The sequence below is a fragment of the Mytilus californianus genome, unplaced genomic scaffold (assembly GCF_021869535.1).
Source record: "Mytilus californianus isolate M0D057914Y unplaced genomic scaffold, xbMytCali1.0.p SCAF_4, whole genome shotgun sequence".
Taxonomy (NCBI): domain Eukaryota; kingdom Metazoa; phylum Mollusca; class Bivalvia; order Mytilida; family Mytilidae; genus Mytilus; species Mytilus californianus.
The window spans coordinates 48,741,405-49,014,996 of NW_026262690.1; the positions used below are offsets into that span (position 1 = coordinate 48,741,405).

The 273,592-nt window shown below is 32.0% G+C and overlaps 5 protein-coding genes and 1 long non-coding RNA gene across 10 annotated transcripts; 3 read left to right on the forward strand and 3 right to left on the reverse strand.

Moving 5' to 3' along the window:
• The first annotated feature begins 3,133 nt into the window (after positions 1 to 3,133).
• On the forward strand, positions 3,134 to 16,179 carry LOC127738174 (kelch-like protein 15). Its single transcript, XM_052249324.1, has 4 exons — positions 3,134 to 3,263; positions 10,360 to 10,501; positions 11,036 to 11,120; positions 14,255 to 16,179. The coding sequence occupies exons 2-4, from the start codon at positions 10,364 to 10,366 to the stop codon at positions 15,982 to 15,984; spliced, it is 1,953 nt and encodes a 650-aa protein (XP_052105284.1). The 5' UTR covers positions 3,134 to 3,263; positions 10,360 to 10,363; the 3' UTR covers positions 15,985 to 16,179.
• Positions 16,180 to 21,659: 5,480 nt separating this feature from the next.
• Positions 21,660 to 60,751, reverse strand: LOC127738175 (DNA polymerase alpha subunit B-like). Its single transcript, XM_052249325.1, has 18 exons — positions 60,609 to 60,751; positions 50,932 to 51,056; positions 50,235 to 50,329; positions 49,671 to 49,731; positions 47,825 to 47,943; positions 46,094 to 46,284; positions 45,211 to 45,299; positions 41,063 to 41,218; positions 39,056 to 39,118; positions 38,761 to 38,806; positions 36,619 to 36,743; positions 36,009 to 36,047; positions 35,444 to 35,517; positions 34,906 to 35,005; positions 33,005 to 33,111; positions 31,875 to 31,937; positions 25,387 to 25,513; positions 21,660 to 21,858 (listed from the first exon to the last, which is right to left on the reverse strand). The coding sequence occupies exons 1-18, from the start codon at positions 60,691 to 60,693 to the stop codon at positions 21,709 to 21,711; spliced, it is 1,815 nt and encodes a 604-aa protein (XP_052105285.1). The 5' UTR covers positions 60,694 to 60,751; the 3' UTR covers positions 21,660 to 21,708.
• LOC127738179 (uncharacterized) lies at positions 27,628 to 30,262 on the reverse strand. Its single transcript, XM_052249331.1, has one exon. It carries the CDS (start codon positions 29,615 to 29,617, stop codon positions 28,139 to 28,141), a length of 1,479 nt encoding a protein of 492 aa, XP_052105291.1. The 5' UTR covers positions 29,618 to 30,262; the 3' UTR covers positions 27,628 to 28,138.
• Positions 60,752 to 60,932: 181 nt separating the features above from the next.
• LOC127738173 (uncharacterized) lies at positions 60,933 to 102,314 on the forward strand. 2 transcript variants are annotated; one of them, XM_052249322.1, is made up of 20 exons: positions 60,933 to 61,099; positions 68,842 to 69,046; positions 69,869 to 70,035; positions 70,790 to 71,087; positions 72,143 to 72,216; positions 73,322 to 73,375; positions 74,307 to 74,415; positions 76,970 to 77,145; positions 77,716 to 77,943; positions 78,353 to 78,561; positions 79,846 to 79,986; positions 80,809 to 80,952; positions 81,573 to 81,795; positions 82,819 to 83,020; positions 88,500 to 88,712; positions 89,762 to 89,808; positions 91,633 to 91,711; positions 93,420 to 93,619; positions 94,955 to 95,171; positions 98,307 to 102,314. In XM_052249322.1, exons 1-20 carry the CDS (start codon positions 60,938 to 60,940, stop codon positions 98,444 to 98,446), a joined length of 3,288 nt encoding a protein of 1,095 aa, XP_052105282.1. In that variant the 5' UTR covers positions 60,933 to 60,937; the 3' UTR covers positions 98,447 to 102,314. The 2 variants fall into 2 exon arrangements, with proteins under 2 accessions (XP_052105282.1, XP_052105283.1); XM_052249323.1 differs by having other exon boundaries at positions 91,633 to 91,669.
• A 9,280-nt stretch (positions 102,315 to 111,594) lies between these two features.
• LOC127738172 (1-phosphatidylinositol 4,5-bisphosphate phosphodiesterase beta-4-like) lies at positions 111,595 to 242,148 on the forward strand. 4 transcript variants are annotated; one of them, XM_052249318.1, is made up of 34 exons: positions 111,595 to 111,705; positions 126,241 to 126,351; positions 132,919 to 132,999; positions 136,239 to 136,304; positions 148,070 to 148,207; positions 152,827 to 152,906; positions 168,130 to 168,183; positions 169,507 to 169,588; positions 171,314 to 171,414; positions 173,236 to 173,296; positions 177,595 to 177,703; positions 178,764 to 178,974; positions 181,765 to 181,858; positions 186,549 to 186,628; positions 186,895 to 186,979; positions 191,157 to 191,247; positions 192,236 to 192,349; positions 194,947 to 195,036; positions 203,603 to 203,739; positions 206,965 to 207,109; positions 207,870 to 207,954; positions 218,495 to 218,567; positions 219,484 to 219,587; positions 221,588 to 221,690; positions 222,485 to 222,649; positions 228,740 to 228,839; positions 229,123 to 229,227; positions 231,207 to 231,416; positions 232,131 to 232,365; positions 232,789 to 232,855; positions 236,150 to 236,325; positions 237,603 to 237,704; positions 239,369 to 239,513; positions 240,006 to 242,148. In XM_052249318.1, the coding sequence occupies exons 2-34, from the start codon at positions 126,268 to 126,270 to the stop codon at positions 240,072 to 240,074; spliced, it is 3,642 nt and encodes a 1,213-aa protein (XP_052105278.1). In that variant the 5' UTR covers positions 111,595 to 111,705; positions 126,241 to 126,267; the 3' UTR covers positions 240,075 to 242,148. The 4 variants fall into 4 exon arrangements, with proteins under 4 accessions (XP_052105278.1, XP_052105279.1, XP_052105277.1 ...); XM_052249319.1 differs by lacking the exons at positions 111,595 to 111,705; positions 207,870 to 207,954 and adding exons at positions 119,487 to 119,510; positions 212,962 to 213,046; XM_052249317.1 differs by lacking the exon at positions 111,595 to 111,705 and adding an exon at positions 119,488 to 119,510.
• LOC127738191 (uncharacterized) lies at positions 129,605 to 134,818 on the reverse strand. The gene is made up of 2 exons (XR_007999955.1): positions 134,778 to 134,818; positions 129,605 to 129,725 (listed from the first exon to the last, which is right to left on the reverse strand). It is a non-coding gene; the product is annotated as an uncharacterized LOC127738191 (long non-coding RNA).
• Positions 242,149 to 273,592: the final 31,444 nt, after the last annotated feature.

The following is a 273,592-nucleotide window of genomic DNA, read 5'->3' on the forward strand; positions in this document are numbered from 1 at the left end:
CAAGGTGGCACTATATCTGCTGACTTGTATAAAGTATATGTCAACCCTTTATTGAACCTCGTGTGTGAAACAGTCCTCGGCGGAAAAATTGGTAACATAAACTGTTGTGCACCTACCTGCGCTGATGATGTCGCTATTATAGCAACAAATCCACTGGAGATACAGTCCATGGTTGATATCGCAGTTGACTTCAGTCGAAGAAAAGGATACTTATTACAACCAACTAAAAGTGTAATACTGCCAGTAAGAACAACCTCAAAAACAATAGAAACTGGAGAAGGATTTTGGAATATGGATGATAAGCCAATGCCAGTAGTTAAAACAGCAACACACATTGGAATACATAAATCAGAATAAACTCAGTCCAGTCAACAGTTGAAGAAAACATCAAAAAAGCAAGACACACTTTATATAGTTTAATGGGATCAGGTCTACATGGAACCAACGGTTTGGACCCAGAAACAATTCTCTCACTAGTTAAAACTTTTGTACTACCTATTCTTACTTATGGACTAGAAATTTTGATCCTAAAAGGAAAATCTCTAACAACTCTTAATCTATACCACAAGAAATTATTAAAACAGCTACTATCATTATCTACAAATACAGCAGACCCAGACATTTATATACTCTCTGGCATGATACCTATTGAAGCTGAGTTACATATCAAAATTTTGACATTATTTGGGACCATCACGAGATCAGAAAAAAACTTCAAATGTGTGGAGAACAGCGGAAAGGCAGCTTAAATTAAAATCTTTCAATAGTAACAGTTGGTTCATTGATATTAAAAAACTCTGTTTGTTATATAATATAGAAAATATAGAAAACTTTCTGGACAATCCACTAACAAAAACAAAATGGAAATCCTTTATAAACAATAAAGTGCAAAGCTACTGGACCAATACAATTCTTGATGACTCAAAGATGTACCCAACTCTTCGGTATATAAATTGTCAATATACTATTGGGAAAATACACCCATTGATCACTACAAAAACAGCCAACAATAGAGTCATTGTAAGGATTCCTACAAGAACCAAAATTGCTACAGGAACATATATATTTCAATCGAATTGAGCATCATTCAATAAAAACAAAGTCAGTCCAACATGTAAACTTTGTAATAAGAGTCCTGAAATCTTGTCACATTTTCTACTAACACTGATGATGGGAGTCACTTGAAACCGACAGGAAAAGATTGATGGAGATAATAATTGATATGGGTAGTGAACTTTTAGCAAAATCTTGCTTTGTAGAGGAAGTAGACTTAGTTCAGCTAATAGTTAATCCTTTCTTCTATACTGTGGATAAACGTAACAATGAAATTGTTCAAAATATTACTGGACAACTAGAGAGTGTGTGTAGACAGCTTATTAACAATCTGCATATATGAAGCGGTATGAACTGCTAACCAAACAACAAAAATGTGAAAAGAAAAACAATCTTTCGTGAGGAGTAAATATAAAGTAAACTATGACATTATGCTGATGATCAGGGTGGGAATCTCCACAGGTATCATCAGTTGTAATCGAATCAAATAGACGGTTATCAACCAATAATAAATTTTGGTTATTATATGGGTGCATATGTTAGCCAAAATTTGTTCCTGTGAAAAAAGTTCCAGTGGAACTAATATCACAGGAAATATGTTCTGGGAGAACTTTTTTCACAGATAATTTCTATATAATTTGTTCCATCTCTATAAAATAAGTTCCACACTTTACCTGGTGAAATAAGTTCTGGGTTTGTGAAATTTGTTCCTTACCTAGTGAAATAAGTTCCAGGTTTGTGAGATTTGTTCCTTACCTGGTGAAATAAGTTCTGGGTTTGTGAGATTTGTTCCCCACCTGGTAAAATAAGTTCCTTGTCTGTGAAATATGTTCCACTGGTTAAACAAGTTATCTTATATACTGAGCATTTGTCATCAGTGAGTTTCAATTTATCATTCAAGTACATTATAAAAACATGTATTATATTGATAATGTAATAAAATAAAAGTGTAAACATCAAATTTGGATCCTGTGGAGTATGTAGTATGTTTAATAACATACTACATAAAAATACCAAAATGACACTTATGAGCCAGAAAAGAGTAGAATAAGAAAAATCATTCCGAAAAAAGTATAGTTAAAGATGAACATGTGTACTAATTTGAAAAGGCCAAAGTGACTGATCAATTATTTTAAAACACATAAAGAGACAAAAGACATACTCTTTTGAAACTGTGCCATGACGTAAGTACATGTATGACAGTTAACAGGAAACAAGGAGGAATACCATATAAAACATAAATACAAATTATGATACATTACCATCGCTTTTGATTCTTATCGACATCATATAGTTACAGTCATGCCTTCAATTGCAAATGTACCCCATGCCAGCACAGTACAGCATCCAGCTTGCATTATAATTTAAGTGTAACAAGAAAATATTTCACTGCAATATGTTGCAAAGGTACTTATTTTCTGTGAAATAGGTTTGAGAGGAACTTATATTCATTGATTTCTATGAAATATGTTCGTTAAAAACTAATATCACAGGAACTTTTTTCACTTTTTTAAAACTTTTAACATTGGAACAAAATTCATGGAGCTGTGATTTTTGTTCTGGAACTTATTTCACATTTTGTCAAAAAATTAGTTCCGGAACAAATTTTACAGTGCTGGAACTTATTTTCTGTGATATAAATTCCGGTGGAACATATTTCCCATGAAAGTTGTTCCGGCGGAACAAATGTCACGCCGGAACAAATTTTTTGTTACACATACAGATTAAAATTAAAGATAAATTTTATCTTTTTATTGTCAAATCATATATTAATTGTACATAACGGTGGCGGTACTATATATATATTCAACTCCATTGGAGGTGTGCCTACATTGGCAGAATTTATCTCGATACAGATACAGATACAGATGGTGTGGCACTTTATCAAACGCTTTTGCAAAATCTAGTAGGATGATATCTACCTGGCTGTTACTTTTTAATTTTGATGCAAATATAGCTTCAAAAGTGTCTCATTTATACATCTATGCTTTACTAAATCAGCCATATGCGACAGCGGTATTTCATCGTTGAGAGGTCTTTAGTGTAATCCTGTAAAACAGGAAGTTCAAATTTGGCGGGAAAGTAACACATGTCCATCTGCTGTGTATACATTTGAACACACGATTTACGAGCTATGCGACTGCTGTAGTATGAAGGGTTTTGGTTGAATAATCAACATATACTCACCATATCACGATAACATCATATTGGTCGGTCAATATTTTATCAATATCATTGTTTTTTTGGTAAGCGGACAGAAAGTCACAGGACAAAAAGTCTACGAACAGAATGTCACAAATCTGTGATAGGACAAAAAGTCTACGGACAGAAAGTCACAAACAATTTGTTTATAATTGTTAATTAAATAAGAAAAGTTCTTGAAATAATTTCATTTTTAATACCAGCCATTTTTAAAAGGGGGTTCCCACCCAGGAGAAAAGGCCAAATCCAAATATATGTCCCCATAATCAAATGCATTCATCGTAAAAAAAAAAGGGGGGATTATAACCCCCCAGAACCGGATCCCCCACTGCATATATTCATTTTACAATTTAGGAAATTGTTTATAAGTCTTAATAAAGTACAAGATTGGGTCCAATATAATACATTGTACCTGCCAACTTTTGCAAATCCCCAAGCCAAGGGAGTTATTGTGTTTAACAACATTTTTAAGGTTCATCATCCATCATGTCCATGCAGTCACTATTTGAAAAAAATTGTGCGACCGGAAAGGTTTAAAGACCTGGCAGCACCTAGATATATATATATGTTTAAAAATTAAACTGATAAAAGATGGGCCAAAAAAATATTTGTGTTTATAGTACCCTGACTGACCATTGTACCTTGCAAACTCGTTGCATGTCAACTAGTACCAATGTTAACTCGTACCATGGTAAAGTTGTACCAATGCAAAAATTATGCCATTAAAAAAGTGTTTTAATTTTATAATTAACTAATAAACCACCCAACACAAAAAGAAGTGCTATGTGATGGTTGAGAGCATTTAACTATTTATTTTGTGTATGTTATATGTTGATGAAATTGTGGAGGTGAAGAGTAAATATGCTGTGTTTTGGTCGGAAATATTGATAGTAAATATTTGATGTTTTGTGGATTTTATATATATTTATGCAATTGTGGACAATAAAACATCTAAGTAAATGTTAATCTTTGTTTCGTTATCATGCCTTCTAGTCAAGATACAACTAACCACAACACAGCAAAATATCCGAACAAACTTGCTCTTTGCTTTTGTTGTCAAAATATAGAACAATCAGCTACAAGTTGGTCTCATGGTCTGAGAACACAGGTTTTTAAAGCAATTGCTTTCATGCTATCGCATATAGCCATCTTTGTCATGTTTGTGACCCAGAATGATTATGTGATCAAGATCGATCAAGCCAAAGTTTTTGAGCAGATAAAACTGATTCCTCGTCTGTCATTCAAAAAATCCTCTGTATGTTTTCTAATGGAATACATTAATTGAAACAGTTGAAAAACAACTGTGGGTTTGTGAAGTTTCAACATATGTTCATGTAGATGTATTTTTGTATTTAAGAGGACAACCGTTTGACTTATCAAAGAACATAGAAGGCAGTGTGAGAAAGTGCATTTTTTATACCTGCGATTTCCTTCTGGAGATGTTTCATCAAAATATTGAACATGTCAGTTGTTGATTTAATATTGAAAATTTGACTGAATTGTACCTATACGGTCTAATATTATTTAATTTTTTTTGAAAGAGGACAAGTTGCTCTTGTTCATTCTTAAAATCTTCATTCATTCATAAAATTATTGTAAAATCACTATGGACGTTATAGTAATGTAAAAATCAAGATCACGAGACAATGTCATAATGACCCTACAAAATCTATGACCATCGTCTTTTCATTTGATGGTTTGAAAATAGATCTCTCTAGCAGTGACCGTGTACCAGTTTGATCGTTTTCTTAGATCGGTCCGCCCACGCTTTCCCGACTGACACCATTTACTTACTTATGGGGGTTTTTAACGACCTTGACTGGCTATAAAGCCCTCGCACGGTCAGCCCTGGCTTGCACCTTTTTCGTCATTTAAATAATTTATTTTTACCTTAAGATAATTGATATAATTTTGAGTGACAAATATAAAAAACCTAATATGAATAAAAGGTAATAATGAGCAAAAATTTGATTGATAGAATAAGTAATAAAAAAATAAATTGGTGAATAAAAATAAAATAGAGCTTTAATAGAATATAAAAATGAAATCTTTTATAGAAACCAAAGAAAATAAAAAGTAAATAGATAGAAAAATGGAGCCACCAAAAGTAGGAACAGGAGGAAAGCTAGGCTAAGCAAAGGCAGTGAACCACAGCAAGGTTGTCCTGGTACCCCAGCAGCCAAGTAAAGAGCGGATAAATTTGATATGCCAAATTGTGTATGTGAATTTAGTTGCCAAATATTTTGTATAAACCGAAATAGGCCAAAATATGTGTATGTGAATTTTGCAAAAATAATTAGTAGAAGGTTTTGTATGTACAAAAAAGATAAGTACATAAAAGAAAAGAAAATAAATAAAAAACCAAAGGGTGTATGCATAATTTTGACTGCTTTGTGCTAGCCTACTAATATTGAGGTACTGACACCATGTACTCTTTTAATCCTTTTAATACGCCCTGCCTGATTTTGTGAATTTGTACACGAACAATATATATCATGGCAGATGAATTTTCATCTGGAAGAAGGTTTCTCACACAGCCTCAGAAGAAAAGCCAGGCTGATTTACAAAATTCAAAGATACAGTACTTCCATAATACGTTTTAAGCTCATCTGGCCCAAAGGGCCAAGTGAGCTTTTCTCATCACTTGGCGTCCGTCGTCCGTAAACTTTTACAAAAATCTTCTCCTCTGAAACTACTGGGCCAAATTTGACCAAACTTGGCCACAATCATTATTAGGGTATCTAGATTAAAAAAATGTGTCCTGCCATCCCGCCAACCAAGATGGCCACCATGGCTAAAAATAGAACATAGGGTAAAAATGTAGATTTTGGCTTATAACTCTAAAACCAAAGCATTTACAGCAATCTGACGTGGGGTAAAATTGTTAATCAGGTCAAGATCTATCTGCCCTAAAATTTCAGACAAATCTGACAACCTGTTGTTGGGTTGCTGCCTCTGAATTGGTAATTTTAAGGAAATTTTGCAGTTTTTGGTTATTATCTTGAATATTATTATAGATAGAGATAAACTGTAAACAGCAATAATGTTCAGCAAAGTAAGATCTACAAATAAGTTGTCATGACCAAAATTGTCAGTCGACCTCTTTAGGAGTTATTGCCCTTTATAGTCAATTTTTAACAAATTTTTGTAAATTTTTGTAATCTTTTACAAAAATCTTCTTCTCTGAAACTACTGAGACAAATTTAACCATACTTGGCCATAATCATTATTAGGGTATCTAGTTTAAAAAAATTGTCCGATGACCCCGCCTTCCAACCATCATGGCCGACTTGTTTAAAAATAGAACATAGGGGTAAAATGCAGTTTTTGGTTTATAGCTCTGAAACTAAAGCATTTAGAGCAAATCTGACAAGTGGCAAAAATGTTCATCAGATTTAGATTTATCTGCCCTGAAATTTTCAGACGAATCCGACAACCTGTTGTTAGGTTGCTGCCCCTGAGTTAGTAATTTTACAGAAATTTTAGTTTTTTGTTATTATCTTAGATATCATTATAATATGTAATATCTAATACTATTAATTATGATTTTAACCTTATATTACATGATTTCCAAAGCATCAGTAAATACAGGTGAGCGACACAGGCTCTTGAGAGCCTCTAGTTCTTATTTCTATTACAATGCCCAACAGGGAAAAAGACGTTTTGAAAGAAGAATTAAAAAAAGAAAAGAAACAAACAGGAGTTTGAATGACTTCTTTTGTACTGCATCAGTATTTTAAAGATATTTGATTTACAATCCTATGCAGAAAATCGTCAAGCATATTGACAATGACTTCATGAAACTTTTTACTGTAAATTAATTTCTTTATTTTAAAATCTGTTGCATTATTTTTTTATCTTTTTTTTACACGATAATGTCATTAGCATGATTAGTAATGAAAGAGAAAGCGTTAGCAAGTTCATAGATAAATTTCAGAAGCCCGTCCCATCTTCAAATCTTTAATCAGTATGTATGAATGCATGATTCTTATTGTAAAAACCTATAGTTCGGTAGAACACTCGTGCCAGGAAAGTTGAAATCATCAACTCAATGGTTAAATTTAAACCAATTATGATATACTTAAAAATTAAAATAGAAGCAATAGAGATAATGAAGCCAGGTGCATGGATTGTCCTGTTAATAATTGTTCAGTAATAAACACTCTGCAAGGGGATAATCTGACTTTTTTTCGGGAGTTATACATTTCCACAAATATATTTGCCTCCCCCAGAAGCCAGGTAAACAGGTCGTCATCCTGGGAAATGTTAAACATTGTAAAAATGACTTTATGCTAATAAGTCTTTTATTATTATAAAGTTAAAACATCATTACTTCTCACTAGATAAGACTCCTCTCAGGTTTAATTATACCCCACGCAACGAGTTGCGGAGGGTATAATGTTTTTGACCCGTCCGTCCGTCCATCTGTCCTTCCGTCAGTCCGTCAGTCCTGTTTCTTGTCATCGCAACTCCTCTCAAACCACACAACAGAATTTTACGAAACCTTTTTAGATAATAAGGACATACTATGTAGTTGTGCATATCGACAGGAAATTGCGATTCAATTTTTTTTCTAGGAGTTGCGCCCTTTTGAACTTATTTACTTTAATGTACTACTGCAACAGTTTGTCATCGCAACTCCTCTGATACCACACAACAGAATTTCATGAAACCTTTTTAGATAATAAGGACATACTATGTAGATGTGCATATCGACAGGAAATTGTGGTTCAATTTTTTTTCTAGGAGTTACGCCCCTTTGAACTTATTTGCTTCAATGTACTATGCAACAGTTTGTCATCGCAACTCCTCTGATACCACAGAACAGAATTTCATGAAACTTTTTTAGATAATAAGGACATACTATGTAGATGTGCATATCGACAGGAAATTACGGTTCTTTTTTCTAGGAGTTACGCCCCTTTGAACTTATTTGCTTCAATGTACTATGCAACAGTTTGTCATCGCAACTCCTCTGATACCACACAACAGAATTTCATGAAACCTTTTTAGATAATAAGGACATACTATGTAGATGTGCATATCGACAGGAAATTACGGTTCAATTTTTTTTCTAGGAGTTACGCCCCTTTGAACTTATTTGCTTCAATGTACTTCTGCAACAGTTTGTCATCGCAACTCCTCTGAAACCACACAACATAATTTCATGAAACTTTGTAGATAATAAGGACATACTATGTAGATGTGCATATTGACAGGAAATTATGATTCAATTTTTTTTTCTTATACAATTTTTGTTTCTTACACATATTTTATTTCTCCAATGACATGTGAGGACGTGGGGTATGTGAGCGCGCTCACTAAGGTTCTTTAATTCTTTTACATGTGGAATAAAATAAAAGTTACAAACACATTAACTAGGCAGCAATTGCTTTAACAGCCTTTAAGGCTTTGATTTAAAGTGCATTTCTTTTAGACAATTAATGCGAATTTAAAAAATCACACTTCAGTGACCTGCTCTATCCCAATAGGATTTTTACAGTGTAGTGTAGTGTACTACTTTTGGGACAAATTATATAAAAATTATAGAAAAGTCTATTAGCTCTAACTCAAAATATGGACAATTTTACATAATCTATAATTCAGTTTGACAGCTTTTCATGCCCCAAATTTGTTTTGGCATCCCCCTAATTATTTTATGGATAAAATATTAAGAAATAAATTTGGAAGGTGTATGAAATAAATTTGCAAGTTATATACTCTATAAAAGTAGACAATGAAAAACAAAGGACAATAACTGTGTCCTCAGAATTTATGACTTTCAAACAATTTTACTTATAAAAAATTGTGAGTTATTCAGTTAAATTCAAATATATGTTTAACATTTGACACCACATGGGACATTTGAATAAATTAATGGTACAAGTTTGCAGCGGTTCTAGTTTGCTTTTAGTTGTACAAGTGGACATTGGTATGAGTTTGCAATGGTATGAGTTAATTATAATTCACTGACAGGTACTGGCTGACATGTCTGATGGCCTGAAAACTGGTTAGAAACCGTAAAACTAAAAGATGTAACCAGAAAACTCTAATTTAAACATGTTAAATGGTTTGATACATAATATTTACAATAACGACCCAAATTTTGAGATATGTTACTTTTACTCAATTGAAGTTCAATTTAACCTCAGGAAAAACGATAATTCAATAAATAATGTCAGCCATATTGTTATACAATGCAAGTAGTATAACACCATATAAATTCTCCAAATATAAAGTTTTCTAATAACATCAATTAGTTTTAGGGTTTTTACCAAGTTTTCAGAAGTTTTTCAGGCAATCAATGTGCCCCTGACTGACCCTTATATTTTTTCACTGAAAGTTGAACAAAATATATTTTTGTTCAATGTCTATAATGGGGAAAATTATCAACAAGTTGTTTTAAATAAGGTAAAAACATATCATACGGACCAAAAACAATATAGACAAATGGCAACTAACAGTAAATAAAGATAAATGCAATACTGGATCTGAATCAAGAACAGGATAAGGCAAAAAAACAAAAAATAAAAAAAAGATGTGTTTACTGTAGTTTTCTGAAAAAATATAGGGTTGGTTGGTCAGTAAAACTTGAAATTTTTTTTATTTGATTGGCAACCCCCAATATAGCCTTATCCAGTTCCGGAATAAGATCTGGTATTGCATTTTCCTATATTACCGGTTAGGTGGCCATTTTGTCAGTCAGATATGTTATCTTCCTTTGTCCATGATTATAGTTGAATCAACTACAATCAATGCTTTATGCAATGCAATGTTTAATTTTGACTTCCACTGATAAAACACAGATCAAGTTGAATTTGGGTAGCATCACTTCAACCGTTCTTCAGTTATGTCCCTTTATAACTATATGATATGCAAGCAGGGGCATCATCTGTGTCCACATGTGGACACTATCCACATTTATTTAGATTTTTTTTCTTCAAGAAATTTAGAACCAAACAATCTATTTAAAAAAAACATACCCCCACAAAAGATGATATGTTGTTGCCTTTCAATATAATTGGTAGCATCCAACCATGTAATGGATCTAATTGAAACTACATATGCCTTATCTCAACTTAAATATAATTGCTTCTCTTTTAGAACAATGGATTTTACGAAGAATTGCAGATTGATGGGGAATCAGTACATGTATAAGCATGCCACCAACTTAACCAAGACATTAAACAAGCAAAGAGAGGAGCAACCTGATCTCTGTGATGTTACTATCATAATTGAAGGAAAGGTTTGGACAAAAAATAATGCAAACAGTATATTGAATGATGGTGTTCAATTGCTTTTCATCTGATTTTATTCTAGCAGAGACAAAATAGGTTGTTCCCGTTTTGATACCTTGAAACTATTCATAAGAACATCCTCCTGCAAGTTATTCCTCAGAGCTATTTTGTCTTGACATCTGACTTATAATGCTTCTACAATATTTTTTTATATTCTTGCAACTATTTCAATTGCATTTGACAGAGGTAATCTTGTGCTCCTGGTACAGCTGTTGATTAATATTACACAAAAGGAAGAAAAAACCATAACAACAAACCATACCAGCCGCCAACATCATAACTCCTCCAAAGAGAAAGATGCACAAACAACACTGAGCAAATATGGCTGTTTTTTACTTAAAATTTTTCTAAATATTTCATTCTTTTATCCTTGGAAAATATTCGGATAAATTTGATGTCCCCTATTTATATGGACACATGAGTATGTTTGATTAATTGAAATGCCTACTGTGTATTATATTTGGATACAAATACATTTTCAGGAACTGAAAGCCCACTGGTGTGTGTTAATGACCTGTCCTTATTTTGAGTCAATGTACAACAGTGGTTTAGCAGAGAAAACATCAGGTATGTTCGTATTTCTCTGTTCTAATTGTTGTGAGGGCCTTGCTGATAAGTGCGTATTGTCCTATCTGTCAGTCTATCTGTTTGTCTTAACATATCAGTTGGCTGGCAAATTAAAGAAAAAAAACGTTATGTCAAATGGTAATAAATCTTAATCGCTACATACCTGTCATTTTGTTGAGCCTGTTACATTTTGTTGTGAAAGCAATACATAACATTCCTACATTTTAGAGATAAGAATTTATTAATTTGTCACTGTAGAGTAACAAGACTTAACTGTCAGGCAATTTTTCACATACTGTGAAAGTCATTTTATTCGTGGGTATCAATTTTCGTGGTTTGAGCAAAAGTTGCATGTTCGTGGGTTCTTAAATTCGTGGATTTTAGGTTTTTTTAAAGATAAAAAAAATTGGGTGAATGTGAAGCCATCTGAAACGAAAACTCGTGAAAATAATCATATGTTGTTATACAATAATTTCTGGGACATTTCAAAATAAGGTGTTCATTTTCACCTACTTGTTTGTCTTTCATTACTGACAACATTCATTAAACTTTTTAATAAGATAAATTGCTTTAAAGTAAACATTTTAATTGTTGCACACCTGTAGTCAGAAGTGATGACACTTATTAACCCGAGATTGTTTGATCAACAGATTAATGGTCACCAAAGGTGTTAATTGGGCCATTAACATGTCACTTAAAGAAAACAGTAACATGAAAAAGAGACAAATGTACTTTGAATTGTAGAACCAATTCTTATGAAATAACAAATAGCAAACAAACCCTTAATGAAATTATTTTTCGTATGAGAATTATGAGGATATAAAATTAACACTTCATCATCGCATATCATCACTGGAAGTCTGACTTTTATCAATCAAAACTATTTCATGAGAATTAAAATGTTACTATTTCGTGAGAATTAAAATATTAAAAGTCGTACAGTTTAGGTTTTTTAAAGATTAAATGGACAGAATCCTGTCTAAAGTTGCATCTTTAGTTCATAGTGCGTTTGCTGATATTCGATGTAGTTAAACCTATGGAAATGGGGATCTTTCCATGTCCTGATTTGGACAACAGTTCTTATATTTCGTTGGACACTTAAAGCCATCCACGAAAACCATGAAAATTGGTACCCCACGAATAAAAGTACTTTCACAGTATCACACCCTTACTAAGTATGCTAAGATTGATTAACTCAAAACTTTATGCTGTTATTGGTAATGGGCTTTATTAAAGGAAACTAACTCCCTGTTGATTTTTAAATTTTTCTGATTTGTCATTCTGGTTTTAGAGTACTTTTACTTTAATTGTCAGATTAGTTATTTTTTTCACATGTTGTACACTAACTTGAGCATGTTTGGACAAATTTAACCAAACTTGGCCACAATCATCATTGGGGTATCTAGTTTAAAAAAATGTGTCCGATGACCTCGCCTGCCAACCAAGATTGCCGACATGGCTAAAAATAGAACATGGGGTAAAATGCAAGTTTTGTCTATTATCATGAAAACAGTTATAAATAGAGAAAATCTGAATTGAGCAATAATGTTCGGAACGTTGAGCTCTACCAATTGTTCATATATGTCAAAACTGTCAGACAACTTCTAATAGGAGTCATTTCCCTTAAATGACAATTTTTACTTTTTTTTTAAAATTTTTGCCTATTATCTTGAAAACTATAATAGATAGAGAGAAACTTTAAATTGCAAAAATGATCATTAAAACAAGTTCCACAAATATTTCTGCATGGTCGAAATCGTAAGTCGACTCCATATTAGAGTTATTGCCCTTTGATGACAATTTTTGTCGAGCCTGCGACTTTTGTTGCAGAAAGCTCGACATAGGGATAGTGATACGGCGGCAGCGTTAGCTTACTTCTTAAAAGCTTTATATTTTAGAAGGTGGAAGATCTGGATGCTTCATACTTTGTATATGGATGCCTCATGTTACGAAGTTTCCATCAGTCACATGTATGTCCAATGTCCTTGACCTCATTTTCACTTGAAAAAAAAGTTAAGATTTTTTGTAATGTTAAATTCTCTCTTATTATAAGTAATAGGATAACTATATTTGGTATGTGCGTACCTTGCAAGGTCCTCATGCCTGTCAGACAGTTTTCACTTGACCTCGACCTCATTTCATGGATCAGTGAACAAGGTTAAGTTTTGGTGGTCAAGTACATATTTTAGATACTATAAGCAATAGGTCGAGTATATTCGTTGTATGGAAGGACTGTAAGGTGTACATGTCCAACTGGCAGGTGTCATCTGACCTTGACCTCATTTTCATGGTTCAGTGGTTATAGTTAAGTTTTTGTGTTTTGGTCTGTTTTTCTTATACTGTATGCAATAGGTCTACTATATTTGGTGTATGGAATGATTGTAAGGTGTACATGTCTAGCTGGCAGGTGTCATCTGACCTTGACCTCATTTTCATGGTTCAGTGGTCAAAGTTAAGTTTTTGAGTTTTGGTCTTTTTTTCTAATACTTTATACAATAGTTCAACTATATTTGGTGTATGGAAATATTTTATGATCTATATGTCAGTCATGCAGGTTTTATTTGACCTTGACCTCATTTTCACAGTTCATTGCTCAGTGTTAAGTTTTTGTGTTTTGGTCTGTTTTTCTTAAACTATAAGCAATAGGTCAACTATATTTGTTGTATGGAAGAATTGTTAGCTGTACATGCCTGCCTAGCATGGTTCATCTGACCTTGACCTCATTTTCATGGTTCATTGGTCAATGTTTAGTTTACTTGGTTAATGTTAAGTTTATGTGATATATATTTAGGACTATCAACATAATATCAATGATTAGTAAAGAAGGCAAGACATTTCAGCGTGTGCACTCTTGTTACAAATTTTAGGCATTTTTGTCTTGTATCTTAAAAATTATAATAGATAGATAGAAACTTAAATAAGCAAAATTGATCAGAAAGACAAGATCTACAATTAAGACAATATATGTCCACACCCCTGAATGGTAAACAAGGTACCTTGCTACCAACTATATTTGGAAAAGACCTATATGATCTTTGTTTTGGAGACTCATTATAATCCCCTGATTATTATTTTATCTTGTTTTCTCCTAATTCTGTCTTCAAAAGAGATATGAGTATTTACTTGTTTTACAGGAAAAGTCACCATCCATATAGGAAAGACATATGCAGTAGAAAATGTTTTGCAATATTTATACCTTGGAAATATAGAGATGTCAATGTCTAATTTGGAAGATATTCTGGAAGTTGCTGATTATTTGCAGTGTTTTGACCTTAAAAATTTATGCAATGAATTCCTTAACTCTCAACCATTGGACACAAAATCTTGTGTCAAGATCTGTCTAATTTCATCTCTGTATGATTTAGCTATTCATGATGAAGCATTGAGATATATGAAAGGTCATTTGAAACAAGTTTTTCAAGGTGAAGACATTCTAACCTTAACACATGAATCTGTTTTATCATTGGTGAGTGATGAAACATTGAGCTACGTTTCACAAGATTCCTTTCTCCAGTTTTTACTACGTTGGCTGAAGTTTGATATAAATAACAGACGAAAAGATGCAGCTCAGTTGTTCTTAGCTTTAAAATTTGAAAATGTATCAAATGAAAGTTTAAATGATGTTTTGACAGACAATGAATTAGATGGACTTCTTCCAACTAATGATATCAATGCTATACTAGAGCATAGGAAAAATGGAGTCAATCCTCAAATACAAACCAGTGACATAGTTATATTGGGAGGTGGGGTTTTCATTGATAAAATCAATTTTGGCCAGCCTAGAGAAACTCTCATTAGATCTAATAGTAAAAAGATGTATGCTTTTAATCTTGATGAGCAGAAGTGGACAAATCTTTGGAATATGCCATTACCTTTAGAACGTCCAGCTATAAGAGTCAGTGATGACAGAAAAATACACGTAATAAACCTAGGTCCAGTTAGATCAGAATTTAGTTGCTTTAACCGTTATGATATGCATGTCTTTGAAATAGCAAGTAAAATATGGAAAACAATTAAAATAGAGAAAGACCGACATTTAATAGGATTTTATCTTCATGATTTTATTCTTTGTGGTAAAAGAATATTTCTGTTAGGAAGAGGATTTAAACAGTTTAGCACTACAGAAGAAAGCTGTAAACTGCTGGAAATCAAGGATGAGGGTTCTATAGAAACAAAGGTTTTGTTTGATTGTAATGAAAAAGATAATTTCTATTGTAGCAACTTAGATTCTGAAAGGATTGGAATAGTATGTGAATGGTTTCACAAAAAGACTTTCTCCATCAAATATTACAACTTAGATACACATGCCTTGACTGAACCTACCCGTGCAAAGTCATGCAGTTCAACTATTTCATTTACAAAGATCTTGATGTACAAAGCAGATATCATTCAGCTAGATCTTAAACGGAGAATGATGAGGAAATTTAGCCCAAATAGCAATACATGGTTTTGCTACCCTAAGATCACAACTCCACCGATCGAGTTGTCAAAAAGTGCAATGTATACCTTCTGTAATGATAACTTATATGTTTTTGGAGGTGACAAGTCTAAGAAATCGTACAAGTATATTTGTAAGCAGAAGATTTGGGTTGAGCTAGAGGACATTCCAGTGACAACCAGTCTTTACAATAGTGGTGTCTGTGTGTCCACAGTAGCCTCTGAACTCGTTGCATGTCATCCAAACTGTCCACATTGTTATTATAGTCCAAAAGATTCTGGTGTTACTTATGCAGAAAGTGAACATTCTGATGCCAGCTATCGGGACTCTGATGATGATGTTGATGATGAATATGACTGGGATAATGACTATGATGATGAAGAAGAAGAAGAATATTCCAGAAGTTCAGATTGTGTGTTGATGTGAAAATAACATATTGGTACATTTAGTTATTTGTGGATTTTTAAATGTTAACAATATAGAAGGGAAATCTGAATCAAGTTTTCAATCACATGATCACTATTAAGTATTTTAAACTATTGCTGAGCTGAAATATACAAACCTTTGATTAATTAAATGTGCATGTGAATAAAGAAATGATGGATAAACTTGCAAATCAAATTCAGATCTTTGTTACTTTGGTCCCGAGGCTTTTCAATTTGTTAAAGCTTTACAGACCATCTTCTTAACAACTACCTAACTCATTAATGATACAGATGGATATCTGTAGAACTTCCAGTAACAGTCCACAGGAAGACTTGTTCCCCTACCCTGACACATTATTCTGTTTTACTCCTAAATGCTCAGCGGCAAAACAGCAAAAACTACTTTCAAGTTCTTGGTTTGACTTTTCCAGGGAATGAAACCCTTGACCTCCAATACTTCAAACTAGACCAAAAGGGTGTTGTGCGATTCATACTAATTGAAACAAAAAAAATTTGAAAAAAAAAGAGATGTGGGGGCATACACCAAAGAGACATCATACATACATGTGTGAAAGAGATGTTTTTCTGTTAGCAGTATACATGATATAGGGAGAATAATAACTTTATTAACAATTGGCCAAAAGAGAATTGTGTTTTATTTAAATTGATCCCTAGCCAAATGTACTTCAGACTGGTGTGGCATTCGAAATTCCTAATAAGTAAATATAAAATTTATGGAAAGCCATTTACACAAAATTGAGGACTGTTGAGTGGTATAGACATATTGTTTTGTTTATTCTTTCAAATACATTTTAAGCTCACCTGGCCCACAGGGCCAAGTGAGCTTTTCTCATCACTTGGCATCCGTCATCGTTAACTTTTATAAAAATCTTCTCCTCTGAAACTACTGGGCCAAATTTAACCAAACTTGGCCACAAATATCATTAGGGTATCTAGTTTAAAAATGTGTCCGATGACCTGGACTGCCAACCAAGATAGCTGACATGGCTAAAAATAGAACATGGGGGTAAAATACAAGTTTTTTCTATTATTTTGAAAACAGTTATAAATAGAGAAAATCTTGACAGTGCAAAAATGTTCAGAATGTTGAGCTCTACCAATTGTCATACAACTTCTTATAGGAGTTATTGCCTTTAAATGACAAATTTTACCATTTTTTTCATTTTTACCCAGTATCTTGAAAACTATGATAGAGAGAAACTTTCAATTGCAAAAATGATCAGCAAGACATGTTCTACAAATAAGTCTCATAGTTGAAATCGTCAGTCGACTCCTTATTTAAGTTATTGCCCTTTGATGACGATTTTTTATTTTTTATGCGTTTTTCACTTATATCTTTAAAATTATAAAAGATAGAAACTTAAATAAGCAAAAATGATCAGCAAGACAAGATCTACAATTAAGACAATTTGGAGGAAATGGTCTGATGATTCCTTATTAGAGTTATTGCCCTTTAAAGACCACTTTTAAGTATTTTTTTGCGTTTTGCCTTATATGATAAATAATTATAATAGATAAATAGACACTTTAAATTACAAATATGATCAGCAAGGCAAGATCTACTAACAAGTCAAATTTTGCTGATATAGTTAGTAGAGTCAGGGGCCTCGGTGGCCGAATGGTCTAAGTAGTTACTACTGTAATCACTAGCCAGTCAACACTGAGGTTGTGAGTTCGAACCCTGCTCGTGCGGGTGCACTCGACTCCAATCTTAATTGACTAGGATTGTCAGTTTTCCTATCGAAGGTCGGTGGTTTACTCCGGCCACTCCGGCTTCCTCCACCAATAAAAACTGGTCGCCACGAAATAGCCCAAAAGTGGTGCTAAAAAGTGGTGTTAAAACACACACAAAAAAAATCAAAATATAGTTAGTAGACTGTCACTCTTCATATGAGTGATTGCCCTTTAACGAGGATTTTTTTACCCTCTTTTGTGTTTTCAGCAAAAACTAAAGAAGATGGAGAGAAACTAAACCGACTAAATGATCAGTAATACAAGTTCAACAAAACAGATTTTTGACATGAATTCTATTCTCGTCTACAATGTTGGAGAGTGTCCTTTGTTAAATAAGCACATAGACCAATGTGAGAAACAAAGGCTCAAAGAGCCTCTAGTGTAAAATAAATATTCTCGTACAAATATCCATCTATTTGTCTGTCCCATATTTGGTTAAGGTAGTTTCATTGAAGTTGTAGTCACATTAACTTGAAACTTTGTAGACCTGTATCTGAGGATAAGATCCATCAACCAGCATGGCTGCTGTTACTAAAAATAGAACATGGGGGAGAAACAATGATAGAAATTATACAACAAAAATGTTCAGCACAATAAGATCTACAGATAAGTCATCATGGCATAATTCATCAATTATAATAATATGTGGTATGACTCGATGATACATGAGTTATTGCCCTTGAAAGACAATTTCTACTCATTGTAAACATTACAAAATGTTCAACGCAATAAGATCAACAGTTAAATCATGGCTGAAATTGTTAATTGACCCTTAATAGTTGTTATTTTCCTGAAAAGAAATTTTGCATTTTTGTTGCAGAAAATATGAGAGATGAAGAGGAACTGTTAATGGCAAAAAAATTCAGAAAAATAAGATGTTGAAATAAGTAAACATAATTGAAGTTGTTAAATGCACTTGGATGAATTCTTGCCCATTTTTAGCTTTTGCTTAAACTATAGCAGATAAACAGAATCTAAAAACAAGAGTGCACACACTGAAATACTCCCCTGCCTTATATCTGATCTTATCATGATTTAACTTCTGTTGAAAGTCTGTCATATGAAGGTTATATTACAAGTGTCCCATGAACTTAACATTATCAATGATCCATGTACATGGTCAAGGTCAAAAGGTTCCCGCCAGAGAGATGTGTACACTTACATTCACCTATAACTTATTGCAACTGAGAAACAGACTTTTATTATGAAAACTGAACATTGACCAATGAACCATAAAAATGAGGTAAAGGTCGGATGAAACCTGCAAGATGGACAGGTACATTTACAAATTAGCAATAGAACCTCAGATTTAGACCCAAACCATAAAAACTTAACATTGTCCAATGAACCATGAAACAATGAAAAAACGTCAAGGTCAAATGAAACCTGCCAAACAGACATGACCACTTACAATCATACCATACACACCAAATACAGCTGATCTATTGCTTATAGTATCAGAGAAATAGATCAGACCACATTAACTGAACATTGACCAATGAACCATGAAAAAAAGATAAAGGTCAGAAGAAACCTACCAGTCAGACATGTACACCTTGAGAAAGGACTTGACCACAAAAACTTTAACCTTGATCACTGATCTATAAAATGAGGTTGGGGTCATGTGAACCATGTCCAACAAATGGGTAGACCTTGCAATGATCCCATGTACCAAATATGGTTATCCTATTACTCATAAGAGTATTTCACATTTCAAGCAGTTAATGCATCATGAAAATGAGGTCAAGGACAATGGATATATGATGGACGAAGGTATGAAGCATACAGGTCTTCTACTTTCTGCAATATAAAGCTTTTTGAAAACAGTTGGAGCCGTTGCAGCTGGATAGTAATCCCTGTGTCTCCCTTCTGGGACTCTTAGTCTCTGGTGAGACAAACACTGATCAGCAAATAAGATCTACAAATCAGTCAACCAACCCCTTATTGGAGTTGTTGCCCTTGACATAAGATGTTTATCAATTTTTATACGACCGCAAAATTTTTTTTCGGATTGTATAATGGTATGATGTCGTCGTCTGCGTCGTCGTCTGAAGACACATTGGTTTCCGGACAATAACTTTAGTTTAAGTAAATGAATCTTTATGAAATTTTTAAAGGTTCAATACCACAAAAGGTAGGTTGGGATAGATTTTGGGGATGATGGTCCCAACCGTTTAGGAATTAAGGGGCCCAAAACAAGCATTTTTCTAATTTCAGGATAATAACTTCGATTGCTCTGAAATTGTACCACAATGTTTAATACCACAAGTAGAAGGTTGGGATTCATTTTAAGGGTTATGGGGCCAACAGTTTAGGAATTGAGGGCCAAAAAGGGGCCAAAAACAAGCATTTTTCTAGATTCCAGACAATAACTTGTGTGTAAGTGTATGGATCTCTCTGACATTGTACCACAAGGTTCCATATAATAAAGGGAAGGCTGGGATTGAGTTTGGGGTTAATTGCCCCAAACATGTAGGAATTAGGGGCCAAAAACAAGCATTTTTCTAGTTTCCAGACAATAACTTGTGTGTAAGTGTATGGATCTCTCTGAAATTGTACTACAAGGTTCCATACTACAAAGGAAAGGCTGGGATTGAGTTTTTGGGTTATTGCTCCAAGGGGGGTTTCAAAAGGGGGGGGGGGGGGAGAATTTTTTCCCAATTTTTTTAAGGGATTCATATTTTTTTTCAAAATTTTTAAAATTTTGAATTGTTGAAAAGTTTCAAGAAGAAATCTTCAATTGCACAGTATTGCGCAATGGATTTATAAGATCTTTGACCACATTTATTTTGTGTCAGAAACCTATATTATGTCAAAAATTTGATTACAATCCAAATTCCGACAGTATCAAGCTTGAATATTGTGTCCAAATTTTCCCCAACTGTTCAGGGTTCGACCTCTGCGGTCATATCAGGCTGCGCTCAGCGAAGCATTTTATTGCATTTTTTAAAGAAACTTATAAAAATCGTAATTAGGACAAAAATGTTTAGAACAATAAGATCTAAAAATAAGTCAACATGGCTGAAATTGTCAACCGACTCATTAATACTACAAGTATTATATAGATTTACCATTATCAATGATCCATGAAAATAAGGTCAAGGTAAGATGAGCCCTGTCAGATGGACATGTATACCTTACAATTATTCCATACACCAATTATATAGACAGTATAGTATCAGAGAAACAGATGTTTTCAAGAAAACTTAACATTGACCAATGAGCCATGAAAATGGGGTCAAATTCAGATGAATCCTACCTGACAGACATGTACACCTCACAATCATTCCATACACTAGCCTTTACAGTTATCTCTTGGTGTCAAAGCCGAATATACAGTATGGGTTTTTCTCATTGTTGAAGGCTGTATGGTTGCCTATAATTGTTTACATCCACTTCATTTGAACTTTGGTGGATAGTTGTCTCATTGGCAATCATACCACATCTCCATATTTTTATATTAAGTATACTTGCAAGATAAATTTATCAAATTTTACCCCGTCAACTATTTCAAAGTATCAGGAAGTGTCTGACAGATCCAAAAAGTGCACTCACTTTTCAACTGCTCACTGTTGAGCTGCTGACCAAATTTCATCCTGTTCAGTAGTATTGGAGAAATAAATGACAATTTCGAGGTTCATTCAACATATTTAAAATTCAAAGTATTGGCAAACAGGAGGTAGGTATCTGAGAGATTCTAAAAGTGCTCACACATTACAGCTCATCATTGTCAAGCTGCTGACCAAATATGAATAACCTTTTAAGAAAAGTGTGATGAAAATATTTGTTAGATGAACAGACAAAGTGATTGCATTATAGAGTTGGGGTATAATAACAATTGAATAATAATGATATTATCTTTTTGTGCAAAACTTTTATATACCCGGTAATGTCTTTAAATAAAATATTAAGGAGGTTCAACTAAATACAAATGTTTTAATAATATATTAAGCATACAAAATTTGTTTTATTAAACACGTAACACTTGAGCAGCAGTGTGTTGCACTATTGAGGACTGAGTTTTCACATCATTCACATTTATCATCATCCTTGCGTATGAACCACCTATCTGTCCTTTAGCTACTCTTCCAGGGTTTATACAGAAACTATCATGTAATTCCTGAAAAGAAAACGAAAAACACTATTATTGGTGCTGAATACGGTAGGTATGAGGGTCGTAATTGGGGTACCTTCATGAAGAATAACGGTAAAAAAATCTTGCCAAATGACATTAACAGTAATTTTTGTTGCATGACGATAAAAAAATCAACTGATTTTGACGAATCACGTTAACTACTTTCCAATAAACTGTTATCACAGAGATATGTCTCGCCTTTTTGTAATTTTGATAATGCAAATGTTGAAATTAAAATAGCAATACTTTAACATGTAAGTTATGCAAATATTCAAAGTCAATGAACCATGACTGAAGGTACATGGCTAAACAATCTCCATGGAATGAGATGTGCCAATGCTAATACAACTGCATACCAAATACCAGACTTATTATAAGTCGTTCCCTTTAAACAAACCTAAACACAAACATTAACTTGTAAACTATGTAAAAGTTTCAAAGTCAATGAACCATGATCAGGGGTGGGGCTATATAATCTCCATGGAAACGATACTTGCAAATGCCAATAAATTTGCATACCAAATATCATTGACTTAACATTAGCAGTTCATCTTAAACTGATCTAATCACAAACTAATACATGTAAACTAAGCAAAAGTTTCAAAGTAAATAGACCATGACTGAGGGGGCGGGGCCAAATATTCTCCATGGAAATGAGATGTGCTAATGCTTATACAACTGCATACCAAATATCATTGACCTACCACTAGTGCACGGCCACCAATCCAACTAAATCATACACAAATAATATGAAAACAAGTGCGTTAATCCGACTTCCGAGTATGCAGTAGAAGTAATAAACAATCAGGAATTGCTATACATTCACAAGGTAAGTCACCTATTTATGTCATAAGCTTTATATTTAAAAAAAAACCGAGAATGTCATTCGACCCTTTATTTTGTTTTCCTTCATGTGTTATCACAACATTGTTGTACATTGAGTAGTATTTTTACTACAGCTTTTCTCCCGGTGAATAACGATACAATCTGCACGAAATTCTTACCGACATCTTATGTTATTTGTTAATAAGACACGTTATGCATGAGTACTGGTACATTTATTGATCGGTGTGATATATAAATTAATTATACGTTGCGAGATGTGTATATATGTCTTTATTATCATTTTATCGATATAAACCTAGGAGGATATGGTTTGAAGGTATCATATATGATTAAAACGTACCAAGTATGAGTTGATGGTAACGTAAGAACACACTACGAAAAATTTAGATCATAAAATTGCTCTTAGTATAATGTAGTTACACATCTCAATAATCCAGCTTTCTAATAAAAAAAACATCTTTATATGTGTAATGCTTGCTGAAAAAGCTCTCCTCTCAATTTATTTTCTTGTCTTTGCAGGTTCCAAATGGGAAAAGTTAAAGGGATTAATTTGACGTTTTTGCAAAAAATACAGATTGATTTTCTTTTCGCACTATTACAGATACAATATTGATGAATTGGTCGTCAAAGAAAAAGGCGATTTCAATCAATGTCCAATGTTGGTTATTTGATTATTTTTATCGTTTGTTTGCTGTCTCATTTTGTTAACGTTTCATCAAAGACATCCATTTCTTTATATAAGGTTCTGGTTGAGAGGTTATTTACTCTTCCGAGCGAGTATTCTTATTTTTATAAACATTGTTAGATTGTTAGAAGCTGTTAAACTTAGATTACTTCATTTAATGAATTTAGGACGAGAATATTTATATATGATATGCAGGTTGCTAACTTGTTTATAACGATAAATAGCAAATAGATGCGTACAATAATTATTTGCATTTCCAGGCAAATAGTTTTGATCTGCGTGTTTCATTAAATGGATTTTTTTGCTAGCTCAGTTTTCGACTATTAGTTTTCTTTTATTGTTGAAGGCTTCCAGTAGACACTCCGGTCTTCGGTTAATAAAACTGGCAATCCCAGTCAACTAAGATAGGAGTCGAGCGCATCCGCCTTAAAAGGGTTGAATTTAAACCTTCATGCTTACTGGCTAATTATTACTGTTAGATATATATCCCCTAAAGGAAGGACGGTACCTAAAGATGAATTTATTCATAATTAACATTGACATTGTGTAAAAGAACATCATCATGTTGGTTACTAAAATATCTCTCACTTAATCATACTCGTTACTTTTAAGTCATATATGGTCCTTCTTAACCATACATTCTTAATTTTCTTGCGATAATTTGATAATAAGTACAATTATAAAGTATTTTGCTTTCTAGAATTAATTTATATATCACACAGATCAATAAATGTACCAGTACTTATGCATAACGTGTCTTATTAACAAATAACATAAGATGACGGTAAGAATTTCGTGCAGATTGTATCGTTATTCACCGGGAGAAAAGCTGTAGTAAAAATACTACTCAATGTACAACAAAGTTGTGATAACACATGAAGGAAAACAAAATAAAGGGTCGAATGACATTCTCGTTTTTTTTTTAAATATGAAGCTTATGACATAAATAGGTGACTTACCTTGTCAATGTATAGCAATTCTTGATTGTTTATTACTTCTACTGCATACTCGGAAGTCGGATTAACGCACTTGTTTTCATATTAATTGTGTATGACTTAGTTGGATTGGTGGCCGTGTAGTGGTTCCCCATAAATTGACCTAATTACAAACTAATACATGTAAAGTATGAAAAGTTTCAAAGTCAATAGACCTTGACTGAGGGGGCAAGGCCAAATAATCTCCATGGTAATGAGATGTGCCAATGCTAATAAAACTGCATACCAAATATCATTGACCTACCACTAGTGGTTCACCATGAACTAGACCTAATTACAAACTAATACATTGTTGACGACGCCGGAAACAGCATACCTATGTCTCGCTTTTTGACTCCGTCAAGGCGAGACAAAAACAGTAACAGATAATTATTTGAGACCTCTAAAGAATCACAATAAGGATTTCTTGACGAATCACAATAAAATTTTAACCAATTTGACACTAATGTTAGCCAGAAATGACCGTTTGACGCTTGACCCTCAGATATTCCTTCAGTTGCAGTTTTACAAAAAATGAAAAAGTAATCTCCCATTAGATTCAATGGAAATCTATGTAGCATACTGCCATGCTAAATCATTACAAAATGAGGATTTACCTTTAAGTATTCAAATTATCTGCCCACTTCCAGTAAATGTGAACACCTTTAGCATTTTAGTTTTAGAAAAAAAATCTGAAAATTGTCCAATTAGAGTAAATTAAGGTAAAATTTTCATTTAATCTGAATGAGTTATCTATTCTTTTAACAAACCACAATACATTGTTCATGCTTGGTTTTGTTTGGATTGGCCATGCATGTCTGAGAAGATGAGATGTGATTTCTTGTATTGATCTATGGGAATTTATGCTGCATTATTACAATCATTTATGCCACTCATAGGAGTGACAGTCCAAAGTGGAAGATTTCCCTCTCACAAAAGGAAGCATCGAAAGCTTCATAATCAATGTTATCTTCATGGGGAGGATATAGTGGTATGAATTAAGATTACCTTGATGAACTGTTTAAGATCAGATGGTAGAATAAGTACATGTGGAGTAACAGGAAGTGTTCCAAAAGTATCTAATGCTTCATAATCAATGTTAACTTCTTCTGATGGAGGATAAAGTGGGTAATAGCTGAAATAATAAACATATCAAGATTCTTATTACAGGTCAAGAAAAGAAATGATGTCTAATCTGCGGCAATTCTTAAATTAATTTCAAGGAATATAAATCACATGTAGACAACTGAGGAAATTGTCAATTGAAACATTTCAGGTGTATATGTTTATGTGTTTGTAATGAATTCACATAAACATTCATATAATGCATGTCATCCCCTGCATTTTCACTTCCATAGGTTGACCTGTCATGTAAAGAGGTGGTAAGATAAGGTCTGTTTTAAGGAACTTTACTTGTCAGGTCAACCTATGGAAGTGAAAATGCAGGTCATCATAACCTGTATTGAAAGAATGGATCTGTGAAGAGGTCCAGGGGTATGACAATCTCAGACATACATGTACTCCTCACAACTAAAATGTATACCATATATAGCTGCTGAGGAACAGACCCAATGCTGGAAAATTAACCTGACAACTGGAGTATGAAAATTAGGTCAAAGCCATGTCAAATTTTCAATACACATGTACTCTTCACAAGCAATTGACATACCAAATATTGTTGAAATATCATAAATATGGGTACTGACCTAAACCCCTTTGGTTTTATAAACATGATATGAAGGTATTTTATGATCTATAAACATTGATTTCCCCCCCCCCCCCAAAAATAAAACCAGTCTCATCTTCCTAAACATTACACTGTTGCTAATGACCAGAGGAATACCATATTTTAAGAAATGAGACAAATTGAAAGGGTTTGGTACAAAATAAATAAATGTTACACTATTGATATATAAACTTCACAATATAGTATCATTGTAATTCAGATGTCATATGTTTCAGCTCATCAATGTGAGAAATATTAAAATAAATGGGGAATGTGTCCATGGGACACAGATGATGCCCCTGCTTGCATACAACGTTATAAAGGGACATAACTCAAGAACGGTAAAAGTGACGTTACCCAAATTCGTACTTGATCAGAGTTTTGTGGTAATAAGCATTGTGTATAAGTTTCATAACATTTGGTTGATGCAAACTTAAGTGAGAGAAAGGAAATGAAAAATTCAGCAATTTTTCCATTTGTAAAGGGGCATAACTCTAGAACGGTAAAAGTGACACCACCAAATTCAAACTTGATCTGTGTATTGTGGTAATAATCATTGTTTATAAGATTCATAATGTTTAGTTGAGGCATGCTAAAGTTAGAGAATGGAAGCGAAAAATTCAGCAATTTTTCCATTTGTAAAGGGGCATAACTCTAGAATGGTAAAAGTGACGCCATCAAAATTCAAATTTGATCTGTGTTTTGTGGTAACAAGCATTGTGTATAAGTTTCATAACATTTGGCTGATGCAAACTTAAGTTAGAGAACGGAAATCAATTTCGGGACGTACAGACGGACAAGGGTAAAACTTAATGCCCCCTCCGCTATGGCGAGGGCATAAAATTTATATGAAGATCAAGCCGTTTTTTCCAACAACAAAAAATGTTCTAGGGGAGGAAAAAAATCTAAGATATCTGTCTTTTACTCATTGTATTTCCCTTAATCAGCCGATTAAAAGTGACATTTTCTGACTTTGGGCATATTGAAAATTGATCCAACCAAGTAATAAATGGCACAAATTCTGAAAAAGTTATTGAATTCTTGGATTATACTCCTCTTTAGAGAAGCCCATTTTCCTGCGAGGACAATTTATCCCGCAATGATGGTAAGTCGTGCACTTAAGGACATTTTTTATTTTATTTTTCTGTAGATTTTGCTTTGGTTTTTTTATTACTGTGTATTGTCAAGCTTGGTTACTCATAATTGTTTCTCAGTCACTGAATGTACAATGTTGTTCCATACTGGAGCAGCTGACCCGGTTTGTTTACGTTCAAATTCCAATGGCGTCAAAACCACGTGATGCATTGAATCGTTATACCCAATCAAATTGCTCTATTGTCAATTAGGTGATTTTTTTAGGCTAAGGCAATTATATTATTTATTTGTATGATAGTTCTTTGCAACTGTTTTTAAGGAATTGGGAATTGATTTAACCGGGAACATCATTTATTATTTTTTATTGTTTTCAAAAAGCAACTCAAGACTCACTTATTTCGAACTGCTTTTAAGGATTTCTTGTAGATTTTATATACTTTTAATTGACTGCATTAGTTTTAGACTGTTTTTTTGTATATTTTAGGGTACATGCATTTTTCATTTTTAGTATTTTATTAATTTTTATATGCTTGTTTGATTTTTGTAAGTTGGTGCTTTGTAATTTATGTTTTATGTATTTTTGTATTTTATTTATTTTCAAATGTGAAGTGCTTAGAGTAATTGTTGTTATTATATAATGTGCTGTATAAATATTGTATTTATTATATATTATTATTGCCCACTCACTTACACATTTACCCACTCCACTCGTTCCTGGCTTCTGTGAATCACTCTTGCTACATTTTACAATTTTTTTCTTCTCTTGCTCTCTCTTCCTCTTACACCCCACAGATCCATTCTGGCCTTTCTTACTACTTTTTGCACAGCTTTTATTCACACTACTATCACTTGTTTTCTTCCCAGGATTCTTACTCACATGCTCTTTTACCCTCTCTAACACATCATCCTCCATCACAGTCTTTCCACTAATAACCCTGCTTAACACATTCCTCTTCTTTTTTTCTCCCCTTTTACTCTTTTCATTGCCACTACCTTCTTTACAAAAAAATCACTCTTACTGCCTTCAACTCTTCCAACTACATCTATCATTCTACCACTCACACTCACAACACTTTCATTCTCCTTGTCACTCTCAACTTCCTCTCTATCACTCACAACACTCCTAGCTACCTCCAAACCAATCTCTCCTTCCCTCAGAACACCCACATTATCCGTATCACTCTCAACTTCCTCTCTTTCACTCACCACACTGTCATTCTCATTCTCTCTCACAACTACCGCACTGTTAACAGCTTCTACAGTCTCTAGTACAGTGTTCTCAGGATGGTTTTCAATGTCACTTATAAATGCCTCTGATGGTGTCAGTGGTAAGTCATTGATAATGTCTTTTGTGAACAGAAAAATTCCTGTTTTTCTAAAAGCTGACTGCAAATTACTGGCTGATAAGGCATTTCCGTAAGCTTTGCATGCCATGCTACAAACATCATAACAAGTTAGTGCACATTGTTTTGTTCTGATAGTTCTATGACAAAGGCTGTTGTATATATTTTGCAGAGGACCATAACAACCTACATCCAACGGTTGCAAAAGATGGCTGGTGTGTGCTGGAAGTAACTGTATAACAATGTTATGATGCCTTGCCCATTCAATTGTGCTAACAGCAACATGAGATTTATGTCCATCTAACAATAACATCACATGCCCATTACCTGGAACAAATTTCTTGAAATGATTGCTGAGGAAATCCATGAACAGTTCTGAATTAGACCAACCCGTCTTAGAGACAGTGCCAAATGTTCCTGGTGTAGACCCCTCTAGCAACTGATCATTCATTCTCTGTCCTGGGAAGACAAAGTAAGGGGGTAATGCATTGCCAATTGCATTTCCACACCCCAAGATAGTCACAGTGTCACCCTTTCCAGATGTAACCTCCTGTGATGATGTCTCAACTCCTGACACTACCTTTGATGGGTTGTGGTTGATGGTTACACCCTTCTCATCAACATTGTAAATCAAATGGGGTTTGTCCATTAGATCATATTTCAGTAGGGCTTTCTCGAGTTCATTAAAGTATTTCGCAATGTTCTCCTTGTTGGCAGCTTTTGCTCTTGCAACTTCCAATGCCCTTGGTTTTACAACTTTGAGGTCTGGCCATCTTCCAAGCATTCCATAGAACCAGGTAAGAGTTAGAGGTTTATCATTTTTAGTTTTCTTGTCAAGCATAACTGCATAGTCAGTTGCTATATCCACAACTCCCTGTCGGTTATATCCATATCCAAGTTGAGCCATTTCCTTCAAATGTATCACCAACCGGCTTTCTTCATCTAATGTAAAAAAAGGTGCATTGCCCATAGTACAACACTCAGGATCTACATTTCCAGTTACCCTATCCCTAAGAGTTTGAAATGGTACACCATAAGACTTTGAATCTCTATGGATAGATAGTTTATCAACCATTATTGCTGAATATGCACGTGTTAATGCAGTTGGAGAATAGGTCCTGTATTTGGCTTTCCCTCCTGGTTGATGAACTTGATTGATCTACAAATATAATACAAAAAGTTATTAATTATACTGACCCATTTGTGTTTAAAAAACAGAAAGAAGAAAAATTCAGTAAAACATTTGATATGTATCTAGGTCAAATTTACTTTATAAAACTAAAGAAATTGTTCTTAATGCAATTATTTTTGTTTTTTGAAATATTATCTACCTTGTATTTACGTTTTACAAGCTGTTGTTTCCTATTTCAAGTATTTTATTGTTTGTTTTAATATGCACATTCCACCATTTTTTTTGGTTGTAATTTGTGATTTTCTCATCTCAGTTTGACATATTTTCCAGTAAAATTAATAAAATAATGTAAAGTGCTTGCTATATTGAAAAGACGTAAAAAAACAATTTGGTTGGCCTTACAGGAAATGGATATGAGTTCTGACCTGGAAAAATATGTAAACAAAAAGGTGGATGCCGGGACTGGGTTTGTTTCTCACTATAAATACGATTTTAGACCTGTTGATAATTGTTTACAAAAGAGGTTAAGGAAAATGGCACTTTTATGAAATAATTATATATTTTTAATCATACATACCTTTAGGAATCTCATTTTTTTTAAACGAGTTGATTTCAAGTGAAGCTGATACTTGTACGCTGTGAAATGTGAAAAGTAACGTCAGAGCGGAGTTTATTCACGAGATAAATACAACCAAAACTAGAGGCTCTAAAGAGCCTGTGTCGCTCACCTTGGTCTATGTGCATATTAAACAAAGGACACAGATGGATTCATGACAAAATTGTGTTTTGGTGATGGTGATGTGTTTGTAGATCTTACTTTACTGAACATTCTTGCTGCTTAAAATTATCTCTATCTATAATGAACTTGGCCCAGTAGTTACAGTGGAAAATATTTTGTAAAATTTTACAAAAATTTACAAAACTTATGAAAATTGTAAAAAATTGACTATAAAGGGCAATAACTCCTTAAGGGGTCAATTGACAATTTTGGTCATGTTGACTTATTTGTAGATCTTACTTTGCTGTACATTATTGCTGTTTACAGTTTATCATTATCTATAATCATATTCAAGATAATAACCAAAAGCTGCAAAATTTTCTTAAAATTACCAATTGAGGGGCAGCAACCCAACAACATGTTACCTGATTGGTCTGAAACTTTCAGGGCAGATAGATCTTGACCTAATGAACAATTTTATCCTTGACAGATTTGCTCTAAATGCTTTGGTTTCAGAGATATAAGCCAAAAACTGCATTTTACCCTATGTACTATATTTAGCCATGTCGGCCATCTTGGTTCGCGGGCGGGGTCATCGGACAAATTTTTTAAACTAGATACCCTAATGATGATTGTGGACAAGTTTTGTTAAATTTGTCTTAGTAGTTTCAGAGGAGATTTTTGTAAAAGATTACAAAAATTTACGAAAAATGGTTAAAAATTGACTATAAAGGGCAATAACTCCTTAAGGGGTCAACTGACCATTTTGGTCAAGTTGACTTATTTGTAGATCTTACTTTGCTGAACATTATTGCTGTTAACAGTTTATCTCTATCTATAATAATATTCAAGATAATTACCAAAAACGGCAAAATTTTCTTAAAATTACCAATTCAGGGGCAGCACCCCAACAACGGGTTGTCAGATTCATCTGAAAATTTCAGGGCAGATAGATCTTGACCTGATGAACAATTTTACCCCGTGTCAGATTTGCTCTAAATGCTTTGGTTTCAGAGATATAAGCCAAAATCTATATTTTACCCCTATGTTCTATTTTTAGCCATGGCGGCCATCTTGAATGGTTGGCCGGGTCACCGGACACATTTTTTAAACTAGATACCCCAATGATGATTGTGGCCAAGTTTGGTCAAATTTGGCCCAGTAGTTTCAGAGGAGAAGATTTTTGTAAAAGTTAACGACGACGGACGACGACGACGGACGCCAAGTGATGAGAAAAGCTCACTTGGCCCTTTGGGCCAGGTGAGCTAAAAAGCGAACGAATTGACAATATGACCGATTATAGACTACGGTAGGATACACAAAGTTTTTGCAATAAAATATTAATCATGTGAATATGCATAATAAGTTTCATCTATACACATTTGTAAGCAATTATAAAAGGGGGAAGGCTACAACTTCCAAGTATCGTTGAATTCATTCTATTCATTGTATATAATATCAACTGACTACATTGTATCTTACCTATGTTGTGTGATTAAATGTTGGGCAAGTCTTCCAAGTCTATCTGTAGATGTTGGAGGATTCCTAAAAACAGTTACAAAATATAGATCACAGTTCTGTCAAGTCTTGTTCAGACTTGTATATCATTTTCGGAATTCATAACTTGACAATCTGATTAATTGTTTTTGTATCGAGTAGCAAATATTTCATATTCAAGAAGAGAACCATATTAAAAAATGATTCAATTAAGTTTGAACTGCAAGTTGAACCAGGAAATTGATAAAATATAGCTGTTGTTGAAGTTTTGTCTTGTAAAAGACTTCTCTAGACCACTCACAACTGTTTTAATGGGTTCATAATAATGCCAAAACATGGCACTCTTCAAACACTATGGCATGCTCAACAAGTAAAAAGCTTATTTGAATATTTATTATAGCTGAAACTTACTGCTATTCAATTTTACAATACCCTATTATCATGATTATACAGATTTGAAAAATAACATTTCATTTTACATTGGTTATTTGTTTTCTTTTTTTAATTTAATTTCCATTTATACCCATACCTCTTATTATTCTGATAATACTATCAAAACTTTAGGACAAATAATGCAAAAATTCAACATTAAAAATTGAACTCCCAAGTGGCCAGCAATGAAATTTAACAATTTTTATTCCTAGAAGGGACATTTTTTTTTAATTTTAAACCCATAACAGATTTTGAAAAGAATATTTTGAACAATTGCATAATATGAGATAGATATTGGTGTATACTTTAAATTATGAGTTTTCACTCCTTTCATTAGATTTCTATCATGGAAAATTGTGAAATTAAAAAGAATATCAAGTTTCAATTTAAGGTGGTACCCAACACCTTGACTAATATTAATTTGGCTCGTTTAATTTTCATAAAATTTTGACAAAATGTTTACTTTGACCCTTTGACAAAAATATAAAAATTTCAAAAAATTTGAACCAACCACTTTATCAGAAAAATTTCATTGGTTATATAGCAGTTTGACAAACACTAATTTTGATCATTGAGAAGCTTAATATTTACAACGTGATTAAAACGTTTAGCTGATTTTTACAGAGTTATCTCCCTGTAGTGTTAGGTACCACCTTAAAGAAGTTCTGCTGTTTTTACTTTACCAAGATATTTCCTCAGCTCCAAGATGCATCAATATATCTGTTGATGTTATACCAAATACAATATTGTTGATAGATACTGTACAGGGGTCAGACATCATGTGCATGTGCTAAAAAGACATAATACCTTACAGGTTAATAATTAGGATATGTTAAATTTTCTTGCTCTAATTTCTTAAGGTCTAGACAAGGCAGGGTTTGGGAGTACAACATCTGCTGGCTCTTACATAACAGACAGGACTAGTAGTAACAAGAGTGCACACACTGAAATGTCTCGCCTTCTTTACTAATCATTGATATTATGTTGATAGTCCTAAATATAAAGCTTTATTACAACTGTCACATAAACTTAACATTAACCAAGAAAACTAAACATTGACCAATGAACCATGAAAATGAGGTCAAGGTCAGATGAACCATGCCAAGCAGGCATGTACAGCTAACAATTCTTCCATACAACAAATATAGTTGACCTATTGCTTATAGTTTAAGAAAAACAGACCAAAACACAAAAACTTAACACTGAGCAATGAACTGTGAAAATGAGGTCAAGGTCAAATAAAACCTGCGCGACTGACATGTAGATCATAAAATATTTCCATACAACAAATATAGTTGACCTATTGCTTATAGTTTAAGAAAAACAGACCAAAACACAAAAACTTAACACTGAGCAATGAACTGTGAAAATGAGGTCAAGGTCAAATAAAACCTGCGCGACTGACATGTAGATCATAAAATATTTCCATACACCAAATATAGTTGACCTATTGCATATAGTATAAGAAAAAAAGACCAAAACTCAAAATCTTAACTTTGACCACTGAACCATGAAAATGAGGTCAAGTTCAAATGACACCTGCCAGCTAGACATGTACACCTTACAATCATTCCATACACCAAATATAGTAGACCTATTGCATACAGTATAAGAAAAACAGACCAAAACACAAAAACTTAACTATAACCACTGAACCATGAAAATGAGGTCAAGGTCAGATGACACCTGCCAGTTGGACATGTACACCTTACAGTCCTTCCATACACCGAATATACAAGACATATTGCTTATGGTATCTGAGATATGGACTTGACCACCAAAACTTAACCTTGTTCACTGATCCATGAAATGAGGTCGAGGTCAAGTGAAAACTGTCTGACGGGCATGAGGACCTTGCAAGGTACGCACATACCAAATATAGTTATTTTACTACTTATAATAAGAGAGAATTTAACATTACAAAAAATGTTAATTTTTTTTTCAAGTAGTCACTGAACCATGAAAATGAGGTCAAGGACATTGGACATGTGACTGACGGAAACTTCGTAACATGAGGCATCCATATACAAAGTATGAAGCATCCAGGTCTTCCACCTTCTCAAATACAAAGCTTTTAAGAAGTTAGCTAACGCCGCCGCCGTAGCCGCCGGATCACTATCCCTATGTCGAGCTTTCTGCGACAAAAGTCGCAGGCTCGACAAAAATCATGGACGATTCTTAAAATGCTTTGCTGGTAAATGCCAAATTAATCTTCTCCTGAAATGTGTAGATGTGCAAATTATCACACATTTTTAGTCATATGTTTACTTTATTTGTGGCAAATATTTGTGTCTTCTCATACTTGTGCCATGCAATAGGTTTTGAGATCCAGATGGTCAAAACTATTAAAGATGAAATTTGATCATACATTTCATTCTGACACAAGCATGTTAACTTATCAGCTATATTTGAAACTACAAAGCCAGAAAATTACTTTATAACTTGGGCTGATTTTAACAACTGTCAGTCATGATTACAATAAAGGTCAAAATTGCCTATTTGTTACATAGAAACTAAATATATTCATCTTTTCTTTTTTTTTTTTAATCTCTGATGAATGCATTTCTCTGGAGATTTACATTACCTTAAAATCTGGTATCTTGACATCAAATGGAGGTTGAGGATACACATAATCATGATGTACATCTCTGTATGATGGCACAACAATCACTTGGCATTCAACACTGCAAAGCATACAATACCTTATAGCAGGTTAATATTAGAAACTTTATAGTCTTGATACAAAAGACAGTCCATATTTATCATTTTAAAATTAGAGAATGTTTTGCACTAATAGAGGCAAATCTGGCAAGTGTTTTGCTCTTTCAACATATTCTACTTAATGCAAATTAATTTTGTTGAGTGTAATTCAGTGAATGCAGCCTGAATAGCACATTATAAATGCCCTTTAAAAGTACCATTATCATTTTGGTTTGAATGGGTGTTTATATTGTTCATGCTTCAGTTGTCTTTACATATGCCGTTATATTAGTGATCATTAAATCTTTGTTTTATTTAAGTTCTTTTAGTTGTAATTCTATGAATTTTCAATATTCTGATTTTCCTTTTTATCATTTACTCGTCTAGTAACTAAATGATACACATTTTAACCATTAGGTTACCTTTTTGTTATAGTTCCAATGAATTTTAACTGCTCATTAAAAATCGTGTCATAACTCATTTTACAATTTCCTTTCTGAAAATAATAGAATCATGCAAAAAATTAAAATATTTAAATAAATAAAATATAAATTTTTATTAAGTGTTCATAATTATCAAGATTTGATATGTTATCCTCACAGATTTAATTTTGGTGTTCAAAACCTATTTCTCAAAGGCAATTAGGTTGATATCAATTTACTGAAACTGGCAAAAAAGACCAACAACACATACATGTAAAAGTAACAAATTACTAAAGAACTGTACAAAGTATGGTGCAAGTTTTCAAGTGTATTTTGTAAGCTTTATGAATAAATTGAGGCCCTGAATACACAAAGATGGAAGTAAGTTAAATTGCTTTCAGTATTACAAAATAAGCAGCTGTGCTAAGAGTGCATTATATTCCAGTTTTGTGCATATGGAAATTGATGTCAGAATAAATATATAAAAACAGTTGAATTACACAGGTAAAAAGTACTTTACGACCCTGATTTCTGTGAAATGTTACTTGTAAGGAACATGACTTACTTCTATAACTTCATTCTTCATGTCAACAAATGGACCCAGCTGAAATTAATTAAATCAATATCAAATATAACATTTTATAATGGTCACAGTAATTTACATTCTTTAGTATCCATTGGCAATCATACAGAACCTCCTTATTTATATATAAACATATCTTCTAATTTATACACTCAAGCATTTTCTAGTTGGAAGCACAAAAGTTGAGAACAATTTTAATTAAGTCAATTGTTATTGATCAAAAGGCTCATGCACAATTAATAATATATCAAACCTAACATGACTAAAAATTAGTGTGTTTATATCTCTTTTTAAAAACTTGGTGAGAGCATTTATTGGTTTAAAGCTTTGAAAAGTTCTAATATAAAATCCAAGGAAACTAGTTAATATCTTGACATGTTTTCAGTAAGATAATGGCTCAAAATGTGTTTGATATTGATTGATTGATTGATGTTTAAAGCCACTTTCAACACTATTGTGCTATTTCGTGGCGGTCAGTTTTTATTGGTGGAGGAAGCCAGAGTGCCCAGAGAGAACCACCCACCTTCGGTAGGAAAACAATCCACTTGGCCACTGAGGCCCCTAGGTTTGACATTGAGAAATAAGTTCTTACCAGAATACAGACATCTGGTTTATCTCTAGTTATGTTCTTGGTAAGATCATTTAATGGTTCATATGATAAATTGTCTGATGTGGAGAATGGACCTGCTGCAATCAGTACACTGAGTTTCTCTGATCCTGAAAAAGAGAAAATAATCAGGTGCATGTTCCTAGGATATCTTTCTAGATTATATATAACAAAACAGCTACACGATTTTAAGTAATTGCATAGTGACTTTAGTCATTGATAAACCTTATATGTTTCATAACATTTGGTTGAGGCAAACTAAAATAAAGGAACTGAAACTAATTTTGGGATGTACATATGTACAGACATAGACGGACAAGGGTAACGTTAATGCCCCCTCCCCTTCGGCAAGGGCATCAAAAATAAACCTCAGTCCTTTAAGTTCCTTTCTTGGATTGACATGAAAGTATCTACAAATAATATTCCAGAGGCTAAATGTTTCTAATTATTATGATTTACTAATTCTAAACTTTATAAGTGTTACATTCTCTTGAATCTGACAAGAATATTATCAAGCCTGAATATCTTTAATATTAATTCACAAAAATTAAAGATCAAAAGAACTGATTTGTTCAAAATTAAAATGTTATAAGCAAAAAAACAAATGATAACTATAAATATTTTTTCCTAATAGCCTTATCATAATGACCAGTTCAGACAAATTACACAGGTCCTTCATTTTCCCCCTAATATTGTCCGATAGATCAGATTTTCAGGAATTGGGATCACTGGATCAACATTGATCTAGATCAATCAATGATGCCTTACTTATTATTTCATTTTAGGGAAGAAATATCAACAATATTGTTTATTCAACTAGCCTTTTGAGAAAATTAAGTATGAAACACATGTAAACTCAAAGTACAAAGAAAACCATTACAGTGGACAAAAGGTTATGTTAATTTACTATGGGGGACCAAACTCATAAAGGGATATACGAACTAGCCCTAATCCTAAAACCTTCCCTAACCCTGAAGTACAGATTAACTAGAGTAATTGTAAGCCAAGGTAATAGTTATTTTGTCACACCACTGTTTGATATTTCTCCTTTTTATACTTAGTAACAAACTTAGTCTAAAATGGTTAACCTGCTTCTTGAATGAAAAATTGCATAATATAATGAAATTATTCAAGAAGTAATGAAGAAATTTTTTAGAACAAGAATGTGTCCATAGTACACGGATGCTCAAATTGCACTATCATTTTCTATGTTCAGTGGACCGTGAAATTGGGGTCAAAACTCTAATTTGGCATTAAAATTAGAAAGATCATATCATAGGGAACATGTGTACTAAGTTTCAAGTTGTTGGGACTTCAACTTCATCAAAAACTTTAACCTGAAGCAGGACAGACGGAAGGACAAACGGACGCACAGACCAAAAAACATAATGCCCCTAGGTGGAGCATAAAAAACTGATTTTCTCCTTTTAATTTAATCAACTGATATGCAAAACTTCAGAATCTCTCGCAGAGTCATAAGCACAGAACTGATTGAAGAGATTTTATCTTTACATGTCAGTGAAAACTCCCAAGTTTTTAGTTAAACTGGTATTTTAGCAATAAAATGGCCAAATTGGTTGTATTTAAAAGTGATGATAATGTGCAAAATTAAATGTCAGTTGTAATGTTTAACTTAAAAATTTAATTGAATTTTCTGATTCAATTACCAAAATAATTTAAATTGTGGACCTTAATTGAGCAATTTTACAAGTTCTCATTGTTATATTCATGAACACATACACAGTATGTGTTACCATGCATATTTCAGAGTAAAGTAAATAAATTGTATCTGAAAGTGAGTTTCCCAAATTGTTCTTTTTTGCAGAAAATCACTTCTCAATGTTTAGAGAGGTTATACAATCCCCCCCCGCAAAATTCTAAATGCAGAGCAAAAATAACCAGCAATTATCATTATTATTTTGTAACCCCTATTCATTGGTGACTTTGCACTATTATTATAATTAAGAGTTTGAAGTTCTGATATAATTTTAATACAACATCATCATAAACAAAACCAGGAACAACAGGCAATTGGACATTCATTGTCATGTCAACAATTATCTCTCCTGAAACTGAATCTGCACCACTAAACAATCACTTCCAGTTGTTCCTCTGAATATAACTTACCTGGTTCAGTTTTGACTTTGATTTCTGGAAGACTTTGTGCAACACCCTAAACAGAAAATAAATATGTTGTTCTTAATATTCATCATTTTAGTAATTAGTGACTGAAATCAAATCAAATTTATAAAGTATTCAATTTCTTCAGTTTCAATATGGCTATGAAGATTTAAAAACTTGGCAACTATTTATATAGCAAAGATTTAATTACTTGTGGACAAACCTTATTATGTTTAAAATTAGTTGACAAATTCATACTGCAATATATAATCATCTAAAAAAAAATTGAATTAATATTTACCTCATATAATTTATTGACTACCAACTTCTGCCCTGTATTATTGATACCATCCATGGCCACCAACTGTAAACATCAATATATATATTGAGAAATTTGTGTATTAAAGTTGTTTTTGGTTTTTTTTTTCCATTTATACATTTTTCAACAAATAGAATAACATATCAAACATACATACAACAAAGACAAACAATACATTCCCATACAACCACACTGTTGGAAAGTCATACATACAACAAAGACAAACAATACATTCTCATACAACCACACTGTTGGAAAGTCATACATACAACAAAGACAAACAATACATTCCCATACAACCACACTGTTGGAAAGTCATACATACAACAAAGACAAACAATACATTCCCATACAACCACACTGTTGGAAAGTCAAACATACAACAAAGACAAACAATACATTCTCATACAACCACACTGTTGGAAAGTCATACATACAACAAAGACAAACAATACATTCTCATACAACACTGTTGGAAAGTCATACATACAACAAAGACAAACAATACATTCTCATACAACCACACTGTTGGAAAGTCATACATACAACAAAGACAAACAATACAATCTCATACAACCACACAGTTGGAAAGTCATACATACAACAAAGACAAACAATACATTCTCATACAACCACACTGTTGGAAAGTCATACATACAACAAAGACAAACAATACATTCTCATACAACCACACTATTGGAAAGTCATACATACAACAAAGACAAACAATACATTCTCATACAACCACACTGTTGGAAAGTCATACATACAACAAAGACAAACAATACATTCTCATACAACAACACTGTTGGAAAGTCATACATACAACAAAGACAAACAATACATTCTCATACAACCACACTGTTGGAAAGTCATACATACAACAAAGACAAACAATACAATCTCATACAACCACACAGTTGGAAAGTCATACATACAACAAAGACAAACAATACATTCTCATACAACCACACTGTTGGAAAGTCATACATACAACAAAGACAAACAATACATTCCCATACAACCACACTGTTGGAAAGTCATACATACAACAAAGACAAACAATACATTCTCATACAACCATACTGTTGGAAAGTCATACATACAACAAAGACAAACAATACATTCCCATACAACCACATTGTTGGAAAGTCATACATACAACAAAGACAAACATTACATTATCATACAACCACACTGTTGGAAAGTCATACATACAACAAAGACAAACAATACATTCTCATACAACCACACTGTTGGAAAGTCATACATACAACAAAGACAAACAATACAATCTCATACAACCACACTGTTGGAAAGTCATACATACAACAAAGACAAACAATACATTCTCATACAACCACACTGTTGGAAAGTCACTTATATATTAGAGAGTAGATTTCAGAAAAGTATTAAAATATAATTTTGTGTAGAGTCTATATTAAAAGTTGTTAATGTTACGCAGAATTTTCCTACCAACAGACACTATCAGACAAAATTCTTGAAATTCAATTTCTAGTTACAGATACTATTGTAAGATGTATAAAAAAAATTACAGCAATAGATTTTGCTATACAAGATTTTTGAAAAACATTCAATCAATAGGCAAATGCTATTTGATTGAAAGACAAAATGTATTTTACATAGTGTTGTAAATCATAACTGAATCTTGACAATTTGATTCCTACTGAGATGTTAATGTGCATTCAAAATTACAATATTTCAAGCCAAAAACCAAATTGATAAAGTTTCAAACAAAGCAACAACATAACAAAATGTGCTAATGCACAGTTTTGAAAAAGTACCAGATATTTGATTTTGAACTTGAGCAACTAAATTATGACATCTCATTATAAAAATTTGCATCTTGGATACCTGAAAGAATTACTAGACAGTTTTAATAAAGGAATTATGTACAGAATTTTCAGACATAAGCAATACAATTAAACCATTTTTTATCCAATGGAATTTTTTTGGTTGTTAACTTACCTGTCCAGGAAATAAAGAAAATTGTTTGAGTTCTGCCAGATCTAATGGTATACACTTTCCCATTGAAGTATCTCTAGAACCTTCTAAAAGCACAGATTTGGCATTCATCTTACCATTAGCATCACAGCATATTCTACCTGCTACAGTTACTGGTTCCTACAAATATACATTTATATGTTCAAAATTGTGAACTTAACACCGGAGTGGCATAGTCATATAGTTATTATAAACATCCTTTATTAAATAATAGCACAGTTGTCCAAACCTTTATTTGCTGCAACTGCATTTGAGTTACTTATGCTGCATATTGAGTTACTTTTGTTGCTTATTGAGTTACTTATGCTGCATATTGAGTTACGTTTGTTGCTTATTCAGTTACTTTTGCTGCATATTGAGTTACTTTTGCTGCTTATTGGGTAATGATTTGCTACAGATCCTTTTAAATTTACAGAATTTCATGAAAATTGTACTGGGTTTAGACATTTTTGTCGTACCTTTATTTCCCATTTATCTGCACAGTGTCATGGAAAGCTGTTTTAATTGAGTAGTAAAACAGAATGAATTAGATAAATTATGGATATTAGTAATAAACTGTTAACACAGAGATTTGTCTCGCCTTTTTGTAATTTTGATAATGCAAATGATGAAATCAAAATAGCAATACTTTAACATGTAAGTTATGCAAATATATTATATGAAGGTACATGGCTAAACAATCTCCAAGGAAATGATAGATGCAAATGCTAATACAACTGCATACCAAATACCATTGACTTATCATAAGGGCTGTTCCAGAATTAAATGTATGGGAGGGTCGGACGGCAGTGCTATTAAATTTGCATGCCTGGTGGGTGCAAAATCATTTTGAAATTATCCATGGTGGGTCATAAATTGAATTCAATTTTGTACATGGTGGGGTTTCTCCTTCATTAATATTAATTTAAACATTTGAAATAATGTTTTATGATGGTGTTACTAAAAATAAATAAAATTAGAAGCTGTTGTCGCGATGTTTGCATGCAAGACTTGATCATTTCGGAGATTTTCTGTCTACTGGAAGTGTAATCGTCTTCGAGTTATCTCCCATGGCCCACTTCTGCCAGCATGGACATTGCCCTCCCCCTTCCTTAGTCCCCTGATGTTGCCAAGTGGAATTTCGAGGATTTTAAAAATGGTTATCAAGTGAACCTGCCCTAGAAAACCATAAAGATGTAGCCATAGGCAAAAAGAAAATTGTTCATAGGTTTGAACAAGTGTTCTGATGAATATTTTCTTGGGTAAAAATGACTTGTAAAATAGGGGGGATGAGATGTAACGGTTAATCAACAAAAAAGGTCTGGGCTATCAGAAATAATTTAAATATCAAAATTAACTTCCAGGTATGTATTCTTTTATTATTTTTTTTTACATGGTTTTTAAAATTACCTATCTTTTGCAGAGAGATAAAGTTCTTTAAGGATAAGGAGAGCTTCACCCCCAATCTCTTTGCCTGTTTTCTTCCTTTCCCCTCTCTTGGAAGGCCTAAGTAGAATGGTGAAGAATTTGAAAGCACTTTCACTAGGAGAACCCCTGTCAATTTTTTTTTTAAAGAGGGTGGGTTGAATTTTTAAAAAAAATCTAGGGAACACACTGCCCATTTAAATTTTTTTTATCATGGGATACCCAGGACCAAAATTAAATCATTTTCCCAGTAGTATAATAGGTGAACCCAAATAATATAACCTTTCTCATACTTTTTTTGTTTGTTGGCCAGACCAAATTGACTTTACTTTTTCCATCCTGCTCCCTCCCTCCTAAATTTTAGAGGAGAAAAGAAAGACAATTATAATACTGCCATTCTATGTTTCCATGCTTCATTTCTATGCTGGAGTAGTTACAGATTTAAATCAAAGCATCATGGATGTTGTGATTCAGCCAATTTTGTAGCTAGTCTGACATTTTTTCTGACCATACTTTCAATAATTGTTTTGTTACCTTCATTTCCATAATCTCACTGTAAAATTTCTATTCTATTGCCAAATTATTAAAAGATGGAGAATTTTGCAATATTGATGCAAATTATTTTGGTATTTCAATTGAAGAAACTGTCAAATTTTTTTGTTTACATCTTTTTTTTTAGATTTTAGATTGCTCAGGTAAGAGTTATGCAATTGTGTTTATTGCTTCAACCAAATTACTGATAATTGTAACTTAAATAGACCTTAATTACTTACTCATGTCAGATGACACTGATTTTACAACTATTGAGGTCAAGATTTTGTGTGCAGTTAGATGTGTAATAAATTGAATACACAAATTCTTGACCTCAATACCAGTATGATTATCAACTGTCATGATATATTAATATAACTGCAGTCAATTAAGACTGTATTTGGAGTTTAATCCAATTAATACTTACACCTTTGAGTGTAATTGTTTGAAAATCGTGGCAACTGTCCATCATACTGGTATTGTATCAATAATCGCATTTGCCTAATTCAAGAATGGGAATAATAGCATTTCAAAAAAGTGTGGGAATCAACTCTGATATCAATACACATCTTGAACCAAATTGAATTCAATGGCTTACAGGAACATAAGATAATGATAAAACACTTTCATTATTCTTATCAACTGCTTAAATTTGATAAATCACATTTTCCACATTAATTAATAAATGGCAATTTAATATAAATTTTGATTTACAAAGGAACTATATGCAAGTGTATATCTAAAATAAAGAAGTTGTTTGCCCAACTTTTTCTTAATTTAAGGACAAATAACATATCAAAAGTTGGCAGTTGATGATTGAAATGGTGTATAAAGTTTCTGCAAGTCATTGAAACACTAATTATTTCCATGACATGTCTTCAACTTAGAATTTTGCACTGTCTCCAAAATCCAGAGTGATCATATATATCCAGCATGGCTGAATCTAAAATCAGGACTGCTTGCTTTATGGCCATAAAAACTCACAATATGATTACTCAAAAATAAAAATGAACCAATCAAACTAGAATTTATCAATTTACATGTATGCTCTGAACAAGAACTCTTTACCAACACAGAAAAAGTTTTATGACGGAGAGACCAAACATTGCAAACATTTAAACAAAAAAAAAACAGATAGACTACAGTTTATGCAAGCAGGACGCCCGTGAAAAACTGATAGAGATATATTTTGCTCCTGTTGGTTAGCATATCTTACCCTGCATGCAGGAAACTTTATTAGATATCAGTAGTAAGTTTTACCTTTGTATATAATCCATCAGATTAAATAAAACTCGCAGTAATTGCAACATTTAAGAATTAAACATTTTTTTATTTAATTTTATGCATGGTGGTTATATTTTCCACTTTTATTTTGTGCATGGTGGGGGTAGAAGTAATTAAAATTAATGAATGGTAGGTGCAAAAAAAAAGTGCCTTCCGACCCCCCCATACATTTAATTCTGGGACAGCCCTAAGTCGTTCCCTTTAAACAAACCTAAACACAAACATTAACTTGTAAACTATGTAAAAGTTTCAAAGTCAACGAAACATGATGAGGGGGTGGGTTATATAATCTCCATGGAAACAAGAGTTAGACTTGCAAATGCCAATAAATTTGCATACTAAATATCATTGAATTTACATTAGCAGTTCATCTTATAATGATCTAATCACAAAATAATCATGCCAATACATGTAAACTATGCAAAAGTTTCAAAGTCAATAGACCATGACTGAAGGGGCAGGGCCAAATAATCTCCATGGAAATGAGATTTGCTAATGCTAATACAACTAAATACCAAATATTATTGACCTACCACTAGTGGTTCACCATAAACTAGACCTAATCATAAACTAATACATTGTTGTTGACGCAGACGCCGTAAACAGCATACCTATGTCTTGCTTTTTTACTTCAAGGCGAGACAAAAACCTGTACATTGTTTCATCCTGGTCATTATTGTATAAAGTGACTAGAGATTCAACCATACACATGTACTTGTAGTGTAGTGGTGATAAGTGAATTGTAAGTCGAGAACTGCTACCTATATAATTCAATCACCAACAAAATATCAAATACTTATTTATTTATATAACAAATAAATTCTTATCACAGTACATAATGAAGATAGCACATAGAATCCTCTAGAAAATAACATTCATACAAATATTCATACCTGCATTGGCACAGCCACATGTGACAGCTCTTCAATTTTGTAATGACTTTGCAGTTTCTCTGCCATGTAATCTACAGTATCATTCAAAACTGAAAAATAATTTTTATAGTAAAATAATTCTCCTGTCAATTGCTTTTCTAACAGTATTGACCATTGATGAAGATACTAATTCTGTCAATGAAAAAGATAGTAAGTTTTCAAATTATATGTCTACTAGTCAAGATCTATTATTGTTGCTTGCCATTTTGTAAATTAGCAAGCATGAAACATAAATATGGTATCTCTGCTTATAATTTAGGAAACAATTTTTTTTGTTTTTCATAAAAAGTCGGTATTCTATTATTCAATCTTGACAGTCAAAACCTAAAAAACATTTTTTTCTCTCTTTTCATTTTTGAAAACAACATGAAATGATATACATTATTTTTTTTTCACATAATGACAGATTTGATGTACATGAAAATAAATCAGTCACTTGTCTATGGAGCTTAATCTAAATCAGTATACTAACAACATATTATTGGTTTGAAAATATTTTCCAAACATTTCCTGTTGAAGAATTTTATAGACAAAATCTGTCTATTTGATGGTATTGGGTACTTGACCAGTATTAACAATTCTCCGAACCAACCAGGAGTACAAATATATTTTCTGAAAACATCACTTCATCATTTGTTTTTACATTCAGATATGTGGCTTTCACTTTTGAGAATGAGGAATCTTAACTGTAGGAAAGACATTAAGATAAGCATCTGTAATGACTTTAAAAATACTTTAACATCGACATGATAGAATCGTTTCAATTTCAATGATCTATTTTTTTCTTATCATTTCCTAAAACTGAACAGTAAATTTCTACAAATCATTAAACAATATTCCATACCATGAGCTTTTTCTACCAATTTCTGGAACATGTACTTGAAACTTGTAGTCAACTTGTATTCCTCGTCATACAACTGTATAGAACTGGTTTGTTGTCCATGACCTTGCCATTTTGTGTTGTCAGTAACACCGAAATGGGCAACCACATGCCCAGCATTGGTCCTAGAACTAAACTTCATTGATGGGGTCACACTAAAATAGACACAAAGATTGATTGATTGTTGGTGTTTTACGCCACTTTCAGCACTATTGGCTGTATTGTGGCAGTGAGTTTCTATTGGTTCCCAGAGAGAGCCATGACCTTCGGCAGAAAAACTGACAATCCTAGTCAAATAAGATTGGAGTCAAACACACCTGCAAAATGAGTTATACTGAAATGGGCAACCACCTCCCCAGCATTAGTCCCAGAACCAAATTTTCCTTGATGGTGTCACACTAAAATAGAGAGAGAGAGACAAGTACACAACTTAATTTAAAATAAACATTTCTAAAACTCTGTTCTGTCATTTGTGTATATGTTTACTTAGTTGTCCTGGTGTTGATCCTTTTGTCCAGTTATTGATTAGAGAATTGGGAATTTCTACATCTTTCTACCTTTTGTCCTGTTATCTTACTGGTTTTCTATAAATATTGAAATCAACTTTAAGTACATGCTTTTAACTAAATACATGATACCTTGCATTACCGTAGAAAGGCTTTTATAGTTAGCACTGGTACATAGTCCGCACCCCCTTCTCCCCACGAAATTTTAGGTAAAAGAACTTTTTGTAACTGTTAGAAAAGGTCTAATGAAACTCCGGTAATTTCAAATCCTGTGCGGTCGTTTGCGGTATTTTCTTGGAAAAACCTGTTTTCCATCATCGAACAGAAGCTGAAACTGCTTGTAAATGATTCTAAAACGCTTCATGATTGTTAAAATAAGTTTAATTCACTTAAAAAACAATTTAGAAACTTGTGTATGTTTAAACAGGAAGTTTAAAAAGCATGTGTAAAAGAAGAAATTAACCGGAGAGTCGAAATCCGTACATAACAGATATCACTATAATACGACTTTGAAAGTAAAACAGTTCCATCCTTTTGTAAAACAGTCTTTAATACATCTATCACATTAATGTTTGAAGGGTCTTAAGCTAATACAAACCATATTAGTCAGTATGAAACACCAAAATGGAACGAACAATAACCGATTACATTTTGTAGTTTACAAATTCTAAGCTGGTTTACGGTTGTCTTTTTCACTATGTTTGTATCGTTTCAATCAAGCAGATACCAGTTTATTTCAACCAATGCATTGAAAAGAAACGAGAAATTTGTAATGAAAGGTTTAGTTTTATATTTATCAGTATTAATTTGATATTGAATAGAAATAACTTATTAATATGGATGAGTTAATATTATTAGTTTGAAAAATGATAAGAGCGCCCTCTACAATATAAATAACAAAGATGGCGGAACGTAAACTAACCACCTCGCCCGCGAAATTGAAATTTTTCTCTTATTTCTTGCTTATTGTACTCTATAGTCCGCACCCCGTCTGGAAGGTCCAATTTTGGAGAATAAAACCGCGGACTATACAAGCCTTTCTACGGTAATTCCTATTTAAAGAATAATGTTGTGTTCAGCATTAAACAATATGTACACCTGTAGCCTTTATCATTCTGAATCTTAAATTATATAATTCCAGAAAAAAGACCTCTGGTATGAGTTTTTGTACATGTTTAACATAAATTACCCAGCTGGAGAAAAACTGGCAGGAGAAAATGGAACCATGGGACTTCTGACATTATTTGTAAATCTTTTCAGAGGAGGATTGTCTGGAGTTAACTGTCGTTTTTGTTGGTTAGTGCCTTTCTGCAAAAAATATAAAATCAACATTTTCAATCAAAATATATAACAGAAACAAAGTGAAATGTTTTGTCATCAGGAAAAATATTTTAAAAAAAATACTTGTTAACCACTTTGTTTAAAATCAAATCATGATCTGCAATTTCAAAAATCAGGTAACAAAAAGTCATATTTGTGTGTTTATATCATCAGAAAAAGAGAACACAACACAAATACAGTCGAACCTCGTTGTGTCGAACTCGGTTGTGTCGAAAATCCGGATGAGTCGAAGTAATTTCTTGGTCCTGGTAAAATTCCCATTTGATCAATGCATAATTACCTCTGATGAGTCGAACTCGGTTAATTCGAATACTCGGTTAAGTCGAGTAAATTTATAGTCCCGTCGAAGTAAACTTAATGTAAATTGACCCAGATGTCTCGAAGTTCAAAAGGAATAATTTTCGAAAGATGCAGACCTAATGATAAAAATTCATATCGGATGTATTTTTTATGTAACCTAATCATTTTCAAAAGAGATTAAAGCTGAGTAAACATATTTGTTTGTATAACAGTTAAAATGACATGTTTATGGTGACCGATAATTAACACCTTTGTTGATCGTTCAAGCGGAATGTTAGTGTGTTGAACATTTTTCACCCGAGATAAAAACGAAACGAATTTAAATGACCCAAGCCGAGATTAAATGAATCTTTAGATTTAAAACTCATTAATTACAATAAAAAAAAGGATTAGGACAATTATAATATATTCATGAAAATTTAATGTAAAGCAGACGACCTCATCAGTGACCATTCAGAACTGATTTTGTACCGCGAGTGATTTCATAATTTATAGTGACTGACCTTTGTAAATATTTGTGTAGATTATCGATTTTATTTGTGCATAATTTGTATCTGTACTTTTGTGTTTAATTATTACGAAGGACCAAAAATGGAGATTGAATACACAATCATAAAGTGTCATATCGAAAAAAGGCACACTGTTCATTGTATCTAGTTTACACAAATCTCATACCGTATTTCATGCATTCAAAATTTTTCTGACGACTCACTTGACCTCGGATGAGTCGAACCTCAGATGAGTCGAATACTTTGGTCCGGTCCCTTCGACTTCGACACAACGAGGTCGACTGTATTACAAAATAAACCTATGACAATTCTGCTTCTTTTGATATCAAATTGATTAAAATCTTTCCAAAATGTCAGACCTCTTTTTGAATAATATATAGTTTAATATAAATCAAATAACAAAACACTGTAATTGATGAATACTTATTGCACAACTCTATACATGAAGGTGGTTTTATTTTCTGTACTAATTGTAGAACATGTAGATACATTGAGCAAAAGCATCACCAATTTTTTTTTTCACGAGTGAATATTGTCTCATGACGGAAGATTTCTTATAATTTTTCAGCATGTTCAATTGTAACAGTCATGATTTATGTAATATGTCATTTTAATGATATGTATAACTGTTTTTCTAATGCTGTATTACCTGTTAACAGAAAATACACAAACTTATACAAAAACAAAAATTTAACCTTAAATTATTCCGTCTTTTAAGGAACATATAACTTAGAACATCTCCATTAATAGCTACTTTTTTAAAGTTAAATATACAATAAAATTTGGATTTATTAAATTAGTAAGATATCAAATGTTATTTTAGGTTTCATTTTAACCATTATTAATAATAATTCAATATCAAACATATTTATGTATTTCAATTACCTTTGATGATGGAGTTGTAGAATACGCATTGTAAAGGTTCTCTGCTTCATTTTCGTCCATACTGATCTTTTGTCAAGGTCATGTGCACAATACAATATCAGTTTACACATATACATTTAAAAAAACTATAGTTTATCATTATTTGTAGGATACGAATTTACTTGGATTTTGTGGGTACATGTAAACAAATTACAAATTTTCCATTTGGTGCAAATTCAGCTGAATTCACCAAAGTGTAAATATGTCTTTTCTTTTTTGTTTTCGTGTTGATTATGGATTTCCTCCCCAGTCACTTTTTGTATTTTTTTCAAATAGTACACAGTGACAGTGAACAATAAGATCATGTGCACATCTTGGTTTCAGGATTTCATGTTTTACTACTGCTCTTTTTCTACTTTTCTCACTTCTTAATATATATTTAAGAAAATTGATACTTGCAATCTCATCCAACTAAGTATTCTTTCAATTTTCAAAGTCAGCAGACAGCTGTTAAATATGCCCTAAATGTCTTGACCAAAGTTAAAGCTGTTTTATAGTGTATAATGTCATTAATGATAAGGATACCCTCCTTGTATAGTGTTAATATCATAGTATTCTTGTTTAATTGTATTTGTTCTAGCTGGAGTCTTGGGTGTCTTTGATCCTTTCTTGGTAAGTCTCTGAAAAAAACAAAAGAGTTCAATATACACATTTAAATATTCTTATTGCAATAAATATGTTCTAATGTCTACATTTTTGGATTAAAAAGAAATTTACTCTTTAAACCATTGATCAAATTTTTCCAATAAACTTTTAATCCCCCAAAAAAGTATGGTAAGTACTAGTTAAGAGAGACTTGATCCAAAAGATATATTCCAACTTATATCTATAATGTCCTCATATAAGTTTCGGAGATAACCATCCAAGGCCTGACACATGACCGAGGTTGATAAAAGAGTGAACTATCTAGAACAGATGTACATGTATGCTGTAGAAGAACCTTGGGACAATCTTCTTAAAGATTTTTTTTTAAGTTCTGATGTATGAAATTTAAATACAAATTTATGATCATTTTTTGTATTGTTTCTTTCCCTTTCAGAAATTTGAAAAAAAAATTGTCAGTGGTGAACTCTATTGGAATTTCCAGAAAATAAACCTAGAACAGATAAGGGGATATCACATATAAACAATGAATGAAATATCTGACTTTTATGCAAAGTGATTTACATTTTCAATGTTTTGAATAATTTATATTATTTTAATGTACAAAATGAATTCTCACTTCTCTGTCTAATTGGTCCAGAGCATCTAATGTCATCTGTACACCTTTGTGTGTGCTGGCAAATGCTACCCATTCTGTAACTATCTTTTCTGCACCAAAATTGTACTGTACACAAAGTTCTTGTACTGAAATAAGATAGAAAACTATTTCATTTAAAATGTATATAAATTCAAACATAAAGTGCTATGTTAAATATTTTTCAAGAAGTTTTATAAGAAAATTTGTAAGGGTTACGCGGAACCCAGTGTCTCGCCTACTTTTGCTGTTAATCACAGGCTCAACAAAAATGAGGAAAAAAATCAATAAAAATATTCCTTTAGATACTATCTTTTGATTGTAAGAAGCTTCTGTCAAAGTTTGGTATAAATCCAGGGTTAGTTTATGAATCTAATAAATGTTTTAAAAACTTTAACTGCAGACTGTATTAAATGTTAACTGGAAGAAAAACTAAGTCCATTTATAAGTAATATACGGATAAACAGGTACAAAATTTTTACAAAATTTCCTTCTAGATACTAGCTTATGATCATAAACAAGCATCTGTCCAAGTTTGGTACAAATCCAGGATAGTTTAAGAAATTTATTAAAATTTTAAAAACTTTAACCACAGAGTGAATGTATTGTTTCCTGGCGGAAAAACTAAGTCCATTTATAAGTAAAATACGGAAAAAATAAAAAATATTTGAACAAATTTACTTCTGGATACTATCTTATGATCATAAACAAGCTTCTGTCCAAGTTTGGTACAAATCCAGGATAGTTTAAGAAAGTTATTAAAATTTTAAAAACTTTAACCAGAATGAATGTAATGTTTCCCGGCAGAAAAACTAAGTCCATTTACAAGTAAAATATGGAAAAACAGGAATTTTATTTTTACAAAATTTACTTCTGGATACTATGTTATGATCATAAACAAGCTTCTGTCCAAGTTTGGTAGAAATCAAGGATAGTTAAAGAAAGTTATTAAAATTTCAAAAACTTTAACCACAGAGTGAATATTTGTGGATCTAAGCTTTTCAGTAATGAACAAAAATATCATAATTATCAATGACAACGAAACTTGATTTGAAACTTTAAAATCAACTCAACATGTTTAAAACCATAAAATCATCCCTAATATCAGGGAAATACACTTTGAAAAATTAAAAATACTTATTTGGATTTATATTTTGCTTAATGCTGGTGGCATAAATGTTTCATGCATACAATGAAATTAAGATATTTATTTTGAGAGCTCGTTCCAACTTGGCAACCTTTCTGATTTCAGTAGAAATGTATTTATTATCTAAATTGAGGGACTTAAAAAAAAAAGGTAGGTATTTGCCATAATAATAGATTTACTTCTTGATTACACTGATTGGTGACCAAGCAGCCAGAAAATTTCTGAGTCAGTGGTTAGAAGAATCCTAGGCATGATAGGGAGTCCCATAGCTCTTGGGAACATTATCCCCCCCCCCCCCCCTTTTCCCTGATTTTATTTCAAAGGATTGATTTTTTCTAGAAACAGGCATTAAAAAAGCATTTTTTGCAACAACAAAATATTATCACTAATCTTTTTCCTCCCGTTAAAATGGGGGTTCATACTTCATTGTAAACAAATACATTTCTGTATTCAAATATACAATGGTTAACTGATAGTTGTAACCTAAATTATGGACTAACTTGCATTACAGATGATTTTTACATGTAAAATAGTCCTCCCTTGCACAAATGTTAACATTTCTCTGAGTAAAATAATGTAAATATTTGACTTAAGTTATGGCATGAGGACAATTCATTATATATTATACAAAAAGAAATCGAGAGATAACCACAAGATTTTTTCTCATTACAGAAGTAGGCAAAGGGGGCTTGCAAATAGTTAACAACACTCAAAAATGTATCCAAAACAGTTAACAGAAACTCTTGCCCCCCTCCCCCTATTTTCATTGTAAATTGAAGTAAAAATCAGATTTGATATCTTTTTTTTTGTTTTCTCTTTTTACAGATGTAGTTCCCAAAAAGCATGCACAGAATCTATAACAACTGACGCTGAATGTCTTGCTGTTGTGAAAACCAAGAATGCCCACAACCACGAGAAAGATGAACACAAGGCAGAAACACGTCAGCTTCGAGTCCATGTTCGACAAAACTCTGGTGACATTTGCCAACGACCGTCAAAAGTGATTAGAGGTGAGCTTCAGAAAATGGAAGAAAATCTATTAAGTCATCAAGACTTGAAAAATGTTGCTATGTCCTTATACAGAGAAAGGTGAAAGCAGTTTCCAAAATTACCTAAAAGTAGACTTGATGTCCACAAGACTTTAAGACAATTAGATTTGAACACTAACAAAACTGAAAGTTTCACTTAAGTGAAGATGTTGATTCGGGAATCGTTATATTTTCATGTTTCACCAACTTGGAATGTCTATGTAATGAAATGACTGATATTTTCATAGATGGCACATTTAAATCCTGCCTGTATGTTTAAAAGTCAGTACTAATCAGATATATCTTGACATGAGTTCTTAAATCAGTTCTGGCAGAATATTTGTAGCCAATACGTCGTACAAAGTCCACAGTAGTACATTCACCATTTACTACCGTCTAAAAGTCTACTTTTCCGGGAAAATAGTAACGATTCCGCTGAAAGTCTCGCCTTCTTTACTAATCATTGATATTATGTTGATAGTTCTAAATATAAAGCTTTACTACAACTATCACATAAACTTAACATGATCCAAGAAAATGAGGTCAAGGTCATATAAACCAAACAAGAAATACATGTACACCTTACAATCATTCAATACACTAAATATAGTTGACCTATTGCTTATAGTTTCTAATATACAGACTTAACCAAGAAAACTAAACATTGACTAATGAACCATGAAAATGAGGTCAAGGTCAGATGAACCATGCCAGACAGACATGTACAGCTTGCAATCCTTCCATACAACAAATATAGTTGACCTATTGCTTATAGTAATAGAAAAACATACCAAAACACAAAAACTTAACATTGAGCTATTAACCGTGAAAATGAGGTCAAGGTCAAATAAAACCGGCTAGACTGACATTTACATCATAAAATATTTCCATACACCAAATATAGTTGACCTATTGCATATAGTATTAGAAAAAAAGACCAAAACTCAAAAATTTAACATTGACCACTGAACCATGAAAATGAGGTCAAGGTCAGAAGACACCTGCCAGCTAGACACGTACACCTTACAATCATTCCATACACCAAATATAGTAGACCTATTGCATACAGTATAAGAAAAACAGACCAAAACACAAAAACTTAACTATAACCACTGAACCATGAAAATGAGGTCAAGGTCAGATGACACCTGCCAGTTGGACATGTACACCTTACAGTCCTTCCATACACCTAATATGCTAGACATATTGCTTCTAGTATCTGAGATATGGACTTGACCACCAAAACTTAACCTTGCTCACTGATCAATGAAATGAGGTTGAGGTCAAGTGAAAACTGTCTGACGGGCATGAGGACCTTGCAAGGTACGCACATACCAAATATAGTTATCCTATTACTCATTATAAGAGAGAAATTAATATTACAAAAAATCTTAACTTTTTTTTCAAGTAGTCACTGAACCATGAAAATCAGGTCAAAGACCATGGACATGTGACAGACGGGAACTTTGTAACATAAGGCATCTATATACAAAATATGAAGCATCCAGGTCTTCAAACAACTAAAATATAAATTTTCTAAGTAGTTAGTTAACGCCGCCACCGGATCACTATCCCTAAGTCGAGCTTTCTGTGACAAAAGTAGCAGGCTCGACAAAAACCAAATAAAAAGCAGGAACCTTTGATTGGTAATCAAATATATATTAATTATAATTTTAATTTCCTACCAAGAAAACAATTTGTGATCATCAACACAAATAATATTTAATGAAATTATTCATTTCAGAAGATTTAAAGCATGCACACTGTTTTCTCAAATAATTTGTTCTTAAAAAAACACCACACATTTGAGTACTTTTTATGTGAAAGTTGGTTTTCATATTGTTTCATATAAGAAAATAGAAACAAAGAGGAAAGAAAGTTATAATCGCAATTGCTGTTTTCTCTTTTAAAACAACTTTACATAAATTTATTACTGTATGTAGATTGTATCATTTTGGAATTAAATATTTTTACATTATGGTTATAAAATACCAGAAAATTTCTAATTATTATTTTAAAACTGTTTTGGATTGATGTAGGGCCGTATATTATCGTCAATAATAGCGAGTATGTACACGTAATTTGACATATCTCTGTTTCAGTATCATATCGGTTATACACCTTATCGCTATTTATTCCTATGCAGATAAGTTCTAAAATAACACAACTTTTCAAATCAGTTGAAGCTATCTGGGACCTTGTTCAAACAATGTACTGTGCATAAAACTGTTCATATAGACATGTTTAAACCATCGTAAACACATCAAATAAAGAATTTTCAATGACTTTAATTTGTCTTTTAAAGATTTCTTCTTATAACTATCAAACCTTTTCCTCCCTCAGCTCATTGCTGATGACCTTTGTTGGGTTCAGTATGATCTCAACAGGAAGTTGTCTAAGTAACTGTTTTTCCTAGATTTGACTAAATAGCGATAAGGTTTATAATAAAATGACCTGACAATCTAATCGATATGTGTGTTTAGTGTCAGGTCCCATCATTATAATATGTCCCAGATTTTGATAACATCATTAATTCTGTGCAATCATAAAATTTTCAGATTTTAATCATTCCATAGTTACATGTACAATGTCATGAGAAATAGTATTGTCAGATCATATGAATTCGTAATATGCATGCTTTTTCAATGTAAGTTGTGACGTCATTATGCATTCTAAATAACACGAAAACCCATAATACGAGGATAGGCTTCACGAAATGTGATTGATTAATTGATTGTTGGTTGTCATTATAAGGCCAAAATAAATTAATTGTGTGTTTCCGGTTTCCCGACCCTACCTCCGTTTCCGACGCCTACCCTAAACATTCCAGTTCCGGTTATCCGTTTAGAACACTATTGATCTACAAAGCATTTGATAGTTTCGACTTATATACACATCAGTAAAGCGTATCAAGAACAAAGATTTTAAATAAACAAGCGTAGCTGCGGAACCTTCTGATATTTTTTAACAATTTGCGAACCATCCGCAAAAATCAGAAAACATAAAAAACACTATAAGAGTTAAGATTCCGCAGCTAGGATTGTCGACAACCGTGCCGTATCAGCTGTCAAATATGCGAAATGTGACATAGATTCCAGATAATTATGATATGATGTCAGAACCTTTTAAAAGAATATTATGATGATCCTATAGCTATAGACGAAAAAAATACGGAGCTGACGCACTTTGCTCAACCTCTTTGGACCAAAAGTCAGAATCATTCCAGGTTGGACAGACAGTATCTGTCCGTGAATTGACAAACAGTTTTAGTGTGTAATGTGTTCAATTTACAACTAAAATCAACCCAGATATTGTTGTAAAAAACACTCTTGCGAATGTTGTACCGAATCATGCTTAGGACGCTATCAATGATGGCAAGGGACAGACAATGTGTAACAAGAAAGAAAATAAACTGAAGCTTTCCTTAGTAGGCAGACATGGTGTATGATTCATGTTCATTTATAAATGAATCTGCACAGGCAATATGTCAACTTTTATTCTTTTTATATTTTTCTCTGGTTGGTCCCATAACATTGTATACAAGAAACAAAAAAAAAACCCTTCGCCCCCAATCCCGCCTGTAGTCGTGATGGCGACCACCATTCTTTGATGGCCTGTATGACCCTCCATACTTTTTTAGAACTGCCCCAGCTCAACTGTATTTACAGCAGGGACTTCAACCATGCAATTCATGGTCCATAAACTCTTCCTAGATGTGTGATTATGAAAATATGGCAACTTTAATGGCCTTTTTAGTTTTCAAAATCAGAAAAACGTGAAAAGTAGTCAAAATCAGGTGGGAATGGGAGTCTTTTTATGGCCACTACGTTAGTGGTATGGGCTGTAGGTATCAACTATTATCATAAATACATGTATAGATGGTACAGGAACACAAGGAGGTATTATATGGCCAAAAGAAATGTGGTCTGTAAAATCTAGGTCATTGTTTTGTCAGAAATCGGTAAAAACGGACATTTAGGCATACTTGGCTAGCCAATAATAATTCCCTAGCAAGATTTCAAGTCACATTTACTTCCAGTCAGTTTGGATACACTGTAACTGTAAGGTATTACTTGAATGACAAAGAAACAGTTTAGTCAATGTTCACCTCTCAAGGTCGTATTAAAATCGAAAAATAGACTGAAAATTACCATTTTTCAGTAGGGGTGGGTTCAAACCCACCAGAAAATATACCACCTCCCACCCCACCCCCGATCCATGCCATCTGCCCCAAAATCTCAATACATAGTTTAATAGATCAGCATCAGTTACAGCATCAAGAGTGTACTAATTTGCATAAGTTTGCAAATTTTCGAAAATGCCCGATTTTCCAGAAATCTCTTGGGGTCGAATGAGTTAAGACAAAGAATTCACATTCTCACTCTTCTCAAAACCTCAAATTTTGATATTGTCAGAATCAGACCACTCTTCAAGATCACATTCTGTCTTACATAAAAACACATCTTTATATGTTAAAAAAAGAGGGTGTAAGGGCAGAGTATTGCCCCTCGAAACATCATAATCAACCTCTGCTTAGCATCGGTTCACAATGTTTTCAAGGAGTAATTATCTGCTCCTACACGTACCCTGTGTGTCATTTACATTGTTAGGTTCAACTAGGCCCTACATGATAACATACCATGAATTTTCACTGCCATTTTTGGTTTAAGATAATTCATCGGCAAATCATATTCCCTATTTTGACCCATGAAATGCATAAAATTTGTAATTAAAGTTTATTTTCATACTTCTGACACAGAACTAAAACAGAAAATTAAAAATGCTGTAGATTTAAGTATTATTCTAAATATTATAATTGTCCTTTTCTTGATTTTAGATATTTAATCTCACATGGGAAACTATATGCTAATATGTAGGATGAGGAATATCAGGTGGCAACTCAACAATTTAATTTGGAACCATTTTTTCTACTGTCAACAATAGAAAAAAAAATTTTTTCATGAAATAAAATGTTTTCCTTAGTACCTACCCTACCTATTTTTTTTGGAGGTGAAATAAGGAAACACACAATTTATTAATTTTGGCCTAATTGTAATTATGACGTTGGGTAGACAATACACCTTATCGCTATTTAGTCCAATCCTGAAAATTCGGTCTGGTAAACAACCTAGCTTTACCAGACCGAATGAAATTTTACCAGACCAATTTTTTTTACATCTAATTGTATATTATCCAACAAAATATAACAAACTTATGACTTGTTGTGCCCTACTCCTCTCCAAAATGCACAAAAACAAAATCATGTGACAAGAGTGTATATTTTGATGAAAGTTGTGCCTCATATAATTTGCTTTTTTCTTTCCTTTCATCGTCCATTATTTTCTTTTTTGCAGCTTTACCAGATACGGCTCCTTCCGTAAATTTTAATAATCCAATCATGTTATCCTTTCATATATAAATTTGAAAATACAAAGGAAGTGGTATTCTACTGGAAATACGATAATAAAAAAAACAAAACTGGACGATAAACAACACCGGACATTCGGACCGGAATTCAACAAAATTTTACCAGACCGATCCATTATTCACAGGATTTGTCCGATGGTCCAACGAATTTCGTGTAGTCTGGTTTATATTAACATCTAGATTGTTTTTAGCATGTTTTATAGGCCATTTTTCTGTTTGACAGTCGGTATTTTCACATCCGTACCGCCCATAGGTCCAGAAATTATTGTAGTGTTTTTCAGTAAAGATTTGACCCTCCATCTTTTCAATTAAATTTTATGGAAAAACGAGCAGAAAAGCATATGATTTTTTTTGGACCTCTTGATAGATAAATGTCTATGGTTTCAGGAAAGGTATCACTCTAACAGATTGAAATTCTCCTTTGGACCAAATTTTGGAGACTTTTGAGACATTTTCACCCCCTCTTTACAATATTTTGTATCAAATAAATGCAGATTGTTGCCATGGTTACACCAAAAAGAGATTATATTTCACCATTATAACTATTAGAAATCAAATCTATGGAAGATGCTCTTTCCATAAATATATACATGCATAACAGTGCAACACAAATATTAAGCCTTATTTGTTAGAAAGGAAGGGAAAGAGGGTGGTTAAAAATTAGAAGTGTCTGCGCGTACCCGCATGCGGGTACGAATAGTCAAATTGCCATTCATAGGCTACGCGAACCCACATCCGGTTTTATAATAAAATGTCATCTGATCGGGAATGAAACGTGAAATATATATACGGAAATTATCGATAATATGGGGATTTCGTGTAGAACGAGTGAAGAGTATGAAAAATAATATTTTCAAATTGTATTTATTTATATATATATAGATAATGATACATAATAAACATTGAAAATTAAATGCACACTGATGGAAAATGAAACTATACTAAGTATAATAGTCCCAGTAAAATGTAAATGCAAATTTAAAGAAATTTTTTTTACTGATTTTGAAAAATACCCATATGAGATTTAGAAATAATCTTTTAATAAAATGTAAAACAGAAACTGAAATTTTAAAATGTCTTAAACGACTAAATTTATAAAGCTTGGGTGTCAATATAAAAATTAAAGAAGCAAGTAATAATGTCAAATTAAGCCAATTATAAAAGATTCATGTAACCAGAGACATATAATACAATTGTATTACATGTCTCTGATGTAACTAATTAAGATTTGGAACAAATTTTACATATCCAATATGATTTTTTTGGCACATATATTTCATCCCTGCACATTTCAAATGTTGCCAGTCTAAACAACAATCGCAGGCCAAAGAGTCCTGATCGTGTAGGTTTTTTTGACATTTGATATATATCCATTCGCATGATTCTCTTCTTTCGTTGATCCAAATTTTAATCTGTTAAACTTTAATTCCTCTTTAATTTTTGTGTTTCCAGTTCTTCTTTTCTCTGCAGCTGCAATTGACTCAGAGTTTCTTTCATACAATTGTATAAAATTAATCGACTGATAGTTCTGAACAAATTGTTCCAATTCATGATAACTTTGAAATGTCTTCCCAAATGTATATAACTCTCTTCCATTTTAAGAATATTTATTAACTGAGAAAAACTGTTCACTTGCCTATATATATTAATATTTATAAAAATGCTGAGAAGTTTTAATCAATTTATTCACTAATTGCGACAAATTCCGTATATATTTCACGTTTCATTCCTGATCCGATGGCATTTTATTATAAAACCGGATGTGCCTATGAATGGCAATTTGACTATTCGTACCCGCATGCGGGTACGCGCAGACACTGCCTTGTAAAAATTATGAGTGTCAATTTTAAGTTTATTTCCTAACTTTGTATTGCTACCTTAGGTCTTTAAGATATTTGCGGACCGCAAATTGTAAAAAAAATATCATAAGGACGGTTTCGCAGCTAGAATCCCTAGATACTATTACTAAGGACTTTACTAAGGTAGACAAATGACCAGTGGCAGTGGCTATAAAAACTGGCAACTGAAGGGTGAAGTTTCTATCAGATAAATACAATTACGTTTTTCGACAATTTGGGGACTACTGAATTCATAACCAAATACACTAAATTCATCATCTAATTCTTCTTCTGAAATAAAAGGCATTTTTTGACAATGCGTCCTGTTTTTGTTGACAAAATCGTCTTTCCCGCGATTTTGTTACTTCCTGTGACTAGTGTAGCCTAAAAAAAGTTAGGCCTATTTAATTCAAAATCAAAATCAAAATTCAAAGTACAAAATATCAAACAGAATGAAAATTGGCATATTTTATCATACATTCTAGGCTTTATCTATCAATTTTGAATATGTTCCTCAAATTAATCTCTAAATTAGCGTCCTAGGTTTCAAGATGGACGACTGCAACTTAGATAAACTAGTCATAAAGCCCGGCAAATTGTCGCCTGCGTTTCATAAAGACACAACAGAATATAATGTGACACTAGCGAGCAATGTGGAGAAAATTCATGTTGACCCTCTCACCAGTGATACGGGTGCATCATATTGCATTTCTGTAAGAAATTAAAAGTGTTTGGGTCCTAACCAGATCATGGCAGATGTATAGCTGCATGTCAGTGGTGTCTGAAATATATCCTGGTCCGTTTGCCAAAAATCACGTTCGCTCAGTTCATGTTCACCCCCTTTCACGTTCGCACCCTAAATGTTCAAACCCTTTTCAAAGGTTTTGTTTTGAATAAGTTTTTAATCATGTTAAAGTTCATGTATCTTCTTCTTACTAATTTTAGCTTAACTTACATATATCGTCAGATGATATGTTTTTGTAAGTCATATGAATTAGTACTATAAAATTGAGAATGGAAATGGGGAATGTGTCAAAGAGACAACAACCCAACCATAGAGCAGACAACAGCCGAAGGCCTCCAATGGGTCTTCAATGCAGCGAGAAACTCCCGTACTATGCATGCTTTTTCAATGGAAATTGTGACAACACAATGCATTCTAAATGGCACTAAAACCCATAATACGAGGATATATATGCTATTGTAAAAAGGAAAATGACAAATGTAGATATAACAGTATAAGGGACAAAACATTGGAAAAAGAGTGACCAATCAAAAGAGGAAACCAGTACTAATGCGAAATTAACATTTAAGAATTAATCATTTAATCACAAAAAACAATATTTCATTTAGAAAATACATGAATTTTTATTCATAAAATATAAATATTTGGATATATTGATCTATAAAAAAAACATCTAATAATTCAACCTGTATTTGAATGAAAATAGGGTGCAAACGTGTGAGGTGCGAACGTGTTCTGAGAGGGAACGGACCCTATACCTCTGAAATGACTGGGGAACATGCATGTATATTGTATATCAGGAAATTTTCACACTGAACCCTGTAATTGTTTTTTTTTGTAAGGGGGAGGGGCAACAATTAACTTACCCAAACATTTTGCTGTCAATTTTTTTAAATTCATTATATAAAGTGTTGGAAAGAATACTGTTAACATGGCAAAGATTACACTGCCCGCTCTTAGGCCAAACATCACACAAATTCTGACACGGAAAATAACCAAATGGATGGAAATTTATTTGTTGATGAATTGCATTTATAATAATAATAAATGCAAATTTAAAAAATTGCACATGCACAAACTTGTTTGTATATAATGTAAGATTTTTTTTCTGTTTAAAGTACTTTTTCTTGAAAAATAGAATTTATTAAAAGTTGCCAGATATCTAACTCAACATATTGACACAGATATCTGAGAGGGGAATTATAAGTTATATTTAGTATGATTGAGCTTATAATATCCCTAATTTCAGCCTTCTGTCACAAGACAAAATCACCACATTTAAAAATAAGGCCAATTAAAATTAATTGATAGATTTTCATCCCCGACCACCCCTCTGAAATCGTCCCATCCTGATTTTTTAAAATTTTTAAAAATTTATGAATTCCGGATTTTGTTCATTTTTGTTATCGGTAACCGCCGATACATTTCGTTTCATTCAAAACTTCCTCTTGAAAATTTCGGTTTTCGTATTTCTTCCAGTGATTTAACCAAAATAATTAAGTTGACATATTCTACTGCCCTATGATGACAACATTATCTTCCAAGAATAGAGATTGATTACGGGAAGGGCATGAAATATTAGGGTTACGAGTAACAGGCGGTGTCCAAGAACGCAAATTGCAGTATGTCACAAATTTCAGTGATTAGAAAACTGTGGATTTTATTATTTATACAAAGACTTTGTGTTAGGAAATTTGGACTGGGAATGATATCCAAAGGCAAGAATCGTGGAACACATTGGTACAAAAAACATGACTGGAATAAAGAAATTTACCCAAGCACGAACTTGTGTAATTTATAACCGTATATTGAGTACAAAACAGCAAACCCCTCTGTCCCCAGAACCTCAACAGAGTCATTAAACAAATTCTTTTTGGTTAAATTCGTGTTTTTCATGTAATTATCTTTGCACCTTGCTTAAGAATCTTAAAAGCATCAACCCTAGTATTTTCAACACAGTTTGAGTTTTCATTTCACTCTGTACTCATAATACTTGCGTTGCATTATATTAAATGTATACGCTTCATTTTATGGGCACTACAAACCATAGATTAGAAAGCAAATTAAATTTAGGCAGTCTAAAAGAGAGCATTTCTCCATGTTTTTGCTATTTACTGAAAATAGGTTTCTAAAGCTGCAATTACATGTATAACAGTGGTTGCTAATCAGAAATATTTATCTAAGAATTTGAAAAATTATGTAGAATTCCTTTTATATACATGACATAATCTTATTATTACCCTTGCATATGAAGAACACATTACAAGGGGTTTCTGAGGAAATAAAAATTAAAAAATAAAATCCTCCCACCCGCCCTATTTGTTTCAAAAATCTGGATGAAAATCTACTTAATTTTAGTTGGCCTTAGGAAGCAAATTTTTTTCACAGCAAACTTTTACCCTAGTTAAATATGGAGACAAATATTTAATAAAAAGGTGTTGGGGAAATTTCAGGAAAAAATAGAGTTTTGAATAAATTGTAGGGACTACATTTGATGAAATAAAATAAAATCATGCAATTGTGTCTTCCAACCAAACTGCTTTCAGTAAGCAGTTTATATACCATCATGTTAAAATGACTCCATCTTTATAGTATATGAACTAGACATTCCCTTCAAATTAACAACAACTAACAAAAAACAGCTATCAACACCAAATTCTATAAGGGAAAAAGATCACAAAGATACATTGATAAGGTTCCTAACTTGGGACAGGCACATTAACATGTGGCAGGGTTAAAGTGTGTTTTTAAACCCCCAAACCTTATAAGGATATTAAAGAAATAATAAAGTGTTGATATTTTTCTCTTACATTGATTGTAATATAAAATTAATCTTTCACATTTCATTCTTTGTTATCTTTCCATAATTACTGGTCATGATGTTTCCATTCCTTCTGTCACTCTGTACATTATAAAGTAAGACTAATCTGCTTTACCACAAAAAAAAAATATTGCATTTAAATGTCAAAAGAAAAGGAAATTTACACAGATGACAAAACACAGTTACACAGATGACAAAAACACAGTTACACAGATGACAAAAAACACAGTTACACAGATGACAAAAAAAGATACACAGATGACAAAAACACAGTTACACACATGACAAAAACAGTTACACAGATGACAAAAACATAGATACACAGATGACAAAAACAGTTACTCAGATGACAAAAACAGATACACAGATGACAAAAACATAGTTACACAGATGACAAAACCACAGTAACACAGATGACAAAAAACAGTTACTCAGATGACAAAAACAGATAAACAGATGACAAAAACACAGTTACACAGATGACAAAAACATAGTTACACAGATGACAAAAAACAGTTACTCAGATGACAAAAACACAGTTACACAAATGACAAAAACACATTTACACAAATGACAAAAACAGCTACATAGATGACAAAAACACAGTTACACTCATGACAAAAAACACAGTTACACAGATGACAAAAACACAGTTAGAAAGATGACAAAAACAGTTACACAGATGACAAAAACAGTTACACAGATGACAAAAACACAGTAACACAAATGACAAAAACACAGTTACACAGATGACAAAAACAGTTACACAGATGACAAAAACACAGTTACAAAGATGACAAAACACAGTTTCTCAGATGACAAAAAAAACAGTGACACAGATGACAAAACACAGTTACAAAGATGGCAAAAAAACAGTTACACAGATGACAGAATACAGTTACAAAGATGATAAAATCACAGTTACAAAGATGACAAATAAACAGTTACAAAGATGACAAATAAACAGTTACAAAGATGACAAAATCACAATAACACAGATGAATAAACACAGTTGCACAGATGACAAAAGCACAGTTACACAGATGACAAAAACACAAAAAGATGACAAAAACAGTTACACAGATGACAAAAACAGTTACACAGATGACAAAAATACAGTAACACAAATGACAAAAACACAGTTACACAGATGACAAAAACAGTTACACAGATGACAAAACACAGTTTCTCAGATGACAATAAAAACAGTGACACAGATGACAAAACACAGTTACAAAGATGGCAAAAACACAGTTACACAGATGACAGAATACAGTTACAAAGATGATAAAATCACAGTTACAAAGATGACAAATAAACAGTTACAAAGATGACAAAATCACAATAACACAGATGAATAAACACAGTTGCACAGATGACAAAAGCACAGTTACACAGATGACAAAAACACAAAAAGATGACAAAAACAGTTACACAGATGACAAAAACAGTTACACAGATGACAAAAATACAGTAACACAAATGACAAAAACACAGTTACACAGATGACAAAAACAGTTACACAGATGACAAAAACACAGTTACACACATGACAAAAACAGTTACACAGATGACAAAAACATAGATACACAGATGACAAAAACAGTTACTCAGATGACAAAAACAGATACACAGATGACAAAAACATAGTTACACAGATGACAAAACCACAGTAACACAGATGACAAAAAACAGTTACTCAGATGACAAAAACAGATAAACAGATGACAAAAACACAGTTACACAGATGACAAAAACATAGTTACACAGATGACAAAAAACAGTTACTCAGATGACAAAAACACAGTTACACAAATGACAAAAACACATTTACACAAATGACAAAAACAGCTACATAGATGACAAAAACACAGTTACACTCATGACAAAAAACACAGTTACACAGATGACAAAAACACAGTTAGAAAGATGACAAAAACAGTTACACAGATGACAAAAACAGTTACACAGATGACAAAAACACAGTAACACAAATGACAAAAACACAGTTACACAGATGACAAAAACAGTTACACAGATGACAAAAACACAGTTACAAAGATGACAAAACACAGTTTCTCAGATGACAAAAAAAACAGTGACACAGATGACAAAACACAGTTACAAAGATGGCAAAAAAACAGTTACACAGATGACAGAATACAGTTACAAAGATGATAAAATCACAGTTACAAAGATGACAAATAAACAGTTACAAAGATGACAAATAAACAGTTACAAAGATGACAAAATCACAATAACACAGATGAATAAACACAGTTGCACAGATGACAAAAGCACAGTTACACAGATGACAAAAACACAAAAAGATGACAAAAACAGTTACACAGATGACAAAAACAGTTACACAGATGACAAAAATACAGTAACACAAATGACAAAAACACAGTTACACAGATGACAAAAACAGTTACACAGATGACAAAACACAGTTTCTCAGATGACAATAAAAACAGTGACACAGATGACAAAACACAGTTACAAAGATGGCAAAAACACAGTTACACAGATGACAGAATACAGTTACAAAGATGATAAAATCACAGTTACAAAGATGACAAATAAACAGTTACAAAGATGACAAAATCACAATAACACAGATGAATAAACACAGTTGCACAGATGACAAAAGCACAGTTACACAGATGACAAAAACACAAAAAGATGACAAAAACAGTTACACAGATGACAAAAACAGTTACACAGATGACAAAAATACAGTAACACAAATGACAAAAACACAGTTACACAGATGACAAAAACAGTTACACAGATGACAAAAACACAGTTACAAAGATGACAAAACACAGTTTCTCAGATGACAAAAAAAAACAGTGACACAGATGACAAAACACAGTTACAAAGATGGCAAAAACACAGTTACACAGATGACAGAATACAGTAACAAAGATGATGAAAACACAGTTACAAAGATGACAAATACACAGTTACACAAATGACAAATCACAATAACACAGATAAATAAACACAGTTGCACAGATGACAAAAGCACAGTTACACAGATGACAAAAACACAGTTACACAGATGACAAAAACACAGTTACACAGATGACAAAAACATAGTTACACAGATGACAAAAACACAGTTACACAAATGACAAATCACAATAACACAGATAAATAAACACAGTTGCACAGATGACAAAAGCACAGTTACACAGATGACAAAAACACAGTTACACAGATGACAAAAACACAGTTACACAGATGACAAAAACACAGTTACACAGTTGACAAAAACACAGTTACACAGATTACAAAAACACAGTTACACAGATGACAAAACACAGTTACTCAGATGACAAAAATAAACAGTGACACAGATGACAAAACACAGTTACAAAGATGGCAAAAACACAGTTACACAGATGACAAAAACACAGTTACGAAGATGACAAAAACACAATTACACAGATGACAAAAACACAGTAACACAGATGACAAAAACACAGTTACACAGATGACAAACACTGAGTTACACAGATGACAAAAATAGTTACACAGATGATAAAACACAGTTACACAGATGACAAAAACACAGTTACACAGATGACAAAAAACAGATAAACAGATGACAAAAACACAGTTACAAAGATGACAAACGCTGACAAAAACACAGTTACACAGATGACAAAACACAGTTACACAGATGACTAAACACAATTACACAGATGACAAAACAAAGTTACACAGATGACAAAAACATAGATACACAGATGACGAAAACAGTAACACAGATGACAAAAACAGTTACACAGATGACAAAAACATAGATACACAGATGACAAAAACATAGTTACACAGATGGCAAAAAACAGTAACACAGATTACAAAAACATAGTTACACAGATGACAAAAACACAGTCACACAAATGACAAAAACACATTTACACAAATGACAAAAACAGTTACATAGATGACAGAAACACAGTTACACACATGACAAAAAACACAGATACACAGGTGACATAAACAGTTACACAGATGACAAAAACACGGTTAGAAAGATGACAAAAACAGTTACACAGATGACAATAAAACAGTTACACAGATGACAAAAACACAGTAACACAGATGACAAAAACAGATACGCAGATGACAAAAACAGTTACAGATATGACAAAACCATAGTTTCTCAGATGACAAAAACAGTTACACAGATGACAAATCATAGTTTCACAGATGACAAAAACAGTTACACAGATGACAAAAACACAATTACATAGATGACATAAACAGTAACACAGATGACAAAATCAGATACACAGATGAGAACACGGTTACACAGATAACAAAAACTTAGTTACATGGATTACAAAAATACAGTTACACAGATGACAAAAACACAGTTTCACAGATGACAAAAACACAGTTACAGAGACGACAAAAACACAGTTACACAGATGACAAAACACGTTACAAATTAAATAAGATCTAAAGGATATTGTATGAATGAATGTTATAATTACTTAAAACTTAACTCATTGTACTTAATCTGCAGATAACATACAGCACTTCATGAACAGTGCCAAAATCATGATTTGATCTATTGCCTTAGTGTAAAGATTGTGTAAACAAAATTATTTGCCTTATGTTTTAGAAAAATGAAAACAACACGTTATTAATTTCATGCGTCTGAAGCGCTTTTCTGGATTTACCTTCATCATTAGAAAGTAGATCAGTGAATCCATATTATTCTTACAAAAATGTACCAATGTTTGAAAAAAACAATATTTTCTGACTTTAATTCCATTATTAAGATTTTTACTGCCTTGCAATTAAAAAATAAATATTTTGACACCTCAATGGCACAGCAACTGTTAATTTTGCTATTGATTTGCTGATAGGGAAGTGATGGTGGCAAGGATGTTCCTCTAAAAGAAGGTCAAATCACTGACATTAAGATAGAAGTCACTTCTGAAGATTGTACCATAAAGAATTATTTTATACATGCTAAAAGATTATCAGCAAAAGATGCTACGTTGAGTGATCTAAAGTTATCAGATGGCGACTTATCACCAGAATTCTCTGACAATGTATTTGAATATTCTTGTAAGTAAAGTATTAAAATCTGATATTATGATTTGCTGGAAAATATTGAAAATGTTCATAAATAAAAAAATAGGATTATTATCCAATACATTTTTTCATGATTAAACTTATTGGCAGACAGCTCCTATGGCCTATTGACATCCTGTTTTGATTGTTTTGGACCTCCAAGATCTTTATGGTTTTTGTCTCTCCTGTTTTTTGTTTTTTTATTATTTTACTCTCCAATATCAAATTATTCAAATAAACAAGTATTGATGTATTCAAGCAGTTCTGCCAACTTTTAATAATGCAAATGCGTGAGATTTGGCCAAAATCGTAAAGATCAAAGAGAAAAAACAATAGATCAAAGGCAAATGCCGCCAAATAAGTATGAAAATGCGTGAGTCTCACGCTAAATGCGTGAGACTTGGCAGCCCTGTTAAAGGGGATGTCATAAAATGATCAGAAGGAAGTTAACATTCTTACCATGAAAATAAATAGAAAATGGATGTCATTTGGAGGCCCACTTGTCAATCTCCAGATATACATCATTTGGAGGCCCACTTGTCAATCTCCAGATATACATCATTTGGAGGCCCACTTGTCAATCTCCAGATATACATCATTTGCAAGTATACCATACATTCTGATATTGTAATTTCTCCTAACGTATCTATTGACTAAGTTTAGAAACAGTCTTAATATATTGTTATAACTTTGAATTGAGGTTCAAGCTTCAGGATCTTTACTCTAAATTGAAAAAAGAACGTATGATGTCTTATTTTTCTGCAAGTATTTTGACACTGATCAATAAGTTATTTCTTTATTTATTGAATACTTTAGGTTTATTACCCTGCAATTCAGACAAGGTGACAGTAACACCAGTTGCACCTGATCCTAAAAATGCAATTCTTTTGTGTGGAGAAAAACCAGGGACATCTACACCTCTTAATGTAGGGGAGACAAATGTCAAGATAGAAGTTACATCAGCTGATGGATCTAATAAACAGGTATATTCAAATTCTATCGGAAACCATTGACAAATATTTCATAGATAGCTTCCTTTCTAAAACTTGCAAGAAATGTGCAGAAGAATAGAAAGAAAACTTTGAACCTTATATGTTAATATGTTCTAAAATTAATGAATCATTTTGTTATTTATGAAGAAATTTGAAATACCAAATGTTTTTGAATTTTGTTTTAATACATGTACTTTGAATTATTAATATTATCATTTGCCGAGTGTTTTATTTAGCTTAGGAGTCAATCAGAAAACAACAATTAATTTGATCAATATAAAGCATTATGTTTTAGCGAAAGTTTTACCACTTCCTATATTTAGGAATAATGGCCATTCCATGATTTGTGTCAGTTGCTGTTGTCTATGCCATATATGATTTGTAGTCCACAAAATTATACCTTGCAAAAACACTTAACATACATGCCTAATTCAAAAATCAAATTTGATGCATTGATATTGTTATTAATCTTACCTCTTACACATTCCACTAGTCTTAATGCTGCATGTTAAGATAGTCGGTAAGATAAATTCGTTACACAGTGTTTTAGCTTCGCTCTCACCCCATATGGAATTTACTGACCCCAAATATATAATATTAGATCACTAGCACACTGTGTACATTCGCTCTCACTCCATATGGAATTTACTAACCCCATATACTAGTATATTGTATTAGGTCACTAGTGCACTGTGTTACTAATAGTATGTATCATTTATTTTTATAATAATTTCTTTCCTCACAGACTTACAGTTTAGATATTATACGGAAGCCACTACCCAGATATGTCAAGATAACAGATGATAATTTAGCACAGCAATATGAATGTCCAATATCACTGAGTCCAATATACAGACCTATATCTATCAAAGCCAATGACGAAAAACATACATATTCAGCACCAAATATTGATGCATGTACTCGTACATCTAAAATTGACCCTCTTAGTGGAATACCATTGACTGGAGAATGGAGAATTGTGGATTATGAACTTGATAAGAAAATGGCAAATGCTCAGTCTTGTATTCCTCTTACATATGGAGGTATTCAGCATTAATTTATTAAGTAATTTAAAAAAAAGTATTTAAGAAATTGTACAACCAATAGCTACAATTTCCTATTCATTTTGTACATGTATTTATGAAGCAATGCTTTAACCACAAGTGTATATGCAAAATATTCAATTTTTAGCCAATAAATTATTAGAGTTTTAGTGTAAATATATTTCATTAAAGAATTTGTTATGTATAGCTACAAGAGTAAATAAATTAATAAAAAATTGGGATTAGTATTAGAGTTTTCAATGAAATGTGTCAAAAAGCAGAGTTGTAAAGTGTCATTTGAAAACTCTAATACTAATCATGCTAATCCCAATTTTTTAATTACTTTATCTACTCTTGTATCATTCAGATGCAAAATAACCATGAAAGATAATTCTTGGATAGTTTAGAAAATACATTTTTGAATTTGCCATGTTTTAAAAAAAAAAGAATTGACAAAAATATCAAAATCCACACAAGGATTGTCCTTTTTTTTGGAAATTGTCAACTTTCAGTTTTATTTTACAAAGACATTTTAGGTCATATAAAGGTACTATTGTGTCCATATTACTGATGAATAAAAAATTAAATTTGCAGTAAGGGATACATTTTTGTATTATGAATAAAATTAGATAAAAGGTATGGGTCAATAAGACAGCAATCCAACCACATAACAAAAAACAAAAGACATTTGGAGGTTTAAATGACAGTCCTCTACAATTGACAGGTGTAATTCTCTAAATATTCCCAGGTTTAGAAAAGCTGTGAATAAATTTTACAGACACTTTTTCTTGCCCAGATCATGACATAAATTTGTTAGCACAAAACATTATACTTATGGAAATCTCAATCTTTTAAATTAATCAAAAATGCTATATGTAATACTAGATAAGCTTACTATTCTTAACATGAAGACAGATATGATGAATTTATGAGAAAAAGAACCCATCCTCATTAACTTATTATCTTAGAAATTTACACAAGGTATAATTTATTATTACTATTATAGGCAGAAGATATCTTTAAAATTTAAAACTCTATTTCTCTTTTTTCTACAGGAACTAGTGAAACAAAGAAATATTCAGAATTAGGAAGTATTATCGATAAAACTAATGTTGCACCAAAAGCATTAGTAAGTTTTTTATGTCTTTTTATAAGCATTCAGACTGAAGATTCAGTTCATATTGAACTAATTATGACCTTTGATATAGCATTTTGGTGTATCAATCCATGACTCATAACAATATCAAAGTAATCTGCTTGAAATGATATATTATGTTTTTATGAATATTCAGTTCTCCTGTACTTTTTAAATCTTGTATTAAGGTTATATGAAATAATTTTTTAGAAATTATAATGATAAGGAAATTATTGAACCAATGTATGTATATATATATTCTAAACTAAGTCCTCTTTGTTCAAATTTTTACATCTATTACAAATCCACAACATCGACAATAAATATTTCATTTAGTGAAAAGTTTGCCTGCTTAGCTTTCGTTTTTTATTGTCTAAGTTTACTTAACAAGACCTTAATAAAAATTCAACACATAAATCATGGAGCACGTGAAAAATAAGTGAGTTGATAGACATGCAATAGATCAATGTTTTTTATATTTTCCATGAGTTTCTATTTGATAATTAAACTTTGTCATAACAGTTGTTAAATGATTTGGTGTATTAAAATTTTTCTTTCAGAATTGAACTTTCACGTTTGTTTACCTTGTCTTTCATCACGGTTTGTCATGTACACATGTTTTAAAGTAAAACTTAGCCATTCAAGTATATAAATCATATTCAACTTTTAAAAAAATTTGAAGTATCATATGACTTTAATGAAAAAAAAATACTAAAAATCATTTCAAGTTTTTGTTAATTTTTTTTTCCAAAACTGTGTAACTTTTGAAAGGTTTATTTTCACTATAGCATTGGCATGAATGAACAGACATTTTTTCTTTGCAGTTTGACATTTGAATTCAAGCTATTTAATAGCTTTTATTTTTTTCACACATTTTATAGGCCATAGAATGGACTTTATTGAAGAGAATCCTATTTGTATTTTTTTTTTTGTATTTACAATCCCTCATATATTATGGATTGCAGTTTCATGTTCTATTTATTTATCAAATCATATGTTTTCCTCAAAAAAGCAACTGTCTCACTAATCACAAAACAAGTAATATCCATAAAATCAGGGTAAAATTCACAGAATATTTATAAACTTGCATATTTTTTAGGATGTAAAAGACAAATTCAAGGATGTGACAGCTCCTCTTAATCATACTGTTCAGGTAATTATAAATAAAGAATACAGCAGAAATAACCTATTTACATGTGGGGTTCTAAAGAAAAATAAATTGGGAGCAATTAACTCATCAACAGTGTTGCATATTAAAAGTACATAGATTTTTGAACTTTGCCATTCCTTTATCTGGAAGATACCAATTTTGTATCCATAACTGCTCCTAACCTTTATATAAGAATTTAGTGACACTTTCTCAAAATTATTTTTTGGGTTTAGTTAAGCAAATCATGTACTTTTTCATTGCTGTATTTGTGGGATACCTATTTTGTACCTGCAACTCTTCCTAAACCCCCTTTTTTTTAAGAACTTATAAGAACTTTTTCAGAATTTTATACCATTGTGGACCTCCTGTTTAATTTTTTGGCCCCCATTAATGGTTTCCCTTTGTAAATCATGGACTTTGCTTTATGTTGGTGTGGGGGTATCAGTTTGTGCACTTTCCTTAGAGTACCTCTAGTTGGGTTTTAGTGCATGTATTATGGCATTTTGTTCGTAAGAAATATGTATTCATTTTCAATTTCTACAAATGGCCTTTTACTTGTGAATAAATAGCAAAAAGGTTAATTATTATTTGGATAGATGATACCGAAAAGTGTAAGCGGAAATGTTCGATCACTTTTAAAAATTCTGTTTATACAGAGTACTTTTTAGTATATCTTGAAATGAAATCTACTTACAGTTAAAGTATGACCGAAAAAATATATGTAGGTTTGAAAGTATCAATAATTGTTTGAAAGAAATTTTGCCTCTTGAAAACAGATGCTAGGAAAATGGTATCATTCTTTTTTTGAAACTGATAAAAACCCAAATATTTCTAAAAACTAGTATTAGTAGTAACAGTCACAAAAAGCAATACTTCTCAAACAGTTGAGTTAAAGCACATTTGACTATTTTAAAACTTGAAAATTATTATTTAGGTTCGTAAATGGGAGAAACAAATGCAGCAATGTTTTGATGATCTTGAAGATCTTAAGAAAGCTGGTGAAGAGTATATTCAGGAATATTTTAAAAGTTTACCTAAACCAGGTTAGTATAGTATGACTATTTGAAGGTGTTATCAGACAGCTGTATGGGTATGTTCATTCATTTTCTGGCATCAGTCTTATCTCCATGCATATATTTAAAGTACTGTGTACCTTACTAAAAATATAATGCTTATCTCATTTTCAACATCCAAAATTGGACCACTTTGGTACAATGACTTTTTGAATTCAATCTCTTTAGGTAAACTTATAATCGTATTGACAAAGCTTCCCTTGAAATTGCCTTAAAACAGTATCGGATCTACATTTCATGCTAATTCAGTGAACTAGTATATGTACCCAAATTTAAAAAGCGTATATATCTGAAATTAAACGTGGATATTGATACAGCTTGCTAAATAAAATTAGCAACACATTAAGAGAAATCTACAATCACATCTTCTATGTTTAACTGTGACTTTATGCAATTCAAATGTTGTAAAAGTAGCTTATGAAAAATACAAAAAAAGGACCACAGTCAATAACTCTTCCAGCAATTAACACAACAAAATCAAAGTCAGTAACCAAACTGATTTACAGTTATTTTTGAACACAATCATTTTTTGTTTATTATACCTACACGTATAATTACTATAAATACATAACAGAAACATAAGATAAAATTTCAAACTTCCACAAAATGTCCTTCTTTAAAACTGAGTTTTACTGTGTGTTTGTTTATTCTACATTGTCTACAGAAACTAGGGGAGGGTTGAGTTCTCACACAACATGTTTTACCCCGCCACATTACTGCACCTATCCCAAGTAAGGAACCTCTAGCCTTTGTTTGTCTTGTGTGTTTTTTTTAATAATTTTGGTTCATTTGTATGTATTGGAGTTTAGAGTGGTGTCCATTTCGCTGAACTAGTGTACAAAAAAAATCAGGGGTCAGCTGAAGCCCACCTCCGTGTGCCGGATTTACTCGCTATGTTAAAGACCCATTAGTGGCCTTGTTTTCTCTTTCACACATTCCCTGTTTCCATTCTCCATTTTACGTTTTTAAAAATCAATCTAGAAATAACCAAGATTTTAAAATTTTCCTTTTTTATGCCCCTCACTTAGGGGCATTATGTTTTTTGGTCTGTGCATCCGTCTGTTCGTTCGTCCGTTCGTTCGTCTGTTCGTCCGTCTGTCCCACTTCCGGTTAAAGTTTTTGGTCAAGGTAGTTTTTGATGAAGTTGAAGTCCAATCAACTTCAAACTTAGTACACATGTTCCCTATGATATTATCTTTTTTAATTTTAATGCCCAATTAGAGTTTTGACCCCAAATTTCACAGTCCACTGATCTTAGAAAATGATAGTGCGGGTGGGGCATCCGTGTACTATGGACACATTCTTGTTTTGTAATAAGTTTGTAAAACCAAATATTTAACACAACAAATAGATTACTATTGATAACAAGAGGAATACATATGTATATAAACATAAGATAATATAGTCTGTCTTCTATAAAGATCCTATGTTAAAAGTTTTAACCATGAATAATCAAGTTTTTTATTTCCATTTTTCACAATTTTAAATTTTTTCTCTAAAAATTACATTTTACCCAAGAATTACAATTTTTTTGAATACTAATAACTATAGGACTTCTTACGATAAACATCAGATAGTAATTTCTATTTTCTATTTAGATCCCAATTCGAAAGTTTTAACCATCAATAACCGAGATTTTTTCATTTCCAGTTTTCCGAGTTTTTCTCTCTTAAAACATATATTCAACCAAAATTACCCAAATATTAATATTGATAACTAAAGGACTTCACAAAATAAACATAAAATAGTGTGTTCTTTTTTCTATATAGATAAAATTTCAAAAATATTAACCATTAACAACGGAGAGTTTCTACGTTTTCACTTTTCAGCGTTTTTTCACTAAAAATCACTCATTTCACCTCAAAATTACTTCAATATGAATAACAAAAACTAGAGGACTACATAATACTCTATTAAGATAAGGTTTCCTGTCTCCAACAAGCTTTAGGTCTAAAAATGTAACCATAAATAACAATTTTTCTTCTTTTCCAGTTTTCAGCATTTTTTCTCTAAAAACCACATATTTCACCCAAAAATAAACTTTTCCTCAAATTTTATCAATGTATATTTTTAATATGTTGTTAGTTCAAGTCTATATTATAATTTGCACTAAAAAAACCTTGTGTTGCAATTAGTTGCAGGTTGAGTGATTTTAGAGCTAAATTGACTAGGCTAATAGTGTAAATTTGAAATAGTGGATTCATTCATACTTTTAACATAAAATAGATCAAATGGCAAAACATATTCAAAATATTTGAACCAGATCTGGGGAGAACTTGACATTTAACTTGAAAGACCGCAATTCTAAGTAACATGGTTAAAAATAAGTGTTGCAAACTTGAATGGGCAATATTACTGGTCTCTCCTTTTCATGATGTTGGTACTCAAAATGAAAAAAATCCACAATGGAATATGAATATGTGTTTTGATGATTTTGAAAGATAATTGTAGATATTGAATTTACAATTGAAGAAAATTACATTTTTTGTCAACATTGTTCTAGTATAATAATTTTGTACTTTAGGTGAGTCTAAACAGTATGATGATGGTTGTACTCCACTAGATTATCTACAGAGAGCTTCTCACTGCTTTGCATCCGCTATTAAGTTAAAACCTAAGGATCCTAATCTACATTTACAGTTAGGAAAGATATTAGAAGAAAAATACTATTGTGAAGATTTATTTGGTCAGAAAAAAGAGGTATGAATGAATTCATTCCGGATTTCTATAATATGGTTTCATAAAAAGACAAATTTCTTGTGATTGGTAGCTCCTATCAGCCAAAGAAATAATTATCAAGAAAAACAAATATGGTTGTCTAAATGTTGCTTATAAAGTAGTAGTACTTCGATAGTGTTTTTGATTCTACAGTGGAAATATTCCATGTTTATGAATATTGCATTGCAACTCACTAGTCACATTTATATTGATTTCAATATGATCTGTTTATAAAAGTAATGGCAGCTAAAATAAAAAGTCAACCTGTGAACAAATTTATAAGATAACATGATTTAGTCCTTTGAATGAGAAATTTGATCTGAGTTGCTTATTTTTTTCAAATATCTTATAATGAAAGAAAATAATATCTGACTTGTTGCAAGAAGATCTAAGTAATATAAACATTGGGTCAAGTTCATGTGTATTATAAATGTTCCATTGGAGAATACCAGATAGGTGATACAAACTATTATGTACAAATGTATATTGTTTAATATACAAGAATCATGAGACAGGTGTTAATTTTAAATCAGTAACAATTTTCTATTACAGGAGCATGAAGCTCTACCTTCATTAAATCTTGATGCCAAGGAGAGCTCAAGAGATGAGGAATGTGCAGCTATCTGTAAACTGAGAGGTGTTGATGCTGCAGCGGCACCGATTGCTCTACAACTGAAAGCTATTGATCAGGAATATCATCATCTGTTGGAAAATGGTCAGAGTGTCCAGGCAGATCGTGTTATGGGTTTATTTGCATGGAAATCAAAGCAAGCATCTCAGGTTTGTAGAAATATTTCACTGATATATTATTGTATTAGATTAAAAAGAATTAAACCCATCTGTTTTTGAAAACCTTAACTCAGTAAACTTCAGAAAAAAAATGGAAAATAAGTAGATATAAAACCAAAGAATGATTTGAATGCTGATCATTTCTAGTAGTGTGCTGGTTCTGATCAAACTAATGAATCAATTTCTTACTAAAATTTATATTTAAAAAACTATCTTGGTTTGTCAATAATATTTGGGATAAAGTTGCTTCAGTATTAGTGCATCTCATTCCCAGCAAATTACTATGCCACATAAATTACTTGGGGAGCAAGGTAAAACCTTGATTTGGGAAACAAGTAAAACAAAAATTTTCTGTGAAAAGTTTTAGTCGTGATTTTCCTATAAATGACATATTTTTTAGGAAGGGATGGCAGCACAAAAGGCCACAGATGAAGAGAATCCCCTTGGACAAGCTTATTTGAAATACATGGATGCATTAGTAATAGATGAAGCAAAAGCAGTGTTTAATTTCCATGTTGGTCGTCTCTTAGTGATACAGGGTAATTTTAGTGATGCTGCAAAGAGATTAGAGGTGACATTGAATTGGAATCCTAATTACCAAATGGGAAGGTTTGTAATTGGAAATTACACCAATTTCAAGTTTGTCAACCATAAAAGAAAATTAAATGTTTTCCCCTAGTTTAAGCATCCAAACACAAAACAGTTGATGTCAAAGTCAAAAATTGATTGTTAAGCAAAGATTGTTTGGTCCATCACCACACTATTAAAGTCAGTCTTAACACAGTTCTGGTCCTCAAGGTTGGTTTATATGTAGGAATTAACAGTATTTTTCATATCTTTTCAAAAAACAAATCAATCAACCAAATTAATGATGGGATTTTAATAAATTTTCTGGAAGTCATCTGTGCAGCAATAAAAAAGTGAAATTTAGAACTTAAGCATTGATTGTGTTATAACTTTTAAATATATGCCAGGCTAATGATTTTTAAAGCATTGGTCACAAAACCTAACTTTGTTTTATAGTTGCAGGTAGATAGCTACTTAGATTTGTTTATATCCTTTTCATGGATTTTCCTTGAAAGACTGCAGTTAAATGACAATTTAGATTTCAAAATTTTATGAAAATTACACTTTTCTGTTTATTTTCAACCATTCTTAGAGATATTGTAGTGGTATTTATTTATTGATTGTTTAGTTACTAGTTGTAGATTTCCGAAACTTTTGATCTAGTTGATTTTGACCATAATGACCATAGTAAGATGATTCCATAAAAAAAAACTTTTTAGCCTTCCTAATAGTAAAAAAACTGATTTTTTTGTATAAAATATGTTATGAGTACCAGTAGCTAAATATTCTTTGTAAGTTTTTGTATTGTTGATTTATGGTGCAATTACAGGTCAGGCAAGTTATATGGAACCACTGTCCATTTAAGGGTCTATAGAAATGGGGGCTATATTGTAATCACCTTGTTTGTCTGTTTGTCCAACAAACATTTTGTCAGAAACCACTATAAAACAGAATGACATCATATTTGGTTAGCACCTTGACAATGATGAGCTGTAATGTGTGAGCACTTTTTGGATCTCTCAGATACCTTCTTCCTGTTTGCAGATTCTAAAAAGATTAATTAATTTTTCCTAATGTTGTATGAACTTTAATTGTTTAACACACTTTTCTCCATAATTACCTCACCTCAAAACAGACAGCATAAAATAATGATATGTGTTATGATTTTCAATGAGACAACTACCCATCGAAGACCTTATGGCCTTCAAAAATTAACTAAACATGTTCATTTCAGTGAACTTTATTTTTCGTATATGTACCTTAAAAAATGAAAAATTTACTTGCTGGTTTAGTAGCTCTTTAATTATGTATATATTATTATTCCAGATTTTATTTGGGATTAGCTTTAGCATTACAAAAAGAAGGTCCAGGAGCAAGAGTTAAAGAAGCTGTTAGTTACTTGTTGGAGGCCATGGAAACTTTACTGACACAGAATACTAAGTTTGCTATGACAGATAGGGACCCAAGGTAAACACCAAACTATTGAAAAAGTTAGATCATGTGCAATTCCATGTGAATGTCTAAAGACTGGGAGAAGGTTAAATGATTAGGAAAATAAAGTATCAAAGAATGACTCAAATTTTATGTCCCACTAATTGGTATGACATTAGAATATGATCATATTTAAAAAAAAAACATAAACTTAACAATAAAAGAATAATCTAATGAGATCTAACAATGTTCGTAGTGTTTTACAAGGAGTTAACTCACAAATAGCATTCACCAACTTAATCAGATCTAATAATGTACCTTGTTTTACAGGGAGATAATTCCTGAATCTGAATACCATTTGACATATATAATAATTATACCCCCTGTTTCTGAAAGAAGGTTGTATTTCGTTGTAGGGTTATACATACATTCATCCCAATTATCCCTTTTTGCTCATGAACTGCTAGACAGAATCCTGTAAAACTTCCAGTCTTTCTCACATGTACTTTTGTACCCCTTTTTACATTTCTTTATATCCTCAACTCCCTCTATACATCTTATAAAGATTTATTGAAATTTTCTAAGAATCTGAAATCATATAATGTTAATGTGCTGATCCAGATTGTCTTTTGATCTGAAAAACTGTAGTTGTTTTCCTCAGCAAATCCTAGTCTATGTTTTTGCTGTGTGTGGGGTCTAGGGGTATCATTTTATGAGCTTTGCTCACAGAACCTCTATAGTTTATTTGTTTTTTTGCTGGATCCTATCAGATCTTATAGTTGTATATTGGTTTACAGGCAGATTACTCTTGATTTACTTTCAGAGACATCAGATTTAAAATACACATTGATTTTACAGGGAGATAACTCCAGAATTGCATTCAGACAATCTAGTCAGATCTAATAATGTGCATTTACTTAGAGGTATTGTACAACTCGGACGTCTTCTTATACAGAATGCAGACATTAAGGAATGTATCTCAGGAAAAGATGTTCTTCATATGTATGTATTGCATTCCTACAAATTAGAACTTTTTTAGTGAAAACAGCCACTGAATTCATTACCTGAAAACTGTTTTTATGAATGAAAAGTAAAAGGATTTTTGTTTTGTTTTTAAGATTTTTAACATGACATTTTAGATGAATTAAAACAGGTGAATTCCATACTGGGAGCATAAATTATGATAAATTTAAATGCAAAGCACATTAAAAAAAAATGATAAAAAAAAAGACAGACAAAATTCCCTATGTAAAGAATGGCAAATAACATTTCACAAGAATATTATACAGAAAGCTAAAGATTGAGTGAAACGTACTTTATAATAATCTTTGTTCTTTGAAAAAAAAAATTAGTGAAATAAGCTCCAACTTGAGATGACTTCTATTACTATGTCTATGCATTTTCAAAGGGATTCTAGACTTAAACAGCTTTATTCTGATTTGTTTCTTAGAAACAATACTCACTTAAATTTTAGCATGGTAGTTGAAAAATTCAAATGTATTACACTACAGCATTGATTCAATTTCACAATACCAAAGACTATTTTTTTATTTCTTTGAATATTGCTTGATTTTGATGAAGGCATTGAGTTAAACATACTACCGTGTATTATGTCATTACAGAGCAGCATTACTGGCAGCTCAAGTCTTACCAAATATTTCCAAAGGTGATGCATATAAACAGTTTGAATGGGTATTACTAGAATCACATGCCACATTGTTAGAAATTCTGATGAAGAATGGCGGGAATGAGAAACTGATCACACAAAGATGTCAGAGATTGTCATCTCTTATATTCCACTCTACACTGCCTATGAATGAACAATTATTGACATTACAAGAAAAGGTAGGTTCAAGAAGATTTTTTCCTCAAAGAAGTAGAAAATGTTTCGTTTTCCAGATGTTTTTTTCTCAAGCCAATAATAACCTTATACAGTGGAATGCCCTGTGTCCGCACAGCCGGTGATATCGCGCATTACCTGATTTCGTCATATCCGCAATATAACACATTTAGAATCGTTCTTGTAATTGTTTTGGTTTTCTGAAGTGTCAAAAAAGAATAAAATTGATAAGTTCAAGCACAAATTTATAATTGCAATCCCATGATTGACCATATTTAGCCATTTTCCATAAAAAAAAAATTACATCATCAGATGAAATTGGTTTCATTTTAAGTCAAATTTTTATCAAGATGAAATAAATTTTGCTCCGCATCCTTGGAAGTCTGTTTGGTTCAAAGTGAACTATATTTCCTAGAATAAAATCTTTCTGTATTCAAAATTAGCTATTTTTAGAAGGCATGCACAAAATCACCGGACATTTGAAGAACTGACAAAACAGGGTAATTTTGGACACACATTACATAAAATCTTAAGGGTGAAACCATACATAAAGAAGATTCCATAAAATTAAAGTATGTCATGAATTTGTTCACACAATATTATCTGATTATTGGTTTTATGAGATTACCAAAGTGAAGCCAAAAGTCTTAAGTGCGTGGATACACAGGACTGCACCGTAATTTTAAAATATTCATATGACTCCATTAGGGAAATTTTTCTGAATAAATACAAAGTTTAAATTGCTAGAAATTATTATTCGGATAACTGCCATCTTAAATTGATTTTTTTAAAAGAAATGATAATGCAAAGAAGAATTTTACCATATTGAAATTTAAACAATATTTCTATCAGAAAATATTTACATTTACATGTATTAAAATATGTAAACCCTGAAATATTTGTTGCTGATAGGCTTAGAAAGCAGTTGATGACAGACTCTTCTATTGTATACATGTAAACCGATATATTTTTAGGCCTGTCAGAAGTTAGTACTTCTATTGTATAAATGTAAACCGGTATATTTTTAGACCTGTCAGAAGTTAGTACAGATACAGCCATGTAATGGACATTCACTGTATTTGCTTGGCCTGTCACAATTTGCTCAGTATGAGAATTGTCCACCAGGAGATAAATCACAACAGATTTTAAAGGACTGTAAATCTTCATATGAATCAAGCATTGAATTGGAAGGCAAACCTACATCTGGAAATGCTGTTGAAAAATTAGTGGGTTTGTAATTGCTTTATTTTCTTAGTTAATTTATGGGTTTTTGTGTATGAACAAGAGAGCATTTTGTTGTTTCTTGTGTATTGAATTACATTTCCTAGAGCGAAGTTTTCTTCCTTAATTATGCACCTATTTAAGCTCTTAGATTGAAAATAAATATTGTCTTCCAAAGCCTGATGTAAAGAACTATGAACAGATATATCATGTTAAGGAGGGGTATTTGCGAAAAATACCAGTCAAGAGAATGTTAAATTTCGCGAGCTGTAAGGCGAGGGAAATTCATTTTCAAGACTCGTATTTTTCGCAAATACCCCTCAACACTGGCTCTCCGTTAAAGCGCCCATTTTATGACATTAATTTGTCCCAGCGTAAGAAAACAAAACTAACGACTTCGAGTTATATATACCCGTAGCTTGTTATACTTATATCTGAGATTTTTATATTTCTTTATTATCTATATTTTTAATTTTTATAAAGTTTAGTACATGTTGCACAACTAAAGTGATCGGTACGGCCGTCAAAATAATTTTTTCGTAAACCTGTAATTTCCGTTAACGGAAAAAAGACCAAGCAGGACAAAATATTAAGCACAACATTGAGTGTGATATGAGTTAAATTTGATTATAAGGTTACCATAAATAATTTTGTTTATAAATATGGTCATTCATTCCAAATCATATCAGTCTGAAAAACTAAGCAAAGTTGAAAACTGCAGAGATTTGTTAAGCATGTAATCTCCTTGGAATGGTCTATTCTAAACAAACACCTATTTTGAAAATAAATTTACATCCAACAGATCTATATCGGTGTCAACATTTAATTTTAGTACAACTTCTATCTTCAGATACACGTATTATGTTTTATAAATGACGAAATCATCGAAATGTAACCTCCGTGGAATGTAATCTCCATTGACGTTTTGGTAAAGAGTGCTTTCTATCACGTCAGCACTTCTATCGAGTATGGCATGCCAAATAAACATATTAGATAATTATTAAGGATGGCGAATATATAACTTACAGATCAATAACATACATTGTAATTATCGACATAAGAAGACACCATGTGACAATTTTTATTAATCAATTGTTAAAGTGTAACACAGTTGCATTTTTCTCAGACCTAGAAAAAAACCGAGATACCAATATCAGTCCGAGGGATGATACGGCATGTGATACGGATTTTGCCATGTATACGCTTTATCACAGATTTAAACAGGAGAGTATATAAGAACTGCTTACTGATCTAAAGCACCTGGGTTACCTTCAGATTTATTTATTTTTGCCATGTTTTAAAAGTTTTATCATATATAGGAACTGCTTATTGGGTTACCTTACAATTTAGGTGCTGTTGTCCATAGAAATATTTTGCTTATTGTATTTTTTGTTTGTTTGTGTTTTGTATGGTAGTTCATTCAGTTCTTTTTATCCTCCTTTAGTAATGTTGTACTATATAAAACACATTCTGAATAAAACCTGTTAATTTAAAAAATAGCAACAATAAACCAACAATTTAATAACAAGTAAACTGTAATAAACAAGAGACTACTTTGAGACTGGTGAGTAAAATGTGCACTTTTGAAATATAAAAATCTAGTTTAACAAACATGGGACTTCATGTAAATTTAGTCGGAATCACTACTGTCATAAATGAGAAATCCGAATAGGGGTGCGATAAAGGGTGTGGTAATGGGTGCGCATCAAAGTTGAGCGATACGGATTAAACAGCAGGCTATTTATCAAATATTCAAAACTTCTGTATTTACTACTAAATATAAATTATGATAAATATCAATATTAATGCAAGTAAATAATTTTAACCTGTTTTCAATATTTAAGATATGTAACGTTTCTTATTAGTATAAATTTGATACCGAATTTAATACGATTTAACAATTATGCAAGTAGCCATTAAAATTGCTCTGCCTAATGAGTTTTATATCATGTTGCACAGGGAAACAAGCTTTTAAATACTTTCTTTCATCTAAATGAAATTACGACGTCGGCTGAGAGGGCATGGTATATATTGTCCATTAAATTTATTAACAACACCTTGTACAAATATTCTTTTCGCAAATTAAAACAGTTAAATAGATCAACAAAACTATCCGTCACAATATAATATATATGACGGTCTGGATTAGGGGAGGGGGTCTACATTTCTGTATTCTGTAATTCTTTAGGCCATTTTTCTCTATTCAGTAAGAAATATGATTATTCTGTAAAATTCTTGTGTTCAGATCCTGCATATGAAAATTTCCTGTTGTATCATAATATTGACATGATAAATCTTCTTGTCTGTATCAACGACATACGTATGACGACACTACCCCGTACCCCAACCCCTTTTTTCAATCTGTCACTGTACTGCACAAATGATACCATTTATCAATTTTGATTAATATCTGAATATCAAAAAACACCAAAAAACAAATCAAATCATAATACTACTAGTATAAGAGTATCTACAAGGAGAAGCTGTTTGGTTGGTCGTTTTTAGTGGTCTCTTTTAAAATTAAAGTCGGTGAGATTAATATGCTACAACCAACCAACAAAGAGAGTTGCCTACTATGAATAAAAAATCTATGGAAAATGTTTTTAAATTTTATTTTTAGCTGTTTGTTTTTGTTTTTGTCGTCTCTCTCTCTCTCTCGTCATGGTTTTGTTTATTTTTATTGGAGTTGGTGTTTTTTAAATTCTTTTTTAACGACAACGTATGCAACATCTTATTTATTGTTTGAAAATTCTTCTCTCGGTCATAATTCTGCATGAAATATTTGCCACTGTACGTTCAGAAAACAACAATCAATCAATCATTTCTCCTCTAAAATTGCATTATTATAATAACTTTAAACATTATCAAAAAAGTGATTCATTTAATCCTTTGATCTTATATAAACACGTCTCGTCACTCTCCTATATTAACATTTCAAATTTCCAATACCAAGGAAAAAAGTATTATTGAATATCAAGGGAAGTAACCTATCAAAGATCCAAGGGTTGTGTTTCGTCTACAAAAGAAAATTTTTAGTTATTCAAACTATTCAAAGCAAGGGATGAATGCATTATACGCCATTCTTGTGCATTTTGAAAATATTTATAAATATGACCACATTAATGATAATTCATGGTAACACAGATTGGCAAACTAGATGATGATGATGATGGTGAGGTGGAGGAGTAGGAGGGTGAGGAGGAGGAGCAATCAGCAGCGATTTATATGCATATTCGGGTCGAAAGCATGTTAATACGATATTAATATTTATTCTGCTTTGTACAAGACCAACACGCTGAGTACAAGGAAACAGTCCACAGGAAGATGTATCACCTTAATTTGTGTTAATTTCAACTCACAAGAAAACACACACTGTCATTAAAGTTTTTGAGAATTAATAAAGATAACAAAACACCGTCAAAATAATGATTTCAAAGTTTATAGTAATGTTGGTATTGAAAATCACGCTATCAGATAACGACGTCAAAGGAAATAAAATGACGTTAAATGTATTTTTTTGACAATTTTTCATCTAAACTGTCTCGATCATTACAAATTAACGGATGAATATAACATGCTGAAATTTAAATGTTGAATAGAATAGACTATGAGGATGTTCCATGTTCTTTATTTACAAGTTTTGCTGCAATTTATATTTTATCACTTTTTACTCGGACGTTGGGCGCTTTACCAAAGAACCAGTGTCAAGAACATGCTATATCTGTTTAATTACACCGAATGTTAACGTACAAAACACATTGATGATCGTGACATAAAACGCATTGATGATCGTGACATTACAAGCGTCCAGTCGGGTAGAGTATTTTTTGGCAAATACCACGACAGAGAGGGTAAAAAAGGCATATCCTTTTTGCATATACCCCGGCGCTGTTTAGAAAGGAACGATATTCATTTGATAAAAGTAAATTGGTGAAAAATACACTGGCTATCAACCAATCAAAACCCAGGATTCTTACATAAGGTGTAATTATAAAAAAAATACATGCTACAAGCCACAGACAATGTATTTATCATCTTAGAAAGGATAGGCTAGAGGCATAATTTACTTGCAGACCAGATGTATTGTAACCAAAACACACAGCTAAAATCATGTAGTTTTTTTTGTCGAGCCTGTGACTTTTGTCGCAGAAAGCTCGACATAGGGATAGTGATCCGACAGCGGCGGCGGCGTTAGCTAACTTCTTAAAAGCTTTATATTTTAGAAGCTGGAAGACCTGGATGCTTCATACTTTGTATATAGATGCCTTATGTTACGAAGTTTCCGTCTGTCATATGTCCATTGTCCTTGACCTCATTTTCAAGGTTCAGTGACTACTTGAAAAAAAAGTCAACATTTTTTGTAATGTTAATTTCTTTCTTATTATGAGTAATAGGATAACTATATTTAGTATGTGCGTACCTTGCAAGGTCCTCATGCCTGTCAGACAATTTTCATTTGACCTCGACCTCATTTCATGGATCAGTGAACAAGGTTAAGTTTTCGTGGTCAAGTCCATATATCAGATACTATAAGCAGTATGTCTACTATATTTGGTATATGGAATGATTGTAAGGTGTACATGTCCAACTGGTAGGTTTCATGGTTCAGTGGTCAAAGTTAAGTTTTTGAGTTTTAATCTTTTTTTCTAATACTATATGCAATAGGTCAACTATAAATGGTGTATGGAAATATTTTATGATGTACATATCAGTCTCACAGGTTTTATTTGACCTTGACCTCATTTTCACGGTTCATTTCTCAGTTTTAAGTTTTTGTGTTTTGGTCTGTTTTTCTTCAACTATAAGCAATAGATCAACTATATTTGATGTATGGAAGGATTGTAAGGTGTAAATGTCTGTCTGGCAGGTATCATCTGACCTTGACCTCATTTTCATGGTTCATTGGTCAATGTTAAGTTTTCATGGTTAAGTTTGTCTCTTAGATACTATAAGCAATAGGTCAACTATATTTAATGCCTAAATTGATTGTAAGGTGTACATGTCTGTCTGGCATGGTTCATCTGACCTTGACCTCATTTTCATGGTTCATTGGTCAATGTTAAGTTTTCTTGTTTAAGACTGTTTCTTAGAAACAATAAGCAATAGGTCAACTATGTTTGGTTTATTGAATGATTGTAAGGTGTACATGTATTTCTCGTTTGGTTTATCTGACCTTGACCTCATTTTCTTGGATCATGTTAAGTTTATGTGTTACTTGTAGTAAAGCTTTGTATTTAGGACTATCAACATAAAATCAATGGTTAGTAAAGAAGGCGAGACATTTCAGTGTGTGCACTCTTGTTTTAAACCACTGTATATCTTAAAAGATTTTTTTAGATTGTATCATCTGAAAAATTATTTTAAAATACATATCTGAAATACATCATTGATATTTTTTTCACTCTAAAGTATCAACAGCACAATATTGAACATGTATTATAATTTTGGGAACACTTCTAACTTAAAAGTTATTTTTATAAATCTCCAGGACAAACATGGTGGCAAGAAAGACTTAAACAGGAGGAGGAAAAGAAGAAAGCTGTAGAGGCATCTAAAGCTAAAGCAGCACCAACTCCTGCAGGCAGAGGAGCTCCAGCTAGAGGCGCACCAGCTGGGAGAGGTGCTCCAGCCAGGGGAGCACCAGCTGCTAGAGGGACTCCGGCAGCAAGAGGAAAAGGACCAGCCACTCCAGCTACAAGAGGTTGTGAAGGGTTATTGCTAAAGTACTTTTATTTACAGATACCATTTGTGTTTATCTTTCACAGTGGGGAATATGTTGTTTGATTTTGCATCCTCCTGTAGGATAAGGTAGTAATTTGAAGCAGAGGTGATATCACTAAGTAAATTCACCATATTTCAAGATATCAACAATCTAAGAAATAAGTTGAAATAGTGTGACATTGATTTCCTGATTTACTTATCATGGGTAAGTAATTTGAAAGATGATAATGATATTAAGATGAAAATGTAAAATCTCATTTATAATGTGAACAGATTTGCTTATTCCTAGTTCGTGGGTAGCAGAATGGCAAAAATAATAACTGAAATTGACAAAAGTTGGTTTTTTTTGGTTAAAAACACAATTGCTTGGAAACCGTAAAATTAAAAATCTGAAAATTATTCAGAGGGTATTAGATTTTTGTATTGGTTAGAGCTGAGGAATTCAGTCTAAATTCTCTCTATGCATGACAAAATTAATTTTCTATTTTTTTAGATGGATTTGATCCATAGCTTTTTATGTGTTATTTAAAAATTAACAAAAGGCACCAAAGGTAGAGATTTGTTGAAGATCAAATCTGTGCTTTTAAAATGATTTTAGAAATTTTATGACTTAATGAACATGAAACATACATTACAATTTTTGCTCATTTGCTGTTACTACAAAATGTTTTCACAGAAAATCCAGAAGAAAATACTTTCCAGCTATGTGGGGGTAGTTTTGCCAGGTGATAATTCTCGGAGCCTCTGGTATTTGAAATTGGAAAAGTGGAAATTTTATTAGCCAAAATAACCATTCCAATTGACTGCCCTGGCACCTTATATTACTAGCACATATATTTACCAATATCCTAAATGATTAAGTCAAAGCATATTTCATTATGTGTGCAGGGTCATCATATTAGGCTTTCAAAAATAAAAGTATTTAATTTCCAGAAATGTAGGTTAATTTGAATTAAAATATTGTGTAAGTTTAAAGTTCAAAGGGAGTACCAATAATTTCTTAATTTTTGAAATGAATGATTTTTCCAGGTGCTCCTGCAGGAAGAGGTGCCGCTAGAGGAACTCCAGCAAAAGCAGTAAGATTATTTTATACAATTACAAAATAATGTATGTTTTTAAATGATTTAAGGAAGATATGTTGGTAAAGTCTAGTGAGACAGCAAAAGGGTATATAGAGATCAACAAATGGTCTCTGGTATAAAAGACAGGTCTCTATACAATATGTGAAGCTCTAAATTGCCCTGAGTCTAAAAATGAAGTGAATAATCAAGTAAATGTAGATGCCCTGTTAGGCCACCAATATGAAGTCAATTATTTCAAGCTGAAAACTTTCAAGTTGTGGTGTAAACGTGTGAAAAAGTGAAACAATGATTTTTGTCTAGCTTTTCTTATAAAGCTTTGACATATATAATTTTACACTCAAAAAGGTCAAAGGTAGAGATTAGTGGAAAAGTTGACAATCATGGATAAAGCCACCCCATTTATGCCAAGGAAACAGAGTGCAGGGTTTGACAAAGTAATTTAAGTCATATAGGTTTTTTTGCTGACACATGCCCTATATGTTTCCAATCCCAAGAACAATTGAATTTGGCCTGTTTTTATGCCCCACCTAGGGACATTATGATTTTCGGTCTGTGCGTCCGTTCGTTCATCCGTCTGTTTGTTCGTCCATTCGATTGTCTGTTTGTTCGTCCGCCTGTCTGTCCCGCTTCAGGTAAAGTTTTTGATGAAGTTGAAGTCCAATCAACTTGAAACTTAGAACCCATGTTCCCTATGATATGATCTTTCTAATTTTAATGCCAAATTAGAGTTTTGACCCCAATTTCACGGTCCACTGAACATAGAAAATGATAGTGAGAGTGGGGCATCCGTGTATTATGGACACATTCTTGTTAGTTATTAAGTGGAACATGGTAATTTATGACTAATTTAGATGTCATACAATGAAACTTGATATGTAAATTTAAATGGAAAGACCTATTTTCTTTATCTTCATTGTTTTAACTATAATAAGTTGTGGAAATGGCCATACAATCAAAAATCTTTAATTTGAAATTTTCAAAATTTGGGCCATATTTTAGCCCTATGGTTCAATAAGGCTAAAACATGGGCTCAATTTCTAAAATTTCATCTCCTTGAATATAGACTTTTAAACATCTGCTTTAAACACCAATTTTCCCAAAATGACGAACATTATGCCTGTCTGACAGGGCTGAACTGACATTGACTTTATTTTTATGGTTCATTGGTCTTAGTTAAGTTTTCATTGTTAGGTCTGTTTCCCAGATACTATAAACAAGAGGTCAACTATATTTGGTGTATGGAATGATTGTGAGTTGTGCATATCAATCTGGCAGGGTTCATCTGATCTTGACCTCTATGTAAAAATGAAAAATTCTTTATCTTTTAGTCCTAGTTTTATACTGGAACTACAATGTAAAAATGAAAAATGTAAACTTGAAACTATGAACATGATTTGATAAAAACATTGAATTACAATTTAAAAGAACTTCTTATGTGAATTTAGTGATCCACTGACATTGACACACATTAAGCCCATTTTAACTACTGAAAAAATTGCTGATCTTTCAAACAAAAAAAACTTCAGTAATGCAACTATAGGCAATAGTGCTATAATAAAGTTTTTTTGTCCACTGCATACCTCAGTGGAAGACTAAAATATGTTTTGAAGTTATGCACACAGCCTGTACAGTCTTTCCACCAGTTTTCTTTGAATCACATTTGAGAGAAGAGCAATCCTTGTCTTCAGAAACATTCAAAAAGAATAAAATCAATATTGTATATCCTGTTTTTATTTTATATCTGATACCTGAAGCAGTTTTGTACATGGACTATAGTATTAACACAGTGTATTTGATATAAATTTCTCTTGTTTCTAGGCTGCCCCTGCCAAAGTTCCTGTTGGTAAAACTGTTGGTAAGCCTGCTGCTGCTTGTCATTCACAACCTGCTAAACAAGGTAGATAACTCAGAAAAATCAGCTCTTAGAAAGAAATAAAAACCAGCATTACAGATTTGAGTTATCTCCCTTGGAGAAGGAACTTGTTTGTGTGTTGATGTTTTTCATGTGTGTTTTGTTTAATTCATTTGAATTTTGTTTTGTTTCTTTCTGTTTGGTGAAAAAGACAGGTGATCTTTTTGTCTTTTTGTATGTCATCTGCAAATATACAGTACACAACATTTAATGTTGCATAAAGATACAAATTAGAAATTAGTTGATTTGACTTTTGGTACATGATTTGCATTTTTTCATTACTTACAGATTCAAGTTCATGAGCAGCTTTTCCCAAAATTAAACTTTAATCTTTAGAAATCTTATGAAATTATAATTTTTCCGCTCTAATTTAAAATAGATTAAGGTTTTGAAATGTTTTTTTATCTTGAAGTCCTGTTATCTTTTATCAATGTAAATATTGTATGATAAGAATCCAGTCGCGGTTTTCCAATAGTTTTAAGTCTACCAAATTTTTTGTTAGTTATCATATTCAAAAGACGATTCGAAAATATGATGTTACTGGTAAATTTTCTCAAATTACATGTTAGGTCTGAAAGTTGTTATAAAATATTTTGTAGAATATGCTGAAAAGATGGTGTTTTTTGCTTTTGTATCCATTATTTGGAAAAGCTAAATATGAGAAATTGGCTGTGGAATAAATATTTTAACAAAAATTCAAGAAATGCTATACTAATGTGCCTTAAATATTTTTTTGTCAGATAACTGCATGATGCTTCACATAAGGCAGTGTGTAAATAAAAATGATTTTTGTATAAATTAGATCCTGCGCTGAACAAATGTTTTGAAAAGGCCCCTACATTTAGAAATATATGGTTTTTGTGTAGGTTGGTTTTTTTGCTCTCTTGTATTTAATTTTTTGTAATTTAAATAATAACTGGTATCAGTGAATAGGATGAATTTCCTATCAAGGAACTTAAAATTTCACAATTAGCTTTTGCTAATAGGGAACCTACAGTGTACAAACTCTAACAGCAGTATCTTCATTTTCTCGTTTATTTTACTCTTTGTTTGATAACTCGGTCACTTTAATTAAGGTTAAATTCTGGTTTAAAATTTTAAAGTAAACATAAATTCAGGAATGGACAGACCAAAAGGTCTGGATTATAGAGATTGAAACCCCTACAATAAAGAATATATGGAAACACACAAATTTACTTCAATTTGTACTTGATAATGACAATTTTTTTTCGTTCATTTAGATAAGAAAAATAATTACATCACTTGTTAGGGGTATAATGTCATTGAACCACCTATTTAGATGAAACCTAACACAATCTCATGGATTTGAACCAATTGTGGATAGTAAATCAAATTTCCTTCTTCACATTTATTGTATTACACAAAATGTAGTGTAATTTGGCAATTAGAAATTTCTGATTTAGCATTTATATTTTTTTTAGCAATCCATTTTATAATTGTTTTATTGTACACAGTATCAATATTTTCTCTTTATTTCTCAAACTGTTAATGTAAAATATATTTTCACTGCAAAATCAATGAAAAAGAAAGTATCATTTTTAAAGAAATTGAGTAGCTTCTATTTATAAATGATAAGAATGAGCTATGGAACAAAAACATTTATATATAATAAATAAATATTCACTAATTATTCAGTTTCATTAACCTAAATTCTCACATATTATATCACCAGAAAAGTCAGAGGAAAAGCAACCAGAGCCACAGACACCACCTGCTGCGACACAGATTTCAGATAATAAGCCCTCCCTGGCAGCTCCTATTAACAGAAAGACATACCAACCGCGTCTAGGTCTGGCAAGAGCTCACAGATCAGCTGGTGAAATAGAGGAATCACAAAAATCCTACAATGAAGTGATTGTCATGGCTCCGGAGGTAACATTTTTTCTAGTTGTGCATGAGGGCGTTGTCCTAAAAAGCTTTAAACTCCCTACGTTTTTATTCTGCTAGTTGAGAAATTCATGGAGAGAATACAATGACTTTTTTTAGCTCACCTGGCCCAAGGGTAAACATTATTAGAGTATCTAGTTTTAAAATTTGTTTCATGGCTAAAAATAGAACATAGGGGTGAAATGCAAGTTTTGTATATTATTTTGAAAATCTCTATATGTAGAAAAAATCTGTCGAGCAAAAAAGGTCAGAATGTTGAGCTCCACCTATTGTCCATTTAAGTTAAAACTGTCAGACAACAATTGCCCTTAAATGATGAATTTTACCTTTTTTTTTTTTTCATTTTATGCCCATTATCTTGAAAACTATAATAGATAGAGAGAAACTTTTATTAGCAAAAATGATCAGCAAGACAAGATCTACAAATAAGTTATCATGACTGAAATCGTCAGGCGACTCCTTATTAGAGTTATTGCCCTTTAATGACGATTTTTATCAATTTTTGGTGTTTTCGCTTAATACCTGAAAATCGAATAAAACAGATAAATAGAAACTTGAATAAGCAAAAATGATCAGCAAGACAAGATCTACAAATAATTAACATTGTTTAAATCATCTAATAACCCCTTAAATAACCAAAAAAGACCAACAAGGCAAGATGTTCAATTCAGTCAAATGGTTGTAATTGTCCGAAGACCCCTTATTGGAGTTATTACCCTTTAATGACGATTTTACCAATTTTTTGTGTTTTAAGCCTGATATCTGTAAACCTATAAAAGATAGATAAGCACTTTAAATAGCAAAAATGATCAGCAAGACTAGATGTACTAAAAAATTAACATAGCTGAAATCATCAGTCAATTCCTAATAAGGAATGCTTGCTCTTAAATGACAATGTTTACCAATATTTTACTTTTTTGTCTATTGTCTTGAAAACTATAAAAGATAGAGATAGACACTTTAAATAGCAAAAATGATCACCAAGACAAGATCTAAAAAAAAAGTCAAATTTTCCCGAAATCTTAAGTAGACTCTTTATAGAAGTGATTGCTCTTAAATGACAATTTTTTTACCCTTTTTGTGTTTTGGGTGAAAACTGAAAACTACAGATAAAGCGAAACGGTAAACTTGTTAAAGATGCATTACAGACCTAGGTGAGGGACACAGACTGGCTATAGTTTTTATTCTTTCTGCCTATAATTGTACTTGTCCAAAACAATTGATTTAGCAAGAAATTTAAACTTTCTTTTGATGATAGTCAGAATGACCTATGCTTTGATTTCAAGATATATGTAGCTCTAAATTTCATTTCTTTTTCAGATTCATGATGCCTACATTGAATTGGCAGAGATGTTAACAGTCAAAGACCCCCAAGCTGCTGTCGATGTGTACTGCAAGTTTCCATTGTCTGAGACCCCAACATTTGATGATGCCTATATCATAGGAGATATTGTCAGATTGTTGATGAAAGCAGAGAAATATGATGATCCTAGATTACAGACTAATATGATAGCTTATGGAAGAGTCCTGGGTTTAGGTAAGGTGCATCAATAAGTGTCTTATCTAAGATGCTCTTACATTTCACAGCACAAATATGCCAGAACACTTTTTAGCTCACCTGGCCTAAAGGGCCAAGTGACCTTTTCTCATCACTTGGCGTCTGTTGTACGTCGTCGTCATCTGTCATCGTTAACTTTTACAAAAATCTTCTCCACTGAAACTACTGGGCCAAATTCAACCAAACTTATCCACAATCATCATTGGGGTATCTAGTTTAAAAAATGTGTCTGATGACCTGGCCCGCCAAACAAGATGGCCGCCATGGCTAGAAATAGAACATAGGGGTAAAATGTAGATTTTGGCTTATATCTCTGAAAATAAAGCATTTAGAGCAAATCTGACATGAGTAAAAATGTTCATCAGGTTAAGATCTATCTGCCCTGACATTTTCAGACAAAACCGACAACCCTTAGTTGGGTTACTGCCCCTCAATTGGTAATTTTAAGGAAATGTTGCAGTTTGTCTCGCCTTGACGGAGTCAAAAAGCGAGACATAGGTATGCTGTTTCCCGCGTCGGCGGCGGCATCAACAATGTATTAGTTTGTGATTAGGTCTAGTTCATGGTGAACCACTAGTGGTAGGTCAATGATATTTGGTATGCAGTTGTATTAGCATTGGCACATCTCATTACCATGTAGGTTATTTGGCCCCGCCCCCTCATTCATGGTCTATTGACTTTGAAACTTTTACTTAGTTTTCATGTATTAGTTTGTGATTAGGTCAGTTTAAGGGGAACTGTTAGTGGTAGGTCAATGATAATTGGTATGCAGTTGTATAAGCATTAGCACATCTTATTTCCATGGAGAATATTTGGTCCCTACCCCTCTGTCATGGTCTATTGACTTTGAAACTTTTGCTTAGTTTGTGATTAGGTCAGTTTAAGATGAACCACTAATGTTAAGTCAATGATATTTGGTATGCAAATGTATTGGCATTTGCAAGTTTCATTTCCATGGAGATTATATAACCCCACCCCCTAATTAAGGTTCATTGACTTTGAAACTTTTACATAGTTTACAAGTTAATGTTTGTGTTTAGGTTTGTTTAAAGGGAACGACTTATGAAAAGTCAATGGTATTTGGTTTGCAGTTGTATTAGCATTGGCACATCTCATTTCCATGGAGATTGTTTAGTCCTGTACCTTCAGTCATGGTTCATTGACTTTGAATATTTGCATAACTTACATGTTAAAGTATTGCTATTTTAATTTCAACATTTGCATTATTAAAATAACAAAAAGGCGAGACATATCTCTGTGTTAACAGTTTATTGGTTATTATCTTGAATATTATTATAGATAGAGATAAACTGTAAACAGCAATAATGTTCAGCAAAGTAAGATCTACAAATAAGTTAAATGACCAAAATGGTCAATTGACCCCTTAAGGAGTTATTGCCTTTTATAGTCAATTTTTAATAATTTTTTGTAAATCTTTGTAATCTTTTACAAAAATCTTCTCCTCTAAAACTCCTGGGACAAATTTAACCAAACTTGGCCACAATCATTATTAGGGTATGTAGTTTAAAAAATGTGTCTGATGACCCCGCCTGCCAACCAAGATGGCAGGCATGGCAAAAAAAAGGATATAGGGGTTATATGCAAGTTTTGTCTATTATTTTTTATTTAACTGTTATAAATAGAGAAAATCTGAAAGGAGCGAAAATGTTCAGGATTATGAGCACTACCAATTGTCCTCATAGGTCAAAACTGTTAGACAAATTCTTATAGGAGATATTGCCCATAAATGACAAATTTTACCATTTTTTTTTCATTTTTGCCTAATATCATGTTAACTATGATATTTAGAGAGAAACATGTTTTTTCTGTTATGCCTTATATGATTTAAATTGTAATAGATAAATAAACACTTAAAAAATTATCAGCAAGGCAAAATCCATTAAAAAGTCAAATTTTGCCGATATAGTTAGTAGACTGTCACTCTCATAGGAGTGATTGCCCATAAATGAGGATTTTTTTACCCTCTTTTGTGTTTTGAGCAAAAACTAAAGAAGATAGAGAGAAACTAAACAGACTAAAAGATCAACATAATAGAGATTTTCGTCAGGCCATAAAAAAGAATATGTTTGTTTGCCCTAACCCTACCTACCCAGAAAATAGCTGCCTACTCAACATTTTTTATTGTCCTGATGTGAAAAAGTTTTTTTTTAATTAGATAGGTATGAAGACTAAAAAACATCTGACACTTCAATTTCTCTTTGTCGAAAAAAGAAAAAGAAAATGCCTACGTACCTACCCACTGTCTCTACCTTTGGGTAGGGTTTTGGCAAACCAAAATATTTTGAAGTGTGGCCTCATGAAGTCTATTCTCGTCTACAATATGTTGGAGAGTGTCCTTTGTTTGATATATATGAACATAGACCAAGGTGAGCGACACAGGCTCTTTAGAGCCTCTAGTTTAATGGCTAAAGTTCAACTATTGAACAAATTCAGCACATTTCTGGAGAAAGTTTTTGTTAGTTTATAGCAGATGCAGGGTATGGAATATTTTACCGTACAAAACTAATGATCTTTCTGTTTTATGAGATGTTTGGAAAAATCAAGAAGTTTGACATTGATATGAAAAGTTCTATCATTATTATTAGAGGTTTATCTCTATGTCAACAGTTTATATTAAAAGTAGTTAAAAGTTAAATCAATGTTATAACATTTATCTTTTTAAACCCACCCCTACTTAGATGATCTAATGAAAAAGATAATGATAATAATTATATATTGAATAGGAACAGAAAAAAAATGTGTTTTCACATAAAAAGATTCAATTTTATTTCTTGGCCAATCTACAATAGTAGAGGCATTATATTTTCTAGTCTGTATGTCCATCAATTCCTGTCTTTTTGTCTGTACGTACATCCAATATCTGGATAAATATTTTGTCAAGGTAGTTTGCCTATAAGCTGTGGTCGCATCAATTTAAAACTTAGTACACAAGTGCATTATGATATGAAATTTCTATAGTATATGTCAAATTAAGGTTTAGACCCAGAGTTTCGCAGTTCTGTAAATATTGGTCTGAGGTCTGTTAATTATTAATTTGAAAATAGATGCAGTCATTTACACTGCTTATCAATATGTTTCACATATTTATTCCAGGTGTATTGGAAAAGTATGTCAAAATTCTAGAAGACAAATTCAAGACTAAAATATTGAGAGAGGTATATGCTGGTGTCAACGGCAAATCTGTTGATGATCCTGATATGCAAGCTTTCTTCAAGTTCAAAGTTTGGGTGTAGACAGAAGATACTGATCTTTAGGATTTTTAAGTTTGTAGCAAAATAGCAGGATTTAGTGTAAGAATACATTTTACGATTCAGGTAATCAGGGCACTCTGAAATCTTTTAGCCAGTAGAATTCCATTGGTAATTACCAAGATATTGTGAAGAGAATAGACAAAAGATATTGATACCAAAGCAAAGTTATTGAATGTGTTTCCAGCAATTGAAATTATACTGTCTTATTTCTTGTCAGTCTCTTTCCATTATCATTCATTGTTTCAACACTTGTATCAGTGGCATTTATGCAGATCTTAAATATGAATATTTTGTCCTCAACTGGTTAACATATTGTGTATACATGTGTTTTTTGTTAAAGGCTATAGGTTCAACTATATATGTCATTTTTGAATGTCATTGAGTTCCAGTCTCATTGATGTATACCCAAATTTATATTTATCCCTAAATAACACTACATGATAGAAGTTTGTGTTCTTTGATAAAATTTTAATTTAGATTTATATTTTATATTTTTAATAAGGCTTTGTCATATATTTTCACTTATTCCGTCCAATTGTATAAATTTTGTTACATGTATATGCTTTTACAAAAATAACAGCATAATGTGATAGTCAATCTTACTAATATAATTTCTGTTAACAAATATACTTAATTATATTGTGTAATTTATTTTGGCATTGTTTAATCATAACAAATTTTATAACAAGAGAGTTGTTATATAACTCCTCATGCATTTGTTATTTCAGACAGTTTTAATGTCATCATATGATCTGAGGCTTTTAGAATATGTAGGGATATAATAATTGAGTTTATAGAGTGAGCATAATTTTGACAGATGTGGCTATAGGTATAAAATGATGATATTATATGGAGGAATCTAGACAATAAATCAAATAGCATTCAAATAGCCATAACAAAAAACAAATAAAGTATGAGTTATTAAATTTATTTTGGACAAATGCAGTGTTTTGAGTAGGAAAAATTTAATTAAGGAAAATGACTTCCTTAATAGTGTAACTAAAGGTTTTTTGTTTTTGCCTAATAATGCTAGATGGTCACTATTGGTTTGGATACCTCAACAACATATATTTATAAATTGGCAGTGATCTGGAAGGATTTTTTCTCTATGGGCTCAGGGCCCCCAAAAATAAATTCAATGGGCCTTTTTTAGAATTAATTGGCCATGTTGTCAAATGAGTAAGCCATTCGTTAACAATAAAAAAAAAATTAAAAAAGTGTATATTTCACTGTACTTACAAGTATGATTCTAATTAATATCATGGAAATTGTTCCTGTGATTTTGTTATTTCAATTTCAATGAATATACAATAACTTCTTCCAAACCGGGCAATATTTACGATAACCTTTATTTACAATGTTAAAACTGGTACTGTTCCCTTGTTCATGTTCATGTTTTTTTTACATTAAATTTGGGTCTTCGTCGATACCATACTTATTCCAGACGTTACGTATTAGAGGATGTTTCTGGCATTTCCTCTGCACTTGTATTATTATTACTTCATCACGATGACAAGAATAACAGTAGAGAGCAACGTTAATTGATAAGACACGACAACAATTCGCTGCAGGCATGTTTATGTCAAAACGAGCCAAAGTCCAAAAAAATTGACAAGGACAGTTAAGCCCCTTTTATGGAGACAAATACTATGCTATTCATAAACAGGCTTTTGGATTTTTCAATCGATATAATAGCAAGCTTACTTAAAAGATTATAATTAGAGAAGAATTCTCGACTGTACTAGCTAATTTTCACAAATTTAAAGTTGTTTATAAAAAATTATATCATGAATGATGGTTAATTACATTTTTTGGGTAATCAGTCATACCGCATGTTGCTATTATTACCATTTGAAAACACCCGAGACGTCCCAAAAACATATAGGTGCTCCTATCATTGGAGTTGTGTACTCACACATGGCGGCACGAAATACGATCGGAAATCCATTTGACGATATCTCAACGTTTCAAAATGAAGTGAAAAATATCATGCGCCACGCGGGCGCTTACATTTGTCACTCTATGCGCCATTTCTGGTCGATAAGCGCAATTGGCGCAAGGCGCACGTCCTTCCCGATCACTGATTGGTGTTTTAACAAGGGTACAATTTAAAGTTCTATGTTATATGTAAATTTTGTTGTGCAGAAATTTTGAAAATAAAAAAAATATATATAAAATGTGTATTGTTGATTTGTGCCAAACATTATTGAGTATTGTTGAGTGTTTATTTTTGATGATAGTTTTTTTTAATTTATTTTCAATGTTTATGTGTCCTTTAATTGAAAGTATTGGTGCTTTATAACATTTCTGTCTGGTTACCAGTTTCATGGAGTTTTTATATTTTGTTTCCAGCCAAACATTAATGTCTAGTATTACATGTCTCACTATTATTCTTTTGTACAATTCTGAATTCTTAGATTCTTTTACAAGGCAAAATCAAAATGACATTGATAATATAAATAAAGACTCTGTTCTCTTGGTGAATTTTTTTCCATGATTGATGATTTACAAGAAGTAATAAAAGTTAAAATGTTCATTATTGTTTAAATAGTCCATTTGAGTTCTAAAACAGAATGTTTTAAAATTTCAATCAAAATTTAATATATTTTAGGTGATTTTATATCCCCCATTTTCTTACTGTTAGAGGAATCTGACAATTTTTGAAGGACTTTTAAATCAATTACTAAAAAAGGTTACCAATTATGTCTCTATGGTAAATAGGTATTGCACAAACCACCCTGTACAGAGGGGGTATATTTTGTAATCAGAACAGCCTTTTAAATGTCACTAACTGTAGTACTATTCATTGGACCCCAAATAAGACTCTTGACATAGATAATCTCCCCTTTGTTATTTATGTTGCAGTTGCTGTCATGATTATTTCAGTCATTTCGTTATTTATTATGTACTTTGTCAATAAATATTTACTATAAGTCCTAATATAGACTATCTACAAGTCCTTATGGACAACTTTATAATAATTGAGCCAATAAATTAATTGTCAGAGTTTGTATACTGTATAGATAAAGATTTATTAAAAACAAATTAATGAATTAATGTTATAAAAAATCTACCTAATTTTTTATGATTTATTTTTTCAGATTTTTAGGTGTATTTTATGCAGTTTATCTGTAAAAAAAGATGGTCTGATGCTTATAAGATATACAAACAGATATTTGACCCCTCTTCCATTTTGCATACATAAGATTAAATGTCCCTGGACGTGCAATGGGTCATTTTGATAATCATAAATTCAACTGAAATGCAATATATATGCAAAAGAATCAAATCAAAGATGTAATGCACTTGAGGTCACAAAGTACTCTCTCATTTCAGAAATAGTCTCTAGAAATCTTTTAAAAGATTTCCTTTATATTGAATTGATTGAAATTGGAGTTTTTATGTTTGTTTAATCTAGTTTGACTTAATATTAGATTTTGATGAATATTGTTCAGGTTTCAATGAAGAAAATAGATTTTAAAATCATAACTACATGTTCTTGTATTTGATGAGTGTAAAATATGTCTTGGGTGTTTTCAATAGATTAATCTTGCAAGGTTTGTAATATGTGTTTAAGATCATAATGACAGGTTGAAAAACAGATTTCAAGAAAATTATTCAGACACATTTCTTTTATTTATCAATTAATAACGTCATCAATGGTATGTTTTACACTTAAAGACAATCAGAAATCAATAGTTTTCATATTGAAATGATTTCATGCCAGGTTTTAATGAAAAATGTCATCTTGTTTAATAATTTTTCACAATATATGCTGTAAAACAATACTGTTAGTAATTAGATTTGTTTCAGAATTATATTTATTTTTGTAATAAATTGATTCTGCTTATGTTTATATTTCATTATCATCAGGCCAGACATATGAAATCTCTTCCTCTTTTTGTTAGTTGATGAGTGACCACTTGAATATCTCAAAACTAAATCAGCTGCCATCTAATTTAGTTATAGGACAGTTCTATGTAACTGGATGCTATAAAAAGTGAAGAGATAAAACAGATTGTCAAATTAGCAACCAATTTTCAATTTGAAACATTAATACAAAAGAATATGTCAATTTCCTCATTGTGTAGGGTTCCAATTATATGTAACAACATTCAAGCAGCCCCTGCATATGAAATGGATATCCTTCAGTTGATATAGAACTATATCTAGACACTGTAAATAGCAAGACAAGATCTACAAGTAACTCAAATTTTGCCAAAATCTAGACAATTTATCACAGGGATTGCTATTAAATGAGGATTTTTGTTATCTTTTTTTGTGTTTTGGGTAAAAACTAAAGAAGATAGAGAGAAATTTTAAATTAAAAAAAAAAGATCAGCAATACAAGTTTCAATAAAAAAAAGTTTTGTTATTAATTTTATTTAAGTCCACAATGTTGAAGAGTATCCATTATTGAAGATGCACATTGACCTAGGTGAGCAACACAGGCTCTTTGGAGCTTCTAGTTGTGGCTTAGCACCAGATCTAACTAATCATGATTTCACCATGAGTATTTTTATACCAGTGAAACAGGAATTGCCCACAGATTTTTTTTTAATTATAGTCAATTTTTTGGTCATGTTCTTCGTGCGCAATACCACTTTTGCCACCCTTAATTTAAACAGAACTGAATACAGATATTCCTAAATTAATCCTTCCAATGCTTGAAAATGACATGTTTGCATTCAGTTAAAGTCTCATCCAATGCTTACTTTTCTTTTGATTTGTTCTGATTAGTGGACAGTATGAATAAAAGGAGATGTTGGGTATACCTCAACATAAAAGCATCCCAATGACACAGATAGCAAAACTATGGATGGTCTATTCATACATTCCTTTTGGCCATTGTTTTGTCTTGTTTTCTTCGATTTATGTTTTTTGATTGCCCCCTGATATCTTCTCACTTTTTTCTATTTATATCATGTGACTGATTTGTGGATCTTGTCACAAGTTTGATGCTGAACCTTATGACAGTTATTTTCTGTTTGTGTGATGTGTTTGAGCTTTTGGTTTTGCCATTTGTTAAGGGACTTTCCCTTTTGAATTTTACTTGGAGTTCGGTAATTTTGTTATTATTTTATTTTTTATTTTAGTGAGAGAAAAAATCCAATAAATCATTATAATTTTGTTCTTATGTTGGAACTTGATACTAAGGTAGTGATAAAAGTTTTTCTTAGATGAATAACTAAATTCAAACAGGATTATGATTATGCACTAGTGAATTATTTTCTCTTAGCACTTTTCCATTATGAATTGGAAAGACATGAATACCTTTAGTCCACATAAGGTGTTTAAGATTACACATTTTTAATAATAGATTTCTGTAGACACAAACAGAGACTCCAAAGAGCAAGTGTTGCTCACCTGGATCTAAGTATGTCTTCAACAATTGCCACTCTCCAACATAACAACAATCTTCTCCTCTGAAACTACTGGGCCAAATTCAAACAAAACTTACCACAATCATTCATAGAGTATCTAGTTTGAAAGATGTGTCCAAAGATTCCACCTTCCAACCAACATAGCAGCCAAGGCTAAAAATAGAAAATAGGGTAAAATGCAAATATTTTATATTATCTAGTAAACCTTATACAATGTAGATAGAGAGAATCTGAAAAGGACAGAAATGGTCAAAATGTCAAGTTTGATCTGCCTTTCATATAGACCAGAACTGTTGGTAGTTATTGCCCTTAAATAACAAATTTTCAACATTGTTTTGCTATTATCTTTCGAGTTATAATAGATAAAGAGAAATGGTAAATGCCAAAAATGATCAGCAGGACATGATCTACAAAGAATAAAACAGGGCCCAAATCGTCAGTTGACTCGTTCTGGGACATAATATATTAGTCCCAGACTCGTTATAGGAGTTTGAAAGGGATTTATTAACCATTTTTGACTCACCTAGCCCAGAGGGCCAGGTGAGCTTTTCTCATCCCTTTGAGTGCGTCGTTGTTGTTCACTTTTACAAAAAATCTCCTCAGAAACTACTGGGTCAACTTTCAAACAACTTGACCACAATCATTATTTGTGTATCTATTTAAAAAAAAAATGTCTGATGACCCCACCTGCAAACAAACATGGGTGACAAGGCTAAACATAGAATATATGGGGTAAAATGCAAGTTGTATCTATTATCTATTATATTAAACCACTATGAATAGAGAAAATTTGACAAGGCAGACATGTTTAGAATGTGAAAATCTACCTACTGTCCATTTACATAAAAACTGTCAGATGACTCCTTAGAGAAGCTGGGGCATAATATATCTACTAGTATAATAGTCCCAGATTGAACTTATTGCCCTTGAATGACGATTTTTATTCCCTTTTTGCCTATTATCTTAAAATTATGAAAGGTAAATAGAAACTTTAAAGAGCAAAATTATCAGCGAGACATGATCATCAAATAAGTCAAATGGCCCAAATCGTCAGACGAATCCTTATTGGAGTTCTTCTTTAGTTTGTATTATCCACTACTATATTGGTGCACCCCAAAGTGGGTAAATGTTCATGAGTACAAATGTATGGTCACATGAGGGGATAATCTTATCAATAAGTATTTACATAGAAAAATTAATGATAATATTTAAAATCTGGGCCTAAAAAATTATGTACACCCTTGATGTCTCTGAGTTCATAATCAATGTTCTTCCACAATGGAGGGAGAAGCACAGTTTTCTTGAGCAGTCCTCTCATGATTTTAGTGAGAATATTGTCACTGCATGATAATATATTCTGTTTTACCAAAACACTTGGGTCCAAAATCAATTGTGTTAATAGACAATTATCACTGGCTAGCTTCTTCCATGAACACGTATTTGGATTACTTATGCTGTTTATTATTGATTTTAATTCCTCTATATATGACTTTCTGTATCTAAATAGAGCGTTGCATTTCAAAATGGAATGTACAATGTCTTCATCTTCATATTGACAAAGTGGACAGACAGCGCTGACTTCATGTCTATTAAATTTACTTCTGTTGGACTGGAGTACATATATTCCTGTGATTAGACGATCTTTTATACCACCACGGCGGACATCTTTAATCATGACTTTCAATTGAGGACCAAAGTTTGTGATTAGTTCCAATCTTCAAACTTGACAGATCGAAGTATGGCAGGGTAGATTTATTTTGACAGTCAAGTAATAATTTTTGAGTCCACAATTTATCAATTGCTAGTTTCACATTCTTTTTCCAAGAAAACTTACACGGCGGATTTTTTTTTATCATTTTTTCAAAACTAGAAAGCTCATATTGAACTAGAAGCTTATTTACGTAGGTAAACCAACTGTCTGAAATTTCTGATTTTGTTGATATCTGTCTGTGAAGAATTTGATTTAAAATTAAGTTTTCACTTCTATAAATAATACTGCCTAAAATGTTTAATTGTCTAATATGGAGCTCGGCCGTGGCAGGCCTGACACCAAGAAGTAGAATACCTTTAACTGATCTATTAGGTAGACACTGGATTTTTCGAAGAAAATCGATGTAAAACTTTTCCAGAGCATCAATTTTCAAAGTTACGATTTTTACCAATTTTTTGCTTTTTGCCTATTATCTTGAATACTTTAAATGATCGCTAGACACTTTTAATAGCGAAAATGATCAGCAAGACAAGATCTACAATTATGTCAATCAAGTTTTGTCGAAACTGTTGGTAGATTCTCTTTGTAGGAGTGATTGCCCTTAAATGATGACTTTTTTTTTACCTTTTTTTGTATTTTGGGCAAAAACTTAACAATGGCAATAAACAGATAACAAATGATCAGCAAAAATACAGATTAACAAAAAGGAGATTTATGTCATGAATTCTATTCAAGTCCACAGTGCTGTAGTGTCCATTGTTGAAAATGCACATATTTCTATGTAAGCGACACAGGATCTTTAGAGCCTCTAGTTGTGGTTTTTTTTTTTGGCAGAAACTATCAACAGGACAAGATCTACAAATAATTCAATGTGTCTGAAATCGACAATCGACTCCTTAGTGAGTGATTACAATTAAAACACCATATCCCCATATTCTTGTGTTTTTTGTGGAAACTATAGTAAATGGAGAGAAACTGTATATGGCAAAAATGACCAGCAGGACAAGATCTACTATTAAGGCAACATGACCGAAATTGTCAGTAGACTTATTATAGGAGTTATTGCGCTTGAATGACGATGTTATACTTTTTTATGTTTGCGTTAACAATAGTAGATGGAGAGAAAATGCAAAAGAAAAATGATCGGCATGACAAGATCTACAAATCAGTCAACATGGCCAAAATCGTCTGTTTACTCCTTATAGGAGTTATTGCCCTTGAAAGACACTTTTTATCTATATATGTTTGTATTTTTTTGGCAAAAACTTTCGTAGATTGAAAGAAACTGCATATGGCGAAACTGACAAGTAGCACAAGACGTATTATAATATAACATGGTCTAACTTTTCAGTTGACTCCTTAAAGAAGTTACTGTTCTTGAATTCTGTTTTTTTAACCATAACTGTAAATTATAGTAGATAGAGAGAAACTGTAAATAGCTATAAAATTATCAGCTGGACACATACTACAAAAAAGGTCAACATGCCTGAAATTGTCAGTCTATTATTAGAAGTTATTGTCTTTGAAGGATGATATTGAATTTTTGGCGTTTTTTCTAGAATACCCTCATGGGTAGTCAAGGTCGTTGAACACCCCCCTAGTAGTAGTTTTTTTTCCAGAAACTATTTGAAATATTCTACTGCATTGTATCAATTTCGTGCAAAACTGTCAGGTGAGAAACACAGGCTCCTTGGAGTATCTAGTTTCTGTTCATTTTTTCTCTATCTGCTATAGTTTTTTGCAAAAAAAACACCCCAAAAAATGGGAAAAAAATCATTATTCAATGGCAGTAAGTCCTATACATGTATAAGACGTGGACTGACTGTAAACTCAGTTACTGAAAGCTAGTTCAAAGCCAATAACAATTTTTAAAAAAATCATGTACTAGTATCCAAGACTAAACTATCGACCAGTACACATCTAATATCCACTGGATAACAGTCAGAGAAAAACATGACCTTGTGCAATGTAAAAAATATAGGTATCGACATAATGTGGGACCGTGAATGTTCATAGGCGTATAGCAATAGTATTTAGTTGGTTTTTAATTATTGATAACAAAATCAATATCTATAACATGTATATCGATAAAACAATATTCAAAGATTTAATGACAGTTTTTAATTGGTAACTTTTAGAATAAGTTTATTTAAAAGATCGACATATTACCCGGATCGTATCTAAATATACGGGCTCGATAAACAACAATTTGTAATAAGTATTATACAGGTACAGCCAAACGTCCAAAACAAATCTTTGCATCTATGAAAGAATTTTGTAACGGTTTTAAAGGGACATTAGCTGCCATATTCATGTTTACCAATTTGACTCAGATCATCACATTTGATTTATAACACACTAAAACGTACTATCCAAATTATAAAAAGTCTTAAATAAACAATGCACAATGAATGGACTCGATAATATGTATCAGCATTTCGTGTGTATTTAAGTCTAGACGCCATCTAATTAACTATCGAGATGACATCCGAAGATTGTCGACAGTCATATAACCTAAAATAAACATAAATATAAAAAAAATATAAATAGATAGCGAGCACGTGCAATTGGATTGTTCTAGGTCTGTTTGATTTTACGTTAAAGGTTAAAAAAATATGTAAATCATCGTTTTTACCTGTATAAGAATGATTTTTTTGTGGATCGAATCAGTCAACGAAATTGTTTACAATTGTTTCACTTTCTTTGTAGACATTCTTTTCCTTTTAATAGTTGAACACGCCTAATACATGCGTAACTCATCTTCAACTAAGAGGTTAGATTGAAGGTCACATGAATGCGAATTGAATGAGGTTAATTTATTTACTTGCAAGTCAATAATACATCAGCCATTTCGCTGACTGATTTGATTCATAAAAAAATCATTCTGATACAGGTAAAAACGATGATTTACATATGTTTTAACCTTTAACATAAAATCAAACAGACCTAAAAAAAAATCCATTTGCACGTGCTCGCTGTCTAGTTATATTTTTTTCTATTTATGTTTATTTTAGGTTATATGACCGTCGACAATCTTGAGCTTATTTTGACATATTTGAGCTAAATTGACTGCTTATAACGAAATATTTTTTAATAATTCCGCATTTATTAATACTTTAAAATGAATCGTAATTCAATTTTATGTCAAAATAGTAGCTAATGCCCTTTAAGTAATTTGTGGTAACGAAATCCTTGACTCAATGATTTACCAGTAATACATAGATTACGTTCATTGAAATCCAAAACGTCACTACCGACACCTTCATAGCGAACGAATTTTGGATACTTACAGCATAGAGATTACTTATACATGAAACCTAGGAGTTTTGACCTGCAACTGCAGAAGTATAAGATAAAAAAAAGAATTTTCATTAATGACTAAATTAAAGTAAACTTACAAATCCAGACAGTACTAGGAATAGAATCATGACTTAAAGGAATTAGGCATGGGGAAATCCAACGAAAGACGCAATAAAATCAAGCGAGATTATCCCAGTCAACTATGCAAAACATGTATACAGAAATTACAGAGGAACAATAGGTGAAAGCACCGTCATCATGGTCCAACATGAACTAATATCCTGTGAAAGAACATACCTAATAACTGAGTGCGAAATACAATAAGCAAACATCAAGATAAATATGATAAAGACATACTAGTTGGATGATACTGCATGCCACCACGTAAATAGGAAGACACAAAAGGAGGGGGAAATCGTCATAATTATAAATTTATATTTCTAAAGGTGAAAACGCGAAATCGCAAAAGCTATACCGAGAAAACGCAATTTTTAAGCGAAAGCACGAAATCGCGAAAACAAAAACGCGAAATCGAAAACACGAAAACACGAAAGCGAAATCGCAAGAGTCTATCGTGTTTTCGCGGGTTTCCGTTGACAACCGTTGCCTTTTACTGTCACTGAATCATCTCGTATCTTAAATCTCATCGGATAGTGATTAACAATTTGAAGAGAACCTGACTGAATAATAGTGCTGTTCGCTAGTTGGTAACGGTAGTACTTGACAGTCATTTCATTACGCTGGTGGGCTAAAAGATAAACATTTAATAAAACCAAGAGACATACAATACAATTATATTGTCTTATATATGTATCTCTCTGCCGAAGCTCATTTTCGATTTAAAATATCTTTAATATATCTTACAGAGACATCATGAATTGTTTGAATTTTTGACTATTTTATCTAAGACTAATACATTTATATAAGTTGGTCCCAGATTTTATTAAATTGTTAAAGATATTTTTCCGTTAAACTATTGAGTAGCAGAGAACTTGTGATGCAAATATTATTTACGTCGCTTACACTTTCGAATTTAGCGTTTTCATTTTATTAACATGCAAGAAGAGAAAAGTTGAAATAATGAAGAGTATCAACCATAATTATTAAAATATAAGAAATGAAAGCTTTGCACCAATCATAACAAAAAGAAAATAACAAAAATACCTAACTCCAAGGAAAATTCAAAACGGAAATTCCTTTATCAAAATTAATGGCAAAATCAAAAGCTGAAAACACATCAAACAAATATATGTCATATGTTATATAAAAAAAGTGTTTCCTAATGAAACCAGTTTTCTACTAACGTTTTGGTTGAATAAGGGTGGATTTTAACGTAAGCATGAGTTATCCCTTCCTAAAATAACTTGAGATATTTGTATCTGAGTGAGTCAATCACATGCAGTTGTAATAACTTCAATTTGAATCGTGAATACAATCATGTCACATCTTCTTATTAGTTTTGTAAAATGAGTGTCGGTTGTAAAGGCCGGAAGATAATTTCAAATGTTATGAAACATCTTTACATTACACTACGGAATACACATCGTTAATTTGACCTTTCCGTTTTCTTGGCAAAAAAAAAAATATATAATAGTGAAGCAGTTGACTCGCTACCTCCTTGCTCCGACTAAAGATTACTCTGACTACTACCTGGGACGACTACGAGACAAAGGGACTCATGCAACTAAATTCATTTTTCAATTTCATTGTCCCGCAAAGTTTACCTGTAAATGGCCATTTTTGGGGGCAATTCTCTGTTCAGACATAGGTTTACAATTTGTCAAACGCCTCTATGGATTGCCAATTAATATTGAAAAAAATATAAGACATTGAAGATAAATGATTGTAGGCCGCGGTGAGAGCTAATTTTCATTTCCATTATTAATTATTAAGTTGTTATTATGGTGTCCTTATGCTCCACCCGGAGCGAAGAAGGTAGGTAGGTAGGTATTCTGGTGTCCAAAGTTGGGAAATTTTCAATTTTCGATAGCAAATTTTTCAAATATATATTTTAATTTTAGAAGGTGCACCAATAATTTTTATATGGTAGGAAAGGGGACTTTTCATAGGGTGCAGCAGAGACATATATGTGTATATATGTCTCTGGGTGCAGTAATATATTTTTATTGACTTGTTGTTTAAAACTTTCTAGAAAATAGCATTTAAAAATGCATTTTTATGAAGAAATTTAGTTAAGGGTTATTTTTGATAAAATGGGGGTTATTCTTTATTACATACATTTCTTGTATCTACTATCTAAATATACAAATAAGATGTACTGTTAAAAACAATAAAATGTGGAATAAACATATATACATTGTATTGCATTTTGATGAGTTTAGACAAGGTAAATAACGATTCAATGTATTAACCCCAGCAGAGGTGTATATGTCTCTGACCCCAGCTATACAACCGTGTAATATTAGTCTCACTCTCAAAGCAGATGTGTATATATGTCTCTGCTCAAAGTAAGATTATTAAAAACTATTATATATAAATTAATTATTATGAACTAATATCTCACACGCTTTTTTTATATTGTGTGGCCCTTGTTTTATATATCTATCGGACTTTTCATAATAGATGATATACAATTGATTGATCCAAAATATTGATATCTATTGAATATTCTATATTGATTAGTATACTGATGCAAGAAAGATGCTGATGTTAAATTGATCTCACGTGACCTGTGGAAGGAAACCGATTGGGTATCAATGTCAACATTAAATATGATCGAAAGAAAATGGCAGTTCGTCGAATACAGTATATATGTTCACAAGTATATTTTATTGTGAAATAAATAATTGAAGGACTAAAAGTGAACATATAGCTAGTGCATATTGGTAGGTATTCGATTAATACGCCGTCGTGTTCAGCCGAGGTATACATTCTAACACACATGAAAAGCAAATGCACTTATATTTATCGGTTAGACCGAGATTACTATTTTGTGTAAATTATAGTAGTTTTAGGTTAAGATGTTAGATCTAGATACGCAAAACCGGTTAATCTTTTCACCGGTATATAATCAATATTCAGTTAAATGTATGGCTCTGAGTTACTAACATTTTTTTTACAATGAAGGCAACCCTGGCTTTCATTGTCAAGCTGTATAGAAATTTTGCAAAGATATTCTTGCATTTATCTCCCTTTAATTTGATTTCTTGAGGTAAAAATAAGTAACAAGGTAAAAGGAAGTAATTATGTGTTTAGGCGACCATAGTAGCATTTTTGGGGTTCTGTTTTTTCATATAAAAAAAATCATTGATTTTTTAAAAATGATATGAATTAATGTTTGGGTGATTTTAGCCACTACAAAATGCAAAAAATTTTGCAGGCCCAGGAAGGCAAAACATGCCCCCTCCTAGATATGCCAATATATTTGCAATTTTATTGTAGCTGTAAGAATACAAATTATTAACGAGAAAATCAATTGAAGTGATCACCGTTTTTATTATGTTAATGAATCCAACCCCTTGGCCTTCGACAGAAGAATGAAAAATAGTAAAACTTTGTTATAGTCTACTGACCAAGAACCAGTTACTGTCAGAAATTCGAGTTTTTCTCAAATAATTTTTAACAGAAACTCTATTTCAGAAAATATTCTTTTAACATAGAATGGGTTACAAAAAGTTAGGTTTAGCACAACATTCCTCTTATTAACAACGAAAAGGGGTTTACTAGAGTGCTGATTTTTGATGTACATTGTAAGTTTTACATGTACATTAGTATGATGAACAGTTCCATTCACTTTTGAAACTTGACACTAAATGATAGGATATATATTTCATCGATACATTATGTTGTATTTTGCTTTTGTGAAGCAAGAAGAAAAGAAGTCAATTGAACCAAACACATCTCCATTCTGATCATTTGGAAGGTCTCCTTCATGCTTCAGGCCTGTAGCTAACCCAGGAATTTTCTAGGGAGAGTTACATCGACTCGCAAAGTCGATTTAAAATAAAATCTAGACTATGATAGTCACAGTTCAAACAAAATCTCAACTTTTATAGTCACAGTTCAAACAAAATCTCAACTTTTATAGTCACAGTTCAAACAGAAGGTCAATTTTAATGCTGCTTATTTGTTTTTAAAGGGGGTTCATACGAACCCCTCAAACCCCCTGGCTACGGGACTGTGCTCTGCATGTGAAATTTATGTCATTTGAAATCAACCCCTTTAAAATACACTACTGAAGTGATGTATTTTTTTTAATTTTATTTTTATAAATCTTTTAAATTCTATTGAACAAGGTCAATCCAAACCTTAAGGAAAAATAATATTTAGATGTACATGTGTACATTGTATATTCATGATATTTGTACATGTAAGTGGAGAGAATTTTTATTCAGCAACCATCCATTATCCAATCAGCTTTGAACCGTAAATTGACGATAACGGTGCAAAGTAAAAATCAGTCTACATGAAAACTTTTGACTTGCAAGCCTGAAAATTAGTGTGAGGCCTCTTTTCAGGAAATTTTTACTGGCCCAACAACGTTTTTAGTGGCCAATCATGAACACAGAAAAATTGATGTCAGATCATGAACACTGAAAAATTAACAATGATTAACATGATTAATTTCAGGTCATGCACAATACACTAGGCTTGTGACACTTGCTTGATATAGGGAGGGACTACAGCTTTTCATATGGAGTTTTAACTTATGGGTTAGACAATACTGGTACTTCATGTTTTAAGGACATTAAAATTATGAAGGGAAAAATTTAACTGTCATTAATTTTTAAATATGTTGATATGACTAATATTATATCATCATAAAAACTAAACGAATGTATCGTCAAAAATCAATTAAGTAATTATATACAAAATAATTTATTGAACAATTTTTCAGTTCAGGGTGGAAAAGCAACCCACTAGCATGAACCAGCCTGCACCAAACTTTATACATTATACAACATATATGTTGATCAAGTGACAAACTTTACCAAATAATGGCAAATTTGATTCTATTACAGACAACAGCTGCAACATACAAAGTTTCAAAAAAACCCAAATCATAAATATTATTTTTAACAGTGTATAATGGTCAAGTATCTGAAGTAAAGAGTCATTTGTTTGCACACAGATAACAGCTGATGTCAGCTTCATCATGTCCAACTTTAATTCATTGTAATTTGTTTATAGATGCAAATGTTTGTTTTAAACATATGTTAAATATACATGTACAAAAAAAAAAAAATTTTAGTCAGACTTGTCTATTCAGGAATGTACGATAATTTCAAATTTTTAGTATAACTTGTCTGTTTAAAAATGTACATAATACATGAATATAGAAAGGAATGACCCCCAAATCCTGTCACCCCAACCACCTACACCTGAGTCCTTCTGAGGAAAAACCAAACCCAGACCAACAACAATGAAGAACACATGGTCCAGATAACTTGACTTGGTACACTACAGACACAAATTGTGGTGGGGTTAAACTAGTTTTAGGTGCAAATTAACCTCCCGATTTGCCTATCTAGACAATATGTCATCCAGTAGCATAAAAATACACAATAGATAACCTGCCTGGTGCCAGTCTAGCTACCAAGACCACTAACAAGGAAATAAAAGATTATACATAATTTGGAAGGCAGTGTAAAAATATGCTTATAAAAGTACTGTTCCTTTGCTTTTTGTGTTTTTTGCTGTGCATATACTGATTTTATTTTATGGATGGATACCCCATATCCTTTCTATTTTATATATTCTGCAGTAAGCTAGATAAAGAAGCCACAAATGTTGATTTGATACTGATGCAACAGAACAAAAAAACAGAAACAACACTACTGATAGAGTGACATTCTAACAGGTTCTTCAAGTCACATCATTAAATTTAATTTGAATTTATAGTTTTGGAAAGATTTGATTTATTGTTGCAAATTATAAGGAATTGACCTTATCCACTTTAGTTATTAAATTGGTGAAGCACGGCAGGCGGGTGGGGAACGTGCGGGGGGGGGGGGGGGGGGGGGGAAGCTTTCGTGCAATAACAGAGTTTTTGAAAAGCGGTGGTCTGAAGGTTTGACACCACAATTGTACAAAGGGCTGACACAATATTGGTATTTTGCAATAGAAATAATAGTGAGGCTCAGCAGATTTTCTTCAAGGACCTTCAGGGGAAAAACATTTCCAGAACTCTGCAATAACAATGAACCTTTCAAGCAATGATTTTCAAATTTTAATATGTTGCTATAATACTAATGACAAAATGGAGGTCAAGTTTGATATTGAAGATTTTCACTTTTACCGTTCAGGAGTTATGGTCCTTGATATATTAGAAAATGGCACTGTATGTGGTTTCCATTCAATAACTTATGAACCCTTATACCAATGGTTTTCAAATTATGATATGTTGTTATTGATGACAACATGGAGGTTACATCTATGTTTGATATGGATGATTTGCACTTTTATGGTCCTTGATCTATTGGAAACAGGCACTTTATGTCAATTTCTTATGAACCACTGGACCAGTTAATGCTATTAAAATTTTAATATGTTGTTACTGGTGAAAAAATGGAGGTAAAATTCAAATATTGATGATTTTCACTATTGCAATTTTCACTTTTGCCATCCTGGAGTTATGAGTCTTGATTAATTTAAAACTTGCTCTTTTTGTAGTTTCTGTACAATTATGAACCATTCAACCAATGGTTTAAGATTTTAATATGCTGTTACTGATTACAAAATGGTGGTCAAGTTTGATATTGACAATTTTCATTTTGCACTTTCAGTAGTTATTGTCCTTGATAGATTGGAAAAAACCTGAAAGCACCTTTCAAAATACCGAAAACCTGGCTTGCTGTCAATTTTACAGCTCATTCCTTGTTTTCAATGATTAAGAGTAAGATTATGAAAATGAAAATAATCCTGTGTCACCATAAAACCATTCCTCTTCAGTGCCATATCATTTTTATTTATGAAAATCAATAAGCAGTTCTGTACCTTTGCCTCAAAAACAATCGTTAACTTTCATTATGACAGGCCAGTAAGTACTTGAAATCGTCAGACCATTGGAAGAAAGAACAATTAAATATCAGTTATTAATTTAGTACAAATTTCCCCATTATAAGACTTTATGGTTCAGTTTAGCTAGTCAAGAAAATCCCTAGTTGGTAATCATACTCTGATAGGTGTGGTCACCATTAGACGGTACCCAATATTTGTTATTTTGATCAAAAGTGCAACAACATTGTGAAAAATTGTTTATTATTTTTTTTCTAAAAATTATTTTAAACAGTATCTATTATTTTCACAAGCACAACCCTTGTTAAATTATTTTTTTGGTGATAGAATATGTATTTGCTATTATCATGATTATGCAATATATTTTCTAGCAAGAAGTTGAAATACATTGTATGAATAAAACGAAATACTGAAATCCTTTAGAAATTATGTTATACATATAGTGCCTAACAAGATTTATGAGGTAGACAAATCTGGCCTAAAAATGATCAAATTGACTTTTTATGCACAAAAATCAGTCTTGTCTTGACTTCAATTCCCTATATGACTGGTCAGACGTTCTACTTTCCATGCCTCTCACATCAACCATTTTGTATTTTATAGTTTTAAACACCTCAAAATTTCATACTGATTTGATGAGAAGGAGATAAACAAATAAACAGATCGACTTTAAACACTGTGTTACACATTTCCCTTCTGTTTCTTGTGAAATTATAGTATCTCGAGCTCTCCCTTTCACTATTTACGTTTCTTTTACAATCCGGAAAATCAGTATTATGAAATATTCCAAATATATCCAACCTACATGTAGTGACGTCATGGTGGGAATTCCACACTTCATAGAAGCAGGGATATCCTATACTCATTAAAATCATTCGCAGAAACTGAGAAAGCGTGTACGATTATAAAATCAGTATTTGTTTATTAAACATAATTATAAATGAAGTTACTTCATGAAACGGAAAACTGTCTTTGTGTGGTTATTAAGCAAAGCAAGGATGTACAAATAATAAACATCCTTGAGGAAAGCAAAAAAGCTAACAAACTGTGACATAGGTGGCGTTGTTTTCTTGTCATGATTATAGTCATTTCGTAAATCTATCACACACTATATGTCTATAAATGAACAGAATGATATTATCTGGACATCAAATAAACAAAAACGTCAGTTGAAATGCCACTACATTGTATGGCTTCATACATGTACATGTATTGAAATTGACATTTTTGCCCTGAAATGGCAATTTTTAACATGGTTTTGGCAGAAATTAAAATTTAAGAACCAAGGCCAGACCAAACAAATATTTTACCCACATGATGATCTTTGTATAAGACATACATAATCATTGTATATAGCAAAATATGTTTTGATGTACATGGCTCATATTTAAATATTAATGACAAGATGAGACTTTTTTGACAGGTTTTGCAGTTTTGCTTGCATGTAAGAAGTTTGAAACACTAAAGCAAATATGTGAAACATAATTCAAAAATAAAAATACTTATTTCTGAGTGACTAAGTCTTTTGAACGTCTTAAGCCTGCTATTTTATAAATTTACTAGAACACACCTGCGAAATCGCGGGCATTTAGAGCGTTGTTGAAAGTATGCAAACTGTTGTAGGATGAATTTTTGTAAAAGATTTTATGACTGAAGTATTTCAGGAAAGTTATCAAAAGACAAAGGTACTTGGGGACAGTACAATTTTTTTAGCCCTCCCCCTTTTTCCAAAGTCCGTTATTTTTTTGTTGTTTTCTGTTAATTTCAATTATATTAGCGTTTTTTTTCTGTACACTATGAACATACATAATAACATATACTATATAAATACAGTTTATTTGGTATTTATTATCAATCCATGGAATTAAATTTGGAATTGATAGCAAATAGCAAATACACCGTATGTTTGTTCATAGTATACAGAAAAATTCAAAAATAATTGTCCTGTCTCCTACGAAAATAATGTGTAAGTTTAAGTCCTAAACGGAAGTCTTATCTATGACTTAAAAGTCAGTCCAAGGACGGAAACAATATCCAGACGTCTTTATTTTCGTTTTTCTCCCAAAAAAAACCAAACGAAATATCTACAAGCGAGGATGACAAATGCGACTATGCATGGTACCTATAGGACATAAAAGCATGATGATTGATTTAATGTGGAAGGAAGAGAAGCGACAAACAAAATGAGGTCTTCTCATTTAATAGTATAGATGATCCTTATTGATTTTCAAACTCAAGGGGCCAAACAATTGACCTTATCATACCTTCTCTTTTGTCCAAAAACACTGTAAAGTTGATGGCTGTCATTTACAGTGTGAATATTGACAACAGTAAAAGTCTTCATACTAAACATTCTAAATAAGATTGAATGGGAAATGGAAAATACATTGGCATAGGAGTAGACTGAAAAGTGTGTAGGGGGAGTGACAAGCAAAACCAAAAATATAGTCTAAAAGTCTAGAGTTGTTCAGCGTCCCCTTTTATTTCATCTCTTATTTTCAACAATTTTTTGTTGTTGCTAAAATTGTTATACAAATTTAAACCATTTATTGTTTATGATTTGAAAATTTAGCTCTTGCTGGTCTGGCAAGTGATGTGCTCTTGAAAATAAGTAGAAACCCCACCATGACTCGGCATGAGATCTATATCTATAGATTGCAATAAACAATTAATTTCCCCATAGGCGACAATGATAGCCTTTTTCGAGATACAGACTTTAGAAAGTTGATTTTTTTAACAAAAACTTGCTAGAATTAAAGAAAATTATTCGGACAGTATTTTTTGGTCCAAAAAATATAGGTTCCCATTGCTTTTCTTAACATAATTTGTAGTTATCTCTATTGCCTATCAATTTTGCACTTAAAAATACATGTCTCATCCTAGTGTTGAAAAGACATCTAAGTTCTGTTAGGGCTACGGAAAATATATTTTTTTGCCTTTGGTATAATGCAGAGTGCACGAAGTCTCTAATAATAAAAAATAACGGGTGCACATATCGACCAATCAGGATTAGCCATACTCTTAATTCTGAATACCATGTTATCTTCTTAAAATGGTTATGCCCATAATATTTAATGGTTGATTGTAACCTAAAATGTTGCAGCTAACAGTGAACCTCCTTGCTGAATTCTGCCCCATTCTGTACATTGTACAATGTTAAGGGTAGATAAATAGGGATATGTACAGGTATACATGACTGCTCAGCACATTTTATTTTCCAGCTTTTAATATGGAGGTCAAGACAGGTGGTCCTAAATCATATACTTTAATCTTTAATTGTCTCTTATTAAGTTCTGAAGTGTATTATACATGCCTGGCAGTTTCCCTATGATAGATAATTCCCATAAATTATAACAACACTTGCAAGTAGTAGAAAAACAATTATATCTTTGTATATAAATACTTGTAAAACACTTGAAGTGTGATATAAACCCTTTATACTTTCTTATGCTAGTAATACGGGACATCACCATGATGACCTCTATTGGTTAATACTTTTAGATTGTTAAGGATAGTGTCAGATGTGAATGTTATTACTTTTAGATTATTTGAGGATAGTATCAGATGAATGTTAGTTCTTGGATATATTTGAATGTTAGTTCTTGGACATATTGTTATTTCCAGTGAGATAAAATTGGTAGCATCCTAGCCTGATTATCAAAGCAGTGATTAAGTAAGTGATTGACTTCCAAGATGAGATTTTCATTATACAGTTATACTGTATTAATGTGATGATTAACATGATAACTAGTTATGAAAGTTTTAGCATGCTTTGATTAGCGTTTTCTGTTGGTACCAATACAGTATAAATTTAGAAAATTCCTATGTTATTTACGTAACTAGGAGATCTGTATTGTATATTTTTCCATCTGTTGGTAATAAGACTGCTTTACTTATCACTAATCATACTATATAGTTACATATCAAAAATATAGTGCATGTGGTCATAGATTTCTATTCAATATATTTTTAAACTGACTGAAAGCTGCTATCTGTATTAAAGTGAAATGCAAATATGCCAATGTACATAAACCTAGTTTACATTTTTGAAAACATTACCAAAAACTGGTAGCATTAATTTTTTTGTTAATTAAGGCAAAGGATAATTTGAACAAGATTTATTTTGTTTATTTTGTTTGCACACCACAATATAATAAATACAGCGATTGAAAGGTCTTTTAACTCAGATCTAAAGGTCAGTAGTAACTCAGTACCCAATAGAAACAGTAGGAAACTTCAACAATTTGTCAACAATGTTGAAATAAACTACATGTTGCTAATATATTTGACAATCAAATTTAAAAACAATGTCATTTTTGGAGCATTATAATTGAAAGTAAACATTTTTTATTGGAAGAAAGACAAATATCTGTTTCAACCAAAATTTAAAAAAATGTATAGACAAAAAAAATAAATAAATAAATTACTGAAACACTTTTAAATTTTGTCATTTAATATCAGAAGTAGAAAAATATGAAATTGATCAAACTGCTATCTTTAATTTATGTTGTGTCACCATTTACCAGAGGCTGTAATAATTGTTCCCCATTTACCTAACTGCGTAAAATCATAAAATCATTTTATTTGTAGTTGTTTACCATTGACCCTTTAATAGTGTATAATATAGGACCACAACAGTCATAGTGGTTTACCATTGACCACTATAACAGTGTATTATATAGGACCATAACAGTCATAGTGGTTTACCATTGACCCTATAACAGTGTATAATATAGGACCACAACAGTCATAGTGGTTTACCATTGACCCTATAACAGTGTATAATGTAGGACCACAACAGTCATAGTGGTTTACCATTGACCCTATAACAGTCATAGTGGTTTACCATTGACCCTATAACAGTGTATAATGTAGGACCACAACAGTCATGTATAATGTAGGACCACAACAGTCATAGTGGTTTACTATTGACCCTATAACAGTGTATAATATAGGACCACAACAGTCATAGTGGTTTACCATTGACCCTATAACAGTCATAGTGGTTTACCATTGACCCTATAACAGTGTATAATGTAGGACCACAACAGTCATGTATAATGTAGGACCACAACAGTCATAGTGGTTTACCATTGACCCTATAACAGAGTATAATGTAGGACCACAACAGTCATAGTGGTTTACCATTGACCCTATAACAGTGTATAATGTAGGACCACAACAGTCATGTATAATGTAGGACTACACCAGTCATAGTGGTTTACCATTGACCCTATAACAGTGTATAATATAGGACCACAACAGTCATAGTGGTTTACCATTGACCCTATAACAGTGTATAATGTAGGACCACAACAGTCATGTATAATGTAGGACCACAACAGTCATAGTGGTTTACCATTGACCCTATAACAGTGTATAATGTAGGACCACAACAGTCATAGTGGTTTACCATTGACCCTATAACAGTGTATAATATAGGACCACAACAGTCATAGTGGTTTACCATTGACCCTATAACAGTATATATATGTAATATAGGACCACAACAGTCATAGTGGTTTACCATTTACCTACATTGTGTATGGATGAATTCATAGTGGTTATAGACTTTTGTCATAGAAGTTTACTATTAACCTACACTATAGGTGTATAATGTAGGACCACAACAGTCATAGATGTTTACCATTGACCCTATAACAGTGTATAATATAGGACCACAACAGTCATAGTGGTTTACCATTGACCCTATAACAGTGTATAATGTAGGACCACAACAGTCATAGTGGTTTACCATTGACCCTATAACAGTGTATAATATAGGACCACAACAGTCATAGTGGTTTATCATTGACCCTATATCAGTCATAGTGGTTTACCATTTACCCTATAACAGTGTATAGTGTAGGACCACAACAGTCATAGTGGTTTACCATTGACCCTATAACAGTGTATAATGTAGGACCACAACAGTCATAGTGGTTTACCATTGACCCTATAACAGTGTATAATATAGGACCACAACAGTCATAGTGGTTTACCATTGACCCTATAACAGTATATACATGTAATATAGGACCACAACAGTCATAGTGGTTTACCATTTACCTACATTGTGTATGGATGAATTCATAGTGGTTATAGACTTTTGTCATAGAAGTTTACTTTTAACCTACACTGTAGATGGGTAGTCATTGTGGATGATTGTGGTTTTACTACGATTTACCTATACTTCAGTGATCAGTTTCAAACAAAATCTTCCAATTAAAGTTGGTCATAAGTCATGAACAATTCGGTATACTTAGGATCAACTTAGTCGTAAGATTTTTTGTGAAACTGATCACAGGGCTGTACATGTACTACACCCTAGGCCTATAGTTAAAGAGGTTTACCATTTACCTAAAGTATATGCATGTAGTCATAGTTGTTTACCATTTACCTACAGTATAGGGCTGTAGTCATAGTGGTCTATCATTTACCTATAGTGTATGGCTGAAGTCATAGTGGTTTACCATTTACATACACCGCAGGCCTATAGTTACCTGTATAGTTAACCAGGTACCTATAGTGTAGACATGTAGTCATAGTGGTTTACCTTTTACCTATATTGCAGGCAGGTAGTCATAATGGTTTACAATTTACCTACAGTGTAGGGCTGTAGTCATAGTGGTTTACCATTTACCTATAGTGTATGGCTGTAGTCATAGTGGTTTACCATTTACCTATAGTGTAGGGCTGTAGTCATAGTGGTTTACCATTTACCTATAGTGTAGGGCTGTAGTCATAGTGGTTTATTAATGTCTTCAAATCAATAAAAAAAAAAACACAGCAGTCACTGTAGATACAGCTGTCTTGAGTTGACCAAGATACAGTAAGTCAGGATATTTTAGCAGTTTTCACCAAAACAGTAGGAGTTGAACTTTGGTGTGTAAAATTTTTGCACTTTGGGACAATCACATATTTTGATTTTATCATAATGGAATTCATTACTCAACTTCTGAAATTGAACAATACTGCTTGTATGTAATTTAATTTTTTGCACATTTACGTTTATCATAACTTTCAAATAGAGTCAATTTGGCTAATTTATTACTAAAAATTCAAGTTTTAGAAAATATCAAAATTTAAAGAGAATTTCAACAAAAGTAAAAACAAACCAACCCCTATTTGAACCTCATCTTCTCAAATACAATCACAGTAATAACCTTTGTTTTATGTTATGATTTTTCAAAGAACCTATCTTGATCTGATGCTTGAGGATACTAACACAGTTACTGATTGTTTAAAATACTTAAATATAGAATGAAATTAAATAAAACAGACAAATGACAGACCTGATTGCTTCTTTTTGGATTACTGGATTCAAGCTTAATTTTCTTGATCAGATTGTGGAAAGAGTAGTTTAACTTTAGACATTAAACAATAGATATGTTTAATTAAGTATTTAGGCTTTTCTACTAGCTTGTTTTTCCATCTGGCATTAAGAATCTTTCATTACTTGAAGTGTTTTGATCTCTTGTTTTAGCTAAACACTTATCGTATCTTCAGATGTAAATTCCTGCCAGGTATTGCCTTTTTTTCAAATAGCACAAAAACAGTGCATCTTCAAATACTATTGTTAATTAATTAAATAAAGTGGTGATCAGGGTTCTCACTATGGAATTTTGAAGGAGAGTCCAGGGACTCATCATTTTTGGCTATGGCGAGTCCAACAGTGAGAAAATGAAATTCTATTGCTATAGAAGTTATTATTTTAGTCACCATGACAAAAAAGAGCAAGGAAATGACATCAAATTTAGATAATTTTTTTAAACTTTTGATATAAAATGATGACTTGCTCAATTGATACAACATTTTATAATCTTGATGCATCTTTGGACTTACCAGTTTTGAAAATGATGACTCATGGACTAGCCTTAGTAAGAACTGTGGTGATGATGTCAAGTATTTTAAAATAGGAACAAACTAAGATGGGGGTAACTTTCAATGACATACAAACCAAAAGACATGGTCATTGTACTTAATACTGCAATAATGTGATGTAAAGCTTATTTCATAGGTAACACTTGGTGACTAAATGGTGCATGTATTTGCTCATTGTTGATTCACATTTTTGGTTTAATCAAACTGGGCATTTTGTTATTTTCGTAATCCTTATTTATATTTAAAACAGAGTGTTTGAGTACAGAATATTTGGACCAACAATTTTTTGGACTAGCAGACCTTCAGACTCTCAGACTTTTGGGCTAGCTAACACTTGGACCAATTGACTCTCTTACTGTTAATGTGTCTCACTGCCACAATTGACTTAGAATCCTGTCATATTAAAGTAAATTTTACCTTTGTGAAGTTGGTTGTGTTAGAAATTGCATTTTAATTACATCATAAATATACAAAGCAAACTTCGAAAGCTACTGAGGAAAAACATATTAACCAAATTCAATATCGATTGATTTATATCAGCAAAATTTACTCATTAAAGCTTTTATTTACTCTGGAATTGTAGCATAGATATTGAAAAATTTAACAATAAATTTGACAATAATCAAATGCAAATTTCCTTAAATGATTAGCCTAATAATGCAACTGGGGGATTTTATTCTAAAAAATTAGCATTAGAAATTCAATAAATATCATGATATATTAATTTAAAATCATTATAAAAGAAGAAATGATGGCTTTATTTAGATGATTTGATTTTTAATGAAACTTTAAAAGTTATGAATGATGTTTTATAAATTGATCTGTTACTTGCTGAGCAGATGTTGATCACTGAGCATTGACGTCACATAGCGTCAAATATCGAATTTCCTATCAAACCCTATTCTGTCAGCTGTCATCAGGAATTCTTACTAAGACATTGTAAGATTTATAGATACTGAATAAACTATGATTACTTGCATGGGAATATTAAAAGAAATTTTATCAAAATTAAAAACCAATTGTTCAGAGAACAATTGAAGGTCTTTCCACCAGTAAGGATCTTTTTTGATATGAAATATTAAAATTTGGTTTTAAATGTCAATTCCAGAGTCAAATGACAGCTTATTGTACGCTGATTCCAAAAATATATGGTTTCTATACAAAAAGATATAAATAAGGGAGATATTTTTTTACTTCCGGTTTGAAAAATGTCACTTCTGGTATTGTTTGATAGTTAACTTGACACTGATTCCAAAAATATATGGTTCTATATACTTTTACATTAATTTAATACAAAAAATAGCTACTTCCGGTTTACAAAAGGTCACTTCCGGATTGACTTTTCAAGTTCAAATGTCTTGCAACCTAATGCAAAAAGTCCCATGGCTTTATCATGTATACTTATGAGGTAAAAGCAAAGGTCAAAATCTAGAACGTTTAATTTACCTATGACCTTGAGCTCAATTTCAAGGTCATAAACCAAAGACCTCAAATCAAAAGACCCTAGGTCTTAATTATATATGATAAATGAGTTATATCATCATACGTGTAATTTTAAATATGATAGGGGAGAAAACTCCCATTAAATGTCTCTGAACGCTTTCAATTCATATTTACCTGTTACGACATATCGCAACTAACAATTCTGTAAAATATTATGTCGATATCTTATAAGATTTCTGAAAATTAGTGATAAGCCAAAATCAAAATTTTGAACATGACCTTGACCTTGACCTCATTTTCATTTTTATGGACCAAGGACCTCAAATCAAAAGACCCTAGGCCTCTATCACTTATGGTTTTCCAGTTACAAATACATTTCACATATATCAAATACAAAAGGGGAAATAACTCTCATATGGAGTCTTCGTAAAGCTTCGGTCTAAATAAAACCTAACATCCTGAGGATATAACGAGCAATTTGGAAAAATAAATTTGTCGCTTTCTTTTACGGTTGCGGAGGAGATCTCATAACAAGAAAAACAGTGTTTGGGGAGATAACTCTTACAAAGAAAAGTGTTCGGTTAAACAGGGTCAGTTTCAAAAGCGTATAGACTGTATGATATCATATACCAAAAAACTAAGCGACATCTTTTGAAACAAAAATACACTGCAAGAAAAAAATTAGGCGGAAGAAAAAAAAAATAATCAGAAGAAAACCAATAGGTCTTTCCACGGAAAGGTGGAAAGACCTAATTAAATATAGACTTGTCATCAAGAGAAAGTACAGGAGATGTATTTTAAGATATAAAATGTTCAAGATATTGTATTCTGTTTACAGATAGTTGAGAGTTATGAGTTTATTGTGTTGGTTTGTAATTGGCAATTAGTTGAAAACTGAAGTTCTAAGTTACAGATATGTTTTTTTAACAAGGTTATATAAGAATTGACTTCCAAAATAAACATACAATGTAACATGGTGAATTTATGTTTATGTAATTTAAATAAATTTTGAACAATAAACTGAATGAGAAAGTTCTTTGTATTTGCAGTATGTAGAATTTTCTTGACCATTTCAGATGTGATGTTATCTGTGGGAGGTCTTGATGGCCAAGCAATTTGAGTTCCAGTGGCAGATTCCAGTGCCAGAATATTTACAAAATGGTGCTATATTTGATCGCTGGGATGAGGTAAGATTCAACAAGAAACAATCAAATTTTCATCTTTATATAAATCTTCTCTTCTTAAAATGCACAATGGATTTAATCTTAAGAGTTTGTGCTTTATCTCTAGAATGTCCACAAAAAAATTTGTGATTTTGGTCCCAGTTTATCAACCAACATGGCCACCTTGGCTCAAAATATAACATAGAGGTCAAACTGCCAAGTTTTTGCTAATATCTTGAAACTATATAGCAATTACAAATTAACCACCAAAGGGAAAAAAATGGTCAGCACAACAAGGTCTGACCCTACATTTGTTTGTTATATGGAGTTATTGCCCTGGAAATATAAGTTTTTATCAAATTTCACAGTTTTTGACTGTTATCTTTAATACTTTAGGAGCTAGGTTAAAAGTGTAAATTGTAAAAATGATTAGCACAACAAGATGTATTTTTCCTGAAAATCCGAGAAAATCCAGCCACCCATTTTGGAGTTTTTGCCCCTGAAATATCTATTTTGACCAATTTTTGCAGTTTCTGGCAGTTACATTATATCTTGAATAATACAGGAGCTAGGTTCAAATTAAATAATGCAGGTGAGAGAAACAGGCCCAGGTGAGCCTCTTGTTATCATGCTCCGATCTATGCAATCTTGTGAGATATAAATATGACAGCAACGCGCAAGATGTGTCTCTAGTAAATAATTTGAAATAGTCTGCAAGCTATACCATGCATATGTTTTAGTTCAATTAAGTATAAATCTCGGGTAAAGATGCACTTTGTTGAAACTGATAGATGAAATGTCCAGAAACAATGTATTTTTTTATTCAGACACTCCAGTAACCTGGTTCAATATGAAGACCCATTATTCCCCAAATGACTGTTACTTGGTCTGTAAAAATTGATTATAGACAGAAGGTAGACTTGACAGCCTTCCTTTGAATGAATTATGGAGTTTTCAATATATTTTTACATCTCCTTTATCAAATGTGACATTGAAAAATGGTGAAACTAATGACCACTTAAGTCTCTATTCCAGTCACATGATTATTAAACAATTTATATGAACAACAGACAATATCTTGGTAATTAAAGTTATTTTGGTTTTGAAAAGAACTGCGGTAAGAATTGTGGTGGTTTTTCTTTTAATCTCACATGGGTAGTTTAAGAATATGATCATATATAATTGAAAACCTGTTTTACTACGTAAATGGTGCTTTTGTTGTCATGTTTCTTACACTTAATTGTATTGATTTTCTACACAGTCCATATCTTTTGGGAATATTTCATTGAATGTACAGCTGAATAAGTCAGATTATTCAAATTTTTCTTTCAAGGAAAGGAAGCATGTATTACAAAATAAAGAAATATGTTCTATGCAGATTTAATTAGGGATAACAAGATAATGGTATAACAGGGGAAATTTGTATAGATTCTACTTCCAGTACTTTGTCAAAGGTGTGATAAAAACTCCCTTTAATTGCGTGATTCAGTTTCCATAATAACAGATAGTCGGTTAATTTATTATTAGATGGGAATAAATATTTTGTACATGCTAAAATCACTTCTAAATATGTTATGAAATATGACATTTTAAAGTGTCAATTGAATATACAGTAATATTACAAATATAACAAATCTTAAATGTTTCAAGTGACAACATACTTTTCTAGAGTTGATGAGTTCTAATCATTACCATTGAGGAAGCATGACCTTTAAAACATATATAGGTTCACATGATATAAATATTGCTATTTTTGTTTGCTTTGTTAAATGTCTGATTATATCATATTTTGAAATTTATTGTGTGAAAGAATTAGCCCTTTAGTTGGTAAGAGAAACCATAGAAAAAACAAATTAACTGCTATACTTTCATTTACAAAGAGACAGGACTTAGATTACTCTCATATGATAATTATATTAGGGTGTTTAAACCTAAAACAGGCTTATATTTCTTGAAACAAACTTTAAGTTATATGAGAAAGCAAATGAAATTCATAAATAGGAAAGACACATTTATAAACATGTAAAATATAACAAATTAACTTCCTCCTTTCATTTAGTAAGAGGTCTGTATTATATTGTCGTCCGCGTGATGAGGTGCAGGGGATATAGAAATAAGGGCGTTCCTCGGGCCTTGTAAGCGTTCTCTCCTGTTCAGTTCTTGCTAGATATTTATAAAATTTATATCAAGGGTTAGTACAGCCATGTCTTGGACAAGTTGGAAAATCAATGCCAATCAATTGTTTTTAAAAGAGTTATGCCCTTCGAAATATTAATCATGGAAAATTGCATTTTAAGCACTCTGAAGCCTACATTTTTCTGCAATATTTATAAAAAGTTTGAAAGATTTTTATGTATTTTATTTAGTTAAATGCCCTTGGACAAGTAACATGATAAAATCTTTGCAACATGGGGGACATTGCTGTTCTTTTATGTTTGAGGGACTTATGTTAAGTTTTTCCATGCATGGAATAATATTTCATGCACCAATTTTGACAATTTTTATATGCCCGTTTACGGGATGTGTTATGGTATACCTCTGTCCGTCCATCGTCAACATGTCGTACATTAACTCAAAAACGCTTTAACCAATTTGCATAAAACTTTGGTGAATTGTTTATATCTATTGACGTGAGCTCCGTTTCTTTTTTATAAATTTTAGATTTTACGTTTCCGAGTTATGGGGTTTTATTCATTAAAAAAAGGAGGATTTTCCAGTTTTCGGACAATAACTCAAGAATGCTTTCACCAACTTGCAAGAAATTGTTTATATCTATTGACATGAGCTCCCTTTCGATTTTTATATATTTTAGATTTTACGTTTCCGAGTTACAGGGTTTTATTCATAAAAAAAAGGGGGATTTTCCAGTTTTCGGACAAAAAATCAAAAATGCTTTCAGCAGTTCTTATGAAACTTTGATGAATTGTTGATATCTGTTGATGTAAGCTCCCTTTAGAATTTTATTAATTTTAAATTTTACATTTCTGAGTTATGGGGTTTTATTCATTAAGAAAGGGGGGATTTCCAGTTTTCGGACAATAACTCAAAAATGCTGTCAGCAATTCTCATGAAACTTTGGTGAATTATTTATATCTATTGATGTAAGCTCCCTTTACATTTTCATAAATTTCTAATATGACATTGAGAATTAATTGAACTTTAATTGTTTATAGTCTGACAACAGATTTACTAAGTATTGTGCAACAGCACAGTGTATTGCACAACAGCAAGAAAACTTTAATTGAATATAAATTCAATTCATATAACCAATTTCAAGTTCTTTGACTACATTTATTCAGAAACCTATAATATGTCAAATATTTAATACAATCCAAATTCAGACCTGTATCAAGCTTGAATATTGTGTCCATTTTTGCCCCAACTGTTCAGGGTTGGACCTCTGCGGGCGTATCCTGCTGCGCTCAGCGAAGCAGTTTATTTTAATAATTCACAACATCATTTTATGTGTATAGTATAAGAAATTTCTGCAACTATACACATAAAATGATGTTGTGGAATATTAAAAAAATTGTCAATACAAAGATCATTTTATGCTCAAGTTATTTTATTATTTTGCATTTAATATGAACTAAGTTAAGGGAGATGTAGGGCACAATATATACGCCAATGATACAGCAAGTCCATTTGTAAGATAACAACAGTCCTCTTAAAGATGTACAATGCAGTTCTGTATTATTAAAATCATCACCTACATTCTCAAATTGCCTGAATAAATTTTGTTTGTGTCTTATTACAGACAATTCCCTTATTTTTAATTATCTATTTTTAAGGTTGATGAAAATAAAAAATAAATATCTACATTTTTTAGCTCACCTGGCCCGAAGGGCCAAGTGAGCTTTTCTCATAACTTGTCGTCTGTCGTCGTTAGCTTTTTACAAAAATCTTCTCCTCTGAAACCACTGAGCCAAATTTAACCAAACTTGGCCACAATCATCATTAGGGTATCTAGTTTTAAAAATGTGTCCAATGACCCCGCCAACCAACCAAGATGGCCGCCATGGCTCAAAATAGAACATAGGGGTAAAATGTAGATTTTGGCTTATATCTCTGAAACCAAAGCATTTAGAGTAAATTTGACATGGGTAAAACTGATAATCAGGTCAAGATCTATCTACCCTGAAGTTTTCAGACAAATCTGATAACCTGTTGTTTGGTTGCTGCCCCTGAATTGGTAATTTTAAGGAAATTTTGCGGTTGTATATTGGTATGACGTTGGCGTCGTCGTCGTCCGGCGTTGTCGTCGTTGTCCGAAGACACATTGGTTTTCGCACTCTAACTTTAGTTTAAGTAAATGGATCTCTATGAAATTTTACCACAAGGTTCAATACTACAAAAGGAGGGTGGGGATTGATTTTGGGATTGATTTTTAGGGGCCAAAAAGGGGCCAAAAATAAGCATTTTTGTAACTTCCAGACATAACTTGTGTGTTAATGTATGGATCTCTCTGACATTGTACCACAAGGTTCCATTTCACAAAGGGAATGCTGGGATTGATTTTGGGGGTAATTGCCTCCAAATTTTAGGAATTAGGGGCCAAAAAGGGGCAAAAAACAAGCATTTTTCTAGTTTCATGACAATAACTTGTGTCTAAGTGTATGAATCTCTCTGACATTGTACCACAAGGTTCCATATCACAAAGGGAATGCTGGGATTGATTTTGGGGGTAATTTCCTTAAAATTTTAGGAATTAGGGGCCATAAAGGGGCAAAAACAAGCATTTTTCTAGTTTCATGACAATAACTTGTGTGTAAGTGTATTGATCTTTATGAAATTGTACTACAAGGTTCCATATCACAAAGGGAAAGCTGGAATTGAGTTTGGGGGTAATTGCCCAAAAAGTTTAGGAATAAGGGGCCAAAAAGAGGCCAAAAATAAGCATTTTTCTAGTTTCCAGACAACAACTTGAGTTCAAGTGTATGGATCTCTCTGAAATTGTACTGCAAGGTACTATACCAAAAAGGGAAGGCTGGGATTGATTTTGGGGGTAATTCCCTCAAAATTTTAGGAATTAGGGGCCATAAAGGGGCAAAAAAACAAGCATTTTTCTAGTTTCAGGACAATAACTTGTGTGTAAGTGTATGGATCTTTTATGAAATTGTACTGCAAGGTTCCATATCACAAAGTGAAAGCTGGGTTTGAGTTTGGGGGTAATTGCCCTAAACGTTTAGGAATTAGGGGCCAAAAAGGGGCCAAAAAACAAGCATTTTTCTAGTTTCCAGACAATAACTTGTGTTCAAGTGTATGGATCTCTCTGAAATTGTACTGCAAGGTACCATGCCACAAAGGGAAGGCTGGGATAGAGTTTGGGGGTGATGAATCATAAGGGGGTTCAAAAAATTTGTAGGGGATTTTTTTTTCCTTTTTAAATTGGTTATTTCTGATTTATATATAAAAGCAAATAATAATGATATGGTTTGAATAGGTAAATTAAAAAAATTTAAGTTCTTAGACCACATTCATTCTGTGTCAGAAACCTATGCTGTGTCAAATATTTGATTACAGTCCAAATTCAGTGCTGTATCAAGCTTGAATGTTGTGTCCATACTTGACCCAACTGTTCAGGGTTCGACCTCGGCGGTTGTATCAAGCTGCGCCCCAGTTTTATTGGTTATTATCTTGAATATTATTATAGATAGAGATAAACTGTAAACAGCAATAATGTTCAGCAAAGTAAGATCTACAAATAAGTCGTCATGACCAAAATTGTCAGTCGACTCCTTTAGGAGTTATTGCCCTTTATAGTCAATTTTTAACAATTTTTCGTAAATTTTTGTAATCTTTTCCAAAAATCTTCTTCTCTGAAACTACTGAGACAAAGTTAACCATACTTGGCCATAATCATTTTTAGGGTATCTAGTTCAAAAAAATTTGTCCGATGTCCCCGCCTTTCAACCATCATGGTCGACTTGGTTAAAAATAGAACATAGGGGTAAAATGCAGTTTTTTGGTTTATATCTCTGAAACTAAAGCATTTAGAGCAAATCTGACAGGTGGCAAAAATGTTCATCAGATTTAGATTTATCTGCCCTGAATTTTCAGACGAATCCGACAACCCGTTGTTGGTTTGCTGCCCCCGAGTTAGTAATTTTACAGAAATTTTGCAGTTTTTTGTTATTATCTTAGATATCATTATAATATCTAATATCTAAAACTATTAATTATGATTTTAACCTTATTTTACATGATTTCCAAAGCACCAGTAAATACAGGTGAGCGACACAGGCTCTTGAGAGCCTCTAGTATTGTTCATATGAGAATTATAAAAAAAAAATCTGTAATATCCATTAACGAGGGTCTGGATGGGTGTAAAGAATAAAGAATAATGGGCAGTCAAAATCAACAATAGAAAAAAATAGGCAAAAAAAAACCCAGAGAATAATTGGGTGCTTAAATAAAAAGAAAAGAGAATAATGGCCGAACAAAATTTTGAAAAGAAAAATTACCTGAAATATAATAAAATACATAAAAGAAGGCCCTTCATCCAGACCCTTGTTAACCAACTTATTAAACATTTATAACAGTGCATAATTTTTATAAGAAACCATTTGTTACTGAATTTTCTATTTACAGGAATCAGGTACATTGGAACCTAAATGCTTGGTTAAGGTAGATGAAAATGGATTTTTCATTTACTGGAAGAGTGAAGGCAGGGTAAGCTTAAACATCTATAGATATTTTATTGTATTAATACTGATTGAGACCAAAACCATTGTACTGCTTACTTGATTTCTTAAGCTGGCAAATATATCTGAGGCAGGAAGGCACAATTAAAAAAGATCCCTGTATAAAACTGATAAAAAAAGGGGCAGAAGATATCACAGGGAAATCAAAATCATATGTTGAAGAAATTGTCAGATGAAAAAAGCATGAAAAAGAATAGTCCACACAACATAACCAATACACAGAAAACTATTAAAGATTGAGCGAAATAAACCCAACCAGGGGTGAACTCAGTAATGCTTCACAATTGTCACCAACCTAATCCTCGAGTTTGAAAGACCATTGATAATCTGTTTATCACTATTTTGTCTTTGACAAAATTGATGTTTACATTGACAAAAGCATGTGGGCCCTTAGTTATGACGATAATTTTCTATCTCAAGCGAGGAGCATGATATGAAATATTATCGCAAAAAAAAGATAGAAAAATACACAAAATAGCGATAAAAAGCAATATCCAATTATTATGTGTTGTGTAACCATTTTTATACGCCCGTTTACGGGACGTATTATGGTATACCGTTGTCCGTCTGTCCGTCCGTCCGTCTGTCCGTCCGTCGTCCACATGTCGGACATTAACTCAAAAACGCTTTAACCAATTTGCATAAAACTTTGGTGAATTGTTTATATCTATTGATGTGAGCTCCCTTTCGTTTTTTATAAATTTTAGATTTTGTGTTCCCGAGTTATGGGGTTTTATTCATTAAAAAAAGGGGGATTTTCCAGTTTTCTGACAATAACTCAAGATTGCTTTCACCAACTTGCAAGAAATTTTGGTTAATTGTTTATATCTATTGACATGATTTCCCTTTTGATTTTTATAAATTTTAGATTTTACGTTTCCAAGTTACGGGGTTTTATTCATAAAAAAAAGGGGGATTTTCCAGTTTTCGGACATTAACTCAAAAATGCTTTCAGCAGTTCTCATGAAACTTTGATGAATTGTTGATATCTATTGATGTAAGCTCCCTTTAGAATTTTATAAATTTTAGATATTACATTTCCGAGTTATGGGGTTTTATTCATTAAAAAAGGGGGATTTTCCAGTTTTCTGACAATAACTCAAGAATGCTTTCACCAACTTGCAAGAAATTTTGTTTAATTGTTTATATCTATTGAAATGAGCTCCCATTTGATTTTTATAAATTTTAGATTTTACGTTTCCAAGTTACAGGGTTTTATTCATAAAAAAAGGAGGATTTTCCAGTTTTCCGACAATAACTCAAAAATGCTTTCAGCAGTTCTAATGAAACTTTGATGAATTGTTGATATCTGTTGATGTAAGCTCCCTTTAGAATTTTATTAATTTTAGATTTTACATTTCCGAGTTATGGGGTTTTATTCATTAAAAAAGGGGGGATTTTCCAGTTTTCAGACAAAAACTCCAAAATGCTTTCAGCAATTCTTATGAAACTTTGGTGAATTGTTTATATCTATTGATGTAAGCTCCCTTTAGAATTTTATAAATTTTATTTGTTTATAGTCTGACAACAGATTTACTAAGTAATGCGCAACAGCATAGTGTATTGCACAACAGCAAGAAATCTTTAATTGAATATAAATTCAGTTCATATAACCAATTTCAAGTTCTTCGACTACATTTATTCAGAAACCTATAATATGTCAAATATTTAATTACAATCCAAATTCAGACCTGTATCAAGCTTGAATATTGTGTCCAATTTTGCCCCAACTGTTCAGGGTTGGACCTCTGCGGGCGTATCCAGCTGCGCTCAGCGAAGCAGTTTATTTCTTATGGTTAAAATGATCTTTGTCCTGTTGAAATATTTTCAATTTCACTTACTTCAAATATAAGTGCTCTTAGGGTATTGAGAATATTGTGTCAGGAACCCAGACTTCTGTTAACAACAGACATTTTAAAACTTTTCATATGCTTCAGAACAGAATCAGATATATATATAGCTTGACATGTGGTTTTGACATGGTACTGGTGATATATATATATATAGCTTGACATGTGATTTTGACATGGTACTGGTGATTTAGAGATTGACATGTGGCTTTGACATGGTACTGGTGATACAGAGATTGACATATGTCTTTGACATGGTACTGGTGATATATAGCTTGACATGTGCCTTTGACATGGTACTGGTGATATAGAGGTTGACATGTGGCTTTGACATGGTACTGGTGATATATATATATATATAGCTTGACATGTGATTTTGACATGGTACTGGTGATTTAGAGATTGACATGTGGCTTTGACATGGTACTGGTGATATAGAGATTGACATATGGTTTTGACATGGTACTGGTGATAAAGAGCTTGACATATAGTCTTGACTATGGACATATAGTTTAGAACTTGAAATATGGTTTCGACCTTAGATAGGTGATCTGGATCTTGACATTTGGTTTTACTTGGGACAGGTGATGTAAAGCTAGACATTTGGTTACACTCGGAACAGGTGATGTAGATTGGACCATTCCATTTAATATCTGAAAAAGGGGGGTGGTGGATGGTGTTTTTGAGGGGTATCAAAAGTCATTTCATAATGGTACCGATTAGCTCATAATATATATGAGAGGTACCCATGTTTTTTTTCTGAGGGGTCTTTTCTTGTTTGAATATGTAAAAATGAGGGGTTGATGGAACGATTTGGCATCTGAGGGGTTTTAAGCCAAGCATCTGAGCGGTTGAAAATTGCCTGAAAATTTTTCTTAAGGGGGTGTTTGACATGGTAACCATCTACCCCCATTGTTCAGAAATTAAAAGGAATGGCCCATTGTGACATAAGCCTGTATGATTTGATTTGAGACAGGATAAACTTGACAGATGGTTTTGGCTTGGGACAAGAAATATAGAGCTTGCCATAAAGTCTTAAATAAGGAGAGGTGATATATGGCTTGATGTATGGTTTGGACTTGGGACAAGTGATGTAGAGCTTGCCTTTAAGTCTTAAATTTGGACAGGTGATACAGAGCTTGACTTATGGTTTGGACTTAGGACAAGAGAAAAGAGCTTGTCATACAGTCTTAAATTTGGCTGGGAGCTTGTTCGATTTTTTCAGTAAAAAGCGACAATTTTATGCCTTTTCATAGTTTGAAAATTATTCATATCATCAAATTATAAAAAGATTCATCGCCATTGCCTTCTATAGTTTTTTTTTATTTTTACAAAAATAGAATAACTTGTATTGCAGGAAGGACAAGTTCGTGAAATTTCCCAGGTGAATGATATCAGATTAGGACTGGCACCTAAGATAAATGTAAGTACTGAATCACAGCTTAATATAAAACTTGCTGGTCAAATACCAATTTTTAAGCAACATTTGATTGGATGACAATGAAAATGTCATGTGATCAGTCTATGTGTATTCAAAATTAGAAAACAGAGAATCTTGTTTTTAATGATATTGAAAAATGAGGAGATCTTCCACAAGTGAAAGAATAATGATCTTTGCTCAGTTGGAGGGCATATTTTTTGTCTTCGATTTAAAATAAAATCATCTTTCCAAAAAGATATGTATCTTATTTTTTGCTGACTTTTTTGTTTTCAACACCTGCAATTTTTCGAAATGGTTTGATGAAAATACAATTGTCACTTTCAAGAAATAACTGTTCATCACATGTTTGCTTCTTGTAATGCTTCATCTTTGTTCAATTCTAAGTACATCTAAAATCATGTCCTATGTATTGCACTATTTTGAGATACTGAATTTGCTATTAATTCTAATATTGAAATAAAAGAAAGCAATAAACTTGTATACTTCATAATTTAAAGATATTAGCAAATGAGCTTGCCAGCTTTGAGTACTTACTGTTTCTGTATTTAGAAAAGAGAATTCTATATTTGGATTCTATGATCTATATTCAATATTTGGATTTTATTTAAGAAAAATATGATGAAACTTATCACGCAGAAAGATTATTTGCCATATTTAGTGTCACATTACCATAGAAGAGTTAATTGACTTTACATCATAGGTGTAAAATCATTAGCTGGTATCAGAAACAGCATAAGGTGGTTTGAAATATTAAGAAAATTGGCAAATGCAGTCTACAATGGAATCAATTTGAAATCTTGTTAATTTAATGCATAAATTTCAATATCATAATATTATTTCAATATAAACTTTATGGACTAATATTTTATTGCTGTATAATCCAGGAAAAGAAAATATTTTAAACCTGAAATTACATGTCTTTCAGGGAATATTGATTAAACATTTTATACTGCTATTTAGAAAAACTTTGAAATACATTTCATTTTACGGCCATCTTTTTCCAAAATACTACCTTCCTTGGTTGTTACAGAAGACCCAGAATTGTTAAAGGTCAGCAGATGGTTATTGAAATAGGGTTTGTTTTAAGCTGGGTTTCCAGATGATTTCTTTTGAAATATGTTTAACTTTTGCCAAACTTGGGTCGATAATGTCCCATGGAATGAGGAACACTCTAATAAAATTTTATGGTTAATAGTTTAAAGATCAAAGCAGCCATTGATAGACTGAAATTTGGACAAAATATTTATTTTCAGATGTTTTGTTTTGAACCATTTGTCTTACATTTACAAAACTTACAGTCACTTGTTAAAAATAGAAACATGTACATGTCCAATGTCAATTCCACAGAAAGATTTTGTTTACATGTCACTTTGAGACACATGATGGGTATTGACTCAACTGCTTTAGTATTTTGAGGGATAGGTTGCTCATCGAAAGTGTGGGAGTAATGAAATAAGTTTATGCTTCTTCCCCCATTTTCTTTGTGAGCTGGACTTGTTAATTTGACATAGTATGTTTCTTTGATTAGGTACAAAGTTTGATATATACATATATGACACAACTAGTTATTGTCCTGAATTTGCATGTAATATTTGGTGCTGGATAAAGCAGTCATCAGTTAATCCTTCCATAGCTTTGTCCAAATTAACATTGAAATCCTGGTGGATATACCACAGTTCTAGGGATGATAACATGTCTGTTCCAATCATTGTCTTAACATAGGTACACTCAACATAGAAGCTTTGACTATGATGGCATTAACCAAATACATAAAACGTAATATTTCAGTGATGTAAAAGAGCTAGACGATCTGTATTATGTATGAAATAAGGCTGTGGTTTGAAGTTTTAGTAGGACATACATGTCAGTGGACCTAGACCTCATTTCCATGGTTCACAGATTTACAAATTGTTAGTTTCTCATGAATAGAGTAAAATAATGAACTTTTGATCAGTACTGTTTATCAATGTTTATGAATATATTTTGTAAATTTATAAAAGCAAGTAGATAAGAAAAGTTGTATGTAAATTAATATTTTATGTTTAGGAAGTAAAAAAGTATAGGCAGTCGAAATAAAACATTTATTTCCCTTGACTAAGGGTGTCCGTGATATGAAGATTTGGTCACCCTTAAATGTCAAATTTCTCTCTGGCAATACCATCGAACAATATGTATTTTCTTGTATATATTATACTAAAATGAATTTTAATAACAAGAATGTTATAATTAGTTTGGACATTTAAGTTAATTAGATAATATGTGCAAAGAACAGTTATATTTGCATCTACACTACCTTGGACCAGTACTACTCCCCAGCTTGCTTCATTTGAAAAAAATAAGTGTAAAATTCATATTCTGGAAATGGGTTTTGGTCATAGGCTGCAAATTAATTCCTCTTTTGTTGCTTGTATTGAAATATCAACATGATCGCATGGTTTAAAACCTTGAATTTTTTTACTTTTATATCAGGATTAATAGGAATTCCATCTGTTTTTGTTATTAAAATATAAATCTTTCTAATAGTCATTGCTTTTAGAAAACATTTTTGTGGTTGAAATTGCTGTGTTTTCTAGAGGTATGAATGCAAAATTTATAATTTCTTTGTTTTATTGACAACCTATGAGTTTCATTAATTAGCTTGATGGAACATGAATCAATACCTTACAGATTTGATATAGATATTCAGAACATGGAAACATTTATGGGTTTATAGAGTCATATCTAATGTTGGTGTTAACAAGATAATTATTTGTGGGTTATCTTAAATAACTGGAATATTAGATGCTTGTACTGAATATTCCCTATAATGATGAAGTGAGCTGTGAATACTTTGTTTTTTTAAGTTTTAGAAATATGTTAATTTATTTCATTTCACAGTAGATGTTAATCATCTGCTAACAAGTTGTCTTGTAAATGAGTTTTGTATTGCCACCAAAATGAGTTACATTAGGAAAACATAGGTAGTACCTAATAGGCAGCGTTTACAATATGCCAAAACTCATTATCTGATCCCTCTAAGATTACCAAATGTTGTAAGGAGGTTGTATGTGATGAGACGGTTATTAATGCTACAGTTGTCAAGTTAAGATCTGTGTCTCTGAGTATAATGGGTCAACTATATTTGGTGAAATGTTTGTTGATTATTGGAATGCTGTTACATGTAAGAATATCTAAATTCAATGTATATATATATGTGTTTTTTGTATGGTTGCAATGAAATTCATAGGCAATATATAGAAATGGTGTCAGGCAACAAAGGCAACAGTGACAGCATTTGCTAACCTTGACCTTATTTTTTAGGGTTCATTGTTTATACTACGTTTCATGATTAGGTCCATTAATTAGGTACTTTATGTGATAGGTGATCTATATTTGGTATATGGAATGATTGTAAGGTAAACATGTCCATCTGGCAGGGTTTATCTGACCTAGCTAGACTTCATTTTAATGGTTCATTGGTCGATGTTTTGTTTTTGTCGAGCCTGCGACTTCTGTCGAGCCTGCGACTTTTGTCGCAGAAAGCTCGACATAGGGATAGTGATCCAGCTACGGCGGCGGCGGCGTTAGCTAACTTCTTAAAAGCTTTATATTTTGGAAGCTAGAAGACCTGGATGCTTCATACTTTGTATATAGATGCCTTATGTTACGAAGTTTCCGTCTGTCATATGTCCATTGTCCTTGACCTCATTTTCATGGTTCAGTGACTACTTGAAAAAAAAGTCAACATTTTTTGTAATGTTAATTTCTTTCTTATTTTGAGTAATAGGATAACTATATTTAGTATGTGCGTACCTTGCAAGGTCCTCATGCCCGTCAGACAATTTTCATTTGACATCGACCTCATTTCATGGATCAGTGAACAAGGTTAAGTTTTCGTGGTCAAGTCCATATATCAGATACTATAAGCAGTAGGTCTACTATATTTGGTATATGGAATGATTGTAAGTTGTACATTTCCAACTGGTAGGTGTCATCTGACCTTGACCTCATTTTCATGGTTCAGTGGTCAAAGTTAAGTTTTTGAGTTTTGGTCTTTTTTTCTAATACTATATGCAATAGGTCAACTGTAAATGGTGTATGGAAATATTTTATGATGTACATGTCAGTCTTACAGGTTTTATTTGACCTTAACCTCATTTTCACGGTTCATTGCTCAATGTTAAGTTTTTGTGTTTTGGTCTGTTTTTCTTATACTGTATGCAGTAGGTCAACTATACTTGGTGTATGGAAATATTTTACAATATACATGTCAGTCTGGCAAGTTTTATTTGACCTTGACCTCATTTTCATGGTTAATTGCTTATATTAAGTTTTTGTGTTTTGGTCTGTTTTTCTTAAACTTTAAGCAATAAGTCAACTATATTTGGTGTATGGAATGATTGAAAGGTGTATATGTCTGTCTGGCAGGTATCATCTGACCTTCACCTCATTTTCATGGTTGATTGGTCAATGTTCAGTTTTCCTGGTTAACTTTGTTTCTTAGATACTTTAAGCAATAAGTCAACTATATTTGATGCATGGAATGATTTAAAGGTGTACATGTCTTTCTGGAAGGGTTCATCTGACCTTGACTTCATTTTCATGGTTCATTGGTCAGTATAGAATTTCCATGGTTTGGTCTGTTTCTTTTATACTATAAGCAATAGGTCATCTATATTCTGTGTATGGAATGATTGTATTAAAGGTGTACATGTATTTCCAGCTTGGTTTATCTGACCTTGACCTCATTTTCTTGGATCATAAATGTTAATGTGATACTTGTAGTAAAACTTTATATGTAGGACTATCAACATAAAATCAATGGTCAGTATAGTAGGCGAGACATTTCCGGTTGTGCACTCTTGTCCTACCGAAGGTCCTGGTTGGGCCGCATGAAACAGCCAATAGTGCTTAAAGTGTTGTTTAACACCAAATAATCAATCAATCAATCAATCAGCTATAATAATGACAAGGTGTACATGTCAGTCTAGCGGGGTTCATCTGACCTAAACTTTATTTTCTTGGATCAATGTTAAGTTTATGCGATTTAACCTTGATCTTAAAGACTTTCAACACAAAATTCATTCATAATCAGTTAATAAAGCTAGATATTTCAGCTTGTGCACTCTTGTTTAGTTTCCTGTAGACCTTCCTAGCTGATATTGCAATATCAACACCAATTACATCTGCATTTGTATCTGCAACTCCCTCTTACCTTATGACTGGATTTCAGAAGATCTTCAGAACCTGCTAGTTTTGGGCTTTTTCCATTTAATTTTTTAATCACAACGGATTTTTTTTTCTGGTACCTTTCCATGTGTATATTAATTGTTGTTGGTTCATTAGGATAAGAATTTATGTGCTCAGTTAACAGTCTTTTGCAAGTTAGTTTTTGAAATGCTTTTACATTAGCATCTTAATACATCATTTTGTATCGGACATTAATCCATACCCCTGAGAAATTCTGTTCAAGAAAATCGAGATTTACATTTTTATGAAGTCTTAAGATGACTATTCTTGTAGCAATGACCTTCACTGAAAATTTATTGGTCTAGTAGAATGAAGGACTAATTGTATGATAATGAGATATTTTAGTATAGTGTCTGTAGACAATAGTGCTTGGTGTATATTATTGATCAAGACTTCATCAGACATGACATTTGATATTTAGATTTTATATAAATTCTACGTAGAATTGATAAAACATCAAATTCCTATAATCAGTTACAAATATAGTCAAAAGTTGAGTTTTATTTTTAGCTCACCTGGCCCATAGGGCCAAGTGAGCTTTTCTCATCACTTGGCGTCTGTCGTCTGTGATTGTTGTCTGTCGTTGTCTGTTTACTTTTACAAAAATCTTCTCCTCTGAAACTACTGGGCCAAATTTAACCAAACTTGGCCACAATCATCATTGGGGTATCTAGTTTAAAAAATGTGTCCGATGACCCTGCTTGCCAACCAAGATGGCCGACATGGTTAAAAATAGAACATAGGGGTAAAATGCAAGTTTTGTCTATTATTTTGAAAACTGTTATAAATAGAGAAAATCTGAAATTGACAGAAATGTTCAAAATGTTGAGCTCTACCAATTGTTCATATATGTCAAAACTATCAGACAACTTCTTAACCATTTTTTTCCATTTTTAAGCTGATTTTCAAAAGAAAAATCAGTTATTGATTCAGGGAGGTACAGCGGGCGGGCGGAAGGCTGCCAAACGGTGTCTGTTCATTAACATGGAAACGCTTTGACGAAATCTTATCAAATTTAGTTATGTTGTTTCTTGTGACTAAATGAAGGTCAAGTTCAATATTCATGATTTTAGCTGTTCTCGTTGTTGAGTTGTAGACCTTTCAGTAGCAAAAGTGATTCTTATTATATGATTTATTTATTTTGAGTTATTACCCTTTGAACGGAAATGGTGTAATTAATAAGTATATGACTATCTAAACAGTGTCCATTCATTAACATGAAAACGCATTGACGAAATCTTTTCAAATTTAGGTATGTTGTTTCCTGTGACTAAATGAAGGTCAGGTTCAATTTTAACGATTTAAGCTGTTCTCGTTGTTGAGTTGTAGACCTTTCAGTAGCAAAAGTGATTCTTATCATATGATTTATTTATTTTGAGTTATTTCCCTTTTTGCCTATTATCTTGAAAACTATAATAGATAGAGAGAAACTTTAAAATGCAGAAATGGTCAGCAAGACAAGTTCTACAATTAAGACAATAGGGTAGAAATCGTCCAATGATTCCTTATTGGAGTTATTGCCCTTTGATGACGATTTTTACCAATTTTTTGCGTTTTTGCCTTTTATCCTAAAAATTATAATAGATATATAGAAACTAAAATAAGCAAAAATGATCAGCAAGACAAGATCAACAATTAAGACAATCGGGTAGAAATCGTCCAATGATTCCTTATTGGAGTTATTGCCCTTTAATGAAGATTTTTACAATTTTTTTTGGGCGTTTTGCCATATATGATAAAAACACTGATAGATGGATAGAAACTTATGATTAGCAAGACAAGATCTACTCACAAGTAAAATTTTTTCGACATTTTTAGTAGACTGTCACTCCTCATAGGAGTGATTGCCCTTAAATGAGGATTTTTTTTTTACCCTCTTTTGCATTTTGAGCAAAAACTAAAGATAGAGAGAAACTAAACAGGCTAAATGATCAGCAATACAAGATCAACAAAACAAAGATTTTTGTCATGAATTATATTCTCGTCTACAATGTTGGAGAGTGTCCTTTGTTGAAATATGCATATAGACCAAGGTGAGGGACACAGGCTCTTTAGAGCCTCTAGTTTATTTCCTAAAAAACAACACATTTTTGTGGCATACAGCTTCTGTACTGGTTTAAGTTTAAAAAGAGCTCGTTCATCCCTATTGGCATTTTACGTGATGTTTTCATATTGTAATAATCAAATCAGTTGATTTAGCTTGTTAATGAAATAAGTTAATTAACTTTGTTAATTAAATTTCGCTAACATTGACATAAAGGTCAGACGATATGAATTACAATGCTGTTTTGTTTAATTACTTGTTACTTGTCACATAGAAAAGCAAACAAATATGTAACTAAAACAGAAATTAAAGTATTACCTGGTACAGCTTCTCTAATTTGTAAATTGATATCTAATATGTATCAGAATAACGGAATAATGTAAACAAACTTATTGAAGGGGATACTTTTTTTCTGAGTTTAACCTTTTCTAGCCAACTTTGACGAATTATTTTTCACAATTTTATAACTTTGTTGATGTATCCCTATAAGTGAAAATCATAGTTTGACCTCTTTACGATTGGTATTTGAAACGAAAATTATCTGGTTAACAGTAATGATTACATGAATTAATGCTATATCAGGCAGATTAATACTATGCCATGCAGATTAATGCGATATCAGGCAGATTAATACTATGTAAAGCATATTAATTCTATATCACTAGATTGCTATGATGTCACTCAGATTAATACTATATCAAGCAGATTAATACAATGCCATGCAGATTAATACGATATCAGGCAGATTAATACTATGTAAAGCATATTAATTCTATATCACTAGATTGCTACGATGTCACTCAGATTAATACTATATCAAGCAGATTAATACAATGCCATGCAGATTAATACGATATCAGGCAGATTAATACTATGTAAAGCATATTAATTCTATATCACCAGATTGATACGATGTCACTTAGATTAATACTTTGTCGCTCAGATTAATACTATATAAAGCAGATTAATACTATGTCACCAGATTGTTACTATGTCACTCAGATTAATACTATATAAAGCAGATTAATACTATGTCACCAGATTGATACTATAACTATATCAAGCAGATTAATACTATGTCACCAGATTGTTACTATGTCACTCAGATTAATACTATATAAAGCAGATTAATACTATGTAAAGCATATTAATACTATGTCAGTAGATTGATACTATGTCACTCAGATTAATATTTTATCAAACAGATTAATACTATGTCATGCAGATTATTAGGATATCAGGCAGATTAATACTATGTAAAGCATATTAATTCTATATCACTAGATTGCTACTATGTCACTCAGATTAATATTTTATCAAGCAGATTAATACTATGTCATGCAGATTATTAGGATATCAGGCAGATTAATACTATGTAAAGCATATTAATTCTATATCACTAGATTGCTACTATGTCACTCAGATTAATACTATATAAAGCAGATTAATACTTTGTAAAGCATATTATTAGGATATCAGGCAGATTAATACTATGTAAAGCATATTAATTCTATATCACCAGATTGTTACTATGTCACTCAGATTAATACTATATAAAGCAGATTAATACTTTGCCATGCAGAATAATACTATTTCGCACAGATTAATACAATATAACATATATAGATTACGCCTAACGTATTTCCCAATATAAATATCCTACATATAGTAGGCACTGCTTAAGGAGGGCACCTTTTTTGGTGACAAAATGGACTGAAAACCAGCTTAAAACAGTCAGTTCTGCTGAATCTTACTAAAATTGTCCATCTTGAAATGTTCAAACAAATAACTTAAAAAGTTCTCGGATTTCTGTAAAACCTTTGATACAGGTTTGTTTTAGTTGTGAGATTTCTGGCATGAATTTTGATAGATTAAAAAAATAAAACTGACTTTCAAGTCCTAAATGTTTTAAATGGTATGACAAAAATTTCAGACCTTTGACCCACACCCATATTATTATATTTTATAGCTTGCAATGATGATGATATTGATAATGGGGACAATATACAAAACAATTTATTTATTAAATATTTATTAAACTCAGTAAACATGAATACATTGCAAGAGTGTGTCAAGAGAATATAATTATACATGTACAGTAACAAGAAAAACAAGTATGGAGCTTCATTAACCACCTCTTTATTGAAGGCACCTTCCTTCCCTTGAGGGCCCTTTAAAGACAGGTATGACTAAATAATGCAGGATTTAGATACCTACTTATTAGAAATATAACTTCCTTGACGGATTTTTATACTGAATTATATGACTTTAAATCATTTACTGAATTAATTCAATCAGCTGAATTTTTTACTTGAAAAATGTTACAGTCACTGTTCTATTTTTCTGGCTGAACTCTGCATGTAGGTCAATAGTTCCAACTAATTATTAGTTTTAGTCACTAAAGGTGAACAATTGGAGTACCAATTGGTTTCTATGTCTGTATATGCCTGCAGGTCCACAGCAGGTTCTCAGAAACTGAAAAATATACAGTCATATGATTTGATACCGCTGGATTGACAACAACACTTAAGTGAACTGCAAGTTTTATTGTGTCGACTAGTTTCGCCGATTAGATCGGCGTCTTCAGGACAAATTATATAGAAATTACAATCCCTGAAGTATAAAAAATGGTATCTAAATTTTAACGTCATATGATTTGGTAAGCCCATCCAACTTAGGGAGACATAACCATATGCCATATGACCCATAATTTAGTTGGACGACTTAAAGTTTTTGTAGCTACTAACTCTGAAGTTGACTTTCATTTCAATGAATATTTTTATTATTATATAACTTTATCAAGCCAATTGCCAACGAGACAACTATCCTCCAAAGTTCAAATGAAGTGGATGTTAGCAATTATAGGCAACCGTACCGTACAACCATTCAACAATGAGAAAAACCCATACCATATAGTCAGCTATGAAAGGCCCCGACATGAAATAATTCATTTCAGAAAACTAAACGGCCTTAGTTATAACAAAAACAATTTATGAAAAACAAATATGACAGACGTCAACCAACGACAACCACTGAACTACTGGCTCCTAACTTGGGACAGGCACATAAAGAATGTGGCAGAGTTAAACATGTTTGTGAGCGCTCAACCATCCCCCTAACCTGGGACAGTGGTGTAACAGCACAACATAAGAACAAACTATAAATATCAGTTGAAAAAGGCTTAACTAATCAGATCGATACAAAGAAAAATATCAAACAAAAACACAGACAGGATGTTGCAGGGTTTATATCCATCCCTCATCCCTAACAACAAAAAAGAAACTGAGTACAGATCTAAGAGTACTTGCAGTTACTGATAGCTAGTTCAAAGCCAATAACAACTAATAAAAAAAATCATGTATCTAAGACTAAAGGTGATTATAGATTACCTTGTTTTACCTGCCCACTATCTGAAAAGGGTTGTATATATATATATATATATAGTGAAGGGGGAGTTTGTTTGTTCATTTGTTCATCCATCTGTTCCACTTTTGTATCTGCAACTGCTCCTAAATGGCTTTTTAGAAATTTGTAATAAAACTTTCACAAAATCTGACCCACACGATGCACTTTTCCACCTCCTTTTCATTACTTCAGCTAAATGATATTTAGAGTTTACCTTGTGATGACTTTGTCATGTCCATGCAGTACACATATGTTCCCCCTTTTCCTCCAAGACCCCTAATCAGAATTTAATGACACTTTCTCAAAATCTTCTCCTTATCCTCCTAAACCCCTTTAATATAAGAACTAGAACGTGTTAAAACTTTCTCAGAATAAATGAAATATCTTTACAACACATTAGAAATATCAGATTAGTTGGGGCTCTTTCCTATCATTTATTTGGGATCTTCTAATGGATGATCTATGTGAAAAATTTTGGCTTAAATGAGACAGAAATTAAGAAATTTGCCATCAATTTGAATGTTCAGTGTCTTATCAATATTTGAAAACTAGCTTTAACAAAACATGTAATTTGGTTGAATCCAAATTGTCTTTTTGTTTGTACTTTTTGTATTCTCTCTTTATTTAATGGTTTTAAATATTGTACAAAATGTATTAATGGTAGATGAAAAGTAATATTGATTTGAATGTTCATATTTAGAAGTTTTTCTTTCTATAATACACATTATATAGCCATAAGTATGTCATAAACATCAGAATTCATTATATATTTCTCATAATTCTACTGAATTATGAATAAAAGAAGAAGTGGAATAAGTGTCTTCTCATGTTATTCAATTTCCATTGATTTTGTACTACATGTATTTATACAAAGTTTATTTCACATTTACTCCAAGCTTATAAGGAATGTGCCTTTTTAAGTGATGTTTAGAGTAGGCATTCTCCCATCAAACCTGCCATAGTAAAAGTTGTCCCCCTTTTTTAATAATTGAATATTCACCTCAATGTCACTTATATTTCTTAATGTAAATGGATGAAGGAATGAAGGTAGATTATTAATATTTTTCAGGATCCTAAGACTTATGCTGAAATCGAAGTAAAAGGGAATGGTTCATTGGAATGGCGAACTGTTACAATATGCAGTGGTCTAGACTTAGTGAACATAACCTATACACCTTTAATAGCTGCTGATGTAGACACCTCAAGGGTAAGATTTATATATATATATGTACTTGTCGTCATCTTGTGTTCAAGATTATTTTTTTTATCTTATTAACATGACAAACAAACAAGAAGTTTTATAAATACAACATGAAGACCTGCTTATGTTGAGCTTACCTCGATTCTGATTGGTTGAAATATCAAGTTCTATTCCTCATGTTTTAACAGACTCTCTATTACTTTGACATAAGAAGGTTTCTATGGCATGTTTAAACATATATGTTGAAAACAGGCCATGGAAAGTGCCTACAATGATGAAATAAGATTTTGTACATCTCAGAAATAACCAGGTTTCTGGATATTGCAGGCAATCTAGATGAGAGTTTTATACGACCGCAAAAAAATTATGGATCAAACCGTTTAGGAATTAGGGTCAAAAAAGGGGGAAAAACAAGGGTTTCCTGGTTAATGGACAATTAAAAAAAAGTACAATGTTATGTTTGGATTACCTCCCTTGCACTGCTTTTAAATTATGCACAAAGAAATGTTGTATTGTCTTGAGGTGATTAGCTGTCAATTTATTTTTAGAAGTTACTATTCAAAAATGCTGATTAAGGAATATTAATTTAAGCCATGATTATGTATGTCATTTTCTATTTTAAGACTTTTATGATGTATTTAAATAGGTAATTATGGTTGCAAACTTCATTGGAAATTTGAATTTAGATTATGACCATATCTTGAGGAAAAGAATTTTTTTTTGAAAAAAAGGGGGGGGGGGGGGAGTTGAAAAAAAATTGTGAGGTGGGGGGGGGGACAATTTTTTCTCATATCAGATTTCAGAAATTAAACAGAAATTTTATTTTTTGTCGAGACTGTGACTTTTGTTGCAGAAAGCTCGATATAGGGATATTGATCAGGCAGCAGCGACGGCGGCTACGGCGGCTACGGCGGCGGCGGCGTTAGCTAACTCCTTAAAATCTTTATACTTTAGAAGGTGGAAGGTCTGGATGCTTCATACTTTGTATATGGATGCCTCATGTTATGAAGTTTCCGTCAGTCACATGGCCAATGTCCTTGACCTCATTTTCATGGTTCAGTGACTACTTGAAAAAAAAGTTAAGATTTTTTGTAATGTTAAATTCTCTCTTATTATAAGTAATAGGATAACTATATTTGGTATGTGCGTACCTTGCAAGGTCCTCATGCCCGTCAGACAGTTTTCACTTGACCTAGACCTCATTTCATGGATCAGTGAACAAGGTTAAGTTTTGGTGGTCAAGTCCATATCTCAGATACTATAAGCAATAGGTCTAGTATATTTGGTGTATGGAAGGACTGTAAGGTGTACATGTCCAACTGGCAGGTGTCATCTGACCTTGACCTCATTTTCATGGTTCAGTGGTTATAGTTAAGTTTTTGTGTTTTGGTCTGTTTTTCTTAAACTATAAGCAATAAGTCAACTATATTTGTTGTATGGAAGAATTGTTAGCTGTAATGCCTGCCTAGCATGGTTCATCTGACCTTGACCTCATTTTCATGGTTCATTGGTCAATGTTTAGTTTACTTGCTTAATGTTAAGTTTATGTGACAGTTGTAATAAAGCTTTATATTTAGGACTATTAACATAATATCAATGATTAGTAAAGAAGGCGAGACATTTCAGCATGTGCACTCTTGTTTTTAGGAGGGGGGGGGGGGGGTCAATTCGCATAGTGTATTGCACAAAAGCAAAAAATTGAATATAAATTCAAATCATATAACCAATTCTAAGTTCTTTGACTACAGTTATTCTGTGTCAGAAACCTATTATGTGTCAAATATTTAATTACAATCCAAATTCAGACCTGTATCAAGCGCGAATATTGTGTCCATTTTTGCCCCAACTGTTCAGGGTTGGACATCTGCGGTCGTATCCAGCTGCGCTCGGCGAAGCAATTTATTTAGTTCTATGGTCAAACTAATGTAAATTCAGAAAATTTTGTGATGTTTTTATTATTGCGAAAATTTCAAAGAGATCGGTGTTGCAAAAATAATAACTCGCATTATTTGTAAATGTATGCAGCATATCCTAAATATTGCAATAATTTATCTAGCATATATCAACAATCTCAATAATAAATGCACACAATAATTTCTGAATTAACAGTATGACCTCAAAGCTGATTTGAGTTTGCAGTCAGCAAGGCTGCTTTCTATGGATGGTTGACCAGGACTACTAAAGATCTAATGAATAATACTAGTTTGGGCAAAAAAAAATGTCATCTTTTTTTCACATATTTGCTGCCATGAACAGGGTCCTCATTGAAGTTCCCTTTTTTTAATAGGTCTCCCTTTTTTGAGTAATTAATAGACATTAGCATTTCGTAAATCAATTATATCTTTTGGATAGATTGTTTCTTTAATTTTGTACTTTTTGTCTCGCTTTGACGGTGTCAAAAAATGAGACATAGGTATGCTGTTTCCGGTGTCGGCGGCGTTGTCAACAATGTATTAGTTTGTGATTAGGTTTAGTTTATGGTGAACCATAAGTGGTAGTTCAATCATATTTGGTATGCAGTTGTATTAGCATTGGCACATCTCATTTCCAAGGAGATTATTTGGCCCTGCCCCCTCAGTCATGGTCTATTGACTTTGAAACTTTTGCTTATTTTACATGTATTAGTTTGTGATTAGGTCAGTTTATGGGGAACCACTAGTGGTAGGTCAATGATATTTGGTATGCAGTTGTATAAGCATTGGCATATCTCATTTCCATGGAGATTATTTGACTCTGCCCACTTAGTCATGGTCTGTTGACTTCGAAAATTTTGCTAAGTTAACATGTATTAGTTTGTGATTAGGTCAGTTCAAGGGGAACCATTTAGGGTAGGCAAATGTTAATTGGTATTCAGTTGTATAAGCATTAGCACATCTCATTACCATGGAGAATATTTGGCCCCACCCCCTCAGTCATGGTCTATTGACTTAGAAACTTTTGCTTAGTTTACATGTATTAGTTTGTGATTAGATCAGTTTAAGATGAACTGCTAATGTTAAGTCAATGATATTTGGTATGCAAATTTATTGGCATTTGCAAGTATTGTTTCCATGGAGATTATATAGCCCCACCCCCTCTTCATGGTTCATTGACTTTGAAACTTTTACATAGTTTACAAGTTAATGTTTGTGTTTAGGTTTGTTTGAAGGGAACGACTTATAATAAGTTAGTGGTATTTGGTATGCAGTTGTATTAGCTTTGGCACATCTCATTTACATGGAGATTGTTTAGCCATGTACCTCAGTCATGGTTCATTGACATTTAATATTTGCATAACTTATGAAACATGTTTAAGTATTGCTATTTTAATTTCAACATTTGCATAATCAAAATTACAAAAGGGCCAGACATATCTCTGTGATAACAGTTTATTTTGTTGTGTTCTAATGTTTATGAAAGGCTTTACTGTAATGTTGTCCTTTTTTTGGGCAGGTATGTTCTTCAACAAAACTTAAAATCAACAATGCAAATCATAATTTGTAGTTTGACGATATTTTATGCTTTTGGCTGTCATTATGATTTATCGTTTAGTGTGAATTATAGATGTGCAAGAAAATTTAATTTTGTCATTCCACACAAATGTCTTTTCTAGTTAGGTGCTTTGACATGTAAAAGATTTGATATACAAAAACAATAAACAGAGCAGACTCCATTGGGAACTGAATCATTGATCATGTAAATAAAATGTTTGGACATTGTATTGAAAAATGTTTTCTTCAGAGGAGTAATTAAGAAGATCATAATAAAACAGGCTTTGTAAAATAATTTTGTACAGTCACAATATTAGTATTATTAATCAATCTTGCTTGATTTAGTTTTCATGTAGAAACAATAGAAGTAGTCCTTGGAGACGTTATGAACTTTCTGTAGAGTTTACTTTAAGAACCCTACTATCCAACAGTGGATATGTATATCTACCATAAATCATTATAAACACTGTTTCAAGGTTATATTTTTTTGTGATGTGAAAAGTTGTCTCTATTTCAGTTAGTTTGATAGACCTTGAACTCATTTCATGGATCAGTGATCAAGGTTAAAGTTATGTGGTCAAGTCTGTATCTCAGATACTATAAGCAATAGGTCAACTATATGGTTGATTATTCAATCTAGATCTCTACAACCAGAAGTAGAATTTATAACAGTAGCTTTAGTTATACCATGCATCTCTTTTCACAAAACAATCTTACAAATAAGAATACATAAGTTATGGAAGTTTCAGTATGGTATTAATTTAAATTTTTTTAATTAAAATATTTTTTGTTAAAAGGATCACTGGTTTTGAGCATATTTATTATTTGATATATCAACTTATAATAAGTGAAATATAGTACTAATTTTTATAGAAAACTAGAATGAAAATAAGTACCAATATGTAAAATAGATAATTAGAAATGAAAAATGTACACTTGTTAGTTACTAAATAGCAGACTTACAAGATTATCGTTAATTAACAAAAAAAATATGAATATTCAAGGATTTTACATAAAATTATGATTATAGCATTTCAAAATAAGTGCTTTATACATGACATGTAGCAGAGCTTAGTTTTATGCAAGTAGAATTGTAGTTTCTAAAGAAATTTGTATACAATTATTGAACTAATGAAGATATTTTGTTACTTTCAGGAATGGTTTGAAGGGCTGAGACAACTAACACCTAATACCAAGGCCAACAACATATGTCCTATGACATCACTGAAAAAACAGTATGTATCATTATGTATCAGTTAAACCTTATGGTATTTTGTAGTTTATTTTAGCAGAGAACTTGGTAGTTATACTGGAAATAGATACTAGTGTGATATCAGTGAATGATTTGTTAACTTTTATGATAACAAATAAATTAGAAAAATAATAAATTGATAAACTTACAGTAGACTACAAGGCAATTTTGAGAAGCAGCCATAGATAACAGAACTATTGTTCTATCAGACTGATTGGTGAAATTGTTAATATGTTGTCTTTATTTTTAAGCTTAGACATACTTTCATGATTGAAGAATGCTTTCATTCACAAATGGACGATCTCAAAAAATGACTTTAACCAATTAAAAGATATCTCAAGCATATTTCAAAATTATTAAGGGTAATCTATTTAAGTCCTATATATATATATACATATTTATTGTGTGATGATTTGGGGATCCTGTCTTAAGATTCCTCATTTTTTGCTTCTCATACAGCATACATAGCAGCAATAATAACAAATAGGTTCCCATTGAACCCTATAAAAAAATCACATTTTCATCTTTTTTCTCAGCTCCTACATAGTTCTGTTCTTTTTTCTGCAGCAAAAAAAGCATGAAATTGCATCCCTGTTTTTAAATTCCTATATTGCAGACATAAAATACATTTTATGTAGTTCCTTGATGATTTGCTTTTTACATAATAAATGGCTTTACTAAGTCATTAACACCTAATACTTAGTTAAGTCCAATAACTAGATTGTGAAGACTTGTTTATTAGCATTTTAAAAGGGCATGATGTACATAAATGTCCCATCTTCTGATATTTATCCTGAAAAATATATTGGCAAAATGTAGCTTGTATAATGTTAAAATGTGATAAATTTACAATGAAAATGAGATTGTTAATCAATATCTATTTCTTTGAGGATGTTTCAGTGTAGTGGTAGATTGCGCTTGACATTTTATGATTCAAAAGACTTTGTGCATATAACTTAAAACATTTAAGGTTCATTTCCACTAGCAATGATGCATAATTGAACATTTGTCAAAAAAGCTTTTTAGTCTAATGTTAAATGATGTTGCTCCACCTTAGGATATAAAACTTTTTAAATCATCCTGAAAAATTTAACAGTATTTCACAAGTCATGCAGAATGAAAAGAGTGTTATCTGAATATTAAATAAAACTGTTTTATTCAGTATATATTTAATACATATTCTGTATGTTCTAATAACATCCCTGCTATAAATATATATATTACTTGAGGTATAACAACACTTTGATAAGGTTAAGTTGGTACAAATCTTTGATGTAATTCTATATCATATATTTGAGAATTTTATTCTATTTTATCCCCAACATGAAGTTAGGGAATAGGTAATGTGTTTTCAGTCTATATATATATTCAACTCTTTATCACTCACCATTGAATCAAAATTATTTATTGTATTTGGAAAAAATACTCTTAATTCTGAATACCATGTTATCTTCATAAAATGGCTGCGCCCATAAAATCTAATGGTTTATTGTAACCTTTATACGTATTGTAAACTTGTATATGTATGATGGCTCTTTTTGAAGCTGAGACATTTTCACAGATGTGGTTTAATTTTTCGAGGTACAAAGTGGGATTAAAATTTTCAAATTTGGAAACCCTGAACGGCCAATGTGATGCCGCTTCAGCAAGTGAAAAGTCCCTATTTTCACGCAGTTAAATTCTCTGGAAAGTCAGTTCCTTACAAACCTTTAATAACTCTAATTTTTTTTGCATCTTTATTGTACAGTCTTCTCTTCAAAAAAGCACAAATAATTAAGCTCAGTCAATTACTAAAAATAGAATCATGTTCAATATCATTGCATACAGGTTTTTTATTGTCTTGCCTGGGGACATAGGTAAAACTATTTGTGTAAAGCTTTATATTTCAGAAGGTAGAAGACCTGGATGCTTCATACCTTGTATGCAAATACCTTATGTTACGAAGTTTCCGTCTGTCATATGTCCATTGTCTTTGACCTCATTTTCATGGTTTAGCGACTGCTTGAAAAAAATTACATTTTTTTTCTTCATGTGAATTCCTCACTTATTATGAGTAGTGGGAGAATTATATTTGGTATATGGATTCCTTGCAACGCCTACATGTCTGTCATACAGGTTTCAATGTTAGGTTTTGTGTTTTGTTTGTTTTTCCAAATACTAATAGCAATAGGTCAGCTATGTTTGGTGTATTGGAAAATTGTAAGGTGTACATGTCTGTCTGACAGGTATTATCTGACCTTGACCTCATTTTGATGGTTCATTGGTCAGTGATAAGTTGTCGTTATTTTGTCAGTTTATCAGATACTATAAGCAACAGGTCAACGATATTTGGTGTATGGAATGATTGTAAGGTGTACATTTCTGTCTGGCCTGGTTCATCTGACCATGACCTCATTATCATAGAACATTGATAATGTTAAGTTTATGTCATACTTGTAGTAAAACCTTCATGTTACAGACTTTCAACATAAATTATATGATAAGTAAGACAGGTGAGACATTTCAGTGTGTGCACTCTTGTTTCTATTTATAGTTGTGTTCCTCAATTTAGGTGTAATGACACAATAACACATATACTAAAGAGATTGATATTAAGTATAATGACACAATTGCACATATACTATAAAGTTTGAGATTAAGTGTAATGACACAATAACACAGACTATTGAGATTAAATGTAATGACACAAAAGCACAGACTATTGAGATTAAATGTTATGACACAAAAGCACAGACTATTGAGATTAAGTGTAATGACACAATAACACAGACTATTGAGATTAAGTGTAATGACACAATAACACAGACTATTGAGATTATGTGTAATGACACAATAACACAGACTAATTAACAGACTATTGAGATTAAGTGTAATGACACAATAACACAGACTATTGAGATTATGTGTAATGACACAATAACACAGACTATTGAGATTAAGTGTAATGACACAATAACATGGACTATTGAGAGTAAGTGTAATGACAAAATAACACAGACTATTGAGATTAGGTGTAATGATATATAATACACACTACAAATGTATTGAAATTAAGTGTAATGACATATCAACAAAGACCACACATGTATTGAAATTACTTTAAGTGTTATGACACAATAAACAGTCCCTATTGAGTAAGTTACACTGATTTAAGTCTATATGTTAGAGAGGGTCTGATTGGTCTGAGGTTTTAGTTACATTATTGTTGAAAACTTTAAAATAAAATTATGTTTGCTCCCAGAGCAGATTTTAATATAACCTTGCATGAAAGTATCATAAGTCAAAAAAATATCTGTTTGGTCTAAAGCTGAAAAATTGTACTTGACAAGGAAAAGTCAGAGGAATGTTTTTTTACGTGTTTGGTCTAAGATTTATCATTTTGGGAATAATAGGGTAGGATGCCTACTATGTTTCCATTGAATCGCATGGCACAATACCAGTATATGTTTGGCAAAGTTGGCAGTGATAATAGATTGAATGACCTATAACAAAGGAATATAATGACAATGACCTATTTGGAAGGAATATTTTGTAGATGGCATTTGATAGGCTCTTGAATTTACTTTTCTATACATCGGGTTACTAGTGTTGAAGATGTTTTGTTGACCTACAGATGTCTTTTGAGTTTTTGTGTATAATGTTTGCTGTCCCATTAACATTTACTGATACCCTCACAGCTCTTTCTTTCATAAATATTATTATGTCTTTCTAGAGCTGTCACTAATCTATGTCTTGTTTTTAGAATGAATACAGAATTGAGTGTTGATGGCAAGTCTTTGATGGTCTCTGTTCAATTAATTCACAGCTTATATAGAATTAGGGCCACTTAGAGGTTGGCATATTGTATATAGACACCCCTCTATTGTTAAAGAATGTCTGGATGTCTTTTATGGTATTGTTGTCTTTTGTGCTGTCTAATTGACATATATACCTTACATTCCCATGTATTCAAGTATAATATTTAATTCTGGTACATATGTCCCTGTATCTAAAGATAAATAGGTATTAGTTTCACAATTATAAGAATAATGAACTTAAATCATGAAATTCTATTATAATAACTTATTAGAACATCTTTCTGCTCATTGCAATCACAAGTCTGCAAATATTGTAGAAATTCATTGCGATTGCCACCGATTCCTTCAAACATGTCACTGTAGCATCCATTTTCTTTAAGAGGAAAGAATTTGTCACAATAAACTCCTTAGTGTGTCAGATTTGATGATTGATAAATGATTATTTCCTTTATAATTATATTCCTTATACATGAGATATAGGATAATAATCAGATTAGATGACATCATAGAAAAATGATGAATTGATTACCAAGTTTACTTCACATGTATTGCCATGCTTAATATCTTTCTTATTGATAATATTTTATTCTGGTGCCATGATCCTTAGTTATATCTGTTAATTAAGATGTAAATGCTGTGGGAAGAATTATTTTGGTGGCCAGCTTTGTATTTCTAATTTTGAGTTTTCCCTTTAGCCAAGTTCCTGAGTAAAAACATGTATTCTAAATAAGAAATTATCAGTACATCTAATCTAAGAAATCTATAAAGACTACAACTATTATCTTCAACTGCATCATTCCTGTATCAAGAAAACAGTGTCAGAGGGAACTTATTTATCTAATAGCAAAAATGAAAACAAAACGAAGAAATATTTTAAAACTTCAAAATAATATTTAACAATTCTTTTTAGAGGGATTAACAAACTTTTCACAATAATTTGTCAAAAGTTCATGTTGTGTTCAGAAGATCCATTTCCTTTTTTCTCGGTTCTGTAAATTGAAAGAAAGTGGTTTTCTGCTCTTTTTAAAGTTGAAATTTCAGTTATAGAATTTATATTTTTGTCAATAGTATGGAGAATATTGAAATCCAGCTTTGCTAAAAGCTATATTTGGTACACAGAAACGTTGACATGGTTATGTAGTGGGGAGACTTATATACATGTCTTCAAAATTTTTTACATTGTTGCATATTTTGCAATAGTCAATACTTGCATTGCACACTAACTCCAAGTAACTTTGAGTGATTGTAAAGACTAAGTAGCAGTATATTAGGTTTAATGTCAACTTCCATTTCCCATAGAATATGAACTTACAGAAAACTAAATGATATTAAAAAGAAGGAGAAACATAAAGATACAAGGTTAAGCTATGCAAGCATTCTTCTTATATCTATTGGTTATCATAGTCAGTCAGTAAAAGTTACACTAAAGCAAAGATATCTATTACCTAACACACATTGCTGCTTTTCTAAACCATACTAGAATACTTTGAATGGAAATAGTAAATTTCAAAAAAGGTGACCATTATGTAGGATTTTAGATGTAATTTAACATGCTATATTTATAATAAAAATGAGGAAATGTGGTATGATTGTCAATGACACAACTATCCACCACAGTTCAAATGAAGTGGTAGTAAACAATTATAAGCAACTATTCACTGGTCAGATAATTAGAAATTTTTAGACAAGCATTTCTTCTCTGTAAAAGACAATGAACTTTGAGACTAATTTAACAGATATTATGAATACTTACACTTTCATCAAAGATTGGTAACATTATAAAATAGGATAATAAGTACAATTGATTAATACCTATTTCATTAGATTGTCTGTAGTAAATGGTATTTTGTAATAGTTTCCCCTTTAAGTGTAGCTTACATTTTTATCCCTAGGGATATATAAAAGTCACACTGATACCTACCATCAGATATCAAGGCACCAGGAACTAATCAATACTATTTGCTGGATGAACACCCTTGCTGCTTAAATTAACCTTTTTAGAATTAATGATTTTTTGTGATAATGAAAGACAGAAAAGGTCATACATAATATAATTCTCAGAAGAAAAGTAGATTCTGTGGACAGTGTTATTTAATTGGGAGATGTTTTTCTAATTGAATTTCCTACTATGCTGTTGACAATGTTTTGTAAATAAAAGAAAGATTTCAATCAGCTGTTGATGGAAACCTATGGATAGAGGAAAGTTGACCTTAATGATTGATGTATGTAAAATGATCTCTTGATTTATGGAATAATTGACTTTTTTCTTTTGATTGAACTCAGATTAAGAAAGTCTGATTAGAAACCATAGACATTGTTTACCTGTTTGTCTAAGTAAAATAAACACACATGATGGAAAATTATGAAAAAAAGCAGTAATAATTGAAATCAAGTTCTCTATGTGAATATGAGTAGTAGCATATGAAGGCATTACTAAATGTCCAAATATCCAGTTAACTTTCTTTGTGTGAGGGAGCCTATCTTTAAGTTGAATAAAAAATATTGATATGTAACAAGTGTATTACTATTTTCATGCTCTTTAGGTGTTTAACTTTTGTCAACTGCAATGAATGTCACATTCAGAATGGGTACATATGATACATCATTGATATTTGGTACACAGTTGCATAAGCATCCATGCAATATATAAGATTTAAGTTTTCTGATTAGATGTATTCATTGAAAAAGAATTTATGACAAGCCCTTGTCATATGACATTCAGTTGCATCAACATCCATGATCTTCAGTTTCAAGGAAAAAAAGAAGGCTCTTTCCCCTTACTTTTGCTTTAGTGGCTCTTGAAATTTGATAAGGGTTGACAGTAAAGAAATTCTTTTTAGTAGACCATTGATTTATGATCATAATGATTAACCGTTGCATAAGCACCCCTTAATTTCAGTTTAGCAAAGTTTAGGCTCTGCCTCATAGTCATATTTCAGTGGCACTGGAACATTTGCATTGTTTAAATGTTTACTTATCGTTATACAGCACACTTTTAAGTACTTGCTTATATGATTGATATCAAATGAAGATCCTATAGTAAACAATATGTTAATAAAATTGCTAGAGTCAAAAGAAACAAGTTTTTGGTGATTATAAGGTTAATGAAATTATTGAAATTAAATGCATGTATATATGTTCGGGACCATATGAGTATTTGGACCATATGCGTATACTCATATGGTCCAATGATATGCGTATGGTCAGATCATATGAGTATATACTTGATTGGTCATAAACAGGCCAGACCATATGAGTATTTTTTCGAGTAAACTCTAACTTCCTTAGCAGGAACACACAGCTCGTTCTCTGAATCAAAATCAGTGCAAGTTGACTGCAAACCTTCATCTTTGACCTATTGTTTGAATCTTGGTGTTTGTGGCTGAAACCTTTTCTTCTTTTTCCGCTGTGTTATAAATTAGCTATTTTCCACATAAGAATAGAGGAACAGCACCTATGGTCGGACCATATGAGTATATACACATATGGTCCAAATACTCATATGGTCTGGAACATATACACTAAACTAAGTCCTTTGTGTATGTTTTAATACATTTATTAGGAATCCATAACATATAATCCAAAAAATATTTAATTCTGTGATTGTTGATAAAAAATTTGACTGCTTATTAACATTATGATTTTAGTGATGAAGTTTACTGAACTGATTGTTACCTTGATAAACAAAATATTGTCTTATATATCAATTAACTATCAACATCAGTAAATCTTACAAAAATAAATTTCTGTTGTCATAACGTCAGTATATAAAAATGGTCACTTAATTTTTATATTCCCCTGTGAATTAATTGATTAGTGTCTATGTTAACAATGGAATTGATTGCCTGTCGTAAATGAAAAACAATGTGTCAGCAGAAGGGATATGTCTGATGAGCCTAAATGTCAACTAATATGCCTTCACTTTCAAAAATAGAAAACACAGGTTAAACAGGTAAGATTCTTCTGTCTGTGTCTGAATTTACAAATAAAATTGAGAATGGAATTGGGGAATGTGTAAAAGAGACAACAACCTGACCAAAGAGTAGAAAACAGCTGAAGGCCACCAATGGGTCTTCAATACAACGAGAAAATCCCGCACCCAGAGGCGGGCTTCAGCTGGCCCCTAAACAAAATTATGGCCTTAATTCTGAAGACCACAATAAATTCATATGATTTTACCGTATTTGGGAGTGTCAATCTTCAGTCATAGTTGAGCATTGTAGAGAAATTTTAGTACAATGTTCACTAGTTAAAAAGTATATAACCACTAAAGGAAGGATTGATGTTGGGGGTTATGGTCCCAACTGTTTAGGAATTAGGGGCCAAAAAAGGGGCCCAAATAAGCATTTTTGTAGTTTCCAGACAATAACTTGTGTTAAAGTGTATGAATCTCTCTGAAATTATACCACAAGTTTCCATACTACAAAGGGATGGATAGGATTGACTTTGGGGGGTTATGGCTCAAACCATTTAGGAATTAGGGGCAAAAAAAGAGAAAAAAACAAGGGTTTTTCTGGTTAAAGGACAATTGAGACAATTTAAAAGCAATGTAAGGGAGGTAATCAATCAATTTAAATTACAATGTTTGATTACCTCCCTTACACTGCTTGTAAATTATGTATTAAGAAATGATGATTGTCTGAGATACTGACCATAACTTGAGGGAAAAAATTATTTCTTGGAATAAGGGAAAGGGGGGAGGTGAAAAAAATTGGAGGGGGACAATTTTTCTCATTTCAGATTTCAGAAATTAAAAGAAAATGTCTTCAAATATTTTTTTTTGGGGGGTTAATATTCAACAGCATAGTGTATTGCACAAACGCAAAAAAACGGTGTAAAATTTAATATAAATTCAAATCATATAACCAATTTGAAGTTCTTTGACTACAGTTATTCTGTGTCAGAAACCTATTATGTGTCAAAAATTTAATTACAAGCAAATTCAGACCTGTATCAACGTGAATATTGTGTCCATTTTGGCCCCAACTTTTCAGGGTTGGACATCTGCGGTCGTATCCAGCTGTGCTCAGCGAAGCAATTTATTTGTAGCTTTTACCACTTTTTATACGACCGGAAAAAAATTTTTGTGGTCGTATATTGGTATGACGTTGGCGTCGTCGTCGTCGTCGTCCGGCGTCGTCGTCCGAATACACATTAGTTTTCGCACTCTAACTTTAGTTTAAGTGAATGGATCTCATTGAAATTTTACCATAAGGTTCAATACCACAAAAGGAAGGTGGGGATTGATTTTGGGGGTTATGGTACTAACAGTTAAGGAATTAGGGGCCAAAAGGGGCCAAAAATAAGCATTTTTGTAACTTCCAGACATAACTTGTGTGTAAGTGTATGGATCTCTCTGACATTGTACCACAAGGTTCCATATCACAAAGGGAATGCTGGGATTGATTTTGGGGGTAATTGTCTCCAAATTTTAGGAATTAGGGGCCAAAAAGGGGCAAAAAACAAGCATTTTTCTAGTTTCATGACAATAACTTGTTTGTAAGTGTATGGATAATTATGAAATTGTACTACAAGGTTCCATATCACAAAGGGAATACTGGGATTGATTTTTGGGGTAATTTCCTCCAAATATTAGGAATTAGGGGCCAAAAAGGGGCAAAAAACAAGCATTTTTCTAGTTTCATGACAATAACTTGTTTGTAAGTGTATGGATCTTTATGAAATTGTCCTACAAGGTTCCATATCACAAAGGGAAGGCTGGGATTGATTTTGGGGGTTTTCCCTCAAAATTTTAGTAATTAGGGGCCATAAAAGGGCAAAAAAAACATGCATTTTTCTAGTTTCAGGACAATAACTTGTGTGTAAGTGTATGGATCTTTATGAAATTGTACTGCAAGGTTCCATATCACAAAGGGAAAGCTGGACTTGAGTTTGGGGGTAATTGCCCTAAATGTTTAGGAATTTGGGGCCAAAAAGGGGCCAAAAAACAAGCATTTTTCTAGTTTCCAGACAATAACTTGTGTTCAAGTATATGAATCTCTCTGAAATTGTACTGCAAGGTACCATACCACAAAGGGAAAGCTGGGATTGAGTTTGGGGGCGATGAATCATAAGGGGGTTCAAAAAATTGGGGGGGGGGGATTTTTTTTTTCCTTTTTTTTCTTTAACATTTTCCATTTTAAATTGGTTATTTCTGATTTATATATAAAAGCAAATAATAATGATATGGTTTGAATAGGCATACATGTGAACCTCCCGACGGGAGTAGAATAATCCCGTTTTCAGGGGTCTCCTCCCCCCCTCCCGTTGAAAAAATCCCGTGTATGAAATTTTTCATGAATGAAAAATTTCTGCCCAACATAACATCTCAGGCATCTGGTGTAACTGACATTACCTGAAGTTATATTTTACCTGTAAATCAATTAACATGCATAATTATATGGCTTCACTTGTCAGCTTGGGTGTCAAACATACTGGTAAGCAACGATTTTTACCTCAGGCTAACTGCCGTTGTGTAACAAAAACTGTATTTATTGGGTTACTTCCCTTGATTTATCCTGTTTTAAGTTACTTTCCTTTTAATAATGAAAATTTTTAAAAGAATATAAATAAAATATAAATTGAACAAATAATCATAAAAGGATGGTTATTAAATGATTTTAAATGTCTTAGGACAAATAAAAAAATAATAATTTGAAAATTATTTGAGGATTCTATACTTCCTTTTAAGGCTTAAATTGAAATTTATATAATAACTATGACCCTAACTTTACAGATAGAATGAATTTCTGAGTTTGCAAATAAAAACTATTTGCAAGAGAAAAAAAAAAAAATAAAAACTATTTGCAGACAGCTAAACAAATGTTCTGGTTGCAATGATTGTTTTATAGAATATGAAGTAAAAAATTTAAAAAACATACTGGAAAAAAACAATGTTAGATTGAACATGTAGAATATAAAGATGGAGAAACTTTATAAGTACAAGGGTACTATAAACATAATAAATTGGTTGGAAAGTTGAAGAAAACACACTTTAAAAGACCATTTTTACAGCACACGGTTACATTTACAACAAAATTAATGTCGATTAAAAACCTCCTGATCTGAGTCCTAATCTCCTGACCAAAATTTCCCAATCTCCTGATCTGAGTTTCACAGTCCATCACATGTATGAATAGGTAAATTGAAAATTTTTAAGTTCTTAGACCACTTTCATTCTGTGTCAGAAACCTATGCTGTGTCAAATATTTAATTACAATCCAAATTCAGTGCTGTATCAAGTTGAATGTTGTGTCCATACTTGCCCCAACTGTTCAGGGTTCGACCTCTGCGGTCGTATCAAGCTGCGCCCCAGCGGAGCATTTTATTTTATTAGCTCACCTGGCCTGAAGGGCCAAGTGAGCTTTTCTCATCACTTCAATGGCGTCCGTCGTCTGTCGTCTGTCGTCGTCGTCGTCGTTAGCTTTTTACAAAAATCTTCTCCTCTGAAACCACTGGGCCAAATTTAACCAAACTTGGCCACAATCATCATTAGGGTATCTAGTTTTTAAAATGTGTCCGATGACCCTGCCAACCAACCAAGATGGCTGCCATGGCTAAAAATAGAACATAGGGGTAAAATGTAGATTTTGGCTAATATCTCTGAAACCAAAGCATTTAGAGTAAATCTGACATAGGGTAAAACTGATTATCAGGTCAAGATCTATCTGCCCTGAAATTTTCAGACAAATCTGACAACCTGTTGTTGGGTTGCTGCCCCTGAATTGGTAATTTTAAGGAAATTTTGCAGTTTTTGGTTATTATCTTGAATATTATTATAGATAGAGATAAACTGTAAACAGCAATAATGTTCAGCAAAGTAAGATCTACAAATAAGTTGTATAAACAAAATTGTCAGTCGACCCCTTTAGGAGTTATTGCCCTTAATAGTCAATTTTTAACAATTTATTGTAAATTTTTGTAATCTTTTACAAAAATCTTCTTCTCTGAAACTACTGAGACAAATTTAACCATACTTGGCCATAATAATTATTAGGGTATCTAGTTTAAAAAATTTGTCCGATGACCCCGACAACCATCATGGCCGACTTGGTTAAAAATAGAACATAGGGGTAAAATGCAGTTTTTGGTTTATATCTCTGAAACTAAAGCATTTAGAGCAAATCTGACAGGTGGCAAAAATGTTCATCAGATTTAGATTTATCTGCCCTGAAATTTTCAGACAAATCCGACAACCCGTTGTTGGGTTGCTGCCCCTGAGTTAGTAATTTTTTACAAAAATTTTGCAGTTTTTATACGCCCGTCAATTTTTGACGGGACGTATTATGGAATACAAATATCCGGTGTCCGTCCGTCTGTCTGTCCGGCGTAAACATGTGGCACCGTAACTTGAGAATGACTTATCCAAATTTCATGAAACTTAACATAGTTGTTTCTTATGATGGTCAAACGATCTGTATACTTTTTGGTGAAAATAAGATTAAAACTTTTTGAGTTATCGGACTTAGTAACTAAAACAGGTGTGTGTTTTTTTTCACATGTCGCGCCGTATCTCAAAAACAATTTTTGATTATTGCTTAAAACTTTACACACTTCTTAGTTATATTAATCTTAAGATCTGTATACTTTTTGGTGATGATTCAAAATTTTATTTTAGAGATATTGAGTATTTTGTTAAAAAAGGGGGAAGGGTTTTCACATGTCGCGCCGTATCTCAAAAACAGTTTATGATTATTGCTTAAAACTTTACACACTTCTTAGTCATATTAACCTTAAGATCTGTATACTTTTTGGTGATGATTCAAAATTTTATTTTTGAGTTATTGAGTATTTTGTAAAAAAAGGGGGAGGGGTTTTTCACATGTCGCGCCATATCTCAAAAACGATTTATGATTATTGCTTAAAATTTTACACACTTCTTAGTTATATTAATCTAAAGATCTGTATACTTTTTGGTTTTGATTCAAAATTTTATTTTTGAGATATTGATTTTTTTTTTTTTTAAAAGGGGGGTTTTCACATGTCGCGCCGTATCTCAAAAACGATTTATGATTATTACTTAAAATTTTACACACTTCTTAGTTATATTAATCTAAAGATCTGTATACTTTTTGGTTTTGATTCAAAATTTTATTTTAGAGATATTGAGTTTTTTGTAAAAAAAAAAGGGGGTTTTCGCATGTCACGCCGTATGTCAGAAACTATTTATGCTTATTGCATAAAAATTCACACACAAGACAACGGGCGTATCATGCGCTCATGGCGCAGCTGTTTATTTGTTATTATCTTAGCTATCATTATAATATCTAATATCTAATACTATTAATTATGATTTTAACCTTATTTTACATGATTTCCAAAGCATCAGTAAATACAGGTGAGCGACACAGGCTCTTGAGAGCCTCTAGTTTTGTATTGTAATACTTCTTTGACTGATCATACATAGAGATAGTGCCTAAAGTGAATTGATCATGGAATAATTCCTCATATAATTAATTTTTCTGAGTACCTTTTCATTTTTCTGCTGCTTCAAATGTTGTTTAGAGACAGGAAAATCCTGAATATTGGGTTAATCAAGAGTACAAACCATAACAAAAGTACTAAATACCAAATAATGTAACATAATCTCTCCTACCATTTATATTAAATGTTCCTCAATGGAGAATTGTAAATGTTAATTTGAGTCTTACAAATCTGTCATTACTCTCTTGGTGTTACAATCATGTAAACTATAGTATGGATAATTAAATATAGATTTCCCTGTTGCATGTCTTTGCCAGAACATGTAGAATGTCAGAAGATGAACAATTCCTTCATGTTTTCATTATACTACACAATTTTATTTGCAGTTGTCACCAAGCTGTGACATTTGAATTGGCTTTACTATAGGAAAATTTTGCTTTTAATGATTTGTCAGCTGTATTTTCCTGTTGTATAATGTTATTTTGCTTTACAGGAATTCAAAGCAGTGAATTGAAATGACATGTCTTTACAAAAATTGAAGTATTCGTGTAAAGTTTAGAATTTAACTTATCAGGACTCTTTGAAAGTTCAAGTTCATTAAAGGATATGGAATCCTGTATTTTTATGTTGATATTTACATGAAACTTGAACTAAAAAAGGAAACCATATTGGTTTTTTATAAAATTCTTTTTCATTTAGCTTAAGATTTGATAACCAAAAACAGTGATCAATAAACAAAGAAAAAGACATTAGTTAATCACTGTTTCCTACTGGTAAAGATTTATTGAATATTTAGCAAGGGACATCAGCTTTGACTTAGTTTCATATATTTTCTCAAGTCTGTTATAATCCCATGATATTCATGTTATATTCTCTCATTTTATTTGCCTAAGTGAACTAATTTTTGGCATGATGATTGATTGTTCTTTTAAATGCATAGACATACTAATTTGTCAAAGAAAATACCATGTCATCTTAAACTTTGCATCCACCAAAGCCAGTCAAGTTTTAATAAAATAATTTTTTTTTAACTAATATTGAGGAATATTTTCCCCCACAATATATCATATTGCACAAGCTTGGAATGCAATATTAATACCAAGAGAATTAATTTCTCCCTCATTATGAGTTATAGGATACATATATTTGGTATATGCCATTGTAGAATCCTTGCAAGGTCTACATGTCTGTTAGACAGGGTTCATCTGACGTGACCTAATTTTCATGGTTCATTGGTCAATGTTAAGTTTGTGTGGTTAAGTCTGTTTTTTAAGCAATAGGTGTACTATATTTGTTGTAAAGAATGATTTTAAGATATACATGTCAGTCTGGCAGGGTTCATCCGACCAAACTCATTTTCATTGTTCATTGATCAATGTTTAAATGTTTTCATTGTTAAGTCTGTTTCTCAGTTACTTTAAGCAATAGGTCAACAATATTTGGTGTATTGAATGATTGTAAAGTGTACATGTCCATTTGGCAGAGTGTATATGACCTTGACTTCATTAACATGGATAATTGCTTGTTGCTTTTGTGATACTTGTAGTAAAACTTTATCAAAGATATAAATTTATTTTAATCAGTAAATCAGGGGAGACATTTCAGCGTTACCATCTTGTTTTTAATGGAAAACAATATCCGATTGTTATGAAAATGTAAGTCACAATTGATATCTTGTGATTTTTAGACTAGTCAGTCCTTAATATATTTTGACTCTTACAAATAAGAAACAGGAATCACCTGCCATTGTTTTCCTGCTGTACTTTTGATCTCCATGGAAAGCATTACTTATTTCATGGAAAACTGTCACATAGGTTTATGCTGTTGATACTTTAATGACTTCTTTCAAATAGACTTTTAGACATATCTCTGAACAGGAATTACACAGAGTATGTGTCAGGATTCAGACAGACTTAATGTAACAAAACCATAGAAAAGTAACATTTGTGTGTTACAGAGATATCAAAACATTTTGTTTCTTTTCAGTTGGCTCAAATTATGTTTAATGGTGAATCCAAGTGGAAAGATTCCAGTCAGAAGGTAGGTGTCACAAGCATTTTACATTTATTTCAATTCTATTGAAAAATGAGCTGGTTAATATAATCTGGTGCAGAAAGGTAACTTGTGATGTCACTATTACATCATAAACACATGAAAATTGACATATTTGACCTAAAAATATAAATTATAGCATAGTTTTTGGATAAAATAGATATATTTCAAGGCTTTACCCCAAAAGATATTTGACACTCATTAACATCTTTGTAAAATACATTTTGTCGCAAAAATATCTATTTAGGCAAAGCCTTGGCTCATTATCTAAATATTAATGACGAATCTCAATATGAGACAGTTTTTATGCCCCCGCCGCAGCGGAGGGGGCATTAAGTTTTACCCTTGTCCGTCCGTACGTCCCAAAGTTGGTTTCCGTTCTCTAACTTTAGTTTTTTTACTAAACTGCAAGTACTGATAGCTAACAGACTAATGTCTTATGAACATCTTGGGGATGTTATTTGGTAGATTTTTATGCCCCACCTATGATAGTAGGAAGGCAGCAAGCTATCAACACCAGAAAAGATATCTTGAGGGCAACATAGGGTTTTAGCAATAGACAAGGCATTTAAATTTGTCAATTTTACTTTGTAAAACATGTACATATACAGAACCTTAGTTTGTTTTGAATCCTGATATTTTTTTTAGTAAGTTTGCAATCACAACCCTTAAGGGCTGTCTTAATTTTCCTGACTTTATCAATTGCTTGGAGATAATAAAAAAAACAACTGTGCATTGAGTACAACATTCTAAAAATCATATAATTCTAAAAATCATATAATTATAAAAATCATATAATTCATGAATATTTCAAGAAATTTATCAATGAAATATACACTCAGGTATTCAAGTTACAAAATGATGTGTATAACCATAATTACATAAGTGGTTGATGGTGAATATAAGTGATGTCATTGTAAAAGTAATATTTAGAAATAGAGTTGTCTTCCTTCATCCATAATTGTAGTTGAACCAAAGACAATTGTAGACAAAGTAAGATATCTCCAATTCATAGGATTGGATTCCAATGCAATGTTCAATTTTAAGTTCCCATTGCAAAACAAATGCAATCTTTATCTTTTAATTCTCACAAGAATTTTGATTATAAAATTTTACTAGCAACAAATGTAAAACTGCCTTGGAATTTAATTTTTTTTTATAGAACATTTTATGTAACTATTATTTTGTGATTGGCTTGCTAAACTAATCCTTATATTTTGACTCTGCTCACATTGAATGATTTTAACACCATAAACCTAATAATGTATTCTCACTGTCACTTTTGATAAGTTACTTTTAAATATTTTTCAGCATTACAAGAACATTTGCCTCTGGAAGAACAGAAAAAATGATTATGCAATGTTTAAAAGATCTTGGTTTGCCAGGAGGCAAGGTAATTTTTTTTGTCTGGAATCTTTCTGTACTGGATATTCCTGGTAAATACCACTAAAGGATTTGTCATTTGTAGTAATACCTATTGTTGCTATAATATTGAAGATTTGATAAAAGATTGTATGATGGAATCAGATACAAAACATAATCAAGGAACATATTTTAAATGTATACTTCTTAAAAGCTTTTCTAGCTGGCATTTCCATTTTATATGGATTTGGCTGCCCTTTTGCTCCCAGACAATATTAGTGTGGCTACCCAAATATATGATCTGGAGCCTCAAATAGATGCATGTGTCATGCACACTGAATTGGGTGTCATACGTTTATATTGTAAATTGTCCTTTTAACAATGACTTTGATTAAGGTATTTAAAGAGAATGCATTTAGTTTTCTGTGTTCCAGTTTTTATACGCACGTTTACGGGACGTATTATGGTATACCGTTGACCGTCTGTCCGTCCGTCTGTCGTCAACATGTCGGACATTAATTCAAAAACGCTTTAACCAATATGCATGAAACTTTGGTGAATTGTTTATATCTATTGACGTGAGCTCCCTTTGGTTATTTTATAAATTTCAGATTTACCATTTCCAAGTTTTGGGGTTTTATTCATTAAAAAAGGGGGATTTTCCAGTTTTCGGACAATAACTCAAGAAAAATTTCACCAGTTTGCATGAAACATTTATGAATTGTTCATATCTATTGACGTGAGCTCCCTTTTGTTTTTTATAAATTTTGGATTTACCATTTCAGAGTTTTGGGGTTTTATTAAAAAAGGGGTGATTTTCCAGTTTTCAGACAATAACACAAAAACAATTTCACCAATTTGCAAGAAACTTTGGTGAATTGTTTATTTCTATTGACATGAGCTCCCTTTTGATTTTTATGAATTTCAGACTATATGTTTCTGATTTATGGGGTTTTATTCATTACAAAAAGGGGGATTTTCCAGTTTCCGGACAATAACTCCAAAATAACTTCAGCATTTTTTATGAAACTTTGGTAAATTGTTTATATCTATTTTTGTAAGCTCCCTTTTGATTTTTAAAAATTTTCAATTTTACGTTTCCGAGTTATAAGATTTTATTTGTTTATAGTCTGACAACAGATTTACTAAGTATTGCACAACAGCAAGAAATCTTTCATATAACCAATTTCAAGTTCTTTGACTACATTTATTCAGAAACCTATGATATATCAAATATTTAATTACAATCCAAATTCAGACCTGTATCAAGCTTGAATATTGTGTCCATTTTTGCCCCAACTGTTCAGAGTTGGACCTCTGCGGGCGTATCCAGCTGCGCTCAGCGAAGCAGTTTATTATTATTGTTTGATTGGTATATGATTTTTGTGGATTTATAATTTGCCTATCTTTATGGTACTATAGATGACAAATAATTTTTATTACCATGAATTCTTACTTTCTTTGTATCTTACTGTTCATTATATCAACAAAGCTAGCATAATATTGTTTAGTATTGACATTGCTGAAAAATAAAAGTTGGAAAATGGAACACATCTACTTACAAAATTAAAATGATTCCTAACAAGAATACTGAATAGGATATTAAAAAAAAAATGCTTTAGCAATCGATAATAATATGTATAAAATTACATCAAGTTATATATCAAAGGATGCCACTGGGTAAGTGAGTATTATTAAACCAAGGAATAAAGATAAAATAATATTAATTAAATTAAACTTTTGATTTTGTTTTCAGTGTGATGAAATAGAACCTGCTGATTTCACTTTTGAAAAATTTTATGAATTTTATCACAAGATTTGCCCTAGGACAGACATTGAAGATTTATTTAAAGAACTGTAAGTATTACGTTGATAATTGTTAGTAATGAGGCATATAGAGTTCAACCAAAGAAGTATTTGTATTAACCAATACTAAATATTCTAAACTACAAGGAATATATGACCTATTCATTAAAAAAATGTCATTCTAGTTACTTTGCTTAACTTCAGTTACAACTATAGTAAGTTATCATGTCATGACAAAAGACTCCTCAAATCAAAAATTATCCTTTGACCCAAAATGGTTAGAATTCGCTCATTGATTAGCAAAAACATTTGCTATTTTTATGCCCCTGCCGTAGCAGTGGGGGCATTAAGTTTTACCCTTGTCCGTCTGTACGCCCCAAAATTGGTTTCCATTCTCTAATTTTAGTTTGCCTCAAACAAATGTTATGAAACTTATGCACAATGCTTTTTACCACAAAACACAGATCATTGAGTTTTGGTGCCTTAACTGTTACCGTTCTAGAGTTATGCCCCTTTACTAATTGAAAAATTGCTGAATTTTTCATTTCCCTTCTCTAACTTAAGTTTGCCCAAACAAATGTTATGAAGCTTATACACAATGCTTAATACCACAAAACTCAGAGATTAAGTACAAATTTGGGTAGCATCACTTTTGCAGTTCTTGAGTTATGTCCCTTTATGACGTTATATGCAAGCGGTGGCATCACATTCCCGATTTATTTTATATCAAATGTATGCAGTTTCATTGTCTTGCCTTTGATAAAAATATCAGCAGACAAGCTAGAGGTATTGTATTCTGATTATTTGGATTTTGGAAAGATCGGTTATTGATTTGGGGATGTACGACGGTGGGCGGGCCGCTGCCACACAGTGTCCGTTCATTAACATGAAAATCCTTTGACGAAATCTTTTCAAATTTAGATATATTGTTTCCTGTGACTAAATGAAGGTCAAATTCAATTTTCATGATTTTAGCTGTTCTCGTTGTTGAATTTTAGACCTTTCAGTAGCAAAATGTATTTTTATTGTATGAATTCGAGTTATTTCCCTTTGAACAGAAAGTAATAGTTAATTTCTTTGTCATTTGGTCTCTTGTTAGATTTTTTTTTAATTTTGTGGCCTGTCTGAGGTAGTATGAAGTTCAAGATGAAAATGTGGCACAATTAGCAGAAAATATTAAGAAAGCAAATAGTAATTTTAGAAACCTGCACACCTTAAAACTGATAATTTTGAAATAGCTAATAGGTGATAAGCTAATATTAATGCTTTTGAAAAATAAATGTTTTAAATTAGATTTTTGTATGGAGAATTATTTGCAATATGATTTTGATACCAATATACTTAACAAATTACAAAATGGAAGTTTAAGATTAAATTTAGAATCAGGTCGCTATGACAATATTCCTAGAAATAATCATTTTGTATATGTTGTGAAATGAACAATATTGAAGATGAATACCATTTTGTGGTGATTTGTCCTGTATATAGAACTCTTAGATGTAACTTTTTGCTAAAATATTGTTGTTCATGGCCAAATACACAAAAGCCAAATTTTTTTGTTATTGTTACAAGCTGGGTTAAAAAGCTTAACAAAGAAACTGTAATTATTTAATGGCGTTATGGAAATTAAGATCACAAATTATCTCAGTTTAATGATATGTTGTACAAATGTATGTATGTGTAAGTTATCTCTGCATTATTTAATTGTTCTCTGTATTCTGTCATATTTGTCATATATGTATATACCTTGTTATTTTGCTAAAGCAATGTTGTTGCTAATGCAATAAAGATTCATTCATTCATTCAATGATGACAGGTTCTTTTGATATAAATATTAAATCAGTATTTTTTTATATTATAAATGTTTTGTAGAAATGGTGGAACAAACAGAACCTATTTGACCATTCCTCAGCTTGTACCTTTCTTTAATGATGTAAGTTTAAAAACCATTTAAAACCATTTCAGTTTGAATATACATAATATTTTCCTGACTTCTAAATACTAAATCTTCTAAATATTCCATTTTTGTACAACCGCAAAAAAATTTTGTGGTCGTATATTGGTATGACGTCGTCGTCGTCATCGTCCTCGTCCGAAGACACATTGGTTTTCGCACTCTAACTTTAGTTTAAGTGAATGGATCTCTATGAAATTTTACCATAAGGTTCAATACCACAGAAGAAAGGTTGGGATTGATTTTGGGGGTTATGGTACCAACAGTAAAGGAATTAGGGGCCAAAAATAAGCATTTTTGTAACTTCCAGACATAACTTGTGTGTTAGTGTATGGATCTCTCTGACATTGTACCACAAGGTTCCATATCACAAAGGGAATGCTGGGATTGATTTTGGGGGTAATTGCCTCAAAATTGTAGGAATTAGGGGCAAAAAAAAGGGGCAAAAAACAAGCATTTTTCTAGTTTCATGACAATTACTTGTGTGTAAGTCTATGGATCTTTCTGAAATTGTACTACAAGGTTCCATATCACAAAGGGAAAGCTGGAATTGAGTTTGGGGGTAATTGCCCAAAATGTTTAGGAATAAGGGGCCAAAAATAAGCATTTTTCTAGTTTCCAGACAATAACTTGTGTGTTCAAGTGTATGGATCTCTCTGAAATTGTACTGCAAGGTTCCATATCACAAAGGGAATGCTTGGATTGATTTTGGGGGTAATTACCTCAAAATTTTAGGAATTAGGGGGCAAAAAAGGGGCAAAAAACAAGCATTTTTCTAGTTTCATGACAATAACTTGTGTGTAAGTCTATGGATCTTTCTGAAATTGTACTACAAGGTTCCATATCACAAAGGGAAAGCTGGAATTGAGTTTGGGGATAATTGACCAAAATGTTTAGGAACTTGGGCCAAAAAGGTCCAAAAATAAGCATTTTTCTAGTTTCCAGACAATAACTTGTGTTCAAGTGTATGGATCTCTCTGAAATTGTACTTCAAGGTACCATACCACAAAGGGAAGGCTGGGATTGAAATTGGGGATAATTGCCTCAAAATTTTAGGAATCAGGGACCAAAAAGGGGCAAAAAACAAGCATTTTTCTAGTTTCAGGACAATAACTTGTGTGTAAGTGTATGGATCTTTATGAAATTGTACTACAAGGTTCCATATCACAAAGGGAAAGCTGGGTTTGAGTTTGGGGGTAATTGCCCTAAATGTTTAGGAATTTGGGGCAAAAAAGGGGCCAAAAACAAGCATTTTTCTAGTTTCCAGACAATAACTTGTGTTCAAGTGTATGGATCTCTCTGAAATTGTACTGCAAGATACCATACCACAATGGGAAGGCTGGGATTGAGTTTGGGGGTGATGAATCATAAGGGGGTTAAAAAAATTGGGGGGGGGGGGATTTTTTTTCCTTTTTATTTCTTTAAAATTTTCCATTTTAAATTGGTTATTTCTGATTTATATATAAAAGCAAATAATAATGATATGGTTTGAATAGGTAAATTAAATTTTTTTAAGTTCTTAGACCACATTAATTCTGTCAGAAACCTATGCTGTGTCAAATATTTAATCACAATCCAAATTCAGTGCTGTATCAAGCTTGAATGTTGTGTCCATACTTGCCCCAACTGTTCAGGGTTCGACCTCTGCGGTCGTATCAAGCTGCGCCCAGCGGAGCATTTTATTTTAGAAAGATTTCAATATGAAGAATAAAGGGTGTATCTTGCACTCTTGAAGCAGCTGTTTGTTTTTTCAAGCAATTGCTTTAATGCTATGGCGTATAGCCTTTTTTGTGACCCAGATCAAGCCAAAGTTTTTGAGCAGATTCCTTGTCTGTTATTCTAAAAATCCTATGTATGTTTTCTAATGACATACATTAACAAAAACAGTTGAAAAACAACAGTGGGTTTGTGAAGTTTCAAAGTCTCAACAAATGTTCTTGTAGATGTATTTTTGTATTTAAGGTGACAACCGTTTGACTATCAAAGAATGTAGAAGTCCGAGTGAAAAGTGCATTTTTCATATCTGCGATTTTGTTTTTGAGATGCTTCAACAAAATATCGAATTATGTCAGTTGTTGATTTAATATTGAAAATTTGACTGAATCATCCCTTATACAGCTTTATGTTGTTTTATTTGTCTTTATTTTTGAAAGAGACTAATTTGCTCTTGTTCATTCATAAAATTATCGTAAAATCACTACACACGTTATAGTAATGTAATCTAATCTCAGAGTTTTTGTTTTAAAAGTAGCACGATTTACACATTCTGATTACACTTACCATGTTTTAAATACTTTCATGAAATTAGGAACCCTGTTATTTATTAAGGGCTTCCTTAATTGCTGATTGATACTGATTGACTCCACTCTGTATACAAATTATATAATAATCAACTGATCAAGGTTACTTCTGGAGATTGTGTCAAATGCCATAATGATGAAAATTAGTGCGGATCAATAATTTTTAAAAGAGGTATGCCCCTTGGAAACATTAATTATATGGAAAATTGAATCGTTAGCGCTCTCATGTGTACAATTCTTGCCAGATTTTTATGGAATTTACATCATAGGTTTATATTAGCAATGTCTTGGATGAGTTGGTAAATCAGTGCCAATTATTATTTTTAAAAGAGTTATGCCCTTGTAAATTTTGATTATATGGAAAATTGCATTGTTAGCGCTCTCATGTGTACAATTCTTGCCAGAATTTTATGAAACATATATCATAGGTTTATATCAGCAATGTCTTTGACACTTTTGAAAATAAGTGCTGATCAAATAAACGAGTTATGCCCCTTGGAAAAATTAATTATAACAGAAATCGCATTGCATTTGCTCTGAAGCCTTCATTTCTCAAAGATATTTATATATTGTTTTAAAGGACAAAAAAAAAAGTACTTTTTTTAGTTATTGCCCTTGGAAAGATAAAATATGTGCAACACGGGGGACATTGGAACTCTGATAACTGATTTCTTTATTTAAAATCGGTTGTGTTATATAATTTACACAACAATGTCAATAGTACTGACTACTGAAAGGGGTAAAGCCTGAGCCAGTTCACAGGTAACAGTTTACGTGCATTTGATGAAAATTTCAGAAGCCGGTCCAATCTTTAAATCTTTAATCGGTATGTATGAATGAATGATTCTTATTTTAAAAAAAACTAAAGTTTGGTAGAATACTCACGTCACAAAAGTTGAAATCATCAACTGAATGGTCAAATTTAAACCAATTATGATAATTAAAATTAGAATAAAATCAGTAAAGATTATGATACCAGGTGGATTGTGAGGTAAATAATTGCCCAGTAATAAACACCCTACAAGGGGCTAATCTGTTATGATTTTTTCAGGATTTATACGTTTCTGCAAATATATTTGCCTCCATCAGAAGCTGGGTAAATGTGTTGTCCCTATGGAAAATGTTAGTCATTGTAAATAGGACTTTCTGCTGGATAAGTCTTTTATTGGTACAAGGTTTAAACATCCTTACTTCTCACTAGATAGACTCATGTCATGTTTAATTAGGGCCCCTCCTAGTGGTTGGTTGCCCTATAGTGATCAGTCTGTCTGTCTGTCCCTCCGTCCATAACAAATTGTGTCCCTTCTGTATCTAGAGAACCGTTATAATTTCATACTTTATACTTGACATGTATAATAACCAACACCAGAGGGTGTGTCATAATGTTTGTACAACTTCCTAGGTCAAAGTTCAAGGTCAAAAACTTTGGTTTCAGTTGACAACCCCATGTCCTATGTAAATAGTAACTTGTTATTTACAGCGGGGCCCACAGAGATGGCTCCCATCTCAATGATGTCTAGTTCTTTTACATGTGGATGAAAGATAAAAGTCACAATAACATTAACTAGGCAGCAATTGCTTTAACAGCCTTTCAGGCTTTGATTATATGTTGTAGTTATTATTTTGGCTAATTATTGTCAATTATGGTTCTGATACAAATACAGTAGTCAATGAAAGATTTTTATAGAATATTATTTTGCTTAAATACTTCTCACTGTCTGTATTTTACAACTCAGATCAAAATAAACATATACAAAGTCAAATATTTAAATTGTTATGTGTTTAGTCATTTTGGGGTAATATGGGACAGTACTTTAAAATCCTATATTAATCAAATACTTCAAATACTTGTTTGGAATGTGAGTATCGTGTGCTCATGGCACAGAAATATTTTCTTTCTAATACAAATGTTTGTAATTCATCAGCAAATTAAATGATTTTAGCTGACATAAAGTATATTTAAAATATTTATTCCAGAGACAAAGAGATCCAAGATTAAATGAAATTCTTTTTCCTTACTACAACAGAAAACGGGTTTTGCAAATAATTAATACATATGAAAAGGATCTGGACTATGTAAAACAAGGTAAGATTAATGCAACTTTTACATGAATAAGTGAATATTTTGCCATTTAACCTTAGCTATAGGTTGCACTTTGTAAAGACAGCTGTTTCACAAACTACGCCTCTCTTTGGGAGATATATAATATTCATAGATATTTTGTTTTGTTTACGTACTGGTTCCCAGATATGATCTCTATGTTTCATCTAATAGAGACATAACTTGGGCATGTTACCAGTATAAATACACATGGATAGCAGTCAAATTGAATTCTGAGGAAGACCCAAAGTGAAGGGAGGGGTAGTACAGAATTTTAGTATAAGTTTAAACTCTTAGAAGTTCGGGGCATATAAATGTTGAAAATATGCCGCACAGCCCTATGTTTTGACCTTTGAAAAAAGGGCATATGACCTTTCCATTCTAAGATATAATTTTTTTTACGAAACTTCATAGTAAAAGTGGCACAGTTTTAGCCGTAAAAGGAGTTCCTATGGGAAATTGCATTGTCAATATTTACAGAAGTGCAGCCTTCAAGTGGAAATTGATGATTGATAATCATAATTTACCAAAATTTGTACTAAATTTCTAAAAAAAATATGTACCCTGTATTCATAATATTGACCAAATCATTGAAAAATCATCTTAACAGCTTTTGATTAACATTCATAAAACGCATATGAAAAACTTAATGAAGAAAAAATTTATTTATGTTGGTATATAGGAAAGGAACCGTTCTGGTGATAAAGAAAAAGAAAAAGGTCAATATTTACCAAGAAAAATGTATCAATATCATGCTGAACCAATTTTTTTTTAAACAATATGTCCTTATTGCATATTAGAAAAAAAAAATCTAGAAAAATTATATGTACTGAAAAAAGTTTATAGTTCTGTTTAGTCTTTATTTTTCAAAATTGTAAAAATCCTAAGCATGACATATTTTCTAAAATATCTACATTCAAACACCTTGTTCTTGCACAGCTCTGCTTCTTTCTCACAAATGGCCAAATTCATGACCCTGAACTATAAATATGTGTAGTAAACTTAAAAGATCTTAATTGTAATGTTTTCATTCATTTTATTTCAGAATGGTTAAGTCTGGATGGTTTTTGTCGATATTTAATGTCCGATGAAAATGCTCCTGTATTCCTTGATAGATTAGACATTTATATGGATATGGATCAGCCATTATCACATTATTATATAAACTCATCACATAATACATATTTAAGTGGACGTCAGTTTGGTGGCAGGTCTTCTGTAGAAATGTATAGGCAGACATTATTGGCTGGTTGCAGGTGAGAAAACATCATTGTTTCTGTTAGTGTGGAGAAACATATGTAGGGTAGATATATAAAGATAAGATTGATTGATTGTTGGTTGCTTAAAGTCCAGTGGCAAATATTTCATGCATGTTCAGGACGACAATATGTGGTATGATTGCCAATGAGTTGACTTTCCACCAGCGACCAAATCATTTGGATTTAAGCAACTATAGATGATACAATACATCTACTGAATATAGTATCTTGAAGGCTAAGTAATAATGAGATATAGTCTTAACTGTCTTGTAATTATGTAACAAAAACAAGCCAATTTGACCTTACTATGATATAAAATATACGGTTTTTAAGTTTAACTTGTGCAACTATCTATTTAAATGCAAGCTTCTAAGCAAGAGATAAAAACTGCATATTTAACTAATGCTATCTGCATATTCACAGCCCTTTTATTAATATGCATCACCCCTCTAAAGTACTGATGAATACCACCTGAATTAAGGAATTTCTACATAAAGTATTCATAGCATATAAAAAAGTACTAAAAAATAACAGTCCACGTTAGAGATAAGAAACTCCTTATATCATGCATTTTCATAACAGTATCTCTTATTGTTTTTATACGACCGCAAAAATTAAAAATTTTTTGGTCGTATATTGGTATGACGTTGGCGTCGTCTTCGTCCGAAGACACATTGGTTTTCGCACTCTAACTTTAGTTTAAGTGAATGGATCTCTATGAAATTTTACCACAAGGTTCAATACCACAAAAGGAAGGTTGGGATTGATTTGGGGGGTTATGGTACCAACAGTAAAGGAATTAGGGGCCAAAAAGGGGCCAAAAATAAGCATTTTTGTAACTTCCAGACATAACTTGTGAGTTAGTGTATGGATATCTCTGACATTGTACCACAAGGTTCCATATCACAAAAGGAATGCTGGGATTGATTTTGGGGGTAATTGTCTCAAAATTTTAGGAATTAGGGGCCAAAAAAGGGGCAAAAAACAAGCATTTTTCTAGTTTTATGACAATAACTTGTGTGTAAGTGTTTGGATATTTCTGAAATTGTACTACAAGGTTCCATATCACAAAGGGAAAGCTGGAATTGAGTTTGGGGGTAATTGCCCGAAACGTTTAGGAATTGGGGGCCAAAAAGGGGCCAAAAATAAGCATTATTCTAGTTTCCAGACAATAACTTTTGTTCAAGTGTATGGATCTCTCTGAAATTGTACTGCAAGGTACCATACCACAAAGGGAAGGCTGGGATTGAGTTTGGGGGTGATGAATCATAAGGGGGTTCAAAAAATTTTGGGGGGGGATTTTTTTTTTTTTCTTTTTTTTTTTTTTTCTTTTAAAATTTTCCATTTTAAGTTGGTTATTACTGATTTATATTTAAAAGCAAATAATAATGATATGGTAGGAGATACACACCAAACAGGATGTGTAAGTTATTATATAATAAGTATTGTGCAATAGCAAGAAATTTTCAATTGCACAGTATTGCACAATAGCAAGAAATCTTCAATTGCACAGTATTGCGCAATAGCAAGAAATCTTCAATTGCACAGTATTGCGCAATAGCAAGAAATATCCAAAGCACAATATTGCGCAATAGCCAGAAATTGTCAATAGTACAGTATTGCGCAATAGCAAGAAATATTCAATTGCACAGTATTGTGCAAAAGAAGATACTTCGTATAAATTGTATATAACTTGATCAATTTCAATGGGGTTTTATTCTTGAATTCTTGGGGTTCTTTAATATGCTGAATCTAACCGTGTATTAAGTTTTTGGATTTTGGGCCCCGTTTTTAAATTGGTCCACATTGAGGTCCAAAGGGTCCAAAATTTAACTTTGTTTGATTTCGTCAAAAATTGAATTATTGGGGTTCTTTGATATGCCGAATCTAACCGTGTATTTAGATTCTTAATTTTTGGTTCCGTTTTCAAATTGGTCTACATTAAGGTCCAAAGGGTCCAAAATTAAACTTAGTTTGATTTTAACAAAAATTGAATTTTTAGGGTTCTTTGATATGCTGAATCTAAACATGTATTTAGTATTTTGATTATGGGCCCAGTTTTCAAGTTGGTCCAAATCGGGGTCCAAAATTAAACTTTGTTTGATTTCAACAAAAATTGAATATATGGGGTTCTTTGATATGCTGAATCTAACCATGTATTTAGATTTTTGATTTTTGGGCCCCGTTATCATTTGTCCACATTGAGGTCAAAAGGGTCCAAAATTAAACTTTGTTTGATTTCATCAAAAATTGAATTCTTGGGGTTCTTTGATATGCTGAATCTAACCATGTATTTAGATTTTGGATATTGGACCATAATAGGTGAATGTCCAATTTAAAATTTTTAAGTTCTTAGACCACATTCATTCTGTGTCAGAAACCTATGCTGTGTCAAATATTTAATCACAATCCAAATTCAGAGCTGTATCAAGCTTGAATGTTGTGTCCATACTTGCCCCAACTGTTCAGGGTTCGACCTCTGCGGTCGTATCAAGCTGCGCCCTGCGGAGCATTTTATTTGTAAATATGCTAGTAAAGATACATCTGGTTACCAAATTATCAACATTCCACCAATCACCAGAACAGATAAGAGAATGATTACATTTATAATTATTACATGGGTTCATGCTGATAATTCATTTCTTGGCTGGCAAAAGACGGTGTATAAAGATTACAATTTACTGGTGAAGACTCTAGATATGCTTTTTTCCGTTTGAGATGATATCTCCTTGACGTTTATCCCAAAACTTTGTTGGTATTTAAGTAGTAATATGATGTATATTTTAGATGTGTAGAATTAGACTGTTGGGATGGAACCAGAGAAGACCAGGAACCTATCATTACTCATGGAAAAGCTATGTGTACAGATATACTGTTTAAGGTATAGCCACTATAATCATGCTTTTCACTTATGGTATACATGGCTCAAGTTGGCCGCTATTGAAAAATCTGCAGTCAACATTTAGGTATAGCCTATGGTTAAAAATTTAAAACTTGAAACACTTTGTCAAATAAACCTTCATGAAAATTTTACACAACTTGAATAGAAGCTTCTTCATAATCAAGAGAAAGTACCCAGAGAAAAGTTTTTATATTTTCTTCTAAATTTTTCTGTATTAATACTGAAAACTGTACTTGTATTATTGTAAGTCAACATTACACTTTAACATTGCCAGCAGCAGTCCCAGGCAAGACATAGGGTATGTCATTTTTGCCATGACATTAATGCTCCAAAACCCTTCTGACATGAAATTTTGCTGTCAGAAATTTATTTCATTTTAATTTTATACATTTTTTCAAGCTTTGGTGTATTATTATTTCTTTTTGTAATACATTTGAATAGGAATAACTGTACTGTTTTTGAAGAGTTGCCGGTTATACTGCATTTTACGACTGACAAATTTCCAATTGACGTCTGCAACTCTTCAACTATAGTACTGTTGTTATTATTTTTGCATCAATGCACTTTGTATAATACAGGTTTTTGTCGAGCTTGCTACTTTTGTTGCAGAAAGCTCGACATAGGGATAGTGATCCGGCGGCGGCGTTAGCTAACTTCTTAAAAGCTTTATATTTTAGAAGGTGGAAGATCTGGATGCTTCATACTTTGTATATGGATGCCTCATGTTACGAAGTTTCTGTCAGTCACATGTCCAATGTCCTTGACCTCATTTTCATGGTTCAGCAACTACTTGAAAAAAAAAAAGTTAATGTTAAATTCTCTCTTATTATAAGTAATAGGATAACTATATTTGGTATGTGCCTACCTTGCAAGGTCCTCATGCTCGTCAAACAGTTTTCACTTGACCTCAACCTCATTTCATGGATCAGTGAATAAGGTTAAGTTTTGGTGGTCAAGTCCATATCTCAGATACTATAAGCAATAGGTCTAGTATATTCGGTGTATGGAAGGACTGTAAGGTGTACATGTCCAACTGGCAGGTGTCGTCTGACCTTGACCTCATTTTCATGGTTCAGTGGTTATAGTTAAGTTTTTGTGTTTTGGTCTGTTTTTCTTATACTGTATGCAATAGGTCTACTATATTTGGTGTATGGAATGATTTTAAAGTGTACATGTCTAGCTGGCAGGTGTCATCTGACCTTGACCTCATTTTCATGGTTCAGTGGTCAAAGTTAAGTTTTTGAGTTTTGGTCTTTTTATACGCCCGTTTACGGGACGTATTATGGTATACCTCTGTCCGTCCATCTGTCCGTCCGTCTGTCAGTCGTCAACATGTCGGACATTAACTCAAAAATGCTTTAACCAATTTGCATAAAACTTTGGTGAATTGTTTATATCTATTGACGTGAGCTCCCTTTCATTTTTTATAAAATTTAGATTATTTGTTTCCGAGTTATGGGGTTTTATTCATTAAAAAAAGGGGGATTTTCCAGTTTTCAGACAAAAAGTCAAGAATGCTTTCACCAACTTGCAAGAAATTGTGGTGAATTGTTTATATTTATTGACATGAGCTCCCTTTCGATTTTTATAAATTTTAGATTTTACGTTTCCGAGTTACAGGGTTTTTATTTATAAAAAAATGGAGGGATTTTCCAGTTTTTGGACAAAAACTCAAAAATGCTTTCAGCAATTCTTATGAAACTTTGGTGAATTGTTTGTATGTATTGGTGTAAGCTCCCTTTAGAATTTTATAAATTTTACATTTTACATTTCTGAGTTATGGGGTTTTATTCATTAAAATAAGGGGTGATTTTCCAGTTTTAGGACAATAACTCAAAAATGCTGTCACCAATTCTCATGAAACTTTGGTGAATTGTTTATATCTATTGATGTAAGCTCCCTTTTTATTTTCATAAATTTCTAATATGACATTGAGAATTAATTGAACTTTATTTGTTTATAGTCTGACAACAGATTTACTAAGTATTGCACAACAGCAAGAAATCTTTAATTGAATATAAATTCAATTCATATAACCAATTTCAAGATCTTTGACTACATTTATTCGGAAACCTATAATATGTCAAATATTTAATTATAATCCAAATTCAGACCTGAATCAAGCTTGAATATTGTGTCCATTTTTGCCCCAACTATTCAGGGTTGGACCTCTGCGGGCATATCTAGCTGCGCTCAGTGAAGCATTTTATTTTCTTATACTATATGCAATAGTTCAACTATATTTGGTGTATGGAAATATTTTATGATCTATTTGTCAGTCACACAGGTTTTTTTTTTACCTTGACCTCATTTTCAAGGTTCATTGCTCAGTGTTAAGTTTTTGTGTTTTGGTCTGTTTTTCTTAAACTATAAGCAATAGGTCAACTATATTTGTTGTATGGAAGAACTGTTAGCTGTACATGCCTGCCTAGCATGGTTCATCTGACCTTGACCTCATTTTCATGGTTCATTGGTCAATGTTTAGTTTAGTTGGTTAATGTTAAGTTTATGTGACAGTTGTAATAAAGCTTTATATATAGGACTATCAACATAATATCAATGATTAGTAAAGAAGGCGAGACATTTCAGCGTGTGCACTCTTGTGCATCCATGCACTTTGTATAACTAAGGTTATGTTTGTTTATTTTACAACAGTTCCAAATTCTTAAAAGAAAGTAAATACAAATTTCCCTCATAAATTAAGAAATATTTCCCCCCCCCCCCCCCCCCCCCTGTCAATTTTACCAGATGGTCAGTCTCCATTAGTAGATTAAAAAATATACATTGACCAAATTACATGTTCATTTCTATTGACAGAGTCTTGTTAAATTGACTTGGATTAACAGTATTGTTTATCTATATGAAGGAAAGGAGGTATGGGATATACATCAATGAGATGCAAACCATCAGCAACATTAAAAAAAGTAAAGAAGTCAACTTCAACATACAATGTTCAACAGTAGACAAGTGTCTATAAAATATGTCATGATTGAATTTATCCTAAGTCTAGAAAAATTTGTAAATATATTTGACAGACAGCTTTCTAAGATTGCCATTAAAACCAAATTCTTGAAGGACAAATGACTTTTAAATACAACTGTAAGGTTCCTGATTTCAAACCTTTTTAAACAAGTGTAGATATGAACTTTAAGTAATTATACGACTGCAAAATTTTTTTTCGTATATTGGTATGACGTTGGCGTCGTCCTCGTCCGAAGACACGTTGGTTTTCACACTCTAACTTTAGTTTAAGTGAATGGATCTCTATGACATTTTACCATAAGGTTCAATACCACAAAAGGAAGGCAGGGATTGATTTTGGGGGTTATGGTACCAACAGTTAAGGAATTAGGGGCCAAAAATAAGCATTTTTTTGTAACTTCCAGACTTTAGTGTATGGATCTCTCTGACATTGTACCACAAGGTTCCATAACACAAAGGGAAGGCTGGGATTGATTTTGGGGGTAATTGCCTCAAAATTTTAGGAATTAGGGGCCAAAAAGGGACAAAAAACAAGCATTTTTTCTAGTTTCAGGACAATAACTTCTGTGTAAGTGTATGGATCTTTATGAAATTGTACTACAAGGTTCCATATCACAAAGGGAAAGCTGGAATTGAGTTTGGTAGTAATTGCCCAAAATGTTTAGGAATAAGGGGCTAAAAATAATGATTTTTCTAGTTTCCAGACAATAACGTGTGTTCAAGTGTATGGATCTCTCTGAAATTGTACTGCAAGGTACCATACCACAAAGGGAAGGCTGTGATTGATTTTGGGGGTAATTGCCTTAAAATTTTAGGAATAAGGGGCAAAAAAGGGGCAAAAAACAAGCATTTTTCTAGTTTCAGGACAATAACTTGTGTGTAAGTGTATGGATCTTTATGAAATTGTACTACAAGGTTCCATATTACAAAGGGAAAGATGGGTTTGAGTTTGGGGGTAATTGCCCTAAATGTTAAGGAATTTGGGGCAAAAAAGGGGCAAAAAAACAAGCATTTTTCTAGTTTCCAGACAATAACTTGTGTTCAAATGTATGGATCTCTCTGAAATTGTACTGCAAGGTACCATACCACAAAGGGAAGGCTGGGATTGAGTTTGGGGGGTGATGAATCATAAGGGGGTTCAAAAAATTGGGGGGGGGGATTTTTTTTTCTTTAAAATTTTCCATTTTAAATTGGTTATTTCTAATTTATATATAAAAGCAAATAATAATGATATGGTTTGAATAGGTAAATTAAAATTTTTTAAGTTCTTAGACCACATTCATTCTGTGTCAGAAACCTATGCTGTGTCAAATATTTAATCACAATCCAAATTCAGTGCTGTATCAAGCTTGAATGTTGTGTCCATACTTGCCCCAACTGTTCAGGGTTGGACCTCTGCGGGCGTATCCAGCTGCGCCCAGCGGATCATTTTATTTTTATTTACAATTATTGGACTAAGATTTATTTCTAAATGGCAAATATATAAAATTGCTAATAAAAGTTACAAAGGTCTTTCAAATGTTCCTTTCAAATTCATGACGTCAAATTTTAACATAGTTTTGGAAATGCCATCTTGTCCACAAAAGGGCTGGACAACATTACATAGGAAAAATAAGAAAATACATTTTCATACACGAAAAAATTGAAATAAATATTTGAAGTGGTAATAATGTAATTTCATTTTCAGGATGTTATACAAGCAATCAAAGAAACAGCTTTTGTTACATCACAGATGCCTGTTATATTATCTTTTGAAAATCACTGCAGGTATAGTATCATTTATAGTTACATTAAGATGGAAATGGAATTAAATATATGTTACATTATGGAAAAGGAAATAATGTTTGTATTGTATTAATAGATTAATAATGAATTGTTAGTTCTTGACTAGTTATTACTACCAAAAAAACAATTCCTTGTAATAAATAATAAAATTTATCAAAAAACATATGAACTTTGACAAATCAAGTGTCTATGATTTAAACATAACATGTTATATATTTATAGACATTTACTTTGTACTTTCATTTCAGTAAAGCTCAGCAATACAAAATGGCCAAATATTGTGAAGATATTTTAGGCGACCTTTTGTTGAAAAGACCTCTAGAATCAATACCAGTAAGTGGAAATATTTTAGTCTACTTCTTTTTTTTATAGTCCAGTATAAGTACCAATGTTAATCTGGGTTAGAGATATGATTAGTGAATTTTTTACTGGCAGAACATATATAAGTATAATGATACAGTACATTCCGGTTATTTGCATAGCCTATTTGTCAGACAAATTATGCAATAAAGCGGAGTATGCTTATATCCGAAATGCCAAATTACGGAGTCAAATAACATCGATAGAACAGATCAGTAAAGGAAATCCCCGAAGAAAGATGAACGTCTATAATCCAATTACAACATATTGAATGTTGATTTATTATAATAAAAGTTATATTATATGTCTATTGTCATTCACGTTATTTTATTTTGTATTATTTCAATAAAGATTATAAACACATTTTGTTTTAGTTTATTTGCGTACCGACGTTTCCTTTACCAGTTTACCTGGGATACTAAAATAAATTCGTTCTAAAAATAGATTTGTTTCTATGACCCGTATGTACAATGTACATTGTTACGCTTTGATTAAAATAAACTGTTTAACAAAACTACACAGTTTATAATCATTTTAACAATAGATGTGTACTAAACTGCCTTTGATGTACATTATTTACAGCTTGCAGAGTGAAGTAACACTGTTTATTTGACTTCGTTAGTTTCGTATATGCAAAGCGGTAAAGGGGCCCTATACGGGTTATTTGCTGGACACGAGTATTGAAAGTGAGAAAATATAATAATTAGAAATAAATGCTTTTTTCAAAATATATTAAAATTAAATGATTGATGTATAAAATTCTTGAACCATATATAAATGCCCTGTAATATTTAACATAAATGCAGATCACCCCAAGCCCAATTACGGGAGTTCACATTGGATAATGATCGATAATTAGCATGCGTTATTGTTTTTGAATTTCACCCCAAATGTAATCTATTGACAGTGTGTGAAATCCAATCAATTATTTACACCTTTTTAGATAGAATGGTCAGTGTTTTTACAACAATTACCTGTTTGACATTTTTATGACCTCGAGGCTTAAAATAGAACATGGGAAACTTTACCTGTGTAGATATCGAGGGTTATTTTTTTAATCAAATTCAATCATATAAACACGAAAGAAACTGTTTTAAAACTTTATTTGAATAACACAAAAGTAAATATGAAATAATGAAAATAATGATGCATTCAAGAAAAATATACTCACCAACTGCCGTTTCCGGTCAAAAATTTCGATAGATTTAACCAAGCATATCTAGATGGCGATAATTTTCTATGCAATAAACCGAAAGGCCACTTGTAGAGCTATGCATATAACCGACAATTTAACATTAGATGAATGGGAAATGGTTTTGTGCAGGAGAAAACTATGCAATTAACCGAATTATGGTATTAAGCGGTATGCAATTAAGTGGAGTCGACTGTAGTATGTATGAAACTCTTGCATAGCTCATAACAAAAGTTTGTTAATGAAAACTCCCTATTTTGTTCAGATTGTATAAAAAACTGGCCACAAGAAATAATCTTTAATTTTGATCTGCCAATTTTAACTAAACTTGGCAGGAATAATGTATGGAAGGTTAAATGATCATTTGCTATAAGGAATAAGGCTGCCTATATGGTTCAACATAGTACTCAATAGTAAACTACATCACTATAAATAATATTCTAACATCAGTAACTAACTTAAACAAGCTTTTGTAAAAAAAAATATTTTTGTGTTACTGCTGTGAAACATTTTCTTTTTGTTCATCTTGTCAGTTAGAAAATTGTGAATACCGTGTCTCCTATGGTTAACTTTGTATTTGTACTAAACTTGGCAGAATTGGCTTCTACCACACCTGAAACTATTTTTGTCCCCCGCATAACGCGTTGCAGGGTACATGGAAATACCCAGCGTCCGTGTGTCCGTACTATAGGTTAAAATCAGCAATATCTCGGACAAGTTTTATAATGGTGGACGAATGACTTTTTTTAAAAGAGTTATGACCCTTGGAAATATTAAATTTATGGAAAATGGCCTCGTTAGTGCTCTCACGGGTACAATTTTTTGTCGAGCCTGCGACTTTTGTCGCAGAAAGCTCGACATAGGGATAGTGATCCGGCGGCGTCGTTAGCTAACTTCTTAAAAGCTTTATATTTTAGAAGGTGGAAGACCTGGATGCTTCATACTTTGTATATAGATGCCTCATGTTACGAAGTTTCCGTCAGTCACAAGTCCAATGTCCTTGACCTCATTTTCATGGTTCAGCGACTACTTGAAAAAAAAGTTCAGATTTTTGGGAATGTTAAATTCTCTCTTATTATAAGTAATAGGATAACTATATTTGGTATGTGCGTACCTTGCAAGGTCCTCATGCCCGTCAGATAGTTTTCACTTGACCTCGACCTCATTTCATGGATCAGTGAACAAGGTTAAGTTTTCGTGGTCAAGTCCATATCTGAGATACTATAAGCAATAGGTCTACTATATTTGGTGTATGTAATGATAGTAAGGGGTACATGTCCAACTGGCAGGTGTCATCTGACCTTGACCTCATTTTCATGGTTCAGTGGTCATAGTTTAGTGGTTTAGTTTTTGTGTTTTGGTTTGTTTTTCTAATACTGTATGCAGTAGGTCAACTATATTTGGTGTATGAAAATATTTTACGATGTACATGTCAGTCTGGCATGTTTTATTTGACCTTGACCTCATTTTCAAGGTTCATTGCTAAATGTTAAGTTTTTGTGTTTTGGTCTGTTTTCCTAATACTATATGCAGTAGGTCAACTATATTTGGTGTATGGAAATATTTAATGATGTACATGTCAGTCTGGCAGGTTTTATTTTACCTTGACCTCATTTTCATGGTTCATTGCTTATGTTACATTTTTGTGTTTTGGTCTGTTTTTCTTACACTTTAAGCAATAGGTCAACTATATTTGGTGTATGGAATGATTGTAAGGTGTACATGTCTAACTGGCAGGTGTCATTTGACCTTGACCTCATTTTCATGGTTCAATGGTCAAAGTTAAGGTTATGAGTTTTGGTCTTTTTTTCTAATACAATATGCAAAAGGTCAACTATATTTGGTGTATGGAAGTATTTTATGATCTTTATGTCAGTCGCGCAGTTTTTATTTGACCTTGACCTCATTTTCACAGTTCATTGCTCAGTGTTAAGTTTTTGTGTTTTGGTCTGTTTTTCTTAAACTATAAGCAATAGGTCAACTATATTTGTTGTATGGAAGAATTGTTAGCTGTACATGCCTGCCTAGCATTGTTCATCTGACCTTGACCTCATTTCCATGGTTCATTGTTCAATGTTTAGTTTTCTTGGTTAATGTTAAGTTTATGTGACAGTTGTAAGAAAGCTTTATATTTAGGACTATCAACATAATATCAATGATTAGTAAAGAAGGCGAGACATTTCAGCGTGTGCACTCTTGTTTATAAAACTTATAGTATACTGTAAGTAATGCCCTTGATGGTCTGTTTGAAATATTTAGTATACAACAAAAAAAACTTTTTTGTCTCCTGCACATGCTTTTTATTTATAAATTGTTTTAAAGAACAACAAAAAAAAGTGGTTTTTTTTTAGTTATTGCCCCTGGATAGATAAGATATGTGCAACGCAGGGACATTGGAACTCTGTTCTTTTATTTTATGTTAATTAGTTCACTTGATTGGAGTTTTGGTCATAAATGAAATATAGAATTTTGTGAACTACCAATCTGCTTTCAATACCTTTCTATTGGATTTTTTCTGTCTCATAAAATTGTTGCTACCATGCCATGAAAAGTGTTTTTAATTTTCTTGAAAAATGGACTGATTTAAAGATTGATTGATTGATAAATGTTTATCCTGATGCAACTTGGTAATTTTTTACTCCATTTATTTTGAATGAATAAAAAAGATACCTGAATGATTAGTTGATGGGAATTCATATTGTTATTTTAGAAAAAAAAATAACCCTTTTTATTATTAATTTTTAAATGGTTTTTATACGCCCGTTTACGGGACGTATTATGGTATACCGTTGTCAGTCCGTCTGTCTGCCCCTCCGTTGTCAACATGTCGGACAATAACTCAAAAAATGCTTTAACCAATTTGTTGGCGCAGCTGTTTATTACCAATAAACAATGAAGCAGTTTGCTTCTTTATCATGGAAGTTCATAATATATACATAATTTCTTTTTATAATTAAGCTTGAACCTGGCCAGTACCTTCCACCACCCAATCAGCTACAACAAAGAATACTCATAAAGAATAAAAGGCTCAAACCAGAAGTAGAAAAAAGTAAGTACACCAAACTAATCAATTCTATTTTTAAGCATTTATAGATTTATTTTTTTGTTTTTGGCTGGAACTAATTAACTACAGCATGTATAATTACTAAAATAGATTTATCTGGCATTAAAGTCAGTTGTTTAACCCATTTATTGATAAATGGATCCACATTAAATTCTTTTTAAAATGTTCTATTGATTATGGAAAGTGAACAATGTACCAGTACAATTATTTCTAGTGATTGTGAAACACACAATTTACCAGCTTTATCATACAACATAATTCAGACATTCATTTTTGCTGGGTTAAAATTCCTGAATTTGTCTGAGAAACTGATATCATTGGATTAAGTTTCCCCTGTTCCATTTTGGGAAAATCATGTTCTATTTTGATTAATTTCTTTGTTTGAGATTAAATTTTGTTGCTATTTTGTATCCAAGGAATAAAGACTTGAACAAAAATTTCTGCTTTTACAATATATGTTCTTTTCGCTATTTTAATTATGACTCTTTGACAAATACTGGCATTTCTGGATTTCAACCATATTTAGGCCTAGGAAATATAAAGCCAAGATTACGTCAAACTAACTTTTCAAGTCAGATAGGTTATATGTTACACTAAAAAATCTATTTTGTCATCACAAGCACTATATGTTTAAAGTTCTAAATCCAACAAAAGTGGCCTGTTTTCATTGAATTTGGTTGAAAATTGAAAATTATGTTAATTTTGGTGTTACAAAAAAGCATCTACTAAAGTAATTTGTTGTTATGTTGTTGCCCATGTCTGGCTGAAAATGAGGATTTTGTCAAAATATTTTTAAATAGATAATTTATATTACAGTAAAATGTGCTAGAAATGTTTGCCAAAAGCAAATATATAAAAAGAAATTCCATAGTATTATTATTGATATACCTTTTATTTTATAGCAAAATTGTTTCTACACTGCTCTTTTTCTTCAGTACTTTTATTACACTTCAACTTTTTTTTTATTATTTAGGAAGCTTGGAGTTGTTTATGAAAGGTCAACAGGAACAGAATGATGACCTTGAGATAGTGTTTGATGTCAGTGGTGTAGTGGGCAATGTAGATGGTGAAGAAGGACCACTCAATGGTTTGTATTTTTACATAATATTTTTTTCATTATATATTTTGTCATACTTTCTTACACATATTATTATTATATATTTGTTAGATTTTTTATCACATATAAATGTTTTATCTATTAGTAACAAAATTAGAAAATTTCAATTTTATCTTCAGTTTGATTAACAATTCTGATATTATGCTGTTTACAACTCTTTTGTATTGAGCAGGCAATTCATGTTCAGGAGGAGTACTATTTAAAAAAAAACTTGTTTGTTACTGATTTAAAGACACCTATGCCAGTTGCCCTAAATTAGTAGCTGGTGATGCCTTACATCAAATATCTGTATATTATGCTTGTAATAAGATCTTGTAAGGAAGTGTAGTGGCAAAAAACTCACTTGCTACTTGCAAAATAACAAAATAAATGATCTTTATATTACGTCATGTCTAAATGTAGAATTTTTGTTTTTCAATTTAATTCTTTAGGACTAATAAATATGAACATTTTTGGATAAAGTGGTCTTTTTTATTATTACATTTGTAGTCTGATGATAAGTATGTGTCTGTTAATGCTTGTTTCATTCTCTTCAAATGTTTTATGAATGCCATCATGATTTGGTTGACCATTATGGAAATCATGGTCACAAATGACCAAGGATAGGTTCCATTTGTCATCCCAACAATCCTGTCTTCATTTCCTCTTTCATTTTATTTTGGAAAGTGACTTGTTATCTCAATTTATTTGTCATGATAAATGTCACTAGAGCAGTAGATACTATATACCTTTACAGAGTACTGTTCATTGCGAGTTGTTGGTGGAGTTTGTGTTGATCAATAGTTTTATATTAAAAGTTTTGTGGACTACTATTTGTCCATTCGTATTTTTCTTTTTGTCATGATGTTGTCTGTCTTTCATTAACTTGGTTTTTGATATCTCTCTTGATGTCTTCATACTTAAGTTTCTTTGTGATGGGATTTTTGTCTATATGATTTTTATTGTCTTGAAAATAATATATTAGGATCTGAACAAGTTGTAATCTCTTTTTATATTTCTGAATATTGAGATGCAATAAGAGCAGGGCTTCCAAAACGGTTGTATTGTCCGGACTTGCCCAGTAAATTATATAAATGACTTGTTGTGCCGAGGCTGAAAAATTTTTAACATAGTTCAGAAAAAAAAATAGAAGTTTTTGTAGTCTTTTTGACCTGACTTTTTGCCTTAAACAGCCACAGATTTCCGGTCGTATAAGTGACATGATGAATAATTACTATCAAAACAAACTCTACTTTAATACCCTCTCATTACAATCAAGGTAAATTAGTTCTCTGACAGGTGAAATTTACCTGTTCAGTCCACAGGTACAGTGGCGGATCCAGAAATTTTCATAAGGGGGGGGGGGGGGGGGGGGGGGGGAGGGGGGCCCACTGACTGCCATAAGAGTGGGCCCACTTAGTCATGCTTAGTCACCCCTTAGTCACGTATTTGTCTCTGGTCCGTGTTTTATCATTGTCAAGTCAACATCTTGTATTTAGGAAAATGTCCTTTTAAAAAACAAACAAAAGTGAAATTATTGACAGCGTAACTTGGCACAAATAAGAAGTCTAAGGCAGATATTAGTACGCTGATGTTGCACACTTCGAAAGGTGCACTGTCAATTTAACAGTTAACGCCAGAACATCGAATTTATATAAAAAATCAAGTTAAATATGGGTTTTGTGTCAATCGTAATTTACATGATGCCCAACTGATTACTAGGTTGCCTTTTGTTACTAAGTCTTAAGGGATTAAAATCGGGATAAGACAAATAAAAAATGTCCGGCTGGCTCAAATATTTTTTTGAAAGCCCTGGATAAAGACCAAATTTTTTTTATTGGTTAATTTCTAAAATGTATAAGTGTACCCTGTACTAAACTGATAAAAAAGACTGACATCTTGTTGTACTATTTGTCTTATAAACAAAGTTGTTCTTATTGTATTGTTAACTGCACAATGTGTCGACCTTGCACAATTTTGGTGCTCGTCCTTTGTCGTCATTTGTATCTGTATAAATATTTGCCAACTTTATTTACAAATAGTCTCTCTTTAAAAAGACCCCTAAAAACACACTTTTAAAGGATAAATGACAAATATTGAAATATATATTACTGAAGTTTATTTTTAAATGTAGATTTAAGGGCTTACAAGAGGGACTATTACTATATATCTATAGAGTTGTTTGTGTAAATCTTTATTTTTGCTATGTTGGTGGGGTGTACCCATTAAATAATGTTATTATGAATAATAATTTCCAAGAAAAGCTACTGTAATTTCAGAAATAAATGTGTGCATTTATTATTGCAAATCCTTGACCACTGGCAAAAATATTAAATCTAGTTAATGTGATTTGAAAAATTTAATGAAGGAAACTCACTATTGAAATTATGATTGCAAGTTTTTATAATTGTGAACCTGATGCTGTCCCATTTTTTGAATTAAAAGAAACATTACAATAATTTCTGAATTTACAGTATCCACCTGTTTTAGAAAAAAGAAAAAATTTCACAAATATATACTGATATATAGTACATAATATATTGAGTTTACAGGAACAATATGGAGAAAATCTTGTCTTTTTTATGTAGATGATGACAGCAGTTCCAGTAGTGATATGTCTGGAGAAGAAATTATACAAAACAAACCCAAGCAAACCAATGGTCCAATGCAGGCATCATGTACAAAACATTCCCACCCTATTAAATGTGTCTTCAAATCATTAACAATTTCTCACAATTATTGAAAGCAAAGAAGAAAAAAAACTATAATCAGAAATTTTTAGATCTAATTGATTGAATAATAATATATGGTCATTATAATTTATGAACTAAAATTATGGTTAATCATTTGAAATGTTACAATTTTGAATAAGTTTTATACTGAACAATTTGTAATGGTTTGATAATTGTGTTGTATGAGTTGTCATGGTTTGTTGTGACATATTTGATAGTTGATTATATACATATATATCTGTATAATCTAATCATTTACTTTGTCTGCCTCCAAACAATTTTAATTTTGTTCATCCCTAGACTTGCATGATCACTTTCAGTTACATCCGTTTTCCTCTTCATTTTTTTTTTTTTACAAAAGATCTATAAATAAGTGTTCTGCTTTTGATATTGTTTGATTTTCATCTCTCCATGACATAGGAAGACATACACACACACACACACACAAGGAATAGATTTGTTATGTATTGTAGCGATATTTTCATTACATTTGTGTTTAATGAGTATTGTTGGTACATTCCTCTGTTTGTCTATTACACCAATATGATATCCTGATGATGTTTGAAATACAATGTACCATAGAAGGCGATAAGATTAGCACCATACAAAGAATAAGATTAGCACCATACAAGGCGATCACCATACAAGGTGATAAGATTAGCACCATACAAGGCGATAAAATTAGTAAAAACTCATATTGTAAAAACCCATCAAAGATATATGTAAAATATGACACATTTTCTAGGGACCCTTCTGTTTTCAAACAACTTTGTGAATTCTACATGAATTTTACAGTTTTTTTTTCAGCTTTTATTTATTTTTTTAAGAGCTATCAATCTAAAAAGTTAGTAAGAGATAATTGGATATAGGGATTATTGTTATGAAAAATTGCCTCACTATATAATATTTTTTCCTCAAGTAAATAACACCACATATCCATTATTTTAACACTCCAGGATGCTATCATATTCTTTCTTTAAATAAAAAAATATTTGTCAGACCAAGTCACACAACATTTAGGATTAGAAAAAAAAAGAAGAATTATTTGTTCTCAGACAGCTTTTTGTCTCGCCTTGACAGAGTCAAAAAGCGATACATATGTATGCAGTTTCCGGCGTCAGCGACGACAGCGGCGTCAACAATGTATTAGTTTGTGATTAGGTCTAGTTTAAGGTGAACCACTAGTGGTTGGTCAATGATATTTGGTATGCAGTTGTATCATAACTGGCACATCTCATTTCCATGGAGATTATTTAGCCCTGCCCCCTCAGTCATGGTCTATTGACTTTGAAACTTTTGCTTAGTTTACATGTATTAGTTTGTGATTAGGTCAGTTTATGGGGAACCACTAGTGGTAAGTCAATGATATTTGGCATGCAGTTGTATAAGCATTGGCATATCTCATTACCATGGAGATAATTGGCTACGCCTCCTTAGTCATGGTCTATTGACTTTAAAACTTTTGCTTAGTTTACATGTATTAGTTTGTGATTAGGTCAGTTCAAGGGGAACCACTAGTGGTAAGTCAATGATATTTGGTATGCAGTTGTATGAGCATTGGTATATCTAATGTCCATGGAGAATATTTGGTCCCGCACCTACAGTCATGGTCTATTGACTTTGAAACTTTTGCTTAGTTTACATGTATTAGTTTGTGATTAGGTCAGTTCAAGGGGAACCATTAGTGGTAGGCCAATGTTAATTGGTATGCAATTGTATAAGCATTAGCACATCTCATTTCCATGAAGAATATTTGGTCTGGCCCCCTCAGTCATGGTCTATTGACTTTGAAACTTTTGCTTAGTTTACATGTATTAGTTTGTGATTAGGTCAGTTCAAGGGGAACCATTAGTGGTAGGCCAATGTTAATTGGTATGCAATTGTATAAGCATTAGCACATCTCATTTCCATGAAGAATATTTGGTCTGGCCCCCTCAGTCATGGTCTATTGACTTTGAAACTTTTGCTTAGTTTACATGTATTAGTTTGTGATTAGATCAGTTTAAGATTAAGTGCTAATGTTAAGTCAATGATATTTAGGGTGCAAATTAATTGGCATTTGCAAATCTCGTTTCCATGGAGATTATATAGCCCCACCACCTCATCATGGTTCATTGACTTTGAAACTTTTACATAGTTTACAAGTCAATGTTTGTGTTTAGGTTTGTTGAAAGGGAACGACTTATGATAAGTCTATGGTATTTGGTATGAAGATGTAAAAGCATTGGCACATCTCTTTTCCATGGAGATTGTTTTGCCATGTACCTTCAGTCATGGTTCATTGATTGTTTAGCCATGTACCTTCAGTCATGGTTCATCGACTTGGAATATTTGCATAACTTATGTGTTAAAGTATTTTTATTTTAATTTCAACATTTGCATTATCAAAGTTACAAAAAGGCGAGACATATCTCTGTGATAACAGTTTATTTATAAAACATAGCTAGGTTGATAAAATCAAACACATAAAGACAGAGTTGCACACATAAGACAATCAATAAATAGTTCACTGTGTTGAAGACCTTCTATTAAAACATAGAGCTAATAGTTGTATATAATGATATTTTATGACTATAATCCTATATTATATTCAATATCTTTAACAAGAATTGAGTTATTGATATACCTTGATTTCATGATTGAACTTAATCAATACTTCAATATAACATTATTTTTAAACAGAGCAATATTTCTGATTTAATTTTGGCCACTTTGATCTACATTCCACACTTTGTTGACCCTGAAACACCACTTTACAGGTATTTTAAAAAAACCTGTAGGCACTTAGAGATATATTTTCTATAAACCATAGATTTGGTTAAGTTATGTGCTTGGGTTGATTTCTCTGTTATTGTAAATGACATATAAACACTTCAGTGTAATTCATGTCATATAAACATTGTAATTCATGTCATATAAACACTACATTGTAATTCAATGGTCATCATGACATTAAGTGACTTTATTTAAAAGTTACATTATATAGGTCCATATTTTAGATGTTCATGGTTCATTAGTCTCTTTTATAGTGGAACATTATTTTTTAACAGTTTTTCCATCACCGTAAATAAGAATTTTATGCTTTTGGGATTCTGGTAATTATTCACATTTATGTCTGTATAATAGACATTCGTAGTGGTATTTCACATATGTTGCTTATTTCATCATTATTTTTTAAAAAACAAAACAAATAATGAACACATGACTATAATGACCCAATGTTTGTGTGTCTCTTAAATTTTGCATTTAAGTCAAAGTGGTATCTATTTCATAGTTTGTTTAAGGTTAGGTAGATATCATTAAATATATACATATCTATTGGAAAAAATGTCTAGGAAACTTTAAAAAAACAAGGAAATTTAATATTAACAGTATACAATCCATAAAGAGGTATACTAATCAACATTAAATAATTTCCTTATAAACATTCCAACAACAATAGTAAAGACAGACAGGGGATGTGGTTTTTTTTTTATGCATACACTGAAAAAAAAAAACTATTATTAATCATGAACAAAAAAACTTCTAGAATGTTATATCTTTACCATTAAAATTAAAATATTAGTCCCATTCCATTTAATTTGTTAAAGAAATATGTTTCCTTCCAATATTTGTGTTTTTCAAAGCAAAAGTGGATTTGCCTTTCTACATAAAGGGAAGTTTGTCATTACAAAAATTGTTTCAGTTTGCTTTGAATTGATTGTGACAAATTTTTCGTCATCTCATATAAAGTTTTCTGCATATCAAAAAATTTCTTTTTCCAGTTCTTAAACCTGGTGAAACATGGAGGACCTGTTTTTATGTCAAAAAAAATCTCTTGAAGATTTTATATTAAGTTAAAATTACAACACAAAAATAAGGCAATGAGACGTGATTGCCTCTTAAAAAATTATCCTTCAAAGACTATTGGACAAGAATGTAAACAAGTTCAGGTTACTGTACAGCTTTCAACAATGAGTAAACCCCATACTGTTGAGTAAAATATGAGCATTGAATAAAATGGAATTGTCAGTAAATATAAATTGATGTATTGCATTCAAACACAAGAAATTTTTTGGGAAAACATTGCTAGACAAAAATGTATGGTTTTGTGTGATTAGTTATAGTGTGATGAATTTGTAGTATTTACAAAGGCTAAGAACAGATCTTTCTGTCTCTCTGTTTATTGATGTGAACTTTTGTTTTATTGACAAGGAAAATGAGCTGGGAATGATTGTTGTCTTCTCAGTTTGAATACTCCAAGTCAAAAGATTTATAGTAATGTTAAAAGTCAAAATAATATGAGTATTTATCACCTTTGATCCTTTATGAAATAATGAATATTTATGATCTCTTTATTATTATTTTGAGATTGTATTTTTTTTTTTTTTTTTTTTTTAGCTGTCTTAATTTTTGTAGATTTTGCATTCTATTTCTCTCTCTTTATAAATGGAAAAATTATTGAATTTTTACGTTTCCATTCTCTAACTTTAATTTGCCACAATCAATTGTTATGAAACTTATACATAATGCTTATTACCATAAAGCACAGATCAAGTTTGAATTTGGGTGGCATCACTTTTACAGTTCTCTAGTTATGTCCCTTTATAACGTTATATGCAAATGGTGGCAATATCTGTTTCCCAAGGACACATTCTCCTTTTTTTTTTTATGTTCCAGACCTCTGTACTACTTTGGCCAGACAAAGAAAAGGAATCTCACTCATACAAAATTGCTATATTTCTATCGTTCCAATTTGAGTTCATGTTCCCTTAACCTAAGTCAGTTTATTGTAATGTTCTTCAGGTCTGAAAAATCCAGAAACAACTTAAACCTGCGAGAATGAAACTTCCAAATGTGTAAATAATTTAGATATGAATCAGAGCTCAGCACTTTTGAAGTTCAATTGTTTACTGATGATATCGTCAAAATTATAATTTTAGTCCCCTACCGACAAAGTTGAAGGGGACTTTATGTTTGCACTCCGTCCGTCTGTGTGTCTTGTCTGTCTGTCCATCCGTCAGTCCAGCAAATCAGTTTTCCACACTTTTTTTCTTCGTGTTTAAAAATATTGAGTTGATAATTGGTATATAGTTTTATCATGACAAGTTACAGATCCAGTTCGAATTTTGTTCCGGTTTGAAGATATTGTGCAGAGTTATGGTCCTTGGACTTAGAAAATTCACTTAAATAATCAGTTTTCAACACTTTTTTTCGTCATGTTTGAAGATATTGACTTGATATTTGTTATATAGTTTACACCATGACAAGTTATAGATCAAGTTAGCATTTTGTTCCAATACAATTAATTTTTAACTGGTAGGGGACTGCAATACTCTCAGAATGCTTGTTTTAATTACGATTGCCATTTTTGGGACAGTATTCGATGCACCAATACCACTCTGTGATCACCTATGTAAACTTTATTGTTATCAGTCAGCCAGGACAGTTAGGTATAGATCATTTGCATAAAATTTGCATATCTTTATAAATAAAGCAAAATTGTACATTTTCTCAAAATAATTCAGCATGATAAGAGTTTAGTTTCCTTAAAAAGAAGGCCAAATTTTTTTAAGGAATAAGCTGTTACCTTACTCTTATTCTCAAATCTTTGTAGATTCTGGGCTATTTAGAGTTTAACATAACAACTCTTCTAAATTCTGGGCATTTTAGAGCTTAACATAACAACTCTTCTAAATTCTGGATTATTTAGAGCTAAACATAACAACTCTTCTAGATTCTGGATTATTAAGAGCTAAACATAACACCTCTTCTAAATTCTTGTCATTTTAGAACTTAACATAACAACTCTTCTAGAATGGGCATTTTAGAACTTAACATAACAACTCTTCTAAATTCTGGATTATTTAAAGCTAAACATAACAATTCTTCTAAATTCTGGGCATTTTAGAACTTAACATAACAACTCTGCTAGATTCTTGATTATTTAGAACTTAACGTAACAACTGTTCTAGATTCTGGATTATTTAGAACTTAAAGTAACAACTCTTTTAGATTCTGAATTATTTAGAGCTAAACATAACAACTCTTCTAAATTTGGGAATTTTAGATTTAACATAACAACTCTTCTAGATTCTGGGCATTTTAGAACTTAACATAACAACTCTTCTAAATTCGGCATTTTAGAACTTATCATAACAACTCTTCTAAATTCTGAGCATTTTAGAACTTAACATAACAACTCTTCTAGATTCTGGATTATTTAGAGCTAAACATAACAACTCTTCTAAATTCTGGGCATTTTAGAACTCAACATAACAACTCTTCTAAATTCTGGGCATTTTAGAACTTAACATAACAACTCTTCTAAATTCTGGGCATTTTAGAACTTAACATAACAACTCTTCTAGATTCTGGATTATTTAGAGTTAAACATAACAACTCTTCTAAATTCTGGGCATTTTAGAACTTAACATAACAACTCTTTTAAATTCTGGGCATTTTAGAACTTAACATAACAACTCTTCTAGATTCTGGATTATTTAGAGCTAAACATAACAACTCTTCTAAATTCTGGGCATTTTAGAACTTAACATAACAACTCTTCTAGATTCTGGATTATTTAGAGCTAAACATAACAACTCTTCTAAATTCTGGGCATTTTAGAACTTAACATAACAACTCTTCTAGAATCTGGATTATTAAGAGCTAAACATAACAACTTTTCAAAATTCTGGGCATTTAAGAACTTAACATAACAACTCTTCTAAATTCTGGTCATTTTAGAGCTAAACATAACAACTCTTCTGAATTCTGGGCATTTTAGAACTAAACATAACAACTCTTCTAAATTCTGGGCATTTTAGAACTTAACATAACAACTCTTCTAGATTCTGGATTATTTAGAGCTAAACATAACAACTCTTCTAAATTATGGGCATTTTAGAGCTAAACATAACAACTCTTATAAATTCTGGTCATTTTAGAGCTAAAAATAACAACACTTCTAAATTCTGGGCATTTTAGAGCTTAACATAACAACTATTCTAAATTCTGGGCATTTTAGAGCTAAACATAACAACTCTTCTAAATTCTGGGCATTTTAGAACTTAACATAACAACTCTTCTAGATTCTGGATTATTTAGAGCTAAACATAACAACTCTTCTTAATTCTGGGCATATTAGAGCTAAACATAACAACTCTTATAAATTCTGGGCATTTTAGAGCTAAACATAACAACTCTTCTAAATTCTGGGCATTTTAGAGCTTAACATAACAACTCTTCTAAATTCTGGGCATTTTAGAGCTAAACATAACAACTCTTCTAAATTCTGGGCATTTTAGAACTTAACATAACAACTCTTCTAAATTCTGGGCATTTTAGAACTTAACATAACAACTCTTCTAGATTCTTGATTATTATTTGGAGGTAAACATATGGTATGACAATGAGTCTATTGGTGAAGACAGTATGTTGACTACAATATGGCTTTTGGGGGATGAATGTGGTTGGGTTGCTCTCTCTCATTGATATTTATGACAAATCTCCTTTATTCCTATTCAAATATGTTACTTTGATATTTACTATCAGCAAATGGACAGTTTCCGGTCAATAACTTAATTTTTATCTGATCAAAACCCCTGATATTTGGGAATACTATTCACAATCATCAAATATGGTTGTATTCATTTATCAACACAACAGCTTTTATTGTTCAGAAACTTGCATGTTGACAACATGAAATTTCTTTTTCAAAACTGAAGACAACATTTACAATTGATTAAATTTTCAATACCGGTACATTGATTTATTTTCAATTTTAAATTGTTGTTTTTTTTTTTTGTATTTCCATTACTGTTAGGACCACAAAGACTTAATTTGTTATGAAACTTTTGACTTGGAGCTATTGTGTATGCTTTTGTTGTAGTGTTTGGTAGACAATGTTCAGAAATTGTAAGCTGAAATGTGAACATGCAAGTCTAAAGGGTTGAAATCCCTCGTGTTGATGCCTTTAATATGTTTATTTTTCCTTGTTTCAGTATAAACTTTGTAGAGCACCAATATTAAGGTGTCTTTACATTCTGTGTTGAGTTTTCTGAATTTTAGTACATGTACTTTCAAAATGATGATTTGCTGTATTTTAAGGTAGAGTGTTTTGAAAAATTATTTGTTTTGTTTTTAGTGCACAGAATTAAAGTCAATTCCTATATAACATCAAGTTTTTGAAGAGATAAGACTTAAAATAATACCATTTGAATATTTTTGTTGCTATCCCTTTAGGAAAATAAAATCTTTAGGAATATAGACTACATCTTGATAGTATATTTCCCATTTTTTTATTATTACTAGTAGCCTACCAAATTTTGGACAAAATATAACCTGATATGACAAATAAGCCAGAAAAGTCATTATCCAGTCAAAATAGTTATAACAAGAATTTTTAATAGTAACAACCATTCAATCAACGAATCAAACAGCAACATCTTTTAGTAACAAACTACTAAACAATGAAGTCCTATTTCTAAACATGATGAGTTATTAATTATCGTTGGTAAATATGTATTTACAGATTTAGATCCTACAACACCTAACATAGATACTGATGCTCATCCTGAATTAAAGTTATGTCAGTCTATAGACAACAACAGTCAGGACGAAGATGAAAAGAAAACATCAGATTCATTTGAAAAAAAAGAAGAGGATGAGGTAAACAAAAATAGAGTTATCCAGGATAAATAGGAATTAATTTTCGATCTTTCATATTGTATTCATTTACACCTCTTTGGAAAAGAATAAGGGGGCAGGATGAATTCTTGCTATAAAAATGGCTGGGCATGTCAATTGACTTACTTCTGTCTATAGATATGTAGTTAAACATGTGTAATTCCTTTTGTTTGTTTGCTTTGTTTATATAGAAAACTAAATAAAAATCATATGAATAAAAGGGGATGTGAAATAATTGCCAAACTGACTGTAGAAAAACAACAATACAAGTTCATCAGACATCTTATATTCAAGTGAAATATGTATTTTTTATATTTCACCATTCAATGGTGTTATGGATGCTTTTCATGAAATGGATGATAATTCATTCTATACTTAGAAATAAGAAGATGTGGTATGAGTGCCAATGAGACAACTCTCCATCCAAGTCACAATGTGTAAAAGTACACAATTATAGGTCAAAGTACGGCCTTCAATACGGAGCCTATGCTCACACCAAACAGCAAGCTATCAAGGGCCCCAAAATGACTAGTGTAAAACAATTCAAACAGGAAAACCAATGGTCTAACCTATATAAAAAACGAGAAACACTTATGCACCACATCAACAAACAACAACCACTGAACAACATGCTCCTGACTTAAGACAGGTGCATACAAATGCAGTGGGTTTAAGCGTTTTAACAGGCGCTAAAATCCTGACTATTATCCCTCTTTGTTTACCAGACATTCTTTTTTACTATTAGCTCCTTAATACACAAATTATATGAAAAAATGTTTTTAAATGATGTGTTCTAAACAAAATATCAATTATAAACCAAATAAGGAATAATTGAAAAAATACAATCCTATAGCAACCCTATAACACAGGTAAACCAAGAGGACATTATGTGGTTTTCAGCAATGGAAAAGGATTGTATGTTTGTCAGGCTTTAAATCACCAGGGTTTATACAAGTTCTGAAAAACATCCAACACAGATCTGACTTCAACACAAAATTATAAACATACTAAAAGATATGAAGAGACAAAGCCACAACAACTGGGAGGGGGGATTTCTTGCTTGTGGTAGACATATCAGCATGAGGTTGGATTGACTTTTGTTAGTAGCTGACACTCCCTCTATAATACTGAGCAGTGATTCAATTAAAAGCACTCATCTCAGTCTTCACAGTCCCTTTGATTGTTACTATATCCTCTTAATATGACAGCTTCATATTCTTTTTATATGACCGCAAAAAAATTTTTGTGGTCGTATATTGGTATGACGTTGGTGTCGTTGTCATCGTCGTCGTCGTCCGAAAACACATTGGTTTTCACACTGTAACTTTAGTTTAAGTGAATGTATCTCTATGAAATTTTACCACAAGGTTCAATACCACAAAAGAAAGGTTGGTATTGATTTTGGGGGTTATGGTACCAACAGTTAAGGAATTAGGGGCCAAAAATAAGCATTTTTGTAACTTCCAGACATAACTTGTGTGTTAGTGTATGGATCTCTCTGACATTGTACAACAAGGTTCCATATCACAAAAGGAATGCTGGGATTGATTTTGGGGGTAATTGCCTCAAAATTTTAGGAATTAGGGGCCAAAAAAGGGGCAAAAAGCAAGCATTTTTCTAGGTTCATGACAATAACTTGTGTGTAAGTGTATGGATCTTTCTGAAATTGTACTACAGGGTTCCATATCACAAAGGGAAAGCTGGAATTGAGTTTGGGGGCAATTGCCCAAAACGTTTAGGAATAAGGGGCCAAAAGGGGGCCAAAAATAAGCATTTTTATAGTTTCCAGACAATAACTTGTGTTCAAGTGTATGGATCTCTCTGAAATTGTACTGCAAAGTACCATACCACTAAAGAAAAGGCTGGGATTGATTTTGGGGGTAATTGCCTCAAAATTTTAGGAATAAGGGGCCAAAAAGGGGCAAAAAAAACAAGCATTTTTCTAGTTTCAGGACAATAACTTGTGTGTAAGTGTATGGATCTTTCTGGAATTGTACTACAGGGTTCCATATCACAAAGGGAAAGCTGGAATTGAGTTTGGGGGTAATTGCCCTAAACATTTAGGAATAAGGGGCGAAAAGGGGGCCAAAAATAAGCATTTTTCTGGTTTCCAGACAATTACTTGTGTTCAAGTGTATGGATCTCTCTGAAATTGTACTGCAAGGTACTATACCACAAAGGGAAGGCTGGGATTGATTTTGGGGGTAATTGCCTTAAAATTTTAGGAATTAGGGGCCATAAAGGGGCAAAAAAACAAGCATTTTTCTAGTTTCATGACAATAACTTGTGTGTAAGTGTATGGATCTTTATGAAATTGTACTGCAAGGTTCCATATCACAAAGGGAAAGCTGGAATTGATTTTGGGGGTAATTGCCCAAATTATTTAGGAATAAGGGGCCAAAAATAAGCATTTTTACTAGTAACTTGTGTTCAAGTGTATGAATCTCTCTGAAATTGTACTGCAAGGTACCATACCACAAAGGGAAGGCTGGGATTGATTTTGGGGGTAATTCCCTCAAAATTTTAGGAATTAGGGGCCATAAAGGGGCAAAAAAACAAGAATTTTTCTAGTTTCAGGACAATAACTTGTGTGTAAGTGTATGGATCTTTATGAAATTGTACTGCAATGTTCCATATCACAAAGGGAAAGCTGGGTTTGAGTTTTGTGGTAATTGCCCTAAACGTTTAGGATTTGGGGCCAAAAAGGGGCCAAAAAACAAGCATTTTTCTAGTTTCCAGACAATAACTTGTGTTCAAGTGTATGGATCTCTCTGAAATTGTACTGCAAGGTACCATACCACAAAGGGAAGGCTGGGATTGAGTTTGGGGTGATGAATCATAAGGGGGTTCAAAAAATGGGGGGAGGGGGATTTTTTTCCCCCTTTTTTTCTTTAAAATTTTCCATTTTAAATTGGTTATTTCTGATTTATATATAAAAGTAAATAATAAAGATATGGTTTGAATAGGTAAATAAAAAAATTTTAAGTTCTTAGACCACATTCATTCTATGTCAGAAACCTATGCTGTGTCAAATATTTAATTACAATCCAAATTCAGTGCTGAATCAAGCTTGAATGTTGTGTCCATACTTGCCCCAACTGTTCAGGGTTCGACCTCTGCAGTCGTATCAAGCTGCGCCCCAGCGGAGCATTTTATTTACAAAGGTCACCTTTATATAAACCTGTCAATTTTGTAATAATATTATAGGGAGGAAATTTGACAGCAGAAGAAGAAATAGCTTTGATGTCTAACTATAAATACATTGGAGCCACTACTAACATACACCCTTACTTGTCAGCAATGGTTAATTATGCACAACCTGTCAAGTTTCAAGGATTTGATGTAGCAGAAGGTTTGTTAAATCCAATCACTTTTCATACTTTAGGTATAATGATTCATTAGGATATATGCTTTTGATTGGAATTGCATACATAACATTACATCAAATTACACTGGATAAATCATCATTCATAATTCAGTATTGCTATACTAGTCAACATATATGAAATGTTCTATAAAAATATATGTTTTTGCTTTGGGGCTGTCCGAGAAATCAATGTTAGAAAGAGGTTCAAAGACTTAATTTAAACAAATTTGTGGACTAATGTAATTTAAAAAAAAAAAAATGAATATTTAGAAAATTTCATGTTATTGATTGTTGCGTTTAAAAAAAAAATTACATCTTTCTCCCCTATTTAATTTTTGGACAGCCCTAACACCACTTCCTTCAGGGTGGTAAATGTAGTTTTACTATGCTAGGTGTACATATATTATTCTAAGTGACTGCTGACTTAATGTTATCCAACTTAAGGAGACATGTGTTTGTTTTAAAGACTTTGATATACAATCACATAATTTTTAATCATCTCTTCTTAAACACTCTGGTCAAGTTATTTTAATTATGATTGAGGAAAATTCTTTCCTTCTACTTGTTCAAACTTGTTTGCGGAAATATAACTTTCATGGACAAACTTACACCCAGTTTGTTTGACCAGATTTGTTTGAAAGTGTATTTTTACCTTCATTTGTTGCCAAAAAATAATCGAGGATCCTTATTTTTTTTATCAATTTAGAGTTACTATTAGTAATGCTTATATCATTTTTTTTCACAGAAAGGAACGTACATTATCACATGTCATCATTTAATGAAAACACTGGATTGGGTTATCTTAAAACTCAGGTTATAGAACTGGTCAAGTATCCTTATGATATAACATAATGTTGAATTTGTCAGTGTTTAATTACTTGTGGGTTATTTTTATTTATAGTTTGTTTTCTTTAATGACAGTGTCAGGAAATTTCTGCAAAATTACAAATTTCCCCATTTTGAACCTCGTTTTCCTCGAAAACAAGCATCATACCATATATTCTTATTTTTGTATGTTAACTTTTTTTTTTTTTTTCTCAAAGGACTTATTTCAGTCTATAACATTTCTCAAAATCACAAAACTGACAATACAATGTGAAACTGTAAAACTCCCCTTAATTGTACATTTTTGTTAAGACAACAAGTCAGTATCCTATGAATGATCTAAACTGTTTTTTTTTTGCATTCCATTCTACTGGTACCTCTAATCATTATGTTATTTGTGACTTCAGTAAATAACGAAGCCTTTTGTCATATGCATGTAGTAAGAGAATTTGTTGTGCATTATTTTTATTTCCATCAATATTAGTAAACTTGGTTTTTGTTTTTATTTAACATTTTAATGTTGCATGTCTAGTTTATGTTTAGTTTGTATTTACAGGTTTTAGATAAGGTGAGATTTGCAGTCATTTGGACATATCTTACACTATGCTTAATAGAACTTCTATCTGATAGATTGACACAAATTCACACTTGGGAATAAAATATATATCTAATATTTGACCAAGTAATTAATGATTCTGTTTCAACCTATATACAACTGACCTGTATTATTTCAGTCAACATTGTACATTCTGTGTGAAATAAACAATACATGTTAATGATACAACAAAGACCAACAATACTTTGCTCTATCTTTCATTTTATTATTAAAAGTTGTATTTCGATTGATACATTTTTCATGCATTCAGGTGCACATTTAACCTATAAACTTTTGTAAATGATAAGGTCATACCTCAAATAAATAACCCATCTTTTAGGAAGAGTTTAGCTGGAGGACCTATCAAGGCTTTATATCACTTGTTATTACTATTATTATATTTGTTTTATGAGCAAATATTTGTAAATATAAAAAAAAGTAGGTGAAATTAGTTAATCTAAAGATTAATCATTTAACACAATAAGTCTGTTGAATTTAGAATACTTTTGTTATGTAAACAGATGGTATTTTACTATTCATATATAGTCGAAGGAAAGTTTAATAGGAACTAATCATTATAATTTATTAGGTGACAAATACATTTTGGTAAAGGGAGATAACTTTTCATTGAAGGAGATTCCAAACTTCCATTGTAGAAGACTTGAATGAGGTGGTGATTCAATGCAAAATTATAGGAGCTTCCCTTTAGTGGGGACTATTTCACCACAAATAATTTTCAAATATGTTTACAATGTTCAAAAACATGGTAAAGGATTTGAATCGATCACATTCCTACAGTCATAGATTAAATATCAAATATGAATACTAATGAGAGATAGAATACCATGATTTCATGTGTAAGCTAACTTTTAAGAATTTGGGTGACATTGTTTTTTGGTAAACAATGAAATTTGACAGCATTGACTCAAACATTACAGGTTAGTTGTACTTTGTGTGTTTGATCTGTTCACTTGGCTTTAACTAACATTTCTGATGAAACCTCCTGGTGTTTGAATCAACAGTTCTATCATTCTGATTAGAGGATTGTCTGAGTTTTTGATTGATTTAGACTTCTTTTAACCTGCGTCGCCAAAGGCTGAAGCAGGTCTAGTAACCGCTCGACTCTGTCTGTCTGTCCATCCAAAAAAATTTTGTCAAAGTTTGCTTGGCTTCTATGGAAGGGAATGATCTTGTTTTTGGTCTTCAGCTTTATGATGTTGAGTTGTAGCGAGTAAGCAATTTTTACATAATGTATCCACTTCCGGTTTGCGGATAGTTTGAAATTTTACAACCTAATTGTACAAGGAAACAAAAATTTTCTCAACTCCTACTGAAGGGAATGATTTTAAAATATTTGGTCTGAAGCTTGATAATGTTGAGTTGTAGCGATTAAGCAATTTTAACATCTACCATGTAGCCACTTCCTTTTTGCCAATAGTTTGGAATTTAATTATACTCATTGTACAAGGAAAATTTTTGTCAAACATCCGTGAAAGGGAATGATTCAGTATACATATAACCTAAATCAATTGCATGCAGCAACCTGGTATTGGTCTTGTTTTGGTCTAATGAAACCATGAAACAAATTGAATAAAAATTTGAATAAATCTTTCTTTTGTTATACCCCTATATAATTGTATCAGTTGACAATGTATCATTTTGAGATGACCATAGACATGATAGCCCTTAAGTAACCAATAGTTTACCGAGGCATCAACAGTAATAAGTCAGTCCAAACAGAGTAGACCTTACGCTATTTCATATTCCCCTATAACAATTAAGGGACATATTGTTTATCCATCCCACATAGGGTACAAGGTTTGTTCAGCTCATTTCTCCTACAGTTTTCAAGCTTCAACTTTTAACTTATGCAGGGTGTTAGTACATATGTAAAAGTCAAATCTATGTCAAGCCTTAAATCTGTGTCCTTTCCTCAAATCTTTGTTCCATGACGTCATGACACTTAAATCTTAAGCCTTTTGTCCAGTCTCAAATATGTGTCCTTTACTCAGATCAGTGTCCCGTGATGTCATGAAACTGAAATATGTGGGCTTTGGTGTATTCAAATCTGTATCGTCTGTATAAAGTAGACTTTCAGTAATGTGACATGACTTTGGACAGAGGCACATAAAGAATGCAGTGGGGTTAAAGCACTCAACCTTCCCGTAACCTGGGACCATTGTGTAACAACACAACATAAGAACAAACTGTAAAAAATCAATTGGATAGGGCTTGGCAAAGTTCTGCTAAGTTCAAAATTCAACTTGCATAAAGACAAAGTTCTACATGCATTAACTTTTCATTTGCCAAATATCCATTTCTTTTGAATATTAAAGTCTTATTGATGACTTTGACAACAAAATTCTTTCCTTTGTGATGTTTTGGTAATTCTGACGTCAGCACGTTATAAGACATCTTTGAAAGGGACACAGATTTGAGAAAGAAGGGACCTAGATTTGTGTGGTCTATGACCCAATAAAGAAGAGGACATAGATCTAAGGAAAGGACACAGATTTAAGGCTGGACTTGGATTTGAGGCTTTCACATATATTAAGGTTAAGCATATTTTTAGAATTTTGTTATTTGTCAAACTTTCTGCAAAGGTCAAGATTGTGAACATGTGTTAATTCTGTGTGAAATTATGAATGAGGGGAACATGGTTTTTTTCCAGCTAACTCCCCTTCCAGATTTCAAGTTGGAAACTTTGTATATATGATGCAAAGTGTTTGTATATGTATTTAAGATTTGCACTTTATCAGGATTTTAATTTTATGTGCAAATTTTCCATAAAGAATGTTGAACAATCATATGCCTCCTTCACAACAAGTCTAGTAGTTTGCCTTTATCACAAATGAAGTAAAATAATTTATGATAAAATTGAGAATGGAAACGGGGAATGTGTCAAAGAGCAGAAAACAGCCCAAGGCCACCAATGATGTCTTTTTGTGTGACATATAGAATTCTCAGTTAGTAAATTTACATTGGTCCCAGGGTCACCAAGAACAATTGTCAACTGGATATGGTACAAACCATGTAAATTTGTGTATTATTTACAATTTTGTTTTTTTTTATCCTGACTATGCAATACTTCATTAGAAGTCAGAAGTTTGAAATGAACAACAAAAATCTTTCAGACAAAACAATATCAAGTTTCACATCAACATCACTGTTTACCAAATCTAATGCTTTTTATACTATATTCAAGCCTACCCCATGGGCATCATCTTTGTCTACTTTACTTTATTAAAAGGATCATTTGCCTTTCTTCTGCATTAATCATATGGACCAGGTTCAGAATTGTGTGAGCCAAGATTCAAAATCATTATATGCTGTTCAAAGTCATTTAGCACTATAATTAAAGTCTGTCACAACTTTGCAAATCTTATTTAATAATACATCTGTCAACAATATTTAAACTGTCTTCCTAGACTGAATGTTCATTATTATTATTGTAAATTAAGAAATTATTGAGATGTTTTTATCAATGCCAAAAATAATAAAAACTATCATTCATAATTTCAGTAGTGATTTTCCTTCATAAAATTTGTGCAATGCATTAATAAGATTTGGCATTTTTCCCAGTGGTCAAGGATTTGCAATAATAAATGAACACATTAATTTCTGTATTTACAGTAGTTAATATTGGATCATTTATAGTATTCTGTTGATTTTTTTAATCCCAATTTTTGTGGCTTAACAAAAGTTCCTATTGTGTGGGTATTTGAAATGATTGTTTTGTCAATCTACTCATGATAAAACAATTGAAAATTGAATTTCAAAATTATGTTTTTTAAATCATTTAAGTTAGTTACTAGTGTCACTTCAAATACAGCCATATTCTGTATTACTAACATATAAAGATGTGTACCATCATTGATTTAACATAAAGGTAAAACAAATAAATAAGTGTTGAAACTTACTTTTTCTGGGAACCTATTCTTGATAAATGTTCAGTTCAAACAAGATGCTGAGTTGCAAGAACATTCTGTTTCCAAATTAAGGCCTGTAAAAGGGACAAGAAAAGTAGCCATTGTAAATATGGGTTATACACAAGATGCCTCATAATCTTAAGGGTTATTAAAGTTATTTCTGTTAAATAGACAACTTTTTCTCTATAATCTAATTAATTGTGACTTACTTTGTAATACCTGTAGGTATTTTTATTATGAAACAGAAGGAATTAGGGTAATTTACATCACATTCTACACCATTTGTATTCAGTTGTTAACACAGGAAATAAAAAAAAGTTTATTTCAGACTTTTTTTTTCTACGCAGTGTAAATTTTATTCAAGATTGTGTGATGTTTTGAAGGATTATGCATCACAAGCTAAAACCATGGCAATTTATATTGTATTTATATTTTTGTGTTTATAATGCATGTATTGTGTACTTAAATGTTGCATGTTTATCCTTCAGCTAATCGAATGTCTTGTCATATGTCCTCTTACAATGAACATACAGCCCTTGGATTGATCAAACAAGCCTGCACGTTTTTTGTTGAGTATCCTTAGTTTATTTATTTATTTACTATATGTCTAATTGTTTTCTAATGCATCAGTAATATTAATCAATTTGGTTCATTTGATTATTCTTCATCCTTTTCTTTTGTTTTTAATTAATTTCTTTTTGTGCACTAGTTTATTTGAATGTTTTGTCTGTATTCTATATATAGCGTATGTCATGTTCAAGTGATAACTTCTCAGATAGATATTATAGCAGTGTAAAAGTAATTTCATCATCCTTTATCTATAAAGATTTTTATATTGTAATCACAGAGTTTGGTACTAAAGCAAACCTATAATTGAAATATTGACATTTTTATCTAATAGAGGTGCATCTGTCTTTCAATTGCGAATGTCATTCAACTCACAAAAGATTACTCTCTGTGTCAATCAACACACTGAGGTCACAATCTGTTGTCAGTCAACGCACAGAAGTCACTATTTGTTGTTGGTCAACACATAGTGGTCACAATCTGTTGTCAGTCAATGCACAGAAGTCACTATTTGTTGTCTGTCAACACACAGGGGTCACAATCTGTTGTCAGACAACGCACAGCAGTCACTATTTGTTGTTGGGTATCACTCTGTTGTTGGTCAACACACAGAAGTCACTATGTGCTGTCAGTCAACACCTAATAGTCCCTATCTACTGTCAGTTAACATACAGGGGTCACTATCTATTGTCAGTTAACATACAGAAGTCCCTAGCTATTGTCAGTTAACATACAGGAGTCTCTATCTATTGTCAGTTAACATATAAGGTTCACTATTTATTGTCAATAAACATACAGTAGTCACTATCTATTGTAAGTCAACACCTAGAAGTCTCTATCTATTGTCAGTTAACATACATAGGTCAATATCTATTGTCAGATATAACATATGGTTTGATTTTTATACGCCCGCAAAAAAATTTTTGTGGTCGTATATTGGTATGACGTTGGCGTCGTCGTCGTCTGGCGTCATCCGGCGTCGTCCAAAGACACATTGGTTTTCGCACTCTAACTTTAGTTTAAGTGAATGGATCTCTATGAAATTTTACCACAAGGTTCAATACCACAAAAGGAAGGTTGGGATTGATTTTGGGGGTTATGGTACCAACAGTAAAGGAATTAGGGGCCAAAAAGGGGCCAAAAATAAGCATTTTTGTAACTTCCAGACATAACTTGTGTGTTAGTGTATGGATCTCTCTGACATTGTACCACAAGGTTCCATATCACAAAAGGAATGCTGGGATTGATTTTGGGGGTAATTGCCTCAAAATTTTAGGAATTAGGGGCCAAAAAAGGGGAAAAAAACAAGCATTTTTCTAGTTTCATGACAATAACTTGTGTGTAAGTGTATGGATCTTTCTGAAATTGTACTACAAGGTTCCATATCACAAAGGGAAAGCTGGAATTGAGTTTGGGGGTAATTGCCGAAACGTTTAGGAATTGGGGGCCAAAAAGGGGCCAAAAATAAGCATTTTTTTAGTTTCCAGACAATAACTTGTGTTCAAGTGTATGGATCTCTCTGAAATTGTACTGCAAGGTACCATACCACAAAGGGAATGCTGGGATTGATGATGGGGGTAATTGCCTCAATATTTTAGGAATTAGGGGCCAAAAAGGGGCAAAAAACAAGCATTTTTCTAGTTTCAGGACAATAACTTGTGTGTAAGTGTATGGATCTTTCTGAAATTGTACTACAAGGTTCCATATCACAAAGGGAAAGCTGGGTTTGAGTTTGGGGGTAATTGCCCTAAACGTTTAGGAATTTGGGGCCAAAAAGGGGCCAAAAAACACATTTTCCTAGTTTCCAGACAATAACTTGTGTTCAAGTGTATGGATCTCTCTGAAATTGTACTGCAAGGTACCATACCACAAAGGGAAGGTTGGGATTAAGTTTGGGGGTGATGAATCATAAGGGGGTTCAAAAAATTGGGGGGGGGGGGGGATTTTTTTTTTTTTCATTTTTTTTCTTTTTTTCCTTTTTTTTTTCTTTTAAAATTTTCCATTTTAAGTTGGTTATTTCTGATTTATATTTAAAAGCAAATAATAATGATATGGTAGGAGATACACACCAAACAGGATGTGTAAATTATTATATAATAAGTATTGTGCAATAGCTAGAAATTTTCAATTGCACAGTATTGCACAATAGCAAGAAATCTTCAATTGCACAGTATTGCGCAATAGCAAGAAATCTTCAATTGCACAGTATTGCGCAATAGCAAGAAATATCAAATAGCACAATATTGCGCAATAGCAAGAAATTGTCAATTGTACAGTATTGCACAATAGCAAGAAATATTTAATTGCACAGTATTGTGCAAAAGAAGATACTTCGTATAAATTGCTTATTTCTTGACCAATTTCAATGGGGTTTTATTCTTTAATTTTTGGGGTTCTTTAATATGCTTAATCTAACCGTGTATTTAGTTTTTGGATTTTGGGCCCCGTTTTTAAATTGGTCCACATTGAGGTCCAAAGGGTCCAAAATTAAACTTTGTTTGATTTCATCAAAAATTGAATTATTGGGGTTCTTTGATATGCCGAATCTAACCGTGTATTTAGATTCTTAATTTTTGGTTCCGTTTTCAAATTGGTCTACATAAATGTCCAAAGGGTCCAAAATTAAACTTAGTTTGATTTTAACAAAAATTGAATTCTTAGGGTTCTTTGATATGCTGAATCTAAACATGTATTTAGATTTTTGATATGGGCCCAGTTTTCAAGTTGGTCCAAATCGGGGTCCAAAATTAAACTTTGTTTGATTTCAACAAAAATTGAATATATGGGGTTCTTTGATATGCTGAATCTAACCATGTATTTAGATTTTTGATTTTTGGGCCCCGTTATCAACTATGTCCACATTGAGGTCAAAAGGGTCCAAAATTAAACTTTGTTTGATTTCATCAAAAATTGAATTCTTGGGGTTCTTTGATATGCTGAATCTAACCATGTATTTAGATTTTGGATATTGGACCATAATTGGTGAATGTCCAATTTAAAATTTTTAAGTTCTTAGACCACATTCATTCTGTGTCAGAAACCTATGCTGTGTCAAATCTTTAATCACAATCCAAATGCAAAGCTGTATCAAGCTTGAATGTTGTATCCATACTTGCCCCAAATGTTCAGGGTTCGACCTCTGCGGTCGTATCAAGCTGCGCCCTGCGGAGCATTTTATTCTTGTTTGTCATTGGTTTATTTAGTCATGTGTTTTCCAATGTATATTTTGTATTTATTCACTATTTTGACATATTGACTTAACGTTGCTATTTTTGAAAATAATGTTGACTCCATGTTACTAAAAATAGTAACATCGAGTCAATGTCATTTCCAAAAATAGTAACATCGAGTCAATATCATTTTCAAACTTACACTTTTTACATAATTAATATATAAATTAAGGACTTTCACTCAGTCAATATGTTATATATGGAACTGTTAGATTATATTGAACCTCGGACTTCGTCCTTGGTCAATGTAATCTGAACATGTCTATATATAACGTATTGACCTCATCAAAAGTCCATAATTGATAATTAACATACAAGAGTCTCTATCTATTGTCAGTTAACATACAGGAGTAGATATCTATTGTCAATAAACATACAGGGGTCACCATCTATTTTCAGTTAACATACAGGGGTCACTATCTATTGTCAATAAAAATTCAGGGGTCATTATCTATTGTCAGTTAATATACAGGGGTCACTATGTATTGTCAGTTAACATGCAGGGGTCACTATATATTTTCAGTCAACATATAGGAGTCACTATGTGTTTTCAGTTAACATGCAGGGGTCACTATCTGTTGTCAGTTAACATGTAGGGGTCACTGTCTAATGTCAGTTAACATACAGGACTCACTATCTGTTGTCGATCACTATCGGTTTTAACTGACCCTTCACCACTTAACTGTCCCCATCTAAACATGTGCAATCTTTTCATCAGAGAGTAAAATTATCAATTCCTATTAATTATACCGTGGGGAAGAGTGACATAGTATTATTTTTACCTGTCTGTCAATCAGTGCATCAGTTATTTTTTCTTGATGCTAACTCCAATACTTTACATTTGTTTGCAACCATACTTGGATATATGGTAATATATAATGAAGGGAAGGTCTATTTTGAGGTTACTATGTCCAAGGTCATGGTCATACATATGGTATTACAACCTTACTTGGATTCAGGTAACATATATTGAGAGGAAGATCTTATTGATTTTGAGGTCAATGTATCTTAAGTCAAGGTCAAAGCTATTAAAAAATAAACAGAAATTTGAGCATAAAACTGGTTTTTATGCCCCTGCCATAGTCGAGGGGGCATTAAGTTTTACCCTTGTCCGTCTGTACGTCTCGAAATTGGTTTCCGTTCTCTAACTTTAGTTTGCCTCAACCAAATGTTATGAAACTTATACTCAATGCTTATTACCACAAAACAAAGATTAAGTTTGAATTAAGTTGGCATCACTTTTACCTTTATAGAGTTATGCCCCTTTACAAATGGAAAAATTGCTGAATTTTTCGTTTCCGTTCTCTTAACTTAAGTTTGCCTCAACCTAATGTTATGAAACTTATACACAATGCTTATTACCACAAAACGCAGATCAAGTACGAATTTGGGTAGCGTCAATTTTACCGTTCTTGAGTTAAGTCCCTTTATAACGTTATATGCAAGGGGGGCATCATCCGTGTCCCATGGACACATTCCCCATTTATTTATTCTAAACCAGATGCTACATATGGGTTTGCAGCCTTTCTTAGTTATAAGGTAACATATAATAAGAGGAAGATCCCAATTGATTTCACTAGGTATAAGGTCAAGGTCAAAGCTAATAAAAACAGAGTGAACTTTCTGCAGAAAAGTGGTTTTTGGATGCTTATTTAAATATCACCAAACAAAATATTCTAAACTGCAACCACTTATAGATAATTGGAAAAAACAGCTGTACATAAACAGATTTTTTTTATAGGAATGAAGCTGTGCATCTCCTATATTAAATTAACACTTAGCTAAAACATATAATTTGATTTTTGGTGTTTTAACGCCACTTTTAAGAACCGCTTTTGGGCTATTTCGCGGCAGCTAGTTTTTATTGGTGGAGGAAGCTGGAGTGCTCGGAGAAAACCACAGACCTTCGATAGGAAAATTGACAATCCTAGTCAATTAAGATTGGCGTCGAGTGCACCCACATGAGCGGGGTTCGAACTCACAACCTCAATGTTGACTGGCTAGTGATTACAGTAGTAACTACTTAAACCACTCGGCCACCGAGGCCCCCGCTAAAACATATGTAAATGTAATATATTATTGCTCTGAAATGATATGAATGCCTTTGGTTGATGATGCATATCTGAATACTCAGATTTATGTTTATCATAACAGAAAAATAGAGAAAAAAAATTAAGTTTGTTTCATATTACATAATAAAGTAAAATCCTTAACTCATGTGCAGTTATAATAAGCGGCAGATGAGTAGAATATACCCCCGAGGTGGAAGGGTGGATTCAAGCAACTACTTGCCACAGGTACGTGCATAGATACATACAATTAATAGAATTTTCGATCACAGCTAGATTTGCCATATTTTTAAACAATAACATTCCATAAATTTTCCAATTTATGAGTTTAACAGTAAATATTTCATCAAAATCAGAACTTAAAATAAGTGGTGAAACACTTTTGACCCTGACTGTCGTTGTAGCCCACATGCTTAAATTTATGACACCTTATAAATTGAAGTACTAATATGTTCATTCATCAACCAGCAAAAATTTATTACATACCTGATATCAATTCAATGATTTATGAAACCATACAGGAAAATTATATTCAATTTGACAATAGGTGAAAAGTTTTGCAGTCTTTATTACACACAAAATAAATCCACATCTGTTGCAGTACTATATGAAATAGTCATTTTGTAATAAAAAATTACATATAACTTATTTGTTTTGTTCCATAAACACTTAAATCAATACACAAATCCTATTAAAAGGTGCAGTCTTGTATATTTTAACTTATTTTTATAGCATACAATGTTTCAGATTCCATGTGCATAATATTAACCTATTTTGCATGGTTTTCTATGATATTCTAGTTCTTCTTTTTAAATTATTGTGGACAATGGAAAAATATTAAGATATTTTCTCCAAAGTGGGAGATTTAATTCATACATGAATGACTGTTAATTTACTTGAACAACATTTTAGGTGGCTTGGGTAATCTTTATTACATCTATTTAATAGACGTTTAAAAATTTTGAAATATTACAGATTTTTCTTATGCTAGGGGATTGGTTTTCAGAGGTAGATTTTAAAATTTTTGAATAAAAGTTGAAACCTATAAATAAATTCTGCATATGGTCTGCATAAATTTCACCCATTTATTGGAGAGAAAGTATGGATGTTTTAGGAGGTTATAGTACACGTTTGAAATTTTCAGATATTTTGGAATGCTGGTTGTCAAATGGTAGCTCTCAATTTCCAGACTCCAGATTTAGCCATGCAACTTAATCAGGGAAAATTTGAATATAATGGCAACTGTGGGTAAGATAAAAAAAATTCTGTCTGTTTATTTTGTTCTCCCTTCTCTCCATCCTTAATCCCAATATCCCAATCAGCTAGATTATTAAACAAAAGGAACACATTTATTCAAAAACTGAATATTGAAATTACAAAAACAAAGATAAAAATAAAAAAAGTACCACATTAAGGAATGGTTGCACATACTGAAACCAAGCTTAAAGTACTTAACAAAATGTGTTGACGTAGAAATCCTGAAATCTTGCACTGTAATCTTTTTATTTTGGCCTAAAAATTTGAAGTACATCTGATGAAAGATTTTTGACATCTTCTAAACACTTAAGTGTCTTCTTCTGTCAATTTAATTAGTTTATGTAAAAGATTTGAACTGATTTGGTCATTAAAGACGACTAAATTCAAGCTTAGATATAAAAAAATCTATCAAATATACCACGAAACGTCACTTTTCAGATGGTTTATGTCATTTTAAGACGGTTTTTGTCTAAAATGGAAGTGGCCGCATTCATGTTCAGTCTCAACCTTTATATATGTTATGTAGTATTATCAAATACAACATATATTCAAATATTGAGACTGAACACGAGTGCGGCCACTTCCATTTTAGTCAAAACCGTCTTAAAATAAGCACAAATGCTAAAATTGTGAAGATTTCAGTAATTTTGCATGAATGAATGATGTTAGTACCTGATGCATGTCCATTGTATTGTCAAAAACAGCCCATATTTATGTAACAAAAGTATTCAACTATCCAATAAAAAGCTAAAAGTTTACATTTTTAACAAATTTTTGAAATGCTATATTTTGGGGTAAAAAAGGGGTCTTAACGGGCCGGGCCTACTTCTTTAATTTCATACACCTACTCTACTAGAGGTGGCTATATTACATTCAGCTTGACAATGATGAGTTGTAATATGTGGGGATTTTACGTTAGCAGCTTGACAATGATCAGTTGTAATATGTGAGGATTTTACGTTAGCAGCTGGACAACGATCAGTTGTAATATGTGAGGATTTTTTGGATCTGTCCAACATCTATCTACTAATTCTTATTAAATTTCAATATGTTGAATGAACTTAATATTTTTTATCACACTTTGTCCAGTACTACTGAACTGGTCAGCAGCTTGTAAGTGCTTTAAGGATCTGTCAGACACCTACTTCCTGTTTTCTAATACTTTGAATTACAAATAGAAGTGAGCAACTTTCTTCTTTTGTACAGAATATCTATATAGAAAAGGACACACTGTCTGTGGGTTAAAAGCCTGCTTAACATATCAAATAAATATAGCAAAGTTTGATATAATCTTTACAATGCCATACATTAAAAGCATCAAAAATTCATCCAAAACAAGTTAACAAATTGAAAATTTGCTATTCTTGTACTATGATTTATTGTCTTTGAGTAATTCAATGTCTTGTATGCAGGCACCTTATGGTCTGAAATTGCTGCTTAGCTTAATGAAACTGTCCTTGACCTCAATTTCATCGTTCAGTGATTGCTTACATCAACAGCATAGGTTTTAATAATTTTTTTTCCCAGTTATTATGAGAAAAACTAGTAGATCAAATATATTTCGTATACAGAATCGTTGAAAGGTATTCATATTACTTTGGCCAGGTTCAATTGACCTTGATCTCACTTCACAGTTCAGTGATCAAGGTTATGTTTTTGTGATTAAATTATATACCCAGATAACATAAGTACATTTGATCTATAGAGTGATTATAATTCTTAGATTAAAAAATATAAATTTAAGAGATGTGTGGCATACATCTATAATTTAAGGCAAAAACACAGCAACACAAAAAATGTCTGTTTTAGAATTCTCACATTTTTATGCCCCACCTACGATAGATTATGTTTTTCGGTCTGTGCATCCGTTCTTTCTTTTAATCGTTGAGTTGAGAAATGTCATGTCTCACTTGAAGTTGTAGAATCTAAATATATCATGTTTTTAAGCAAACAGTTATTCTGTATTCTGTAGAAAATACAATCTTTTTTAGTTATTTATTGAAGCCAGATTTTATGAGACGGCCAGACAGAACCTTTGATCCTTTCTCTGAAAGTCCAGTTGATGGAATAATTCCTGCTCATTGTTCAGTTCAGGTAAATATGGATAAAAGGAGGGTATTAGAAATATGTCAATGAAACAGCATACCCATGACACAAATAAACAAAACAACACCAATAAATGTGTTAAACAATTTTTTTACTGCAGACTACCTATTGAAGATCATGGATAAATTGGACACTTCTAATCTAAATTCATAATGAAATGTACAAACTTTCCATGAAACCTAACAATGTTACTCAGCCAATGTAAGATGTCTTTCTGTGGTGAACCTTTAAAGCTGTTTTGAAAATATTTTGAAAAAGGTGCTACATATTTTCTCTATTTCTACACCTTATCATTAAATATTTATTATGTCAAGTCAATACACTATTATTGTCTATATAATAAACATTGATAAGAAAAGATTGCAGATGATATGATGAGGTCATTTTTTTTTGTCCCTGGAGTTAGGAATCAGAAAGTATTAAAAAAGTGTCAAATATCAATATTTATATTCATATCTTTATCTATTTGCCTCAAGGTTTCTAAGATAAAGAAAGTTGCAAAAGCATCCAACATAGCTTCATTTGGAGATCCTGTCTCATTGACAATTTGGTATGATGTGTAAACGTACCGAACATATATTTTGGTACATGATGTCTTGTACATTTATGTTGATGTCACTATGATGTGGGTAAAGAAATTTCCTGAGTATAAGCCTGTGGCTCATATTAAATTTTGCCAAAAAATATTTGTGTTTGTTATTTGGGTACATATATAGTTAGAACCATGTTTATCTTTGCTTAATGTATGCTTGAAAAAAAATATTTGTTTGTTTTTCTCACAGGTTATATCTGGACAGTTTTTGTCTGATAAAAAGATTGGAACTTATGTTGAAGTTGACATGTATGGTTTACCTACAGACACTATTCGTAAAGAATTCCGTACCAAGGTTGTTCCGGCCAATGGATTAAATCCTGTATATAACGAGGATCCATTTGTCTTTAGAAAGGTATGTTGAAAATATTTTAGGAAAAAAGAAATTTGATTAACTATATTTTGAATTGAAACCTTTTATAAAGTGCTTTAGATTGTGTGTGTAAAACTCTAAATAACTTGATGTTTTCTCACTTTTAAAGTGCCTTAGTTGTCTCCCCTGCAACTTTAGTCGCAGTATGCTAGAAATAGTTATTACTATCCGGCGGTAGCGGGGATGTTAACTATTTGTATAAAGCTTTATATTTCAGAAGGTATAAGACCAGCATGCTTCATATCTTGTATACAGATACCTTATGTTATGAAGTATCCGTTTGTCATATGTCCATTGTCCTTGACCTCATTTTCATTGTTCAGCGACTGCTTGAAAAAAAATTTGAGTTTTTTTGTCATGTGAATTTCTCACTTATTATGAGTAAAAGAATTACTATATTTGATATAGGGGTTCCTTGCAACGTCTACATGTCCATCAGACAGAGTTCACTTGACCTCTACCTCATTTCATGGATCAGTGATCTAGGTTAAAGTTATGTGATCAGGTCCATTTCTCAAATACTATAAGAAGTAGGTCATCTATTTTTTGTATGGAATGATTGTAATGGGTACATTACAGTTTGGCAGGTTTCATCTGACCTTGACCTCATTTTCATGGTTCATTGGTCAATGTTAAGTTTTGGGGTTTTTGTCTCTTTTTCAAGTTCTATAAGCAAAAGGACAACTTTATTTGGTGTATTGAATGATTGTTAGGTGTACATGTCTGTCTTGCAGGTATCATCTGACCTTGACCTCATTTTCATGGTTCAGTGACTACTTGAAAAAAAAGTTAAGATTTTTTGTAATGTTTATTTCTCTCTTATTATGAGTAATAGGATAACTATATTTAGTATGTGCGTACCTTGCAATGTCCTCATGTTTGTCAGACAGTTTTCATGTGACCTCAGCCTCATTTCATGGATCAGTGAACATGGTTAAATTTTAGTGGTCAAGTCCATATATCAGGTACTATAAGCAATAGGTCTACTATATTTTGTGTATGGAATGAGTGTTAGGTGTACATCAGACTCGGACTTCTCTTAAACTGAGTTTTACTGTGCGTACTGTTGTACGTTTGTTTTTTCTACATTGGCTAGAGGTATAGGGGGAGGGTTGAGATCTCAAAAAATGTTTAACCCCGCCGCATTTTTGCGCCTGTCCCAAGTCAGGAGCCTCTGGCCTTTGTTAGTCTTGTATCATTTTTATACGACCGCAAAAAAATTTTGTGGTTGTATATTGGTATGACGTTGGCGTCGTCGTCGTCGTCGTCGTCGTCCGAAGACACATTGGTTTTCGCACTCTAACTTTAGTTTAAGTGAATGGATCTTTTTGAAATTTTACCATAAGGTTAAATACCACAAAAGGAAGGTTGGGATTGATTTTGGGGGTTATGGTACCAACAGTTAAGGAATTAGGGGCCAAAAAGGGGCCAAAAATAGGCATTTTCTAGTTTCCAGACAATAACTGTGGAACGGTGTATGGATCTCTCTGAAATTATACTACAAGTTTCCATACCACAAAGGGATGGTTAGGATTTGCTTTGGGGGGTTATGGCTCAAACCGTTTAGGAATTAGGGGCAAAAAAGGGGGAAAAACAAGGTTGTCCTGGTTAATGGACAAATACTTTAGTACAAAACATAATTTAAAGCAGTGTAAGGGAGATAAATCAAATACATCATTGAAATTATCTCCCTTACACTGCTTTTAAATTATGTATAAAGTAATGGTTAATGAACAATAAAGATAATTTAAAACAGTGTAAGGGAGGTAATCCAAATACAACGTTTTGGTTACTTCCCTTACACTGCTTTTAAATTATGTTTAAAGAAATGCATATTTATAAAGGAAGACCAGTAAAAATATCTGCAAATGTTGCATCTTTTTTTTTTACAAAAAATTCCATATGAAAGATTTGACACTATATTTTTAATTCTATTATAAAATAGATTAAGTTAGCACTATGGTAAATTTAAATGGGTAATTATGGTTGCCAACTCCATTGGAAATTTGAATTGAGATTATGACCATATCTTGAGGGAAAGAATTTTTTGGGGGGATAAAAAGAAATTGTGGGGGGTCAATTTTTTCTCATTTCAGATTTCAGAAATTAAAAAGAAATATTCTTCAAATATTATTTTTTTTCAAATTTCAAATATTGAAAAATTTCAAGAAGTAATCTTTAATTGCACAGTATGGCGCATTAGATTTGTAAAATCTTTGATCACATTTATTTATTTGTTATGCCGAATCTAACAGTGTATTTAGATTTTTAATTTTGGGTCCAGTTTTCAAATTGGTCTACATTAAGGTCCAAAGGGTCCAAAATTAAACTTTGTTTGATTTTAGCCAAAATTGAATATATGAGGTTCTTTGATATGCTGAATCTAAACATGTATTTAGATTTTTGATTTTTGGCCCAGTTTTCAAGTTGGTCCTAATTAGGGTCCAAAATTAAACTTTGTTTGATTTCAACAAAAATTGAATATATGGGGTTCTTTGATATGCTGAATCTAACCATGTATTTAGATTTTTTATTTGTGGACCCCGTTATCAAATTGGTTCATATTGAGGTCAAAAGGGTCCAAAATTAAACTTTGTTTGATTTCATCTAAAATTGAATTTTTGGGGTTCTTTGATATTCCAAATCTAACTGTGTATTTATATTTTTAATTTTGGGTCCTGTTTTTTAAATTGGTCTACATTAAGGTCCAAAGGGTCCAAAATTAAACTTAGTTTGATTTTAATAAAAATTGAATTCTTGGGGTTCTTTGATATGCTGAATCTAAACATGTGTTTAGATTTTTGATTATGGGCCCAGTTTTCAAGTTGGTCCAAGATAGGGTCCAGTATTTAAACTTTGTTCGATTTCAACAAAAATTGAATATATGAGGTTCTTTGATATGCTGAATCTAACCATGTATTTAGATTTTTTATTTTTATAGGCCCCGCTATCAAATTGGTTCATATTGAGGTCAAAAGGGTCCAAAATTAAACTTTGATTGATTTCATCAAAAATTGAATTATTGGGGTTCTTTGATATGCCAAATCTAACCGTGTTTTTAGATTTTTAATTTGGGTCCCGTTTTTTAAATTGGTAATCATTGAGGTCCAAAGGGTCCAAAATTAAACTTAGTTTGATTTTAACAAAAATTGAATTCTTGGGGTTCTTTGATATGCTGAATCTAAACATGTGTTTAGATTTTTGATTATGGGCCCAGTTTTCAAGTTGGTCCAAGTTGGGGTCCAAAATTAAACTTTTTTTGATTTCAACAAAAATTGAATATATGGGGTTCTTTGATATGCTGAATCTAACCATGAATTTAGATTTTTTATTTGTGGGCCCCGCTATCAAATTGGTTCATATTGAGGTCAAAAGGGTCCAAAATTAAACTTTGTTTGATTTCATCAAAAATTGAATTATTGGGGTTCTTTGATATTCCAAATCTAACCGTGTATTTAGATTTTTAATTTTAAGTCCCGTTTTTTAAATTGGTCTACATTAAGGTCCAAAGGGTCCAAAATTAAACTTAGTTTGATTTTAGCAAAAATTGAATTCTTGGGGTTCTTTGATATGCTGAATCTAAACATGTGTTTAGATTTTTTATTATGGGCCCAGTTTTCAAGTTTGTCCAAGTTGGGGTCCAAAATTAAACTTTGTTTGATTTTAACAAAAAATGAATTTATGGGGTTCTTTGATATGCTGAATCTAACCATGTATTTTGATTTTGGACATTGGACCATAATAGGTAAATTAAAAAAAATTCAAGTTCTTAGACCACATTCTTTCTGTGTCAAAAACCTATGCTGTGTCAAATATTTAATAACAATCCAAATTCAGAGCTGTATCAAGCTTGAATGTTGTGTCCATACTTGCCCCAACTGTTCAGGGTTCGACCTCTGCGGTCGTATCAAGCTGCGCCCCAGCGAAGCATTTTATTTATTTTAGTTTCTTGTGTATAATTTAGAGTTTAGTATGACGTCCATTATCACTGAACTAGTGTACATATTTGTTTAGGGGCCAGCTGAAGGACGCCTCCGGGGGCGGGAGTTTCTTGCTGCATTGAAGACCCATTGGTGGCCTTCGGCTGTTGTCTGCTCTATGGTCGGGTTGTTGTCTCTTTGACACATTCCCCATTTCCATTCTCAATTTTATGTCTGTCTTGCAGGTATCATCTGACCTTGACCTCATTTTATGGTTCAATGGTCAATGTTGAGTTTTTTGTCGAGACTGCGACTTCTGTCACAGAAAGCTCGACATAAGGATAGTGATCCGGCAGCCGTGTTATCTAACTTCTTAAAAGCTTTATATTTTAGAAGGTGGAAGACCTGGATGCTTCATACTTTGTATATAGATGCCTTATGTTATGAAGTTTCCGTCTGTCATATGTCCATCGTCCTTGACCTAATTTTCATGGTTCAGTGACTACTTGAAAAAAAAGTTAAGATTTTTTGTAATGTTTATTTCTCTCTTATTATGAGTAATAGGATAACTATATTTAGTATGTGCGTACCTTGCAAGGTCCTTATGTTTGTCAGACAGTTTTCATCTGACCTCAGCCTCATTTGATGGATCAGTGAACATGGATAAGTTTTCGTGGTCAAGTCCATATATCAGATACTATAAGCAATATTTTGTGTATGGAATGATTGTAAGGTGTACATGTCTAACTGGCAGGTGTCATCTGACCTTGACCTCATTTTCATGGTTCAGTGATTATAGTTAAGTTTTTTGTGTTTTGGTTTTTTTTTCTAATACTATATGCAATAGGTCAACTATATTTGGTGTATAGAAATATTTTACAATGTACATGTCAGTCTGACAGGTTTTATATGACCTTAACCTCATTTTCACGGTTCATTGCTCAGTGTTAAGTTTTTGTGTTTTGGTCTGTTTTCCTTTAACTATAAGCAATAGGTCAACTATATTTCGTGTATGGAATGATTGTAAGGTGTACATGTCCAACTGGCAGGTGTCATTTGACCTTGACCTCATTTTCATGGTTCAGTGGTTAAAGTTAAGTTTTTGTGTTTTGGTCTATTTTTCTAATACTATAAGCAATAGGTCAATTATATATATGGTGTATGGAATGATTGTAAGGTGTACATGTCTATCTGGCAGGTATCATCTGACCTTGACCTCATTTTCATGGTTCATTGGTCAATGTTAAATTTCCTGGTTAAGTTTGTTTCTAAGAAACTATAAGCAATAGGTCAACTATGTGTATGGAATGATTGCAAGGTGTACATGTATTTCTGGTTTGGTTTATCTAACCTTGGCCTCATTTTCTTGGATTATGTTAAGTTTATGTGATACTTGTAGTAAAGCTTTATATTTAGGACTATCAACATAAAATCAAATATCAGTAAAGAAGGCGAGACATTTCAGCATGTGCACTCTTGTTGTGTTTTGGTCTGTTTTTCAAATACTAAAAGCAATAGGTCAACTATTTATGGTGTTTTGAATAATTGTAAGGTGCACATGTCTGTCTGGCAGGTATAATCTGACCTTGACCTCATTTTCATGGTTCATTTGTCAATTTTAAGTTTTTGTGTTTTGGTCTGTTTTTCAATTACCATACGCAATAGGTCAACTATATTTGGTGTTTAAAAAAATTGTAAGGTTTATATGTCTGTCATACATGATTTATTTGACCGTGATCTCATTGTCATAGATCTTTAAAATGTTAAGTTACTGTAAAGGTTTTAGTAAAACCTTTATCTTTAAGACTTTCAACATAAAATCAATGGTCAGTAAAGCAGGCAAGACATTTCAGAGTGTGCACTCTTGTTGTTATTTTTGTTATATTTTGAATGAATGAAATCATCATATAATATGATGTGAATTATTTTCATTGATGTACAATATGTAGTTATTGTTTTCCCTTTACACTAGTACGTATGTGTTAAGTATAAGTTTACAAAATAAAATGCACTTAAAAAGTTGTTTTTTTTCACTTTTAAAGTGCCTTCTTTAAGTTTATCATAACTTATAAATATCATTATTTTGATTAAAATGGTACACTCTTTTTGTCTGCTTTCCGAAAAGTTTTACAAAATCTGAATCTATTTGCAGGTTGTTCTTCCAGATCTTGCAGTATTAAGAATTGCTGTTTATGAAGAAACGGGTAAATTAATAGGACAGCGAATTCTTCCCTTAGATGGCTTACAAGCAGGTAAATTTTATTTCTTAGTAAATAGATAGAAGTTTTTTTTTTTTTTTTTGGTAGCGTTCATAAAATAGAACCAATCAACAACAGTTAAACCTAGATAAATTAATCAGAAAACATCTTGTCTATATTGATTCAGAAAGATGACATCACCAAAAGATCTTCCAACTTCGATGTCTTCTTTTTCTGAATTTTGATAATGCATGCAACATTTACCATTTTTTTATGGGGAGTAGTATATATTTTTGAATGAAGAAATATAATTTGATGTAAACTATTGTGATTGTAGGTTACAGGTACATATCACTGAGGACAGAAGGGAATTTTCCATTATCACTACCTACTGTATTCTGTAGAATTATACTCAACACATATGTACCAGAGGAAAAGGAAAGTAAGTACTAACAGGAGGGATTGTGCCTAATATTCATATGAGGAAGACATAATCTTTTAATCAGTTTAATTGAGGTCTGGAGCTGGCATGTCAGTAACTGCTAGTAGTCTGTTGTTATTTATGTATTATTGTCATTTTGTTTATTTTCTTTTGTTTCCTATTCTGACATCGGACTCGGACTTCTCTTAAACTGAGTTTTACTGTACGTACTGTTGCGTTTGTTTTTTCTACATTGGCTAGAGGTATAGGGGGAGGGTTGAGATCTCAAAAAAAATGTTTAACCCCGCCGCATTTTTGCGCCTGTCCCAAGTCAGGAGCCTCTGGCCTTTGTTAGTCTTGTATCATTTTTAATTTTAGTTTCCTGTGTATAATTTGAAGTTTAGTATGATGTCCATTATCACTGAACTAGTATGCATATTTGTTTAGGGGCCAGTTGAGGGACGCCTTCGGGTGCGGGAGTTACATTGAAGACCTATTGGTGGCCTTCGGCTGTTGTCTGCTCTATGGTAGGGCTGTTGTCTCTTTGACACATTCCCCATTTCCATTCTCAATTTTATACTGTAAAAAGTCTCTTCTTTGAATAATTGAAACTTTTCAACTGATTCACAAACATTTTATTCTAGTAACTGAAATAGTGCACACAAAATAGTGCAGTGAGGTAAACAGTTAGTAGATGTAGGTATCCTTACACATGCCAAGAAATTTAGTAATATTATATACAATTTATAAAATGATGTATACATGTATTACCATACTTCTTAAGGAAACCATTTAATTAAAAATTTCATAATGTGCAGAAAGTTGTACATAATGTATGAATCTTTATTTTCTATTTACAATTATGGAAGAATTGAGCAAAAAAATATGCTGATTTGCTTAGTACAATGTAATGTCCACTTTTACATTCACAATCCTAATTGAGAGCAAACTTTATCCCTCAGTGCTAACAAGCATTGATTGTTCTGTGAATTGAATACATTTCTACTTTTCTTGGTTGCTAATTTCTAGAAAAAAAAGTAAAATAAATCATTTTAAGATTGAGATTAACGTTTATAGAATGTGTTTTACATGTATGAAATATTGAAAGGGATTATATGTAATTATTCTGTTATTGAATATATAATTTAATCAAAACAGTTCATTTGGTTTACATTACCCAAATATCAAAATTTATACAAACAGACGTCATTAAAAACTGATTTGTATATCACTACAACAAATAACAAACACTGATTTTGTTTGTCTAATAAATTGTCATGGCAATATTTAATTTAATTCAAACAACAAAAACATACAGTAAACAACCAAATTATTTATCAGTCAAAATAAAATCTTGATGCAATTGAACTGATCGTTGTATCACAGCTGGGTGATCCAAAGTTTATGTACTGAAGGGTGGTCCAGTCAGCAATATCTTGGGAGGTAGCAGCTGGGCTATCCATAGTCTGCATAAAATCAAGTAAATTGTGCTCCTGTTTTGTAACTTTGTATTTCAAGATGTTGCCATGACAGATGGATGTATGACGAGAGCATTTGCAAAATAAATAAAAACAGCAGCAAACAAAACTTATTTTATAAGGGCTGATGAGGGTTGGTTTTAATTTTCCAACGTCTTCTAGCTTTGTATTAAACTATTAAAATGCACAGAGTTTTACAGCATAACTCTCACATTCTCAAATTAACATAACAATAGTAGTAAAGAACGACTCAATTTGTCAAGTCTGTCAGTACAGGTATTTGTTAATTCAATAAACCAAATTAATCTTGATTTAATTAAATTCTATTATTTGAACTATGATCATTTTATTTTTTGGATGACTATTTTTGTAAGCCTATATTGTTTGGTTCATGTTTGACATTTACCTCACATCTCCTTTTATCTATACTTATGATATAAAAAACATTCTAAGCATAAACAGTAAAATGGTGTAACAAAATAAAGAAATATTATTAACCTAAATTTTCAAATTTATTTTTAGCTTTTGTTGTTGATTTGATGAATCCCAAAAGTAAACAAGAAATGGTGACAAGTCAACTGACCCAGTTAGGAATCAGTCCTAAGGACATTACAGAAGTCCCAATAACCAGACCTATAGCCAAGCCTAGTTCTAGTGGAAATATAAATGGACAAGTTACTGGGGAACCAGTACCAGCAGCTAGTGTGAATAATGGTCAGCCTAGGAAGGAAGGTAAGTTGACTGGTTTACTGGGGAACCAGTACTAGCTGCTAGTGTTAACAATGGTCAGCCTAGGAAGGAAGGTGAGTTTACTGGTGTACTTAGGAACCAACACCAGCTGCGAGTGTAAACAATTGTCAGCCTAAGAAGGAAGGTAAGTTTACTGGTTTACTAGGGAACCAACACCAGCTGCTAGTGTAAACAACGGTCAGTCTAGAAAGAAAGGTAAGTTTACTGGTTTACTGGGGAAACAGAACTAGCTGCTAGTGTCAACAATGATCAGCATAGGAAGGAAGGTAAGTTTACTGGTTTATTGGGGAACCAGTATCAGCTGCTAGTGTTAACAAATGGTCAGCTTAGGGAGGAAGGTTAGTTTAACTGATTGTTAGTGGACAAAGTTGACAAACAAGAAGTTTAACATGCCATTCTGATTGTTATACAAACAAATTGATTCAATTTCAATTTCAATATTTGAATAAGTATTACGAACTGATATTATTTGCTTTTTCTTGCAAAATTTTCTTTCACTTCAACTTAGGCAACTTGGGGTTAAATTATGTTCATTTCTCTTAGAGGGGACTTCAAAATATACCTGAGTTAACTGAGATTTTGAATCAACCGAGTTGGACTATTCAGAGTTAGAAATGCCTTCAACAAACTGGAATTGATATATCATTATATTCTAGTTTTAGTATGATTTATAAAAAAAGATTGTTATTCTTTCAGGGGATGAGCTCAACTTTAATCTGATCAACAGAGAAACACTAATGAAAGATAAATCTGTGATAAAACTAATTAAAAAACAACAAAAAGAAATGGATTTATTAAAAAAGAAGCACCAAAAAGAAAAAAGTGTAATGAATAAACAACATACAATGGTTGTGGACACTTTAATGATCAAACATGATAAAGAAAAACAGGCTACAGAAAAGTCTATAGAGAAAAAGTTAAAAAGGAAAGGGTATGTAGGTTTTATTACTATTTCTGTCAAGTCTTAGAGATTATCTCCTACAGACAACTACAAATTATCATCACCATTGCTTTCAGTCATATGCTGCAAAAACATATGCATTAACCAATATTCTCACATGAATTTTGTATGATGTTATTATTCAAATACAATTTTATCATTTATCTGAACCCATTAGGAAAGTATAAGTAAAACATAGTCTCTTGTGATTCATCTTTGGATATATATTAGATAAGCTGACCAAAATTGTCACCAGAGCATTTGTTTTTTTTTTAATGTCAGATATTATTGTTAGATTGTAATTAGCTATGAATTTGGAGTAATAATGATATACATATATGTAAGTTAATATGTTTCATTTATGATATACAGTGCAAATATTTTATTTCAAAGTGTTTCATTTTTTTATTTCAGGGATTCCAGTGCAAGCTTAGAAGAAAAAGGGAAAGTTTCTTCTCTTTTGAATGATCACAAGTCAAAGGTAGGTTTGGTAATGGAAATAGAAAAACAAAATGAAAATGACTTTTAAATTGCAATAAGACCTAGATATTTTGAATATAAATATTGTATTTGGCTGGGTTGGACAAGTCTCAAACCAGCATATAGTATGGCGATGATGGTTGGATATTGGAAAAAATGGGACCTAATTTGTAATCAGCTCATCATACAGTTTTTAAGTTAGATCACTAAAACTTCGCAGGGGGTTACACATATGTTAAAGTTGTGTACCTGCTATTATAAAATTGTTGAGGATTTTTTTCTCATTTTCCAGACGGGAACTTGATGGCTAGATGGTGATTATTAGATAAAACTCTTGCTTTTAAGTTGCTGTCTTTTTATACGAATGCAAAAAAATTTTTGTGGTCGTATATTGGTATGACGTTGGCGTCGTCGTCGTCGTCGTCTGGCGTCGTCTGGCGTCGTCCGAAGACACATTGGTTTTCGCACTCTAACTTTAGTTTAAGTGAATGGATCTCTATGAAATTTTACCACAAGGTTCAATACCACAAAAGGAAGGTTGGGATTGATTTTGGGGGTTATGGTACCAACAGTAAAGGAATTAGGGGCCAAAAAGGGGCCAAAAATAAGCATTTTTGTAACTTCCAGACATAACTTGTGTGTTAGTGTATGGATCTCTCTGACATTGTACCACAAGGTTTCATATCACAAAAGGAATGCTGGGATTGATTTTGGGGGTAATTGCCTCAAAATTGTAGGAATTAGGGGCCAAAAAAGGGCCAAAAAACAAGCATTTTTCTAGTTTCATGACAATAACTTGTGTGTAAGTGTATGGATCTTTCTGAAATTGTACTACAAGGTTCCATATCACAAAGGGAAAGCTGGAATTGAGTTTGGGGGTAATTGCCGAAACGTTTAGGAATTGGGGGCCAAAAAGGGGCCAAAAATAAGCATTTTTCTAGTTTCCAGACAATTACTTGTGTTCAAGTCTGTGGATCTCTCTGAAATTGTACTGCAAGGTACCATACCACAAAGGGAAAGCTGGGATTGATGATGGGGGTAATTGCCTCAATATTTTAGGAATTAGGGGCCAAAAAGGGGCAAAAAACAAGCATTTTTCTAGTTTCAGGACAATAACTTGTGTGTAAGTGTATGGATCTTTCTGAAATTGTACTACAAGGTTCCATATCACAAAGGGAAAGCTGGGTTTGAGTTTGGGGGTAATTGCCCTAAATGATTAGGAATTTGGGGCCAAAAAGGGGCCAAAAAACACATTTTTATAGTTTCCAGACAATAACTTGTGTTCAAGTGTATGGATCTCTCTGAAATTGTACTGCAAGGTACCATACCACAAAGGGAAGGCTGGGATTGAGTTTGGGGGTGATGAATCATAAGGGGGTTCAAAAAATTGGGGGGGGGGGGGGGATATTTTTTTTTTTCCTTTTTTTTTCTTTTTTCCTTTTTTTTTTTTTCTTTTAAAATTTTCCATTTTAAGTTGGTTATTTCTGATTTATATTTAAAAGCAAATAATAATGATATGGTAGGAGATACACACCAAACAGGATGTGTAAATTATTATATAATAAGTATTGTGCAATAGCTAGAAATTTTCAATTGCACAGTATTGCACAATAGCAAGAAATCTTCAATTGCACAGTATTGCGCAATAGCAAGAAATCTTCAATTGCACAGTATTGCGCAATAGCAAGAAATATCCAATAGCACAATATTGCGCAATAGCAAGAAATTGTCAATTGTACAGTATTGCCCAATAGCAAGAAATATTTAATTGCACAGTATTGTGCAAAAGAAGATACTTCGTATAAATTGCTTATTTCTTGATCAATTTCAATTGGGTTTTATTCTTGAATTCTTGGGGTTCTTTAATATGCTGAATCTAACCGTGTATTTAGTTTTTGGATTTTGGGCCCCGTTTTTAAATTGGTCCACATTGAGGTCCAAAGGGTCCAAAATTAAACTTTGTTTGATTTCATCAAAAATTGAATTATTGGGGTTCTTTGATATGCCGAATTTAACCGTGTATTTGGATTCTTAATTTTTGGTTCCGTTTTCAAATTGGTCTACATTAGGTCCAAAGGGTCCAAAATTAAACTTAGTTTGATTTTAACAAAAATTGAATTCTTAGGGTTCTCTGATATGCTGAATCTAAACATGTATTTGGATTTTTGATTATGGGCCCAGTTTTCAAGTTGGTCCAAATCGGGGTCCAAAATTAAACTTTGTTTGATTTCAACAAAAATTGAATATATGGGGTTCTTTGATATGCTGAATCTAACCATGTATTTAGATTTTTGATTTTTGGGCCCCGTTATCAAATTTGTCCACATTGAGGTCAAAAGGGTCCAAAATTAAACTTTGTTTGATTTCATCAAAAATTGAATTCTTGGGGTTCTTTGATATGCTGAATCTAACCATGTATTTAGATTTTGGATATTGGACCATAATAGGTGAATGTCCAATTTAAAATTTTTAAGTTCTTAGACCACATTCATTCTGTGTCAGAAACCTATGCTGTGTCAAATATTTAATCACAATCCAAATGCAAAGCTGTATCAAGCTTGAATGTTGTGTCCATACTTGCCCCAACTGTTCAGGGTTTGACCTCTGCGGTCGTATCAAGCTGCGCCCTGCGGAGCATTTTATTTTATATTTACTAATTAATCATTTGATCAGAGTACATGGTGGTCTCATGGTAGCATGTGGAAGTTTATGGTTTTCATCCCTGGCTTGATTAAAATTAAGACTTCAGATTTTGTATTTACTGTACTCATCATGCAGAATTTAGGAAGTTAGCCAAAAACTGGTCAGCTCAGAGTTGGGATATTGTTTGGCATGATATGTCATCTTAATAGTTACTTTGTTAGCTCCAAAAAGTCAAGCTCAGCTTGTTGGTCAAGTACAAAGCAGGGACTGTATTCATATCAAATCAACATGTTCTCATCCAAAATATAGATAATTGCCAACTGTATGTTAAAAATTTATTTCTCCAACAACAAAAATTGTTTGGTTTTGAAGATTGATTGATTGTTGGTGTTTTATGCCACTTTCAATACTCTTGTTTATTTTTTTTGAAAAAGAAACTTAGCTTAATGAAAATATTACCTAATAGGTTGTTCTATCATTGAAGATTTTAAAGTATACATTTTACACAACAGGGATTTAAAAATATGCTCCAAAACCTTAAGTGTTTCAGTTGTTTGGTATAAAAGAACTAAAGTTAAATCACATGTATAAATAAGTATGCATTTTTGTGAATCATCCTAAAGCAGGCATTTTATGTATTAATATTTTGTAGTTATCAGAATTGGTATGTGACCAAACAACAGAATGGACAGATATGGGAAGTAGACAATTAAATGAAGAACATGAAATGAGAAAACTTCATATAGCTCAACAGAATGATTTACTGAAGAAATTGTTTGATGATGTCAAACAAGAACAAATCAAAGAGTTAGAAGCTAGACATGAAAGGTTGGTATATACAGGGATTACAAAAAAAAACATTGTTTTATTGAAGTTAACAATAAAATGCTTATAAGTTAAAAAGATAAAATTATTTTGAAATTTTTTAGTCCTTAATGCAATGAAAGTTGTAGAAGGTATAGCTATTTTTAACAAGACTTAATTAAGTTTCTTATTAGGTCAGTTAAGAAAGAATCCTTTTGTTATTGAGATTTTTAAGAAGGAACCATTTTTGATCATGTCAGTTTTAAAGAAGGTATGCTGTGGCATAAGCATCTGTTATTCAGGCCCTCGTCCAACTTTTGAAATTTTTCTATAGTTCGTTTGATGTGTTTGATCTTTTGATTTTGCCATTTGATAAGGGACTTTCGATTTTGAATTTTTCTTGGAGTTCGGTAGTTTTGTTATTTTACTTTTCACATGAACAAATAAGTGTCTACTATGGAGTTTGCATCAAATAAGTCAATATCTGAATGGGCTTGCTTTAAATATGGCACTTTCTAGCTCAAGAACTTTTTGATTTGCAAAGGTAGTTAGGATTTGTGTTAGAAAATCTATGTACTATTTGATGCATATGTCACCTTTTCAAAGAGCTCTCTTTCAAATAAATGTTTTACAGAGTAATTTACTTGCCCTTACCAAACTGAAAACTCGGACTGTTTTGAATACTTTTTGTTCCCTTTAAGCTCACCTTGCTTAAAGGGCCAGTGTGAGCGATTGCTATCACTTGGCATCTGTCTTCATTGTGATCTGTTGTCAATCTTCTCTGAAACAACTGAACCAATTGAACAGAACTTGGCTACAATTATTCTTGGGGTATGTAGTTTGAAAAATAGTCTAGTGATCCAGCCTGCCAACCAACATGGGCGCCAAGTCTAAAAATAGAACATAGGGGTAAAATGCAAGTGCTGTCTTTTATCTTGTAATCTGTTATAATGGATAGAGAAATCTGACACAGACAGATATGTTCAAAATGATGATTTTTTTTTCTTTTTACCTTGAAAACAATAAATAGATATAGAGAAACTTTAAAAAGCAAAAAAGAAAGTAAGACAATATCAATGAAAAAGTTAACATGGACAAAATCATCATTCAACTACTTATAGAAGTTATTTCCCAGAAATGGGGATTTTTACCCTTTTTTAGGCAAAAACTATAACAGCTAAAGAGAAACTTCAAACAGCAAGAATGAATGTGCAGACAAATTTTTCAGTTTTCATTTAAAAGAGCTGTGAAAACGTGTGCAAAATGGAACTGTTATATTAAAAATAATTTTGTTTTGTTAGGGAAGAGAAAGAACTTAAGGCTATACAAGTCAAACAGTCAATGGAATCGAGCAAGGCAGTACAGAATGATAAAACAATCAAAAACAAGATGGAGAGAGAAAGGTAAGAAATGTATAAATTCAAATAGAGAAAATCATATTCCAGCATTTATTTTTTTTTTAAATTAGTATGTGAATTCACAAATAGTCATTAAGGAATAACTTTTTATGTTTTTTTGGTCCATGTTATGAAGGCAGTGATCAAATGCACTGATATTTTCTGACAGATACTTACTTACTGCCTGGTATGCCATTGGCATGTAGGGCAGCATCCTAGTTTCTTCATGTCTGTCTATCTTTGGCCAATTTTTCTACTGTTCCCCCAGGTTTTATTCGTGGTCTTCAGTTCTCCTTCTACAGTATGTCTCTATGTGTTTTTTGGTCTTTCTCGCTTACGCCTTCCTTCTGGAGTCCAATGTAAAACTGTTCTAGTGATGGAATTTCTATCTCTTCTAATCACATGTCCAATCCATTTCCAATGCCTCCTGATAAATAATGTAGCCATACTATCTTGATTAAACTGTCTTAGTAGGTCTTCATTAGATATTTTGTTTAGCCAGTAAATGTGCAGGATTCTTATTAAGCTTTTGGAATTAAAACTTTTTTTGACAGATACAGTTTTACTTAAATATTCAACACAACAGCAGTTTTCACATTTCAGAAGTTTTATCCCTTGCCAAATCATAAACCCCCACATTTACATTGAACCTCTCTCGTAAGATGTCCTATAAAAAAAAAGTTCATTGCACTCATCCCTATAGTTGTACAGTACAGTTAAATGTTAGTTTTACTAAACAATGTTAATTTTATAGCCTACTGCATATTGCAAATATCTTCTGTTCAGTGTTCACATAACAAAAATTACCTGAAGTAGATAGTCGTGCTTTGAACAAATTACATAAATAATGTAGAAAGTCTTATAACAACAACACTGGAGGGACTGCTGCAGAAAATTTATTGATCGACATGTTTCGGTGCCTAGGCACCGAAACATGTCGATCAATAAATTTTCTGCAGCAGTCCCTCCAGTGTTGTTGTTATAAGACTTTCTACATTATTGTGTTTCATCATAACGACCCTGCATACCCGAGGTATCCACTTCAGGGACTCTAACTCACTACAGACTCACCAGGCGTTGGTTCACTTTCGTTTGTAAAAATTACATAAATGATATACTCTTGATTAAAATGAACTCAATTTTATGGGTTGACTTCTGGTTAAACATGAAACACCTGGCCTTGCGGTTTTAAAATTTCCAGCATGATTATCGTACTCAGACTCAAAAATCAACCAATCAAAATACTGGATTTAGTGTTTCAGGCACATATTTTGTACTCCAAGTACAATTTTATGACCGAGAGCCCAGAATTTTAGATTTATATCTTAAACCTATCAGACTTGGTTATTGTCTGAAAATTTCCTTTTTCTTATCTACCCCCAAGGGAAACAAAAATATTTAACTTTTTAAGAAATACTCTGGCTCAAATTGTCAGATTTTCATCTTTTAAAAAAGTTGAAATACTTATTTAAAAAAGTTTACTACATAACAAAAAGGACTTAAGCCATTTCAAAAGTGGATGGGTAGTCTAAAGGCCTGGTATAGTTATTTTCAAATATTTTGCACAGAAAGAGAGAGTGTATATGTCTGAAAATATCTTCTTATCTTTTATATTAATGTGTTATGAATACATTTCATACAACACCTGAACATATAATGTTATACTATAGGAGAATAAAAGAACTGAATGAAAATAACATGAAGAAGTTTATTGATGAAATAAAAAGACAGAAAATTAAACAAGGAAAGCAAATGAGCAGCTTACAAACTCATCATACAAATCAACTAGAGAAATTGACACAGGAAAATAAAAAGGTAAGGTGATAAAACCATTTACATTAAGTCGTACCTTTTTATTCATATAATTTTATGAACATGGTTGATGACTTCATTCAAGACTAGCCTTTAAATTTTGAACAATATTGAATAAGACACAAGGATGAACTGCTTTTGTTCTTAGAGCTAACAAGCACACATCATACATTTTTTGAAACATACATAAATGAATGGTACTTGACCAGACCTGTTAGTTTTAAGTCATAGTTAGCAATGTTTTACAAAGTTGTCAAATAAATTATTCTAAACATTCAGAATTGTTTATCTTATTAAGCCTTTGGATAACTATTTGTATAAAAAAAACCTAATTCATAATGTAAGTCTGTACTCTAAATGGTTGTAATTATAACATAGTAAATACAAAGCCTTCGGTTGTTGTCTGCTCTTTGGTCGGGTTGTTGTCTCTTTGACATATTCCCCATTTCCATTCTCAATTTTATTTTACTTAGGATTTGTCTTTTATTTTTGTAGGAGCTAGACAAGTGTGATATGATCCACAAAGAAGCAAAATTAGCTAGTAAGCCTGAGACTGATGTATGACATACACATGTTTGTATAGTGTTAATAAATTGTGTGTATATATGTACAGTGACCAATATATGTGTACAGTTTTAGATCTCAGTGCTTTGTTAGCTGTCATGTGTTTTACATAACAGTGTGTTTACATATGTGCAATAATGTTCAATATAATGTAAATATTGAACATTTTTAGTTTATATCTCTACTTTTGTTTATGAAATGTTCAGCTACATCCATATGAATGAATTTCATGAAAATATGATATTCCTGGTGCTTTTAAGATATTGTACACTTTTTAAATTCTCAGATGCAAAAAACTTTTTATCTGGTGTATTTATAAATTTGTTTCAAAATAAAGTTGGATCTTTTTAATAAAGTTTATGATATTTGAAATTGTATATCCCTTTACTGACATTTGATCATTAGAAAGTGAATTATTATATATTAATCTGGACATGATAAGCACTTGAAGTTTGAATATTAAAATAATTTTAGGTATTTTATCCTGATCTCACATTATTTAAAGATAATCATGATCAGCATTGAATATTTTTTGTGCTCTATTTCTATGTTTTATAAAAACTTTTAAAATCTGCTTCATACTTTTTTATTTGTAAGGAAAAACTTAGTTTTTTTGTTTTTTTATACATATATTTTAGAATAATCATGTTAGATCTTTATATTTCTATGTCAGTAAGAAACTAGTTTTTGTGTTCATATATATTAAATCCATCATTATGAAATCCTAAATCCAATTATAATTATCGAATTAAATTGTCCCATATAATAAATAAATTCATTTAGATTTGATGTGATACCAAAGATCTATGAATTAAATTGCTAGTTTAATCTATCACACTATGCGGTTTATAACGAATTCTGCTTAAACAGCATTTTTTGTATCATTTTTGTTACTCAGCTAAGGCTATTCAAATGTATGTGGGAGGATAGGAGGACAAGTTTTATTTTAAGACATTGGTTGTTATTAATTAATGGTTGTATGTCTATTTATTGTGTATGCAAAATTTCATCTCCAAAAAGAAAGTATGTTGGCTAACATTTTGAAAGTACTGTCTCACATCCATTTTAATTGAATAACCTTAAGAGTTGTCTCCCCTTTTGACAGGTATTTCCATAACTAAAGACTTTATTTATGGACAAAGACTAGTTACCATCACCTGCCATTATTGCAATAATATACATGTTTCATAAGTACTACTTACTGCTGTTTACTTCAAGCAATCATGTAAATTTCAATTTGGTTGAATTGATAAGATAGGTAAATTTATAATTTTTTTAACATATTATGGAAAGAAAAATTGGCAGGGATGTGAAGTCATCATTTTATGATGAACTTGATGTTCGAGAATTGAAATGTTTCATGGAAATAAAAAATTTACATTTCTTTAGAAAATAGATTTAAAAAAAATAAAGTTATATATATATAAATTTCAAAGCTAACTCTACAGCACATTGCATGTTGTTGATTTCAAGTGACTGATATTTTTAGATTCAACGAAAGGAACAAATTTGAATTCACATGCACAATTATTTTATGTTCAACAAGATATTTTGATTTCTTGCATGATAGTAAAACTTGAAATACAACTTCCAATTTTGAGGCAATTTCCTTAAAAGTATAGATTCACAAATAACTAATAGGTCTGCAGATACATATTGATTATTCACAGAGAATTTAAGGTTGAAATAATAACAATAATCAAGCATAAATTCATTTTTTTAACAATATATGACAAAAATTACATAATATGTAACATATTTGTTAATGGAAAATATTGAGCACATGCAAGTACCACAAAAATAATTACACTAGAGGTGCTGTTCATACAGACAAACATCATGGTCAATTATTAAGTTGGTACTAGCAGGCAAATAAACTATTAAAAAAAAAACCGACGATTATAAATCTGTAATTTCTTTTCATGACGCATAGAAGGGACATTTCTATTAACTAATCACATATTTTGTGACATAATGTATCATATACTATCTGGTTTTTTTTTACCTACACTTTAAAATAGACTTAAATGAAAATCTGAAATTAATCCTTCAAATTTCAGTGAAAAGCTAAGCCACCTTATTACACCCTCTCAGGTCTTTATTACACCCTGCCCTTTGATGGCATTATTAAATGGAGACCATAGAACACTTAAACTGCTTATTGTTTGTCAAAATCAAGTGTTATCAAGAGGTAATCAAGAAAATTCTTTGCCCTTACCATGACTATTTAAAACAATCAATCTTAATATGATAGAAAGTATATTCTAGTGGATAGTTGTCTCATTCTGCATCTCCTTATTGTATATTCTATTTGGTTTTTTTACTGCTAGATATGAACTATAAGCATAAATTATTTAAAAGCCACAGGCTTCCATTTATTATTATTTTTATTTCCAGCTTTAATCTTGTTTTCATGTGCAATAGTGTTTTTGTTTTTATGAATTTTATGATTTATTTTTTGTTCATTATTTGTTAAGGGAATTGTTTACATCCACTGTATTTTTACGCAGTCTTTAGTTATAATATTAAATGCCTGTGGTTAAAATAGTGATTTATGGCATTTACTGTGGGCATTACATTTCAGAAGGATGGTTTTGTACAACATCCTTTGGTGCCTAAATTTCATTTAGATTATTCATCACTTAATAACATTAAATAAACTTAAATACAAATTGATTATGATTCAGAAACATCTAAACATTTTGGTGAAGCCTTTTTTTTCTTTTATTTTAAATGTATCATACTTTATTGTAAACTCTACATTTGTTGATTGGATACAGGAAGTACAAGTCTCTTTATAATAAGTAATATAAAGCAAATAAATTCAACAATCTAATATTGAAATTGTAGACTGCAGTGCAAATAGCAAACTTAATAACTATAACGTTTTTTTTTTATAAATATATAGTCAGTCTACATTTCATGTCAATTCATGTGTTTAAAATATTGAAATGTTTAAAATTATTTTCTAATTTGCCTTTTGTCTCACCTACATTGACATTTATGGATAAACAATTGTCAATATGAATACACCATTCCCCCCCTCTTCCTCCTGGATCCACCAATATTTGTATGGTTGTAGTATATGATGTTACAAAGTCAATAGGTTACATGGCATGATACAGCATTGTCCTTATTACCTGGTATATGCTGTGTTGAACTGATGAATTTTAGATATATTTCATAGAAACCATGCATGACAGGGCAACAATTTTTAGTTTTATTTTTTATATTTTGTAAATGAGACAGCAACCAACAAAACAGGATTATAAAAATAAACCTGAAATCCAAAATATGGCCCTAGGGATAGACTAGCACCAAAGTTTTGTAAGTCCAAAGTCGGAATAAAATCTGACCTTGACTTCATAAGTTCTCTCTCTATCCATTATCATTAACTTCAAATAATGCAATTGTGTATAGGTTTTTGGACTTCTTTACAACAAAATCACTAGATAAAAAAGAAAAATATTTATCACTCTTTGAGAAAAATAATTTTACAAGATATGACTTGAAGAAATGTTACACTCACTTCCAGGAAATGAGGAGACATGCTGACAGGCCAAATTGAACATGTACATGTCAAATAAACATTTGAACTTGGACTGAGGGAAAGTTGGCTGTGTTTAATCAAATATCTACTGGCAGATCCAATTGCAATGTTTTTGTGTATCAAAACATAAATTTTTATTTTAAGTTGTGCTGAATATTTGTTAATTTTTTTTATCCTTTTACAAGCAATCAAAATTAAATTGTAGTTTGGAGATGATTTTTTTCTACTTAATGCTTGCCTAATGTAAAATTAAGATCAGAGACTGCTCTAAGCCCTCAGAAATTGACAGTCTCACCATTAAATGTAAAGATGGAAATTGAACATTTATTCACGTTATCTAATACGATATTATTTATTTTTGGCCTATTCTTATTTGTTTGTTACAGCAGTAACTTGATTTTGAAAATTATTTTTTTGACAACGAGTTAATGGTAATTTTGAATAAGAAATGTTGCTTTATATTTGATTGTCCAAAGTAGCAAAGTAGCAGTATGACATTGAATCTCATAAATTGATAGATACTGAAGTCATCAGGGTTTTGAAAGCCATTATATTTCTGAGAGATATTGATTTTATTTGTAAATAAAATTGACAAGTTTACTAGATTTGCATTGTTGTAAAATTGTGTGCAGTTTAATACAAACAACTGAGGATTTTGTGCATTTTTATCTTTCTTTGTTATGTCTCATACATATTAATATGCAATGGTATTTTATAACTGTCTCTGTTTAAATAATCTGTTCCATTTAGAACATGTGTGTTTGTTTTAATCTGTTGGATTGGAAGATGAATTAGTATTAAGGCTGTTCCATTTAGACATATTGGATACTGAAGGCTGTTCCATTTAGACATATGGGACACTGAAGGCTGTTCCATTTAGACATATTGGATACTGAAGGCTGTTCCATTTAGACATATGGGATACTGACGTCTGTTCCATTTAGACATATTGGATACTGAAGGCTGTTCCATTTAGACATATGGGATACTGAAGGGTGTTCCATTTAGACATATGGGATAATAAAGGCTGTTCCATTTAGACATATGGGATACTGAAGGGTGTTCCATTTAGACATATGGGATACCGAAGGCTGTTCCATTTAGACATATGGGATACTGAAGGGTGTTCCATTTAGAAATATGGGATACTGAAGGCTGTTCCATTTAGACATAGGATACTGAGCTAGGTGGCTGATGACCTCAAAATAGTAAAAACATGTTTTTTTTGCACTTCACATTCTCCAATAATTAGAGAACTTTATTGGCATATTGTTTCCATTGACAGTTATATGGTTACAATTTTAAAAAGCCAAATTACTTGTTTAAATAGTGTTTTATTATTTTAACACTTTTTTTGAAAATATGATATGGAAAACATAGAAAGATAGGATATGTGAAAGATAACACCAATCGAAATAGTAATGAGAACCTGACATTTAAGTGATATGTAAAATAACCTTACAGGTAGTTGTTATGGTAATGGAAGCATATGCTGTAATAATGATGAGATAGCTATGAACTAATTAGTCATGTCCCTTCTTTTCCCTTACATTGACAAGAGTTTGTCTTTTGTACTTTGCAGAAATCATAAATAATTTCTTTGTGTGCAAGATGTTTGATATTTTTACATTTATGGCACATTTGTTATTGAGAAAACCTCTGCTATGTATACTGAATGTACTTCACTTTTTTCTCCTTAGGTCCATATATTTATCAAAATTGCTATTCAGTCCATCTGCATTATTTTTCCCATTTATGCATTATTTCATGCCAAGTTGTCTAGCAAATATCTTGATGCACCATGTGTGCAAATTTTCAAGATGTAAATGTATTTGCAATTAAATTCACATACAAGTTTTGATATTATCTGTAAGACTTTGTGCCGATTTTAGTCCTGGATTATATTCTTTATTTGCCTGCATCTGTGGTCCTCTATGCACAGATTTATCATGATTGACATCTAGCAATGTTATACATTCTGCTCAAAATGTCTTGAACTAGCAGTGAGGTGTGAGATTGTGGTCTGTGTTGATGGTTTTACTGTTACTTTTAGACGAAGAACAATGTTAAAAGTGCTGGTCTTTTGCATTTAGGTTTTTTCAAGTGCATATAGGGTTTTTGTGTCATGACTTAGTACATATCCCTTATTTTTCATTGTTAAACACTGAAGTTAAGATTTATAAGTGCAAAAAAAACCCTAGAATTTTCCAGACAACATCTATGCAACTGCATGATCAAGATAATAATCCACAACTTGTTAGTAAATCAGTACTTATATTAAACTGTAGATGAAATTATAAATGCTTCTATGTATTTTGGAACAGCCTTTATAGATTTTGTCAGTTTGTTTCTAGAGCTTTACATTGTAATTTTGAATAGGTGATTGATATTATGTTCTTGTGATCATTAAAACTTATTATGGTGATGCTTTATACTGGTATTTGATCTCACAAATACTAGATATAATCTATTTAAACGATAAGTAATAAACTGGTTTGTGTAACTGATATCCTTAGATTTGAAAGTTGTTTTAGATATAAATTATGTATAATGAATAATTAAGACAGTATTTTCCAATGATAAGTAAGGACCGATAAGGTACAAAGTTTATAAAATGTTTCATTGTATTTATATGGGGAAAAAAGGTTTTGAGTAACAAACAACACATTGTTTGCCTGGAAAATCATTCATTCTTTACAGTATTTGTTTTATTTGTAGTTTCACACCTGTAGACATCAGTTTGGACTCAAAATATAATAATATACTGTAAGCCACTCTATTTAAATAACTGTAAAATGTGTTTTCTGTTTCTATTGGATTTTCAGACTACAATGTATTAAAAATTTACAGTATCATATCATAATTTAAAATTGAATTATTTACTGATGCAAGTTTTTTCAATTTTTATTGTCCTTCCAAAGTTTGAAATCTAAAGTTATTTACAATGTAGGGATGTAATTAAATCATAGCTTTATGGTAATGTGATTGTAATTAGTTGTGTGTTTTAGCTTGTTACATGAAATCCTTGGCTTTCATCTAACATTTTCATTTTTAGGATTTTAAAATAATAAAAAAAATGATAACATTAGTTTTAATATCATATATAATAACTCACCTGAGCAAATGTTAGCTGTTTCTTGTATTGGGGAAGATAAATCATATGTTTGGTTTGGCTATTATTAGAAAGATTATAACTAAGATATTTTAGGTTTTCCAAGTTGTTGTGATACAGATAGTAAATTGCATCTGTAAGTAATTTCCTTCTACCCCTTTGAAATTATCTTTTTGTTTGAAGTGATGCACACTTCTGAAAGTGCTGTTGGTTTTGTCTTGACTTTGACAAAAGTATGCTATTTTAGCAAGAATAACTTAATGCTAATATTTTAAGAGTATAAAAATCTTTAGAACCCTAACTTTCTGTCAACTATCTTTGTATAAAACCAGTATTAAACTTTAGGGTTACATGATTTTCACAGAAAATGAAATTTCAACACAAGCAAGAGCAGTTATTGCTTAGTTAATATATAATTATTTTATTAGATGGTTATGTCAGTGTACAAAGGAGAGTGATACTTTACACTTTTGGTTTTTAATTAAGGACTATATCCAAAACAGGTATTTCACAGTCATTAATTTCAAATATATGTAGGCTGTAGATATGTTGTAAGGTGAGCAGAGCTTTTTGGTTGTTCTTTATCTGTATCCTGATCTCAGTTTCATGGTTAAGGGATTCATATTAAGTTGTTCAGATCTGCAGATCAAGTCAATTTCTTGGTTGAAAAAAATAAGAAAAGGTTGGTAGGGGTATAAAAATCATAAGACAGACAACATGTTTAAAGAAAAAAGAGAAAAAAGAAACAGTATAAAAAAAAAATAGTTACAAGACCCAATAAAAAATTAGGTAGTTGCTCTTGTGTGTTAAACAGTACCTGTAAAAACCAGTGGCACCAACAATAATAACAGTGAAAGTCGAATGGTCTGTAGATATATTATAAGATGTACATGTCTGTCTGATAAAAGAGAGGCGAAAGATACAAAAGGGACATTCAAACTCATGATACGAAAATAAACTGTCAACGCCATGGCAAAAAAATGAAAAAGAACAAAGGACAAACAACCATATACCAAAAAAATAACTATAGAAAACCAAACACTGAGCAACTCATGATCTCTTATTCTTGACTTTTCATAAATTAGTGTACACAACAATTAGGTACTTACATGAGCAATACAACGGGTGCCACATGAAACAGTATCTGCTTACCCTGTTGGAGCACCTGAGATCACCCTCAGTTTTTTAGGGTTCGTGTTGCTCAATATGTAGTTTTCTAGATTGTACTTCGTAAATTATTGTTTGTCTTTTTTTTTTAGTCCCCTACCGACGAAGTCGAAAGGGACTTTAGGTTTGCACTCCGTCCGTCTGTCTGTCCGACTGTCCATCCGTCAGTCCAGCAAATCAGTTTTCCACACTTTTTTTCTTCGTGCTTGAAGATATTGATTTGATATTTGGTGTATTGTTTAATCATGACAAGTTACAGATTAAATTCGAATTTTGTTCCGGTCTAATGATTTTGTGCAGAGTTATGGTCCTTGAACTTAGAAAATTCACTCAAATAATCAGTTTTCAGCACTTTTTTTTGTCATGCTTGAAGATATTGATTTGATAATTGGTATATAGTTTCATCATGACAAGTTACAGATCAAGTTCGAATTTTGTTCCGGTCTGATGATTTTGTGCAGAGTTATTGTCCTTGGACTTAGAACATTCACTCAAATAATCAATTTTCCACATTTTTTTTCGTCATGCTTGAAGATATTGACTTGATATTTGTTATATAGTTTACACCATGACAAGTTATAGATCAAGTTAGCATTTTGTTCCAGTACAATGAATTTTTAACCGGTAGGGGACTATGTATTGCCAGGCAATACTCACAGAATGCTTGTTTTTTTTTTTTTTTCGTTTTTTGCAATTGCATTGTCAGTTTGAATATCCCTTAGGTATTGTTCGCCTCTCTTTTTCTATCTTCATCCAAATTCACGAAAAAAATTAATAGAAATATAAGGTAAATTCAAAAAGGGGAAAGGTAAAATAACCTGTCAAAATCAAACGTCCGACTATAACAACCCACTTGTATTACAGTTGTTTTAGTTTATAGTTCCGTAATATTGACAAAATTTGTTAATGTTGAATTTGGATCAACATACAAATAAATCTGACAAAGACGCCGATGAAAAAAGCAAGTGAAGTTGGGAGTAAGTCTGACCAAAACTCAATCAAATTTTTTTTTTTGTAGTTGATAGTACACACAGTATAGTCAAACGTAATGCTTTACTAGTATACACAATCCTGATAAAGCACAAATAGAGTAAAATATAAATACAGGGATAAACAAAATGAAAACAAGACTATAATAATCTCATGCGTCCGATTCGCACCTCTTGACCTAATTACGACAAGAACACCTGAAGCCAAATATCCCAAAGCTGGATGTACAAATACCGAGCCACGTCAAGAGTCATACGACCAAAAGAAACATAGCAGTACAAAGACAAATAAAGGATAACTGTAAAGTAAACTTTTGAGAACCTAACTACTTGAATTTCTAATGGCAGTTTATTGCCTCCGATTGAAGCCATATCAGTCGATTACCTTATTCTGAGTGCGTTTTTTCGTTTCTTTTACCTGAGACTATTAGTTTGTTTTACAGTAGTTGCAGTTTTTTCATTCTTTGTTTGTTTCCTATCTTCTCTAAATCTTCCCTGCCAATATCTAGATAATCTTTGAGATTATTACAATCTAGTATCAACAAAGCATTCCATTTTGTAAGACCAATACTTTCCCAGATTCCTTTTTATATAAGTATTTCTCTCTCTTAGTACTTAGCACTGGACATGATATTACCGGGTGTACATTTATTTTCTGTATGACATAATTGACGTATTGGTTCTGTAAAGAGTGTAAACTTGTGTTTGTCTGATTGTAACATACATGACCCAGTCATCGTTCGCCATTATTTCGGCTTTCGCAATAGCTTTTCTTGCTAAAGACTTGGTTGTTTTTTTAACTCCATATGATTTCAGTTAAGTCTTATGTTTACCTGTAAATAATTGATGGAAGGAAGATCATATAATTGTAGAATGCTAAGCAGTGGAAAATCTAGTGAACGAAAACAAAAGAAAATTCATTCTTCTTATTTGAGAGTCGAAAAAGTCAATAATAAAACAATTCGATACTGATCAAAAGTTATTTCTAAATAATAATTTTAAATTTCAAAGAAATTATTTGTTAAACTGTGTTATTAGAAATATACATGCAAATACACGATGTTTTATGTTCAGTATTTAGTGAGATAATTGCATTAGAAGCTTGTGAAACTGTAATTTAAAAAAAAAAGCCAATCTTTGCTGCATATTGATAAAATAAATTGGAAAAAATCATGTACATACAAAATCTAAAGATCTTCGGGTCACAAATTTTCGGAGTGTTCCACAAAGTCCTTAGCATGTTACAACTTCCTAAAGTATACTTATTTTTTCACACCTAAGTTATCGAGCACACCGGTCTGCTCTTGTCACATGTGTATTCAATAGAGAAATATTGTCTTTTCGTGAATATAAAAATTTAAAAGTCTGTCTGTGAATGTTAAGAAATTAAAGATAACTATTCTTATAAAGTAGGTATCTTTTTACTATTTTGTATACAATTTTAAGAAAAGGTCGTCTCGATATTTGTACATGTATTTGCGATCTTCTCGATCTATTCACATTCAATGTTTACATCGAGATAAGGTTCGTTTGAATTTGCTTAGTAACTTAATTTCAAAAGTGCCAATCTTTGCTGCATATCAATCAATTCCTTTCTCTGATCTAGCTGTTTATATATACGGATATTTAGCATGTTCCAGAGATGTATACAGTCGGTAGAAAAATAAATTGAAGTTTGTACTCCAGGAATTTATTCGCATAGCAACATTTTTAACCAATTTTACATCAAGCTTCTATAGCCTGCTGTACTCGTGTAGTCTTGTTTCGGGGCAATAAACGCACAAGAAACAATCTAAGGGTTATGGATTCTTTATTTCGAAGTATATATCGTAATCCAAAATATTACCCTGTAATAACAATACATTATATTAATGGATGTAATATAATTAAATAACTATATAGCTTTAAAAACTTTATGTTAACAATTATGAACAAGGAAACTGTTTACTTTTCCAAGCATTTCAATTATAAAAGAATAATATATAATTTCATAAAATCGGAAATAGTGATTTCCAAATCTATTGTTTCATAAATACATCTAACTACCAAATCTAATCATAATGCATAGGTCGATGCATTAGTAATACATTATATCAGTCATGCAATGAACTGTTAAATACCAAATTTAAATAAGCATATTTAAAAATAACATATACATGCAAAGCAAGAATATACGTGCAAGCAAAACATTAAGCACTTTCTAAAGAAGACATTACAGTAAGCAAAACACACATAGATTCAACATAACATAACCTACCTCACAGATATTTGTGAAGGCTTGAAATACAATATTCAAATCAGATCAGGTTGTGCCAACATGGTGCATCATCAATTTAGTAGATACCTGCAGTACAAATATTAAAATCATAACTTACCTATTCTGCATATCAAAATGAGATATTTAATATCTTTATCAATTTATGACTTTATTTAATATCAGAAATTATGATAAAATATTCATTCTATCAGATTCAATAGTTTAATCCAATTTACTGAAATTTAGCTGTTTTATATAATTTACCGTATTTAACCATAAGAATACAATTATTAAAGAGATTTTAAGTTCTTTTAAGTTTTCTATTATTACACTAAAGTATCACATCTACACATCATTTAAACACTCATTTATTCATAACATTCATAAATGATGCATATATCTAGTTATAAATATAGATAATTAATATATTAGTATAAGAAGAATAACTGACCTTAGAAATATGAAAACCAAACTCCAAACAGAATATAGTGGAACTATTTACTAAACCGAGAAAATAGTGTCCATCCACAAGGTGACCATATAGAAATGTAAAGTTCCCGCCAAAAAATTGAAAACTAATCAATACCAATAAAACCCAATTGAAACACCTGATAAAAGTCACACCTGAGCGAACCTGAAATTTACACTCCGTATAGTTTAACCATGTAATGATATAATACTACAGTATTAATAATACTATCTTCTGAAATAATAAAGTTAGATTAAAAATATAGAAATAATCAAACTTATATATAAAATACAAATATCCTAAAATACCACTTTACCACACACTCCCCCCAGCTGTAAAATGACGTCCCGTCATTTCCAGCTAGTGGTGGTTGACAATGTCCAAGATGGTCCTTGCTGCATCTCTCTCTAAACCAGTTGCTTTAAGTAATGGCGTCTGGCCAAAGACGAGATGTATTCAGCTTTCTGTCGCCACTCTGGAATACTAGTTGGTCCAGCAACAGCCATACTTGTCTCGAACTGTCCGGATCGAAACCAAGCAGGTGGTCTTCGTTCCCTTCCAGAACGTCTGAGTTCTACCGGTGGTAATTCGTCAGCATCCTGAGGTACATCATCATCATCAATCATAGTATCTTCTAATGAAATACTCTCAGCGCTTCCAGTAGGTTCAGTCTCTTCAATCTGGGCGTCCCCAGCAACGATATCTATGTTGGCATCAGAGTCTTCAGCGACCTCTGCTGTTGTAGGTTTCCTTCGTTCTCTAACATATCTCACAAATGGTGCTATCTGTGAATCCATGGTTTGTGCATGTTTCCAATCTATGATATCTCCAACTTTGTATTCATCGTCATCATCATCAGATTGAACAACATCTGAGTTAACAGCTAAACCCTCGATGAATGTGTTTGGAAACTGTGAGTTGCAGATAGCCTGTACGGACTCTATAGTGATGATTTCTCCACTATCGGAATCTGTACTTTGTGCATTTGAAATTCGGCCGAGTCCATCTGCGTCTCCATTTTTCTTCCCAGGTCGGTACAAGATGTTGAAGTTGAAGTCTGCAAGGCTGCTCAACCATCTGTGACCGGTGGCATCGAGGTTAGCTGTGGTCAGCACATATGTCATGGGGTTGTTGTCTGTCATAACTGTAAAGATGCTGCCTAAGAGGTAATCCCTGAACTTCTCACAAACAGCCCACTTTAAAGCGAGAAATTCCAACTTATGTGGTGAATATCTCTTCTCAGACTTAGATAAGCTTCTGCTGGCGTAGCTGACAACTCTAAAATGGTCTCCCTGCTTCTGGTACAATACAGCTCCAAGTACAAATCCTGATGCATCTGTATGTAACTCGTATGGAAGATTGCTAATGGTATATCCAAGTATAGGTGCTGACACAAGCCGTTCTTTCAGTGTTTCAACAGCTTTTTCTTGGTCTGGACACCAGTGCCATGGTTTCAGTTCATGTTTCTTTACCCTCTTCTTCATTGGATTCGGCATCAATTCTGTAAGTGGCTTACTGATCTTGCTGAAGTGTCGGATGAAGCAACGATAATATCCGACGAATCCAAGAAATCGTCTTACATCTTCAGGACTAGTGGGTTTTGGCCAATTCACAACTTTATCCGTCTTGTCTGGGTCAACCTCCATACCTTCCGCTGAAACAACATGGCCGACGTACTTCACTTTGGTCTTGAAGAATGAGCACTTGTCTGGTTCGAGCTTCATGTTGTGTTTTCGAATTCTGTCAAATACTAGGCGGATATTGTCCAAATGTTCTTAATATGTTCTGCCAAAGATGATGACGTCGTCTATAAAGATGCAGCAGATCTTAAGGTGCAAATCCGAAAAACATTCCTCCATCATTCTTTGGTAGGTTCCAGGCGAATTGGTCAAACTAAACGGCATCCTGTTGTATTCGAAGAACCCGAGTGGACCCACTGTGAAGGCGGTTCTTTCTTTATGCTGCTCTAGGATCTCGACTTGGTGATACCCGCTCTTCATATCAACGCATGTAAAATATGAACTGCCTGCAAGAGCATCAAAGATATCTTCTATTCTAGGCAAACCATAGCTGTCCCTTTTCGTGATTCTGTTAAGTTGTCGATAATCTGTACATAGGTGCAGCTTACCATTCTTATTTCTTACCAAAACTACATTCGAAGCATAAGGGCTATGTTATGGTCTGATAGTTCCGTTTCCTAATAACTTTTTGAGATGTGCCTTCACTTCATCATACATGGCTGGTGGTATACGCCTATATCGTTGTTTAAACGGGTGTTCCTCTAACAAGTCTATCCGATGTTTCACTGCAGTGTTGCCAATGTCTTGATCATTCTTAGCAAAGATGTCTTCGTACGACTTTATAAAATCTATCCCTCTCTTCAACTGCTCTTCTGTTAAGTCAATGGTTTCGATTTCTTCTTGATTTGATCAATATTGGGCATCTTTGCTTCAGTGTCTTCTGTTTGATGTTCAATACAGATTGGTTGTATTTCGCATAATACTGCTCTTGGTTGAATGGTAATGGTGCGTGATGTAACATTGACAAGTTGTACGTCTATCTGTCCATTACATCTGTACTTGAATCCTATAAGTGATGGTTCTACTTCAAGATAGTTGCAGTTGGGTTGTAAAATTGATGGAAGAAGCATAGCTGATGTTGTACTATATGGTAGTTCTTTGTCGATGTAACATGGTATCTGAACCGTTGAATTTGGCTTGATGGTAATTGGTTTGCCAATATCATTCTTGATAACAGCCAATGTGTTGTTGTGACGTTGAAGTTCCTTTTCTCTGAGTGTGATTGTTCTAAAGGTAAGGTATCATGAAGTGCTGAGTTTAGATGTCTGTAAAAACCTGTTGCCATGTTGGTGTTGTAATGAGTTCATGATGTGTTGAAGGATGTTGGTGCCAATAAGAAGTGGTACTTGGATGTTGTAGTATTATCTGGAACAACCAAAATAATACATGGGTATTTCTCAGTCTGAAGTGGTGGCTGAAGTTCTGCTTCTACATATCCTTCACAAGGCAATTGCTGTCCATCTGCTCACTCTATGTCTAATAAGGTGTTAAGCTGTTGAAGTGGCAAATCTATCAATTTGGTGTTGTAATATGTGTGGCTGACTGTTGAAACTGTTGATCCAGTGTCAAGAAGACTCTTTACTGTTTTACCATGTAGTATATCCTCAGTTTCTGTAGGGCTTCCAAACAATCCTGGTGGTATTTGGGTTTTAGGACCTGTCGTAGTTGACTCACATAAGCCTAATGGTGATCCTGATCCATAGACTTCTTGTAGTTTAAATTCTTCTTTCCATCTAATATTGCGGTACAGCCAATCTTAATATGTCCTGTCAATCCACATCTAAAGCATCACTTTTCTTCCTTGTGTTGATAAGCTGAAGTAGCTTGTGGTGCAGATGACTCATGGTATCCCTGTTGTTGCCCTTGTCCCTACTGTCTGTTGTACTGTCCTTGTTGTCTGTTGAAATATCCTCTATTGTTCCTATAATCTCGACCTCTACCTGATCCTCTTCCTCTAAAATCTGTTTCCCATCTATCCATCCTAGTAGTAAGTTGATTAATCAATCCTTTAAATTCATTCATCTGTGATTCCTGCATGGTGGTATCAGGAATTGCAGTTGCTTTGGCTGGTTGTGGCTTATGAGTTGATAACTTCCTCTCCTCATGATCTGTTTCTATCTGTCTAAGTACAACTCTGAGCTCATCAAAATCCTTTATGGTGTCAAACTTGTGGCCTGATATATCCTTCAATTATGTCTTCAAACCAGTCAATAGCATAGAGTGTAGCATGCTGTTTCTTTCTTTATGTTGTACTAATCCTCTATCTACTGCTCGACCAATTATGTTTTCCAATCTATAGCTCCACTTAGTAACGGTCTCAGTATCATCTTGTCTGGCTCAGTAGAATTGAGCAAGTAAATCTTCCTTTTTCTCTACAGCTCCATATATACTGTCAAGCTTGTGCAAGATATCTGGTATGCTAGCTTTTGCTCCAAGGTGCATGGCAACCATTCCTGCATCTCCTCTCAGTGATCGTCTAACAGCACAACTGATGTTCTCTTGATCGTACAATTTATCAGCCATCAGTCCAGTACCTTCATATCTCCAAAGTTCGTAGGTTGTTTCACCTTGGGTGTTGTTTCCAGAGAAGTTGGATATTCTGGGTGGATCTCTGTACTTTGTATGTTTGGATGGTTCATCTTTCACTTTAGCTTTAGCCTCCTCACCAGCAGCCAAACAGCTTTCACATTTTGTGGGTGTTCTCCCACCTCTTTCTTCAATAACTTCAATAAAGCAAGATCTTCTGGTGCAATAGTTTCTTCTGGTTCAGTCATGTTGATATGTGTTAAAGATGATTAAATCTAAGTTTCACTTACAAGTGATTTGTAAATAAAGATTCACCAAAAAGTGAACAAAGAAACAAAGTTTCACTCAAAAGTGATATAAGAAAACAATAGTTTACTCAACAGTGAAAAAAAATCAAAGGTGAATAATAAACTAAATATTCTGAAAGGAAATGATAAGTAAGGTGAGCAATAACCAAAATATAAATGATAAATAATACACTAAGACCTATGTCAAAATCTACCAATTTCACTAAGAAATGATGAAATAAGTTTCACTAAGAAGTGATTAAGTAAATTCACTAATAAGTGCTTAAGTAAAGAATATAAAAATGAAGTCAAATTATCTGAAAAGAAAATGTATAAATTAATCTAAAGAAGTAAAATGTAAATAGTAAAATACTAATAAATAAATTAAAAAGTACAAGTAAATACAAACCCAAATACATATATGTCTGAAACTGAATAAGTATAAATCAATCAATATCACACAGTAGAGACTCTAAAAAAATAGTATATATCAGATATGAATGCAAAATATCAAATAAATAATCTCAACTATCACCAAAGAAAATAAATCTGCTGAAAATTAAAAAAATATCAATCAAATAATATACCAATCAAAAATCAAGTCTGCTTACAAAGGTACACTATCTGAAATACAAAAGTATAGTGTAATGATAAATATCACTTATTGTATCAATGACAATCAGAAATTCCTAATAAAAAAAATCAAAGTATGAAAAGCTGAAAATAAAAAAAAATAAAAAAAAAAATAAAGAAATTAATTGATATCTACAAAGAAATCAGTGTATTAATAACTGAAAAGCAATTCAAAATAATCACTATATATATATATACACAATACTAAAGAAAATAGCACAAATCAATAGAATAAATATATAACTATATATATTAATCATTAATCTTTATTTACCAAAGTCATAACAACTATAGGCATACAACATATAAACTACACAAAGTATACATAGATAGCAGAAGATAGTGTGAAACATATTACAACATGTTAGATCTTAATTTTTGTGCACGAAATATAAATTAACCCAAATTACATAATTCTCTAAGATTATTAGAACTCATTAATTGTATATATTTATACATAGAAGGTTTTCTCCAATAATAAGATTTGATAAAATAAGATATAAGACCTTGATAAGTGGGGCATTTTAAAATAAAATGCATCTCATCTTCAATGTCATTTTTACAAAAACTACTATTTCTTCTTGGAGTTGCAGAATAGCGTCCACATTCTATAGCTAAATCATGACTACTAAGTCTTATTTTGGTAATACATGTCTTATAAATAACTGGTATTGGTTTACATAAGTAATATTGTAAACAAAAATTTTGAACCATATATCTATAACTTCAACATTTAACTAAATTATTCAATTGGCTGTCAAAATCTTGCTTCAGACAATCAAACAGGCGTTGTTTAATTATCAAGTAAAAAGTACTTGAGAGCTTACTATCAAAAAATAAACCTTGATTATACCAAATATCACCTAAACCTATACTAAGCAACTCATTTTTAATAAAATACAACCAATTTGTCTTATTATTTGGACATTTTTGTAAATCATCATATAAAAAACAGTAACAGTTTTTCAAAATACAGTTTGTGGTACATAACAGCTTAAACCAGTATTTAAAAATTCTACATTTTCTGGTGTGCACTAATGGCAATCTACCTAGCTCATAGTACACCATGATATTACTAGTAGAGCTTTTCACTTTCATAATATTTTTACAATAGCCCAGATGTATCCTCTCTAAAGCTGGTACCTTATGAGCACCCCAAATTTCACAACCATAACAAAGTACACGGTTAATACAAGTATCAAAATGTGAAAGTAAAGTTACAAAATTCAAATAAATATCTTTTATATTTCTCCTTAAGGCAAAAACAGCTTTTCTATCCTGTTCTGATAGTTTGTGCTGTAACAGATTATATTTATCATTCAAATTTAACAAAATACCAAGATAACTACACTTATCTACAACTTCTATATAAACACAATGACTTACCAACTGTATGCAAAACCTTAAGTTGTATATGGGTTGCAAAGCTTATACGTTTACAAACCCATTCCAGACACTTATAATAATCAAAGAAAAAAAAAGTAAAATAGATATATAAATAAATATGCAAGTTAAATATATACAAAAAATACACAGACAACTATATATATACAACTAGGACAAGATAATCACAAGATGGATCTACTGTTTCACTGCTTCGATCAACTCAAGTCAAAGTACAACTAAACTTACAACAAACTATACCAAGCTAACCTAAACCAACCTAAATATCTATCTTGTTATTTAAAGAGGAAAACGATAACATTAAATTGAAGTTTCGTTTTTATTTCAATTATTTTTACTACTTACCAGAACGTTTTCCCGTGAATCCATAATTGATAGCGTCCTTGCTAAAATGGGACAAACATTGAGAAGATCTAGTTTTCAGTGTTTACAGGGGAGGTAATATTGTGTCACTAGATTTCCCACTGTAAGTAATTTGCTGAATAAAATCCATTTCTCATTATCATCATAAGTGGCAGTTTGTCGTTTTAAACCATCTTAATTTTTTTCACAGGATATCATGGAGTATCCCGTGATTATGGTACTCCGTTCACTTAAGGACATTTTGTAGTTTATTTTTCTGTAGACTTTGCTTTGTTTTTTAATTACCGTGTATTGTCAAGCTTGGTTTTCTCGTAATTGTTTCTCAGTCACTGAATGTACGATGTTGTTACAAACTAAAGCATCTGACCCCGTTTGTTTACCTTCAAATTCTTATGGCACCAAAACCACGTGACACATTAGATCGTTCAGACCAATCAAATTGCTCTATTGTCAATTAGGTGATTTTTCAGTCTAAGGCAATTATATTATTTGTTTGTATGATATTGCTTTGAAATTGTTTGCAATGAATTGTGGGTTTATTTAACAGGAAACCTCATTATTTACCAGGAAATTTGACAGCAATGGATTTTTGTTTTTATAGATTTTCACTTATGGTCAGAATATTGATCTCTTGATATTGAACCAAAAGATTTTTTTATTAAATATATTAAGTACAGAGATTGGAAAGCATGTTGATATATATACTAGTATAGAACAAAATTATCTCCATAAAAAATATATATATTAAAGATAAAGATATTAATTATAGAAACAAACAAATTAACATTTATAGTAATCAACACTTTCGTAATGTACATGTACACTTTGAAAGTTGCCACCTCTTCTCACATACTACATGTACCTCTGGAACTTTTTTTTAGAAGAAAGTAAGTATTTCTCAAATGTACCCAATACTATCACATAGTGCCCACTTTGTGAAGATCAAACTCACACTATCACATGTCTATTCTGGCATAAACTACGTACATACACATCATTCACCCATTATTTCCCAATATTAAGTTCTCATTGTTGCAATTCTGGTTTACTGAAATCAACAACTTCCAAAAATTCTTACTCTTATTTATTTTTGTTTTCTTCCTGTTCCTGTTTACCTGGTCTTTTTAATTTTACTTAATCTATCTTACATGTATTTTTTTTTGTCTGATGTCATGAATAAAAAACTTTCTTAGACTTACCATTGGTACTTCTACTTTAAGCTCCTTCATCTTCTTAATAATAAATGTTGATAAAACAATACTCACGAAAAGAGAACTTGGTGCAGAAATATCAAGTAGTGTTAACCATAACATCAACAGTAGGTACTAAACAAGAAAAGAATTTAATTAGAATATGTAGCAGGATCAGATTTGGATTCAAAAGAAAGGTGCATCAAAGAGCTGATGATAAGGCATTTGTAAGTGTGACAAAAACTAACACTTAACATGCTTTCTTTTTATTTATTTTTAACATGCTTTCTTAATTTAAAGAAATAGATGATTTAAATTGACACTTAAGCATATATATGGAAGTTTTGAACAACCTTGACTGGCTATACAGCCCTTGCACGGTCGGGAACTTAAGCAGCAAAAATTAGCCAATACATACATGTATTATTTATTTAGAAGTATATAGTTATACAAAAAATTTAAATGTTTCAAATCAAAGGTATAAATTTCTGAATATGAATAAAAGTATTCTATAAACAAATTAAAATAGTAAAATCTATCAAATTTAACAAATTGTGTGACTTTCTGCCATTACATGAAATATTGATTAACAAATATGAAATTTGGGTTAAACAAGGGAGATAACACCACATAGATCTACATAATTATTCGTTTCTATTACTTTGATATCACTCTAATTGGGTCAACTCAACTTGGGTTTTTTTAATTAAATTTCAATAAACAAAGAGAGACAGGATGTGTATAAAACAGTTTTTTTCCCATTAATATACTAAAAAACATTAAATTGTACTCCATACTTCCTGAACAAAAATATGGCATGTACATGTGCACTGACAAATTGTGTTCATAGTTTGTTTCCCAAAGATTTTCTTTCATTTTGGATGATTTTTTGCGAGAAAATGGCTTAAAGACGTAAGGTGCTTGTCATTTTGAAATTCTTAAAAAATACGATTTGCTTGGCCTGTTTGGTCTGCCATTAAGTATGATGACGCGTAATGGAATTAAAACAAAGCTATGGAGGCCGGAAGAGGGGTTTTCTGAAGTTCTGAAATGTTTTTAGGGATTCAAGTCAGGTTTGAAATGGCCATTAGAAAATCTGCATTTTTGTACAATATTTAAGAATAATATGAAAAAATATCTTTAGAAATATCATTTTATTTAGAAGTGTAGAAAAAATGTCTTCTGCACTAATTTTATACACTGGTATTAGCGTAGTGACGTCAATGCGGAGTTTTCCCATGTGATAAGTACAATAACAAAATCCGAACGAACCGACATTATGACCGATTATAGACTACGGTAAGATATAAAAACTGATAGTTGTCTCTTATGTATTTCAGCTTTCATTGGTAATGCTAGTAATAATAATAAGACAGCAGTATTTGATGTTCTCTCTTGTAGTGACGGCAGGTGCCTCAAGTTTTCCTGTGGAATATCTCTTGTACTTCAATACTTGATATTGTCAATGTTAGAACTTCTAACCCATATGTTAATAGTGATATTACATATGTCTTGTATATTTGGTATGAGGTTGCAGTGTTGAGCCCGTTTGTATCGTGTACACCAGATCCCATTCAATAGTGCATACTTTGTTCTTGTAGCTAAAATTGAGAATGGAAATGAGGAATGTGTCAAAGAGACAACAACCCGACCATAGAACAGACAACAGCAGAAGGTCACCAACAGGTCTTCAATGCAGCGAGAAATTCCCGCACCCGGAGGCGTCCTTCAGCTGGCCCCTAAACAAATATATACTAGTTCAGTGATAATGAACGCCATACTAAACTCCAAATTGTACACAAGAAACTAAAATTAAAAATAATACAAGACTAACAAAGGCTAGAGGCTCCTGACTTGGGACAGGCGCAAAAATGCGGCGGGGTTAAACATGTTACTTTATGAGATCTCAACCCTCTCCCCTAGCTGTTTGGATTTTATCATTTATGTTGAAATTGTTTAGTTTATTCCTAAATGATCAGTAAAATGTGTGGTTTTTACTTACTTAATTCAGTTGTAATCAGTTTTCTGTGTTGAGCAATCGATTATTACAGATTTGATGGGAAAATTTTATAATGGGATATCAGTTTATTACATTCAACATTATTTGTAACTCATATTCATTGTTTAAAATAAATGCTATACTAATTACACAAGTTGGTGCTCCTTCATATATGTCTCCCAAATGATATCCTAATGAATGCTGCTTAAGTTCTACCAATACATTTTGTACTCATACTAGTATATAAGTGGCCCCCTTGTCTTACTCCTTGCCTAATTTTGAATAGTTCGCTTTATCAATCCATCCATTTTCTTTGGAGCTAAGACCCGTATAGTTAGAATTTTCCTATAAATTGGATGTATATTTTGATCAATTGCCTGTCCAATAAATTGACATGCTGTACAACATCGATTGAGATTGTACATCCAGAACATATATGTAAAATTTTCAGTTACTTTTTTTTGTTTTCATTTGGTATGAGCAGGCTAAAGATATTTGGTTATAATCCTTCTGTTAATCCAAACTAGTAATGTTTTTTACTTTAGATTATGTTTTTCTAGAAAAGCATATTCAATGTTTTTCCAACAGTAGGTGTAATTGGTACACCACATTAATTTCTTATAATAGTTGGATCTTTTTTATTTTTGAGTATTGGAGTATTGGTGTAAGCAAGCCAAATCTAAATGATGTTGATATTGCTCTATTCAGTAGTATATTGTTAAATACTAATATAGATTTTGAGGTTTTTTAAATGCTCGACTGATATTCAAGATTCATCATCACTTTTGATAGTTTTGCGGTTCACCAATTTGCTGGCTTCTTGGTACCTTCGTCAATAGCTTGTTTATATAGTTGGTGACTGATATTTTCATAGTTTAGGATAGCTATTGTCATATATATCCTACTTGAAACACTGAGAACTTCTCAATAAGCTGCAAAACATCTTATTTTATTTTCTGGTCAAAAGTTGTATTCACCGTCAACTTTCAACAAATTTGTAGAAGGTATGTTCGTTGCTGCGATTCCTATTTATTAGCCTATGGAAATTACTTGGATTATCCATCCTCTGTTGATTAAGATTTTGCCGTTTAATAGCTAGTTTTGTTTCACTTTACTACGCAGTTTCCTTTTTCCAGTTTATGAGCTATTGCTACAAGATGATGATTCTGTTAACCAACACCTTGCTATTGTTTAGAGATATTTCTGCATGATTTTATCAGTATTTGGGCCACCGGTGATACTTTTTATTTTAGACCCTTCAGTTGCAAGAGTTTTTTTGGAATTATACTATTCTCTGCTCTTATATGGTTATTTGTAAACATATTCATCAGTGTGTTGACAATGTTTTCTTCCATGATTGTAGTAGCGAGCTGTTAATGAGCCTGTAATATTGATTTTTGTCCACATGATCCAAAAGTAGTTTGAGCATAGATTTTTTGGTTTTTTTTGCAGGTTTAGTTCTTGCTGTTCTACTCTTACAGAAATGTGTGCAGACATATTGGTGATTCATTTTTCGTCTATGTTGTAGTTGAAGTCTAGATTTTGTATTTGACCAATACATAGTTAATGTGTATGATGAAGATGACCAAGCATGATGAAAAAATTACGCTTTTCTTTTATATCTTAACCTGTAGATAGCCCCATTTCAGACACACCTGCCAATAAACCTAAGTTACTTATCATGTTATTACTCATAGTACGCAGTTAGAATTGTTCCATTCAAATCTCAACAAAGTATAACTTTTTGAGTAACCTGATGTTTTTGTATAATATCGCATATAATGTCTAGACATTCTATATACTCAAATTGGGAGTCTGTGTTAGCATGTATATATTTATAATACAAATATCTTGCGAAGCTGTAATCAGTATTTCAATAACTCTTTCATTACCGTCCTTTAGCTTTTTTACACTGGTCGTACGTGAATTTTGCCATAATATGGAGATCCCACTTTTTTCTTAAGGAGTTTGCAGCTATCTATTGGGTCAATTGTATCCGAACACCTCGTACTAGTAAAAGTAGCATTCCTCTAATTTGAAAATCCTATAAAAAGAGCTCTTTTAAACATACTATTGATTATGAGAGATCTCATCAATGTGAAAATACAATATTTGTTTTTAATTCTTTGATATTGTTTCAAATAATTTCTATTGTTGGATTATCCACATTCCATTTCTTGTATGTACATTTATTTGTGTGTGATCATGTGGGCGATTTTCTTGGGCTAGTACACAAATATTCTGTTGTTCTAAAATATTCTCTTGCTACAGATTTGTTGGTATTTTCAAGTAGTCAAATGCCTGACGTGTATTAACCTCCTGTTAATTCGTAGATTTCCCCAGTTTATTTGACATAACAATAGTTGTTTTGGATATTTTTTTATGTTTCAGATTGCTGTGGTGATATGACTTTTGTACTAGGTGTTTCTGTTCTCTGGTGACCCTCCAAGTTTTTATACTTATTTTGTTTAGTCCATTGTTAAGGCTGTTTGTTCTTTAATTTATACCATTATGGGCATTTCTTGTTCTTTGACTACAGCTATTTTGTTGCTTTTGGATTCCGTGTGTTCTTATATTTACGAAATGGTGATTAGATTTATATGTCTATGGTGTTATAATTGACTAGCTTATCTGCATGAATTATATTCAGGTTGCGATTTTGACGATTACTATTTGGATGAGGTAGAAGTCCTGGTTTAGTATCATATTGAATAGTCTCTGGATTCAATGATTGGATTGATATATTTATTCTTTGTAGGTTCTGTTGATATAAGTCGGGATAAGTCTAGACACTAGTCATTACATGGTATTGATGTTGTTCTCGATATCCTTGTTGGCTTCTAAAGGGGGCTATTAATTCCTGACATTTGATGCTGGATCATATATGTTGGTGTTCCGTATGGACTTTACATTCCTGTTGGTATATTTGGCATTGGTGTATATGGGTTCATTTATGTTGTATGCATATAATTGATGTTTCATGATACACCGTATGTGTGTGCTATTCCTTGGCCTGTATACATTTATGTTAATATAGGAGGATACTGTTTTCCTTGTGACTTTACTTTAAGTGTTGCTTTCCACCTATTGCAGTTTATATAAAATTCTGACCAAATTACAATTTATTTTATCAAACCAAATTGTTCAACTGGTCAGAAATTTTAACACACTGCTGTAGAAAAGCACAGTCAAGTGGAGAAAGTTCAAGGTGATAAAATAAAGCATACTTACAATCCTATAAGACTTTAATTCCGCTTCCTTGATATTATGAAAAATCTGTCTTACAATTTCTATACAAATTTTATTGTAATCGTCATGCAAAAGGTGATAGGTAGTAATTTTTGAATTGCTAAAAAAATGTCCAAATTTAAGTTTTTTAATTATTTCTAATAAAATGGTGTTTTTCTATGCATGCTTTAAAGCTTTCTTTGAATTAATCTCTGAAATACTTTGTGAAATACACTTAAAGCTGACATATATCCTCTTGAGGTTTTAAAGGGAGATAAGATCAATATTTCAAAAGATCAATGCTTTTTAGATTATCTCCCATGGAAACTTATTAACAACCGTATCGTAATTTCACATATATTTTACTGACTATAAGATGTTTTAATTCAAATAATGTTTAATTCTTATGAATATAAAAGACTTTTCGAAAGAAAAATTGTATGAAAGCTTAGTTTTTCACCCCGTCTTGCTTTTGTACAACTGTATAAGTGTTGTTTTCATCAGGATTGAATAGTACTTTAAGGGTCTCTCTCTTTATAGTTTCATATGCTCCTGTGCTCATTTGTAAAACAAAGTTCGTTCCAGCATTGAGCTCGAATCTTAGATGTTGTCTTTGGCAGGCATCCGATTGTTTTTGCAGGGCCTTCTCCTTGTCTAAAGTATATGATCTTGTGTTGAGGATGGGTAGAGAAAATTCCATAATTGTTTTATTTTTATTATAACTATATCCTTTGTTATATAATTTGGATTGGATGTAGTAGAGAGGAGAAAGATACCAAAGAGACATTCAGATCACAAATCACAGGATTCAGTCTAGAAGGATCTTAATATGTTAATTAAGGAGGTAATCTGGTATAGCGAGGAGTCCCACACTGACATACCCTCAGTGTCTGTATGCCTAGCTAATCAATGAAATTTGTTTTTAGATTTTTGCACTGAATTATACAATCATTTAATCTTCTTTTTCATCTGTTTATTCAGTTCTGTTGATTCTTCTAATGATTTATCTATCATATGTTTAACGGCAATGATCTAAATTAGTTATTTTTGATGAGCCAGATGGCATAGCGCGGTTTCCCATACCGACCCTCTACCCAGTATTTGGATAACCAGATAATAAATAGTATAGCGCGGCATCCCATGCTGACATTAAATCAATAAAATATCTCCTTATTATAAGTTATTATTATTATTTCCCCCTTTTTGTAGTATATTATTATTTGTATCCTTTTCTCTTTTATCAATTTAGTTTTCTGGTATTCAGTCTTGAATGGTTTGTATGGTTAATCTCATTAACTAAGGCTCTGGCTAAATTGCAGCTGGGGTGTATCATTTCATATAGCAAGCTGATATTGTATAGCCTACGACCTTTGGTACTAGTATCTCCATATCGTTTACTTTCTGCCTCCCTTTGTATGTTTTGAATGTCCATTTGATGTTCGATATAGATCTAATAAAGTATGTTGAAATTGGCAGGGTTATGGTTATTCTTTTATCTATTATATTAATTGCTTTGTTTACGACAATAATTTAGTCCTCCAGTATGTGATTCTCTTCTGTTTGATCTTTTTCTTTCAAATCTGTAGTTTTTTGTTTTTTGTTTGTTTTTGTATTTGTTTTTGCTTTTGAATTTTTTACAATAGTACAGTTCCGGTTTGGCGAGAGTATTTTCAACTGGTTTTCAACTGGTTTAATATCTCTCTATATTTGCTTGTGATGTAGTCTTTGATATCCTATGTACTTTCGTATTTGATTTTAAAAAGCCTAGTACTTCTGTTTAGTTCAGTAATATCACATACACCAATAAGAATATACAGCCATATATCCCGTTCAATAAGTTGAGGTTTTGTTTCTAAATTATCCTCAATCCAGGACAATGCTGAATTAGCTTTCAATGTCGTATTCTTTTATAACATCCATTTAATATGGGATGTCCACAAAATTGCACCTAAATTGTTTTCCGATTTTCACGTACCTTTTCAATTTATTGTTAACGATAAACACGACAGTTGGTTCGGGGTCACAGTTATTATATAGTCGCTAGTGAAGACAGTGTATTATTGGCAATTTTTTTCATACACCTTCCAATTTGTTTCTTTATGTTTCATGCATAAATTAGCAGGAACGGTGATGAATTAACGCATTAAAAAAACTGGGTCATGAAATTTTCGGTTATGCAGTTATTTGGTCCAGTTGAAAAAGGTCAAAACTTAGTACGTCTGAAGCTCTCACTGAATTAAGGTTTATGACCCCTTCTTCGAGCTGTGTATAACGAAATTTTCAAAGTGCAATAATTTCAAAACAGCACATATAGTATTATTGAAAATTCGGGAAAAACTTTATTACATAAATTTTTCATTTTTTCCCCTTGTTATGCTAGTGTTAATTGTTTACAAAAAGAGTTATCATCCTTTAAAATAAAAATAAGCTCTAGCTAAGTCACTAAAATCGAGTGCATCCTAAATTTAAAGTGCACACTGACAAAAAGTCAGGACACTCAAGCTGTATTAAACAATTACATGAAAAAGTAAATTTTGTGTCAAAAAGGTGTAAAGGAATAATCTAAGTTATGAAATATCTAGTAGCTTAAGATAAAAAAATGATACTTACATTGATGTTCCAGTTGAAATTAAACATAAGAAATGGAACTCTTTATATATAGAGAAGGTAAAAAAAGGCCAAGTTGGTATTTTTTAATTGTTTACATCTGTTTCTATGGACTTTAAAAGTTTAATGTAAGTGCATAATTAAGGATTTTATGCATCTTATATACGTGTTTTTACTTAAACTATAGTTTCGAGCTTCGAAATATTTGTTATCTTTTAAATTAAAGACAAATTTTCACAAAACAGTCGATTGTGGTAGGTGTAAGTACATGTGGCTCTTTTTTTTTAGCACAAGCATAAATTACGCCGACAAAAATTCCACAGAAAGATAAAAGATTGATCTTTTTAAAGCATCTCTGCCCCCGGCGACAGATTTTGGGAAAACATCCTAATAATGGGCAATAATTTCATCGAAAAGGGAAAATCGAGTACACCTTTTAATGTTCAGGTGTGTTTGAGTTGACTATTTTGTCTTGAAAACGTATAAAGCAAATATATTTGATACATCATCTCGCTTCAGATTCTATTATTTTTATATATTTAGGATACAGGTTGATATAATAAAATTAAAACTCACAGTACTTAAAATGAAATATATAGGTCAAGTGATATACCTTTCTAATGAGTCATAACAACAAAGTTGGTGTATTTGAATAACAAATTTTTACTGAAATCCCTTGACGACAGACTTTACAAGTGGATCTTAAAAATGCATTACTTCAAAAAAAAATCATTAGTTGTGTGTATTATCTAGGGTAATTCTTCTTCAACCTCTGAAAATCTTTAGTCTGCCTTTCCACGAAATATTATATTTAATTTTTTTTTAACTTTCGAAAATTCCCCCAGACAACCGATCAGAGAGTAGTTTTAAGTTGACGTAAGGCCTAAAGTACATTAAACTATATGCTAAATAGCTAGTAAATCATTTGTTATTTTAAATACAACTAGCATATAAGGATCGTAATGATGCTATGTGGATAAATTTATCGGTTTTTAAGGGCGAAATTGACAGCGCGTCATCCCTACAATGGCTTCCATTTAATACGATTGAAAAAAATTGGTGGCGTAATGGGGAGATACTTTTGACAAAGTAGAATCCTGACTGTTTGTCTTGCCTGGGACGAAAGTCGCTGAATGCGACACATAATGATAACAATCCGGCGTCGATGGCGTAAATTATTTGTATAAAGCTTTATGTTTTAGAAAGTAGAAGACCTGGATGCTTCATACCTTGTATGCAGGCGCCTTTAACTTATGTTACGAAGTTTTCGTTTGTCATATGTTCATTGTCCTTGACCTTATTTTTTTTTCATCTAAAATACTCACTTGTTATGAATAATAGAGTAACTATTTTTGGTATATGGGATCCTTGAAATGTCTACATGTCCCAAGACAGGATTAATCTGACCTCGACCTCATTTCATAAATCAGTGATCAAGTTTAAGTTTTCGTGGTCAAGTCCGTCTCAGTTACTATAAGCAATATATCAACTATATTTTGTGTGTGGGATCAATGAATTTATGGTGTACATGTCCGACAGATTTCATCTGACCTTGACCTCATTTTCATGGTTCATTAGTCAATGTAAAGTTTTCATGGTTTTGTCTGTTCATCTGATACTTGATACTATAAACAATATGTTAATTGTATTTAGTGTATGGATTGACAGTTGCAAATGTCTGTCTGGCAGGTTTTGTCTGACCTTGAGCTCATTTTCATGGTTTAATCAGTTTTTCAGATACTATAAGCAATAGGTCAAGTATATTCCGTGTATGGAATGATTGCATGGTGTTCATGTTATCTGGTAGGGTTCACCTGACCGTGACTTTATTTTTATGGTTCATAGGTCTTTGTTCAATTTTTGTAATTAGTCAGTTTCTCGGACACTATAAGCAATAGACTAACTGTATTCGGTGTAAAGTACGAAATTCCATCATGATAAGTAAAACAGGCGAGACATTTCAGACTGTGTAATAAATAAAAACATTACTTAATGTTGTTGCTATAAAGTATACGTAATGAAAACTTATTGGCATATATCATATTGATACTTTTATTTTAGCATTACAGAAAGTCACGCTTTTCTCAGGAAGTTTATACGTCTTTTCAATAAATCCATTTGACGTGTACTGATTGACAACGGTAAGTATGCATGACAATAGTACATGTTAGTTGTAATGAGCTTTCAGTAACTGTGAGTACTTTTAGATTGGTAAACTGTGTCGGTCTTTTTTGTTAGTTGTTCTGTGCTTTTGTGTTGATCTGATAAGTTGAGCCCTTTTCAACTGTTTTTTTTAAGTTTGTTCTTGTGAATTATTGTCCCAGGTAAAGGGGGAGGGGTTAAAGTGCTTAGAAACATAATTAATTCCACCACATTTTATATGTTTCTTTTCCAAGTCACGAGCTTCTAACTCAGTGGTTGCTGCATGCAATATTTGTTTTTGGTTTATTGTTTTAGCATTAATTACGTCAATGGCTTAATTCTATCGTTCAAATTGGTTCATATTTTATCATTTCTTATTGTTGAACACCGTACAGACTGTCTGAGTTGTCTCTATTAAAGGTTCCAGTTCTCTCAGCTGGTTTAACTAGCTATAAAACCAGGTTTAATACACCATTTACTACATAAGGAAATGCCTGTACCAAGTCAGGAATATGACAGTTTTTTTCCATTCGATTGATTTGCTTGAGCATTTGATTTTGCCATTTGATAAGGGACTTTCCGTTTTGAATTTTCCTTGGAGTTTGGTATTTTTGTTATTTGACTTTTTCAATATATTTCTTAAAATCGGTTATATGATATACCAGTCATTGTTCAAATTGTATCTATGACTTATATCTATAGACGGTTCAAATGTCTTTTTTATAGACAATCTATCTAATGTTCTAGTCCTAGGACAGTTTTGATGACATGGCCCATGAATTCTATTAACATCAGGTGTCTTTGATAGTAATTAGGTTACCATGTTGGTTAAAATCCTTTTTATTGTGTAATAAATTTATTTACAGAAGAAATGAACAATGTGAAATGACAAAAGCATAAATGACAAATTGACAAATTGTTTAAATGTGCATAAAATTCCACATCTTTTCATCACATTGAAAGCTTCAATCTTTCCATACCATTGTTGAGCATTTATTATTAATTATATATATAAAAAAGAAGTATGTCAGATACTTGTACACATACAAAATGCATTGGTGTAGATAAGAAAGCATGTCACAATGACAACACGTTATTGGTTTTTTTTTTACATATTTTCGCAGCAATTTATACATTATAGGCCAGTTGAAAGTTCTTGTCTGTAATTCTAAATAAAATGAACACAAAATTTATTCGAATTGCATCCTTTACTAACGAAAATATATAAATTCAATTTTATATTTCATAAAAATTTGGTACATGTACATCTTGATAGTAATAATCATTATGTTTTAGTTTGAATGCAGCTAAGATAGTCAAAGAAAAAAAGCTCTTTATTACCAAATAAGAGGATGAAATAAGTAGTTTCAACTGGCCCGTAAACAATATTTTCATAAGTGTCGACTATATATAATAAAAATAGAAAAAATGTGCATTGGATGAAAAACCACAGTTTAACACGTACAAATACAAGAAATTTAATTTCTCTGCAAACATTTAACATAGGTTACATTACAAATCTTATGGCAAATGAATGGATGCTTCATGGGGAATATTATAATGGTTACAATAACCTATATGAAAAGTTGTATACAAATGTAATATTGTTGTTCATAAGCATTTGTGATATTTTGCAAAATTTGATAGAGGAAGTTCGGAAGGGGATACTTGATATAATGTATAATGCTAGATGCAAAAACTCTTTGCCGTGAAATCTATTATGAAAGAAGTTTCGAATCAACGTATCTGTCTGGAAAACGCTAAACTATTTATCCTAATGGTGTAAACATTTTAAGGTCTGAAAAGTCATGCCCGTAGTCAATTTTTTCTAGAGTCAAATAAATCATATTTGCATATTATGTGAAAAAAAAGTTCAGTTGGTTAAAAAAAAAATCATCATACATTGGTATGGGTAATCGGCACAACTATACCAACATTTTATGCAAGTATCCCCAGTATCCCCCCTCCTCATAGGAACTTGTCATTTTAGTGATATTTTTTGTCATGTTAACATGTAGATGCATCGCATTTTGCTTTGTTAATGATAACTTTTAATCAAGTAAACGGGTTCTACCATATATTCATCATTTTTTCAGACATACCATTTCTCACATTCATAAAATGTGCTAATAATACTATATTCTACTGTGCTTATTGAGCAGTATCTTCATTTAAGTATGTACAAAGTGAACTGAATATTTGCATATACCATAGTCGCCCTTTAATTGATATACTTTAAAAATGAATTCGGATTTTAATAAACACATTATGTAATTTAATCCCAATATCGTTTGAATTTTTTGCCTCGTTTTAATACATCCGTAAGTCTATTTTCAATATTTGTGGTGGGCTATAAATTTTACGCTTTCGTTTCCTTTCCAGGAAACGTGTATGAAGGTGGGCAAAATTTCTTTCAAAATAATAAAAAGTCATCTTATAACCAGCTTTTTCCAGAAGCATGCCCAATGTGTATAATTGATGAAAAATCCGACCAACTTATAGGGGGTATATTTATAACCCATTTAAAAGTCATATTGGACCAAATATACATATTCATACAGTTTACACAAGTTTATATGGTTGACAGACTGTGATACCATACCCTATAATACACTGAAAACTCACCTTATTTTCAAGCAAAGGAAATAACTCGGTTCAATTCAGTTAAAATAATGAAAAAGACAAATTATAGAAGAAACCACAGACGGTGGGATAGAAAAGTGGTAATTGACCACCTACTGACAAATGTTGAAGTTTTGCCCAACCTTCACTTTTCAGTCCCCATTTTTTAAATCCTATCTACGAAATCCTCAAACGTCCTAAATTCCAACGAATCCATATAATCAGAGCACTAAAGAAAACTTTTTTCATTCTCTTTTCATTGGTTATGAATTTCCATTATAATTTTTAACGACTGAAAAGACGTTTCACAGCCAGTTGAAGAAGCGTTTTTTAAGATTTTTAAGCATCATCGTATTAATAAATTCCACTTACAAAATAAGAAAAATTGGTATATCAGCTATTTATAAATAATATACAAAATGACAGGAACATTCAATAATGGAATTCCCTAAAATTAAAGGATAAGAAAAAATTCTATTATAGCTCTTACCCCAAAAAATCTGGTTAAATGAATATATAACAAATTATCACAGTTAGAAAATAACAACAGAAGAAAATCACATTCTTACATAGCATACCTTTCAAAATTATATAGTATAATATGACTTTTTAAGAACAATGAGAATTTCAAAATTCAATTCCAATCCATTGAATGTGATAGAAACAAATTGTATACTCGAAGACTTACAAGTCATGAAAAATACGTATAAATAAATTCATACTGATTCTTGATAGTTCACTGGTGACATACGATTTGGTTCTCTTCCGACTTCAAACTTATTATTGATAATCAAATGATGTTATAGGATATGCTGATACAGGATAGAAAACATGTATCCTTAAAATAACCAAACACAGCATGGAAGCCTAACGTATCAACTTTAAGACTTTCAAATTGGATATCATCCAATTTTCGCTTTTAAAATTGTAAAAAATAACTTGCATTCATTTTTTTTTATGTATTTCACTTCAAAAGAATAAGTTTTTATAAAAAAAAAACATGCCTTCATTTTTTTAAGGAAAGGTGTAATAATGGAAAAAAGAATAAAAACATTCCATGGGTCTTACAGAGAAAATTACAAACAAATCAAAATGTGAAAATTATTTACATTGGAAGATCAGAATTAAAAAAAATGGCAAAATATGGCAAGCACTAAGATTAAATTCCAGATAAAATTAAGGTTTATAATGAGAAACTGCTCTTTAAAATAATGAATTTAGTGTAATGTATGGTTTCCTGTTATGTATTAGCTTTATTATCTATCGGAATTGATTTACACTTTTATATTATCATAATTAATATTAACTTGTATATTATCATTGGCCTTTGCATAAATAAGATTAAACCGTAATTCGTTAATTAAATTTGCATTTTTATTTCTAGTAATCGTGA

Excerpts from the sequence above, each read along its gene's own strand:
- LOC127738174 (XM_052249324.1), top strand. The coding sequence starts at position 10,364 with ATGGATTTTACGAAGAATTGCAGATTGATGGGGAATCAGTACATGTAT. Across the intron at positions 10,502-11,035 it reads CTATCATAATTGAAGGAAAG|GAACTGAAAGCCCACTGGTG; the intron begins GTTTGGACAAAA and ends ATACATTTTCAG. Across the intron at positions 11,121-14,254 it reads TTTAGCAGAGAAAACATCAG|GAAAAGTCACCATCCATATA; the intron begins GTATGTTCGTAT and ends CTTGTTTTACAG.
- LOC127738179 (XM_052249331.1), bottom strand. The coding sequence starts at position 29,617 with ATGGTTGATAAACTATCTATCCATAGAGATTCAAAGTCTTATGGTGTA.
- LOC127738175 (XM_052249325.1), bottom strand. The coding sequence starts at position 60,693 with ATGCCTTTTATTTCAGAAGAAGAATTAGATGATGAATTTAGTGTATTT. Across the intron at positions 47,944-49,670 it reads CTACAACTCCATCATCAAAG|AAAGGCACTAACCAACAAAA; the intron begins GTAATTGAAATA and ends TATTTTTTGCAG. Across the intron at positions 35,006-35,443 it reads ATTGGAACTATAACAAAAAG|TGTTGAATGCCAAGTGATTG; the intron begins GTAACCTAATGG and ends TATGCTTTGCAG.
- LOC127738173 (XM_052249322.1), top strand. The coding sequence starts at position 60,938 with ATGGACGACTGCAACTTAGATAAACTAGTCATAAAGCCCGGCAAATTG. Across the intron at positions 69,047-69,868 it reads CAATGTATTTGAATATTCTT|GTTTATTACCCTGCAATTCA; the intron begins GTAAGTAAAGTA and ends TGAATACTTTAG. Across the intron at positions 72,217-73,321 it reads ATGTTGCACCAAAAGCATTA|GATGTAAAAGACAAATTCAA; the intron begins GTAAGTTTTTTA and ends CATATTTTTTAG.
- LOC127738172 (XM_052249318.1), top strand. The coding sequence starts at position 126,268 with ATGGCCAAGCAATTTGAGTTCCAGTGGCAGATTCCAGTGCCAGAATAT. Across the intron at positions 168,184-169,506 it reads GGAAAGATTCCAGTCAGAAG|CATTACAAGAACATTTGCCT; the intron begins GTAGGTGTCACA and ends AATATTTTTCAG. Across the intron at positions 228,840-229,122 it reads CTTAGATGGCTTACAAGCAG|GTTACAGGTACATATCACTG; the intron begins GTAAATTTTATT and ends TTGTGATTGTAG.